This window comes from Dromiciops gliroides, chromosome 3 (genome assembly GCF_019393635.1).
Source record: "Dromiciops gliroides isolate mDroGli1 chromosome 3, mDroGli1.pri, whole genome shotgun sequence".
Lineage (NCBI taxonomy): Eukaryota > Metazoa > Chordata > Mammalia > Microbiotheria > Microbiotheriidae > Dromiciops > Dromiciops gliroides.
Window position 1 is genome coordinate 73,654,113 of NC_057863.1, and position 288,358 is coordinate 73,942,470.

At 38.5% G+C, this 288,358-nt stretch overlaps 1 protein-coding gene across 1 annotated transcript; it reads left to right on the forward strand.

The window, feature by feature from the left end:
• The first annotated feature begins 1,548 nt into the window (after window positions 1-1,548).
• On the forward strand, window positions 1,549-141,914 carry BARD1 (BRCA1 associated RING domain 1). Its single transcript, XM_043996068.1, has 11 exons — window positions 1,549-1,764; window positions 20,389-20,445; window positions 30,339-30,487; window positions 49,988-50,988; window positions 77,728-77,808; window positions 80,412-80,584; window positions 102,256-102,364; window positions 111,646-111,781; window positions 112,994-113,086; window positions 139,453-139,550; window positions 140,731-141,914. Exons 1-11 carry the CDS (start codon window positions 1,607-1,609, stop codon window positions 141,061-141,063), a joined length of 2,388 nt encoding a protein of 795 aa, XP_043852003.1. The 5' UTR covers window positions 1,549-1,606; the 3' UTR covers window positions 141,064-141,914.
• Window positions 141,915-288,358: the final 146,444 nt, after the last annotated feature.

The following is a 288,358-nucleotide window of genomic DNA, read 5'->3' on the forward strand; positions in this document are numbered from 1 at the left end:
TAAGTTTATTAAAAATCAAGGGGGGGGGGCAGCTAGGTGGCGCAGTGTATAGAGCACTGGCCCTGGAGTCAGGAGGACCTGAGTTCAAATCTATCTGGCCTCAGACACTTAACATGTACTAGCTGTGTGACCCTGGGCAAGTCATTTAACCCTCACTGCCCCCCCCCCCACCTCCCCTTTAAGGATTACACGTTTAATTAAGCTTATTTTAAAAAATTCCAGAACTGCACTAAGAGTTTTGGGACACCATCATATAACAAATCCATCACAAAATTTTAAGAATATGAAAGCTTATTAAAATTTAGAACTGCATGAAGACTTACAAATCCAGCCATAAAGTCTTTTTTGTTGTTGTTGTTGTTTTTGCAGGGCAATGAGGGTTAAGTGACTTGCCCAGGGTCACACAGCTAGTTAAGTGTCAAGTGTCTGAGGCTGGATTTGAACTCAGGTCCTCCTGAATCCAAGGCCAGTGCTTTATCCACTGCACCACCTAGCTGCCCAAGTCTTAAAGTTTATTAAAGCTTAATTAAAGATTGGTTACTTTAGTCAAGCTTACTAAAATTCAAACTTGTACTAAGAATTTTGGGCCATAAAGTTTTAAGTATATTAAAGCTTAATTAAAGATTACACACTTTAGTTAAGCATATTAAAATTTGGAACTGAACTAATTATTTTGGGACACCCTTGTATAACAAAACTCAGCAACAAAGTTTTAGGTGTATTGCAGCTTAAAGATGATACACTTTAGTTAAGCTTATTAAAATTTAGGACTGAACTGAGTTTTGGGACCCTCCTGTATAACAAAATTCGGTCACAAAGTTTTAATTACATTAAAGGTTAATTCAAGATTATATACTAAGCTAATTAAAATTAGGAACTGCACTAAGAGTTTTGGGACACACTTGTATAACAAATTCAGCCACCAAGTTTTAAGTGTATTAATGGTTAATTCAAGATAACATTTTTTTTTTTTTAGTGAGGCAATTGGGGTTAAGTAACTTGCCCAGGGTCACACAGCTAGTAAGTGTTAAGTGTCTGAGGCTGGATTTGAACTCAGGTACTCCTGACTCCAAGTCCAGTGCTCTATCCACTGCGCCATCTAGCTGCCCCTTCAAGATAACATTTTAATTAAGTTTATTAAAATTAGGAACGGCACAGAGACGTGTTGGGACACCTGTAGAAAACGAGATTCAGCCACAAAGTTTTCGACGTCTTCAATCTTAATTAAAGATGGTTCATGTTATTAGCATTTAGGGCTGGTTTAGGACTTTTGGGCGGTGGCCCAGAGTTTCTAGGTCTCATATACAACGCTGTGTAAGCGGCCCTGGGTCAATTTCAGGTTAACCACTAGGCGCGCGCGGGTACCCGGCGCAGGGATCCCCGGGGATAGGTACTGGGATCTGCAAGGATCGCGGGGGCGGGGTCGGCCTCAGCCCCCGGCCCGCCCTCCCTGGCCCCACCCCCGGCGGCTTTTCCCGCGCTCCGTGTCCCGCCACGCCCCCGCGCGCGCGCGCGCGGCTGCTAGCACTTGGCGGGATTCCGGGCGGGGCCCGGGAAGTTTGCAGCGGCCTGAGAAGTTTCCTTGGCCCGGCGCGGGGGCGCGGGGATGCAGCGCGAGCCGCCTCTGAGGGTCCGTTCCGGGAACCAGCCGTGGCCGGAGCCCGCTATGCAGCCAGCCGGAGGAGGGGGCAGCGGGGCCGGAGCGTGGGCCCACAGCCGCGCGGCGCTGGAGCAGCTGGAGACGCAGCTACGCTGCTCGCGCTGGTAACTAACGCCAGCCCCTTCCCTCTCCCCTTCCCCTGCCCGGCTCTGGGGCGGGGGGCCCTGAGCCCCTCCCCTGATTGACCCCCTCCCCCCGGGAGCAGAGCCGCCCGGACCTCGGCCCCGGCCAGCGCGCCCGCCGGGCCCCCTCTCCCCCGGGCCCCCTAAAGAAACTTGCACTGGGGACGGCTCGTTCAGGTCCTTCATTTACTGGCGGTGCCGGATCGCTTTTCCTTTGACCCGAAACCAGAATGCACGTGTACACGCGGCAGAGGCGGCCACTGCCTTTTGTACAGCCCCAGTGCCTTTAGTTGGCCGTCACGAATGAATGAAAAAGGAGCCGGCGGGGAGGGAGAAAGGCCTTGGCAAAGCTGGCGAAGAACGCGGGGGTCTCCCCCTCTGTGGGTGTGCAGCCATTGGATAGGCCAGGGGGCGGGGTTTAACCCCAGGGGTGGTGGTTGGGGAAGGAAGCCCCCAGTGTTTCTCTTCTGCTGATGTTTACTGGGGGCCTTGCGTTTGATTGGGAGTCATCCCTCCCTTGGGCTTGTTCCTAACCTTAGGGTCAGAGTAAATCAATCAACCAATCGTTTTAGGTTAGAATAAATGTAAAGCGAGTTTTTAAAGGATAACAATCAATATAATAATATAATATAATGATTCGATATAATATAACCAATATCAGTAATCAATATAATAATACGATAATTAGCAGCAAATCAATATAAAAATAGTAGCAGTAACCTTTTCTGTGCCTGTCTGTCTATTCATGGAGGTTTTGTGGTTGAATTTGTGCATCTTTTTTGGCCATTCAGATGGGGTTGAGGTCCGTGCTGTTTTTGTTTGCTTGGTATCTTATCGCTTGAACTATCTTTCTTTTGGGGCTTATGAATCTCTTTTGTTTCTCTTTAGCCCAAACTTATCCTTTCATTCTGACTGTTGTTTGGCCTTCATTCTTGAAGAGGACAGGTGATGTCATGACTTGCACTGAATTGGATTTAAGGGAGGGAGGGCTGTGCATAGTCCAACCTCACTCTCCAGAGCCATCTGGGTCCAGTGGCAAGATCGATGGATAGATAATGGGGATAGGGAGGGAGGTAGGGAGGTAGGGAGGTAGATAGATAGATAGATAGATAGATAGATAGATAGATAGATAGATAGATAGATAGATAGATAGATCCATCAGGACGACTGGATATAGCCCCGGATGTTTAAGGCAATTGAGGTTAAGTGACTTGCCCAGGTTCACACAGCTAGCAGGTGTCTGAGATGAGATTTGAACTTGGGTCCTTCTAATTTTTTTTTTTTTAGTGAGGCAATTGGGGTTAAGTGACTTGCCCAGGGTCACACAGCTTGTAAGTGTTAAGTGTCTGAGGTTGGACTTGAACTCAGGTTTTCCTGAATCCAGGGCGGGTGCTCTATCCACTGGGCCACCTGGGTCCTTCTAAACTTAAGAGTTAGTGCTCTAATCCACCTGGTCACTTAGCTGCCCCCATTCATCCTGCCTATGGAGAGCTGGAACATCTTATTTTTGTTTTGTGCCTGGACCATTGGTCAAGCACTATGATTGACTAGAGGACCCTTCTGTCTGGTTTTTCCTCCTATAGTTGCACAACTGAAAATAAATTATAAAGGAACAGCAAATAATTATATTTATTTGCTGTCCCATTATATTTTATTTTATGAAAATATAAATTTAATAATGAACAATAAATATAAAAATAATAATAAATATAATAATTAAATCTAATGTAGGTTGCTGTGTTTTTTATTCATGCATTTTGATTTTTTAGGTAAAAACTATTCAGCACAAAAAATTGTTGCACTGAAACAGAGAGGCTTTGTTTGTTTGTTTGAAATGAGGATGATTTCACTTGTTTTTTTTTTCCCCTTGGCAGGTTTAGTTAATGTTAGTTATGCTTAAATTTGCATGGAAAGATGAGGATTTTGACTCTGCCAACTGAGAATTGGAAACTAAAAACCTGACAGTATTAGATGCGGTGCTAATTGGAGAGAAAATAGTTATTTAGAACACAGACACACACTTGTCTCTCTTTTCTGTGTATGTTGGGGGTGGGGGGGAGAGCAGTTAAGTGTGTGTTTAATGGTAGTTTCACTTAAAATCCTGAAATTTCCTTTTAGCCTGTGTCATCCTTTGCCTATTACATCTTTTACTGGAATGTAGAAAGGAAAGGACTTTAAAAACTTTCTAGTGCCACTCCCTTATTTTATAAAATAAGAAGCTGAGGCCAAGAGGTGAAGACTTGCTTGCCAGAGGTCACACAGGTAGATAGTTATAGCTATATATGTATAGATTAGATAGATAGATATACAAATGTAGATATAGATATATACATATATATACAAATAGATATAGATATAGATACAGATATAGATAGACAAATTGAAAAATGATCAAGATAGAGCTACAACTTAGATAAATTGCTTAGTGTGTGTGCTAGGCACACGGTGTTAATATAAATTCAAGCAAGACATGAATGTGTGATGGAATATTACTGTTCTCTAAGAAATGAAGATGATGACCATAGAGATGAATAGAGATATTGACATAACCAAATGCAGTCAACAAACATTTATTAAGCACTTAAAGTGGAAAGGCACTGTGTGGTTCAGTAGATAGAGTGCCAGGCCTGAAATCAGGAAGACTCATCTTCCCGAGTTTAAATCTGGCCTCAGACACGTACTTGCTGTTGTTTTGGTGTCATAGGGGAAGGGAAGGTAGGTGCCTTTAAATAGCACCTACTATGTGCCAGGCATCATGCTTAAACCTTCATTTGATCCTCACAACAACCTTAAGAGATGGATGCAGTTATTATCCCCATCATGTAGGCTTGACACCTAGGGCTCTTGATTTCAGATCCATATCATGCTGCACCTGACAGAACTGAAGGCCTAAAGTAAAGCTAATTAGGTGAAAGGTGAAATCACCTAAAGTCCAGGAGAAGGACCCCCTCTCTCCCCTTGCCCATTTGAGATTCTGGAAATGAATATGCAACCCAAGCCCCGCCTGGAGAAAATGATTAAGTGGCAAAATGTTATCTCCACTGAAGCAGGAATCTGGAGGATATCTTGGAGATATGTAATTTATCTCTGTCGACCCTAAGCACTAATTTGGGAAAGGAGGGGGAAGATGACATGGATTTCGGGAATGGGTCCAAGCTAACTAGACAAGTATGAATATTCCCTAAAGTAGTAGATAGAAATTTCATTCGTTTATTAGACAAATAGATGAGGCAATGGGTAGCTTAGTGGGTGGAGTGCCTGCCCTTGGAGATCTGATACTTTCTGCCTGTCTGAGTGGCCCTGGGCAAATCGTGTACCCCCTCCGACTGGTCATCATAATAACTTCCACTGGCTGCCCAGCAGGGTTCTTGGGAAGCTCTGAGATGGTGTCTATAAAGTACTTTGTAAGCTAATTTAAAGTGTTATATAAATCTCATTTTTTATTATAATGTAAAACCAAATAGGTGTAGAGGAAACTGGAGGAGATTGGGGGAAAAAAGACACATTGTTATTTGGACTCTGATACTGCCTTGGACTAGCCACTTTCTTCTTCACTTTCCTCAAGTGCAGAAGGGGGTGGGAGTTGGCGGGGAGGGAGGGGGGTGGACCAGTTTAGTTTCTAAGGGTTTTTTCCTACTCTAAATCCTATGGTGTTGTTTTTTTTTTTGGTGAGGTAATTGGGGTTAAGTGACTTGCCCAGGGTCACACAGCTAGTAATTGTTAAGTGTCTGAGGTCGGATTTGAACTCAGGTCCTCCTGAATCCAGGGCCAGTGCTCTATCCACTGCGCCACCTAGCTGCCCCTATTCCTATGGTCTTCTAATTTTCATCTTTGATTCCATATTCATCCAGGAACCTCTTCTCGATTAAGTTTTCCAGGGGTATTAACATCAGGAATGAAAGGTTAGCCTTCAGTGAAGTCTTCCATGGGAAATAAGTATGTTTGCTATTTTGAATTGTATATTCTTGGAGTTTAGCTAACAGGAATCAGACTCCCAGGTCTTGAGTTACCCATGATGGAACAATGTGGTCAAACCCTTAAGCAGATTCAGTCCTTTGTCCCTTCTCTCCAAAAGACTTAATGAATGAGAAGGAAAAAAGGACAGAAAAAGATACCCCTCCAATTTCATCATCTCCTGATGGCCAACAGAAAGGAAAAGAGGAGGAGAAATAGGGAGCCCAGATAATTTGCAAACTAGTTAATAGATTTCTGGACCCTTCTAATCAACAAGAATTTACTTGGTACCCTCTGTATACAAGGCTTTGTGCTAGGGGAGGTACAAAGACAATTCCTTGGCTGTATATGCTTAAATTCTACTGGGGAAAAGAGACTCAGTTGGCTACAAAAAGATTATCTTAACAGAGATGTTTCTCTGCTTTGTGCACCTCTGCCTCATTTAAATTCACTTCACTAGAAAGTCAAGCTATCAGCCTTGTGATGTCACTAGTCCTCTTGTTAATATAGTAGGTAGGTGGCGCCTTGTGGATAGAGAGCCTCACCTGGAGTTAGGAAGATCAGAGTTCAAATTTGGCTTCAGGCACTTACAGTGTTGACCCTAGGCAAGTCACTGGACCTCTGTTTGCCTTACTTTCCTCATGTGTAAAAGGGAGCGAATAAGAACGCCTACTTCCTAGGGTTGTTGTGAGTATCAAATAATGATTTGAGGTAATAACAGTAAAGCACTTAACACAGTGACAGGCACATTGTAGGTGGTGTTGCTCAAATGAAGACCCAAATTCTCACTCCTTAAGCTGTTTATGTCTGGCTAATCTATAGTAACTTGGCAGAGATAATTGCTTTTGTTCTTTCTTGCCTTAAAAGCAAGCAAACCAAAACAAGCTAAAACTAATTAAAATGTAAAGAGGTGAAATAGTAATTCTTGAGTTTTAGTTCTCAACCTCTACTGGCATTCACTATGTGTTGGACTCTGCACATTTCAATTCCAAAAACATTTTCTGTGTATGGCGATTGCTTACAGGGGATACTGAGGGCAAAACAGAACAGCCCCTGACCTCAGGGATCTTGCATTCACCTAATCTTATTGAGCTCTTCACACGTATTGCTTCACTTAATCCTTACCAATTCCCTGTGAAATAAATATTGTATCACCATTTTATTGGATCTGTCCTGACACTGTGGCTCCCTGGGCTTAATAAGTGAAGGGTCCAGTTAAGAGTGGCATCCCTGGGACTCCCAGGTATTTGACTCATAGGCCAGTGTTCTGGCATGGGGGTGTTGTAATTAATTCCACGTGCGCCGATTTGTCTGTATGTGGCCTGCTTAAGGGGGCATAATGTGTGCTCAGCCGGGGAGGTAGACTGGATTCTATTGGAAATATTTTAGTCAACAGAAGAGTTTGTATTTTACCTTAAGGGCAAGAGGAAGCCCCTGTCATTCTGGCAGATGTGTAAAAGATAGATTGAAGGGGCGGAAGAGTATTGAGGCAGAAAAGTCATTTAGTTCTTGGGACAGTCTAGGCCAGAGATGATGAGAGCTTGGACTAGGTAGGGTGGATAGAGTGCCTTGCCTGAGTTCAGATCCAACCTCAGACTGCATGACCTTCAGCCAAGTCACCTAACTTCCATTTGCCTCTGTTTCTTTATCTGTCAAATGAGGATTAATAATAGTGTCTGCCTCACAGCTTTGTGGGGATCAAATGAGAAAATTTTTTCAAAGCACTTGGCATAATGCTTTGGGCAGAGAAGATACTATATAAACTCTAGCAATAATAATAATAATAATAATAATAATTTGTATTTTAGAACTAGGGATGGTGCTGTTATGAGAGGTAGAGTCAGTAATGCTTGACAGGACGTTGGATATGGGTAGGTGAAAGAAAGGAGTCAAGGATGACTTTAAGGATGGTGACTATAAGGATGGTAGTGTCTTTCACAGAAATAGGGGAAATTAATTAAGGAGTGGAGAGAATAAGCTCTGTAATAGACATGCTTAGTGTCCATTTAGTGACACATTTAGTGAGAATTGTCCAAGGAGAGAAACTAGAGCTGAGTATGTAGATCTAGAAGTCATCTTGATTGAAACCATGATAGGAGATGAGCTCATGAAGACAAATGACAAAGAATGAGAGTGACAGAAAATAAAATCCTATATATTCTGTTGCTTACAAGAAAAACACCTAAAAAGCAAAGATACACATAGCATAACAATTGGAAACAAAATTTACTGTGTCAGGTAAATCCCCCAAAATAAGAGTTGAAATATTGCTATCAGATAAAGCAAAAATAAAAATTCATAGCTCAAGAAGAAATAAATGAGGAAAGTATTGTATTCTGAAAGGAATTGTAGGCCACAAATCGATATCAATGTTAAACTAATGTTCTAAATGCCCTAGCATTTAAACTCACAAAGGAAAACTTAATTTAATTAGAATGACTTAGACAAAAATACAATAATAGCAGGAGACTTTAATGTCCCTCTCAGTTTTAGACACATCTAACAGGTAAACAAAAGGTAAAATATAAAATTCAACAGATTACTGGAAGAACTAGAGCTAAAAAAAACTTATGATACCTTCTAAATGGGATAGCTAAAGAATATACATATTTCCTGGTGTTATGTGGAACTGTTAGGAAAATTGACAATGTGTTATGGTGCAGATGTTACAAATAAGCCTGAAAAGACAGACTTAGTAATCACTTCATTATAGATCATAATGCTATAAAATTAGTAATTAGTTCAGGGAGATCATGGAGAGTTTAAAAAATAAAGATTATCACTAGTCTTCAACCCTCTTGAAATTTATATTTTTGAAATACTTTGTAACTTTTAAAATGTCCAAGTTTTTTTTTTTAAACCATCTCATTAACTTCCATCCTACTTTGGAGTTTGCCACTTGGAGATTACGTCATTGACTTTATCTGCACAAGTATGGTGATTACAAAGACCAGTATATCACTCATGTATAGCTCCTCCTTAACTAAGGGCAGCAATTGCAGCTAGCTTTACTGCTAGGGAGATGCAGCACGGTCTAATGGGTCGAGTGCTGTGCTTGGAGACAGCAATCCTGGAAATCCTGCCTCTGACCCTTAACGATACTAATAGTACACGTTCCTATAATATGATAAGATTGTTAGGCTCAAATGAAATAATGTATGTGAAGTACTTGGCTTGTCACCTGTTACTGTGATGGTGATGGTGGTAGTAGTGGTGGTATCTGTAAATATTAAATGCTTACTGTGCGCCAGGAATGGGTTGCTTAGTGGGATAGCCAGGCCTGCAGTAAGGAATCCCCAAGTTCAAATCTGGCCTCAGACATTAATTAGCTCTTTGACCTTGGGCAAGTCACTTAACCCTGTTTGCCTCCGTTTCTTCCTCTGTAAAATGGGCTGGAGAAGGAAATGACAGACCGCTCCAGTATCTTTGGCAAGAAAACCCCCAAAAAGGGATAACAAAGAGTTTGACATTTCTGAAAATTGGCAGGAAAAATGTGCCAGGTATTGTGCTAAGCACTGGGGATAAAAGTACAAATAAAAACAAAGATAATCCCTGCCTTCCAGGAGTTCACGATCTAATCAGGGAAGGTAGCACACAGAAAAAGATGTTGAAAAGGTGTGGGAAGGAAGGAAATACCTAGCTTAGGGACATGATGGAGAGTTCCAAAGACCAAAATAAAATCCCAAAGAAAAAGAATAAAAATCCAAAAGAAAAAAAAAACAAACCAAAGGCAGTGTAGTTGGTGGGAAATGGGGAGAAAACTCTGCTGAACCCCCTTTTTAAATAGAAGCCCTGGTTCTTTGCTGTCAGAGGGGAATGATGAGCTGTGAGTACCAGATGTGGTTGGCTGGCTGCAATACAGGACATCTTTTTTTTGACCTTTAATGCAACATAGGCTCCAAAGTGATGTTGACTAATCTACTAGGCCAGATGGCTAGTGATATGATCTATGTCCAGGCCTCCTCGGAAGTTCCAGAGCTGTTTCAAAAATGAGAAAAAGTGAAGTCAGTCCAGCTCTTCCTTTGAGAGGGGACAGACAACACATTAGTAAACATCGAAGAAAAAATAGTTTGTTCCCAAAGGAAGCAGGATTTGACAAGCAGCACGGCAGTGTATAATCCCAGGTTTCATGTAAATTCAGATTGTGACAGCTACTTAGTGAATTATAATAATTAGGTGTGTATTTGCATTTTTGATTGGCTTGAGGTGATTTGGAGAATTTTCCAGTGTTCTTTTGTTTGTCTTTAGAATAACAACATTGAAGACCAGTGTTCATTTTATAGCTTTAAGATGTCTGTTGAGGTGGCTTTTCTGAGTTTTTTGAGTTTTTCTTTTTGGCTTTCTGAGAGGGGTAGGATTCCAGGAGTCACTTTTGAACTTCCTTGGAGCAAGTATTGGGGCAGTGGAAAGACCCCTCAGTTTGGAGTCAGCAAGCATTTATTAAGTGCCTGCTGTATGCTGCCACTTTCCTAAGTGCTGAGAATACAAAAGTAGGTCAATGACACACTAAAGGATGAAAATAACTATGTAATCCTCAAAGGGAAGTCGCCTACACGTGGTTTCATCTCCTTGGTCCGCTTGGTCACGTGCTTGTGTGACCTTAAGTGTCACTTCTGGGCTGCTATTAACTCACCTGTGAAATGAAGGGATTAAACTGAATAGACTTTAACCTTTCCATCCTTAAATCTAGAATTCTCTGACACCTTCAAGAGCTTTTGAGATTCAGAACCTTTCACTTTGATGAAGGATTCTCAGACATGGTACTTGCTTAGTTTCCCTTACTGATGGGAGGATTACTAGAAAATAAATGATTGACAGCAGTTTTCCTTGCCTCTTGCACTTACGGTCATGTTTGTTGCTCTGCTTCATGTGGCTGAGATCATTGTAACTTTTAGATGGATTAGTAAGGTGTTAGCTATAATTCACCCAGGACCTGAGGTGGGGGTTCTTTCTCTTTTAATGCCTTTTCAACTTCAACCTGTGGGTATCTTCCCATTTCTTATTCTCTGGCCCTCTCTCTGAGATATTTGATAGAACTACTCCTGAGGTTGGCATCCTGAATAAATGAATGAATAAGTGAATGAAAAAGCATTTATTAATCATTGACTATGTGCTAAGCTGGATACACACTTCCTAACGTCCATGGGAGATAGCACAGTGTGGATGGAGTACCAGGCTTGAAGCCAGAAGACCTGAGTTCAAATCCATCCTCTGACACATAATGTCTGAATCACCCTGGGCAAGGCATTTTGAAACTTGCTGTTTTCTAAACAACTCCCTAAAATTATAAATTGCAGAGATGGTGCCAACCTACAGTGATTGATAGGGTTCCAGTGGAATCACAACTCCAGTCCCTTATCCCTATGTTCCTAGCACTTTGCTAAAGTGGGGGGTAGTTACAGAAGAAAAGACAATCTTTTTAATGGGGTTGGTTGGTTGTTGTCCATTTAATGGGGTAGACTACAGACACACAAAGGAGAAGGATGGCCTGGTCTAGAACTGGAGCTGAGGAGAAAGGAGTGTGGTAAAATATGAAAGTTTTTAACAGTCGGTTAGGATAACTGAAAGACGCCAGTTTTTCAAGGACCACCCTTTTGGGGAGGAGATGAACAGTCCGCCTGCTGTGCATGTCAGACTGCCTGCCGGGTTTTTGACTTCCGGGGTGGAGAGAACGTGAGTAGGCCTTTTTGCCTGCTTGGCGGGACTCCTGACGGCGCGGCACAGACGGTCTCTCTCCAAAGGTGTCCTTTTTCGGTTTGGTGAGTTTTTATAAGGAATATAGACTAAGCCTAGACTTAAGATGATTTGTATTGTATTTCTATTTTCCTATCCTTCTAATCAACATCACCTTGTGACTACTATACAATAAAGGCTCTATCTAGAAAACCAGAAGCTTCTTCCATTTACTAGTCTGGGAGATAAATTAGGGAAAAGTTAAGTAGGGGAGATTTATGATCTAATATCCAATTTTATTCTCACAGGAGGTTGGGAGGGTGGGAGAGGGAGGGAGGGGATCTTCACTTGGCTGTTGGGGAGTATCTAGAGAATAGCAAATGAAGTAGAGTAGGAATGATGATGACTGGATAAGAAATATTCTAGGAGTCCCATTGCCTGCTCTATCTCTTCTGCTCATTTAATGGAATACAAAAAAAAAAGCCTTGATCCACTTCACTTTAGGCTTTAAGAGGTCATCTAATCCAGTCACCAAATTGGAAACCAAAGTGACTTGCTTGCCGAACATAGGTAGTAAAAAATAAGCGGTCAGAATTCAAACCCGGTACTGACTAAAATGAAGAGGTTCAACCTCTGAGACCTTTAAGTTTCCTTCCAAATCTAAATTTGTGATCCTATCATTCTATGAGTCCGCGTCCAAAGCTCTTTCTTTTCACTGTATCACATTCAATGTAGCCGAATGTAGCTTGGTTCATGAATATAGAGTTGGGTATACTTAAAATGTTTTCCATTTAAAAATAAAATCCCTTGTATTCTCATACAGTGCAAAGCACACTTCTCTTCATAGAAGTGGTTGATAAATAATATTAGAATGAATTTTTAGGGCACTATGGAAAATTTCCCCCATGATGTTTTACCCTTCCCAGCTGCCAAAGTGATCTTTTCAGATCATGGTTACCCAAACTACTCAATAAACCCCAGTTGTTCCCTATCCCTCAAGGATCGGATATAAAATCTTTTGTTTGGCGGTCAAAATCCATCCTAACCTGCTCCCCCTCTCACTACCTTTCCAGTCTTCTTAAACCTTTCCCAACTCCCTCCTCTTCCCTTTCCCCTTCATATTCTGATCCAGTGACACTGGTCTCCTTGCTGGTCCTCAAACAAGACATTCATTCCACTGGCAAGATTCTCCTCCCTCTTCATCTCTGTCTACTCACGTCCCCAGCTTCCCTCAAGTTCCAGCTAAACTCTTACTTACAAGAATCCTTTTTCTTTTCCTCCTCATTCTAGTGTCTTTCCGCTGTCCATCAACAAGATGTTTATTAAACATTTGTGATGTGTCAGGCTCACACTAAGCCCCTCTGTTGATTATTTCCAATTTATCTTCTACATATCTTGTTGGTACCTGGTTGCTTAAAAGTTTATTTCCCCAGCAGAGTTTAAGCTCTGAGATCAGACATTGTCTTTTAGCTTTCTTTGACTCCCTAGTGCCTGGCACAGAGTAGGTGTTAATAAATGTTCTCCAACTGATTGACTGACTAAAGAAATCAGTTGCCACTCTATGGTAAATTCTAAAGGAGAGAACACATTTATTTGGTTACATTGGTATTTTTTAAAAAGGGGGATGATAATTCAGATTTATTTAAACCTTCAGATTTACAGTGCTATGCTCACACCCTGTGAGTTGGGTAGTTTGTCATCTCCATTTCACACATGAGGAATTTGATGCTAATAAGGAGGTTAAAAGGCTTGTCTATGATCACACAACTTGTGAAAGTCTGAGGAGCAGTGTGATCCCAGATCTCCCAAGTTCATTCAGTCATATGGCCAGCGTGACTCATCTGTGAGGAAGTGGGAACTTATTTTGATGTTGTAATGAAGTGGATGTAACTTGTATTTAATAGGTTGTCCAGGGGCCCACAACTATTATAAGTGGAGGATGTCGGGATTCAAATGTACCACACCCAAGACCAGCAGCTTCTCCAAATTGAGCTCCTTTTGTGATCCCTCCTTAACGAAAGCAACTGGATACAACTTTTCATTCCTTCACTCAAATGAGCATTTTTATTTAAAGTTTTCAGTTACAAATTCCATCCCTCCTTCCCTTCCTCTTCTTCCCCCTCCTGGAGGCGGTAAGCAATCCGATAGAGGTTATACCTGTGGACGCTGCTTTTTAAAAAATGAACATTTTATTGTCCTCACCAGTACCATACTCAGAAGGTGCATACAGTGGATAATCAAAAAGTATTTTGTGATGAAAGAAACCATGGAAATGTATTTAGTAAAAGTGCTTTAAGTGAGGAAGATTTTTATATATCTCGGTCTGTTTGGGAAGTCAGTCAGCCCTTACCCAAATGTCATCTGCTTTTAGAGGAAAATTCTCAAGACAAGATAACTAAACCCTTTCTGATTTCCTTGGGTCTGCTGCTTCAGTTTTGTATCTTTTAGGATGCTGTTTAACTTGTCACTAAAATGGATAGCCTTCTAAAATTACTTATTAATATGAACATTTAAAAAAAAATAAATTTTTGTTGACTTTTTTGAACATCACCAAAATTATCCCCAAGTATTCTTCTCTCTTCCCTTCCCCAGAGAGCTACTCCGAAAAACAAGTAATATTTTTTGTAAGTTAAAAAAAAGAAAAAAGCAGTACTGATTAATTTATTGCAAAAATCTGAAAATTTGTGCACTGTACCATACTTATAGATCTCTGATATCTGCAAAGGGATGGAATATCTTCTTGGATCTTTTCTTTGGAGTCATGCTTGTTCTTTGTAACATTTGTAACATTTACTTTTTGCTTTTTTTTAATGTCTGTTTTTCTTTTTACTTAAGTTGTTACAGCCCTTGTATATATTGCTTCTTGACTCTACTGGCTTCACTTATTTATCTCTTATTTATCAATTCATCATTTCTTAGAGTACAGTAATATTTCATTACATTTATGTGACTGCAATTTGTTTAGTTGTTCCCCAATCAATGGACATCCTTGTTTTCAATTCTTTGCTCTTATATTGTTGCTCTGTTTTGCTGTATTTAGGAGCTTTCTTATTTATGGATTCCTTGGGGTATAAGCCTGACTGTGGAATCTCAGGGTCAAAGGTCATGGACATTTAAGTCATTGTTTAACAATAAAAATAAAATGGGCATTCTTGACAGAATGCTTAGCTTTTGGGATAATTGATTCCGAAATACTTGTTCTTCCTCCTCACTAATCTCCCCCCATTTTTCGTTTTTTTTTTTTTTTGGTCAAGCATTTTTGGTTTTAATTAACTTTTGGGTATACTTCAGTATTAAATGAGCTTTTCTCCAGCTTTAAATGCCTCGAGACTCTTTGAAATGGGAGGCATTATGTAATCCTCTCTCTTAGATTAAATAGCATCTGATGTCTAATGGACAACTTTGCTTCCAGTTAAGGAGAGTTTTGCCTCCCCATAGAATTTTTCTTTCTTTTTTTTTCTCCTTTCTTTTCTGTGTGCAGAGTTTGCATATCATTAAGGCCTTCATTTCTTAAGCTTATTTTTGTCACTGGTTAGTTTTTCTAAGTCAAAGGATTATGACAACAGAGACCTTTTCTCATCAACTGCTTGTGATGTCATAGAATTATGACAGAGAAGGAGGGGGGATGGAAAATCTTTGAATTTTCAAGGAACCAAAATCCTGTTATGTAAATGTCCTTTGTTATCTAAAACCCAGCAGCATAAAAAGAAAGAAAGAAAGAAAGAAAAAAGGCCAGAAATAAAGGTCTAGGCTAGAAGTAGAAATCATAGCAGATTAGAAGTGACCTTAGAAATCATCTGGACTATATCGGATCATAATAATGTTCTCTACAGTTGGCCATTTCATTCATTAATAAGCATTTGTTGGCTCTCCACTATGGGCACAGAGCATTCTGGTGCTGAGGGGGATTGGGAGAATTATGAGGCATGACCTTGACCCTTCGGGAATTTATAGTCTGGTTGGGGAGATGGGTACAAAGCAGTATATGGAGGGTAGTACAAGTCAGTGCTTAGTTTCGACTTAGAGACCTCCTGCTAAATGATTTAGAGGGGCAAATGAGTGGTTTATGGGACTGGAACTAGATTTTTGAAGGCTAGGTGGGATTGAGGGAGATGGCATGGGTGTGCCATATATGGTTTTAAACTTGGAGAACCTGGATCCTGTCTCCTTCATCTTAGGAAGTCAATTAAACTGCCCCAGGCTTCAGGATTCTCATCTGTAAAAGGTGGGGTTCCTCGTGTATTAGATGGGACTTCTGATGTCCCTCCCAACTCTAGATTTGACTCTGTGAGCAAAGTGGGTGGAGGAGGAAGAAGAAAGGACATTTTAGGGTAGTGAAATCCTGGAATAGGGAATGGACATGATGCATTTGGGGGGGTAGTAGAGAGACTGGTATAACTTAGAATAGGTTTGTATTGAAAAGTTGTAAGAGATTATGTTGAATAGGGACTATGGGGGTGGGTTATAGAATCCCTGAAAGTCGGGTAAAGAGTTTGGATATTGTTACCCGTTACAGATACTTGGCACTGTATAAACAAGACATCCCCTTCCCTCAAGGAGTTTACTACTATGTTCTACAGGGGGTGTTATTGTTTGGTCATCTGACTCTTTGTGACCCTGTTTTTGGGGTTTTCTTGGCAAAGATACTGGAGTGGGTTCCCATTTCCTTCTCCAACTAATCTTACAGATGAGGAACTGAGACAGGCAGAGTTAAGTTACTTGCCCAGGGTAAGAGCCTGGACTGGATTTGAACTTACAATGATGAGATCTTCCCCATTCCAAGTCATGTGCTCTAGCCACTTTGCCACCACGGAATAGTGGGGGTCAGAGGTGGAAACTTGGTCTGGAGGATCAAGATCTGGCAACGGCAGAGGCCTGAGGATGACTGGGGAGATGAGAAGGGCTGGAATGGGAACATCCTGATCTGGTAATGTGAGGGAAAAATCCATCCTCTTCTCAATAATTCTCAGGAACTCAGCAGCGAGGTGACAAAGGCTCTTTATTTTCTTCTCATGAGAAGGAGGTACCCTAGTGTGCAGCTATTGGGTGCCCGGAAAGGGGGCTCGAAGGCCCTATTTTATACCCTAACGGGAATGGACCCTCCCCAGATTAAGGGAGCTAGGACACTAAAACAAATAGCTTTAATGCACTCCATTATATGTTAAGTGTGGGACTGTTAGGTGGCACAGTGGGCTTGGAATCAAGAAGATCCATCTTCCTGAGTTCAGATCTGCCTTCAGACACTTAATAGCTTCTGTGTGACCCTGGGCAAGTCATTTAACCTTATTTGCCTCACTTTCCTCATCTGTAAAATGAACTGGAGAAGGAAACAGCAAACCACTTTAGTATCTTTGCCAAGAAAATGCCAAAAGTGGTCATGAAAACCACTGTAAACGACTGACGTACGACAAAGCCTATTGATTTCCCGAAATAAAGGCTTGTCACCTATGTTTCAGCATCGTTAGCTTGGGAGAAAGAAGAAGGGCTTTACTTAGTCAGGACCACAAAGACATCTGACATATGTACCACTCATTTTTATCAAGTGAAATGTGATAGGAAAAAGTCAGGTATTGTGAGTTTTTAAAAAGTAATGGCTTGTATAATGTCAGTGAACACCCTTGAGAGCGAGAATGTGCTTGTATGCTCTGCTTTTTGTGCCGCTTCTGAAAAGCTCAATTTCACTTTAATGCTTTTAGCCACTAAAATGTGCATTGTGACACTTTTGATCTTTCAAGAGATGCGGAAATATTTTTATTGATGTGTGATGTGTATACACAGGGAATGGGATTTAATACTATAAATACTTAAAGGGGTCTAGGGATACTGCCTCAAATCAAGGTTATTAGAGCTTGGTGCTCACATAAATCCAGGCCTTTTCTGTTGTCCCCCCCCTCCCCTCCCCCTGTGGTATATGATAACTTTGTATTTGGTTGAATAGGGCAGTTTCTTTAATAGAATTATATGATGCATTTAGGTGTTTTAAAAAGCCTCACTCCTGGGTTTTAGAAAGACAGGCACACTAATGCATTGTTGGTGGAGCTGTGAATTTATTCCAGAAAAAATGGAATTATGCAAATAAAGTAGTTGAAATACTCATTCCCTTTGACCCAGATATTCTGCTCCTTCCCACATACCCCAAGGAGATTATTGACAAAATGAAAAGTTCCATATATATCAGAATATTTATGGTGGCACTTCTTGTGGTAATACAGAACTGGAGATAAAATAAATACCCATTGGGGCAGCTAGGTGGCACTGGCCCTGGATTCAGGAGGACCTGAGTTCAAATCTAGCCTCAGACACTTAACACTTAATAGCTGTGTGACCCTGGGCAAGTCACTTAACCCCCATTGCCCCGCAAAAAAAAAAATACCCATTGATTACAGAATGACTAAATAAATTATGGTGTATGAATATGTGATAGAATATTACTGTCAGAAGAAATGACGAATATGATGACTAGAGAAGAATAGAGGTATACAAAACTGATGTAATTAGTCAATAGGCATTTATTAAATACTTACTGTGTAGCAGGCACTGGGCTAAACACTGGGGATATAAATAGGAGGGGAAATAAAGACTTACCCTGCCCTCAAGGAGTTTACAATCTAATGAGGGAAGGCTGCACTTAGAAGAACTGAAAAAGGAGGGAGGGGCAGGAGGTACCCATCTCTGCTGTGGAGATGTGGCCTTGTGGAGATGACTCAGCATTGCATCTAGGAAAGGGATGAAGACATCTTTGGCCTGAAAATTGGAGGCTGTGAGAAGAACCAGCTAATCAGAAGGTGAGGCCACAAGGACTTGGAGTACTTCTAAAGTGAGAAGTAGCTCAGGGATGGAGTGAGCTTCAGGGGAGAAGAGGTTTCTGTGGCAGGGCAGAGAGGGTTGCAGTACAGCCTGGAGACATGTGAAATAAGCTGGGAAAGACAGTGTATACATATACTACCACAGTATAAGTGGAAAAAACAATCCACGTAAAGCAGTTGAAACCAGTTATGAATTTTATAAAGGCCAAGTTTGGTACCCCCTCCTCCCCCAAAGAAGAACTATGAGAAGAGCCCTTCCCCTCCTGTAGAAGTATAGGGTCACTGTTGTGATATATTTTTTAAAAATTGATTTTTCTTACTGAGTTTTTTCTATTCATCTTTTTTTTTTTTTTTTAGTGAGGCAGTTGGGGTTAAGTGACTTGCCCAGGGTCACACAGCTAGTAAGTGTTAAGTGTCTGAGGCCGGATTTGAACTCAGGTACTCCTGACTCCAGGGCCGGTGCTCTATCCACTGCGCCACCTAGCTGCCCCTTTTTTTTTTCTTTTAAAAAATGTTATAAGGGATGGCTCTTTGGGAGGGATTGGGAAAGCAATACAGGGTGATAGCTGTGCTACATAAGGACAGAATATTCCTTCCATGAACATCTGTCTGTCTTTCTGGGGCAGCTAGGTGGCACCATGGATAGAGTAGTAGTCCTGGAGTCAGGAAGACCTGAGTTTGGCCTTAGACAATAACTGTGTGACCCTGGGCAAGTCATTTAACCTGTTTGCCTCACAGTTTCCTCATCTGGAAAATGAGCTGGAGAAGGAAATGGAAAAACGTTCTAGTATTTTTTTTGTTTTTGTTTTGTGTTTTTTTTTTTTGGCCAGGTAATGAGGGTTAAGTGACTTGCCCAGGGACACACTGCTAGTAAGTGTCAAGTGTCTGAGGCCAGATTTGAACTCAGGTCCTCCTGAATCCAGGGCCTGTGCTTTATCCACTGGGCCACCTAACTGCCCCGCGTTCTAATATTTTTGCCAAGAAAAGGTCAAATGGGATCATAAAGAGTAGGAAAAAACTGAAAAAAAAGACTGAACAACAACAAAAACCACAGCTTGTGTATCTACCTACCTACCTACCTATGCATCACCCTCCTAATAGTATTTCTCAAACTTAATTTTGGTTACCTACCCCTCCCTTCCCATGTCTCCCATTGGCCAGTGTTAAAAACAAGCACCAGCAAATATCACCTCATCCTAGCCCACGATTGTTGAGAACACCAAATAATTCTGTTTCCTATGAGCATTAGCATATAAATAAGTAACTGGTGTCACATATAAACTATGGTTGTTGTCCTGTTTTTTCTAGCCCAGATTGTATTTCTGATGCATAACCTACCTATATTCTCTTCTGTAGAACATACACTCCTACCCTCTGCAGCCTCAGCCTTGTGACTTAAGGAATTCCAAGGGGTGGGAACAAGTCAGGACTGGAAGGAGCAGAATGGAAGGAAGGGTAGTGGGGTTTTTTGTTTTTGTTTTTGTTTTTAAGTGAGGCAATTGGAGTTAAGTGACTTGCCCAGGGTCACACAGCTAGTAAGTGTTAAGTGTCTGAATCCAGATTTGAACTCAGGTCCTCCTGACTCCAGGGCTGGTGCTCTATCCACTGCACCACCTAGCTGCCCCCAGGGTAGTTATTTTTAAAAGTTTGTGTCTTAATAAGTGAAGGACCTCTTGGAAGTAAGTTTGGTGGACTTGTAAACATAACACGCTGATCGTTTGTAACACTGAGTTACTGTGGAGAGGCGAGACTCAGTGTATGCATGTGTGATCTTACTTTGAGAATCTGTTTCAAAGAGTTACCTTGACAGTTCAAAGAACTAGCAGACAATAGGTTTTAAGTATTACTGTCAATTTATGGGTATCGTGTTTTCTTCTCTATCCTATCATTGTGTATATTTATGGAGAAATGGGCCAGTCTAGACTTTTACTTGGATAATAGGTTTTTACAATATAAATCAGATTTGCCACTGGAATCCTACAGACAGGTTTTAATCCAACCTTTCATCAGAGAGTAATAAGCTGTCACCTGAGCAGTATACCTCATTAATATCCTGTGTTTAAAAGCCAGGGAAATCTAGTCGGGAGGACTGGGCCTTCGTATTTATGCCTCAGGGATAAAAGTGATCTTCTTGCATCTGTCTGCTTATTGACATTGTTCTTTCTTCAAACAGTATCAATATCCTGAGGGAACCTGTGTGCTTAGGCGGATGTGAACATATCTTCTGCAGGTGAGTGACTAAGGCTTGAACCAAAAGAACTGTGTTAGAATTGAGTCTCACGGTTTTTGACTTTTTTTGTCAGCAAGGAACTGGGAACTGTTATAGCTTTTATTGCATATGGGGAGGGGGGAAGGAATACCTGTCTTTTATAGAATCTAAACAGTTATATTTTGATTTTTTTTGTTCTCTATAAATAGTTATTTTTACTGTGGATCTTAATGATGGATGTCTGTTTCTAGGGATTGCCAAATTTTATTGATACAGCTGTTAAGTCTGGCCAGAAAAATGGGACAGTTTTCAGTTCATCAAGTTCCTTGCTTTGTATTCAGGTCATTAGGTCTTTGCATTTCAGTTTATCTACCTGTTCGATTTAACAAACATATTCATGTGCATGGTACTCTGTTAGGTGTGGGTATGTAGAGATATAAATAGGACAAATTCTTTTTTTTTCTTTCTTTTTTTTTTAGTGAGGCAATTGGGGTTAAGTGACTTGCCCAAGGTCACACAGCTAGTAAGTGTTAAGTGTCTGAGTCCACATTTGAACTCAGGTACTCCTGACTCCAGGGCTGGTGCTCTATCCACTGTGCCACCTAGCTGCCCCAATAGGACAAATTCTTTCCCTCAAAAAGCTTATATTCTAATAGGGCAGGGGTTCTTGGGGGTGTACAGACTTTAAAAAAATATTTAATGACTATATTTCTTTTAAAAAATTTTTTCATTAAATATTTCCTAATTACATGTAAAAAGTTTTTAGACATTCATCTTTTAAAATTTTGAATTCCAAATTCTTTTCCTCCATGGCACACCCCGACCTATTGAGAAGATAAGCAATATGATGTTGATTACACATGTGATTTCTGCATTAGCCATGTTGCAAAAGAAAACACATGTGCACAAAATCCAAGAAAAATAAAATGACAAAAATATGCTTCAGTCTTCAGTCAGTCATCAGTTCTAACTGCAGATGGATAACATTTTTCATCATGGGTTCTTTGGAACTGTCTTAGATCATTGTCTTGATCAGAGTATCTAAGTCTTTCACAGTTTATCATTGTTATTGTGTACAATGTTTTCATGGTTCTGCTCACCTCACTCTGCATCACGTCATATAAGTTTTTTCACAGTTTTCTGAAATCATACCCTTCATCATTTCTTATAGCACAATAGTATTCCATCACAATTGTATACAAAAACTTGTTTAGCCATTCTCCAGTTGATGGGGCATCCCCTCAGTTTCCAATTCTTTGCCACCACAAAAAGAGCTGCTATAAATGTTTTTGTACAAATAGGTTCTTTCCTTTTTTCTTTTCTCCCTTTGGGATACAGAGCTAATAGTGGTGTTGCTTTGGGTCATAGGGCATGTACAGTTATATTGCTCTTTGGGCATAGTTCCAAATTGTTCTCCAGAATGGCTAGACCAGTTCACAACACCAACAGTGTCCCAATTTTTCTTCTATCATTTATCTTTTTTTTTATATATATGTCATGTTAGCCAATCTGATAGGTGTGAGGTGGTACCTCAGAGTTGTTTCAATTTGCATTTCTCTGATCAATAGTGATATAGAGCCTATTTTCCTGTGACTATTGATAGCTTTGATTTCTTCTTCTGAAAACTGCCTCTTCATTTGATAAGTCGATTTAAATAAAATTGGTTTTCTTTGTCATCCTTATCCTTATGTAGTCAGAAAAATTATCCTGAGAAGGCTTCACTAGACTACCAGAGGGGTCCATCTCTCTTTTTCTCTTTGTCTCTCTCTTTCTTTCATTAACTGCCCCTGAATGTTTTGGTTGGAAGAAATCTAGCGCTAGGGCACTTTAAGGCCTTCAAATTCCAGGATTTTAGGGGTGGCTTTGGGAGGCAGGTTGTTGGCCAGGGATAAGGGGAGGGGTGAAGGAGAAGACTCATGTCTAGGCTAGGATGATTTGAGCAGATTCCTGAGATTTGAGAGCTCAGTTCCAGGAGGCTCTATGTGTTTTAATCAGGAGTGTTTAGTGTGTGTGAAGGAAATTAAAGTCAGTCAGTAAACATTTATTGAGTGCCTACTTTGTGCCAGGCACTGTGCTAAATGAAATATAAAATAATGATATAAAGGAAAACTGCTTATGGGTGCTATTTATAGGGACTACACAAATGAGGCAAGGAAATAAAAACTGAAAACCAGGTTTGGCTGTGAAAAAGTAATGTGTAATAATTGATATGAATCATTTACCATTTATATCTAATTATCCCATGTGCAATGATAGTTATTCAAATGATTAAATTTTATTATTTGTTTGATATAGCTCTAAACTCCATTCATGGGAGTGGAAAGAGTACTTAGAGTAAGAATTGGGTTTAAATTGTGCCTCCCACAGTTCCTAGCTGAGTGACTTTGTGCAAGTCTTTTGTGTGACTTAATTTCCTCACCTGTAAAATGGGGTGATCATTCTTGTGCTATCTCACCAAATTGTGAGGAAGGGCTTGGAAACTTTGGATCACAATATAAATAGGAGTTATTGTTATAATAAAACAAAGAACTCTTCCCCCTCACCTGAAATATATTTTTATTCATGCAGCATATTGATCTTGCCCCTCCCTCTTCTGATGAGACACAATTCAATCACCACTTTGTATGTGAAACTTTTTCTTTTTCCCTGCTCCTTTACATCCCAACTGCTGGTTTATTTATTTGGTGTTTATTCTATTTGTACTTTCACATGGCTCGAGAGTAAAGATTCTCATTCATTGTGATTGGATTGCCAGGGCCTAGCATGGTGCTAGGTGCTTAATAAATAGTAGGTTCTTAATAAATGCTTGATGAATGAAAGCCTAGAAAAGTCCTGCTCATTTTAAAAATGGAAATAATATACAGTAACATAAATTAAAAATAAAATAAATTAAGAACAACAAAAGTTTGTTTGGCTCCAAAGAAGATATATGAGAAGGCACCTTCTCCATCCTTTGCAAAGGTGTGTGTAGGGGTGGATGAGAGGGAGGCTATAGATGTGGAACACTGTAGATAGTGTCAGATTTTTCACTCTTTTGATTTTACTGTTTTTTTTTCTTTTTTTCCTCTATTTATTAAGAAAATCTCAGGGAGAGAGAGATACAGAGAAAATTTGGGTGATGTAAAAACAAAAGATACAAAAATTTTATTTCAAGAAAAAAATAAAAAGAGGAAATAAGAATTCACTTGTATTGCAGAATTTATAAAGTAATTAATTATCAACATTGTGAAATAGGTTAAATGTCCTGTCCTGTTTAGAAGTTATAGGTATTGGAGCCAAGACCTCAGCCTGGCCAGATCTTCTGCCCCCTTCCCCCCCCCCCCCCCAGCCTCTTGGTCCTCTCCTTACTGTATTACAGAGTTCATTTGCATATTGCTTAATAAGGGTGAGCACAGGAACATACTGATGGTTCACTATAGCATCCGGCTCATTATCTTGTATGATATTGAGACTCAAGGCCACTGCTCACATTGTTTGCACATTTGGAATCTCTTCATCAGTTGAGGAGCATATATGCATTCTATTTTTTATAGATATTCCAAATATTATGTATTTGGAATCTTCTACATCTGGGTAGTGTACATTACATAGAAGTACCAAGCTTACAAAAGTACCTAGACTGCCTGATATGAATGACTCAGGGAACAGAGAAAATAGCCAATGATAATGGAAAAGAGAAAAGGTTTTTATGGGCAAATGCTATTGATCGAACAGCATGTTTTCTGAAGACTACCTTTGGCATTTCAAACTATATTGGAAGGCAAAATAGAGATGGTAGTAAATGTGACAGTGAACCATCTTGCTGCCAGGCCATCATTCTCTCTTTTTTTTTTTTTTAGTGAGTCAATTGGGGTTAAGTGACTTGCCCAGGGCCACACAGCTAGTAAGTGTTAAGTGTCTGAGGCTGGATTTGAACTCAGGTACTCCTGACTCCAGGGCCAGTGCTCTATCCATTGCGCCACCTAGCTGCCCCCAGGCCATCATTCTCAAGCATTTTCAGAGAACTCTCAGAGAACTCTTCTGAGCACTTTTACAATACTGTTGACACTGGCCTTTTGGGGGTAGTCTTGCCAAATTCCACCATTGCTAGTGCCAATTAATTCTGCATCCTTGGATCTGCACAGAATGAGGTTAGTTTGATCCTCCTTGTATGTTGCAAATGCTATATAGATTCTTGTAACAAGAGAGAGGAAAATCCCCTAGTAGAAGTCCCAGCTATTACATGCTTACCTCTGCAGGCTAAAGGTGTGGATAGATCATGATATTATTCCTGTCTGCCTTTCTGCTTCTCCCCCTAGCCTTGCCAGATAATAGCAAAACAATGGTATTGCTAGATAGTGGTGGTGGGTCTCATCCTAGGGAGACGATTAGTTTTCAGGGACCCCCCCCCATCTTTCTCCCTACCCCCCAGGTTACCTTTGATTCAATTTTTAGTTTAGATTAACATGTTAACTCAGAAAATGAAATATTATTGGATATTTTGTGGGCAAGTTGATTTAACGTGGAAACAGTATGTAAGATATTCAGCATCATTAAAGGTGCTGTTCTGTTCAGAACTTGTGCCTTAATTGTCTAGAATCCTGTTTGATTTGCACCATGTCAACATCTTTTTTTAAAAAATAGGGTTTTATTTGGATAGCCTGTATGGGGGATCCCTAACACCGGTGTCTTGGGCACCGGTCATTGGCAGTCAGGTGAAGCTTATAGACCCTTTCCCAGAATAATGTTTTTAAATGAATAAAATAAAAATAAAATGCATAGCATTACAGAAGAAACCAGTTGTATTGAAATATGGTTATTAACATGTTTTTTTAAAGTTCACAGACTCCAGGTTAAGAATGCCTTAGACATTTCCTTTTGTCCTTCTCTCTTCCTTCCCTGCCACCTCTTATTTAAAAAAAAAAAAAGATTAAAAAGGAGAGACCAAAAAAAAAATCAGTAAAATCAACCTAACCTATTAAAAAAAATAATAGGTACCAAACCCAGAGGGTACAAAAGACCCCCTCACACCTATGGACCCTCAAGTAGTACTTCTGTCTAATGATGGTGAAGACATTTTAGGCTTTGGAATCATTTCCCCAAAGTTCTCTTGCTTAACCTCTTGGAATGGCAAGGGTCACATATATTTCTTTCACAACCTTTAACACAACAGTGCCAGTGAGATAGAGACTATTTGCAAGCTGACCAGGAGGTGCTTTCTGTTAGTGATGTAAGAATAGTGGACTATGTTAAGACTGTTGTTGAAGAGGGAAAACATCCTTACCTGAGCAATGAATAATGTGTTTTCCTAGGGATTGGTGTGGGAGGATGGGAAGAGGCTCCTTCAGTTTTTGACTCAGTAATTAATTTTGCAGGAAGTCTGCCTTGTTATAAAGCCTTGGCAGGAAGTCATACCCCTGACGGTTCTTTACTTTTATAAGAAAGAGGCAGATGACCCAAAACCAAGGAAGGCAATTTCCAGGCCGGCTCCTTGGGTCAATATACATTCACCTCCCTGTCTCAAACAATCTGTGTCTACATTCACACTACAGTACAGTAACAGGTATACTGAGTGATAACCTAGAAATATTAACAGGTAATAAATGTTTGACTTAAGGTAATAAGTTGCTGTTGGCAAGTATTTATTGTGTGTTTATTAAGGGTTTACTATGTTGTACTAAAGTGCTGGGAAGCCAAAAAAACATGCCAAGAAAGGGTTCCTTTATTTTTTATAGTCCTTTTATTTTTTGATAAAGTTTTATTGCTATCTTCTGTTTCACATTGTCTGAATTCCTGTGTTCCTCTTCTACCTCTTCTCTCTCATCTCATAGAACAAAGAATTTTTTTAAAAAGAAAAAGAGGGAGAAAAAAAACCTTAGCAAAACCAATCAGTACATCAAAAAATCATCCAAAAATATATGCAGCGATTCCTCACCTATAGACTCCCTACCTCTGCAAAAGAGTGGGGGATGACGTCTTCTTGTATCTTCAGTCTTGGTCATTTTACAACATTTACTTTTGATGGTTTTGTGGTGGTGTGGCCCTTTCTGTTTACAGTGTTGTAGTTGTGTATATTGTTTCAGCATCAGCACATGTAACTCCTTTCAGGCTTCTCTTGTATTCATCATTTTTGTCATTTCCAACAGCACAGTAGGATTCTGTTAGACTCATGTATAACAATTTGTGTAGCTATTCCCCATAATAGATAGATACCTACTTTGCTATAGCTATTTTTGGTGTATAGGGGAGACTTTCTTTTTATCAGTGACTTACCTTGGGGAATAGGAGCGTTCATTTTGATGAGTGAGACAGCTTGTAAATAATTAGATGTAGATGTGGTTTAGAAAGGTTCGCACGATTTAAAAAAAAAATTTCTATTTAAATTATCTATCTAGAAAAACTGTCTAGAACAGTTATTACTTTAGAATTGGGGTAACCAGGGTTGTACTTTCAAACATCCACAGGGTTCAGATCCTCCTCTGGCACCTTCTATAGAACCTTGGGTAGTTGTTGTGGCTCCTGCAGTTTTCCATTGGCTTCATCAGTGACCTCATCTGTAGGATGAGGGGATCCAAATATATGGCTTCCGAAGCCCCTTTAGGTCAGAAATTGTGGTCCTATGATTCAGTAACAGCAAATATATCAAGAAGTGAAAAAAAAAGTCCTATCTGTGTGATAAACCTTTCTGGATTATAGATAAGGGGGTTGGGTAGACTATCTGATCTTGAGGTCTGCTCCTAATCTTAAATTCTAAGAGTTTGTTCTACTCCAGAGATACAGGTGCTGAGGGGTTTCATGGAATAAAATACCAGATAAGGAAAATAAATTTAAGAGTTGACATGTAGGGTCATTGGGAGTGGTGAAAGATTGAATGTTGTAAGACGAGGTATATGCTGCTCATAGTAATCCGCGTCAGGTTTGAAGATGGTTGTGCTTTTACAAACACTGCATTCCAAATACCTATTAGATCCAAAGGGATGACTCCCAGCTTGACATTTAAAGCCCTCTATAGCCTAGCTCCAGTCTACATACTTAGATTTATTACACATTACCTTCCTTCATGCACTCTAGTCTCTAGTAGACAGCCAAATCAGTCCACTTACTGTTCCCCAAACTCAGTGCTCCAATTTACTATCTTTGCCCTACTGTTTCAGCCCATCTTGGCTTAGCATCTCTGAAGATCTAAGGCTTGACTCTTGTGAGGACATCCCAACTCTTTTTAATTCCTCAAAGCCCTTTCAGCAATAAAAACAACAAGAAAATATGTTTTGTGAACCCCTGGGGTAATTTAATAAGAATAGTGTTACTACTTAAGTCTCCATTAAAGAATTTTTAGCATGGATCCCTCTGACCATTCTCGAACCAGTGATCACCACTGATCTATCCCTCCTCACCCTCCCCAGTTGCTGCTGTTCTTTTTCTCCTTTTTCAAATTACCCTGTATTTGCTTATCTGTCTATAGTGAGATGGATCCCTTCCAATGGAATGGAAGGACAGTTGTGTTTTGTCATTTTCCCCAGGGGCTGGTGCCATTTGTTGTCTCCTGTGAGTGCTTAGTAAATACTTGTTGAATTGAATTTCCAGAAGGTGGGTTAGCCTTTTTGTGAGCCATCCAGCCAAAGAGAACTTAACCTGTGTCAACACTAAATAACTCTCCCAATGTAGACTGAGAAAATGGCAGTCATAGGAGTTGGTGCAGCGGGAAAGACCCAAAGGTAGGTGATTCAAAATCTGCCCAAAACATTCAGACAAAACGGAAAACAAAGAAAACAAAGCTCTTTCCTAAGTCCCTTGAAACCACCTTTATGACAGCCATAAACTTTTCTTGTGACTGTGGCAAAATTGCCTGGCTGTCATTTGTCAGGGACTTGCCCATCTCTGCTTTCAATGCGTGTAACAGCTGTAGTTTTGTTCCAGAGGAAATATTGATTCAGCCTTGAATCCATTCTAGTAAACTTTAAATACACACAGGTGGCTTCGGAGTTACATCTTCATCACTGCCTCATTGAAGCTTGATTACTTTCATTTGTTTTGTACCCTGAGCCAAAGCTTAGCTCATGCCACTGCCTCCATGAAGCCTTCTCTGATATCCCTCCTTTCCTTCCTTAGTAGGTAATGACTTTCCCTCTTGACCCTCACATAGCATTTGGTTTTGTGGCTCTCCATTGTATTTCACCTGGATTTGTGTCTTATCCCTACAAGCTTTTTGAGAGTAGGGACTATTTTATTCATTGTATATATCCTGTATGCACCTCATTTTTTATATAGTCTTTCCCTTCCCCCTCCAAATTGTAAATTCCCAAGGGCAGATATTGTCTTTTGCTTCTTTGTATCCCCAGTTCTTAGCACAGTGAAGGGCAGTATGTTTATTGAGCGATTGTTTTTATTCTGCTCAGCTAGAAGTCATCAGATATAGCCTTAGAGTTATCCATTCTACCTCGAAGATGTGGCATCCCTGTGATCTGGAAAATCCATGTAAAATTTTTTGGCCCTCTCTTTGTCTTTTTTTTTTTTGGTTAGGCAATTGGGGTTAAGTGGCTTGCCCAGGGTCACACAGCTAGTAAGTGTCAAGTGTCTGAGGCCAGATTTGAACTCAGGTCCTCCTGAATCCAAGGCCTGTGCTGTATCCACTGCGCCACCTAGCTGCCCCTGGCCCTCTCCTTGTACCAGAGAAGTCGTCTGATTTTTCTTTTTCTTTTATGGGGTGTTAACAGTACCTTATTGTAAAATTTAGGTTAAGTATTTGGTAATAGGCTATATGTAAGTCATTGTTAAGTAAAAATGCCCTTTTTCGTGTCAACTTCTGGCCTTTGCATGTTGTCTTTGGCTTCCACAAAACTCCCCAAAAATTCCCATTTGATTTCTTAGATTTCCTGAGATTGGGAAAGGCACAATGTGGAAGAGCTAATTGTACTTCTGTATGTCCCTGAGACTCTCTTCAGAGTGTAGACATGGCAGTTGACAGGTTATTAGATTAGAATTTGTTGATGGTAAAGAGCTTTCTTTCTAAAAAGAGTTTTTGTCATTTCCCTCCTTAATCTTTGGTTACCTAGAATTACCCCCTGCACTATCCATGTGGGTTAAGTTTTAAGAATTAATTTATAATAGTTTTTTGGGGGTGGGGCAGTGAGGGTTAAGTGACTTCCCCAGGGTCACACAGCTAGTAAGTGTCAAGTGTCTGAGGTTGGATTTGAACTCAGGTCCTCCTGAATCCAGGGCCAGTGCTTTATCCATTGCACCGCCTAGCTGCCCCAATTTATAATATTTCTTAAGTAATTTCAATCAAAAAAGAAGTGAGGATTCTATCTACTTAAAAAACATAAGAGCAAATTAAACAAGATAAGTAATTGAAACAGCTTTGGGCTAAGGGTTTGAACTTTTTATTGACCCTCCTGTAATTAGGCAAAATCTAATGTAATTTGGGTGATGTAGTAGCCTGATAAGTCTTGAACTGTTTTTTTTTTAATCATTTTATTTTATTTTTCATTTCTTAAGTGTTTATTTTGTCTCCATTTAATTTCTCCCTCATTGAAGGGGTAAAAGAATAACAAGTCTTAAAACAAATATAACTTGACCTGGTTTAAAAAAATTTGCCAATTGACTTTTGTATTAAAGGATGGCGGGTTGAGGGGAGGGGGCGGGAATACATGAAGGATAGCTTCAGTTAAGTTGGAATCAAGCCTCATGCTTAGTTATTATGGGGAGAATGGGATGTGACCCATATTCCCAGTCCCACACTCTCATGCTTTGGCCCCACACTAAGCAGGGACCCCCTACTTTGAATTCCACTGTTCTGAATCATTGTGGGCAACTCTGGGGAGTTTTAAAACATTGTCAAAAAAAAAAAAAAGTCCCAGCAGCTAATAAGCCTCATTCATCTTCTCTTTTGGGCTTACAATGCTAGGCTAATTTCAAAATGGTTTTATTCTCTTAAGTACGTGCGTGGGCGACTACATCGGTTCAGAATGTCCAGTGTGTCACACACCTGCCTGGATACAGGATGTGAAGATAAACCGACAGTTAGACAGCATGATCCAGCTGTGCAGCAAACTTCGGAATCTGTTACACAACACCTCGGCTACAGGTGAGAAGGACCCCTTAGGGTCTCTTGGTAAAAATGGCCTGTTGTATCACCTGGAGGGTTTACACAAAGTCTTGTCTCCCTGTCTCCCCTCCTGCTACACCCTCCTCCCAGAAAAAGAAAAAAAACACCACACAAATCTGACTTAGAAATTGACTTCAAGACTTAAGAATTCTACACTGAAACATCATAAAACTCTAGGCTGGTGGTCATTAAAATGTACTTTTGAACCAGTTTGGACAAAAAAACAATCGACAGTATTCTAGATCCTTTGGCATGTTTTGAAGGAGAAGAAGAATCCAATTTCCATTGTTTTTTTCTTCCCAAATGAAATTGTGGTTGGCTGGCCCAGGTTAGATTCGGTTTGTTAAACCGAATGTGCACTTCACATGCTTTCTCCAGAGAACTAATTAGGGATGAAAAGAAGTTAAGGGGATTGGAATTTTCCCAGTAATAGAATTTTGGAATCCTTTTTTTTTTTTTTTATTGTCCAAAATGATATCCTTCCTTTCCTCGGTGGGGAGGGCTTCTTCTCAATTGACACCTGTCATGGTCACTGATGCAGCATGGGAAAGCTGTTCCAGGCTGCTGTTATCTTTCTATCTTAAATTCCTGAAGGGGTATTTTTGTTGGATGCAAAATAGGAGGTTTATTGGCCAAAAGAGCTTGGTACAATGGAAAATGGGGCGTCCTGGATCTTTCATGGACTAATTGTTGGCTTCAGTTTCATCACCAGTAAAATGAAAAAATCACAGCTCCCAAGCTAGAAGAGACCTTAGGAAAACATCTACTAAAGTGATCAGACCCAGCCTTACTTCTATATGTTCATGAGACTCTTGGGAGCTTAGATACTTCAAGCAACAGATTACTAGATTGTTTGATGGATGAGAAAACTCAGGCCCGTGGAACTTTAGTGAGGTAGTAAGTGACAGAGATAGAATTTGGAACCTTCCCACCCCCACCCCAGAATCCTCTGATTCCACCTTTTCCAATTCTCAGTTTGCTCATCTTTAAATTAGGGATAATGACATCCATGGTAACTTCCTCCCAAGGTCATTCCTTCCGCACAAATGAATAATGATTATTAAGTGCTTTGGAAGCTTTAAATGTCAACGATTGTTGACTTTGTTTGTATTTCAAGAACCTGTGGCTTCATCACCTTTACTAATGTAGATCAGAATTCTTCTAATACCTTATTTTTAGGAAACTGTCTTCAGTGTGTTGCTAGGGCTGAAAAACGTATCACTGGTGAGTAAGCCTGTGGTGATGATTTAACTCAATAAGGTTGGTTTTCTGACATGCACATAGTTTTTCCACTTAAAGGTTTATCAAGTTTGGATAGGACCTATCTGAATTTGTATTTCCCTTTCATAGTCTGGTTAGCTATATCATTGACTGGAAGGAGATTTCCTCTTTAGTCATGTAGCTAGCTAGCTACCTTTTTTTTTTTTTAAATTTTTTTTTTTTAAGTGAGTCAATTGGGGTTAAGTGACTTGCGCAGGGTCACACAGCTAATAAGTGTTAAGTGTTTGAGGCTGAGGCTGGATTTGAACTCAGGTACTCCTGACTCCAGGGCCAGTGCACTGCGCTACCTAGCTGCCCCGCTACCATTATTTTTAAAAGTTCTTATTGATGCCTTTTGTTTTACATTATCCCAACTTCCCCTATGTTCTTCTCTCCTCCCCATCCTAGAAAGCCATTCCATATAACAAAGAATATTTCATTATTTTTGTTTTGAAGTTAACACAAACCAAAAATATTGAACATTTTCATAAGATAAAACAATTATATATGAAACTACTAGTCTGTTACATATAGCTAGCTCTCTTTAAAAGAGTGTTTTTATTATAAAGGATGGCTCTCAAGGAGAACAAAGGGAGAGGATACTGGGGAAGACTATGGTGATGTAAAAAAAGCATCAATAAAAATTCATTTTTAAGAAGTTTATAAGTTCAAAATGTTACTTTTTAAAACTGCTTATCTGTTCATTCCTGCTCTTCATTTTATTTTTATTTTTTAATTAATTTTTCAATAAGTAAGTCTTTTCCTCCTGCTCAAAATGAGAAACAAAGGCTATATTACAAATGTGTATGGTCAGGCAAAACAAATGTCCACATTACCCAGGTCCTTTTTGTATACATACATTCAATTGAGTGTACACATACATATAGTACACAAATATAAATGTACACATAAATATATACATATATACAAATACACACACATACACACACATACACACACATAAGCAGAATCTATAAAGAGGAATCTAGAGTATGCCAAATGTACATAAAACATATTATGACATATCTACATGATTTTTTTTTGATGTATTGTTTTTCCTCTCTTTTAAATTGTTTTTAATCAAATTGTCTTTGTCAAACAGCTGTGAAAGACTTAGGCTATAAACACATATGCATATGTATTTCATAACGCAGCTAGCCAAGTCAGTGTAGATAGATAATGAATTGCTATCCCTAGTACTGGCCTCTGAACAGATCTGAAAATACTGAATGATTTTTGAAAACAAACTATCCTCTCAGTCTTAGGTAGGAAGTCTTAGTTCTGGGTGAAGAAGGCACACACAGCATGTGAAATACACTTACATGTATAAATCTTATTTTATTTCTATTTGTATATATACACACAGACATATGCACATGCATGTGTGCGAGTGCACACACGCACGCGCGCGCACACACACACACACACACACACACCCTCAATCTTTACTCCTGAATCCATCATATCTCTATCAGAAGATGAGTGCTATGTCTCATCATGAATCCTCTGGAATCATGGTTAGTCATTGTATTGATCAGAGATCCTATAAGTCTTTCAGAGTTCAACAATAAGACTATTTAAATTAAAAAAAAAAAACGAAGAAGAGAAAAACATTCAGCCAAAACAGTACATAAAAACATAACTCAAGACCCTGAATATATATGTGAATATTGTAACGATGAGATTTAAGTCTTTGTGTAATACATTTCTCTTTCTAGAATACAGAATTATGTTGTCTTCAAACAAACTCACGTTTCCCTGCCCTCTCGGGGATGCAGAGAGGCTGCAGGTAGAACAGTACATTGTGCTTTGGGACTATCCTCAAAGCTATGGTTTTGTGATGGAAAATGCTACCAAAGTCTAAGGTGATGCTGTTTTAAAATAAGAAGTAGGTTAATGGCATTCTAGACTTGGCTCTTCCTGTATTAGATAGGCTAATTTTCAGCCAGTGTCTTTATTTATCTGAGATTCAGGTGTCTGCAGGTGTAGCTTGAAATGCATTGGGGTGCACAATGTCTTACTGAGCCTGCTCACCCTATGAGTCCGTCAACGATGAAAGGAGGGGCCGGAGCTCATGGCCTCAGTCTGTGTATACCTTTACTAAAATCCTACTTGGGCATCTTAACCCGGGGTCCTTGGATAGATAGATGGTAGTGGAAGTCTATGAACTTATAAACCTTTATATTTCTTGCTTGTCCCAAATCATCTATATCATTGCAATACCCAGGCTCAGGATGCTTCCGGAGCCTCTTAGATTTGATGCAAAACATTGCTAGTGATATTTCTTGTTGGCAAGAGTGGTGTGTGACTGGTCATTCTGTCCCCATAGCTTACATTGATTAATGGCCCTATTGTAGGCTGAGTTTCTGGTCCTTTGCTTTATGGACTCGACAGTACTTTTTTTGTTGTTGTCTTTTGTTCTTGTTCTAGTCCTTCCTGTTTAACTGATTGCAGCACAACAAACTGTGTAGCATCTGTTAACTGACAAAAGTAATTGTCAGATCCAAGGTAAATTAAATGACCCTTAATGGCAGGATAGCCGTATCAGTCAGCAAGCTTTTGTGGGTACCCCCATTGTGAACAGCAGGGAAGGTTTCATACGGGGGGGGGGGTTCACCATATATGAAGAGGCGCCTGAGGAATTTTGCTTTTAAAACTTCAGAAAAGCAGATATTGATGGATCTCTGGTGGTGCCAGAGACCTTGTTGTGGGTGCCTTCTTCACTTAGTAGGGAGCCCTTTTATCTCAGATCGAGGGGATAGTTCATTTTCAAAAGTCAGTCAATATTTTCCTATTCTTTCAGATGACCAGTGTCAGAGTGTTAATCATTATCTTCACTGACTTGGTGAGATCCCTTAAGAAATGAATTCATGCTTCACTGTTTGGACACCTCCTAGAGTTGTTAGAACTGGATTTTTAAATTAAATTTTATGTATTTTTATTTAAGCAAAAGACTGCCTTCCTTTTCTCCCACCCAAATGAGAAAAATAAAAAAATGAAAACAAAGCCTGTATTGCAAATGTGTATAAAGTAAGACAAATTTCCACATTTGCTGTGTCCCCCCCAAAATGTGTGTATATGCTTATATATGTATATATACACATATAGTATTAGATATTATATGTAATAATGACAATTATTATATATACTAATGATATATGACTAACCATAAAAATATATTACATATTTAATGTATTTACTTTTAATTTAATATTACTTGTTAATATATATGTATATTTTACCACAATCTCATAGTGGGAATTAAATAAATGCTCATTTACTTAACTGTGGGTGCTTAACACACGCTTGCTGATTGTTTGGCTACCATCTTTAAGGTCTCTTCTGCTAACACATGCTACTACCCATCTTTTGACAGAGAGGTAGGTGATGAAGTCAAGTACAAATTGAGACACATGTGTATATGTATGTGTGTGTATAAATACACACCTCTACCACATATGCATATAATTATGAATAGGCGCACATATATATGTTTGCAAATACACACTTATACACATGTGCATATATGTACATACACATGCAAACACACACACTCTACTTCCAAATGTATTTGGTACCTGCAGAATGAATCCAAGGGAATGGTCAAACTTCTCCCACATTATCCCCACCTTAAAAAAACACACCAAAAAACCTGTATTTGACAATTTATCTTCTAAATGAACCTTATTACTTGCATTTACTATAAAATATATAATTACTGTAATTAAGGTGGGTAATTAGGAAGAACTTGTCAAATCATGGACATAGTATATGGCAGACTAGAGATAAAGGAGCCTGATTTATAGTAATGCTTTCCAGAATGAGCTTCTAAATACTCAAGCAGATTTTCCTCGGTTCAGTGTACTTTAAAGAGAAGAGATTGTCTGTCATAAATTTTCCTGACAGCCATTTATGGATAATTTTACCTTATTCTTTATAACATAAGCTGGTTTCTTCCACTAATGGCATTAAATTTAAAGGTTTTGTTGTTTTTTTTTTAAATAAAAAATGTTCACTTGCTCCCTCTCCTTATTTTAAAACAGACCTTGCAGGTGTTGGTCAGTTTCTTTTAAACACATGTTGATTTTAGGGGATAGTAAGAAAGATTAACTTTGATTACGCTTTCATGAGGTTGCAATTTTCCCCCCTTTTCCTCCATTTTCGAGTACGGGGAGAGGGGCCGGCCTTCCTTTAATGAATGGCATGATGTTTCATGTGTGTTGTGACATTTTTCCATAATAGCCGGAGATGAGTGTTTGAATAGTGGTGTGTGTGCGTGTGTGTGTTTTAATAGAGCTGAATATTTCTTAACTTAGAAAATAATCATTCTTCTGTGAAGCCGTTAATGTTGCGCAGATGGTAGCAAAGCGCTTCCCTTTGATTTTTAATAAGGGACTAGTTTGTCAAAGAGATTTCTCAACTTCTGTTGTGAAACCCATAATGGAGAGTAATTGCAAAGGCACACAATGTGCATCGTTATATCCCTTTGATGCAGATTAATGATAGCTAAGCCACATTTTCTAATTGCCTCTCTTTCTTTCTGGTTTGTTATTGCATTACGGGAAAAATTTGGAAAAGTAGCTCCCCAGCTAGATCTATATATCTCTGTCTCTCCGTATTTTATGATCTACCCTGAAATGAGTCGATGCAGGGAGGGCAGTTTTGGTTTTTTGCATCAGCATTAAGAAACTCAGTTTTGATTTTATGAAAGGGGAGAACACTTGTATGAGTGGAGACACATCTGATAAATTATCATATGCATGAATATATTACATTATTGCTTATAGACATTGATGCAGCTGTGAATTGTTTTGTTGGTGCACCAAAAGTTTTCGCTGTTTTCTGTCCAGTGGGTAGCTGACCTTTCTAGGCTTGCCAAGGTGTCCTCTCATTAGGTACCAAGCAAGATATGCACCGAGGGAGGTGGCATAGTGTGTGGGTCTGGGTCAGCTATCTCTTGGGTGCCCAGGAGTAGAGATTTAGGGCTGGCAGGGACCTTAGGGGTTTCTGTTCAGTCATTGATTTTACAAATGAGAAAATCAGTGAGGAAAAATGACTTCTTTGCCCAAGGGTTGTGGGAGAACTGGGATTTGAACTCAGGTCCTCTGACTGCCAATCTAGTGCCTTTCCAGTATCACTCTGCCCCCATGTAATATTACCTGATTAGTTGAATATGACTGTAGTCATAAAGTCAATCAGTGAACATTTATCAAGCACCTACTATGTGCCAGACACTGTTAAGTAAGCTCTGGAGATTTAAACTCTTACTGCTGTTCACTATTTTATTTAGGAACAATGGTCTGCTGAATGAATGGAGAGCACTTATTGTCCCTTGTGGGTTGATGCCCTTAGGAGCTTGTTTGTTGTTATTGGAAGGTCTGATTAAAGTGATTATGCACTTCTTGCTGGACTTTGGAGAAGTATGACATTGTCTATGCGCTCTGTGTGTGTGTGTGTGTGTGTGTGTGTGTGTGTGTGTGTATGTACAAATAACTTTTTCTATGCCTTTATTGTATTATAAATTTATACGTATATAACTTTATATATATATTATATTTATATATATTTATACGTATATAACTTTCTATACCTTTTGTGTATGTCTGTGTGTGTGTGTGTATATATATATATATATATATAAAACTATGTGTTTTGTGTATGTATTATATATAAAGTTTTTCTCTGCCTTTAGTGTATTATATATAATTATGCCTTTTGTGTATGGATATATATATATAGTATATTATATAAAACTTTCTATATCTTTTGTGTATGTATGTGTATATATAAAACCATAACTTTTTCTATACCTTTTGTGTATGTGTATATATACATATATATAACTTTTTCTATGCCTTTAGTGTATGTATTATATATACATAACTCTTTCTATACCTTTTGTGTACGTATATATACACATATATAAGTTTTTCTATGCCTTTTGTGTATGCGTATAGGTATACACACTTGTAACTTGCTCTGTGACTTTTGTACATATACATATATTTACACACATACACATATATGATTGCTAAGGGGTTAAATTAAATCCACATGATTCTAAATCTGGAGTCCCTTTCCCTTTAAAAAAAAGTCCTGGGAACATTCTGTGTTTTGACCTCTCTAGAATGAAGATTTTTATCGGAAGAGATTTCTTTTAAAGTCTCCTTATCACTGCTGAAAAGGCCTTGTTGAATCTAGACATAAAGCCTCTCTTTCTGTGATTCCCAATCCTCTCCACTCCAACCCCACCTTATACTTTTGATTTCAGGTTTTTCATCTTGATAACTTTATTTCTGGACCTTATGTTGTTTGTTATATGAGATGCCATGTGACATAGTGAGGAGGTGGGGGGGGTTGGCTTTGAAATCAATAATAAGTGTGGCAAAGAAGCCTATGACTCCCTTCTCAGAAGAATATGAAATAATACAAAGGGTTAAAAAGAAAACCAGTTATACTGAAATAGTTATCAGTAGATTAGTATCAATAGAAAAGCTTTTGGACCCTAAGTTAAGAACCCCAGATAATAGAAGTTGATATTTGAGTCGAGACTTGAAGGAAGTAAGGGATTTTATGAAAAAGACTTGGTTTCAAGTGTTGCCTTTGAGATGCTCAAGCTTCCTACCAAGTGAAGAAGGCACCCACAACAAGGTCTCTGGCACCACCAGGGATCCAGGGATTTACTTGGGTAAATCACTTATCCTCACCATGATTCAGGTAACTCCCTAAGACCATAAATTTGGGCGTTTTCTACATAGGGAGAGAATTTCCACACTGGCAGACCCTAATGCTAATGAAATCACCAATGACATGCTTGCATCAGCCTCTCCCTTCCCAAAATATGAACATAAATGGGAGAGAGATGGGGGGAGGGGGAAGATGGAGATTAAGGGAAGGTGGGGCAGAGAGAGAGAAGACTTGAATGTATGACTTCTTGGTAGAATCTTTTAATTTCTTTAAGACTTGGCTAAAAAACTGCCTTCCACATGATGCTCTTCCCAATCCCCCTAAGTCTTAGCACCCTCCCTCCCTAAAGTACTCTGTTTATATTTAAATATGCGCATGTTTCCTCCCCCCAAATGAATGTAAGCATCTTGGGAGCAAAGACTATTCAATGTTCATTTTTGAATCCTTAACACCTAGCACAATTTAGGTCCTTAATAAAATGCCATTAGATTTATAAATTCCTGAGTCCAAGGCCAGGCCCTACCCAATATGGCTGCTGCCTTTCATACAATAATATAGACTGCAGAAGTGAAATTGAAACACAAACAACTAGAAATTGAAGTGTGGTATGCATGTGGGGAAGGGAGATCATATATAGCCAGGGGTTTTATGACTCTTTTCTTTTTGGTGAGGCAATTGGGGTTAAGTGACTTGCCTATGGTCACACAGCTAGTAAGTGTTAAGTGTCTGAGGTCGGATTTGAACTCAGGTCCTCCTGAATCCAGGGCTGGTGCTTTATCCACTGTGCCACCTAGCTGCCCCTATGACTCATTTTAAGAAGACTTTTTTACCACAGTGATAAGAGGATTGTAAAAGAAGGCTCTTCTGATTAAACTGTCCACATGTATGGAGATTTTTATCATATATGTCATATTCATCACATATATAATTTACATAACACCATGTTTATTTTACAGAGATAGCATATTTGTTGTATATATAATTTACATCACATTTATTTTATGTACCACCTATATTTCATATATAACATTTTAACATATAGCACCTGTTATCAAATCTAAATATGGCCAGAGGCTCTGTTTCATTGGGAGCATTATTAGAAACAAGTTGTTGAGTTGCTTTTGATTGTGTCTGACTCTTCACGACCCCATTTGGGGTTTTCTTGGCAAAGATACTGGAGTCGTTTGCAGTTTCCTTCTTCAGCTTATTTTACAGATGAAAAAACTGGAGCAAAAAGAGTTGAGTGAACTTGCCCAGGGTCACCCAGCTAGTAAATGTCTGAGGCTCTATTTGAACTCGGGAAGAAGAGTCTTCCTGACTCCAACCTTGGTACTCTACTCACTGCACCACCTGGTTGTCTCTTAGAAACAAATACATTATGATATTAGGAAGAGAGCGGCAACCTAAGGCCTTGATATTTGCGTTTATCCAAGGACGGGTTGTTTATGGAAGCGTGGAGGACACCTTGGGTCTCGTCTCCTCTGCTGACTAGCTGAGTGACCTTGAGCAAATCACTTCATGTACTCAAGCTGCTGTCTGCTGCTCATCCATAAAACTGGGAGTATTGTTCTGGACTAGGGGCTGGGAAGCTTAAGACCTGCTTCCAAGGAAGGTTTCTACATTTTTAAATGAAATTTTATTGCATTTTAAAGTGTAGAACTCATCCTTAACTCCATGGCCCTAAAAATCAGACATCTGCTAGATTTGACCTTTCAGTTGTTTGCTGCCCCTTGTTCTAGATAATAGGATTGTAGAAATAAAGTAGATAGGACTTCAAAGGCCATATAACAGTTCATCCTCTTCAATTTTACATTGAGAGAACTTAGGCCCAGAGATGTTCACTAACACCGGGAGGACCAGAATTTAATGTCCTGAAGGACCAAGCAAACTTGGATCTGCTAACAAAGCCTGGCCCTTAATCTACTCCCCCAGAGTCCTACAGATTGCAGGCTCCAGAGATGGGATTGAACCCAGGTCTTTTTCTTTTTCTTTTTCTTTTTTTTCATTCTGTTGTACCACATGACCTGCTGAGTCCCCTTGGAGTTGTAAGGTTCTATGACATTGTTTCTGTGAACTGTCTAATCTTTCTAGCTCCCCTCCGTGTATTCTCCAGGCTAGAAAAACTGTCCTCCTGAGTGATTGCTCACACGTGACAGACGTTCCATCTTCGGTGTCTCTCCCCCATGCCTGGAATGCATGTGTTTCTTACCCTCTTTACTTATATGCCTGTTTCCTTCAAAGCTCTGCTTACATAAAGCTTTTCTCGGTTCCCCTACCTGCTAGTGCACTCTCTCCCTTAACCAACCTTGTATTTCTCTTTATTTTTGTATATACTCAGATCTGTAAACCTTGCCTCCCCGGATGGAATATAAGCTCCCTGAAGTCAGCGACTGTTTTTGTTGATGTTGTTTTTTGTATCCCCACATTTGCCACATAGTGCAAACTTAAATGCTTATTAATTGAGAATGATTATGGGTGTATTTTAGGGGGATTTTTGCTGGAGTGAAGAGTGGAGCATGATTTTCTTTTTTTTAGTATAGGCTCAGGGTCTTGAGTCCCAAAATAAACGAAAGTAGACTTAAAAAATGTTTGAGAGCAGCTAGGCGTCATGGTGGATAGGGCATCAAGCCTAGAGTCAAGAGGACCTGAGTGCAGATCTGGCTTCAGACACTTACTAGCTGTATGGCCCTGGGCAAGTCACTTCAGTCTGTTTGCCTCAGTTTCCTCATCTGTAAAATGAGCTGCAGAAGGAAATGGCAAACTACTACAGTGTCTTTACCAAGAAAATCCCAAATGGGGTCATGGAGACACAAATGAAACGAATGAACAACAATAAACAGTTTTTTAAAAATTGGACTCATGGTATTTGTACTAGGTTTCTTTAAGTGCCCAATGCTTGTTACTGTTAAGATTTTGATAAGCTTAAGGGAGTTTTATGAGTTAGAAAATTTTTTAGCTTGTTTGAAAAGCAGTGTGACTTCATGTAGAAAATGGATACTGTCACTGATCTTAGGGCAGAGATCAATTGTGGCTAGAAAGGTAGTGCAGTCAACATGACTGATCTGTTTTCATCTTGTAAACACGCTGTCCTTTAAAAAAAATAAGTAACTTTGATAAAAGTTCCCATCTGTAAAGTCAGACAGCTGCTATAGGTGAGCTTTCATAAAAGCCAAGTGAATGACTCGGATACATGAGAGGAGGGTCTGTGGTGTGTAAGAAAAAGAAATGGACTTAGCAGTAGGAAGACCTGACTCTGGGACCTTGGGACAAGTCATGAAACCTCTTTCAAGGTGTCCTAGGCCCCTCTAAGACTATTCAGATACAGAGAAGACATCAGCCTGCATTGGTGGAGGAAGTCACCTCCCCCAGAAATGGCAGACCACTCTTTGCCAACAGAACTCCAAATGGAGTCACAGAGAGTCGGGACCTGACTGAAAAATGACCAAACAAGTTGCTGTTTCTTTTTTCCCTTCTCGGTACGTAGACAGAAATATTTAAGTTGAAGACGTTTAGATTTCAACGAATCAAAGACTATTTTGACCAGTAGGAACTTCGTAGGCATTCCAGCTAAATTCTTCTCTGTGCCTTTTCTATTCCCATTTTATGTATGTGAGGAGATAAGGCCATGCTTTGTCTAAGGTCACAGCCGATAGCAGTGCCAGTGACACAGCCAGAGAAACAGCAGAGGTAAGTGTTTGAGCCCAGGACTCCTGGCACTCTGCCCACTCTTAATCCCATTATATTTGAGTTATCCTCAGGATCCAAAGAGAGAAGGCCATGCTCATGAGGGAGGAGCAATAGGGAAAACTGTCAAGGGATTGAAAAAATAATAGGAAGGGAAGAAGATTTTTCTGATGAAGGGAGACCCAAGCAAGGTTAAAAACTAGAGAAAGTAAAAAAAGACAGTGCAGCAAAAATTATCTACATTGCTGTTGTTGGTGAAAGCCAGTGTTTATAGATTAAGCATCTGTCTGCATAGGTCTTCCATGAAAAGCCTTCTAGATAGAAGATAGATTTATATAGATGTATATATCTATATAATATCTATGCATACATGCATACACACATGTGCCCACACATGGTGTGTACATGCAGGTACACACACGAACACAAATTTGCACACACGTGCATGCACATGTATATATGCACACATGTGTGTGCACATAAACACATAAAATTATACACGTGTATAAAATAGGATTTAGAGATAGAAGGGAAATTAGAGACAATTAGGCTAATCTCCCCATTTTTCCTATGAGGAAACTGAAGCCCAAAGAGAAGTAACTTATTCAGAACCACAGATAATAAATGGCAAAACCAAGATTCAAACTTGGGTCGTCTGAGTCAAAATCCAATGTTCCTTTCCTCATGCAGTCTCTTACAGTTTGCTGCTGCATCCATATTTCGATAGTTTGTCATCTTATTGAAATGCTTATTTTCTTCATTTATACAAGTCCTGACCTAACCATGCTTTCTCATCTGGGCCCATTCTTGTCCATGATCCTCTATGGAGAGATTTTGGGGATGACTATTCAATGTACTATAGGCCTTCCTTTGCATCTTTTTTTTGGGGGGAGGGGGCGAGGCAATTGGGGTTAAGTGACTTGCCCAGGGTCACATAGCTAGTAAGTGTTAAGTGTCTGAGGCCGAATTTGAACTGAGGTCCTCCTGAATCCAGGGTTGGTGCTCTATCCACTGTACCACCTAGCTGCCCCTCCTTTGCATCTTTTAATATTTCATGCATTCTGGTGTAGTACTCAGTCAGGCCATCTGTTATCTCTCATCCTTGCTATAGGACCAGTCCACCTCGATTCCTCCGTTAAAAATTTATCCCTTTCTATTAGAAATGCGTCTCTCCAGTCCATTATTTTAAACAGTGACATTCCTGGGAGAGTTAAACCTGAAGCCACCATATATAAGCATATGTATATGTGAGATAATTTGTAATATTCTTTTCTGTTGCAGTTAGCTAAAAGCTTAGCTACCATTTTTATAGTGCTTTAAGCACTTTTACATATAGTGCCCCCTTTTTTTTTTTTTTGACTGAGCAATGAGAGTTAAGTGACTTTCCCAGGGTCACACAACTAGTAAGTGTCAAGTGTCTGAGGTCAGATTTGAACTCAGGTCCTTCTGAATCCAAGGCTGGTTCTTTATCCACTGCGCCATCTAGCTGCCCCCTATATTGTCTTATATGATTGAACAACAAGCCTGTGAAATAGGTGCTGTTGTTACATTATTTTTACAGATGAAGAAACTGAGGCACAGAGAAGTTAATTGACTTGCCCGGGGTCCCATAGCTAATGAGAGTTTGAAGCAGGATTTAAACTCAAGTCTCCTTGACTATCTACTATCCGATTCAATAAAGCTTACTGCCTAATTGGTGGTGAGAGAGTTGGAAAGGGATCGATGATAGGATTGGGGAAGGAGTAATAAATACAAGTCTGGAAATATAGGTTTGGACAAGTTTGTGAAGGGTTTTAGAAGCTTAGCCAGAGGAGTTTATAATTTATCTTAGAGGCTAGAGTTTATTGATTGGAAAGTGATATGGTCAGATCTACGCTTAAGGAAAATCACTTTGGTGGCTGTATGGAGAATGGATTGGATTAGAGCAAGGCAGAGAGATCAGTCAGGAAGCCATCGAAAGGTTAGAAGAGTCTGAAGGTGAGAGGAGACGAGGGTCTGAACAAAGATGGTGCTTCTAGATGTAGCAAGATTTGACACCTGTAACTGGGCGGGTTGAGGGAGAGGAAGAAGTAGAGGCAGTGTCAAGATGGAAGAATATCAGTTCCTCAGGAGAAATAAGGGAAAGGTGGAAATGTAGAGGCTTTGAGGAGAAGAGAAGGAGCTCTGTTTTGGACATAGTGAGTTTGAAATGCCTATGGGATGTCTAATAGGTGATAGGAACTAAAGGCCTGGGGAGAGACTGGGTTGAATATATAGTTTTGAGGCATCTTAGTACATGATAATTAAACCCATAATAGCAGATGAGGTGACCAAGAAACACAGTACTGAGAGAAGAGACCCCCTGCGACCTTCACACACAGTTGTGTGTGTGTGTGTGTGTGTGTGATGAGATTGAGAATGAGCAAGTCAGACAGGTAGGAGGAGAACTAGGAGAAAGTGGAGAAGGTCGAGTGAGCAGGGTCAGGCACAGCAGAGAAGTCTAAGAAGATGAGGACTGGGAAAAAACACTTGCAATTAATATGCTATAGAGGTAACTTTGGAGAGGAGAGTTCACACTGAATGGAAGGTCTGGATCCAGATGATAAAGGGTTGAGGTATACATTGTAAAATATAAAAATTCTCATTATAAAGAATGAGTGAGATACCGTGAGGGCATGGTAAGGTGTAGTGAAGATCTTTTTTTTTTTTTTTTTAAAAGACCAGGGTAACTTGCACATGTCTGTTTCGAGGAAGTAGGGCAGGAGCCAGTAGAGAAGAGGGTAAAGATTCTGGGAAGAGTGGGAAGGTGATTGAGCTTATAGTCTACTGGGTGAAGATGGGAAGAGATGACCTTATGGAGACAGGTAGAGAGAGGTTGGTGTCGAGTAGTATAAGAGATTGGGGGAAAGGAGAGTGAGATGATGCCAAGGGGTTTTGAGATGATGAGAGGGAGCTCATGGCCTCAATTTTCTCATTAAAGTAGGAGACAAGGTTATTAACTGATTGAGAGGGTGGGCTGTGGGAGGCCTGAGGAAAAAAGAGAAGGTTTAGAATAGTTTCTAAGTGAGCAAGATAGACAATTACGAAGAAATAAAAGGGCTACCTTGCTGCAATGAGGATTCAATTGAAGTTGGACAACATGAATTGATAATCTATCTAGTCATCATGGTTGTGTGACTTCCTCTAGTTCTATTCAGTGAATCGACAGTCAATTTTTTTTTTTTTTTGCTGGGCAGTGAGGGTTAAGTGACTTGTCCAAGGTCACACGGCTAGTAAGTGTCAAGTGTCTGGGCTGGTGCTTTATCTACTGTGCCACCTAGTTAGTCAACATTTTTTAAATACCTACCATGTGCCAGGCATTGTGTTGAGCCCTGGGGATACAAAAGAAAGGTATAACCCCACTCCCCAAAACAACCCAACCAAAAAACCAACTTTGTCCTTTTGAGGTGTTCACATTCTGATTAAGCTGCTAAGTAGGTGGTGAATAAGAGTGGAAGAGGTAGTTGGTGGATGTGATCCAGAGCTGGGGTTTGACAGGAGATGGGGGGGGGCAGTAGGGCAAGGGAGGCAGGAGATTAGAGAGTTGATGACCATATAGAGTTCAACTTGTTAACTGTAGGGTGGAAATTGAAAAGGGAGGAAAGTGGAGTCAGGGAAGGATTATGTATTCTGAGAAAATATCAAGGCAGAGGAATTGAATGTTTCCATGAGGGTGGAAAATAAGTATAAGAGGAATGAGTCATAGGGACAACTGGAGGACGGGGAGGAGACTGACCAGATAGAGAGATATCAGAGTTTTTGATTAAGGAAGTGGGGGAACACTTGCGGGTAATGGTGAAATTCAGGGAACAGGGTTAGGAACGGCATTTAAGTGGGAAAGCATGGTGCCTATAATAGTTTTGTTTGCCTGGGCCTCGGTATATGTAGAGAAAATTGTATGAGCTCACATGCAGGGAAGGTAAACTAGCATCTCATTGTTGAGGACCTTGGATAAGTCCAAGGTCAGAGAAGGGAGCCTTTGAAGGATAACGAGTTGAGGGATGTCTTCCTCACTATATACTAGATTCAGCAAATCCTCTTGTTACTGGCCTTCGAGGTTCACTTTTGTTAAGCTAAATTTTTGCTAGGCTGTTATCAGTGGGAAAACTTTAATTTTCATTTGTCTTTCTTTTCTACAGTATAATATATAATAACATTTATAGGGCCCTTTGAGGTTTGCAAAGCACTATACATTTATTTCATTTGATCCTCATGACAACCCTAAGAGATAGATGGAATTATCTTGGTTTTACAGATGAGGAGTTTGAGACTTCCTCCGGATCACACAGGTAATAAGTGTCTGAGGCAGGATTTGAACTCACATTTCCCTGACTACAAATAGATATAGACGACTAGAGAAATAAACATGAGACAAATGTTTCTGTTTATATCATAAATACTTAATTTTTGGCTTATTGCATTTTAATATTTAAAGGAAGAAATGTGACCATTACAGAGGCAGGGTAGTGTAGTGCAGATAATCCTAGATAGGGTGTCAGAGGCCACCCGTTCAAATCCCAGCCCTGATACTTGCTACCTTGTGTAACCTTGGACAAATCAATTAACCACTCTGCTTCCATATCTGTGATCCTTTTCTTCTGTGAACTACTTGAAAACTTTTAGAAGTTATTCTGGCTTTAAACTAAGGTGAAATGAAAGCAGAAATATTAGCTGAAGCAGGGAAAAGAGAAACTGGTTAATTTTAGATTTTAGATTAGATTGGAGTTTCTAGCCTGCCAACCCAGATGCATTAATATTTTTTAAACAGGTAAAAAAAATGCCGTGAAGTACATTGTGTAAATATAAAATATCCAGAGGGAAATTAGAAATAACATCTCAGCTCCTAATTCCCTTGCCAGCATTTGAAAGGCAAGAACATATTGTAAAGAGGTTTCAATCCCAGAAAAGAATTAAATTAACTTTGTGTTATAGCTGAGGGAAGGGACCAAAGAGAAACTCAAGAATAAACACACTTGAGAATTTTACATTGAATAAGATGGAGTAAAGTTCCATCATCCACGTTTATTTTTCTCTACTCTCTAGAACTAGCAGGGACTAGATGGTAATTTTTTTTTTAACTTTGAAGTCTACTTGAGTGTGGTGGTATGAGAAATTTTTAATGTTCTTTTTATTATGTATACAAATGTTTTCAAAAAGCACCTCCTGAGGAGAAAAGGTTATAGAATTTTAGAGGTGGGAGAGCATTAGAAATCTTTTCCAACACCCTTGATTTTGATATGATGATGGTGGTGGTGGTGGTGGTGATAAAAGCTAATATTTATATAGTGCTTTAAGATTTGCAGAGTACTTTTATAAAGATGATCTCATTTTATCTTTACAACCCAACCCTGGGAATAAATACTATTTACATATATTGCATATTATGGTTATATAGATATTATTTAATATTAATGATATCAAATAATAAAATATATTAAATAATATGTTATATAGAATGACTGGGTCTAATTATTGATATAACATAATAAACACAATATATAATTCTATGAAATATAGAATTACTGTTATATATATATTAAGTACTATTATTATCCCTTCTTACAGATGAGAAAACTGAGGCAGGTAGTGACTTGTCAAGGGTCACACACTTAATGAGTATCAGAGGTTGGATTTGAACTCATATATTCATGACTCCAGATCCATTACTTTATCTGTTGTGCCACCTATACGGTCTCGTGCCTCTTAAATAACATGCTTAAAATAACACGGGTAGCAAACACATGCAGGATTTGTTTTGGTTTTTTTGTTTGTTTTTTTGCGGGGCAGTGAGGGTTAAATGCCTTGCCCAGGGTCACATAGCTAGTAAGTTTCGGGTGTCTCATGCTGGATTTGAACTCAGGTCCTCCCGAATCAAGGGCCAGTGCTTAATCTACTGTGCCACCTGGCTGCCCCCACACATGCAGGATCTGAACCCAGGTCCTCTAATTCCAAAGCCAATGTCTTTTCTTCTATACCACATAGGTAGTACTGTTTGTTAAAAAGTTAATTCAAAAATTTAACATGAGACGATCACCTCATCAGTAGAAGAATTACGGCAAAGGGGAAAGAGTCCTCTCGACTTCTGTTTCATTGGACCTGGCTTCAACTCCAACATCTCTGCTAGTCTGGGACCTGGCCTCCAAGATTCCATCCAGCTTTTGATCTCTGGTTCTATCCACAGACTGTTAGAGATGGAGGAAGGAACTTTGGACAGCTAGTCATCTCCATTTGGCATCAGAAGAGACTGATCAGCCCCAAGGAGAGAACTGATTTAATTGTAACAGGCCTTGGCAGAAAAATGATTTCTCCTTGTGGTTGATAATGATCTTTATACTGCTTTCTCTTCCCCCAGTTATTTTGCCTTTTCTTATGCTTTCCTTCTCAAATAACAACCTCTTCTCAATCTACCCTCTTTCCTTCATCCTAATGCCATCTCAGCAGGAACTTTGCCTGTGGTAGTGGGTTGAGTCAGATTCTTAAGGTTCCCCCCCCTAGTAATTTTCCATCCTTCCATGGTTTTTTTTTTCTTTTTCTTTTTCTTTTCTTCTTTTTTTTTTTTTCAGTCTCTGTGTGTTTTTGTTGGTTGTTTTTTAGAGAGGGCTTGAAGGGAGAGGCAAGGAAGATGATTTGCAAAATGTTTGGAAGGTGATGCTTGCCTTAAGAACTGTCTTTCCTTTCAAGTTTTAGGTTTGATGTCTAGTTTTTTTAGCTCAAGTGAAAAAGAACCCAGCAACCATTACAGCCCACTTGTTCACCTTTCTCTACATGGTTGGGGAGTAGCTGGGGGAGGCAGTCAGAGATGGGTGCAGGGTTAGTGAGAGACTGCTGAGTGAACTGAAGCTATGATTCACTTCTCTTCCTTAGCACTTCAGCTTAGGGCTGGTAACCAGTTGCCCCTTTAATTCATTTCTGGGTTTTTGGTTTTTTTTTTTCCCTGTCAAGATTATGTAATAACAGAAAGAAAACACTGTTGGCTGCAGTCACTATTTAGGTGAAAGTAAAACAGGGTGTAGAGGAAGAATTTTGTAGGTAAAATATCGGAAAAGAATAAATCTCCAAGTTAGTGTATTGAGAAGATTATGTGCTAGGGGAAAACTATATGCAAGGAAGTACTGATAATTAGGTTGAATTTGACCATGTGTTTATCTTCCTGAAGTGTTTCCATGAAAGTGATACAAATATTTCGCAATGTGGCTGCTCATTCTGACTACCCATTGTATTAATTTTAAATTTATGAGGGGAAGGAGGAAGGTTACCCATCAAAAAAGAAACATCTACCATCACCGATCCATTTATTACTTTTCCTCATTATAACTGCCACTAGTTTTGCTTGTTTCATCTGATTGGTAGTGTAAGTTGTGATTGTTACAGAATTTGGAATGTAGTAAACTCTTAATGTGTGTTTGCTGATTGATTCTCTCTGATGTTAAAGTCTTTGGTATGTATTAAATTGAATCTCACAGTAGACTGTTGGGGAGTTAGCTTACCTATTAAAAGAATGGCAAGGTAGGGGGCAGCGAGGTGGCACAGTTGATAAAGCACCGGCCCTGGATTCAGGAGGACCTGAGTTCAAATCCGGCCTCAAACACTTGACACTTAGTGGCTGCGTGACCCTGGGCAGGTCACTTAACCCTCATTGCCCTGGAAAAAAATAAATAAATAAAAGAATGGCAAGGTAGATGGATGGATGGATGGAGAAGCAAGTAGAACTATTTACTGGAGCCTTGTCCAATTGGCAAAACCAGGAATGTATGTCATCCATATGGTCTGCCCCTTGGAGCAGATTTTTTCCCCTTTATTTACAAATTTTCTTTTTCCTCTTCGTATCAGGTGTAGAAGAAAGTACACCTGGGACAAGAACCTCACCAGGTGAAGATGAAAACAAGAAATTCATAAAAATGTGGTTTAGCCCTCGTAGCAAGAAGGTCCGATATGTTCTAAATAAAACTTCAGTACAGACCCAGCCGCAGCCAGTTGAGAATGAGCAGGTTTATCAAGCTTTTGAATTTTGTTCCTCATCTCTTGAGAGAGACTCTCCGCAGAGGCCTAAAAAAATAGTCAGAAAACCCAGAAAAAAGCAGAAAAAGAGAAGTTTAGCTGAAATTAATCAAGAATGGAATTTGGAGGAGGAAAAGCAGAAAGAAGTCCTTGAATTTGATCAGACTGCCAGCGAGAAACTCAAAGAAAAGTCCGTCTCATTCTGTATCCAGCCCTCTGTCCTCGGGACCCCAGAACTAAATGGTGGTATAGATTTAGTAAGTTGTGCCTCTCTCACAGAGGCCAGTCCTTCTGAGAAGATGAGTGAGCTCTGCCCATCATTGCTCATGCAAGTAGATTCTAGAGAAGTTGATAGAGATAGTGAGATAGCATCATCTCATGTGGAATCTCTTGGTGAGGTCAGTTTTATATCAGAGGCATCCCTGCCATTGAATAATGGTGGGAAAAGTGAGAGGCAGCCCTCTGACTCCTTTGTGGTGCCTGTTTCCAAAAGACAAAGAAGAAGAAGCCAGCAGAGAGTCAGAAGAACATCTGTTGGTCAAGATAACCCCACAGAGTCATTACCCTCATCTGAAGAAAATGCCTCATCTCCCACATCCAGATGTATAGTTGATGACCCATCAGTAACAGCAAGGATTAGTGATGTATTAAATGACTCTATTAGCTTTTCCCCCTCAAAATCTTCTGGGACTCCATCATCATCCATAATGAATAGCCCTTGTCGACAGTGGGTGGTGTGTAGCCCTTCTGCTGTGAAGCTGTCTCCTACCAGCCCCATGACCATCAAGAGAAACCATAGAGGAGAGACCATGCTCCATATTGCTTCTATTAAGGTAAGCTCACTGTGATGCACATCAGTTTGGAATAAAAGTTAAAAGAAATAGTAATATGTTTGGACCATAAATAATATCTTAGCAATAATGGCGAATGAGGTGATTCTGAAGTGTCATGATTTCTTAGAAATTCAGTGGCAAAATTTATTGTGGCTTTTTCTCATATTCATATGGGAGCCCCCCATTTTATATATATATATATATATACACACACACACACACACACACACACACACACACTCACACATACACACATATGCATTATATAGCCGTCTATCTTTCTATCTAGCTATCTGTCTGTTTACACACAGGCATATAATTTTTGTTTTTTATACTGAACTGACTTGTATCTTTCCTCCTTTCCTTGAAACAAAGAAAAATATTTAAGTAAAACCAAGTGACACAGTGACCTTGTCTGACCAGGTATACTCCCTTCCAGATCTGTCTGTGGTCCTCCCACATCTTGGTTGAAAGGAGAGTGATGTGTTTTATTACCAGTTGATAGGAACTGATATGGTTCGTTACAGTTCATCAGAGTTCAACTGATCTTTTTTGGTGATCGTGCTGTTTATGGGATTATAGTTGTTGTGTATATGATTCTTTTTTTTTCTGCCTTCTTCCCTTGCTTGTCTGAATTCCATATACTCTTAGTTTTTGATACGCCGTAATATTCTACTATATTCATATACCACAGTTTGTTCTGCTTCAATTTTTTTTTTGTTCAGTTGGCACATTCCTATTTTATCTTTTTTTTTTTTTGCTACTAAGACTATTTTATTGAATATTGTGTTATGCCATATTGTGTTATATTACTGTTGTTTTCAGTTGTACCCATCTCTTCATGACCCCACTTGGGGTTTTCTTGACAAAGATACTGGAGTGGTTTGCCATTTCCTTCTCCGGCTCACTTTACAGAAGAGGAACTGAAGCAATCAGGGTTAAGTGACTTGCCCAGAGTCACACACCTGGCAAATGTCTGAGGCTGGATTTGAACTCAGAAAGATGAGTTTTCCTAACTTGAAGCCTGGCACTCTATCTACTGTGTTACCTAGCTGCCTTTTGTATTCTGTTATTTCACATCATATATTTTATTGTACTGTAATTATAGGAGTAGCTTACTGTTGTTTGTTCCTCAAAGAAGAACATGACATTGGGGAGGTGATATCTTGATTTGCAAGTGAATTGGATTTAAGTGAGGCAGGGTTGCACAGAGTCACCAGCCTCTCTCTCTCCTCCATGGTCATCTGACTCCAGTGGTAAGACATTGTCAAGGCAGCTGGAGATGGCCTCAGATGTAGTGAGAGACCTTGGCCTTTTTAAGCCAAGGTCTTTCCCAGGCCTCAGTTTTTCTGAAGCAATACCCACTCAGTGATTTAAGACTGTCAAAGAAATGGCCACCGAAGTAGCAGAAAGAAGCTTAAATGAAGTCTCACTAACCTTGCATCTTTTTTTAAGGTTGTTTATGGAGGTGAAGAGCAAAGCATTGGAAAATTTACTGGCGACTGGATCAGGGAGGAATCAAGAGTCTGTTTGTACAGATGTATAAACTCCCAGCATCCACAAGCATTTATTATGTGCTTATTCTGTGTCAGACACTCTGCTAAGCATTCAGGATGGAAAGGAAAAAAAGTTAAGAACCTGTCTCTGCCCTCAAGGACCTGATGTTCTAATGGGGAAGACAGCATCTATTGAAATCAATACATACATAATAAATAAAGGATAGATAGAAGGTAGCCTTGAAGCGGGGAGAGGGAGAAAGCCATTTGTGTCCATTGCGTTGCTGTGAAATTAGACTTCTGCAGATGCCACTTAGGGTCTTCTAGCCCCCACCGAATGTTCCTGGAGCATGCGCCGTAGGGGAGAGAAGATAGCAGCTGTGTTTTGTATGTCCTTTGTGAGGGGCTAGCTCAGAGGGAGCAGGAGCTATGCATGAAATTAGCCTGTCTTCAGTTTAAGCTCTTGCAATTCACATTAGTTTATCTGTCGAAAGATACTCGTGCTATCTTTTCATCTTCCTTTAAAATATATATTAATTACTATTACAGTGTAGTCCTTAATATGCTAGTATGTATTATTATAGTAATTTTCCTCTCAGAAGATTGATTTCACTAATGAAGCAAAGAGCATTGTTATTTAGTAATTAGTCATGGAAGGGATAACATCAGGCTGTCGTTAGATGATTTGAAAGTTCCATGGATGGGATTGCTTATTTTTTAAAAAAGATTGTCAACTGGAATTTTAAAAACTGTCCCGCTGGGTCTTTCAGTAGAGTGGCAGGTTTAGCATTTTCCACTGCAAAGTTAGTTTGCTTAAACATTAACTTAACTGATCTCGCTCCCTGAAGTTCTCTACTGAGAAATGGGAGAGAGACCTGGTAGGATTTGTTTTCACTTACAAATTGTTTGTCCTAGGTAGGGTAAAGCTAATTTGCATGAATACATACCCTCTCCCAAAAGGTTGATTTGCACTGTTCTTTGTTGAAAATGCTTCCTTGTTATTAAAGATTTACTATCACCTCCTGTCCCTGTATCCCCCGCCCCTCCATCTTTGGGGCTGCAAGGAAATTTTAAGCCCCTGGATCTGCTCTAAAGGTGGAATTGTTGGGGGGGTGAGGGGTGTGTGTGTGTGTGTGTGTGTGTGTGTGTGTGTGTGTGTATACTGTGTATGCACATGCACACATGTATGTGTGTTTGTACATTTTAACTGTATAAAAGAAACCTATAGATTATGGCACATATATGATTATCAACTTTAAAAACATGTGCAAAGGTTGCACAGAAGCCTCAGATGTCAGTAAGTCTAATGATCCGAAATGTAGTAAATGTGTTCATGAAAAGTTGAGTGGGTAGAATGTCTGTAAATCAAATTTTATTCTCACTGCAGTAGGGAACATTACTACTTAAAGTTAGAGGAACCCTGCAGTGAGTTTATTTCCCCAGAGAAATTTTGTCTATGTGAATAAGCATGCCTCTGATTTACATAATGATAATAGGTCCCATTCAGATCATGGTTTCCTTATAATTAATGGGTGAAGTAAGTTCTTGTTTGTACATCAGATTTGCTGCCCTTGAAGGACACAAGGCGATAGTTTTCCTAGCTGTCTAAAGAAGTAGCTGCCTACTTGGCAGGTAGCTGGATAGGGCACTGGCCCTGGAGTCAGGAGGACCCAAGTTCAAATTTGGCCTCAGACACTGAGGCCAAATGTGATCCTGGGCAAGTCACTTAACCTCGATTGCCTCCCAAAAAACCCAAACAAACAAAAGAAGAGAGAATCTATCTGTCTGTCTGTCTGTCTGTCTATCTATATGTCTATAGTCATAAAACAGTCACATTTTTGGACTTGAAAAGGACTGTGCAAATTATCTTGTCCAGTGCTATTATTTTGTACATGGATGAAAATGGGGCCCAGAAAAGATGAATGACTTATCTAACATCCCACATTTAGGGAAATGCTTGGGGCTGGAACTCAGGCCTCCTGAGCATTGGCTTATAGTTCTATGAAATTATATTAATCAACAAACCTTTCTTGGGCCAGACAGTGGGGACAGGAGATAGGGATTGGTTGGGTCTCTGCTTTCATTGATATGGAGACTTGAAGCAGGTAAGTAAACTCCCTAGCCCTCTGAGAAGTTCAGTGACCTTCTTAGTCAGCATGTTCCAGAGGTAGATTTGAACTCAGTTCTTCCTAGCTCCAAGGCCCCAACTATCTACTGTGACATGATGCCTGGTGGAGGATTCATCATGGCTTAAACATTTCTGGTGCATACTTGGTGAGAAGAAAGCTCAGGGTCACTATGGTGTTAGTGGCAAAAAACAAGTTTTAAAGCTATTAAGTTTAAACAATTTTAAAATCAAGACCATTTTTTAACATTTGGCTCGTTGGTTCTCATCTGTGACTTGTAAAGTCTGTCCAGGTAGTTTTAAGTAACAATTTACATCGTGCCCTGAAGTGTGTATTATAAGCGGTTCGATGCTTGAAAGCCTGTTATTATTTGAGCAATTTCCTTTTTCCTTTTCTTACTCATGGTGGACGGTTAATGTTTGCAGTTAAAAAAGTGGGATCCCTTAGAGTTTGCTCGATTTAAATCATTCTTCTTACTGCCCTGCATAGCAATTGTTTTAATGCACTACTGATCAGGGGCCTTGACACATGAACATCTCACTCCCAACAGGACTGTAGACTTTATGAATCCAGACAGTTAGTTGTGAAGTTGCTGCTGAGCTCGCTGCCACAGGGTAGCTTGGTGCTGCCTGAGATGGACATGCTTCCTGTATCACCTAGTGAAGCACTCTACCTAAACCTGAGGGGTTAGTAGATCCTGCCAGCCTGCTTCTGAACTGACCTGGAAATTCGACCAGCACACCTAGCCATCTAGGACCTCTCTGAACACTCAGCAGCCTGTGATTTCTTTTACTTGCCTCCCTAATGAAGTTAATTCTTAGTAATTATTGCCTGAACACCTGAATTTTTGGCACTGTTCCTTTTTGGAACATGGCCGACTGTGTGCAGAGCATGAAGTATAGTTGCAGCTGTTAACACGCTGATAATTAATACAGATTTTGCATGCAAAGGGCATCAGACGGTGGATAGTAAGATAGATTCTTCTACTTTGGCCTTTCATTTATTGCAAGCATTATGAAAATACAGCACAACCTAAATCAGCAATGAAGTTTTCTTTTTTTTTTTGTTGCTTTTTAAAATATTTATTAATTTTTTTTTTTGGTTGCATTTTAAGTTCCAAACTGTCTCCCTTCCTCCTAGAAAAGGCCATTTGACACAACTATGTGTAAATCTGTAGTATCTTTCATTAGCGTTGGATAAGATCTTCCTTCATAGGTCCTTTGTAGTTGATTTAAGTATTTAGAATATTTAGAATAGCTTGGTTGTTCACAATTATTCTTTGAATAATATTGCTGTTACTGTATACAACATTCTTTTGATTCTGCACATTTCACTCTTCATTATTTCATGCAAGTCTTTCCATGGTTTTCTAAAATCAACCAGCTAGTCTGTTGTTTCTTAGAACACTCTAGTATTCCATCAGTCATACCAAGCAAGGAAGCTTTCATGTTGGCTTAGTCACTTTAATTTAAAGCGAATATAATGGGGGCAGCTAGGTGGCGCAGTGGATAAAGCACCGGCCCTGGATTCAGGAGGACCTGAGTTCAAATATGACCTCAGAGACTTGACACTTACTAGCTGTGTGACCCTGGGCAAGTCACTTAATCCTCATTGCCCTGCAAAAAAACAAACAAAAAAACCCCAATCAAATCAAAAAACAAACAAAAACCTATATAATGAATACATACTCATTTGGATCTAGATAGTGGGGTGTGGATCTGTGAGAAATTTTTCTGAGGTCAAGACTCCATTAATTAGGTATTTCAATAATTTTTTAGCAGCTCACTATTTCCAGTTTATTTCCTTGTCTGACCTGGCATGTAAGGTATATGTTGTGATCAGAGATACATGTTAGGTAGATCTGGTGTTCAGAAATCTTCAGTGGCTCTCTGTGGTCCACTAAATAAAATTCAAATTCTGGCGTTTAAGGTTTTCCCATACCCTAGACTATTCAGGTCTATTCCATACACCTAGTCTATCTTAAGCTCAATTCGGGAAGGATTGATTAAATTAAGCACCTATTATGTATCATGTGTCTTTTTACCTTTCTGTCATTACTCATCTTCAGGTACTTCCTCCTAAGCCAAACTGCTATCCTTAAAACTTTGCTTATGCCTTTTCTACCTTCCTGCTTTCTCCATGCCTGAATTGCCTTCCTTCCATCTCTGGGTGTTGAAATTCTCTTTGTCTACTACCTAGCACAGTGCCTTGCCCATTTTTGTTAATTTGTCATTTTGTTTGTTTGTTTTTTTAGTGAGGCATTTGGGGTTAAGTGACTTGCCCAGGGTCACACAGCTAGTAAGTGTGTGTTAAGTGTCTGAGGCCAGATTTGAACTCAGGTCCTCCTGACTCCAGGGCTGGTGCTCTATCCACTGTGCCACCTAGCTGCCCCGGACATCATCAGGAAGGTGATATCTTGAGTTGAAAGTGAATTGGATTTAAGTGAAGGAGGTCTGTGCAAAGTCACCAATCTCACTTTCTCTTCTGGAGTCATCTGGGTCCAGTGGCAAGATATAGATCAGGATGACTGGAGATGGCTCTGCATGCAGTGGGAAGAGACCTTTTAAAGTTCTTTCCCAGTTCTTGTCTGAGACAAAGTCCATGCAGTGATTAAGGCTAGGTTAATTAAGGTTTCATAAGAAATGAGGCAGAGAATGGTGTCTTTTACCCAGTCAAAAACAACAACAAAACAAGCAAACAACTTGGAAGGGAAAGACCTTCTGGGTTTCTGACCCAAACAGAAACAAATACTATTTACATTCCCTCTGAGCCACCTCAGTTCAAACAATGACCAAGTGAGGCTTGGGACGTGTTGTTGGCCAGTTAGTGAGAGCCGGAGTGATTTGGGTTTAAGGCATAGTAGTCTGGTGGGTCTATTCGAATACCAACAGTTTTCCAATGCTGTATTTCAGAAAATCATAAATGAAATTTCATGGGACAAAAGAGTTAATTGTCATCTAGACTGATTAAAGGCTCCAGTGAGAGGAGACTCCTTGCCTCCCAAGCTAGCCCACTGCTCTTTGGTATAGCTCTGTTAGCAAAGTCCCTCTCTAAATCAGGTACAAATTTGCCTCTTTCCCTCTGCCATTCATTGCTTCTCTCTGCCCTGTGAGACCAAGAAAAGTAAGTTTAATCGGTCTTCCATCTGACAACCCTTCTTCAAATATTTAAAGTCAGTTCTCACATGAAGTCAACAAGCATTAGTTAATCACTTAGTTCAGGTTAACCACTGGGAACCCCCCCACCCCCAACTCCCTGCCAAAAAGCAAAAATAACCTTTTCTCTTAAGAAGTTCCTAATACAATGGAGGAGACAGCGACAAACTACTGTGTAAAAGCAAAATATATACAGGAAATAATGGAGATCATCTCAAAAGTCTTATCTGTTCTACTAAATCTTCCCCATTTTTTCCAGTGATTGTCATTCATGTTTCCTTCTAGAGTATAATAATAGTAACCAAGAGCTGACATTTATGTAGCCCTTGAAGATTTGCAAAATGCGTTGCATATATGATCTCATTTGATCCTCAAAACAACCCTGTGACGGTAGGTACTGTTTTGATGATCCCTTTTTTCAGATGAGGAAAATGAGGGCCAGAGAGGTTATAGAAATTGCGTAAGGTTACACAGTTAGTAAATCTCTACAGCAACATTTGAACTCAGGTGTTCCTGTTCTTTACAGATAGCCATCTGTCCCCTGGGCCATCTAGCTGACTTATCCCTGGATGCTATGGGCCTTTTTTTCTTAATTCTTTTTTTCAGTTTAGGAAAATCCATCTTTTCTCATACCCTTCTCACTGAAAAAGAAAGGAAAATATGCCTTTGTAACAAGTATGCATAGTCAAGGAAAACAAATTTCTGCCTTGTGCCTTCAAATTCAGTCTAAGATTATGTTAGCTTTCTTGGGTGCCATATTGTAGTGTGGGCTCATATTGAGTTCAGTCCATCAATCAGTAAACATTTATCAAGTACCTAGTATGTACCAGGCACTATGGATACAAAAAGGCAAAACAGAGTCTCTGCGCTCAAGGAACTTGTTCAGTCATTGCAGTCATATCCAAATCTTAGTGACCCCATTTGGGGTTTTCTTGGCAGATACTACAGTGATTTGCCATTTCCTTCTCCAGCTCATTTTACAGATGAGGAAACTGAGGCAAATAGGGTTAAGTGACTTGCCCGGGGTCACACAGCTAGTAAGTATCTGAGGCCAGATTTGAACTCAGGTAGATGAATCTTCCTGACTTTAGGCCTGGCAGTATATCCACTGTCAACCAGGTCTTTTTTTGAACTATTTTTTTTTTCACCTAGCCATGTTGTTCTTTTGTACTTAGGAAGTTTATTTATTTATTTTCTTAAGTTTCCTTTTTTTTTTTTTTTTTTTTGGCAGGGCAATGAGGGTTAAGTGACTTGCCCAGGGTAACCCAGCTAGTAAGTGTCAAGTGTTGGAGGCTAGATTTGAACTCAGGTCCTCCTGAATCCATGGGTAGTGTTTTATCCACTGTGCCACCTAGCTGACCCCGATTTTTTTTTTAAACTTAGTAGATGATTTTACATTAATCCTTCCTAAATTTCTTATTAATAGATACGGCTCAACATCCTAACCTATCAATATAGTTTAAAAATATGATCACCCTTCTTATCCAGAGTGTTAGCTCTCCCTCCCGAATTTGTGTCACCTGCAGTTTCGGTAAGAACACCATCAAGGTTTTTATCTAAAATGATCACTAGAAATTTTGGGTTTTGGTCACTAATGATTGATTACTTCCTGGGTCTTTGCCATTCAAGAAGTGCTATTTTTACCTAACTATACTAGCCCATATCTCTCCATATTTTCCTCAGGAGTAACATGAAAGAATTTGTCAGATGTTTTCCTGAAATCTAGGTAAATGTATAGTATTTCCATGATCCTACCAGTTTAGTAACTGTCAGGAAAGGAGCGAGATTGGTCTGGTATGATCTTTTGTTTGTTTTTTTTTCTTTTTTCTTTGCAAGGCAATCAGAGTTAACTGACTTGCCCAGGGTCACACAGCTAGTAAGTGTGACATGACTGAGGCTAAATTTGAACTCACGTTCTCCTGACTCCAGGGCTGGTGCTCCATCCACTACACCACCTAGCTGCCCCAGCATTACTGGTTCTTGGTGATCAGGACTTTTTAGATGTTTACTGATCTTTCCTTTAAATAGCATGTGTTTGAATTTTGCCAGGAATAGAAGGCCCCTCAAGAGTTTGCAGCCTTCTTTCCCTTCCTTTCTTTGTAAAAATTGGGACAATGTCCCCCTGCCTCTGATCCTGGGGTATGGATGTCTCCTGTCCCCTAAATATGCTTTACTTGAAACTCGGCTCAGCCATAGTTAAGAATGCAATTTAACTTCCTATACACTGTGTATGTTTGTCTTCTGTCTGGTCAAGTTATCACAGGTTAATATCATTGGTCCTCCTCCCCTTCCAGATCCCCCTTTCTTTTCTCTTCTCATTAGACACTCATTCCCTGGGGGCAGCTAGGTGGCTCAGTGTATAGAGCACAGGAGGACCTGAGTTCAAATTCAGCCTCAAACACTTAACACTTACTAGCTGTGTGACCCTGGGCAAGTCACTTAACCCCAATTGTCTCCCCCCCCCCAGAAAAAAAAAAAAAGAAACTCATTCCCTGGTCTCTGCTTTGTTTCCCACTATTAATGGCATAGAGCTGCTGATGGATCTTTACTTCTCTCATTTTGGGTGGAAGTAGATGTCTTCTTACATGAAGATCTTTGTTAACATGACTCTCCCAGAAAGAGAAGAAATCTCAAATGAACAAATTGGTGCATGAGGAAGGCCTCCGCCTGCTTCTTTTCCCTCTTCCAGTGGCACATTTAAGATTGCTTCATCCACATTCTGTCAGGTTGTCGGTTTAATAGAGTTTTGCCAAAATTATAATCACACATCTTAATTCTCTGGCATTTAATTATTTTTTTTAATAAAAAGTATTATTTTGATTAGTTGGCAGGTTCTAATACAGTACATTTAAGAAAAGCTAATTGACTTCTCCTGTAGTCTTTTAAACCACTAATTGGCAATATTATCAGACATTAATAGTAAATGTGTTATTTTTACAAATCATTTTGAATTGAACCATAGAGGCTTTTTTTCTTCTCCTGTTTGAATAGAAGTAATCCCAAGAAGACATTTGGGAAAGTTTGTTTGGCAGTTGATGAGTCTAGCACTGACTGTATTTGTGTGGGTTTTTAAAGAGAGAGAGAGAGAGAGAGAGAAGAGAAGAGAAGAGAAGAGAAGAGAAGAGAAGAGAAGAGAAGAGAAGAGAAGAGAAGAGAAGAGAAGAGAAGAGAAGAGAAGAGAAGAGAAGAGAAGAGAAGAGAGAAGATAGTTAAATATCTTTTGAGAAAAAAGACGCTTTTAATTTCTTACTCATCTTGAAGTTCCCCTTCAGGCCCTTTCCAGACTCAAAAATTGCCTGCGTGTTGGTCATAGCTGGTAGCATGTCTCCCCAAATGGAGTGGTAGTTTATACTTAGCCCCTTTATTCATAGGATCACACCTTTAGAGCTTGAAGAGACCTTAGAACTCACTGAGTCCAGCTTCCTCATTTTACAGTTGAGGAAACTGAACCACATAAAAGTTAAGCCACTTGCCTGGCATCACATAGCTGATGAGTGTCTGGGTTAGTATTTTAACTCAGGTCTGCTTGAATCTGCATCCAGCACTCTCTCCTCCTCTATGCCACTTAGTTCCTATAGTTGGATGTTGGTGATTTATTCACAGCCTGCCTACACTTGGCGACTGCTTGTGTTGCATCACAGATATTACATGGGCAGCCTTTCGGACTGATCATCTCAGAACAGATGTATTCAGGCATTATACTTGGATATGTGACATGACTTCGAATTAATGGAGCAGGAGTGTATTGTGCCACCCTATTCAAAGTACATAATTAACTGAAAAGGAAATGTTTGGAGATGTCCATCCTGCCCCCTCCCCCCCCCAATCCCCCAAAGGAAAAAAAAAAAGAAAAAGAAATGAAAACTCTTGTAACAAATAGGTACAGGGGAATTGACTTTTGATCCCAAGTTGTGTTCTTTGTTGAACTGGAGGTTATGTGTTGGACACTGGATAGTGACTGACATGAAATCTGGTGCATGAAGGCATAGGACCTTTTTGTTAGACCTGGAGTAAAGGGGGGAGGGCATAAAGCTACCCTTGCTGTCTTTTTCTTTCCCCTTGAGTAGGCAGCACCACATAGAGCTAGGGAAAAGTTTCCTGGAGGTGCCCAAACATTCTAGGTGTGTGTCCGTAGGAAATCCTACCCCCGTCATAGAAGAAAGGGTTGACATCTCCTCACACCATGGCATAATCCTGTTAATGGGGAGAATGACAGGTGCTTCTAATCTCTTACTGGCATCCTTTACTTTATTAAGCATGAACCTGTTCATTTTGAAATGTTGGTGTGCTTTGTTTTAGGGAAGGCAGTGAACACACTGCATCAATGAATAAGGAATTATTAAGTGCCTACTATTTGATAGGCATTGTGCTGGGCACTGGGATATATCAACACACAGCTAGCCTGTGTCTTCAGAGAAGTGTACATTCCATACCCAAAGATTTACTATTGAGCAGATGATGAAGGTAATTGTCTTAATAATTTTGAGGAGTCTTTTTAACTTGGGCATGTTGTAATTCTTTGTATTTCCATCCACTTGCTGAATGGAAGTGGGGGAAGCAAAGGACTTGAATCTTTAATTGTTTATATTCATAAACTCATTTTACAACTCCTTAATTCTTGAATAAATGAATTTCAACATAAAAAAATGAATTAAGACTGAATTATGGATGCCAGGGAGCTTTTGGGTCAGCAATGGGTTTAGGCTTCCATCTTTATATCTTGCCCTTTCATATATGGGAGTAGCTTCTTTGAATTTTCTTCTTCTGAGTTTGGAGCCCAAATGTTTGATCCCATAAATTTAAGTTTAGAGAAATAACATATTTAATCCATCTCTTCTCATAGTGTGGAATTGTGGGGGTAATTATTATGATGACCTTGAGGTCAAAAGGAGAATCAGTTATGATACAGGTTCACTTAGCACCTACCTCTCAGTTCCTGGAACATAATGGGAGTTTAGTAAATGCTTATGGATTTATTGATTGTTTAATAATAGGTACTCAAGATATATGCCAGTCTGATATGAGGCTTTTTTTACCATTGGAATATGAAGCCAGACTTTTACTCAGACTTTCTTTAGACCATCGCCTATCTTAAATTCTGTGGGAAGCCCATATAGTTAAGACTGTCAACTGATATGTCCTAAATCCCAAATGGATTCATAATATCTCCCTTTTTAAAAAAATTATGACTTAGAAAATTAATAGAATTCAACATTTACATACAAAAGAAGGCCTGAAAATGAGGATTGTATCCACTGTAAACAGCTTGTTCTTTTAAGTGTGCATTAAATATGACATAGCACTAATATTGTCTTGTTTAAACCTTCTTTGGTCACCTCTTTTTTTTTAATGTTTTCTTCATGTTTTCTACACACACACACACACACACACACACACACACACACACGGAGTTTCCCTTGTTAAAAAAAAAATAGTCAGGGGGCAGCTAGGTGGAGCAGTGGATAGAGCACTGGCCCTGGATTCAGGAGGACCTGAGTTCAAATCTGGCCTTGGACACTTGACACTTACTTGCTGTGTGACCATAGGCAAGTCATTGCCCTGCAAAAAAAAAAAAACAACAGTCAAGCAAAGCACATTTGTGGTGCAGTAGTTGTTGTCTGGAAATATATTTCCCTTTCTGTACCTTTACCAAGAGGGGAGTGACATACTTTGTCATCATGTTTTTGGAGTCCTGATTGGTCATTCCATTGCTCAGAGTTCTTATGTCTTTCCAGGTGGTTTTCCTTTCTAGTGTTGTGGTCATTATAGAAATGATTCTTCTGCTTCTGTTCACCTCACTCTACCTCAGTTCATACAAGTCTTCCTAGGTTCTTCTGATCCTTTCCCTTTCATTAATTCTTTTTTTGGGGGGTGGGATGGGGCAATGAGGGCTAAGTGACTTGCCCAGGGTCACACAGCTTGTCAGGTGTCTGAGCCCAGATTTGAACTCAGGTCCTCCTGAATCCAGGGCTGGTGCTGTATCCACCTAGCTGCCCCCCCTTTCATTAATTCTTACTGTGCAACCCTAATCCCATTACATTATCTGCCTGGCTACTTCCCCATTGATGGACACCCCCTTAATTTTCCAATTATTTGCTGGGCTTCTTCTTCCCAATGGACAGTGGGTTCAGTGGTTGGCCTGTGTTGGTTGGTTCATTTGATAGCCAGCTTGGGTGCTAAATCTTGTGTTTTCCTGACAAGGGATTCCCGCTTGAATGATCTGCAGGGTGGCGTTTACATTTTACTGAGAAATACAACACATTTGAAAATAAATAAATACAATGACATGGGTCAGGGGAGGCACAAGTAGATTGTGAGTCCTAAAAGCTTGAGACCCAGCATTCAGTTGAGTACAAGGAATGGACTTGAATCTCACTTCTATAATTCTTTCTGGAATTTCTAGAGAATACAAGGCTTTTTATGTATCTGTTATTTTTTGGAATAATTTACATTTTTTCCTCATTTGAATGATGATCTTTCTGTTACAGAAGTTCCAAATAACATTTTTCCCCCTGCATACACACACACACACACACACACACACACACACACACACACACACACGGAAATCTAAGATTGTTTAATTTCCAAATACTGCATTGCTCTAAAGATAAAAATTAAAAGGAATCCCCTTACCCCATGTTATCACCTCTGATCTTGACACATTTATTTTAGCTGCTGTCAAGTATTTTTCTTCCATCATAGGAAAATCCTTTTCATAGGGATTGTAGTCATTTAGGCATCACATTTTGAATGTCTGTATCATTTCTGAATTTGTGTTGTCTTAGTACCATCTTTAAGTGGCCCCCAAACTGTGAAAATCAAAATTGGGTGGAGGAAGTGAAAGGCTCTTGAATCTCACCTCTATTTTTTTCTGGAATTCCTTAGATAACATAGGGGGTTGGGGGGTGGGATGGGGAGGTAATCAGAATCCTGTTGTGGAAGGGCTCCCATTTTGGGGGTGGGGACTGCTTTTTTTCCACTCAAAAGTGTTTACAATAGGAATCACTGGTTATAGCTCTCATCTGGATGATAACTAAATACTATTGGATTCCCCCAGTTAGGTTTTAAACTTTTTTCTTTTTTCTTTTTTTGGGCTGTCTGATATTTTTTGTACTTTTATGATATAATTTTTTGTTGTTCTCAGGCACATGGTCATCCTCATATTTTAAAATCATTCATACTGTTCCATACTACTGGGCCAGGCAACTCTGTTCCCATTTTCTACTTGCATATCAACATGCCGATTCCTTTCGACTTTGTAGTCTGCAGCCCAGTGCTCCATTTATGAGATGGCTAATGGCACAGTGGACAGAGTGACATGGTGTCTGTCTGGACTAATTGGTCCCTAGTTTTATAAGGGAGTTTTAGTACTGATTCTGAATGAGATGCCAAGGTTTATCCAAGGAGCACCATGGATGTGTGTATGTATATGTGTATGTGTGTGTATATATATATATGTATATATATATATGTGTGTGTGCGTGTGTGTATATATATATATATATACACATACATACATACACACACATATACATACATATGTGTGTTGCAGTATAATAAGGTATAGTAAATGCTTGGATAAGTCCTAGCATCTGGTTTCTTTGGATAGAGACCAAACTTGTGGTTTCACTTGCATGGGGAACTCCTCCTGGATGACAAAACTCCCTCCACTTTTTTTTTTTTTCCTTTCCCAGTTACTAAATCTTAGATGCCTCTAGAGCACCAGGAGGTTAAGTGACTTACCCACAGTCACACAGCCAGTAAGGACAGGACTTAAAAGCCAGGTCTCCTTGGTTCTGAAGCCAGCTCTTTTATTCACTATCTATACCTGACTTATTAAGTTCTTTGCCCTGCCAAACTCCAAAGTGTGGCCAGAAACAATAATTAGGGTGTGTTTAATGAAATTAATAAAAAATATAGTTTGTTGTTTTTCAGTTGTGTCCAAATCTTTGTGACCCCATTTGGGGTTTTCTTGGCAAAGATACTGAAGTGGTTTTCTATTTCCTTCTCCAAAAAATACATTATAACACAGATAATGTTAATTTGTGGTTTTGTAAGTCAGTAAGCCACTGGGATTGTTTCTATTTGAGTTTGACACCACTGAGTTATACTGTGTGCTGGGGGTGGGCGGTGTCTGTCTTTTTCTCTTGTAGGAGCATGCATATACAAAGATACATATGTGATTACCAGTGTAGGAAAATTTTTATTATCTGTTAATGACATCAAGGCCCCCAAATGAGAGTTGTTCAGATTCTTTTAGGTCCTGAATCACTTGGAATTTTTAGAGCATCAAGCAGAACCATTCCATATCTTTTTTTTTTTTTTTTGGTGGTGCATTGAGGGTTAAGTGACTTGCCCAGGGTCACACAGCTAGTAAGTGTCAAGTGTCTGACGCTGGATTTGAACTCAGGTCATCCTGAATCTAGGGCCGGTGCTTTTCACTGTGCCACCTAGCTGCCCCCATGAACCATTCCTTATCTACAAAATACCTTGGTCATGTTTCATAAATTTTGGTTTCACATGGATTTGCCGATCTTTCCCTATTGTTAATTGAAATGTTTTGTTTTGTTTTGTTTTGTTTTTGCTTTTTTAGGCAAATGAGGTTGACTGAATTTTGTGTATCTTGTGATGTCTGACTTTGCTCTTTCAGAATAAACATTAGGTTAGATAGGGCTAATGAAGAATGGGCAATAATCCATGAACATATAGAATAGCCTAGTGACTTTTTTCAGAGGACTCATTTGTGAGCAGAATCTATCCCCTTGACAGTTTTGCAGAGTGGTTGAAGTGGTTCTATTCAGGAATTATTTGTGAAAATCTTCCCTAGTTGGGAACATTAAATCATGTGCCCTGGGTTCCAGCAGAGTAAGGACAAATTAGCTCCCATTAAGTCAGAACTTAATGGGGGATTTACAGGTGTTAATGTCCTTGAGATTCAGTTTGTTACACCGTGTGAGCCAGTACATGTTGGACGGAGAATGTTTTTCCTCATTTATTTGGCTTATCTTTTTCAATAGCTAGTATGAGATGTTAGGGGTTTTAGATTTGAAATCTGGTGAGGCTTGAGTTTGAATCCTGCCTCTGTCACTGTGTATAGGCCTCCAGAGCTGTGTGAAGATAAAGTAAGATAAGGGACTTCTTCAGAAGACTTGAACTCTACATTGTAGGTAGGTAGTAAATACTTTACTACTGTATCACCAGTGAAAGATCACTTCAGAACCATGGGCTTACCTAAGAATAGAAGAGCTGCTCTTTTTAGGAGATAATTGCTTAGCTTATCTTTGGAGTAGTAGAGTCATTCATTCATTCATTTAACCACCCTTCTCCACACTACTTCTTCCATTGAGTTGATCTGTGGTCCAGAGTGTCCTTCTGAGTATGCGATACTATTACAGAGGAGATTTCATGAGAAAGTTGATTGGTCATATCGCAATATGCAAGTGCTCTTCTCTTTAAAGAAAAGATTCATAATGTTAATTGGGCCTGGAATTCTATTCCAAGTTATCATCATTAAGGAGAACTTGGAGAGAATCATGGCCTGACATTCTGCTTGCAGAAATGATGTGGATAGTTTCCAACAAAACATTTCAACACAGATTAACATTTTAACACAGTAAACTAGATTAATAAACTACATTTATATAGCAAAGTACTTTCCAAATACTCTCTCTTGAGTTTTGCCACAGCCCTGTGAAGGGCGGATATTTATGACTATTAAGGAGGGGGGAATCAAGAACCCCAGTCATTTTGTGACATCTTGAAACACTTCCCCACCTCCTTAACCTGATAGTCTAAACAGCTGAAAGTCCTCAACCACTATTAAAGGAGAAATAAAATATAACAAACTCTGTAAGGATGTGGTAAGGTGAATGGGCTCCAATACTGTTTTAACAGCTATTTGTTTTTCTCAGATAAAAGACACCTGCAGTTCGTGCAAGTGGACTTCTTTAACAATTGTAAAAACTAATTGGTTACTTCCCTTTGTCTCCTGCCTTTGAACAAGGGATTTTTCTCATTTGATGACAAGCTTTGCCAGTTGTCTGGCACGCATCACCCCCAGAAACCACCTTTCCCTGTTTTCTCTTGGCTGAGTTCTCCTTTCTCTGCCCCTCCCTTTCCTGTGAAACCCTTTAATTTTTCTATCCTGATTTGTTGCAGAATACTACTGATTGTATCTGAATGGGCTAGAAAAATTATAAAAACCAAATCTGTACCTTAGGAAATTGAAGCTTTTATCAACAAGCAGTCTTCTTTAACATGCGAATAAGTTTCTTTGCTCCCAGTTTGGCTTCCTATATATGACCTACAGTCATCACACTTCTGCTCTTGGGTATGAGGTACCCAAGAGCTCCTGATTCCCCTCAGTCGAGGGAATTTTTTTTTTTTTTTTTTTTGCTGGGCAATGGGGGTTAAGTGACTTGCCCAGGGTCACACAGCTAGTCACCTAGCCGCCCCCCAGTCGAGGGAATTTGACAGTTATCATCCCTCTTTACAGACGAAGGAGCTGATGAGGCTTAGAGTTGTTCCCAACTCCAGGTCAAGAACTAGCACCAGTATGTGTTAGAGAAGTTGAGAAAAGTACCATTGTACAGTTGAAAGAATAGCAATCTCTTTGTATCCCTATTGCTTAGCTCAGTTCCTGGCACATAGTAGGTGCTTAATAAATGCTTATTGATTGACTGAAATAGTAGGTGCTTAGTCAATACTTACTGATCAATATGAGAAAGAATACTGTATGTACAATCACAGCACCTACGTACAAATCCTGGCTGTGCCATGGTGGACAGGTCACTCTTTAGGCATCAATTTTCTCATTTATAAAACAAGGTTAATGATCTTTAAGGCACCCTTCCTTCTTCTTCTTCTTCTTCTTTTTTTTTTTTTTGGCAGGGCAATGAGGGTTAAGTGACTTGTCCAGGGTCACACAGCTAGTTAAGTGTCAAGTGTCTGAGGCTGGATTTGAACTCAGGTCCTCCTGAATCCAAGGCCAGTGCTTTATCCACTGTACCATCTAGCTTCCCCAACCCTTCCTTCTAGATATAATCTTCTGACCTTCCATGGTAGTCCATTCCATTATGTAATAGCTCGTAATGTTAGGTTTTTCTTTACATCCAACTGAAACGTGGCTCTTTGAAACCGATATAGATTGAACCTACTCCTGCCCTCTGTTCTGTGGTGCTAAGCAGGACATGTGTAATCTTTTCTGTGTTGAATACTCGAAGACAGGTGTCATGTTCCTCCTGTATCTCCTTTTCTCCAGAATAAATAGTGCAGTCCCTGCTCCTTCAATAGATCGTCATCAAGGCCTTTCATTAATGCAATAGCTTTCAGGGTCAATATGGTTTCAGAGAACCCGCCTTCTTTAGAAATAAGTGGAATTTGTTGTTGGCAGTATTTTAAAAAAAATTAATATTTGATCAGAAAAGACCATTTCCAGGAGTTTTTGGAAGTTAAAAATGACACTGATGTTTAGCAAAGACGTATTTCAAATGTGGACAAAACAATTCCTTCGAAGAATTAAACTTAATGTTGAATTGGGGAGAGGGAAGAATAGCCTTTTCCTTTTTTCTGTGGTTTTTTTTTTTTAAACTTCCAAGATGGCTAGATATTGTTAAATCACTAAAATTTTCTTATAAGTGTAAGTGGTTTCTGATATGATTATTTTCAGCTGTGAAGAGCCTAAAATGTGTGTGTGTCTGTGTGTGTGCATGTACACTGAACCACAGTACTTATTACTCAGTAAATAGCCTGCCAATAAGGAAAGTAATTTCAAGAAATCAGAAGCAGGAAAAGTTAATTTATTTCCTAGAAACTTCACCAGCAGTTAGAGCTTACTCAGTTACTGTGACACCTTTTGTCATTATCATAATCTTATTTATGTCCCTGGCATTACATCTCCATAAGAGAGAAAAACTGGGAAACCGTTAAAGCGTAGGAAAGGAAAAAAAAGATTAAGTTTAATAAACGTGCAGTTTAATCTGATGTATATTTGGAAGAGCTGAAGGAGTAGAATGTTAGTAGGGGACATCTGTGATAATGTAAAAAGAAATCAAAGAAAATCACCAGCCAACTCTAAAATACCTTCAGGACATTTTGTCTGATCCAAATTGTAATTGTGATCCTATGTGACAAAAAAAACCAGACTCCTCTCTATTCCATTCCAGGTAGTAAGGAAGGTAACAGGTAAGGTTACACGGCTTTTTGAAATGTTGAGAAAATTTTTTTGTATAACAATGTGGAATTAGGACAGAGAATTCTTGTGAAAGTCTTAGGTGGATGGTGTGTTAACTTTACCTGGCTTTCCATTGAAGTAGACTGTGTGAGGATGTATATGCTTTCCTTTCTTTTGTTTTATATAAGATTGAGTGTGGAGCCTGACATCAGTTTGTGATAACCCCAACTTTGAAAGGTAGGATGAGATGGGAAGAGCCAGGAGTCAGTCAAGACCTAGGTTCAAATTCTGTCTCTGTTATTACTAGTTATGCAACCTTGGACAGGTCCAGTGGGTTGGATAAATCCATTTCCTTGCCTTCAGAATGGAGAGGAATATAATCATACTTCCTATCTCTTGAGGTTACGCTAAGGCACCATTTTCTAAAAGGGGCTACTTCATCATCCCTTATGTCTTGGGATGTGATGTTCCTTGAGTTTCTGTCTCCTATTATGGGAGGAAGGTCAGTTTACATCTGGAACGTAAATTGTCACTGATGGCAGCAGAAATAGAAATATGACATAACACAGTGAAAGTTGTTGCAAACTATTTCATGCTTTTCCAGACTGATTGAGATTCTTGGACATTTTTTTCCTTAGTAAATTGTGAGTGTTTCATGCCTCACCCTGGAAGCTTCAGAAGAGACCGTCTTACAATTTTTACAACCTTTTCTTTTAACAACTGAACAGCCCCATTCTTTTCCCTTTCTTTTGTCTCAGCAACTTTTTAGCTGCATCTGACTTCCTCTCTTTTTTCCTACTAATCTCTTTATGTAGAAATAAATGCAACATGATCTGAGGTGAGGAGGGCATGGGTAGAACAAGGGTAAATTTGACTCCTTTAAGAAAATTCTACACACACTCCCTGCTTCATCTTTATTTTCCCCATCTATAAAATGGGAATAACAATAGCACCTCCCTTACAGGGTTAGTGAAGATTAAGTGAGATAACATTGGTAAATTTGTAATTACAGTAATGTGAGGATTAAATGAGATGAAATTTTAAAGCATTTTGCAAACCTTAAAGCAGTACATACATATTTATTTATTTATTTGCTTATTTATTTACTTACTTATTTACTTATTTATTTATTGATTGATTGATTAATTACTCAACAAGGTGCCAATTGGCCTTACTTGCCTTTCCTTGTGTAGATTTATTTTGCCAATTCCCTTCTACTTGAATTCTTCCCTTTGTGTTCAGTTTTTTAAGTGGTGTTCTTATACATTTCTATACATCCCATCTCAGAGGTTGATATTGTTTGCTTGTCATGTCAACATCGTGTTTTCTTTCAGTATCATTGCTTTTTGCTTCTTTTCTTCCAGATTGTCCTTTACTTTTGTCTCTTTGCACTCCTAGCCAGTTATTCCTTTTTCTTTCTTTGATGAATCTTGCCACTGTGGATTAAAGTTTTTCTGTTCCGTGAATCATTTCTGCTGTACAGGCCATAAATTCTGTTTTCATAATTCTTATTTTTCTTTTAAACAATTAAAAAAAAAATCCTGCTGTGGTTCCATGTTCTTTTGGGAACCTACAGGGTTCTTTGCCTCATCAGATTTTCTTTTGTTTGTTTGATAATATTTATAGGTGTGTGGAATTGTTTAGTTGATCCAATAACATGCACAAACACATTTTTAAAAGTTTGCATTTATATAGTGCCTATTATGTGCCAGTCATTGTGCTAATAAGCACTTTACAATTATTATCTCATTTATCATCAAAACAATCCAGGGAAGTAGGTGCTTTTATTATCCCCATTTTATAGTTGAGGAAACTCAGGCAAACAGAGGTTAAGTGACTTGCCCAAGGTCACACAGCTAGGTAGTGTCTAGGGCTGGGTTTGAGCTCACATCTTCCAGAGTTCAGTTCTGGTGCTCCTTAATTGCCTATGTGGAGGCTATATTCCCTTCTGTTATTAATATCTTCCCTGCTCAGTGTTTTAAACTGAGTTTTCTTCCACTGGAGAGCTTTGATAATTTTATTTTTTTCCTCTTATATTCATCCATCGATTTCCTTTCCTGGGGAGTGGACCTCAAAGCCTCCCTCCTAAGCAAATCATGTTTCACAGGCTTCAGTCTCTGCCCCAAGTGACTTTTGAGGGCAGAATTGGCCTCGGCCGGGTGCTCGGCTCTTTCCTTAATTCTCTGGCTGAGCTCTGTTGCAACAGAGTGTTGTCCTGCTGCTATCCCAGCCAGGACCCATTCTGCCTTTTGGTTTTCTGTGGCAAGGGAAAGAAGGAGCAGAGGTGAGTTCTCTTGCAAGCTTGTGGGTGGAAATTAGCCTTGCCTGTTGTTAGTTCATTGGATTTTTACCTTGTTTGGGTTTGGGGGATCGTAGACTGTGGGAACACCTGAAATTGCTTTGTCTTTTTTTTGTAATTCGTACTTGGGAGAGGTTTGAGAGGGCTTGAGGATCAGAGAAAATGGCTACCTCCCCATCCCGTGACACATAGCCCAGCGATCCCATCCTTGGTCTCCATTTTTTAGTTTCAGTACTACGTCACTCCATTACTTACTAGATATTTTGAACTGGATGACCCATAATTGTCTTGCTGTATATTCAGAACAACTTATTATCGACACCCTCTCCTCAACTGACCCTTGTTCCAGACTTCCCTGTTTCTGTAAGGGCACCACCATTATTGTCCAGCTTCACAAGCTCAGCATTCCAAGTGTGGTTGATTCTCCCTCCACAACACGCCTGGAATCTTTGCCGTTCTCTTTACTTACATGGTACCTTAGGATAGTCCCTTAATACTTCTCATCATGACTATACCAGTAGCTTCCTGATTATCTTCCGTGCTGCACATCTCTCTCCTCCTAAATCTGTCCTTCACATAGCTGCCAAAGATGTTCCTGCAGACACATCTGACCATGTCACTTCTTTGCTCAGTTTCCAGTGGTTCTCTCTTACCTTAAGGATCAAATTTAGCATTTACTGCACTTTACCACCTGTCCAACTTACCTATAGGCTTATCATATGCACATTACTCTCCCTTTACTCAATATAGTTCATGCCAACTAACCTCCTTGCTACTCTGCCCCCCCTTCCATTTCCATGCTTTCATAATTGGCTCTACCTTGCCTGGATTACATCCCCTCCTTACCCCCCACTGCCTTAATAAATGTTTATTGATTTGGATCGTAAATGCCCTAGTTGTCTTCAAAACTCAGTTTAGATGCCACCTCCCACGGGAGGACTTTTCTGTTCTCCTAGCTTTTATTAGCCTTTTGGAGAGGGGCTGAGGCAGTCGGGGTTAAGTGACTTGCCCAGGGTCACACAGCTAGTAGGTATCAAGCATCAAAGGCTGAATTTGAACTCAGGCCCTCCTGACTCCAGGGTCAGGTCTCTGTCCACTGCGCCACTTAGCTGCCCCAATTTTATATAATTATATACTTATATTACTTACATGTTGTCTCCATGGATGGAGGACAGGATTTTTTGTTTTTATGTTTCCTCAGTGCCTGACATATAATAGTTGCTTAATAAATGCTTGTTGACAGAACAGCAGTTACAGAAAAGGAGCTGAAGGCAAAGCTCAATAAGATTTCTTCCTTTTAAATGCAACCTGTGGTTTTTGGAGCATCTTTCCTAATTTCCGATTTGAATTTCTAATGTTAGTTTTTGGAGCTGTCACTATCAACAGTGTCTGCTTCTTTTGCCTAATTTTTACTTTTATACACTTCTGAGAACCTTCGAGTGAGCATCCCTATCTGAGTCTCACTCCTTCATCCCAGTTGCCCATGCAAGGCTAAATCAGGTTTACTTGGATGACCAGTCATAAGAAAAGACTTAATTGCCCCTTCAGGGACTCCCTTCCTTCCCAACTCCTTCCTTCCCTCACCCCAAGCCCTGCTGTGGGAAAGGTACCTTTAATAGGGAAGGAAATTCTTTAGTAAGGACAGATCCTTTCCATCTCCAGTATGGAGCAAGAGGCTTAAGATGCACCTTCTGGCTAAGTTAGCATACTGATTAAGATTCATCAGTCACTCAAGAATGCCTATTATTCTTGATTTGTGGGCCGATGGAGAAGACTGGAGTCTGCTTTTAAAAGTGCAGGACAGCACTGGGTATTGGAGTAATACCTAAGTTAAGTGGTTAAGCTTATTTGAACAGGAAGGAGAAGCAAGGGATGCCAAGGTCAATCATACCAGACCTGACCATTTTTCCTAGGATTGATCCTGTTTATCTTTACCTGGATGGTTGCTAAGGTATTTTCTCTAACTGATCACCACAGTCTGTTATTGTGCTCTTCCCCCACCCTCCAAACAGTCTTGTACACTTGCTTTGTTCCCAAGGTATTTGTTAATCTGGGTATCACTGTATTCCTTTCTGGCATGTTGGCTGGCTGCCAAGCAACCAGCCATCCTTCTGTAGGGAGAGGTTAAGTTCTGACCTGCACATTCTTCGCTCCTCAGCAATACACTTAGGGAAAGGTTTGAATCCAATATAGGTACATGTGAAAATGCTAATTATTACGTAGCAGAAATCCTTATGGTATCTCATGTGTATGGTCGTTTATGATCATTTTAAAAGCTGGTTATGGAAGTAGGTGCCTATGAATTCTCTTTGCATTATAATGTATTCATAGTGAAAAGAACCCCCCCCCATATATCTTTCTTTCAGACCTTGCTTACTCTTTATATATATATATATATATATATATATACATACATATATATACATGTATATATATATTTATTTCAATTATCAAACATTTATTTTCTTCCCCTCCCCATTCCCCATGAGGCAGGGGGGAGGAGGGAGAAAAAAAACAATAAATAAAAAAACCTTGTTAACAAGTAATGCATATTCAGATGAAATGAATTTCCATATTGGCCACATCCAAAAATGTCTGTTTCATTTTGCATATTGTGACCATCGCCATGCCTTCTTATCCTTCCTTCTTGTACAATGGATGGGCAGGTAAGTTTACCAGGTATTGGATTTCTCCCTTTCCCTCTTTCTCCCTCTCTCTCCAGGGGAATAAACAAACAGAGGCTAAGGATGGGGAGGATCCAGACATCTGTTCCCCACACCAGTACTTTCCCTTGGTTCTCAGGAATATCAGCACTTCAGAGTGTTTACCTTTGAGGAGAATGTAGCAGCATATATCGATGCTTTGCTTCTTCCCAGTTGCAAAGTTTTATTCCTTCATTGTGACCATTTTCGCAGGAATTCTTAGGTTTTCTGTTTCAAAAAAATTCATTGACCTACTTCTTGGGCCTATGGAAAATATCCCTTCACTCATCTTCTGACTTTATATTCATGAATTTCCCACACTCTGTTTAGTCTGCTGGTTTTTATTTTGATGCTGTCCTGTTTTTACTGTGGAAGTCCCAGGATGAATGAAGACGCCTGCTCACTGAATTTCTGTCCTTGTATATCGACTTTGTCACATACCTTTTGTGTGTAATGAATTTAAGTGGCTAATTTAACATTTAGTCACTGATGCAATTAATTAGGTAGCTATATACATTTATTCTAAAGTACTAATTGACTTTAGGTAATATAAGCTGCTGAAATACCTTTTGAATCCTCAAGGTAGGATGAAACATTCAATATATTTTTTGATATTATGTTTTTTATTGTGTTGATAAAAAAGTATTGAAAGCTCAGTTGGTGTGTGGTATGGTATGTAAGATTGTTGACTTGAGAGTTGGAAGCTATCTTTGGGTAAGTATTTTCCCCCCACCATACTGAATTACCATTGCATATTTCTATTTTTGTCATCCTTCCTGGGGAACAAAATTTTCAGGGGACTTGGAAGAAATCTTTAATTTGTGGGGTTGGGATGAATGTCATTATTCACTGACCTGAAAGTATGCCTTGATAACATAAAAACAGAATGGATTCTACCAGTCTTTTGTTAAATGTTGTCTTCCCTTTTCTGCCTCATTTTAATTCTTTACCCCCAAATCAGGAGGTGAATTCTAATGCAGAGTAAAATATTGTCTTCTAGTAATTGCTTCTGTTAATAATATGTAAGACTAGGGAAAAAATTATCTAGGGAGAGACTATATCATGGTTTTCACAGAAACTCTGTTCCTCAGAGCCCAGTTAGAAGATAATGGGGTGGGGGGGCAGTTGTTTTGGTCTTAAGCTGGGGGGGGGGGGCGGAATTAAACGCTAATTCCCAAAGGGTATTTTGAATAGGTTTATACAGATTCCTATTTCCGACAGTTTCAACAAAGCAACTGCTCCAACCCAGAAAATACCTCCCAGCAAATAGAGAGAATAGAAATGAAATTAAAGGACAGGGATAGAGAGTCACTGCCTCTGAGATAAGGGGTGTTGGCAGTTTTTACTTGGGTTGTCACTGATTTAAGTAAAAGCCTTCTTGGCTTTTTGTTTCTGTTTTTGCAGTTCAGTTTTTTCTTTATAAAACATTTTTCATGTTTGTAATTTTTCCTCCCTTGGATGAATGAATTAATGAAAATTTATTAAGCACTTATGTGTCAAGGACTGTGCTAAACACTGGTGATAAAAACCTGAAAGAGCAAGACACACAGTCCCTGTTTTCAAGGAGCTCATACTATCATTGAGGGAGAAATCACATAAAAGAATGTTCCGCTGCAGGGCGGATAGAGGTCCAGAAGAAATCTGGGGAGAAGGTTTACAGATTCGAGACCCAGAGGTCTTTAGGTTATGTCATTAAATTGCTCTGTTGTGAGTCTCTTGGGCAGATAGTAAGTCCTGGTGGTCTTCCAGTAGAGTTGGTGAATCCCATCTCACCCAAACTGTGTGAACATCAAGCAACCTGGATGGATTTTGGGTGGCTCCCTGCCATGGAACAGGGCAAAAGAGGAAGAAAGAAAGGGGGGGAAGGTGCCTTCTTTGGTAGCAGGTTTTTCTAGCTACCAAGAGAGGGGAAATGAAATTATATGAATGACTTTTAAAAAAATAAACATTAAATCTTTGGCTTAGTATAAGGAGGACACCATTTTGCCAAGGACTGGTGGGATTCATTCTGTTTCTGTGTCATCAACAGGTAGCTTGAGGTTTGTGACTATTGTGGAGACAGTAGGACAGGTGCCGATCTCAGCTGAGAGGATGTGGGTTTGGATGGATACTGTGTGACTTTTCAGTAGATCACTTCTTTTTTCTGAGTCTCTGTTTCCTCAGTTAGAAAATTAGGGGGATGGAGGAGATGACCTCTGAGATCCCAGGCCCAGATCTGTGATCCCATGGTCTCCAAAATCTTGTGATGTTTTTTCATGTCCTTTCCAATGGGAAATCCTTTGATTTCCAACAAAAGAAACTTGTACCCTGCAGCTAAAGACAGTAAGGCTTGGTGTAGAGACGGTGTAGTATGGGAAATAGCTTGAGGACAGCATTTGAAGTTGGAAGATGCAGGTTTGGGTCCTGGTTTGGCTACTTTCTCTGGGTGACGGTGGGCAAGTTTTTGCCTCTGTAGAGTGGGGAGAGCAAAGTCCAGCGGGGTGGGCTAGAAAACCTTGATTGTCTTTTCCTGTTTGGAATCTGTGATCCTGTGCCTTCAGAATTTGGCTCTCAAACTAGTACAAACTCACTTTTAAGTAACAATCTTTGTTCCTTTCCCCAGAGTAGAACACATTTTAATTTCCCTTAAAATGATTGAATCACAAGACTGTGGCAAACAGAAGGGAGAAACTGGGGTAGCTTTAGCTTTTTATCTTTCTGAAAAGTAATAAGACATTTTCTTTCTGTTACCATCCTATTATAAATTCTGATGTTCATGGATTGCTTTTGTGTTTTTCCCCCCCTAGGGTGACATACCATCTGTTGAACACCTCCTCCAAAATGGAAGTGACCCAAATGTTAAAGACCATGCTGGATGGACTCCACTGGTATTTTTCAGCTCTCTTTGTTCTCGACTATCCCACTCTCCTCTGGGACATCCTTCTCTGCCTTTTTTTTTTTAATGAAATTATATTTTCATTAATCATAATAAATGGCTTCTGACCTGATCTTCGGTATGGTTGGGGTATTATCTAGAACCAGAGGTTCTTAACCTTGTGTCATGAACCCACTTGGTAGTCTGGTGAAGCCTATGGAACCTCTTCTCAGAATAATGTTTGTTGCCCACATTCATAATTAAAGAAAATGTGAAATTTTAGGTAGAAGTCAGTGAAAATAAAGCTTTCAGTTTTCTTTCTCATCCAGGTTTAAGGACTCATTTGAAATCTATTTATGGACCCCTTCCATGGACCCTCAATAGAGATTATGATTTTATCTTGAGAAATTTCCTAAGGGTTCAGAATTGTAGTTGTGCTTTTTTTGGTACTCCCATTTTTTTAATGGGTCACCCACGAGCCAGTGTAGGGCAGAACTAGTGGCAGCTGCTACTAAATTTAGGGAGGTCTCACCTTCCAAAGTCTTGTCCCATTAGAAGCTGATTTTTGCTGCTGGCTATGTCAAGAAGGGTAAAGAAATATGTTATGTTTATAAGTCCCATTGAGACACACCACATGCTATATATGGATAGAAGGGAAGAAACCTCATAGCCCTGCCTCCACATATATATATATATATATATATTTTTTTTTACACTTATTTAGAGCCAATTTTTTTTGGTGGAGATCTTTTTTTGGCTTTTGATACAGTGTGTGGCTAAAGATGTAATGTGAAGAATCCACAGGAAAGAACAATACAAGCTGCTTGCATTTGGAAACAAGTGCTAACTATCTGGGCTAATTGCATTAGGACAATAAACATGAGATATGACATGTGCAGCCACAGAAGATGTCAACAAATGAGAGCGATGCATTCATCCTGCAAACTAGAAATTCAGCACAGAAATCGGGAGTCTAATTAGGCCAGGTGCATACAGGCTTAAAGTGATATATAATGGTGTCCCTACTAGCCAAAATATCATGCCAAGAAGGTATTCATCCAGCTCTAAGTCATGGAGACAAGTTGTAGAGGCCTCTCTCGGACTAGCTAATATTTCCATGATTGGTTTAATTATGTTTTCATGATCTGGAAGGCACATAGTAGCAAAAAGCAGGGAGTATTCTAGAGAAACCTATCTTGTTGTATTGATTTGAGTTCCCCTCATTTGCCAGTAAAAAAAGCAGCTGTAATGTGACCTATTTTCTGAATCTGACACACTGAGATTCATCTTAATCATAAGAGCGAATTTGTTCAAATGTATTTATTAAAATGCAAAGTGATGGTGTGATCATGTAAAAAAAAATGGGGACAGCATTTGCTTGGAGTAATTCTTTTCTCTGGAGTCTCTATTGATATCTTCCATTCAGTTGCTAGTTGTGTTAATTTAGTCATTGTTGGGATCAGTTTGCTAATGATAGTGATTAAGTTGTAACCACTTGCTGTATTGGCTTGTGGTAAGACTGCTTTGTAGAGACCCTAGGTACTCATATTAGTAGATAGAAATTCTGGATATCTTACTCTTGAGAACTGTGTGATCAGTGGAGAGTCACAAACTTTACTGAAGATGATATTGTCCTATGCATTCAACTCATATGGGGGTCGCTTCAGCCAGTACAGAATTTCCATTTGAAAGGACCTCAGGAACCTTCTAATCAAAGACCTTTTAACCTCTTTGATATCACAGAGTACTTTAGTAGTTTGTTGACACCTGTTGCCTCAAAATTGGATTTTTTAAATAAATAAACTGCTTAGCATTAAAAAAGGAAACCAGTTTTATTGATATAATGATCTCTTTATGTGTATGTACATATATAAAAAATTATACATATATACACAGACATACATACACATATGTGTGTATATATATGCATATACACATACATACACACATATATTTTAAAGTTCATGGAACTCAGGTTAAGAACTTCTGATCTAGTCTCATCTGCATACTACTAATAATTCCTTCTATATCGTGGTCCAGCTTTTGCTAGAATATCCTTAGGGAACGAACTCGGTAACTTTTGGTTTTGTACCTCAAGCATCATGCCTGTATGTACTAGGTGCTTAATAACTGCTTATTGATTGATTGACATTTTAGTAGAGTCAGTTCTCTCAAGTTTCTTCAGGCTCTAAATCTGTGCTTTTATGATTAGCAGTATTTCATCCAAAATACACGTTCCCTATTTCTCCCATTAAGGACTTAGCACTCAGACTTCAAGTCGATAGTCTTTGCCTTTATAGCTGAATTGAGAGAGTGAATGAAAAAGCATTTATTAAGATTCCTGCTTACTAGGTACCAGCAATGTGTTCAGTGCGAAGTATAAAAATACAAAAATGAAAAAGATACTTCCTGCCCTCAGGGAACTTACATTTTAATAGGGGGAGACTACACATATGTGGGTGTACCAGTCAGGAGAAGGAGCATCTCTGTGGGAGTCAGTGATTACTTAAGTGATGCTTTGTTTGTTTTGTTTTTTTTTTTGCCAGATCATTAGGATTTTGTTTACTTATTCTTTGTCACGCTTCTCTGTCAATCCCTCCAATTTATATCAATTAGCACGAAGCCTGTAATCATGGACATCAGAAGGTTGTGGAGCTACTGTTACAGCACAAGGCTTTGGTAAACACCACTGGCTATCAGAATGACTCGCCACTCCACGACGCGGTCAGGAATGGGCACGTGAGCATCGCCAAGTTATTACTCTCTCATGGAGCCTCCCGCGATGCTGTGTAAGTGGGTTGGAAATGGCTTATTGTGTATTTCTATATTATCATTGCTTGGGAAGCAAAGACCTTAATATGTAGGTTGTTGTTGATTTTTATTTCATTTTTTATTCCCTAGCTCTTGTGTCTGTCTCCCAGAATTAAATGTGATTTTCATAATGGCTTAAAAGTCAGCATCCATGCCCTTTCCTTCTGTGGTTGTAAAATATGTGTGCATGGCAAGAGAAAGAAAGACAGAGACACAAGAGAAAGTGAGGGAGGGGGAGAGAGGGGAGAGAGCACTTTCTTTCAGTGCTGGAACAATTATCAAGCCAATTTTGAAAGCGTTGATTCTGCTGGCAGCATTTACAAAGCAGAAGTAGCCAGTTGTTTTCAAATATATGTAGAAATTTGAAATTGACTAATGCATTTATCTCCCATCTTGCATTTCTCCCTATGTCTACTTGACATAATGTGCTAGACTACACACAAGAACTCAAAGTTTGAGAAAGCTCTCTATGATTAACTTGCATCATAATGAAAGGTTTTGCATCTTTCAGATGAGGCTCATGGGTATCTTGTTTTGCAGCAAAGGGGCATTAGTGAATTTTGGAAATTGCCTTTTAAAATAGATGCCATGGAACACATCCCAAGTAAATGGCTCGTGTGTACTTTTTGTCTTAGTCTGTTGCCTCATCCTCTTAGGTATAAAGTTTAGTTTCAGTGTTGAATTAAATTGGAGTAAGCTGATATACCAGCTTCCCATTTAATCCCATTAAAGTTCTCCCAAAGGATGAGGATAATTCGGAAAGTTAAATATAAGAAAATATTCATATTCCTTCTAAGATACCTCCCAAGTGTGAGAATTAAAGATATTTAAAAAACAACAACATTCATTTGAGATGATCATGCACCTTGAAAAAGATAGAATCTAAAAATCCATGACTGAAAATATAATGAATCAGCAAGCATTTATTAAGTGCCTACTATGTTCTGGGCATTGTATCAGGGATACAGAAACAAAGAATAAAACAATCCTACTATAAGAATCTTAAACCAGCTACTTATAATTATCAGGCGTGAAAATGCTTCATTGTGGAAAACCTTGCAGCTTTTCTCGATTTCCTGCTACACTAATAGACTAATTAACTCTCTCCAGGTTTCAGTTTCTTCATTTGCAATATGACAGGTTTGAACTAGATGGCTTTTTAAGGTGCTTTCTAGTTATAAATCCATGATCTATGAATAGAGGAATTGCCACTTTTGAATCAGCACTTTAATATCTTGAAATGTAATGGGGCAGTCGACATAAATGATATTCTTTTGCATAACCAAATGTTTTTGTTGTCATTCACTTGTTTTAATCATGGATAACTCTTCCTGACCCTGTGTTGGGTTTTCTTGGCAAGATACTGGAATGGTTTGCCTCTTCTCCAGTTCATTTCCCCAGATGAAGAAACTGAGGCAAACAGGGTTAAGTGACTTGTCCAGGGTCACATTGCTAATAAGTGTCTGAGGCTGGATTTGAACTCAGAAAGGTGAGTCTTCCTGACTCCAGACCTGGCACTATCCACTGTGCCACCTAGCTACCTACAACCAAGTACATTTCTGTGCAGATTAAAGTCTGGGCTGAGTCGCTGATTAATGTGTGTCACAAACACTACCTACATGGGACAGCTAGGTGGCACAGTGGATAGAGCACCGGTCCTGGAGTCAGGAAGACCTGAGTTCAATCCAGCCTCAGACACTTAGCACTTACTAGCTGTGTGACCCTGGGCAAGTCACTTAACCCCAATTGCCTCACCAAAAAAAAAAAAAAGAAAAAGAAACACAAACTACCTACTTCTGTGAGAAAATAGTGGGATCTCAGAACCGTAGATACATTGAAACTCAGCCGTTGTTGCAAAAGCTATAGCGGTTTGTCATTTTTCTAAGTTATTCCTCGGCCCTCGCATGTACAGTAGTCTTTGGTACCAAGTGTCGAGTATTTTTTCACTACTGACTTCCAAAGAGAACTGCATGTAGCCTTGGAAAGCCAATATATCCATGGTCACTAGTAATCCTGAGTCACAACTCATCGTCACGCTGAAGATACTGGGCAGTATTTTGTCATTGCCTCGTGACAGCATGGCAACATTAATCAGCTGTTGATTGGCCTGAACTTGGCAGAATCTCTTTGCATTATAAAATTTCCAAGATCATCAAGCATTACTGAAATGTGATTTAAATGAGTAACAACTTGATGCTATTATTCTTAGTAAAGGAATTTTTTCTGCCTACCTCCTCACCATCTGTTGTAACATAGAACAGGCTCCTTGGGGCCTTTGTGACCCCAGGACAACTCACTTAACACCTCTCAGCCTCAGTTTCCTCATCTCTAAAATTGGGATAAGAGCACCCACCTCAGGATGATTATGAAGATCAAATGTGATGTCATAGATAAAACATCTTGCAACCCTCGAAAGAAGTATATAAGTGTTAACTGTTCTTAAATATGCAAATTAGTTCAGGTGTGTAGACATACTGATTATCAGGGCAGGAAATAAACCAGAGGGAAGAGAAAGTATGTGTTTAGTTGATCTTTGCAGTTGATGCACTGCCCCACTAAGAAGCAATAGGATTGGGGCACCTAGGTGGTAAAGTAGATAGAGTTAGGAGGGCCTGAGTTTAAATGTAGCCTCAGACACCAGCTAGCTGTGTGACCCTGGGCAAGTCACTTAACCCCAATTACCTCTTAAAAAAAAAAAAAGAAGTAGCTGCAGCAATTGGATAGTGGCCACCAGATAAAAGTTGTAATTCACCTTCCTCCCACGTCCTACATATATGTTGGAATAAAGCAACAAAAAGGGGCAGTAGATAGGATGCTAGCCCTAGAGTCAGGAGGACCTGAGTTCAAATTCATCTTCAGACACTGTTACCCTGAACCAGTGACCTCACCCTGTTTGCCTCAGTTTCCTCATTTCTGTGAAATGAACTGGAGAAGGAAGTGTCAAACCTTACTCTAGTATCTTTGCCAAGAAAACCCCTGAAATGGGGTCACGGAAAGTCGGACAGGACTGAAACGATTCAGCAACAAAGCAACAAAAGGGCAAAGGAGCAATCTCTAAGTAGGTGAAATTAGAGCGCAGTAAAGGAAGAGGATATTTGGAACTAGGAGAGCTACAAGGGAACTAAACAGGCTCATTTTATATGGAGGGGCTTTGTTTTGCTGCCCAGCAATCCTTTTATTCCTCCCTGTGCCATATTCCACGTTCTAGACTTCTTGCTCCCTAGCATCTCAAGGTAGACGTCTCCTCGGCCGAGACTGAAACCTTCTGACAAGAGCCTCCTGCATCTGCCTTCATCCTTACTTCAAAACTTTCGGGATGTCTTTACCTGTCCTCTCCTTCCTTCTTTCCTTCTGTCTCCCAGAGAATGATGTGGCTTCCTTTGTCGCCAAGGTGGTCCTCTTCATCTGTGCTGCCATGTTTTCTTTTCTGTCTCAGGATTTCTCTCTATTGATTGTTCATTCTCTGCCTCCTCCCCCTCCCTCTTCCCCTCTCTTTCTCCCTCTCCCCCTTTTCCTCTCCCTCCCCATTTTTGTTCTCTTACCTTTACTGAATTCTTTCTTTATAACCTGCTCGGGTCTCCCTTATTATCTATAGAAAAGGCTGCTGGGTTTGGAGTTGAGGCATCTGGGTTTGAACTCTGGCTGATTTTTATCTGCTAAAGTGAGAGTGTTTTACTGAATTAATTGACTAAAGTCCTTTCAACTCTTAAATTGATCTAATACCCCCCCCCCTTAAAAACAATAGCCCACAGTGCTTTCAAGGAGTGTTGCTCTTTCTTCCATTGCCAGACTATTAGAAAGATTGTTCTATGTTCACCACCTTCTTTGTAATTTCACTGCTCTGTGGCCTCTCGCCCCATCACTCCCTCCTCCCTAGTCTTCCTCTATCTTTTTGTAGTACTGCCCCACTTCCTCCAGACTGTTCTCTTCTTCCTGGGTTTCTTGGATACCATGTTATTCTAGTTTTTGTACTCTCCATCAGTCTTCTTTTTCCTTATACTTTTAGATGCGTATAGGTGGTACTGAATTCAAACTTTGCCTTAGCCACATACTAGATTCATGACCCTGGCTGAGTCACTTAGTCCTGTAAGATCTCAGTTTCCTCAACTGTAAATGGAAATCATAATAGAACCTTTTTCCTCATATTATTGTGAGGATCAAATGAAATAATCATATTAAAGCACTTAGCACAGCACATGTCACATAGCTGTATAAATGTTAGCTTCTATTTCTACTACTTCTTTTTTTCCTTCTCCTCCAATTAGTCACACCCCAACAAGTTGCCTATCGTTTCCATATCAGTCCCCAGTTCCAAGAACACTATTAGATTCATCAAAGATGCCCACGGTCATTCAAAAGAGATTGGCATAGCCCTCGGAGAGGGCAAAACAGAGCCTGAGAAAAATTGCCTGAGGTAGAGCTTATGTTTGAGTGGACAACTCACTGAATGGGTCTGTTGATGCATTTTTCTCAGGCAGACACTACAGATAGAAATTGAGCCTGGGCCCAGAATTGTATAAAGCATCTGGTAAATTTGACAGTGCTCTCAACAGCCCCAGTTGCTGACACACCAGGCCGTATTTTTAACATCCTTGTTCTCCCGAAGTTGCTGTGTAGATGTGAATCATGAAACACTGGTCTCAGAAGAATCAAAATTGTAGATCACCCTAAGGGCAATAGAAAGTTGTTTGGTGGGCATTGGTAGGCTCTGGGTTATGGCCAACAAAGTCTGGTGCTTGAGAAGCCCTATACAATTCATTTTTGAAGATGGATATGCCCAGAAAATGAGTAAGGACTAACCACTATACATGCTGACTGTTAGATTTTTATCCATCAAATACTACAAGTAGCAGAGGGAAGACTGGCACATGCAGGATTTTAGGAAACTCTTAGATAAAACAATGGTGTAAGATAATTAGGCATGGGTGAGATAATAATAACATGGGATAGTAATAACACCAATTTTACAAGTTTGTTTCATTACAAATGAGATAATATTTGTAAAGCATTTAGCACAGTACTTGCATGTAGTAGGTGCTATATAATACTCACTATTATTATCAGCAATTTTTGCAAAATCCCTTAATATTTCTAAACCTTGATTTTCTTTATCAGTGAAATGGAATAAATAAGTTAGTACAGGAGTCAAGCAACGTACATGAATGTACTTTGCATGGAATTTTTATGTTACGTAAGCATATTTTGGTTCCTATCTGATAAGTTTTCTGACACTTAGGTTTCTTTTTATTTCTCTCATTGTTTGCAGTGTGATCTTGGCCTTATTCATGAAAGTGAGCTAGGGTAGTATAAGATTAATTTCTACTTAGTGATTTCTTATCCTACTGTCCATAATTTGGATAGGGGTCTCTAATGAGGATGAACTTTTAAAAATATGACCCTCGAGGCAGCTAGGTGGCACAGTGGATAAAACACTGGCCCTGGATTCAGAAGGACCTGAGCTCAAATCCAGCCTCAAACACTTGACACTTACTAGCTGTGTGACCCTGGGCAAGTCACTTAACCCTCATTCTCCTCCCCCCCCCCCAAAAAAAAAGTATGACACTTTCCCCAACAATCTTATCATCTCTTAAAGAATACTAATTTTGCCCCTTTTGAGGGGTGGGGGCTTTAAAAGGTTGTTATTTCAACCTAAAATTGAAGGAAGACTCAATTTGGGAGAACATAGACTATTTTTACCACCCCCCCCCACCCCCCCCTGCCATATCTTTGGGAGAAAATGTTAGAAGAATTTAGACAATAGATTGAATTTAAGACCAATAGTTTTCTACAGTGCTTTTTTTAGTTCAGATTTACTATCTTCCCTATTCATTCAGCTAATATGTTGTATACAAATGACATATCATTTTACATAGGATAATTAGAGTTTTTAAATTATGAAAGAATAAGTGGGAGTCATATATTGGTAGCTGAGACCTGATTTTCTGACATCTCTTCCTCCATCTTATAAATGTCTGTATTGTTAACTGTTGAAAGCACGATACCTCCCCCAACTTTCTCCTTGCCTTCTTCAGTTAAAGAAAAAAAAAGCTCATCATGAGATTAAAGCTCTTATGTAAAACATTATGTGGGTTGGCTTTATGAATTATGCTGATTTGGAAATGCACAAGATTTAGCAGTTAGAATACTTTGCTACTCACTAAGTTTACTCTGACTAGGAAGGATATTGGACTATAAATGGAAAATATTATATGGACCAGTGGACCTATTAATTGTCCCTGTGGCCTAGTTAATTTTTTTTTTAAAGTTAATCTCCTGCACAGAGAAAATTTATGTTTTATGGTTGGATTTTTTTTTCTCTATCATGTATTTGTCCTCTTGAATTCCAGTGTCTTTCTTGGTTCACAGCAACCCGAGTGACTTGAGATCCGAGATCTCCGTATTTGCAATTTCACAGTGGTTCATAAACACGCTCCACTCAGATGGACTGCTCATGCAGCTTGCTATACACGATAAGCTCAGCCTTGGTACAAAACCGTCTCACTGCTTTTCCGTTAGGTACCTGGTGGCCTGCCGTCATCTCTGCGGCAGGTGCATGTTTAAATTTGATGATAACCTTCTCCTTCCCTCCCTGAGTAATACTCATTTAGTGAACAGTTGTGGGCAGGCACCTGCCGCTGTTCTTAGGAAAGAGAAAAGGTTATTCTGTATTCTGTACAGGGTGTTTCATTTAAAGTGAAATGTCAGTTTGTGGTGAGAAAATAAAGCTCAACGTTTTAAGATGTTCTGATGGAGACTGTCCAAACGGGGCCCCCGGGTACGTGTTGTCATTGGCTGTGTGAGTGTGGGCCGCAAAGCTGGCCTTTTGCCACCGTGTCCCAAGTAGAATCAAGTGTCTAACCAGCTTAGTGATGGCGGCCAGGGCATCAGTCAAGAGTTAGTCAACAAAAACGCTAACTTCATGGTTCTCCGTGAGCAAGAGTAGAGTGTGAATGGGGCTTTTCTTTTTTTTTTTTTTTTTTTGGCAGGGCAGTGAGGGTTAAGTGACTTGCCCAGGGTCACATAGCTATTGTCAAGTGTCTGAGACTGGGTTTGAACTCAAGTCCTCCTGAATCCAAGGCCAATGCTTTAGCCACTGAGCCACCTAGCTGCCCCTGAATAGGGCTTTTTTCAAAGGGTCATTCCAAGGAGACAGATTATTCAGGCCTAGTGGTTAGCACTGGACCAAGGGTCTGGAAGACTTGAGTTCAGATCTACTTTCAGACACTTACTAGCTGTGTGACCCTGAGTAAGTCACTTAACTGATGTCTGCCTCAGTTTCCCCTTTTGTAAAATGGGAATAATGGGAGCACCCACCTCCCAGTGTTGTTGTGAGGATCAAATGAGGCAATATTTTTGAAGTACTTAGCTCAATGTTTGCCACATATGGTTGCTTAATAAACCCCTCCTTTCCTTCCCTTCCTTCCTCCTTCCCTTCCTTCTTTCCTCCCTCCTTCATCTTGGCAGTCTGGTGAAGCCTATGGAGCCTTCTCAGAATAATATTATTATTATTATTATTATTTCTTTTCTTTTATATATTTTCAACATTTAAAAATATTTAAAATTTTGAGTTCCAAGTTCATTTTTAAAAAATTTTGAGTTTTAAAATGCCCTTTCCCTCCCTTCAACCCCTCCCCTACCCATTGAGAAGGCAAGCAATATGATATCAATTATACATGTGAACTCATGCAAAACATATTTCTATATTAGTCATGTTGCAAAAAAAAAAAAAGAAAAACAAAGTGAAGAAATTATACTTCATTTTGCACTTCATCTGTTCTCTCTCTAGCAGTGGATAGCATTTTTCATCATGAGTGCTTAGGAATTGTCTTGGATCATTGCCTTGATCAATGTGGCTATGTCTTTCACATGCAATCATTGTTAAGAATGTTTCTAAATTCAAGGGCAGCTAGGTGCCGCAGTACATAGAGCACTGGTTCTTCCTGGAGGATCTCAGTTAAAATTTAGTGTCAGCCACTTACTAGCTGTGTGACCCTGGGTAAGTCACTTAACTCCATTTACCTCCAAAAAACAAAGAATGTTTTTAAATGCATAAAATAGAATATGTAACATTACAAAGGAAACCAATTAAATCTATCCTTCCACATTGACCTTCCTCATCCCAATTTCAATATTATGTGGGTCAGCATAAGAAACTAAATGGGATTTGGGGGGGGGGGTGGAGTTGGGCTGAAGCTACAGATGACACATGAAGGCTGGGAGATGACATGCAAAAGGTTTAGAAACTCAGAAATTCGGGGTTGTTTTTAAAAAAGCATTCCAGGAGAGTCTGCCATCATATGAGAAAAGGCTAAGTCCTTATATGATTTCCTAAAGGAAAATGAAGTTGAAGGGTCTACCCCTACAGATTTTACTCAGATTTTCCAGATTGCAGGAGGCACCATGCTTCTAACCCCCATGATGTGGAAGGGATAAGTGGATAATGAAGTACAGTTACCTATATCTAGGTGGTGTGTGTGCATGTGTATGTCGATGTATAGACATACACGTTCATAGACCCCATGTTAAGAACTCCTGCCTTACTGGGTCTTGGAAAGGTGAGACCCAGAGACAGAAAGAATCCTGCTTTTTTTTTTTTTTTTTTAAGGCAATTGGGTTAAGTGACTTGCCCAGGGTCACACAGCTAGTTAAGTGTCAAATGTCTGAGGCTGGATTTTAACTCGGGTCCTTCTGAATCCAGGGCCGGTGCTTTATCTACTGCACCACCTAGCTGCCCCAAGAATCCTGCATTTGAAGCAGGGGCAGCACACCAATTACAGCCCCCCCCATGGTTGTCTCATCTTCCAGTCACCTGGGGCTGAGCCCCAAATGATTCATTTATTCCTGGCTTATCTCTCTTGTATAAACAAATTATTTCAGTTGCTAGTTCTTAAGGTTTTTCCTTGGTTCCTCATTTCGTTGTCAATAGAGTGGATAAACAAAACTTGGTACTTCCCTATCCCATGTTGCAAAGCATGCAAGTGGTTTGGAATGAAAAGCAGGTTTAAAAGATGCAGAGTTAATTACTTGACGATGGTATAACTCTGAAAGGACCCACGAGACGAAATCTTAAGATACAACTTTTTCTTTGTTAGAAGAAATGATTAAATCCCATACCATACATACCATGAAGCTTGGTCCCTTCTTTGATATAGTGAAATGTTCCACAAACAATAGCCTCTCGAGGTGTGAGACAATCACAGAGCTGACATAGAAACTACTGGGGAGCCTGGGAAGTTGTGGAAAATGAAGGTGTTTTTTAACAAAAAATACATTTTAGTGACTCTGATCTCATAGGTGTCTCTGCTCTCTCCAGTGAGGAAGCTTCCAATCCATGTATTCCTTTTTACCCTGTATAGTTCTTGTTCATATCCTTCTACAAATCCTCCATTTTAGCTTTATCCAGTGGGCTGCCTTTTTTTTTTTTTAAAGAACATTTTGTGAATATCTACTCTGTGTATCTTGAATATACCTATTTATTCTGGTTGATTTGCCCCATCTGAATGTAAGCTTCTCAGGGGCAGGGACCATTTGCTTTTTCATTTTATCCCCACCATTTAACAGTGTCTGGAACATGGTAAGTGCTTAAATACGTGTTTACTGATTTGAATGTTGTTTTTTTTTTTTTAAATATCAGTCTAGCACTTGGACTGTTTTATTCTGTTATTATGTACTCTTTTAAATCTATATTTTACTTAAATATAAAAAATTTTTTACAACAGTCATTTTTTAAACACATCCCCTGCCCCTAACTCTCTTTTCCAGCAAAGAAAAGATTGAGTAAAACCTGCCCAAATGTAGATTGTGTCTAACATGAGGCAGTGTTCAGTATATATGAGCGTGTCTCCACTGAGAGCGTTTCAGCACCAGTGTTCTGGAAATGAGATTGCTCACCACCGTTAGGTGTCACAGTGGATGTTTTGCTGACCCTGGGGTCTGGAAAAACCTGTGTTCACGCCCAACTCCAGAAATGCGGTAGCTGTGTGACCATGGGCAAGTCACTCAACCTCTACCTCAGTTTCCTCATCTGTATAATGGGGACAATATTAACACTTACTTCCCAGGGTTGTTGTAAGGATAAAATGAATATTTATTTAAGAAAAAAAAAATCGGGACAGCTAGGTGGCACAGTGGATAGAGCACCGGCCCTGGAGTCAGGAGTACCTGAGTTCAAATCTGGCCTCAGACACTTAACGCTTACTAGCTGTGTGACCTTAGGCAAGTCACTTGACCCCAATTGCCTCACTAAAAAAAAAAAAAAGAAAGAAAAAAAAACCACCACTCTGTAAACCATAAAGCACCATGTAAATGCTAGTTATTATGAAAAAAAAATCCTATCCCTTAGTATTTTAATTTAAACTATTGAGGTCTATATGCATATTATTCATTTTTTCTTCTGCTACTTCCTTACGTCCCTGAAGAATAATTGAAACTAGATCATTGAATTATCTGGCTTATTAACCTCTCCCATATTGTGAAATAGCCTTGATTCTTCCTTAAGATGTGAAATATATTGTCTATGGTGCCTGATAATTTCTGTCTTTACTTGCGTTTTTTCCTCTCCCCTCCATTTGGAGGGGTGGGGTGCTTTACCCTCCTGACTTAATTCTTTCTCTGCCATTGTTTTTTGCTGTAGGCAAATGGTAGAAGAGCTAAATTTGTTATCGTGTTATGTCTACATGAATACCTGAGTTTTGTCAGTGGGTAGGCAAGGGGGATTTTTTTTTTTCTCTCGGAAATGAGAATAATGTCATTGTTTTTAAAAACACACAGGAAGCATTTGCATATCTGTTGCCTAAAGGTAGTTACTAATATTTTAATTAATGTCTCATTTAAAAATTTAGAGCAAAGAATAGAGATAGCATTAACTTTTATAATTTAAATGTAAGAATTGGAGCATGTGCAATAGTCCTAGGTGTAATGCTGTCTTAGAAAAACAATGTGTAAACAAATGAAAGACCAAAGTAAAATACTAAAATACCAGATTTTTGTTAATAATAATGATAATGGGGGCAGCTAGGTGGCGCAGTGGATAGATAGAGCACCGGCCCTGGAGTCAGGAGGACCTGAGTTCAAATTCAGCCTCAGACACTTAACACTTACTAGCTGTGTGACCCTGGGCAAGTCACTTAACCCCAATTGCCTCACCAAAAAAAAAAAATAATGATGATGATGTTGGTGATAATGATAACAGTAGCAATAAGCCAGCATTTATCTAGCACTCTGTGCCAGGCACTGCACTTGCACTTCACAACTCTTATTTGATTCTCACAATAGTCCTGGGAGATTGATACTATTCTTATCCTTATTTGGCAGATGAGGAAACAGAGGCAAACAGAAGTTAAGTAGCTTGCCCAGGGTCACACAGCTAGTAAAGTATCTGAGACTGGATTTGAATTTGGGTCTTTCTGATTCCAAGCCTAGTGCTCTATCTATTGTACCAGCTAGCTCATACTGTGATGTAATTATTTCCTTAATATTCCCTTGTTGAACCAGGATTCTAGTAGTAATAGTCAACATTTACATAGTGCCTTAAAGTTTGCAAGGCATAGTATGGTTATTAGCACGTTTGAGCCTTACAACAAAATATTGTTGTTACTATTACCCTCACTTTTACAGATAAGGAAACTGTGACTCTGAGAGATTTTTGCCACTTTCCCAAGGTTACATGGCTAGTAAGTGCCTTAGGTAAGATGTGAACTCAGGTCTTCTTGACTCCCATTCTAGTGCTCTATCCATGTCCTTCTAGAAGACTTGACTGACTTGACAATATGGCAGAGGGCTCTGGGTTAGGTGAGCTTTTGCTACCCTTAGGATCTATAAAGGAAATTGTCTTTCTGATGAAAAACTTGGCTTCAGTGGAAAGTATCACTTGACTTGGTATGATCCACTTTTCTTCAAGATGTAATCGATTTCTTAGAATATTCTAACCACCACCACTTAGCCATTGAGCCTCAATGATTCTACTTTATCTACCTCTATTGTCTTCCTCATATCAACCTTGTTTGAATTTTTTTTTTTTTTTTGCAGTTCCCCCCATCCCCAGAGTCTTTCAACCTTACACAGTTTGGAAAGGAGCCTCTTCCACCCCTTAGTCTCTATCTGTAGGATATGATAATGCTGTGATTAAATCACCAAAGCAGAGTGCTGAGTCATTAAATTCTTCAACCCCTTCGGGGCACATATTTTCCAAGTAGAATTAGGTGAGAGACATGAAATAATGAAAAGTGAAATGAGCAGTACCAGGAGAATTTGTGCACAGTAACAGAAATATTCTCCTAAGAACAACATCCTGATGAGTATCATACTCAAATCAACTACAAAGGACCTATGAAGGAAGATGCTGTCCACCTCCAGAGAACGAACTAATAAAACAAAGTTTGTGTTGTATGGTTTATTTCACATGTGCATGTCTGCGTGTGTGTGGGCATATATATTTACATATGTGTGTGTGTGTATATATATATATATATATATATGTATATATATGCATACACGCACACACACATACACATATACGTTTGTGTTTAATTGTAGCCTTCTCTAAGGTGGGGTGGAAAGGGAGGGAGAAACAAAGCTCACAATAGAGAACAAAAGAAAACTTAGAAGGAAGCACAGAAAAGCAGGGTAATTTTGAAAGTATGTTGTATTTATTACAGTTTTTCAAAAAAGTAAACCATCTAAAATGGAAATTCACAGTTTTATAATGAATGTTCTCTTTATGTTGTGTGGTGTACATAGAAATGTTCTTTTTCGTTTTTGTCTTTCTGTATTTAAGTTGAATATGGAAAAAAAATTTTTTTTAAAGTATGAGGTAAGAAGGATGTAGGTAATCGGGATGATTTGGCTAATGATAATGTAGGCCTGACAACAAATAGTCGCTGAGAGGTTGGCAGCAATTTCTAACAGCCCTTTCTCTGTTCTCCTGCCCACCAAGTCTTTGACGATTCTCTGAATTAATTGTCAGCAAATCAATTATCCCTTATTTCAACTTAGACATGCAGGATTCCTGTGAATAAGTGAATGAATGGGAAAGCATTTATTAAGTACTTATGGTATTCAAAGTACTATGTTAAATATGGGGGATTTGAGTCATTCAGTAAATTTTTATTATAATTATAATATTATAATTATAATATGTACTAAGCATTGTGCCAAGAGATACAAATAAGAAGACAGTCCCTGCCCCCAACAAGCTTACAATCTAATAAGAGAAGACAGAACCCGCTGCTGAAAAGTAGGGGGAAGGAATGTGCCCAGCATGGGGACATAATGTTCTCTGGTGTGGAAACCAAGCAAAACTGATGATGGAAAATGGGGAGGTGCCCTCTGCAAAAGGAAGGTTTTCAGAGGAGTTTATTGCTTCACCCTTCAGTCAGAATGGAGAGACAGCTGAGAGAGTTGAGGAGGTGTTGAGGGTTTAAAAACTGAGTCATCTCCTTGGTGATGAGATTTCAGGGGATAGGCTTATCCTGGGAGAGGTGGGATGCTCTTTGGAATTAGCAGAGAAAAACAAAAACCAGACATGACCTTGAGCTTGCTAGGAATTCACATTCTAATGGAAAGAAGCTACAGATAAAGATTTTAGCTTCAGGGCCTGTGGAAAGTCCTAGGGATTCTTAGAGCCCAGCAACTGGGCAAAATGGTAATGCATTTTCTATAATATTATTTCCATCTATTAAGTCATTGCTTTTGAACCATTTGATGGTGACAAAGACTTTGGGCACTTCCAGACGACAAAAATCTTTTAAGGAAGATGGAGAAAACAAAAACAGTGGACACAAGCCATTATGGTAGAAACTAGAAGGCATGGAAACAAGAGAATAGATCTCTGCCAACATTTGTGTTCCATGATTTTCATCAGCAGTTACAGCGGAGTCACCCCCATTTGAACTCATCTCTGATACTTGTCTGTTGTTGTCTTTGTTTTCAAAGAGGACCAATGGCATACGCATCTGTTGGATTTAAGTGAGGCAGAGTTGCACATATTTGTCAGCGCCTCTCTGTCAGAGTCATTGAGGTCCAGTGACAGGACAAAAGTCAGGATGACTGGTGAGGACCCAGGATCCAGTGGCATTTTTGATGTCTGATCAAGCTCTGAGTGCTCCATAGCACCTGCTTCAAACCGCCGTCATAATCCTTGGAACAAATTGTTCTCATCCACCCATTCAGTTGGGGAAGTCTTTACATGCTTGAGGTAGATGTTCCCCATTATTCACCAATGGGTCCGAGGCCTGTCAGTTATGCTCAGCTTGGATTAGCCTATCTGCTAAGATGGTCTTTACCGGGGTATTGGCTGCTGTTTGTGCTACAGCTTTTTGGAGCCACAGGTGGGAACTGGGGGGCAGGTGGCCCCCGAAAGAAGATAGAAGAACATACCTCTTTCTCATACAACACATTCTAGTCTAAAGAAGATGACATTGAGGAAGTAGGACATCAGACCATGAAGAAATCCATGGGGGAAGTGACAGTTTGGTGATGATGACAGTAATGTTAAGAGATGAACCTTACAGCTAGTCTGACCTCTTCATTTTACAGATGGGTAACTGAGGCTCAAAGAGGTTGTGACTTATTCAAGATCACAGAGCCCTGTGTCTCACTGAGGCCAAGTTATGCTTCCCATCCAACGGATCCGGCCATTTCCATGAGCCGAATTGTGTGACCTCGCAAAGCCCAATCTTCTTATTTAATGATATACTTGATAAACCAGCAGTAACAATCAAGTGTGAATAAAGGCTTCTTTGAATAACAGGCAGTTTCCATGCACAATAAACAAAGTTGTATTTCATCATACATACAGATTGCTTAGCATCTTTCTGCTCTAAAAGCTTGACTGATGAGAGTTTCTGAAGAGGTAAGAACAATAACTCTTCAAGGGTTGGTTTTTTTTTTAATTGTTTTCATATGAGGATCCAACTTTTAACAAATAGAAGAAAAATGTATTTGATAATTTGTTTGAAGGCTCAGAGGAGGAAAAGCAGAGTACAGAAGAATGGGAGGATGAGCATAAGAGGTCTTGGGTTCGAATCTCTGCTCTGCCATTGATAGGCTGTGTGTCCTTGGGCACGATCACCAGTCTTCTTGGGCTTTCCGTTTCCTCCTCTGTAAAATGCTAGGCTTGTACTAGATGACCTCTAAGCTCCCTTCTGCCTTGAAGTTTGTGAAGCAAGCTTTTATTCTAGCTATGTTATTAATGCTCATTTGGGATGGCAGTGTGTCAGCAGTGGTTAAAGATGGGAAGGCAGAAATCGAAGAGGTGGCTTCGGGAAGCATTTTTATAAAAATATACCTAGCCATAACCATAAAGAAGGCAAGCCAGTTTTCTCCAGTAACTTAAGAGTAAAAATTTTAAATCCTGACAGACACTATTCTTTCTAACATGCCTTTTAAAATCTGAGTCATATGTAATCCAGGCAAAAATCTTTTGAATAGTCAGAGGATTTCTCTTTTAAAATGCATTAATAGATAGGAGATCTTCAGAACGCTCTAATGTAAAAGGCATTGCTGGATGTGAATCCTAAACAGTTTTATGTCTAAAGTCAGTATCTCAAAAAAAAAAATTCAGAAGATCTTGAGATTTGATCACCTGTACGACCTTGGGCATTCAATCACTGAAGCATTCTGGCCTTGATTTTTCTCATCTGTAAAATGAGTGGCCCCCAGATGATTTTTAGAACTCCTGCCTTATACCAAAGACTGTGCACCAAGCAGCTGCCCCTTCCTTAGATTCTGATTCCCACAGCCCCTGCTCAGACTCTTATGATAGCCCTAGCTGATCAGCTGGGCTCCAGTTACTGCCCACATCCATCAGTCTTATTCACAGTTTGAGTAATCCTGCTGAAAAAAACGACTACTTGTTTGTAGTATATCATCCCCCTACACACCAGCCCACAGTATTTAAACTGTTGCTTGGATTCCAGGCCATCTGCTCTGGCTATCTCAACAGCGTGATTTCTCATTACCAGCCTACACAGACCGACCCTGCTCACTAAGCTAATCCATTTGTTGTCCCCACAAAGCTTGTTATTTCTTCTTCAAGGTACATGCTAACCCCACAGCCTCAAATAACATCCCCTCTACCAAAATATACCTTTAAGTTCAGTGCTCACAGGTGGCCTTTGTGGCTTAGTGGACTGAATCCTAGGCCTGGCGTCTGGAAGACCTGAGTTCCAATCTAGCCTCAGATGCTTCCTGGCTTTGTGACCCTGGGCGAGTCACTTAACCTGTCTGCCTCAGTTTCTTCAACTGTAAAATGGGGATTCTGATAGCACTTGCCTTCCAAGGTTGTGGTGAGGATTGAATGAGATGATATTTGTTAAGGGCTAAGCCAGGGTCTGGTCACAGTTGGCATTTAATAAAGGTGTGGGAAGGGGTGAATGAAGAGCTCAAACAGTGCTGCTCAAGCCATCATTCTAGTAAGAGTGGGCAAAAGACACCGAGTATAACAAAATCTTTTTGCCTTCTAGGAGTCCTGCCCCCATAAGGAGGCAGTTTTGAAGGGCGAGTCAGCCAAAATTACCTGGATGGATGGAGGCTAAGGCACTGGCTTCCCACTCTCCTATCCAATGATGTCATTTACTAGGCGTGTGCGGTGACAATTCATTTTTGTTCACATCTGGCTTCTGTAGAGAAATATGTGTGGGAGTAGGAACAAAAGGATTTGTTTGAACTTACAGAAGGAAAAACAGATTGTGGAACTGATTCCTGGGAGGGTTTTGGAAGAGCAAGAATCAGATTATGTTTGGGAGTGAAAATTTGGGAGGTCTTAAGGAGAAGCTAAAGAGGGGAGGAGTCAAGCTGTAGGAAGATGTAGGAAGACCAGGGTTCAGATCCTTTGCACTTTTCCGTCCCAGCAAAAATACTGATTATCTGAACCCCTGGAATATTACTGAGGAGCCCGAAGGAGCAGAAATGCTGTAGATTGGCATTGGTAGATGTAATTTCCTGATCAGGACCACCTGGTCTGGACTGAGGGGGGGGGGGGAATCAATCAGAAAAAAAGTTGAACTAGTCACATGGCAGCAGTTTAAAATCACACATGTTCTAGATATATTCCTCAAATGTAAAAAATAGAACAAGAATCCATGAACTTTTTTTATGTTACTAATTATATTTCTTTGTTTTGTTTTTTTTAGTGAGGCAATTGGGATTAAGTGACTTGCCTAGAGTCACACAGCTAGTAAGTGTTAAGTGTCTGAGGCCGGATTTGAACTCAGGTACTCCTGACTCCAGGGCCGGTGCTCTATCCACTGCGCCATCTAGCTGCCCTACTAATTATATTTCAATACAGTTGGTTTCCTCTGTAATCCTCTGTATTCTATTTTATCTTATGCATTTAAAAATATTACTTTGAAAAGGGGTCCAAACAGCCAAAGGTGTTCCATGAACCAAGAAAGGTGAATAATACCTGTATTAAATATAGAGCTGGCCCCGGACATAGGCTCACTCGGGTTGAGGTCCCACCTCAGGCTACTGACACATAGTATTGGTGACTTATGACACATACCATCTATTTTATGACCATTAAGCAAAGATCAGTTAGCCTTGTTGCTGTCACCACTCAGAAATAGTGACTAGGTCTCTTAGAGGAAAGTGCCTGTGGTGTAGAAGTTGCTGTTCTCACCAGTAGTCTCCTTCACTGTTGAATTCACTGGGCTAAACTGTAATATATAAGCATATGTATACACAAGGCATGGTGCTAGACACTGAATGTGGAAAAGCTTGCTTTCACCATCAGGTTGGAGTTGTTCTCATTGCCTTCTTGGTTTTAACCTTTCCCTTACTTTCATATTAAATTTGACTTTGGCTCTGATGAGTCCATGATCTAACTACTGAAGCAACTCCCACTCTGGTAACTGGTTACTTTTGTGTCTCTTAAAACATGACCTTGGGGCAGCTAGATGGCGCAGTGGATAAGGCACCGGCCCTGGATTCAGGAGTACCTGAGTTCAAATCCGGCCTCCGACACTTCACACTTACTAGCTGTGTGACCCTGGGCAAGTCACTTAACCCCAACTGCCTCATCAAAAACAAACAAAAAAAACAAAACAAAAAAAACCCATGACTTTGAGGAAGGTGTCCAGGACGTCTGCTGAGCCCTCTCTGGAGGATTTATCAGAGAACATGGCTGAGAAATGACCAGAGTCAGATGAGATCCCATGTTCTTTGAAGTTAGAACATTTCCTGACGTAACCAATAATGCGATATAATAAAGGACGTTTTTCTTCCTCTGGTTAAATTGAATTGAAGGACATTTTTTTGGTAGCGTCTTGATTTAAAGATGCTTCTCCTTAGTCGCCAAATTCCTTTCTTGATTGTGCATAACAAAGTAGGAGCCTGTGACAGTGTTTAATAGGTTAGCTCTCCCATGGTGCCAGCCTGAGGTTTGACCAACTATCTTTTAATATGAAGCATTTGTAATATGCCATCACCCTATTCATTAGTATTAGAGGAGAGCCGAGTCAGCAGTCTAGTGAATTGAATCTGGATGGCCAACAGTCATGTGGAATCCAAGAGAAAAGATCCATGAGCCTAGAGGCCACGTGAAGTTGGCCTGCTAAGGACACTAAATAGAGGTTGGAGGCCTACCCTTCATCTTATCCTCAGTTTCTTCAAAGCTAAATACGTCCTGAGTTGGGGCTATTTTTGATGCATGGACTGGCTTAGCCAATGATGGGAATTCAAGTGATGTTTTGAGTCCTTGGTGTAATTCTCTGAATGTCGTCCTGTTACCCTTTATGCAGCGGTACAGAGTCTTATTTCCTATTTTATTTCTTTGAGGAGCACTGTCTCTGGAATGAGAACTCTCATGCTCTGATATTGAAGCTCCTGGATCTCAGCTTTTTCATCTGTAAAATGGTGGTGGAAGTTGGTCTAAATAGTCTCTACAAGCTAGGTTTGTACAGTGAATTTCTGGTGATGTGGCAATTAAACAAAGGTGCTTTGTTGTTCACTTTATAGCTTTCTTTAGTTTGAAACTTCTAAGAATGATGATTTATGGGGGCAGCTAGGTGGCGCAGTGGATAGAGCACCGGCCCTGGAGTCAGGAGGACCTGAGTTCAAATCCGGCCTCAGACACTTGACACTTTCTAGCTGTGTGACCTGGGCAAGTCACTTAACCCCAATTGCCTCACTTAAAAAAAAAAAAAAGAATGATTATTTATCCTTGATGTCAGGTTTCCATTTTCTGATGTGTATGCACGGAGATGTTGAGAAGGAAGGAGCGAGTGGGATGTAGGTTGGGGAAGAACTGGGTATGGGGAAAAGGAGTGACTGGCATCTAGCTTTTAGGAAGAAGAAAGACATCTCATTTAGTTACTTACAGAGCAAATTAGATTTGCTCCAGTTAGACATTTTAATATCATAGATAAATGCAGAGATATTATCGTTGCATGACCTCAAAGATTCATTCTGAGCTTATCAATATTACTTGTGGCGAGCTTGGGCTTTATCAGTGTTTCAGTCTGTTATGTATGTGTATAAATATGTATATATTGCGCACACGTAAAATCCATCTCAAGTATGGCTTATATGCTAGAGTGACTGGAACTTGGCACATCTATGTTGTTTAGTCGTTCCCTACTCTTCATGACCCTGTTTAGGGTTTTCTTGGTAAAGATACTGGAGTACTTTGCCATTTCCTTCTCCAGCTCGTTTTCCAGATGAGTAAACTGAGTCAAACAGGATTAAGTGACTTGCTCAGGGTCACACAGCTAGTAAGTGTCTGAAGCCAGATTTGAGCTGAGGTGTTCCTGATTTCAGGCCTGGTGCTCCATCTACTGTGCCACCTAGCTGCCCCCTTCACATCTGTAGGGGTGTCCCAAAAGCCTTAGTGCAGTTTAAATAAGCTTTAAATAGTATAAGTTAATAAAATAGTTTTTAGGGGCAGCTAGGTGGCGCAGTGGATAGAGCACCGGCCCTGCAGCTTTGTGACCCTGGGCAAGTCACTTAACCCCAATTGCCTCATCCCCCCCCCCAAAAAAAAATAGTTTTTAATAAGCTTAAAACTTCACTAAGAATTTGAAGACACCCTATAAGATGTGAAGAGTTCCAGTCACTTTAGTTTGCTAGTTGTATTTAAATGAAGATAAATTTTGTATGTGTATATGAATATACATATGTATATATTTATATATATCATAGCTGCATTTAAGAGACTATTGAGGGGGCAGCTAGGTGGCGCAGTGGATAAAGCACTGGCCCTGGATTCAGGAGTTCCTGAGTTCAAATCCGGCCTCAGACACTTGACACTTACTAGCTGTGTGACCTTGGGCAAGTCACTTAACCCCCACTGCCCCGCAAAAAACAAAAACAAAAACAAAAGAGACTATTGATACAATTTCAGCTCAAAATTAAAGTTTATTAAAGCATCAATCAGATTAAAATGGCACTAAGAGTTGAACTGCATTAAGTATTAAAGCTTTAAAAAGTCTAAAGTGGAACTAAAATTTTTGGGACACTGTGTCTAAATTGCTTAAAAGAAGGGTAGTGGGCTTTGTGGCTTATTGGGACAAGACAAGCTGCATGAATGTCAGTATGCTCATCATACACAGTACTCAGTCTCCTAGCTCTCGGCCTTTGCCCTGGCTGTCTCCCATACCTGGTAGCTGCCCTCCACCTTCAGAATTTCTGGCCTCCTTCAAGATTCAGCTCAAAACCCACCTTCTGCAGGAAGCTTTTCCTTATTTCATTTTCCTCTGAGGTGACCTTCTGTCTACTCTGCATGCATCATGGAGATACTTATTTACATGTTAGATCCCTCCCTTAGAATGTAAGATTTTTGAGAATAGCTCTGGTTTGGCCCCTCTTTGTATTCATATCAGCACATAGACGGAGGAAGTGTTTAATAAACGATTGTTGAGTGATTCTGAGCTTCCCTTCACGCATCTCAGAAAGGAAACCCAGTTGGCCTAGGGTAATCTCTAAGGTTCTTTCCAGCTGTAAAGTCCTGTGACTCTCAGAATTTAATTTATGTAATTAAAGGTATGGTTCATATCCATCTCTGACCCACACCTGCTCTTTTGTTCACTGCAGTGAAGATCCCTGATTATAATGGACTTATAAATAGTTAATTCATTAAATAGTTGATTTAAGTTAAACTAATCAATTTAATAAATTAGTTAAATTAATTTAAGAAGTAGCCCAGTCACTGTTTTATTTGGATATTTTTATGTAATGTAGAAGAAATTATGCATCTGATAAATCTAAATCCCTGGCTTATGAATTTATCTCATTTGTATATTTGTTTGAATAGAACCTGTCATACAGGTTGTGGTTTCTATCTGCAATTAAAACTTTCTCCCCTTGCACAACACCCCCATAATTATGATTAATGATTACCAAGCCGTATTTTTTTTTTTCGTGGCTGAAAAATACAGATTTGTAAAAAAGAGATTCACGTGCAAGCAAAACAGTACGTTGAGCGGGGAACGCAGTCTTTTGATTTGGCTTACTGCTGAAATTTCACTGTCAAATATGGCAGCTTGTGGTGCTGGATCCATCTGCTTTGTGTGAAATTCTGACTTGTGTATTTTAGTTAAAACTGCACATTAGTAAGGAGATTGAAAACACGACTCTACTAAATGCACCCATTTCGTTAAGAACCAAGTCACATATTTTATTTACTTAAACCCATCTGTGCTTATTTTCCCAGAAACATATTTGGTCTCCGGCCTGTGGATTATGCTGAAACTGAAGCTATGAGATCCGTATTGTCGCTGCCTGAGGAGAATAAAATACCCGAAACTAGCCATTGCTCAGGAGTAAGTATGGATTTAATTTCTTTAAAATGTGTACCAGTGTTTGGGTGAATACTGTTAAGGGCTATTAAGGGGATCCCCTGAACTTGTCTCTTTGAGTTGCCATATTTTGCAGCAACACTGAACCCAGAGCATGCAGGAGGCCTTGAATGTGTTAAGAACAAAGCTCCCCTTGAGCTGACAGTTTGTGCACCCCAAGCTGGAGTGTTCTTGGGAGGCAAGCTGGGGTTCTTTGCAGATAAAGGGACCCTCCTATCTTCATAGTCTAGCAGTTCCCAAGGGAAAAGGAGGTTTTGCCATTACTTTGCTCCATCCTCCCTGTGGGCTTGTCCTTTTTTCCACCTTTGCTGCACCATTCCCCTTCCCATGTTATGCCTCTCCCTGATATTTCCTCCTCCCTCTGTCATGCTACTATAAAGATACAAACTTCCACATGCCATGTTCATTTCTTTTGTAATAAACCTGGTTTTCACATGGCTCTCATGAAGTTATGTTTGCCTTTTGATGTTACTAAGGTCACAGGGTGCCATGGTGGGCTTATTAGTGACCCCACTCCCAACTCACAGTTAAACAACAAAAGAATATTTTTACATGCATAGAACAACACAGAAGAGGATTCTATATGAAATTGAATCTGTTTCATGCCACCTTTTAAAAGCACAAAATAAGTTCTATGCATTACTTTCAAAATTATCCTGCTTGTCTGTGCCTCCTGTTGCATTTTATTCTCTTTTGTGCATTTAAAAAAATGTTTCATAGAAGTTAGGTGGGTCAGTGGATAGAGCGCTGGGCCTGGAGTCAGGAGGACCTGAATTCAAATCCAGCCTCAGATACTTATTAGCTGGGTGATACTGGACAAATCACTTAACCCTGATTGTCTCCAAAAATAAAAAGGGGGAAAAAAAGTTTTAATGGCCTTTTTAAAAAAAAATCACAATTGTTAAATGTCCCAATCTCCTGTTGGTCCCCTCCCCCCATTAAAAACTGAAAGAAAAGGGGGAGGGGGGGGGGTCTTACAGTCTCTTGTAAATAGAATTGAAAAGCAATAAAAATTTAATTGAACAAAAAAACAAATAAGCACAACTAGTCAATATGAATCCAAAGAGTGCTCATGTCCAAAAATTGAAAATATATGTGCTCATCACCTCTCTGTCACAGAGTGATGAAGGGGATGTCAGCATGCAACATGCTCTATCATTGGTCATTGCATTAAAGAGAATTCTTAAGTCTTTTGAAGTTGCTTTTCTTTACAGTTTTTCTTTCTATAAACTGTTCTCTTAGTTCTTTTCACTTACTTTGCATCAGTTCCTAATAATCCAGAATTCTTTAAATCACCTCTTCAGTTATTTCTTATGGGACAGTAATAATCTATGATATCCACATAGCATAGTTTGCTCAGCCATTCCCTCAGTTGTCTAAGAGGTATATAAGGCAACCCATTAGATTCTAGTTCTTGGCTTCCTCCCTCCCTCCATTTTAACCTCCCTTTTAGAGTTGGGAAGCTTGTTTTTGCTTGTAAATCTTCCCTTTCTGGTATAATAAGAATAACAACAATAATTTAATTATAATAATATAGTAGTAATAATAATAGTTAGCATTTATATAGGATTTTAAGTTTACAAAGCACTTTATGTAAATATCTTTATCCTCACAGCAGCCCGGGGGGGGGGGTGTATTATTACTCCCATTTTACAAATGGGGAAAATGAGGCAGACCAGTTAAGTTACTTGTCCAGGGTCACACAGCCAAGACTCCTTCCCTCCCATCACACCTTTTTTCTCTTTTACATTTCAATGTACTTCTATAACAAATTAATAATTCGTGTATGCGTGTATGTATTCAATTCTGCTTTGTCCATTTCAGATAAGGGAGGTTCATCTGATGTTTCCTGCATTTCTTTAAATACTCTAATTCTGAGAAATAGCAAATTTCACCCCCTGCTTCATCTTTCTACCCTTTTTCTTCTCTTAAAATTCTCAGGAGAAAACTAATCTATCCCCCCAAAAACCTCTTTTCTTTATTTAACTCCCTCAGAACACTTTAAAGATGTCAGTGTCCTAAAGGGGTTTATTGTTTATTCCCCTGCTATTAGAATGTTAGCACTACATCATCATATAATTCCTTCCAAATGTTCAAATAAATTTCTTTCTGGGTTTTTCTGAATTTGCAATTCAGAATTCCTAATCAACTTTTTTTTTTTTTCATAAGAAATGCTTAAAAGTTCTTGATTCCATTCAAGATTCATTTTCCCTCTCTAGGATTATACTTAGCTTTGCAAGGCAAATTATTTTTGGCTGAAAGCTTCTATAACTTTTGCTCTGGGGTATTGTATTTCAAGATATCCTCTCAGCTTCTGTAGAAAGTGCTTATGTTTTGTGTGATCTTATTCTCCTGTGGTACTTGAACAGCTTAGACATTTGGATTTTGGCTATTATATTGCTGGGACTTTTACTTTTGCAGGTTCTTTTCAGGAGATGATTGGTAGATTCTTTCTGTCTTTAATTTGCCTTCTGATTCTAACAGATAGGTGCAGTCTTTATTATTTTCTTAAATATTGTGCCTAGGACTATAGCAATATTATTTACTAATATAATATAGGCATATTATATACTAATATGATATTATTAATACTAAGATAATATATTATGACTAGGTACAATTTATACCAAGAATGCAGGGCTGGTTCAATATTAGGGAAACTAATCATAATTGAATATATTAGTAAGAAAAACAAGAAAAATCATATAATTATATAGATACCTTAAAAAAGCTTTTGACAAAATACAACACTCATTCCTATTTTTAAAAAACACTAGAAAGCATAGGAATAAATGATACTTTTCTTAAAATGATATTTTAGGAATTGATATATAAGGTATTGTCTTATCTAAAACTAAGACCAAGCATCATCTTAGATGGGAGAAACTAGAACCCTCCCCAGTAAGATCAGAGGTGAAGTAAGGACATCCGTTATCATTACCACTATTCATTATTATACTAGAAATGCTAGCTATAGCAATGAGATAAGAAAAATAAATTAGAGGAATAAAAATAGGCAATAATGGAAACAAAACTCACTTTTTTTAGATGATACAATGGTATACTTAGAGAATCCTAGAGAATCAATTAAAAAAACTAATTGAAATAATTAACATTTTAGCAAAGTTGCAGAACATAAAATAAACCCACACAAATAATGAGCATTTCTATATATTACCAACAAAACCCAGCTGGAAGAGATAAAAAGATAAATTCCATTTAAAATTACTACAGGCAGCATGTAAAATATTTGGGAGTTTACCTGCCAAGACATGCTCAGGAACTTTAACACAATTACAAAACACTTTTCATAGAAATAAAGACAGATATAAATATTTAAAGAAATATTAATTGCTCGTGGGTACACTGAGCCAATATAATAGAAATGACAATACTTCCTAAGATAATTTAGTTATTCAGTACCATACCAATCAGACTACTAAAAAATGATTTTATACAGCTAGGAAAAATAACATCAAGATTCATCTGAAAGAACAAAGTGTCAAGAATATCAAGGGAATCAATGAAACAAAAAGTGAAGGAAGGCAGCCAAGCAGTACCAGATTTCAGACTACTAGTAATCATTAAAATAATCTAGTACTGGATTAAAAAAAATATATAAAAGTAAATGACCATAATAATCTGGTGTTTGATAAATCCAAAAATCCAAGCTCTGTGAGCAAGAACTCACTATTTGACAAAAAGCAGTCTGGCAGAAACTACAAATAGACAAACATTTCATACTACATACCAACATAAGGTCAAAGTGGGTATATGATTTAGACATAAATGTTGATATCATAAGCAAATTAGGGAAAATGAAGAATTTATGACCAAACAAGAGATAGAGAGGATCACAAGAAGTTAAATGGATAATTTTGATTTGCATGAAATAAAAAAAGGTTTTGCACAAACAAAACCAATGCAGCTAAAATTAGAAGGAAGGAAATTGAGGAAAAAATATTTTTATAGCAAATTTCTCTGATAAAGGATTCATTTCTCACATCATTAAGGAACTGAGCCAAACATAAAAAAATAGAGCCATTCCTCAATTTTTAAATGGTCAAAGGATATGGACAAATGGTTTTCAGAAGAGGAAATAAAAACTATTTGTAGTCACATGAAAAATGCTCTAAATTTGTATTTGAGAATTGCAAATTAAAACAATTCTGGGGTACCATCTCACACTCATCAGATTGGCTAACATGACAGAAAAGGAAAGTGACAAATACTGAAGGAGATATGGAAAAATTGGGACACTGATGGACTGGTCCAAACGTTCTGGAGAACAATTTGTAACTATCCCCCCAAAAGAAATATATTGCTCAGACTTTTTTCCCTTCTTTTATATCATGGTGTTTGGGGACTCTAATAATTTTTTTTTTTCTTTTAGTGAGGCACTTGGGGTTAAGTGACTTGCCCAGGGTCACACAGTTCTTAGTGTTAAGTGTCTTTGAACTCAGGTCCTCCTGAATCCAGGGCCGGTGGTCTATCCACTGCACCACCTAACTGTCCTGACTCTAATAACTTTTACACTATTTCTCCTTGTTTTGTTTTCTAAGTCAGTTTTCTAAATCAGATAGCTCTTTTCCTTCAATTTTAACATCTGTTCTAGTTTTTAAGAAATCTGTTTCTTTGGGAAGTTTACCCACTTTATTTTCTAAGCCAGTCTCCTTCCTAGTCTTTCCTCCAGAGCTTCTCTCTCAAGCCAGAGTTTGTCCCATCCCATTATAATGATTTGTGGAATGAAAGAATTGCTCCAAATTGTTCTGAAGTAAAAGCCTTTATGGTGATACTTTTAACTCCTCTTGACACATGCTTAATTGTGAATCAAATTATACAATAATGATATTAAGCACTTGTAAGATACATAGAACCATCTTTGGCTCTAAATATTGACTGCCTGGAATTGCCATTTACCATTCTCCCACTTAGGAAACATTTGAGAAAGGAATATAGACTGAGTCTATTTTATTACCTCGAAAGTGTATTTTCTTTTAATTTAGCTGTGCCAGGCCTTATGTCATCATTTTGAAGCATGGTAGTGTGGTAACTCCATCTATTCCTCATTTCTAAGCCAAAGTGGACTGTTAGTCATTCCTTGACCTTGATCTTTTGATTGTTCCTGCCATTTTGGATAGCAGTTTGGATAGGGGCCCCAAAAGTTACTGAACTGTCCACCTTTGAGTTAGAAATATCAGTCCTATACCTGTAACAATTTCGGGGGTTTTTTAGAGAGAGAAAAGGACCTGTATGTGCAAAAAATATTTATACTAACTTTTTATAGTAACAAAAAGTGGGAAACTAAGGCACTTGTTCATCAGTTCAGGAAATGGTTGAATAAAAATATGATATAAAACCATGGTGTATATAGTATGTATATATGAGACATATAGAATACAGTCTTGCTGTAAGAAATAGCGAAGAGTATAATTTCAGAGAATCCTGGGAAGATATATAAACTGATGTACCTTGAAGTGAACAGAATCATGAGAGCAAATCATAAAATAACAATAACAACATAATATTTCCCACCTCTGTGCTTTCCCTTGGGTTTTTCTCCATGCCTAGAATGCCTTCCTTTCCCTTCTTTATCCTTTAGAATCTTTTTTTCTTCCTTTAGACCTCTGGTCAAGTCATCTGTGACCAAATGAGATAATGTATGTAAAGTATCCTGAAAACCTTTCACCACTATTAAATCATAACCACCTACTATTATTTTTTTTCCATAAAAGTATTTTATTATTTTCCAGTTACATGTAGAGATAGATTTCAATATTTGTTTTTATAAGATTTCTAACTTCAAATTTTTCTCCCTCCCTCCCCAAGAGAGCAAATAATCTGATATAGGTTATAGATGTACAATCACATTAAACATATTTCTTCATTAGTCATGTTGTGAAAGAAGAATCAGTAAAAAAGGAAAAACAACAAAAAAGTATGGTTCAGTCTGCATCTAGATTCCAGAGTTCTTTTTTTTCTGGATTTGGAGAGCATTTTCCATCATGGGTCCTTTGGATGTATCTTGGACTATTTTATTGCTGAGAAGAATCAAGTATCTCACAGTTGATCAACACATAATGTTGTTGATAGTGTGTACAATGTTTTCCTGGTTCTGTTCATCTCACTCAGCATCAGTTCATGTACACCTACTATTATTTTTATTATTGTTGCTACAGAATTGGTTACCATTTATGCCACTGGTATTATATTTATTCTATTTTCTTTAACTTTGCCTCTTAATAAGGAGCTCATGCTTCCTTATCCTGTCAAAAACCTTTTTTTTTAAACTTTTTACTTGGCAAATTGTAACATAATTTGCATTTAATGTAATGTAATTTGAGTGTATTCTGATTTTTTTTTTAATAAATGAATTTTATCTTTATTTTTAAAAAATGTCAGGTGCTTATTCTTATTCTGTTTTAATGTAATCTCCTTGAGAGTAGGGACTACCTTTTGCCTCTTTTTATATACCCAGGGCATAGCAGAGTACCTAGCACATAGATGGTGGTTAATAAATGTTTTTTCATTCATTGATTATTTAGGTTGCACTATGATTGCAGATTTGTTTCAGTACAGATGTTCACTTTCATCCTTTCTTTAATGGGGTATGTGGCTTTGAGAGCCCTTTGCTTGATATTCCTCTATAGCCTCTATATATTGTGAAAAGTTTTTGTCTGCTTCTGTTAGTGTCAATTTCTGTTATTTTTTAAAACTCAAATTAAATAACCACAATAAGAGAAATAAAGGAAGAGGTTTCTGGAACTTTTATTGGTTGACCCAATTTAACAGTTTCCTGGGGTTGAGAGAAATGGTAGTGTAGGCTATATTTAGGTATCTCTTCAATATTGCATTTCATACAGTGAACTAATTTAGATAAAATTAGTTATATAAATTGGGGAAGCATCTTTTCCCATTTAGGACTATTCTTGGCAGAAATATTTATTTTATAAAACTGACAAGGATGGATGTTAAACCCCCGTCTTTTAAAATGATTGTCATTATCATCAGAAGTTTTATTATCCTTCCTCAGAGGGTGTATTAACATGTGTCAGGTGCCGTAGGGTTTGCTGAATTTAGGTTAGATACGATCCCACAAGCGTGCAATCCAGTGAAGTAGAAAAGATATCTAAATGCAGATATGATTGAGTATGAGTATACAGAGATGATATTAAGAAGCATTATAATACCTCTGCTGTGAGACCTTTGCAGGGAAGCCTTAGCCATCCAGCACCTTTGATGTATCCGTCATTTTAGTTAGCTGGGTTTTCTAGGTTATGTCCGAGGGCTAAGCAATGGAATGTTTTTAATTACAGCTTTTTTTGTTGGGTCCCTCTACTCTGTACTGTACACCTCTCTGTCTTCTTACCGTGTCAAACCTGTGAGCTGTAGGGCCAGAAGAGTTCATTCATAATTGTTCAGTGAACATGAGTGATCATTCCTACTGCCTGGAAAAGTAGCATGCTGTAATGAGCTGGCCGTGAAACCAGGGAGACCCAAGTTCAAGGTTTGCTTCTCATACGCTGGTTTTGTGACTCCAGGTAGCTCTTGGAGACTGGAACTTTTCGAGAAAGGGGGCTAATCTATTGGTCAGCAAAGTTTTTTCAGGTGCTATCCTTACCCCTGTGCCTATTCCAGAATAACTACTACTGCTGTGGCTGTGGCTGTAGCTATGGCTACTAGTACTAGTAGAACTACTACTACTACAACAGCTATTACTACTACTACTGCTGCTGCTGTTGCTGCTACTGCTATTACTACTACTGCTGCTGCTGTTGCTGCTACTGCTATTACTACTACTGCTGCTGCTGTTGCTGCTACTGCTATTACTACTACTGCTGCTGCTGCTGCTGCTACTGCTATTACTACTACTGCTGCTGCTGCTGCTGCTGTTGCTCCTCCTAATACTACTAAGTATATGCCAGTTATCTTTAAACCATGCTATCTGTTCTCCAGTTATCATCCTCATCTCCCTATGAGTGGAATCTCAGGCCCTTACCCTGCATCCTCTTGGATCCAATGGATGAGCTTTTATCTTATCTTACCCAGGACCCAGTTTTCCATGCCACCTTCTGGGCATCTTCTCCCCATCCTCTCTCACCTGACCCTTTCCATCACTCATCCCCAATTAAAACGTAAGCTCCTTGAGGGGAAGAATTATCATGCTTGTTTGTTTTAGTATCCCTAGGGCAAAGCTTCTTAAACTATGGGTCATGACTCCATATGGGGCCCTTAATTGAAAGGGGGTCTCAAAATTTGTTAACAGTAAAAGGTTATTATGTTTACCTATTTTATATACCTCTATAGCCAGGGTCACATAAAGATTTCTTGGGCAAAATGGGGTCACGAGTGGAAAAAGTTTAAGAAGCCTTGCCCTAGGGGTTAACACAATGCTTAGCATATGGGAATCATTTAATAAATGTGTTTTCATTCATTCATCTTCATAGTATTACCTCCTTTATACTGTGAGGTAATTGAGGATTAGAAACTAAACATTAGATAATTGAGCATCTTACCCAAAGATGTACATATGTTGGTACATAGCAAATCTGGGTCTCCAATTCCCAGATCCTGTATTCTTTGCATTAAAATTCTTAAAACTTCTCACCAATGCTCCTTTATCTTGGCTCAGTGGTACATAATAGGCAGTTAAATGCTTGTTCTCTTTCCTTCCCTTCTTCCCAGTAGACCATCCCATTTTATAGTGTTAGGTATAATCTTTGAGTCTTTGGTACCTATTTCTGGGTGCTCAGAGGCCACTGCTTCTCCACCAAAGGAGTTTGGAGCCATTGTGGGATTTTGGGTAGCCCTGGGTGGCTAAAGTTTTACTGTACAGACATAAGAGTGGATTCAATATCTTTGGATTGAATGATATGGTTGATGAGTCAGTGAATTCATTTTTTTTCAAGGTAGGATTACCAGAGAGGGTTGACAAGTCCTTAAAAAAACACAAGGAACTCAATTCAGTACAGAGAAAGCAAGATGCTCCAAGGGCCACAGAGCAATGTCAAGTAGAGGTATAGACCAAAAAAACAAAAACAAAACCACTGATCTAAAATGAATTTGAATAGTGAGATTTCTGGATTATGGGTAGAACTATAATGAGAGTTAGTTTGGATGGGTAAGTTAAAGTAGATTTAAATTGTGAAAGCGAAAGCTTCATGTCAAAAGGAATTAATTTCTGACTTCTCTTTTACCATTAAATCATGCTGTTTCTTAACATTTATTCTGTTTTCCCTTCCTAGCGTATGAATACTAACCAGAGAAGAGATGACCTTCTTGTACTATTAAGCAGTGGCCTCACCTCAGATCAGCAACAGTTACTAAGTGAGCTTGCAAAAGTACTTAAGGCTAAAAAGTGTACTGAGTTTAACAGCACAGGTAAGTATTTTTCTTAAGTTGGAAAGACTCTTTGTACTTGAGAATTACTGTGAGTTTGTGCCATTGAAATGAGAAAATGTATTTTGGATCTTAAATAAATCTAAATAGTCTTTCCTCATTTTTATTTTTAATCTTTATTTGTTGTTAGTCATTTTTCAGTTGTGTCTGACTCTTCTTGACCCCATTTGGGGCTTTCTTGGCAAAGATACTGGAGTGGTTTGCCATTTCCTTCTCCAGCTCATTTTACAGATAAGGAAACTGAGGCAAACAGGGTTAGGTGACTTGCCCAGGATCACAATGCTAGTATGTGTCTGAGTGTGGATTCGATCTCAGGAAGCAGCATCTTCCTGACTCTAAGCCTAGTGCTCTATCCACTGTAGTGCAACCTAGCTACCTTTGGTCTATGATTTAATTGCTCCGAAGATGTCCTGCTCTGGAAAATCCACACTCGTGTAGAGCAGCAGCTGTTTTGTAACCTTGGTAGTCTTCATATGTTAGTCACCCAACCAGTGTGTGGGAGAAAAGATGAACACCAGCTCTTTCTGACTCTGGCTTGATTTCTTGCCCCTATGCCAGATTTTCCTCAAACTGATGAAAGACTGCTACTTGTGGTAGAATTCAAAGCTTCATGGCTTTGTGTGATTATATTTAACTTGAAGAAAAATAGATTTGCTGTTGATAAAGTGATATAATTTTGTGTAATTGATATGAGTGTTTTGTTCCAAACTTAATATATGATGAACGTTAGGAACTGACTGTGTAGATACTCCCCTTACCAAGGCAGATCAACAACTTATTTGCAAATCATAATCTTAGAAAGTTTCTGGATGCATGAAGAAATCAAATGGCTTGTCTAGGGAATCACAGGGCTTAGAATACATCAGAGGGAGGATTTGAACCCAGGCCTTCTTGATTCTTGAGACTGGCCTATATATTATGCCATACTGCCCTCTCTTCACAGTGCACTAACATTTATCATTTTAAAGAGAGGAAAGGAAAAGAATCTAGACTCAGGTGATATTGACATGTCTCATGAGTACAAAAAAGAAATAAACTCCCTTATGCTTAAAAGTTTAAAATGTTGGTTTTGGTGCATGGCCAAGTACAGCTTTATAGAATGTGGAATGAGAGGGGATAATGAGCTTACTTCTTCCTAAGTAGTTTATTTTGGATTGTATTTATTTTTCTCATCCTGTTTCTTTTCTATCCTAGTCACTCACATCATTGTTCCTGGTGATACAGTCCAAAGAACCATGAAATGTATTCTTGGTATCATCAGTGGATGCTGGATTCTAAAATTTGATTGTAAGTATTGGCTTTGGTGGCATTACATACTGAACTGTAGTCTACTTGTATCTCATTTTCCACAGCATACAGTTTTGGAGGAAGTCGGTTGGTTTTTCTTACTCAAAAGTCATTACGTAGAGTGACTTCTCATAAATATCTAAAATGCCATTTTCTTTTTAGGCAAAAGGAGATATATTTTATAATGCCAGCCCAGGCATCACTTTGTTCTTTGAAGTTCTCTTCCACTGTCTCTGCTGTTCATTTTGGCAGCTTGTATGTGCTGTTCCTTACACTTTGTTACTTCTCCTGTCTCCATACCTTTGACCTGGCTGTTCTACCTGCCTGGAATTCTCTCCTACATTGCCTCCACTGCCTTTCTTCTTTCAAGACTTAGCTCAAGGGGGCAGCTAGGTGGCGCAGTAGATAATGCACTGGCCCTAGATTCAGGAGGATCGGAGTTCAAACCCAACCTCAAACACTTGACACTTACTAGCTGTGTGACCCTGGGCAAGTCACTTAACCCCCATTACCCTGCGGGGGGGGGGGGAGAGGGAAAGACTTAGCTCAAACACCATCTTCTGCAGAAGTGCATTCGTCTTGGAAGATACCTTCTACCTCCTCTGTGTACTTCACCCTGTTGGCCTCAGTTTCCTCTTCTGTAAAATGAGATGGAGAAGGAAATGGGAAACCATTCTAGTGTCTTTGCCAAGAAAACCCCAAATGGGATCACAAGAGTCAGATGTGACTGAAAAATGACAGAACAACCAATAGACCCCCACCCCTGCCATGAAGAAGAGTATTTAGACTTGTTTTTGTGATGGCTGCTTCATTAGATTGTCAGTTCTTCGAGGGCAAGGTACCTATTTTTGCCTTTCTTTGTGCTCTCCAGAGCCTAGCATAATGTCTGTCACATCCGAGCACTCGGTAAATGCTTACTGGCTGATTGATTAATTGGATTAATTTCAAATAAAGTAGGGAAGCTAGTGGTTTAATACTGGGACTCCACAACTAAGCACTTGGATAAAAGACTGACCTTTTATCCAAAAGATCTTAAAAAAAAAAAAAGATTTATCCAAATGATCCAATCAAGTAGTTGGGTTTTTTTGTTTTGTTTATTTTGTTTTTTGTTTTTTGGTGAGGCATTTGGGGTTAAGTGACTTGCCCAGGGTCACACAACTAGTAAGTGTCAAGTGTCTGAGGCTGATGGGGACAGTTGGTATATGTAAGAGGCAGGATTTGAACTCAGTTTCAGACCAAGTTTTTCTGACTCTTAGGCCTGCTTCTATCTGTTATATAATGCTACTTTAGCATCATAAAACGTAAAATATATTTTAAAGATAGCCAATGATCTCTTTTTCCTAATCTGTCAGTGAAATAACAACAAGAAGTACATTTATATAGCACCTACTCTATGCCAGGCATTGTGCTAATTAAATGCTATGCAAGTGTCTCATTTTTTCTTCACAACAACTCTGGTGGTAGGGGGGGTTAGGTGGTGGTGTTACCCTATTTTACAGATGAGGAGACTGAGGCAAACAGGTCAAGTCACTTGCCCAAGGTTTCACGGCTAATAAAAATGTCTGAATCCAGTTTTGAACTCGGGTCTTCCTGGCTCCAGCCTCGGCACTCTGTACCCTGTGGCTTCTCCTCATTGCCTCAGTGAGGCGGTGAAATGGAAAAGATCTATTATGTTCTTGATGGAGTGCTGAATCAGGAGATTTGAGTTCATATCCCTGCTATGCCACTTGCTTCTTGCATAAGTTTGGACAAATCTCTTCCTTTATTCTGGGCCCCAATCACTTAATAAGTGTCCTAGGCATTGTACTAAACACAAGGTATTTAAAAAAAAAAAAGCAAACAGCCCCTGCCCTCAGAGAGCCTCAGGGAGGACCTATTAAGGTAGCATTTGAGCTGAGATTTGAAGGAAGGCAGGTATTACATGACGAAGAGGTGAAGAGGGAAGAGCACCTTCTATCCTGATTTTAAAGATGGGAGAAAAGAGGTTAAATGACTTCCTTTTGGTCATACAGCTAATAAGTGTCTGAGGCAGGATTTGAACTCAGAACTTCTGACTCTATGTCTAGCACCCCATCTTTATTGTCACTTAGCTGCCTTGGTGTTTGCAATACCAAGTGTTGGGTGGCGGGGAGGATGATGGTGTCCTTGATAATAGGGAAGTTCAGAAGAGAGGTAGGTTTTGGGGGAAAGATAGTGAGGGGATTGTCATCAACTCAACAACAGTGTCAATACTGATTTTATTATGGTTCCAGCAATCAAAAATTGGGGCAAGGTTGGGGTGGAGGAACCAGAGACCACATTCACAGGTGGCTTGGAAGTATGGCTGCTTAGATATCCTGGACCCCATGAAGCTGATAATCAGTCAGTTTTGTGAACATGCAATTCTCTTCTCAACAGCATGGCGGTCCTTCTGACCCAAACTATTGGGGAAGCAAAAGTGCTGGTGAAATAGGACTTGAAGTGACTTGGATGGGACATAGGTCTTTTATTCCAAACGTGGACTTAAAGAGAACCTTAGGTTTTATTGGTAAAAAACACATCCTTTCAAGGGATACCCTGTCAATGGGTTAGGATTACCAGAAATGGACTATTCTCTCTCTCTTTTGTTTTTTCCCCCAAAAGTTTCATGGTAAAATGGATTTTTTCCCCATGATCTCAGTTAAATAGACCTTCATTATATTTTTAACTTTCAGTTTTATTTGACTTGTTAGTGAGATACTTATTTGTACACATACTCAACTGTTGATGTTGCATATACTTTTTAAATGCAACTACTCGTCTTTCCTATTGGGAGACTTTAGTAATAACTCATGGGGCCTGATGCAACTAAGTGGCTATAATTAACAACACCGCTCCATCTGTTCCCACCAGTCCCTGTTATTAGTCTTCTTCAGAGTCATTACAAGTTAAGGATTGTTATAACAAATAATTGGACTCATGCTGGTGGAACATTTGTCTTAGAAAAGAGTTTTACCATGTCTTTTCACTCCCTTCTCTCGTTTGCATACTATCATATATTTACAGACTGAAGTCCATTTGGCCTTGATGGGAAAAAAAAAATTATCATTTGAAAATCATACATGGATTACTGGGCTTTATCTACAACTATACCAGAAACTTTTCAAGCTCAGAAATTCTCTATTCCAGCCTGTTCCTGACTCATGAATCCCTTCCAATTTCTCTGATCAGTAGTCAGCCTGGTTCACCTTGACTAAGGCTCTGTAGGTGCAAGGAATTACTACCTCCTGAGGCACTTTATTATGTTTTTTAAATAGCAATAATTATTGCAAAGATTTTCCTTCTGTTACTCTGAATCTGTTCCCAACTGGGTCAAAGCTGAACAAAGCATTTTTCTCTTCTTCGTGACAGTCTTTAAAATATTTAAAGAGAGCTGTGATATCTCTCTGTCTCCTCACACTCCAGTCTCCTTTTCTTTAAGTTGGACATCTGTGGAATTTGGTTGACTATGAGCTGACCTTGCCTGATCCCTGAACTACAAATTGCCTGAGGGTGATTAAAAAAAAAAAAAGGCACCAGATGTTATAACCTCCCTACCCTTTTCTATGGTCTTTCAGTTGCTGTGCAAGACAACTTATGTAGAGGCTGCACTTCCCTTGAGACTCCCTCCCCGTAGAAATGTATTGGGGCAGCTAGGTGGCGCAGTGGATGAGGCACTGGCCCTGGATTCAGGAGGACCTGAGTTCAAATCCAGCCTCAGACAACCTGACACTTACTTAGCTGTGTGACCCTGGGCAAGTCACTTAACCCCAATTGCCACACACACACACACACACACACACACACACACACACACACACACACACACGATATGTGTTTAACCCTGCCTTCTGCTCCTCTTAGCTTATAGTTCTTTGTTGCTGTACAGTGCCCAAAATTGCAATTCCCTTGGTTTGTTGGGTTGGTAGTCTTCTTTATTTCAGATTGACACGTCCTAGTGTTCGACATCATTCTAGCTACCCTTTTGGACATGTTCCTGTTTGTCTGTTCTTTGTAAAAGAAGCTTCCGAGAATGAAACATGGTATTCCAGATACGGGACAGTGACCTCCCTTGTTTTGGACACTACACTTATGTTACTGCAACCTAATTTGGCATTAGCTTTTTTGATCACCATCACATTAGCGGTGATAAGCTAATAGAGTCTATTAATAATCATATTAATAATCTCCTCTTCAGAGGATACCAAGAATGACCAGGTAGGTAGGAAAGGAATCATGAGAGAAGTATCATAAATCAATAAGCATACAGTCTGTTAAAATCCTAATATCCTATTCTTATGATCTATCATCCAACCTTGTCTCAGTGGTCCTTTATTTGTAGCATTTGGATTTTTTGAACCCAAATTTGGTTATTAGGTAAGAGAAATGCAAATTTAACCAACTCTCTATGGTTATATTTATACCTGGAATAAATATAATAAAAAATGGAAATAAGTGAATGTTAAAGAGAGTACTAAAAAATAGACTGTGGGTAGAGTCACGACTTGGTTCAACAGATCTAGAAAAATAGTTTGGAATTACTAGAAAAAAGTGACTAAACTCTTTGATCATACTATTCTTATATCCCAAGGAAGTCAGTGGTCTCATATATGCCAAGATCTTCATAGGAATACTTTTTGGGGTGACAAAGGAGACCAAGTGGTTGCTCACTGATTGGGAAATGGTTAAATAAATAATAAATAATGGAATATCATTACTCTTGAAAAAAACTCGTGCCTGGAATTCACACAAATTGGGGAGCTATGGTGAAAAGTTAACTGATACAGAGCGAAATACATAGGACCAGGAAAACATTATGCCCCCACATTGTCAACTAAAAGAGCAATAATGTGTGATTATAAGTTTCATTCCTAGAGAAGAGATGAGGAACTGCATCTCCGATTAGGAAGCCAGGTAGAAGGTGATGAAAGTCTTAACTTCCAATGAGTGTAATGTGAGTGGAGGTTATTGTAGAACTAGAATTGATAAGACTTGGCAGCTGATTAGGTAGGGGGAGTATGTGAGTGAAGATTCAAGGCTGACTTCTAGATTGTGAACCTCAGTGATGACAGTCCCAGCGGAAATAAGAAAGTTAAAGGGATAGGGTTATGAATAACAATTATGAGTTCAGCTTTATCTATATTGAGTTTAATGCCTCTGGAACATCCCAGGGAGATGTCTAAGAAGCAATATAGGGTCAATAGAATTCCAAAGAAAGATATAGGCTGGTTTTATAGATTTGGGAGTTGTCTGCCTGGACATGATAGCTGATTGCATGGTACCTGAAGAAACCAAACAGAGCATAGATTGAGAAGAAAGGGGAGCTCAGGACAGCCCTATGGGTTAGATCGCTATTTTCAGGATGATGCAGGGATAATGTTTCTTCAGAGGAGACCAAGAATGACCAGGTAGGAAGAGAATCATGAGAGAAGTTTCATAAAAACTCAGTGGGTCAAGTATCTAGAACAGAGATGGCATGCATGCCTGCTGCAGTCAAGTTCTGGAACCAGATAAAAATATTTATCAAAATAAATAAAAATAAAATAGAACATAGAAGATGTTAGTGTTTGGTTTTCTAAGTTTAGCAGCTCTCGGGATTTCTTATGTTCAATTTATTGGCCCCAATTTCTATTTGAAATTGATATCACTGGTCTAGGAGGAGAAGGTGGTCAGCAGTCTCAAAGGCTCAAAAGAGAAATCAAAAAGGATGAGGACTGAGAAGAGACCATTGGATTTAGCAATAGATATATCTCTGGTGACCTCAGAGGCAACAGTTTTGATAGAGATAGAGAGAAATGGAAGCAACATCTACCCATGCATACTGGGCTAGTTTTTATTGAAAATAAAACCATATTTGAGGCTTAATTGGGCCAGGGTACTAAGGCCCAACCTTTTCAGAGTTTCCTGGATGATTCAGGGCAAAAAGGCAGCACACAAAAGAATGCTTCTCTGACTTTCAGCCTACTTTTTGACCTGAGTGCCACCATGGAAAATATCAAGGCAACAGAGCTGCTCCCAAGTGCGTCGATGTTGTAACCTTGCTGAATATTCTTTCCATACTAGTATTATTCATCTTTTTGTTAACTGTTAGATTATCTCTGAGTGTGTCATTTTGTGCTGAAGCTGAACCACTGGACTAGTGTGAGGCCAACTTGTTCCAGTATAAGAGAGGAACCAAATTACAAGTGAATAGGAGGTGAGAAAGTGAAATCAACCACTGTGGATAGTTCTTCCTTTTTTAAAAAAAAAAAATTATCTTTTTTTTTTTTATTCTGAATTCAACCAGCACTAAAAAAGAACATTTTCATATATGAGGTAGAACAGAAAAAGGGAATTATGTGTGAATTTGTGAGACTCTATTGAATACAGCTTTCTTTAAAGGGAGAAAAAGTGTGTGTGTGTGTGTGTGCGCGCGCACACACGTGCATGTATACACACACATATGTAATGATAAATTAAACATGCTACTTGTAAAGTTATACTATTTGTGTTTCCTTCCATCCTTCCAGATAGCTCTTTCTAAGAATTTGACTTTGAAAGGGAAGAAAAATAGCTTGAAGGCATAAGATCAAGTTAGTCTTTTTATAAAGATGGAGACATCTGATCATGTTACTATTAGCCAGGTGATAAGGAAGTGGATGAGAAATTTTAGGTAGGTAAACAGTGGTTAAAGGGACAAGATCCTAGAGGAGATGGGGAGGGGTTGGAATGAAGGGTGAAAGGGAAGGGGTTCTCATTGGCAAGGCGAAGGAGCCATCTCAACCTGGAGATGAACAAACTAGGAAAGAATACAGATTTGGGAATAACACAGTGATTTGATGTGTGGAATTTGGGAGAAGAGCTAATAAGGGAGGGCTTTAATTTTTTTCAATCCTCTGAAGAAAGGGGTGCTTTGCAGCTTGAGGGGATAGGAAAAAGTTTGAAACAGATGCTTTTGGCAGTAAAATAGTCATACAAGGAAGAATAGACAGACTGATGTGCGGTAATGAAGACTAAGTTGAGATGAGTCAACATAAATTTGTAGTGAACCCTATCAGCACAGTTTTATTTATCATGAGCAAGAGAAATTCAAGGTTAGGGGATACTGGGACTGTCCTTGACTTAAGGTCAAGATTTTGAAGGGAAAGCCGGGAAGGGTAGAGAGGTCATAGATTGCATTGATGATAGAAAATAGATTTAGGAGGTGATACAGTACCAGGAGAATTGTAACTGGTAATGACTGCTAGAAAAACATAGCTATTAGATTTGAATATGTCCCTTACATCATACATAGTCTGTTCTCAAAGGCTTGCCAGTGGAGCTAGCCTACTAAATGGGGAAGTGTTGGCCTAGTGATAGATGGGTTTTGTGTCTGTTGGCTGAGTACTAGCCTAGCCTAATTAAGAGAAGCACATTATCACTTAAATTTTATAACCATGGAACTTTGAACGCCATACTTGAAGTGTCATACAGTCTTTTTGGTGGAAGGAGTACCCACACTGACGAAACCACAGAGCCTTGTACTTTTATTGTCTCCCTTTTTATCTCATTAGGTTTGGCCCATCATGCCAACCTATTGAGATCTTGGGTCCTAATTTAGTTATTTATCATGTTATCTTGGTGTAGCAGCATATTATGGTGGAAAGAACCCCAACTTTGGAGTCAGAATCCTGGCTCTTCGACTTCACTACCTATGCGGTGCTCTGAAATTAATCTCTCTTGACCTCAGTTCCCCATCTGGAACTGGGAGCTTAGACTAGATAACTTCAAAGTTTCCTTCTGTAGCTTTAAATGTTCAGATTCTATGATCCAGTGATCCCACCCTTCCCCACTTTATAATATTCAACCACTTGATGAACAGTCATTGAATGGAGCCAAGCTGGAGACAAAATCCTCCCTCCTTTGAGGTTGACATTGGACCATTAATTGGTTCATTACCCTCTTTGGACGCAGTTATATAATCTGTTCCAATTTTGCCACACTGTGCCCTAACCAGGTCCTCCATTTGCCTATTCTATGTCCACAAGCATCTCAAAAGAGACTTGGTCAGCGATTTTGCTGAAATCCAGGTAACTTAGATTTGTAGCATTTCCCTGATCTCTGTTGACTTAGTCCAGTAACTGTCAAAAAGGGATTAAGGAAAGGAACAGATTTTAGTAATAAGGTTTCATAAATATTGAACCCAAGAAATGTGAAATGTTAATAAAGATTTTTACCCCTTAACTTCAATTCTAGTTCTTATGAGAATGTTCTGCTTAGGTTCTTTAATGAATCACAGGATACATGGAAAATGCACTTCTATCAGATATGCTATTTTCAAAAGAACTTTAAAAGTTTTGCTACTTTTAGCAGCCTCGTGTCACTTTTTATGGAATCACTGGAGTAGTCAAACTGACTTATTAGTGTGGTATTTTATTACAGTCTGAGCCTCCCAGCAGTGTATGTGGCTCTCTAATGATGTCAATACTTCTTTTGGGATAAAAGATGCTATCTCTTGGCCTAGTTAATATCACGAAATATTTAAATGAGTTCAAAGAGAAGTATGTTTAGAACAATCCATTTAAATAGTTATTGATGTTTATAAAAGGAAGCAAAGAAAAATATCCCCCTTCCCAACTTTATTTCCATTTTTCATAGTTTCTTTGTTTTCTCAGTGTAAGACAGAAGTCTTATGAATTTGTGATTGTGAATTCAGTTTATCTAAAAGCACATTGTTATAATAAGGAGAAATAAGGTGGGTCAAGGCCTTCAAAATTAATTGCAAAGATTTATGACTTATTAAAAATAGGTCTTGTGTCTGGGGAAAAAAATCTAATACAGTAGTATTAGGGAGCCCCTAAGTTGGCTTAGAGAGGGATTTCTTGAATAGGCCCCCTTCAGTGGGACTAAATGGATTCTAAGAAAGTTCATATATTGAAAATTCCTTGGAGTTAACATTATTTTTGTTTACTCTTTAAATAAGAGATTTTCTTTGGAACCAAGTAAAACTTCCAGTGATGTCGTTTTGTTTGAAAACATTTGGTCTCAGATTATTGACTTGAAAATTAATTCAACCCCTATTTGGTGTCTGTAGAAAATTTCCAAGAATTGACATAGGTATTATTTTTGTTTACTTTTAAACAACACCAAGTAAAGACTCCTTTGGAACCAAATAAAACTTCCAGAGATGTTTTATTTTAAAATATTTGGCCTTAATTTATTGACTTAAAGATTGTTTCAACCTCTATTTGATGTCCTTAGAATACTGTCCTAGTAGGTTAAGGTGACAGTTTATTAGACACTAGATTCTTAAATCTAATTCCTAAATGCTGAACATTTTATTCAAGTGATCCTTTTTTGTTAAGGTAATAACAAACATTTATTAAGCCCCTGTTGTATGCAAGCAGTCCCCTAAGGAGGTTGTGTCTTTCTGGGAATGGACCAAAAAGAACCCCAACCTTCACCTATACATGTACCTAAATAAGCAAATCAACAGTTAGGGATGATTCACGACTTCTCTTTTTTATCTGTTCAGTAGTCGTGATTTGTTTTTTAATCATGTTGTTTACCAAAACAAGATCAGTCATTTCTGTTTATATCAAATAGCTAGTTGGCTCAGTGTGGATAGAGCATCGGCCTTGGGAGTTGGGAAGACCTAGATTCAAATCCTTTCTTAGTTTTTGTGTGACGTTGGACAGGTTGCTTCACCTGTCAGACTCTACTTTCTCATCTCTGTATGAAAATAATAACACCTTCCTTACTGGTGGTTGTGAGGATCTAATGAGACAAAGTGCTTTGCATACCTTGAAGTGCTGCACTCTATCAGTATTGTTATTTAAAAACATACCACTGTAGTGGCAGCCATCCCATTTCATCATCATTAGTCTACAGAGGAAGAGAGATGAGTTAGGATAATTCTCCTCTTGACAGTCACCTCCAAACATCGGTGTGCCAGAGCTCACATTTATGATAGAGAACTCTAGAGATTTCAGCCTTGAATTTGAGCAACTAATAGTCTATCTATGGGATTGACTTTGAATTAATTCAATTCCTTTTGGTCTATAATTCCCACAAAAAGAGGAGCTTACAGATACTATGTAGGATCACAGGCTAGAATTAACCTCAAAAAGATTATCTTTCTTATTCTCCTGTATTATGACAGGACTACATTTATAACATCCCATATAGATGCAAATCTGTCATTGATAAAATGATTCTAGTATTATTAACCCATTTCTCTATTACAAATTCTTGTGCCTTCCTGTAACTCTAGAGGCACCATGGCAAACAAAATGAAGGGCGTTGTTGGAGTCCCAACAAGACTCAAGATCAAAAACCATCTCTGACATTTAACTGTTCATGTCATTGTGGGCAAATCTCTTAGCTTGCCTGAACCTCAGTTTCCTTACTTGTAAAATAGGGATAATCATGCCTCCCTCACAGAACTTTTGAGAGGCTCACGTTTTGAGATACTGTATGTAAATGACTTTGCAAATTTTAAGGTATTACATAAAGGTTGTTTACTATTATCTGATCCCTTTTTTCCTTCTCTTTATATCTAATCCAATTCTACTTTTCCTCATTGGAACCAGAGAACTCATGGGCACCATTTTTTTTTATTAGATTGTTGCATCATAGGTTTAGAGCTAGAAGGGATGTCAGAGACCATCTCATCCAACACTCATTTTCTGAAGCTCGGGGAGGTTAGATAAACTAATAAGAAGTTGAGATGAAATTAGACTAAAGCGTTTTCACATTGGATTCAGATACAACATAAATCTGTTACTCTCTTTTTGTAAAGAATGTAAATTTACATAGAATAGAACAAGAATGAGTATATTTTAGCTGTTTATATGGATGAGGAAGAAGCACATTACCTACTCTACACACCACCTCCAATCCAAGTTAACAAGTTTGTACCTTCCCTCCAATGTTTTATTCTTAAATTGGAATCTGAGAATGCCATGACATTTTTAAAAGAGCACAATTCTAATTTTAACCAGATTTTTCTAGGCTGTCTGAAAAGACGAAAACAAAAGTCATTCCCTGAATCATAGTGTGACTATAACTAGGATAACTAGGCAGCCTTAGGTTTTCAAAGACCACCTTGCAAATCAGAATAGATTACAATTGGATCATAAGATCATATAGATAATACAGAGCTGGAAGGGGCTTGAGAGCTCATCTGCACCAATCCCCTCATTTTATCAATGAGGCAACTGAAAATGAGTTTACACACACACACACACACACACACACCCCTAAAACACACTCCAGATACTGTATGGTATAGTGGATAAGGGGTTAGCTTTAAAGTACAGAAGACCTGAGCCTCTGAAATATCCAGAGTATGATCCTTGGGATCTATGGCTACTCAAAACCTTTCAGTACATCCAAGCAACATTCAGAGATTATACATTGCAGAAAAGGAGGAGTAATAGTCTGGACAAAAATCTACAAATATTTTATAAATGTTATACAATAATCAAATAATATAATAGTATTTCAATATGCAAATAATACATATTCATCTGGACCTGAGATTTTATTGATATAGAGAGCTCATGGTTTTTAAATCACCTGTGCTCGCAGTTTACATATTTTATTTTCGTGGAGCAATGAGGGTTAAGTGACTTGCCCAAGGTCACACAGCTAGTGTCAAGTGTCTGAGGCCAGATTTGAACTCAGGTCCTCCTGAATCCAGGGCCAGTGCTTTATCCACTGCGCCACCTAGCTGCCCCTAGTTCACATATTTTAGAGGGCTCTAGTCTCCAAAGTTGAGGGCAGGGACCTGATCCCAAAGGATATATGATTAACCAATCATAGAGTGAGAAGACAGGGTACTCCCTCTGTAAGGTGTATGCAATTTATAGTCTCAAAGAGTTGACTTGAGGTTTAAAAGAGATTGAGTTAGGTTGCTTTGTCAGGATCACCCAGCTAGTAGGTGCCAGAAGTGGGATTTGAACCCAGAGAGCCCTAACGGCATACACTTTGCCAAGCTCTCTTAAAGCTCATTGATAAATAAGCCAAATCTCATTGTGAAAAATAATTGTTAAATTAAAAATTTGTGAAATTCTGCTGAACACAACTTTATTAATAGAAGATGGTTGCGTCTATGTGAGGGAGATGAAGAAAAGCCTAAACTTGGGTTGTTAGTAGTCAATAAATTCATGCTGTTATCTTGTTATTCAAAATGGTAATTGTATAAAACTTTTTTGCCTAAATGAGGGCCATTGGTACTTGAAATTACAGTTTGTATTTCATCAGTATTGTGCACCTGATCTTCCATACCAGTGAGACTGGCCAAACGCATTTTCATACAGTAATGACCCTAATTAAGGCAGTGGCTATTAGCTCCTAAAATAGAAGGCTAAATAGAATTGAAGTCCTTTTACTTTTCCTTGATTTCATACATGAATCGGTGTTTAATCTTAAGTGAATGCATGCACCTATTTCTTAAAGGCATTCCTTCAATATAGTCTCTTCTGTACATTAATAAGGAGTAAATTTATTGAGATTTTGAATCTGATTAATATTAATAAGTTGTATTTAGCTGGACTTTATAATTAATAATGTTTGTGATGAAATTCGGCAGCTTGCTTCATAGTAGAATTCAGTTTGCTCATCAATATGCATTAAGCTGAAATATATTAAATGTATTCTATTGTGTAAGGAAAGAGGTTTTCAATATACATAGATTAGTAATTAGAATTTTGGCTTAAAAAGTAAAGGAAGAGTACATGAACATTAAATGGGGTTTACATGCAGTCATAAAACCTAATGGCCTATGACAATATTATTTTAATCATTTTCTGTGGTCTGTAAAGCCTAGATACAAGTAAAGATATCATGGATGGACCATTAGCTTTGATTTTATATTTTCAGTCATTATTTTGATTTTCATTTACTCTCAACTATGGAATTTTGTGACACTTGACTGATTTCTTTACCCTTTCACTGCCTCCCCCCATTTGTTTAAAATTGTAAAATTGTCACATTTATGTGAGTGGCTAGTTTTTCACCATCCCTGCATTTCTTTGCATGCTTTTTTTCTTTTTTAAAACCGAGTGACATCATCATAAAGCTCCTGGCTGCAGAAGGAAATGTAATTTGATTATGGCAAAATCTGGTGTTTCCTTGTGTCAGGGACCATTGTTCATTTTGGAGGAGATTGGACCAGTAGTGGAAAATACATAATACTATATTATATACTTAAATTCTTTTGGCTTCCACTATAGAAATGCCTACAAGCATTCCAAACATGGTTTGATTAGGAAATTGAGTTTTAGAGGAGAACGATATGCATTTCAGATGTTCTTTTCTTCTAATTCTGCCCCCAGCTTTTATGATTTGAAACTGCTACCATTTCATTACTGCGGCTTTTCAGATAACCAGCACAGCCTTGTGATAGATAATTTTGGAGTATTTTTAAAGAATTCGGATCTATCTGCAACTCTTACATTTGGCAAAATAGATATTTTGTGTTCTTCCAATTTTTCAGTTTAGAAGTTAACTATAAAATTTTTATTTGGGGGCCAAGAGCAAAGATTTCACCCTATACCCTTCATGTAGTATATTGTATATTTCTACATACTGTAGAATTCCATGAATTTTTTTTCTTCCTGCCATAAGCTCTTCTTACTTGGAGAGTTCTTAACCATACAAGAAGTAGAAACAATAATAAAGGGTAAAATAGGTATATTTTGATTATATGAAACATATTTTGAGATACTGTAAGATTTTTGATTTATTAAATTGTAAACAACACTAATTATCAGTGTAACTTGGATAAGAAGGAAAGCAGTTGATTAAGGGAAAACTTTTGTATCAAATATATGATAAAGACATTCTATCCAGGTTTTTCTAAGGAACTATCACAGATCTGTGAGATCAAGAATCATTCCCCATTGGATAATCGGCTAAAGGATTTCTACCAGCAGTTCTCAAAGAAGACTTACAAAGTATAAATATGAACATTTCCCTAAATAATTATCATAAGAGAAATTTTAATTCAAAACAACCCTGAGTTTTCAAAACCTTTTACCCAGGAAATTGGTAAGATAACAAAATATAAGTATATACAGTGGTGGAAATGTTGAAAGATAAGTACACTAATACATTGTGGAATTATGAGTTGGTTAAGCCATTGTTCAAAGCAATTTGGAATTATGGTAAGAAAATGCCTAGAATATCATATATTTTGACCCAGAAATCTCCCTTAGCATGTACTTGTAGGAGATCAAAGATATAAAGTTTATTCTCATATTCACCAAAATGTTCATAAAAACATCATAGCAAAATATGGAAACAAAATTCAATACTCATCAAGTGGCAAAAGACTAAACAAATGGTGATACATGAATGTTACCAAGTATTACTGTGCTGTAGGAAATGAATACAAAGAATTTAGAGGGGCATGGAAAGACTCAAATGTGATAAGAAAAATAGTCTGCACAATGACTACAATGTAAATAAAAAGAGCAAAAACTCGCAGAGCTGAACACTGTAATTAGAATGACCATGCTTATCTTCCCCACTGCCCAACCCCCCCACTCCCCCCCACCCACACAAAAAAAAGAGTGATGAGAAAATGTACATCCATCCCTCCTCCATTGGACACATGGGAGAATGTTATTACATTATCTCCATTTCATAGACCAGAAAACTAAAATCCAAAGAGAAATTACTTTGCCCAAGTTGTACAGTTATTAAGTGGCAGCGGATGGGTCTCAGGACTCCCACCTTGTGTCTTTCCCCCACTATTTATTCCCTCCCCCTTTCTTAAGCAATTACCTTTCCAAATGGTAAAAAGCTTCTGTTTAAAAAGAAAAAAATTACTCTAGTCCTTGCATCCATCCACAAGCTACATTAGATTAGTATGCAAAGACAACTGTCATCACTGATGTGGGTAGAGATGAATTAATGACTTTGAATTAAGCAGTGTTTGGGGAATTGTATGGCTTACCTAAAAAGTGTTGTGATCAAGGGAAAGGGAAGCCTAACATGAAAGAGGGTAGACATGATCAAGAATACATCTGGGCTAAAAGACACTCTTAGTTTTAATAGGGTAGGTAGGTCATCTCTGTTTTTCTGAAAAATGACAGCTTCTGTCAGCATCTTAACATTTAATGGGAAATTTAAAAAGTAAATAGGCTAAAATAAAAAATGCATTTTTAGAAAGATACTGACCCACTTGAAAATGTGCATTTGGCAAATTCCAAAGCTTTTTGTTCCTCTCTGAGCAGTGGGGCTTGTTCCTGTAAAACCTTCTCTTATTTAGAGAGTATTGACCAATGATGCCCTGTAATTTGCAGAGGCAATTACAGGGTATGCCATTGTGTTTTGTGCTGCTTTGGCAAAAAGGGTCAAGTCTGTCCACTGAGTGAATGAGTTTAGCAAGAGATGAAGGTATACTTTTGTTTCGCTGAAATATATGTTTGGGCGAGGAAGTAATATTTCAGCAATATAAATAAATAAACCAAAAACATTTATCTCAGCTACTGGGAATTTAAAAAAAGAAGAAGAAGAAACAGGCAAGCTTTCATTTTATTTTATGTTTGAGGTAAATATAGAAAAATTAAGTAGAAAAGCTACACTTGAAAGAGAACTTTAATGATGTGTATGTGTGTGAAAATCCTGACAAGACTGTATTCACAGAGAAAATGTTAAATAGTGCCTTGTTTATGTTCTGTTTTTTCTTTTGAATGATAAAACCATTTTTGTAATGATATGAAAATGAGAATCTAGAAAGCTTTTGGGTTGAATTTTTTAAAAAATTATCTCCTATTTCAAAATCTGGAAAAGAGGGTTAATTCCAGTTGGGAGAACATAATCTTTCTGAGGATTATGTTATCCTAAAGTTTGGATGTGGTATGTTTCAGAGAAGCACCTTTTTTAATCCAGTTACAGAATGTTCCCAAAAAACATGTCAGAAGTCTTCCATCTGTCAGGAAATTGAATGTTTTGACCTCCCAGTAAATTTAGAAAGTCGGGTTTTTTCCCCATTGAATTTATTAAAATGTCTCTCTCCCCAAATAGTTCCTTTTACTAGTGACTAGATTGTGGTCTCCTTGAGTACAAGGGGCTGCCTTTTGTCTTTTTTCGTACCCCTACAACTCAGCATTGGCCTTGTCCCATTGTAGATGCTTAACATTGTAGGTGCTTAACAGTATTTGTCACTTGATTGAATGGGCAAAATCAGTAAGTAATCTGAATTAAATGATGTGTTACCATGTGTGCATACTTTTGAAGTAAATTTTGGTTTCTTTCTCATCTTAGAATATTGACTAACCAACTTAAGCCAAAAGATAATATAATCTTCCCATTCCACCCCCTCACCTTGGTTTCTAAGATTATTCTAAAATCTTCTAAAAAAGACTTTATTTTTTTCCTTTTTCTTTCAGTTCATTCTATGATTAACATTTTTTTTCTTTCTTGGTAAATCTGTTTTGTCAAAGAAAATTGATATAAGTAGGTGTTTTAAGTTTGGAACAATAGACCTTTTCTACAATTTTTTTAAGAGAAGGAAATCATTAATACTGCTAGGGTTTCTCATATGGTATTTTGAAATTTAGTAAAAATTTTTATTTTATTATTTTGTGAGTGATCTGGAATTTTGTTTTTAGAATTACTTGTTTCACCTAAAAATATTATTTTTCCCCTCAATGTGTCTGTGTGTGTGTTTTGTTTTTAAGGTCTTTTTCTATCCATGTATTGTATTAGGAAGAGCAGTGAATATGGAGCCAGTGGACTTGGGTTCAAATTCTAGCCCTGCCCCTTTCTACCTGTGTGACCTTGATTGAACAAGTTCATTTCATTTCTAGGCTTCAGTTTCCTTCGTAAGACAGGAGTTTGGGCCTTGAGGACTTTTACAGTCTCTTCCCATTCTTATAGTATGAGCCTATTCTTCTATATGATTTTATCAGTGCAGGATCCAGTAGCTCTTTTTTTTTTTTTTAATTGAGCTATAGTGAACCTAAAAGAAGAGTCAGTAAGTCAACTTACCAAAGTCGACTCAAACAGCTGCTTCATTCTGTGAAACCAGAAATCCCTTGTTATAAGAAGAAAGAAAAAGAATGCTCTGAGTTAAAGAGTATCCCCCACTGAGGAGATCAATATTCCTTAGTTTCCTACTCAACTTAGGAGTACCTAGCACCTTTCCCCAAGGTGGGGAATATCCATTCTCTTGACACCTTTTGTTTATTACAGGAAAATAATGTGCAGGTGTTGAAATTTTCTATGACATCTCTGTTGGATTCCTAATTTGGCAGAACCAAGTAAAAGCCCACTTGAGGAAGCTTTAAACTTTCTGAAAAGTTCACATAATGTTCCCTAGCATCCAAAATGAAAAAGCAGTGAGTCGTCTTGTATTCCCGAGGGTCATCCCCTGGTAAAAGGGAGTGCTGCTGTTCTCAATCATTTGGGGCAGGATAGGAATGTCTAAAGATGAATAAGACTGTAATTAGTTTGTTCTTTCCTACTTCTTTCCATTCTCTTCATCCATAGTTGGAAAATACAGACAAATAAATGATGTGTTTTTCAATTTCTGCTCCCTAAATTATCTGGCATTTCCGTTCCCTTCGTTTGGGAGTTGTGGTAATTATTATCATTTTAATTTATGGGAAATTATAGGAAATTTTGTCTTTAGAAATCTGGTACGTCCATGACCCAAATCGGGTTAAGAACTCCTGATTTAAATTGTAATAATTAAATGTTTATGTCTGTTTGCTGCCTGTGGATACAACATAGAGAAGGACCAAACTCAACAATTATAAAATTACAGTACTAAGGTGGTATTCTCCTCTAATGGAAATTGGCTTGAAGAAAGGATTTCCTCCAAGAGGACTTAAAAAATATATAAATAGGGGGCAGCTAGGTGGCGCAGTGGATACAGCACCGGCCCTGGATTCAGGAAGACCTGAGTTCAAATCCAGCCTCAGGCACTTGACACTTACTAGCTGTGTGACCCTGGTCAAGTCACTTAACCCTCATTGCCCTGCCCCCCAAATTTTATATATATAAATAGAAAAGGTGTATATTCTGACCAGTCTTAATTGACAATGTTTTTGATTTAGTAGACATCCCCTATTGGCAGTCAGTTTTGCAATTTAAAATGTCTACACACAGAAAATTGACTTCCTGGAAAAAGACATGTTCCATAGTAACTCTTAATTGCTCCATTATCACATTAGTGTATAAATATCAGGAATGTAGTCACCTTTGTCATCCAAAACCCAAATGATCGCCTTCTTATACTTTTTCTTGTTACTGTTTCTTTCTTTTTGTTTTTTTTTTTTTGGTTGGGCAGTGAGGGTTAAGTGACTTGCCCAAGGTCACACAGCTAGTAAGTGTCAGGTGTCTGAGACCGGATTTGAACTCAGGTCCTCCTGACTCCAGAGCAGGTGCTCTATCCACTGTGCCACTTAGCTGCCCGCACCTTCATATACTTTTACTAATACTAAAGGATGTCAACTTAGTTGGCAATTTTTAGAATACATAAGGAAGTTCCATCTGGACTTTTTTCTAGCTATATTGGTCCCAGACGGCTGACTCAAACTGATTTTTATCTGAAACAATAATTGTTTACTTTTATTTTTAAAAATGTTAGTGGAGTTTATTGACACTTGGTGGGTTTTGTATGCCACAATAATTTCCCGATAAACTCTTGCCTGTCCCCCACAGAAGCCTCCCTTATTTTATTTGTTTTGTTTTGTTTTTTTTTTTTAGTGAGGCAATGGGGGTTAAGTGACTTGCCCAGGGTCACACAGCTAGTAAGTGTTAAGTGTCTGAGGCCAGATTTGATCTCAGGTACTCCTGACTCCAGGGCCGGTGCTCTATCCACTGCGCCATCTAGCTGCCCCGCCTCCCTTATTTTAAAGAAAAAGTTGGTCAAAACCAACTTGGTGGTGTCCATCTGACAGCTTATACAACACTTTATATCACCTTTCTCCCAGGAGGAGAGAAGTGGGTCAACCTGCCATCTGGAACCAAGATTGATCAATGTATTAACTTCAATTTTCATTTCTTTTACTGATAGTTTCCTTTATATCATTTCATTATTATTTTCCTGGCTCTGCTATCTACTATATATTTCACATCAGTTCATACCAGTCTTCCCATGTTTTCCTGAATACATTGTATTTGTTGTTTGTTATGGCAAGATAATCCATTAAGCATGTGTCACAATTTGTAAAGCCATTTCCCCATTGATAGGTGTATACTTTTCCCCCTCAATTTTTTCCTTTTACAAAAAAGTGTTGCTATCAGTATTCTGATGTTTGTTTTGTTATATAAATAGCCACTTTCTGTCATTGACTTCCTTGAACCTTCCATATAGTAACTTTAATTTCCACATTATTTTCTAGAATGGTTAGACCACTTCACAGCTCCATCAACTTAGCATTCTTGTGTTTACCTTATCATAATCCCAGTGCCATCAGTTTGTTTCATTGGTATGAGATAATTCATCATTGTTTTCATGTATTATCTTACGTATTTATCTTATTATTAGTGATTTAGAGCATTTAATCTAAGTATGGTTGTAGATTGTATTTCTCGAAAACTTCAGATTCTTTGAACCCCTTTCTAATGAAAAGTGGTTCTTAGTCATATTGGGTGTTTATTTTCTGTATTTCTCAGATTTAAAGCTTTAATTAGAGATGTTTAATGCCAAGAATAGAGGAAGCCTTTTCTGCTTTTTTCTCTCCTGACCCCCAAATAAAATTCTTATCTTCATTTTGCATATATTTATTTATATAAATGTTGTCCCCCCCCAATAGAATGAAAGTTCTTTGAGGGTAGGAATTGTTTCATATTTGTCTGTTTTTCCAGTGTTTGGCACATAATAAGTCCCTTGATACATTTGTGATGATTGATCTTTTGATTCAGACCTGGAAATCTTACATGATAGAGTGTTCTGTGCCTATCAGGACAGTCCTTAATTTGATTTCTGCCCATTTTTTGTTTTTTTGGGGTGAGGCAATTGGGGTTCCGTGACTTGCACAGCATCACACAGCTAGTAAGTGTCAAGTGTCTGAGTTCAGATTTGAACTCAGGTCCTCCTGACTCCAGGGCCAGTGCTTTATCCACTGCGCCACCTAGCTGCTCCCTGCCCATTCATTTTTGAGGCAGCTCCTAATCCTACTCTCAGAACTATTGGGTTGCTTAAGGAAATCCCCATGTGACTTGTGTATATTTATATGGAGATATGGGGGGTATTTATATAGAGATAGATATGTATTGTGACATACACATATATGCATATATACATGCATGTGTATGTATATGCATATGTATATACTTATACATATACAAATATAATTTTCTGTTATTCCTAACTCAACAAACACAAGCAAATGTGGACATTTGCATATACAGAAAAGAGGATTTTATTGGAAACTATTGATCTCCATTATGTACAGCTGTTTCTTTAAGTATATGCCAAATTCAGCACATTAGTCCAAAGCTGTCTCATTTGAACTGTTTATCTTTGAACCTGCTTCTGCTTTTTCCTGTTCATTTTAAAAATGTTTTATTGATCCTCTTTTTTTATCAGTATCTCTATCCCTTAGCTTCCCTGTTTCCCCCATTTTCCTCTCCCTAAATATATAAAAAAAAGTCTAGCCTGTCAAATCCACCTCCAAATGTGTAAGTCACTATCTGCTGGTCCATTGCCTAAGTCAAGTGGTGGGAAACTTGCTTCTTTAACAGTCCCTTAGAAGCACGGTTGCTCTTTATGTTGATCAACATTCTTAAGTATTTCAGAGTTTCTATTTACAGTCTTACAGTCGCCATGTTCTCCTGATTCTGCTTGCTTCACTTGCATTACTTCATCCAAGTCTTCCCAGGTTTCTCCGACTCCATTTCTTTTGTTAATATTCCATTATGTTTACATACAATGGAATGGCATCTCTTTAGTTTCTAGTTCTTTGATATAGCAGCAACAACAAAATGTTGATATTTTTGTGTATATGGGTCATTTTCCTTTTTCCTGTGATCTTTATGTGCCCAGTTTAATGACTTTTTGGATATAGTTCCAAAATCCTTTCAAGAATGCTTAGACTGATTCCTAGCTCCACCAAAATTGCATTACCATATCTGTCCTCCGAATTCCCCTTCAACAATGATCATTTTCATTTTCTTGTCATCTTTGCCAGTCCTATGGTCATGCATTGGAACCTTGGAGTTGTTTGAATTTGCATTTCTGTTGTTATTAGTGACTTGGAGCATTGTTTTGATTTTTCCCCCACATAATCATAGTTTGCTTCCCTTTGAAGAGTGGCTAGTTCTCCGTTTCTTTTGACCATAGCTCCTAGAGCCTTGAAAATTGGGACATCTCAAGGGAATACAGATGGCCAGAATGTGGAATCCCAGGAATCTGCCCAGAAGTATAAAAACAGAATGGGAATCCTCTAGTGCCAATCCCTCCATTCTTTCCTAATGGTGCTGAAGACATGAGAAATCAGCAACCCTATTATAATTGGGAAGTTGGAGCATCGGGAGTTCTTATATTTCTTTCTTTGGTTTCCCAGAGAAATAGCTCTAGTGGTAATTAAGAGCATTTTGATCATTGGTTTTTGTTTGTTTGTTTTGTTTTTTTTTTATTTTTTTTAGTGAGGCAATTGGGGTTAAGTGACTTGCCCAGGGTTACACAGCTAGTAAGTGTTAAGTGTCTGAGGCCGGATTTGAACTCAGGTACTCCTGACTCCAGGGCCGGTGCTCTATCCACTGCGCCAGCTAGCTGCCCTGATCATTGTTTTTTTATCCTTATCGTTAGTCCTCTGATTGAGTCATTCACCATCTCTAGGCCTCAGTCTTCTCATCTGTACACTGAGAGTAAACTAGAGCCATGGTGTCTTAGCATTTTGGAGCCCAGAGATATCACAGATCATCTTTATAGGTGTGGATGATGATCATGGGGAAATAAGGACTAGAGCAGTACCACATTCAGGATCTTGAAGAATCTGGCTCAGTTTTTCCTTCAAGACACTTTATGCAAATTGACGAAACTTCTCTTTTCTTGTCCTGGCTTTGTGATACCAGATCCGAAAACCTGCCGTTTTTTTTCTTTGCAGTGAACTGTCTGTGGCCTGTACTCAACCAACAATAGTTTGAATCCTGGTTGTGAGATGCATTTGATTCTAAAAGCACTTTGGGGGTTGGGGGGGGGTGGGTAATCATTCTGTTTCTTTACCAATGGAGCTTCCTTCTCCTGATGGGTCAGGAACCCTGTGAACCACCATCTGGACGGTCCCTGTTCCCTAGTGAGCAGCTCGGTGATGGCTGCAGTGCCTTAGTCTAATAATTTTTCCACAGCTGGTTCACAAGGCAGAGCCTTGCCAGATTTCCAGAGGACCGTCTCATTTGCCAGCATAGATGACAAAGACTTAAATGATTTCTTAGAATTTGCTTTATCTTTGTTGAGGTATTTCGGAGGTAACAGGTATTGCTCCATCTTCCTGGATGGTTCTTCATGCTCTGAGTCTTGCTGAAGGGTTTGAGTGTGGACAGATAGATGCTAAATTAGGATTCAGTTGCATAGACCTTTTCATCATTGGCATTTTTCACTGCAGGTCATTTTCAGTCAAATAAACACAGGGCCAGTACATAATTCCAGTTCTATAGCAAAAAAAAAAAAGAGTTTGTATCTGCAGCCATGACTTTCTTTCTGATTAAATTTGATGTCACTGTAAGTCAGATGTGAATTATGTAGCTGTTAGATTCATAATTTATGTTTTGATTTCCAAAAATATATTAAAATAAAAAAGTCCATCACAAGCATCTATATAATTATTTGATCAGATTTTATGTAAATCTAAATACTTAAAGCAAATATTTAAATCTAAACATTAAAGCAAGTATTGAAATTAAATTAGTGTTTTAAAAAGCAAATAAATGCCGTGTTCTGTTTTCTTGCTTTCTTTAAATCAGTCAGTGAGCATTTAAGTACTTAATATGTATCAGACACTGAGCTAATTATGACTACAGCCTGAGTTCAAGTCCTGTTTTACCATTATCAGTGGGAAGTTGACCAAGTCATAATTTCTTGAAGCCTCAGTTTCTTCATATATAAAATTGAGAGCTTTAGACAATTGATTTTGGGTGGTTTCCAATTCCAGTGGTCTTACAATGTCATAAGTTGCAATCCTTTAGAAACATGCTCTAAACTTGTTTCTTATCTGATGTTAAAGATGGTAGTAGGTGATATAGTCAATCTCCTATGTTTAGCCTTTCCCCCTCACCACCCCTCCCCTGCCCCCGCTCCCGCCCCAGTACTGGTTATTGATCATAAGCTATTCAGTTTGGCCCCTCAGTATACCTCCAGAACTAGCGATGAGTGCTGGCATGTGCATACCCACAACTCCTCCCGGTGGGTTGTGGCAAGCAGCTGCATTTGAAATCTGGCACCACTTGGTCTAAACCTTAGTGTCACATTTCAGCCACAGAATTCTGCCAGACCTGGGTTGGTGCTAGCTGCCAACAGATAGCATTCAAGCAGGGAAAACCCCTGCCCTCTGCCAGATCTTGGAGTATTGCTAATAATGGCTAAGCTGGGGTTCATCTTCTACTACTTAGCTGGTAAATAGGAGTCCACATCCAAGCCAGTAGGAAAACATGATTAGCTTGGGAGAGGCGGGACGTTAGGTTTTTTTTTAACCTACCCAGCTTTTGAGAGGGGATTTCTTTTTGTTTGGCAAATTAGAGTTCACATTTCACAATCATAGAGTTTTGGAGTGAGAAGGGACATCTGTGACTATCGAGTGCAACCTGTACATTAAAACAAACAAATAATCAACTTCATTAGAATGGATGCTTCTCCAGGGCAGGAGGTGCTTTTTGACCTACTTTCTCCCCAATGCTTAGAGCAAGTGTTGAGCACACAAGTAAACAATAAATAAAGAATTGTTGACTGATTAACTGACTGACATACCCAGCAAGTGGTGATTCAACACCATTTTGAAGCCCCCCCCCCCCCTCCAAGGCAGGCTAGTCCCCTTTTGAATAGTTCCTATCCTTAGTTCCATTCATTGGTCCTAATTTTGTGTCCCCACTCTACCCCCCCCAAACAATGTAACTGTATTATTTCTGCTTCTCTCCCTTTAGCTATCTCTTCTCTGTGCTAAATTAATAATAGCTCACATCTACTGAGAGCTTGACAGTTTGCAAAGCACTTTCCTCTGATAGCCAAAGGGCATTGCAAGCCATATTATTCCATATTTAGATTAAAAAAAAACAATGAAAGATTCCATTCTGCCCCTCAAGTAGCTTTCTACTTTTCATCAGAGAGATAAGACAACACTGGTTTGTAGTAGGCAACATTAAGAGAGTATATAATTTACCGCCACAATGAATATTATTGTCTCTTAAGAGTTCAGGATATTCAGGGAAGGGAAGAATAATAATGTTAACCAAAGTAGTTTGAGGAATATTTCATGGTTCATGTGGGATTTTTCCTACTCTCTCTAAAATTGGTTCTATTCAATTCAAATATGAAATGCCTACTGTGTACAACACATAGTGAGACACTGTGATGTAGTGCATGGAGGACCAGCTTCAGAGCCAAAAGACCTGGGTTCATGTCCAGTCTTTAATACATGCTGGCTGTTTACCCTGGGGCAAGTCACCTAACTTCTCATTGATCTAGGCAGTTCTCTAAGATTGTAAGTTGGTGCCAACTTCCTTTGGTAGAGAGGTTGTTTCTTATATTAATGAAAAATAACAGGTCCATTTCCTATTCTTCTTAGGTGTGAAACTGCCTAGGCACTGTTGTGGGCACAAAGTCAATCACTGTGGGTAGAAAACGACTCAGGCAAGACCTGGTAAGGAACCCAGGCATCCTGTGAGGTAGCAGTGAGAGAATGAATTCCAGACAAGGAAAACTTACTTTACCAGAGCTTCAAAGGGCAGGAGATGAAATATATACAGAAAAGAGTTGGTTATCTGGCCTTTTGACTGAAACCAACCAAGAAGTATTCATTCATTCATTTATATTTATTTAATTTTAAATGCCTACTATCTGCCAGGACCTAGGCTAGGCACTGGGGTTACAAATGGAATTAGTGGTGCAATCTCTCTCTCTCTCTCTCTCTCTCTCTCTCTCTCTCTCTCTCTCTCTCTCTCTCTCTATCTCTCTCTCTCTCTCTCTCTCTCAAGGAACTTAGGTTCTTGTGGGAGGGAAGACAAGAGAAAGGTAATTACAGAAATACATGGATAGGCAGTGGATTATTGTGTGTGAGGAACAAAGAAAGGGCCAATTTATATCAGACCTTGGAGATTCCCCGTAGTTAGGGGCTATGAACTAAGGAGAAACAGTCAGACAAGTAGGCAGAAAATCAAGAAGGTATTTTCACAAAACCCAGGAGGAGAGGGCTTGTCAACAGTGTCTAATGGAGCAGGATGAAAATGGAGAAAAGACCATCAAAGTTGTTTTCATATTGTCTCTCCCATTAGACTGTAAACTCCTTGAGAGTGGGCACTGCCTTTCCTCTTATCCTAAGGAATTCAGCACAATGCCTTGAATTAATAATAAATGCTTGTTGATTTGATTTGATTTGTGTTTTGTTTTTTTTTTTAGTGAGGCAATTGGGGTTAAGTGACTTGCCCAGGGTCACACAGCTAGTAAGTGTTAAGTGTCTGAGGCCGGATTTTAACTCAGGTACTCCTGACTCCAGGGCCCATGCTCTATCCACTGCGCCATCTAGCTGCCCCCGATTTGATTTGATTTGATTATCAGATTTATCAACTAAGAGATCAGTGGTAACTTTGGAGGGAGCAGTTTCAGTTGTAGGATGAAGTTGAAAGCCAGATTACAAATGGTTGAGATGTAATTGAGAGGAAAAAAGGAAACAACAGTGAGTATAAATTTCGTTTTCTTTCCCCTAGGAGTTTGAGAAAGGACTGGGAAGATATAGGACATTATCTCGAGGGGATGGTAGGGTCTAGTGAAGGTTTTTTAAGTATGAGGAGTCTTTGGCATGTTTGAAGGCATCAGTGAAGGTGTGTGAAACGGGGTTCTTAAGGGGGAAGAAAAAAAGACCGGAAAGCTAGGTTGATTACTCTAACATTACCACTTTTTATGTGTATCTCTCTGTGTATGTGTGCGTGTGTTCCACTTAAAAGAATATTGTGGTTTAATTACTTCAGAAAAGAGACCCAATTTCAGTGTTTGTTTTACTGCTCTTGAGAGGAGATTCCAAGCCAAGAAAATTGCTTCTCTCTCTGATCTGCTTTGTTAAATACATGAGATTTCCGTTTCCAGTGTGGCACCAAACTAATAATATTGCTATAAAGAAAAAAATATATTAACTCCTCCAAACAGTTATGTGATTTCTGTTAAACATCTGTGGTAAAGGCATTGCTGCTCAGCCGATGGGCTTGTGATTTTTTTCTTAATCTTTCTCCTCTCTTTCCAGGGGTAAAAGCCTGTCTAGAAAACAGAATGTGTGAACCAGAGGAAAAGTACGAAATGCCCGGTGGTCCACAGAGAAGCAGGCTCAACAGAGAACAGCTGGTATTTTCCTTCTCATAGGTTTCATCATTGTTTTTGTTCTGATGATGGTGTATATCATCATCATCACTTAATATTACCGTCACTGCTGTCATGAAAAATGGTCCTTGCCCTTTCCTCAAGTAGAGTCGACTGATTAAAATTTTAATTGTGCTTATTTCAAGCACTTGATTCTGAAAGATGGTCACGATGTGCAGTAAAATCCAAAAAGGTAATAATTTCATACCGTTAATGGATTTCTGGCATCTCGGATATTCCCATAAACCTTTCAGAATCTGAGGTAAGTCTCAAATACAGGAAATAGCTCAGAAGAAGACTTACAGCTGCTGCTTGGATTTCATCGCCGTATGTCTTCTTTGCCATGTGTCCCCATTTAATAGGCAATCTGAAGTTCCATTGTCCATTTGGGTTTTTATGTGTTGGAAAATTACAAGGGACCAACTACTAAAAACTTCTTTAATGAGGGAAGGTGTCATAAGAGGGAAACATGAGGGGGCTTTTTTATGAGCAAGTAACATTTGACAGTCAACTGAATTCCAAGAATTCTCAGAGTCCTCCCCCCACCAGCCTTGATTCCAATAACCTAGAAGTCCTGCTTCCTTCAGCTCCCCATTAAGAGCGACTCTGCATCCCTAGAGACCCCTACTTGACTCTATAGCCCTGGAAAATGTGGCGTTATGGATATTCAGATTTGATCATGTTGGGGGAGGGCTACCTACTAGCTTCTGTCCTGGTCATTTCTAGTATAACCAAAGGTTTGCAATCGATATTTCTCAATCCAAAGGACTTGGATTAGTGTTCTGAAACTCCAAATTCCATCAGACAGGCCCAGTCCATACAGACAGACATATATAATGAAGAGAGAGGAGGCATTTTTCTACATGTGCAAAAAGGATAAGAAACTATAGATGAGATCCAAAAAAATTTGAATTGGGGTTAGTAAATTAGGTAATTTACTAAAATATTGGAGGTAAAATTTACAAATGAGGATTGCTTGTCTATACTTGCATTTTTCCTCAACCAAAAATTCATGGGTGATTTGAGGTATCATTTGATCAATTGTCTCATTAATTGATTTCTTAGCTGACACTAATTTTTCTTTTATTCCCCTTGTTCGCCTAAAGCCCATAACTCTTTGTGTGTTAGTTTCCCATTAACAGATTTTCCCTTCGTTTTCTTTCAGCTGCCAAAGTTATTTGATGGCTGCTACTTCTATTTTGAGGGAACTTTCAAGCATCATTCCAAGGATGAGCTTATCAAGCTAGCCAGAGCATCTGGAGGGCACATCCTCAATAGAAAGCCAAAACCAGACAGTGATGTGACTCAGACGATCAATACGGTGTCGTACCATGCCAGACCTGACTCCGATCAGCGGTTCTGCACACAGTATATCATCTATGATGCTTTCTCTAATTATCACCCAGAGAGGGTCCGTCAGGGCAAAGTCTGGATGGCTCCTTCCAACTGGTTTATAGACTGCTTGATGTCATTTCAGGTGCTTCCTGTTACCAAGTGAAAGCCACATCCTCCCCCAACAGGGTTGGGGCAGATACATGGCATCCGTACCTAACAACTGTTGACCACTCACTTTCTTACAAAGAAGTTGGCACCGTACAAGGTTTTTCTGAGTCAAATTTTAAAAATCTTATTTTGTTATTGCTTATGGATGAACATTAGAATTCAGTCCCTGTTTCCCATTTAGATACTGTGAATGCTTTGAAAAGGTGTTTCTTCAAGAGACCTTTGGTTTGGTATTCATTATGGCATTCTACTAAAATCATCAGCTTTCTGTGATCAATGAGAATATATCAGAACCATTGGTGAGATATATGCAAGTTGTATCATTACTGTCAAGCCACTTAATGGGCTTTGATGAAAAACCCACACCTGCCATAATGAGTAGTTAAGTGTCATGCAGGAGGCAGGGAATTTTGTGAAAAGAATGATTCTGGAAATGCTCGAGTGAAAATGCAGAGAAAGTACATATTTGATCCAGCTAATCACAGATTTTAAATGCTTGACTATCTCTTCTTGTGTCTGTGTCGACCTTCCACGTGTTCATGCATTTGGTCTTATTATTATTTACTTGGTTGTCTGTCAGTATTTTACTATTGGCGGGGGGAGGGGGAATCAAGATCCTAAAACAGTTATTTGTGTGCTTGTGTATGTTGAGAAAATCAACAGTGAGCCAGTGCCCTTTTATGTAATGATTTGTTATTAATTGACTTATATTATGAAGTTATTCTGTATATCTGAAAAATGTTTCTATAGCACTTGGTGAATCTCATTTCAATCTCAGTTTTAATTTCTTGTCAGGTCATAAACAGTGGTCATAACATTTAGAGATGATTTTATATAATAAATAGAATTGGAACTCAAATCTTTTCCTATTTGGCTTCATGAATTACTCTACATTTTTTTCTTTTAAACTTGGGATATACTTAGAGTCTGTATACACTATTTAATTCAAAAGCTCATATAGGGTTTAGAGTCTGAATCTGAGAGGGGCTTTAGTGTAAGGATTCTTAATCATCTTCTGTTGGGGATCCACCCCTTGGGCAGTTTGGTGAAGTTTGTGGACCCCTCAGAATAATGCATAAAATCAACAGATTACATTGAAATACAGTTCTCACAATATTAGAAGAAAGAAGCAGATTTGAGGACCCCAGATTAAGAATCTTCTCAGCGTCACCTAGCCCAACCCTCTCCTTTATAGATGAGCAAACCAGGGCTCAGAGAAAAATGAACTGAGTTCCCCAAGATCACACAGATACTAAGTAGCAGAGCCAAGATTCAAACTCAGATCCTTGGACTCATTTGCTGGCGAGGAGCATTATCCTCATTTGCAAAATGAGGGGTTTCCAAGGTCCCTCCTGACCTTAAACTTAGCCGATGACTAGCCATCCTTGATATTTCTATAATACCTTATAATCTGTCCTTTTTTGATCCATTTCAACAACTTGTGTGGTAGATAGTGATCTTTTAAAAGTGAAAGTTTTAAGTGAGTTGTCCAAGGTCTTGCAGTGACAATTCACACATGGGGCTTTGGACTCTTTGAATAGTGTTCTATCAACTGTGTTGCTTAAGATGGATCTGTTTCTGCATTAATCAAAGCAGGAATTATATATAAAGTCAGTGTTTTCTTATTTATAAATATTATGTTAGCAGCCTTCTTTCCCAAGCACACCAGCTATAGAGACCTAATATATGCCCTTTCAATACAACCTGTCTTGAATCTTGGGTAATGAATCCATTCAGTTTTACCTCTTCACTGTCAGTGGCATGTTAGATGCTAAAAAAAAATTCATTCTCATGGAGAATAATGAACACTACTGTGCTGGGTCAAGAGTAAGAGATGAGATCATATTTAGATTAAATAATTGAAGACTCTGAGGGATCTTTGATGTCACTTCTGATTTAGAACTAGCTTTCTATCTTTTCCATAACCTGTTAAGCTATATTTGAGACAAATTGCATCTCTTCTCCCCCTCTCTCCCCCTCCCCATTGAGCATGGTACAATGGAAAAAGTAGTGACTCTTGAAGTTGGAGGACCTGAGTTCAAATCTTACTTCTGATATTTGCTTATGTGACCCTGAGTTCCTTGCCTAGAAAAGGAAAGTGGCCTCTGAGGCTACTTTCAGATCTACATGTATGCTCTTACTAAGATTCATTATTTGCTTTTTGAAGTCCTTTATTCCAATCCATTAATTCATGGATTCTGGCTTTTCTCTTTGTGTCTTCTCTGTTCATTAATAATTAGCTTCATTTTCTAGTTCCTGTGATTTTTGTTTCACTGATACATGGTTTCTGTCAGCCTTTGAAAGCTCCTGTTGTACTGCCTGTATCAGTAATTTTATAATTTAGATGCATGCTTGAGCATGCCACCAGGACCAGACTGAGAGTCAGAAGACCCAGCTTTGTTGGTAACTGGCCCTGTGTTTTGGGCGTATCACTTTAAGCTCTCTGGGCCTCTTAGTCAGATAATGTTCCCTAAGGTCCCATCTGCCTCTAAAATAATATGACTATAAACCAGATGAAGGCAATGATTATGCCTTACTCTTTTTATCATAGCCCCTAACACAAAGCCTGCCCTTTTTGTAGTTTTTCTGAATAATGTTAGCTCTCTGGTTTATCACTATGACAGTACTAAAATGCATCTCAGATTTAGCCTTTCTTTTTAAGAATCAAGCTCCCTTCCAGGTGGAGGTGGTACCAAGGACAGCTACAAGATACTAGACTCACACAAGAGGGATACACAGACTCACTACTCTGTTACTGGTTAGGGTACTGGGGAAGAGACAGTGCTCATGTCATGGAATGGGAAATTGTGGTTGTATCCTCATATCCTAGAGCCTTACCTGGAAAAAATCCAAACTAATGAAAGTTACAAAAGGTAGCTAGCTGGCATTTGTATCAGCCTTTTCCTTAAATATCCTACTCTATGCTTCCAGTTACTCATATGGGCACTTGGCCACTAGGTACTGTAGTAGGTGGAGAACCAGTCCTAGAGCCAGGAAATTTAGGCGCTGGCTCTGATAATTGTTAACTGTGTGAATCTGGGCTCATCACTGCCCAGCGTCTCTTAACTTTTGGGCCTCAATTTCCTCCTTTGTCAAATGGATATAATGATAGCACTTAACCTCTCAGGGCTGTTGTGAGGATCAGGTGAGACATTTGTCAAGTGCTTTATAAATTGTGAGGTATTGGGTGGTTCAGTGGATAGAGTACTGGAGTCAGGAGGACTTGAGTTCAAATTTCACCTTAGACACTAGCTGTGTGACCCTGGGTAAATCACTTAATCCCAATTGTCTTAAACATCCAGAGTCATCTCAAGTCATCCTGATCTCTATCTTGCTACTGGACCCAGATGGCTCCAGAGGAGAAAATGAGGTTGGTAAACTTTCACAGGCCTCCTTCACTTAAAACCAATTCAGTACAAGTCATGACATCATCTCGATGTCATGCTCTTCTTCAAGAACAAAGGAAAAAACCAGCAACAACAACAAGGATAGAGTACCAGACCTGGAAGTGGGGAAAATTCATCTTTCTGAGTTCAAACCTGGCCTCAGACGCTCACTGGCTGGGTGACCCTGGGCAATGTTGGTGGCAGTTAGCTCATCTGCAAAATGAGCTGGAGAAGGAAATGGCAAACCACTCCAGTATCTTTACCAAGGAAATCCCAAATGGATTCATGGAGTCGGACACGACTGAAATGACTGAACAACAGGTAGGCAAGCGGTCCAAGTTTTATGTCCACTTAATAAATAGGGAAATGGAAGCTTAGAGAACTTGTGCCTCTGTGCGCTTAGTCATCATACAGAATGCCGCAGAATTGGGCTTTAGAATTGCAGGTCCTTAGCACTGGCGTCAGGAGTACCAGAGAAGAGGTCAAGTGACTTACCTGCAGTCACAGAACTAGAAAATCACATAACTGGGACTCCCAGTACAAGTGTTTTTCCTCCCGGCCAGTCAATGCTCTTCATCACATCGAGTCTTGCAAACTCCTATTCAGTCCCTCTTGACATCTTTGCAATCCAGCTGTTATACTGTGTTCTAGGTGCTATGCTGAGGGCTGGACATAAACAAAAGTGAGACCCAGTCCCTTTTCAACGACCTTCTGTTTTAATGTGGGAGAGGTACTTATACGCAAACAGACATTGCACAAAGAAGACACCAGGTAACCTTGGCTGGGAAGGGAATTAAGAGGGGAAACGAGAAAGGTCTTGCAAAAAGTGATGTTTGAATGAAGTCTTCAAAAACAAAACAGTTTCCAAGAGATGGAGGTGAGGAGGCAGATCATTCTGGAGGAAGGCACAAAAGATAGGGGATGCAGAACAGCAAGTAGACCTGTAGGGGCTTACTGTAAGGTGCATGGAGGAGAGTGATGTCTAAGAAGGCCAGAGGGGTAACTAGAAATCATGGATAAAAATTACAGTTTTAAATAAGAAATTAAAGACCTTAGAACAAAGATTCTTAACCCTTTTTGCATCATGGATCCCTTTGGCAGTCTGGAGCCTAAGGTCCCCTTTTCAGAATAATGTTTTTAAATGAATGAAAATGTTAGCATTACAAAGGAAAGCAATCCTATTGAAATAAAGATGTTATTTTTTCTTATCCAAGTTCATGGACCCCACCTGAAATCTTTCCCATCAATCCCAGGTTCAGAAACCCAACTGAAGAACAGCTAACCTTTCTCACCTGGCTGCAGTATTCTGGACCTCCCCATCACACCTCTCCCCTTTTCCCTTACTTCTATGTGTTGTCTTCTCCCATTAGATTGTAAGCTCCTTGGGGGCAGAGACTTTTTTCGTAAGTATATTCCAATACTTCGCACAGTATTCATTTATTGACCCAAGTTATGTCAGCTAAAAACCATCAAGAGCTTGAGCTAGCAGTATTTCAGACAAGTTAAAAATAAGGGGCTAAAAAAAGATTAAGGCTAAATTCCCTATATATTCACACCTAGGACCAGGATCAGCTGGTAAGCCTTCTAAGAATGGGTAAACTTTCCTTTGTTGTTTTAATGTTCTCTGTCTCCTTGTAGTCTTTAGTAATAAAACTTCTAAAAGGAATTTGAAAACAAAAGGTTGTGCTCTTTTCTTCAAGGATCAAGACTAAGGATAACAGAATTAGTATTACCTCTTTAGAGCTCAAAGGGCCTTAGGTCATGAAGCTGTACCCCCTAATTTCTACATATGAGAAAACTGAGGGTAGAGGCTAAATGTCTTGCTTGGGGTTACACAGCTAGTAAATTTTTGAGGTGGGCTTTGAAGGGAGGTCTTCCAGACTCCCATCCCAATATGCTAAGTCAGTAAGCATTTATTAAGTGCCTACTATGTGCTATGGATACAAAGAAAGGGGGAAAAATAATCCCTGCTTTCTAGGAGCTGACATTTTAATGGCAAGACAACCTGCAAACAACTAAGTACAGATATCCACAAAGTAAATTGGAAATAATCTCAGGGAAAGCACTAAGATTGACGACTGGGAAAGGCTTCTTATAGAAAGTTTCTTGTAGAAAGGCTTCTTATAGAGACTTTAGCTGAGAATTCAAGGAGGCCAGGAGACAGGGATGAAGAGGGAGAGAATTCCAGATGCAGGAGAGAGTAAATGTGTTTGGAGTTTGGAGATCGAGTATAGTGTCAAAAGGTGCGGAGAGGTCAAGAAGGATGAGGATTGATAAGAGGACATTAGTTTTAGCAATTAAGAAATTGACAGTAACTTTGGAGAGAGCAGATCAGAAGCCAGACTAAAGAGGTAAGAGATTGAGAGGAAAGAAAATGAAAACACCAATTGTAGATGGTCTTCTCTTATGCATTGCACCACCTAGCTGTCTCTTAAGCTTATATTACTTCCGGGGGCAGCTAGATGGTGCAGTGGATAAAGCACCGGTCCTGGATTCAGGAGGACTTGAGTTCAAATCTGGCCTCAGACACTTGACACTTACTAGCTGTGTGACCCTGGGCAAGTCACTTAACCCTCATTGCCCGCAAAAAAAAAAGAAAAAAGCTTATATCACTTCCCAAAAGCAAAGCTAGATGGTAAGAATGCTGCAGAAGAGAGTGTCCTCTGGTAATGATGAAAATTGAGTAATCAGTGAGCCATGTTCAGGGGCATGGTAGTGAAAGAGAAGAGAGAATAGTGAGTTTGTGGCGATGTATAATTATGCTTCTAACCTCTTTTTTTTAATAGTCATATCTTTAACTTTTCTTCATTACCCAAATTTCAATTCCATTCTAAGATTACAAAGGTGCAAATTATCAGGTGCCATTTTATTTTATTTATTTATTTTTTTTGTGTGTGAGGCAGTTGGGGTTAAGTGACTTGCCCAGGGTCACACAGCTAGTAAGTGTCAAGTGTCTGAGACCGGATTTGAACTCAGGTACTCCTGACTCCAGGGCCAGTGCTCTATCCACTGCGCCATCTAGCTGCCCCTGCCATTTTATTTTAAGATGGGGGACTGAACCATCTGTTGACCTGTTGGTGTGGGTCTTTTCTATCTCACCAAGGCCAGAAGTGCAATCCCACTGCTAATCAGCATGGAATCTTTGACATGCTCCATTTCTGACTCATCCCTACTTTCCATGATTTTCCTGAAGCAGCCTATTGGCCCCTGGATCTTGAGGGCTCACTTTATTGGTGCACGACATAGTGAGGATAGCCAATTGGCTTTAGTCTTCCTGCAGCTTGGAACTCTAAAGCTTAGCAATCCATGAGCCTCAAGCTTTCTTCCATAGCAAGATGGCAGGTGTGTGCCTGCAAGCCCTGACCTGTTGGTATATCTTGATAGTATCATGATCCAAAGAATCTCTCAATGAATAAAATCTAATAAGATGAAATGTAGGTAAATGGGCAGTCCTACATTTGGGCTCCCAAAATCAACTTCACAAGTATAAAGTGGAACTTCAAGTATAGGTAGATTTATGTGAAAAAATCTGGGAGTTTTGCTTGATATGTATTCCTATAACATTATCTAGGAGCCACAAAAGCCAATGTGATTATTTTAGGCTTAGGAACTAGGATTTGAGTGATCATAGTTTCATGGATCTCACCAGGAGTACTGTGCTCCATTCTAGGTACCATATTTTGAAGAAAAAAATCCACAAGCTAGATCTCGTCCAGAAGAAAGAGACGAGGATGAGGAGGTAATGAGAGACCATGCCTTAAGAGAACTGGTTCAAGGAAATAGGACTGTTTAACCAAGAGAAGAGAATGCTTATTGGGCCCATGATAAGCATTAGCTTTGTTCTGTTTAGCCCCACAGAAAAACCAAGAATAATGGCGGAAAGGGTGGGAGGTTGGAAAGCAGCAGATTTAGCCTTTAAATAAGCAAACAAAACTTCCTAATCATAGCAACTTTCTGAAAGTGGATAGGACTGTTTCAGGAGGTAATGGGTTCTGCCTCCCTAGAGATTCTCAAGCAAAGACTGGATGTCAACTTTTCAGGGCTACTTTACATAGGATTCCAGTTCAGATGTGGGTTAAACCAGAACATTGGATTGAATCTAATATGAAATTAAGTAGCAATAAATTTCATACATTTGGGCACAAAGAAATTCTACCTTCCAACTACAAGATAAGAGCATAGGCTATAAGCTCAGTATGGGTCAGTGTGTGGTGTGGCAATCAAAAATGAGTATAATTTTGGACAGTTAAGCTTTAAATCCTTCAAAGAGAGATGGAGACACATGAACCAAGGTTGAGTGAAGAGAATGAGGAAAGCAATATTTCTCATGACTTATAACAATGTCAATGGAAAGAACACATCCACCAACAATAACAAAACAACTCTGAAACTGAATGCCATGTAATTATAATGATCAAGCTTATCTCTGAAGAAGAAATAAAAACACAACCTTGATGGAGAGGTAGGAAAAAAAAACCAAAAGAATCTTAAAATCCAAGGAGGTGATAAATCCCACTGTACTCTCCCCTCTTCGGTCATCATCTGGAATTCACTCACTCCTCTGGAATGTATTCAGCTATGGGCATCATGGTTTAAGAAAAACACAGATAAACTTTATGAAGGAGATGAATAGTCTTGAATTTATGTCATATGGGCATGGGTTGAAAGAACTGGGCACATCTAGACTGCAGAAGAAAAGACTTGGTGGGGACATGAGAGCTATCTTAAAATATTTGAAGGGCTTGGATTACACTCGTTCTGTTAGGTTCCAGAGGGTAGAACAAGGCAGAACATGAGTCCAATCGAGGTTTGATGTCAGGGGAAAGCATTCTGATGAAATCATGGATGATCTAGTGATTAGAGTGGTTCAGAAGTAGATTGGGTTGCCTCAAGAAGTGGTGGTGTTGGGGGCAGCTAGGTGGCGCAGTGGATAAAGCACTGACCCTGGATTCAGGAGGACCCGAGTTCAAATCCAGACTCAGACACTTGACACTAGCTGTGTGACCCTGGTCAAGTCACTTAACCCTCATTGCCCAGCAAAAAAAAAAAAAAAAAAGCAGCGGCGTCCTCCTCCTTTGCGTGCTTCAGTCAGAGGCTGGATGACCATTTGGCAGACATAGTATGGATTCCTCTTGTGCCTGGAATGTAGTAGATGGCTACTGAGGTGTCTTCCAAGCATCAGATTCTGTGATTCTGTGCCCTTGCTGACCTCTGAAATCTCTTGTAGTTCTATACTTGTTTAATTCAGTGAAGAAGCAGTATGGTACAGTGGGCAGGTTGCAACCTCTCTGGGCCTCAGTTTCTTCATCTGTAAAGCCAAGCTTTCCTGCTCTATTTTTATTGACTAAACAGGATTTTTAAGGTCCCTTCTTGCTCTGTGATGCATAACGGTGAACCGAGTGGTAGTGTTGTGATGAATATTTTACTATTAATATCCCTCCCTGCTTGCCTGCTGGCTCAAATGAAGTTAGCTGCATATTCTATGCTGCCAAGATCAAGATGTAGGTCTTTTCCCTGTTTTTATACCTTGACTAGCTTTTGATCTTAACCTTTGGAGACAAAGGGTTTTCTGCTTTAGAATCCCCTGTTGTATTCGGAGTATTTTCTACAGAACTTCAAAGCACTTCCCAAGCCAGCAGCTGTCATGCCACTTCTCTACAGAATGATGGGCTGTGTACACCATTTAGAACAGTGAGATCTGTAGCTTCGAGTAGGCTTAAATATTTAAAATATGCAAATTAGAAAATGAGCCTTAATTGATTGTTCTGATTTGCATATGAGCTGATGACAGACTTCAAATGTAAGTTCTAAAATCCCCTGGCTTTTAGGGGCCAGATATTAAAAATAGAACACGAGAGCTGGAAGGGACCTTTATCAATCATTTAGTTCAGTCCCCCAGTTGGCAGACTGCTGAGACCCAGAGAAATTAGATCACTTGCCCAAGATCACACAGCTAGTTGGTGGCAGGGCAGGGAGTAGAAATCAGGTCTTCCAATTCCCAGCCTAGCATATTTCCCACCACCATGCTGTTTCCCATCAGGGAAACTCTACCCATTAGTTACACGAAAAGTATATACAGTATAAAGTATAGCCCTAGCTTTGGAGTTGTGGCATTGGCTACTGCTGCAGGTGGTTTGGAAGCCATGGGAGAGTTTTAGCAGAATGACTTGAAAAGGCCAGACTGGATTAGTTATTCAGAGATGCAGAAAGAGAACTGTTAGCCCTTGAGTGGAAAAACTTCCAAGAGCAAATATGCTTGGAAATTCTCACGGTCCTCAAGGGATCCTCCATCTTAGTGCTTTTGACAATTGAAATTTTCTCCGCCGAAGGGGTACAAGCACCCCTCTTTCTGTCATATGAACCTAAAAGATATTTAACGGGAGATAAATGAGTTAGGGTTAGAACTCATCATGGCAAACACCCACCTGCATAAGAGACTCATGCTACCTTTAAGACTTGAATGAGGGGGGCAGCTAGGTGGAGCAGTGGATAAAGCGCCAGCCCTGGATTCAGGAGCACCTGAATTCAAATCCAGCCTCAGACACTTGACACTTACTAGCTGTGTGACCCTGGGCAAGTCACTTAACCTTCATTGTCCTGCCCCCCCCCAAAAAAAAAATTGATCAAGAGTCTGCTTTAAAATATAAGTATGTGTGAATGTGTTCATTGTGTCATCTACCTTCTTCAAATGGCATTTCTGGTTGTTTTTTCTTCCCCTGTCAGTTGTAGTGATAATGATTAATAATGAAATAAAAAAACAGGTTTACTGTTTTCTTAAGTTACAAAAGAATTAAAATGTGCTTTAGAACCTTTTTGAAAATATCTAACTATATATATATGTGTGTGTATATATATATATCTGTATCCATCCATCCATCCATCCATCTATCTATCTATTGCCTTTAAAAAAGAGCAGTGATATTTCTGATAGGGCTACAGACTGGACCTGTGACTCAATTTCAGAAACTACCAAGTAAGAAAATTCCCTCTACTAAGGGCAGAAAAATCATACAAAGTTGCCTAGAGCACTGAAAGTTTAAGTGCCTTGCCCTGAGTCACAGAGCTAGTGCTAGTGAGCACCTGAGGTCAGATTTGAGCTCAGTAAGAGGAGTCTTCCTGACTTCAGACCCTGCACTCTGCGTACTGTCACACCAGCTAGATGCTCTCTTGGCACACAGTAGGCACTAAATGAATGTTCGTTGATTGGAAGGTAGGATCTGCCAGAGCTCATACTCTACCAGCATAGCCTGCAAAAACTTTAGAATCATCTTGATAGGATAAATGTAGAAATAAATACCTTGTAAGGAAGGGGCAGCTAGGTGTCACAGTGGATTAAGCACCGGCCTTGGATTCAGGAGGACCTGAGTTCAAATCCAGCCTCAGATACTTGACACTTACTAGCTGTATGACTTTGGGCAAATCACTTACCCCTTAATGCTGCCAAAAACAAAAACAAACAAACAAAAAAATCTTGTAATATGTAAAGCTTTTCCTAGCTAAGTCACCTAGCCAAACCTGTTTGACTCAATTCCTCATCTGTAAAATGAGCCAAGAAAACCCCAAATAGGATTATGGAGAGTCAGGCAGGAGTGGGGGGGAGGGGGGGAACCTGAACAATAACAATTATGCCAGGAACTGGGTAAGCACTGGGAATATAAAGACAAACTTGGTCCCTGCTCTTTGGGGAGCTTCTATTATAATGGGGGATATAACATCTACCTATATGGGTAAAAATAAAACACAAAACAGACACACTAATCCTGGGAAGAAGACTCTAGGAGGATCAGGAAAAACCCCTTGGAGAAGGTGTCATCGAACTTAATCCCGAAGGAAACCAGGGATTTCCTGAAGTGGAGATGACAAAGGACCTGAGGGACAGCCCATATAAAGGCTCATAGAGAGCTGATGGAATACTGTATACAATGAACAGCAGGATGTCCACTTTAACTAGACCCTAGGATTTGTGGGGGAGAGTAATGTGTAATCAGGTTAGAAAGTAAGATAGAGTCGGACTGTGAAAAGCTTTATAAGCCAAATAATATAGAGCGTAACACATTGTAGGCACTTAACAAATGCTTGTTGATTGAATGAAGACCAAGCCAACAAATGGACAATAAGCTGAGATATAGTGTGTCTTTCCCTAATGTTGCTAGAAAATTAGGGCTGGGCTTTCTTTGTTTTGTTTTGTTTTGTTTTGCAGGGCAATGGGGGTTAAGTGACTTGCCCAGGGTCACACAGCCAGTAAGTGTCAAGTGTCTGAGGCCAGATTTGAACTCAGGAACTCCTGAATCCAGGGCCGGTGGTTTATCCACTGCACCACCTAGCCGCCCCACACTGGGCTTTCTTATTGAGGACAAACTCTCAGATAAAGACTCTGGAAGTACCGGGGAATTCTCTTGGGAAGGAATCTATGTTGTTACATGTTGTGAGTTCCTAGTTATTATTTTCACAAGGATATCACACTTTCCATCTAATTCAGGAAAACCTATAAGACACTGCATGGCCCTTCCTATGATGAAACAGCTGGATAGTATAGAGTGCTGGGCATGGAAACAGGAAGGCCTGAATTCAAATCTGGCCTGGGACACTAGCTGTATGACCCTGGGCAAGTCACTTAGCCGTTGTTTTCCTTAATCTGCTGGAGAATGAAGTAGCAAACCACCCCAATATCTTTGCCAAGAAAACCCCATACTGAGTCACAAAGAGTCAAATATGGCTGAAGAACATGTCTTATAACACACTGGGACAGGAAGAGGAGTTGCCATGCTCCTTGCTCCCTTTTGCTAACATCAGACCCTCTGTCTGCCACCATCACTCAGAAACCCTTCCTTCTTTTATGGTTCACTCCATAAATCGCCTGGTACAGAGTCTTATTACTGTTATATACTGTCTTCTAGGTCACTTCCCTTTTCTCAAAGAATTCAGTACCTGGTTCAATCATTTCCTCCACCCTTGCCCTCATACTTACAGATTTCAACATACCCATTAATATCTCAAACACCATGACCTTCCATTTCCTCCACCTGAATCCCTATCTCTTGCCCCAACCTCCTTCAGAGATGATCATATCATTACTTATAATCAGGGCATATACATGATTTTGAACTCTGAAATTTCTCTGTGATCACTCCCTGTTCTCCCATGTCTTCTGCCTCATTTCTCTTTTTTTTTTCTTTTTTTGTTTGTTTTGTGGGGCAATGAGGATTAAGTGACTTGCCTAGGGTCACACAGCTAATAAGTGTCAAGTGTCTGAGGCTGGATTTGAACTTAGGTCCTCCTGAATCCAGGGCCTGTGCTTTATCCACTGTACCACCTAGCTGCCCTGTGCCACCTAGCTGCCCTCCTGCCTCACTTCTAAACCTGTTATTTATTGTTACTATGTCTTGTGTCTTGATTCTTCCTTGCTTCTGGCTACCACCCCCTCATCAAACCTCACTTTTCTTCACCTCTCTTCCAAACTTGGCCTTAGTTGTCCATTTCAATGATATACTGCTGTCCACCCTTGATTCCCTTGCCCTCTTGTCCTACCATCATTCAAGTCTTCCAAGTACTCAACCTTGGATCACCACCATCTTTCTTCCCTGCTTGTTCTCCTGAAGTACAAGCAGCGCCACAAGAAGCAATAATTTCATGGCAGCTGGAGCCTCCACAAGTTGGTGTCATCTAATGTCAACTGAATTCTTACTACTGCACAGCAAAACTTTTCCATTTTGATTGACTTCCTTTTTCCACCCAGTCCCCACTTTCCCAAGTTCCCTCTCAGATGGCCTTAGTTTGATATTATTTTAATTTAACCCCCATAATTTAATTTAAACCCCATAGTTTAACCCCCTCATAATTTAAACCCCATTAATTTAAACCTCAAAACTATTATAGATTTTCATCCATCCTTTCCTTTAATCTTATTTCTAAGGTAGAAATGGCTTTTTTCCTTGCCAAGGTCAACCCTGCTTTATGTGACCTCAGCCTCATCTTCTCCCTCTCTCATATGCTCTAGGAACTTCCTCATCAATCATTCTCTCCTCTCTCTCTCGCTCTCTCTCTCGCTCTCGCTCTCTCTCTCGCTCTCTCTCTCTCTCTCTCTCTCTCTCTCTCTCTCTCTCTCTCTCTCTCTCGCGCTCTCTCTCTCTCTCTCTCGCGCTCTCTCTCTCTCCTCACACACACACACACACACACACACACACACACACAGAGCACAAAAATAGTAGGTATGAGATATGGAACCTCTGAATTATGAATTTCTCTAATTTTTAGTGACTTGGAACATTTTTTTACATGGTTGTTGATAGCCTTGATTTTTTTTCCCCCCAAAACTGTCTGTTCATATCCTTTAACCATTTATCAATTAAGGAATCATCCTTTATTTCTATTCTTACATCATCAACTATCTGCAGTACATCTACACTTGGATTTTTTACAGGCATCCCATGGCAATCTGAAGTTATCATATCTAAGACAATTCATTGTCTTTCCCCCTGAACCTAGATGGATTATCCCCCTGCCACCTTGTATTCAACATGTTCAAAATGCAACATGTCATATTATTCCCTCGTCTAACCCACCCTCACATCTTATCCTTTCTTTTGGACTTCCTGTGTCAATGGTATCCATCAGTCAGTCAACAACCATCAACTCAGTACTATATGTCAGGAGCCATACTATACTAATCACTGGTAACATGAAGAAAGACAAAAAACAGTTCATGTCCTCATGGAGTACAACACTTCTTGCCGGCCAGGCCCTAAAGCTCACAGTCATTTCTGACTTTCCTTTTTCTTTCACATCCCAAATGCAATTATTTTCTAAGTCCAGTGTTCCTACCATCACAATATGATCTCACCCTTCCCTTCTTTCCCACTCCTACTACTACCACCCTAGTTAATGCCCTCATTACCTCTTACTTAGAATCTTTTAATCACCTGTTACCTTGTGTCTCTGCCTCCAGTCTCCTTTCTCCAACCCATTCTTCATAACATTTTAAAGAAAAATCTTCTCAGTGTACAGATCTGATCTCATCCCTCTCTTGTTTAAAATCTGTAATTCTCTGTTTCTGCAAGATAAAATAAGCTATAATTCGAGATCATCCAGAATCTGACCTTAATTTCCCTTTCTGGGCCAGTTTCATATTCCTATCCTTTAATTAACTTTGTTCTAACCAAACTGGATTGCCAGCTATTGTCCAGGAATGCTCTGTTCTCTTCTCACCTCCGCATATTTTTACCCAGTTCCCCATTCCTAAAATGGGCTTCCTTTACATTTCTACCTGTTGGAATCCTTTTTATTTAGGCTCAGAGCAAGTGTTGTCTCCTCTACAAAGCCACACTTTCATTCCTGTTCTTTCATATTATACTTAACATCATAGTTATTTGTGTATATGTCTTATCTCCTACTAGGTTTTCATGTACTTCAAGGGCTGGAATGTGTCGTTTTCATCTTTGTATATCCTTAATATAAGCTTAATTAACATTTATTGAATTGATCGCATCCTAGTCTGCTCTGGACTGGATTCAAGACCAGTTATGAACTACAATTGATTTCTGTAGGTAAGAAGAATGTGAAAATGTAGATGCTTGTTTTCTTCAGAAATAAAATCATTTCTTTTTTGTATGCATGCCTATTGTAGTAAAATTATTGGAGGCAACCTGATGGTAGTCGATAGAGTGTTGGTAGTCAAGAAGACCTCAGTACAAATATTACCTTACTTATTAGCTATGGAACCCTGAACAAGTTACTTAAAATTTTTAGCCTTAGTTTCACCAATCTTATAATTTCTTTTAAGGACTCTAATCTGCTTATTTCAGAATTTGTATGATATCAAACAATTGAGACCCCCTTTATTACTATCACTGATAAAGACATGTAAGGGAATTAGAGTCCTTGATCTGCAGTCTTTATACTTGAATAAAATGGATAGGCTTTGGGAAATACCCAGGATTGATCCATCAGTACCAAATGAACACCAGTCTTGATAAGATAAATCTAAAGCTATTTTTTTTTTAAAAAAAGCACTTGAGATATCTGAATTCCTCTTCAGTAGCAACCCTGGTTCTTGGCAGGAGGGAATGACATTTTGCTAATGTTTCATCACACTGGATTTTCTGTTGGGAAGTATATTCAGAAACAGGAAATGCGCCTTACTGTTGGCATGAATGGGAAATGAGATTTTCCCATCAGTGTTTAATTTGCTAAGTTAGCAATTCAGGCTCCATATAATTTAAACAGTAGTTAAGTCTCTTTAGATTCATTTAATCTCCTGGTGAATTGCATCTCCTGCCTATTTAAAAAATGCATTTTGCCCTTTTTAATATTTATGGTAGTTTTCCATGCATTCAGATATAATTAGAAGGGAGACTTTCTCTCAATGGTGGCAGAAAAAGCATCTAAAAATAAAATTCTGATCTTTTCTTTTGCAATTATAGTCCAATAATATTGGTATGCCTCTCCTTCCCCCTTTGGAAATGATTGATTATCCATCTAAATAATGCTTTTAAATGGTGTGAGTCTGACCTAAACAGAAATAGGTCTCACTTTCATTGATCTCACTGGCCAGTTATTCAATGAGAGTCTTGTTGAAAGCAAACAGAAGCCAGATTAGTTCTATTTGCATTTTCCCAACCGAAAAGTGGACATTCTGTAAACAGGAGCTGAGCTGAATTGATTTGGAATTTCCAGTGATGGTTAAAGGTGACTGAATCCATCCTTGCCCTGGAAAAGCTCCTTAATCTATTGTCTGTATTCAGTGCCCGAGACATTCAGGAAGCTCCTGGTTAAATATTTTAATAGCCAGCCTTTCTGTCTTATCTTTCCTGGAAAAGCTCTCTTCTTTAGAGGTTTATAAATCTTGCTCCAATAACCCCTAGAAGAAGGTATCAGTGACAGGAGGTTAACTAAAATGCAGATTGAGGGCAAGCAGTCATTTTGACTCAGGTGAGATATGAGGACCCTGGAATTGTCAAAATGAGCAAGATTTTTTCAGAAGAAATAGGTAAGGTCACCCCATCGAATATGACCTAAAAGATGTGTAAGAAGGATATAAAAGAAAAGGTGCCATCTTCAGCCAATCAAGGCAGAATCTATTAACTTCCCAGCAACTGAAGGATGGAGTTAGAATAAAACAATCAGAGTTATTGGAGAAGAGGCGATCACAAGGTAATTGCTGAAGACATGATAGAGAGTTTTTGTAATTGCTTTACATTTCTTTATTCTTGGATCTTATACGAGAAAACTACAAGGTACAGGAGAAAGCAGACTGAATTTGGAATCAGGACCTAGATTCAAATTCTACCTCTGCCTTTGATTCTCCATGTCACCTTGGAGTGAATTGCTTAACTTCTATCAACATTCATTTCCCCATCTGTAAAAGGACGTTGGACTAGATGAAGGCTAAGATGCCTTCCAGCTCTAAATATGTGATCCCAAGAATTGGCAGATGGCCTACAAATAACCAATTTGAGTCACTTAATCCACTAAACTATTTTTTTTTGTGGGGCAGTGAGGGTTAAGTGACTTGCCCAGGGTCACACAGCTAGTAAGAGTCAAGTGTCTGAGGCTGGATTTGAACTCAGGTCCTCCTGAATCCAGGGCTGGTGCTTTATCCACTGTACCACCTAGCTGCCCCCACTGAACTCTTTTTAAAAATTATTCTTTTGCTTTATAAAATGTATAGTCACATTATTTTGGTTATCTCTGTACATCATAGAAGTCTGGCCAAACACCTTCTGTTAGTTTTTGGCAGAGAGGTAATCCCTTACAGAACAAATAGGAAATTTCAGGTCACCAAACATAACCCTTGGCAGGTTACCCTCTTAAAATCTTTAGGCTGTAGTGTTGCTTAAGTAGGCCTGGATTAAAGTATTGGCCCCAAGCCACTTCCTTCTCTCATTTTGGTCCCATTCCAAAAATTGTGTCTTTTAATAAATCTTTTTTCAGTTGTAATTTACTGAAGGAAGGAAGGAAAGAGAAAGAAAGAAGGAAAGAAAGGGAAGGAAGGAAGAAAAAGAAACAAAGAAAAAAGAAAGAAAGTAGTAATTTCCACTTACTATGTGTGACCTTGGGCAAGTGACTTACCTCCCTGGGCCTCAGTTTTATCATCTGTAAAGGAAGATTGGACTAGATGACTTCTTAGGTCTCTTCGAGCTTGAAATCTATGATCTGTAACGATTGGAATAACGCCACCTGCTGGATACTTACTGTAGAGGAGTTCTGCCCATGAAGGGAAGGTCTTTGAGGGCAAGACCAGGAGTCAGGAAGTGACGCGGGCTAGTGGGAGGAGGAAGGAAGAGACTGGCGCTCAGTCTTGCGCTCTCTTTCCTCTGGACTCTGGTGGAGAGCGGAGCTAGAAATGTGCTCTCCCTTTAATAGATAGGAATATAGGCCTTTCTCTCTCTCTTTACCAAATTCTTATTCTCCTTAATAAATGCTTAAAAGTCTAACTCTTGCTAAAGCTTATAATTTATTGGCGACCACTCATTAGATATTTTAGACAGTTTAGCTAGAATTTTAACCCTTAACAGATGGCGACCACGAAGAGGAAAGCTGAACCTCACTTCTGATCTTCCGGTTGGGTAAGAAATTTTCCCTACCCTAACCCTTTAAATCTTAAGTACTGCTGAATTGCCTGGTGTTTTCCCTTTAAATTTTTCAAATGGACCTTTCAAACTCCCTAATTACCCTATTTTTGAGTTTAGTCTGTTTAACCAGACAAATGGGAGATAAGATCATGTTAATGCTTTGTTTTTGTGGATTTTCTATTTTTCTTTTTATTTTTGTTAAAAGAGCCAGCAACTTACTCACACAAGGAAATATCTCTCCCTCTCCCAACCATGCTTTTTCAGAGAAACCTGAAGAGATTCCTGCAGCTTTTCCCAGTTCTAACACTAATTGTTGCTCTAATTTTGCATGCCTGGAGGCAATGACCCACCCTCTAGAAGCTTTTAATCCCCTAGCACCTGGAGGCAAAGTGGGGGAAGAGGAATCCAGGCCTGAGTTCAAAATCAAGTCTGATTCAAATTGCTCTGGTCCCTCCCCTCCTCTCCAGACCCCACCCTCTACTCCTCACATGGCCAAGCCCATTGCTTCCCCTGCCTGGGAAGTCCAGAGATCTGATGCGCATGCGCAACTTTTTCTACCTGCATTTGCAGCTTCAGGCTCAGCCCTTCCCCATCCTGGCTGTGCTTTTGAGACAATCTTAGAAAACTCTTTAAATTCCAGATATGCTCGTTTTGTTCATAATTTTGCTAACCTGCTTTTGTCTTTAATTAGTAATCTTATAAAGCATTTGTATGGTGAAAAGCCCGACAGACAATATAGAGGGGTTAAAGAAGAAAAACTTAAGCTGAATAAGAATGACAATCAACATAGTTCAAGACTCTGCTTCTTTTGCCATGGAAGGGTATATATTTTACAGAAATGTAGAAGTAAGCAGCAAGGTATTGATATGAGTATTGGGGATTTTAGATACCGGAATCAAAAGTGTTCTGAATTCACTCAGATTATTAATGTCAGTTCAGAGGTTACATAGGATTTCTATGCTATTACATATACATTTTGGAATTAATGGTATAGGTTTATTTTCATAGAGATTTTAATGCTTTTGAGATTGTGTCTTATACTTAGTTTCTAAAACAAGGAGAATATTTGTAAAAGCTTTTTATAGTCATGTGATCAAGTTTATATTTTGTAATACTCATTAATATTAAGTTCATGCTCATTTAGATTTCCTTAGTTTGAATTTCACTGTCTTTTATTGTTCCATGTGTATTTTCTTCTATACATTTATCTAATTTAAAAAAAATTGCAAGATGGTTTTGATTTCATAATACAATGTTAATTCTAGGAGTATTGTGCTCCCATGTTCTGAGTTGTTTGTTTTTGTTATTTTTTCTCAACTGATTATTTGATCAAACTCTTCAAAGCATTTCCCTGGCAAATTGGTTGCCATGGCAAGTGTAAATTGATTCTAGAAGTATTATTTTTGATAAGCATATTCAAAAAAAAAAAAGAGGGGAACATTTGTAAAAGTTTTCTTTTTTCAAAAAAAAAGTTCCTTGAGATTCTGTTGTGCTTTAACTTGTATTTAAGTATGTTCTGATTTTTCACAAAAGTAATTGTATACTAAGTAAAAAAAAGGGTATTATTTGAAATTGTTGCATAATTATATATTATATTTTGAGTCAAGATGTATTCACATTTTTTGCAATCATTTATTATCCTCAATTTTAAATCCATATGAGACTTGGATTATGGGAACTTATCATTTAAGACATTAATTGCCTTTATTCTGAGTTATCAGATGCCAGTTGGCCAAGATGCCATCCAATCACAAGAGGAATACATGCAAGAGCAGACACTGAACTGTCACATGAGGGGAGACATGCATGAAGTCAAGGTATGGCCGAGGGAACGGCTTTTGACAAATGTTGAGGTTGGATTCTCTTGGTTTAATATTTTATTCTCTTTTTCCCCACAATATTGTACAGATGGCTGGAAGTATTCATCCCACCCATCTCACTTCTACACCTGGCTTCTATGCTCCCTCCTATATGCCTGATGCCATGGACATCTCAATCCCATGCATCTGATTAAGTCTGACTCAGTTTCTTCCAATATGTTCGGTGGCATGGACATATATTCCATCCACCTATTTTAAGCCTGGCATACTGTATGGGCAGTACATATTGCTCAAGTGTGGGAATGCTCATATCCCATCATTTCTCTGTTCTTTTATGGTAACCCCCATAATTATCTCAGGTGTCATGATAAATACAGTGTTGAATTTGGCCTTGACACCTGTTACCAATTATATTAGATTTTTTAATTTCTCATAATGGCATGAGGATAATTAGGCAGATGATGCAAAAAGTGATGAAACAAAGATAAAAAATTATTTTTAATAATTAATATCGCAGCAATTGTCTTCTCAATTACCCTCCATAAGGGGGGGACTATAGTAATATTATAATTTTAAAGAATGGTTCAATTTTTGTTTTATTATATGTTTCATGTGTAACAACTAAGATTCTGAATTCCCTTAGACATGTTTTTGAGAACTTTCATTGTTTGATTTGATTATTGACAAAGCTATTTTAAAGTTGTGTTAAGCTCAATTTTGTAGGAAATTTTCCTGGCTGATTACCAGCATCCACACATCAACCCCTGAAAAGACTTCCATTCCACGACTACACCTAGAGGACATCTGAGAAAAGACTTTCAGAGACTTTAAATGAACAGTTTTGATTTGTTCTTTTTGTTGGTTTTTTTCTCTTTCTGTTATAATATACACCATCTGTAACATGTATTCTCTGCAGAGGCCCTCCCTTTGCAAGACTAATGTCAAAGCGTCGGTTCATGAGGACAAAAAAAATCGCCCCTCTGGACAAAACTTTCCTCTCTTCCTTTTCTATATTGTTGTTCACATATTATTAGTTAGCAATAGTTATCATATTGTTTTTACTGTTCCATCAAGGAAACATTTTGTTTCTTGAGGAACAACAGGGGGGACTGTAACGATTGGAATAACGCCACCTGCTGGATACTTACTGTAGAGGAGTTCTGCCCATGAAGGGAAGGTCTTTGAGGGCAAGACCAGGAGTCAGGAAGTGACGCGGGCTAGTGGGAGGAGGAAGGAAGAGACTGGCGCTCAGTCTTGCGCTCTCTTTCCTCTGGACTCTGGTGGAGAGCGGAGCTAGAAATGTGCTCTCCCTTTAATAGATAGGAATATAGGCCTTTCTCTCTCTCTTTACCAAATTCTTATTCTCCTTAATAAATGCTTAAAAGTCTAACTCTTGCTAAAGCTTATAATTTATTGGCGACCACTCATTGGCTATTTTAGACAGACTAGCTAGAATTTTAGCCCTTAACAGATCCTATGATAAAAAGGCTGTCCCGGAAAGGCTATACCATCTCTGCTGAAAAGCTGCAGACTTGGAACCCCAAGCTTCTCTCACTGACTCATGAGATTGCTTTTTACCTTGTAATATCTTACACTTGGGATTCTCTATCTTACTGGTTCTATAACAAAATGTTTTCTCTGCTGCTTCTCTCTGCAGGAAGGGTAGATGACCTCATTCACATCCTTCAGCTGGAGAAGAAGATAGCAACATTTTCCTCTTACTTATAATGTCCAGAATCTCCCCTCATGCTGATTCTGCTGCTGCAATTTTCTTGTTAGAATCTCTATTTCCCCTCCCATTTGATATCTCTTTTACCATCACTGTCCTCTATAAACTCTGAACTTGAATCACAGAAGGCAGACAGCTGGACCAGATGATCTCAAGTGGCACTTTCCAGATCTATTATTCTGGGATTTTTATGAGGGGAACATGTTAGACTAGATTCTTAACATTGCCTGCTGCACAAAGCAGACTGGTCTGGTCAGACTCACGAATTTGGAAGCTGCCTTTGACATAGGACGTTGCGGTTTATTGCTAGTTTTCCAGGAGGTCGATTGTTCCCTTCTTTGTTCCTTTTACAGGCTTGCCCATGTTGCTATCAATACTAGGCACTATAACATGTTTTTTTAGAGAACCTTTGGTTTTCTGTAATAACAGTCATAGGAATATAGATTTATAACTGGAAGAGACCTTAGAATTTGAGTACAATTACATTATTTTAAAAATAAAATTGAAACCAAGAGATGAATCGTCATCACCACCACCATTATCACCATCCTCTTCAATAGCTAGCATTAATTAGCATTCTAAAAAACTACCATTGTGTTATAGTTATAATTAATAATTAGCACCATCATTATAATAACTATTGTGTTATCATTGAAATAATTAATAATAACCGGCATAACTACCATTGTCTTATCATTATTATAATCAATAACAATAACTACCATTGTCATTATAACCAGCGTTTGTTGTCATTATTATAATGAATAATAATAGCTAGCAGTTTTATAGCTCAGTTACACAAAACACTTTACATATATTCTCATTTGATTTGATCCTCACAACAACCCCAATATTTCCCCCATTTTACAGATAAGGAAATTGAGAGGCTTAAATGACTTTCCCAGAGTCACATGGGTAGGGAGTGACTGAGGCAGGATTTAAACTGAGATCTTCCGGACTCCCAGTTCAGCGCTCTTTGCACTGTGCCACTGAGCTGCTCCCAGCAGTGAGTAGCACAACTGAGATTTGAACTCAAGTTCTCTGACTTTGAATGTAGAGTTATTTCAACTGTAGCATGCTGCCTCTAAAATATAAATTCTTTTTCTCTTTCTCTTTCTTTTTTTGGGGGGTTGGTGGTGGAGGGGGAAGGTTCCTTCCCCTTGCACCTTCAACAACTAATATTTGCATAATGCTTTGAGGTAAAGGCACTTAATAGGCTTTTTCTCATTCAATTGTAACAACACCCTTGTAAAATAAGTAATGATAATAGCTAACATTTCCATGATACTTTAAGGATTTCAAAGCATTTCACAAATTTTATCTTGTTTTATCCTCACAACTACCCTTGGAGGTAGGTACAGTCACTGTCTTCATTTTGCAGATGAAGAAACTGAGAGGTTAAGAAAGTTGCTCAGGAGGGGCAGCTGGATGGTGCAGTGGATAGAGCACTGGCCCTGGAGTCAGGAGGACCTGAGTTCAAATCCGGCCTCAGACACTTAACACTTAATGGCTGTGTGACCCTGGGCAAGTCACTTAACTCCAATTGCCTCACCAAAAAAAAAAAAAAAAAAGAAAGAAAGTTGCTCAGGGTCCTACAGCTAGTAAATGTCTGAAGCTGGATTTGAACTCAGGTCTTTCTAAGACCTTGAGGCAGCTAGGTGGCATAGTGAGTGGTGTTCCAGGTCTGGAGTCAAGAAGACTCATGTTCCTGAATTCAAATTTGGTCTGCTAGCTGTGTGACCCTGAGCAAGTCAGTTAACCTTGTTTTCCTCAGTTTCTTCATCTGTAAAATGAACTGAAGAAAAAAATGGCCAACCCCTCCAGTATCTTTACCAAGAAAACCCTAAGGAGGTCATGAAGAGTAGGACACGACTAAAACGACTGACAACAACTTCCTAAGTCTAGGTCCAGTACTATATCCAGTATACTACAGTACTGTACACCAATACTGCCGGTGTAATCTCCATTTTAGAGATGAGGGAACAGACTCAGAGGGACATGACTGGCTGATGGTTGTACAACTAGTAAGTGCCAGAGACAGAATTTGAACGCAGAGCTCTTCAGACACCAAGTCTGACACTCCTAGAATTACACCAAATTGTTAAAAAAAGCAAATTCTACTGCAAATCTAGAAGCAAACAAAAGCCCTTAATTCATCTATTTTTTTCTTTTTCTTTTCTTTTTTTTTTTTTTTTTTGCGGGGTGATGAGGGTCAAGTGACTTGCCCAGGGTCACACAAGTAGTAAGTGTCAAGTGTCTGAGGCTGGATTTGAACTCAGGTCCTCCTGAATCCAGGGCCAGTGCTTTATCCACTGTACCACCTAGCTGCCCCACGTCTATTTTTTTTTTTAATTAAGTAATGACCTCCTGACTTTGTCTTCATTTGATACAGGAGGTTGGCCTGTTAAATTTATATCTCAAATTTGAATTTTATTCAAGATCTTTTCCTGAAATTGCCCATTAGGTGAAATGTGTAAGTGACCCCAAGACTGACCAAAGAGGCAAAATTTCCTTGTATTTTGTGAATCAGTCAAATCCAAGGGTTCTGAGTAACCTTTAAATGTAGCTTATTTCACTCATGGGATGTGTTTTTACTCCACCCCAAATCTGGCACAATATCTTTTTTTTTTTTTTGAAGTCTCCATTGTCCTTGAAGGCAGAAGGAGCACATTTGTACCCTGTACCCCTAGTTTATAGCAAAGCAAATGTCACCACGGCATTGATGGAGTTGGCTGACTTCAAGTGCTGGGCTTCTGCTATTTTAGAGGTTTGAGCTGATGCAATCTCAGGGGCCCCTGATATTTATATTGATGCGCTAACTATGATTTGGAAAATTCCTCTGCTGCTTCAGATCTGAAATTGCTGCTAGGGATGATTGGACCAGAGCAGCATTACTCAATTTCCTGTTGCTTCGCCCCGTATTTCTGCCACTCCATGAAAGTGAAGGATTTATTGAATATCTTACCTCCGGTTGATGTAATTTGTGACTGCTGTTGATATTCTGGGGATCTCTCCTAGACCCACAATTTGTCCTGTTTGGGATTTCTGCTGCTATCGGAATAAGTTCAAGTATTTCAGAGCCCTGCTTCAGTCAAATATAACACAAATGCTAAGTGGGGGCGTTTATTGTGTCTATTGAGTACTCTGCTACCTTTTCAAAAATCAAGAAGCATTCACTCTACCTTGTACATGATTGCCAACAATAGGGATTCTGAAATCAGAACGCAGTAGGCAGTATTTTTGATTCATGAGGCAGAATGGAGTAGAGGTTGCTCTTCTGCTGGAATATTGGTTCTGCAGGGGTGGCCGTGGTAAAAATTTATTCTTCAGAGTAAACTAAGCAGACGTGAATCAAAAGACACAGGGGAGAGAGATATATGTTCTTGAGAGGGGCTGTTTTTACGAAGTCACTTTTTGAAATAATAACCACACTTTATAGCTCTGTCTTTTACAATATTCTATAATTTTGGATATGGCAGAATATAAATTTACATTTTTTTTCCTAGTGTGTGAGCAGTTCTTGGTTCTGCCATCAATCCTTAAAGTTAGTGTATGCTTTTTGGGCCCGTGTAACTTCATACGGGTGGGGATTTTGACATAGGGATTATCACACGTCCAACTCTGAGAGAAATAAACATGCCTTACGAGATTTTTCTTATTTCTCCCACTTGTTAATGTTTTCTTTCTCTTGAAATTGCTTGGCATTTTTTAGTCTATACTTTGTATTTACTTGTGTTTTCCCACTTGAATGTAAGCTCCCTGAAGACAGACTACTTTATTTCTGTTTTTGTATGTTCAGTACATAGAACAGAGCCTGGTACCCAGTAGGCATTTAATAGCTATTTGTTGGGAGCAGCTAGGTGGCACCATGAATAAAGCACCGGCCCTGGATTCAGGAGGACCAGAGTTCAAATTGCCCCTACAAAAAAGAAGAAAACAAAACAAAAACTATTTGTTGAATGGACTGTGTGACTTTTACAAATTTTTTTTAAAAAGTCATTTGTTCAATATGATTGACAATAAACCTGGAAGAATTCTCATACTTTTTTTTTTTTTCAGTGGGGCAATGAGGGTTAAGTGACTTGCCCAGGGTCACACAGCTAGTAAGTATCAAGTGTCTGAGGCCAGATTTCAACTCAGGTCCTCCTGAATCCAGGGCTGGTGCTTTATCTACTGTGCCACCTAGCTGCCCCCAGAATTCTCATACTCTTGACAGAGCTGGTGCCCATCACAATATGGCAGATGGGTAACTACAAACCAAAGAGGTCTTCATTAAATACATCCAATTCCCAGTAAAATGTTGGGATTCTTTTGCTATTTACTAATAGTCTTCTAAGTCCAAGGACAAATATTAAGAAGGCTTCCTAATAGCTTAAGCCCTTACATATTTCATTTCTTTTTGTTTAAGGAAGCATGTTTTTCTTGGGGGGAAAAAGTTTATTAAAAACATCAATTCATCCTGACAGAGAGAAGAGGGACTTAGGGTTGAGAGTGAGACATATATTTTTGAACATGACCAATACAAAAATTATTTGTATTTGCTTGACTGTGCATTTGTTACATGATTTTTCTTTTTCTTTCCCCACTGGGGAGGTGAGGTGGAGAGAAACTTAGATATTTATAAATTGAAAAAAAATTACAAATTACAAATTGAAAAAAAATTACAAGAATATGACCAGTTAGTAACAATTCACTCCCTAAAGCTGAGTTCGAATTCTCCCCCAGACATATACTAACAGGTTTTTACAGTTAAAGATCTAAGCTAGAAGCGGTTAAATGACTTGCCCAGAGTCACTTAACCTCTTCTAGCTTAGTTTTTTAATCTGTAAATTGGAGGCAAAAAGGGCTCTTTGAGCCCTTACCTCACAGAGTTGTGGTAAGGAGCAAGTGAGATAATATTTCTAAAGAGTTTTGAAAACCTTAAAATGCTATACAAATGATAGCTATCATTATAGTTAGTATTGTTAACATAATTTTTAGTCATTCCCTGTAACTCCCTCTCAGATTTCTGTGTCCCTTCCCATTGAATTTTTTTTTTTAAGTGAGGCAATTGGGGTTAAGTGACTTGCCCAAGGTCACACAGCTATTAAGTGTTAAGTGTCTGAGGCTGGATTTGAACTCAGGTACTCCTGACTCCAGGGCCAGTGCTCTATCCACTGCGCCACCTAGCTGCCCATTCCCATTGACTTTTACTCTTGTTTATAATACCAAATTTCTTTTTAAAAATACATTTGTGTAAAAAAGAGATAGTTTTATTTGAAAATTATTTTCATTCTTAAACACAAACCTTTTTTACCCTCCCACTAAACTGTTTTTGATTTTGTTTGGCCAAGGTATACTTTATAATTATATGTTCTTGGTGGTTTAGAAGACTCATACATTGCAACCAAGATTAATCTTTGCATTAGATTTTTCTTCCATGTACTAATCCAGTGTCACTGCAAGGAAAAGCAGTAGAAAACTTTAAATGGCTTAGATATGTTCTATAGGCCAATGTTATTCAACAATGTTCAGACTGTCCATATGGGTCCAACAACACTTCCAAGTACAGCCTAAGCAAGAATAAAATGAGACTGGGAAATATTTAACAAAATAAATAAAATTACAACATGGCATTTAAAAAAAAAAAACTCCTTTTATTTATTTATTTTTTTTTAATTTTTTGGCAGAGTAATGAGGGTTAAGTGACTTGCCCAGGGTCACACAGCTAGTAAGTGTCAAGTGTCTGAGGCCAGATTTGAACACAGGTTCTTCTGAATCCAGGGGCGGTGCTTTATCTACTTTACCACCTAGCTGCCCCCACAACATTTCATTTTAAAACTAAATCTATATGTATCCTGCAGGGATCCCTGTGTACAAATTAGTGGCCCCAATTTCTATTTTAGATTGATACAAGTGTTAAAGATGAGTTTTCAGAAGTGAAAACATATGGCGATCATTTAGTAAATAAGTAAGACTTAGAGAAAGCAGCCACTTTTTGGTATTCTGTATCTTTTTTTTCAAGTTAACATTTTTTTCCTTGCATATGAATCTTATATATCTCTGCATTTGTGAAATTATAATAGACCCTCCCCTTTTCTCCTTACTACCATTTCTAAAGGTACTATAAGATTAGTCTAAGATCCAAAATGAGAATAAATGTTTTTTTAATTTGAAGGAAGGTGTTCAATCTACAAATAGCCTTCATTATAATATTGAAAATAATTTGAAAATAGAACAATGATCTTTTCAGATATTTATGGCATTTCTCAAAAAAAAAAAAAGATACCTTTCAAGATGGTGGAGGAAAGGCAGTGACTTGCTTGAGCTCTCCCCAAGACCCCTCCAAATACCTTCAAATAATGCTATAAGAAATTCCTGGAGTAGCAAAACCCACAAAAAGACAGGTTGAAATCATTTCCCAGCCAAAGATAACTTAGAAGGTCAGCAGGAAAGGTCTGTGGTACCGGGGGTTGGGGATTGGGGGTGGGGGAGAGTGGAGAATGGAACACAGCCCAGTGCAGGCTGACCAGCTCAGACCCAACTCCAGCACAACCCCAGCCCCAGCCCCAGCAAACCAGAAGCAGGCCTTGGGAGCCTCTGAATCAGCAGTGGCAGCAACTGCTTCTGGAACTCAGCCCACAGACCATAACAATTGGCCAGAAGGAGATTACAGGGATCTCTTTGCTAGCACTGAGGCAGGACTCTGCTATTTTGACCATACTAGGATCCAAGTCACAGTCTTGGGTGGTGGTTCCAGGTAGGGGAGAAGCACAAACACCCAAGAGCTTGTAGCCACTGTGGAGCAGGACTCTATTCATAGTTCCAAGGCAGAAAAACAGGCCTGTGTTTGCTTGCAAACCAGAGTACAGGACAGAAGAGTAGTAAACATACCTCTGTCCCTAAATCACACCAACTTGGAAGAACTAAAAACTTACAAATTCTTAAAAGTATGAAAACAGCTGCACAAAATCCCTGAAGTTTGGGACAGTGTGCCCTCCACCCTGGAAGCAGTTCTCCACTTTAACAAAGAGTTGAAAGTCAAGAAATAGGCAGGGAAAATGAGCAAATAGAAAATTTGCTGAGCATGGAAAGTTTCTATGGTAAGGAAAATCAAAATACACCCTCAGAAGAAGATTACAAAGTTAAAGCTCCCACATCCAAAATTTCCAAGAAAAATGTGAATTGGTCTTAGGCCATAAGAGGTCTCAAAATGGACTTTGAAAAAAAGTAAGAGAGATAAAGGAAAAAATGGAAAGAAAAATGAGAGTGATGCAAGAAAATCATGAAAAAAACATCAATAGCTTGGTAAAGGCGACACACACACACACAAAAATACTGAAGAAAATAACACCTTAAAAAACAGACTAGGCCAAATGGCAAACAAGGTTAAAAAAAGCCAATGAGGAAAAGAATACCTTGAATTGCTGAATTGGCCAAATGGAAAAGGAGGTAAAAAAGCTCTCTGGAAAAAAAAAGAACTCCTTAAAAATGAAGATTGAGCAAAAGGAAGCTAATGACTTCATGAGAAATCAAGAAACAATAAAGCAAAACCAAAAGAATGAAAAAAAAAAAGAAGGCAATGTGAAATATCTCATTGGAAAAATAACTGACTTGGAAAATAGATCCAGGAGAAATAATTTGAAAAGTATTGGACTACCTAAAAGCCATAATCAAAAAAAGAGGTAGATATCATCTTCCAAGAAATTGTCAGGAAAAATTGCCTTGATATTCTAGAAGCAGAAGGTAAAATAGAAATTAAAGAATCCACCAATCACCTCCTGAAAAAGATACTAAAATGAAAACCCCCAGGAATATCATAGCTAAATTCCAGAGCTCCCAGGTCAAGGAGAAAATACTGCAAATAGCTAGAAAGACACAATTTAAGTATTGTGGAGCCACAGTCAGGATAAAACAAGATTTAGCAGCTTCTACTTTTAAGGATAAGGAAGCTTGGAATATGATATTCCAGAGGGCAAAGGTACTTGGATTACAACCAAGAATCACCTACCCAGCAAAACTGTGTATGATCCTTTAGGGGAAAAATGGGAATTCAATGAAAGAGAGGACTTTCAGGCATTCTTGATGGAAAGACCTGCACTGAATAGAAAATTTGACTTTCAAATACAAGACTCTAGCAAAGCATAACAAAGGTAAACAGGAAAAAGAAATAATATGGGCTATTAAAGGGTTAAACTGTTTACATTCCTACATGGGAAGATGATAGTTATAACTCATAAGAACTTTCTCAGTATTAAGGCAGCTGGATGTAGTATATTTAAACAGAGGCCACAGGTGTGAATTGAATATGAAGGTATGATGACTTTAAAAAAATAAAAGAAAGGGGTGAGAGAGGAATTTATTGAGAGAAAGGGAAAGGGAGAGGTGGAATGGGGTAAAGTATCACATAAAAGAAGCAAGAAAAAGCTTATACAGTGGAAGGGAAGATGGAGGAGGTATGGGGGAGTAAGTGAACTTTACTCTGATCAAAATTAGCTCAAAGAGGGAAGAACACACTCAGTTGGGTGTAGTAATCTATCTTACCCTGCAGGAAAGTAGGAGGGGGAGGGATAAGGGGGAGGTGATAGAAAGGAGGGCATATTGGGGAAGGAGGTGATCAGAAGCAAAACACCTTTGAGGAGGGAAAGGGTGAAAGGAGATAAAGAATAGAGAAAATGACATGGAGAGGGAGTAGAATGGAGGGAAATTCAGTTAGCAATAGTAACTGTGAAGACAAACTTTGAAGCAAGTTTGTCTGATAAAAAGCCTTATTTCTCAAACACAAAAAGAACCGAGTCAATGTTGTCCAAATAAGAGCCATTCCACAATTGATAAATGATCAAAAGACATGAAAATTTCCTCTGAATTAGCCCTCATTGAGAGGAGACAATTACCCATTTCCTCATAATCCCTCCTCTTTCTTTATTTTCACTTATTGGGCTCTTCTCATTCCATTTATTGAGTACATCCTCTGCCACTATTTCCCAAATTTGCCTCCATTTCCCAAACCAAGATTTCATCCTTCCCACCCAGGTAGTATGAACCCCTGAGTTTTCTGCTAACATCTTATCAAGGGCCATCCTGTTTCCCCAAACCATTTTACTAGTTAAGCCAGTTGTTCAGAAATACCCCGTACAGCTTCCCTTCAAGACTGGTTTTGTTCCTTGGAAAATTCTATCCTCATTGTATTTTTGGTAACAGCCCCCAGGTATAATGCAAGGAATAAATCTCAATGACTACCAAGACTACAACATCAAGTATGGTTAACAGCATTGGCTAATATCAAGTCTCTTTGTAATTTCAGTAACACACTCCCAGTATCCATTCAGTTAGCAGTTTCATCTTGGATTTCAGATGTCCCATATAACTGTCTAGTCTCTGGAACTACTTTTCTTGGGTCAGTCTGGAAGATGTCTTGTCTCCAGGGCACCGCTTCAGTAGATTTACTTCTCAGGTTTCAAATTGTGTGTAGAGACTCCTCAGATGTCTCTATTAAAATCTCAATACAAATTGGTACAGTCTCTCAAATTCTACTCCCCAAATAACTATTCCATTCGGAAAAAGCTACCTCAAATCTTATGGTTCTGATCTTACTAACAATAAGAGGAATATAAAAATCAAGGTCTCATAGTTTACCTGAACCTTAAAGAATTTATAACGAGTTAACAAACATTATTAACAACAGGCCAAAGGGTTACCACTACTTTGATACCTACAGGCTATAACTTAAATGTTTCAAAATACCACAGAAAGCAGAACTCTTAAATCTTTCCAAATTACATATATATCAATTTTACCTTATTTCCTCAAAAATTCTTACTCAATTATTTAAGATCTAATCCTCACATAAAACTTAGATTACAGAATACCTTTATAAGAAGATTACCACAAATGAATTTACATAAAGGTTACCAAGTTAACTTCAATTGTAGTAAAAGACTTAGCAATTAATTTCAAAACAGTACATATCAAATAAGTTGTCCATAATAAACCATGTGTGTATTACAGAACATACTCTACAGACAGATGTTATTTCCATATTATATAATAAACTTAAATAAAACTGACTTTCCATCACGTGCAACAAAACATTCTGTAAGTTACCCTCTTCTAAGAAAACTGGTTGCATTAAAATTGTTTTCTTCAAAACAAACAAACAAAAAAATGAAGAGTTTTCAGATGAAATAATCAAAACTATCTATAGGTATATGAAAAAAATACTCTAACTCACTATTGATTAGAAAGATGCAAGTCAAAATAATTCTGGGGTACTTCCTCATACCTATTGGATTCAGCAGAGGGAAATGACAAATGTTGTTGGGGATATGGGGAAAATGAGACATTAATGCACTGTTGGTGGAGTTGTAAACTGATTCAAGCATTCTTAGAGCAATTTGGAATATTGCCAAAGGGTTATAAAACCATTCATACTCTTTGAGCTAGTAATACTACTACTAGGTCAGTATCCAAAAAAAGATTTAAAAAAAAAGTTAAAGGACATATATGTATAAAAACATTTATGGCAGCCCTTTTCTGGTGCAGATGCCCATCAATTGGGGAATGGCTGAACAAATTGTGGGATGAGATAATGATGGGACAATATTGTGCTATAAGAAATGGTGAGCAGGATGCTCTCAGAAAAACCTGGAAAGAGTTACATGAGTTGATGCAAAGTATAAAAAGTAACAGCAATATTGTAAGATGATCAGCTGTGAATGACTTGGCTATTCTCAGCAATGCAATGATCTAAGACAACTCTGAAGGACTTATGAAAAATGTGATCCATCAACAGAGAAAGAACTGATGGTGTCTGAATACAGATTGAAGCATATTTTTTTAGTTTCTTTTTCTTAAGTTTTTTTGTCTGCTTTCTTTCACAGTCTGACTAATGTGGAACTGTTTTGCATGACTACACATGTATAACTTACATTGAATTGTTTGCGTTCTTAGGGGGAGGGGGAGGAAAGGAGGAAGAGAATTTGGAACACAAAGTTTTAAAAATAGATGTTAAAATTGTTTTTACATGTAATTGGGGGGGAATAAAATCCTAAAAAAAAAAAAAAAAGAAAAGAAAGAAAAGATGCCCTTCTATATGTTCCATATACTTTCAGCCTTTTAAAGGTAAATTTTTGTCTCTTTTTTATTTTAAGGAAGAGATAATCATTAAATTCATTGCTGTCTGATAATAATACTTGTTAAACATTTGTTTTGGGAAGACCAACTGCCCTATAAGTTATTGGTGAGATTCCTGTGGCAAGGGGAGTTAATGAGAAGATGACTTTCATCTACCTGGCTTGATTTTGCCTGTTCGAGTTGAAGTCCCAATGCATATTGGGTGTGCTGACCACTTTCCATTGATAGAGGAAATAACTGGAGCCATGAATTATCTCGAAGTATTGGTGTATCTAGTTGACTTCACTGTCATTGAGAAAGACCATGAGGAGAAATTGATGAAGGAGTTCAATTGGCTAAAAGAAAATTTTCAACTCTAAAGCTTTCAGTGAACAAGTGCCAGTGTGATATGGCCTCTGTTAAGTATGTGTGTTAAGCAGTATATCAAGGTGGGGGAACACTGACCCACAGAAGAAAGAAGTCTTCCTGTCTTGACTGTTCAATGAACCTGTGGAGGTCTTCTAGGATTTGGCAAATATTGTGGCAAATTTGTTAAGAATGTTGCTTCTATTGCTAACTGATTGACCTTGTTCAAGCTCATATGACTGAAGAGAACCAGGAGAAGAGTAAGAGAGATTGATTTCTCATAAAACTCCAAAAGTCTTTTGGAGACTGAAGGACAGATAAATGTGAACAAACTTTCAAAGACTTGGTCAGCTGCCTCACATATGCACTAGTATTGACCTATGGAGAACCAAACAAGCCTTTTGTCCTGCATACAGATGTCAGACTGGAAGTCTTGGGAGCAGTACTGCAAGAGAGGCATGCTTCAGAAACCACTTGCATTCAAGAAAGGAGAACTGATTGATAGTGAGATTCTATATCCCATTTACAAAGTAGAATCCTTGCCTTTGAAATGGAATGTCATTTAGAAATTCAAAGATTATGTGAGTGGAACAATGTTGCAAGAGTGAACTGACATTAATCCACTGGCCACTGACAAGTTAGATATTTCATGCCAGTGATCTGTGGTAGCACTAGCTAACTATAAATTTAGCATTCACTATTGGCCATGGTTGCTAAGTGACACAGTAGATATATCCCTGGAATCTGGATTCAGGAAAACCTGAGTTCAAATGTGACCTCAAAAGCTTACAAGCTGTGTGATCCTGTGCAAGTCACCTAGGCTCTATCTGCCTTAGTTTCCTCAACTATGAACTGTGGATAATAACAGCACCTACCTCTGATGGTTGTTGATTATAATGAGATGATATATGCAAAGTGGTTTTTTAACATAGAGTCTGGCACATAATAGGTACTATATAAATGCTTATTCCCTTTGTTGTGCCTTAATATAGAGACAGGGGCGCTGTCCAAATAACCAGCTATGGTGAAATCTCAGGAAAGAGTTAAGGCTATCTGTAACACCCAGAGAACTGGACTATGATAAAATAGCTGTACAGCTGAGAGTTTGGGATTTCCACCAGACAGCACACCAGCAACATTTATGAACCTTGTTTCATTGAGCCAACCTTTTCTACCTCATTTGAGTGACTGGCAATAAAAGCAAATGGTTGATGTGGGACTGAGAGAAGTATTACAAGGCAAGAGGTGAATCAGTGATGCTAAAGGACTCAAATCCTGGTCCTTTGAAGGCACTCAACTATTGAGACAATTTGAGAAGTTGGAATTGTGCAGTGGAATATTGTACTATGTTGTTGCTGGACCTACACATGGTACTAAGAAGCAGGTGGTGTACTATCCAGTGCATATTGCTCCATGGGTATGAAGGCTTTCCTTAATGTCTGTTGTTAAGGGCTAAAATTCTAGCTAGTCTGTCTAAAATATCTAATGAGTGGTCGCCAATAAATTATAAGCTTTAGCAAGAGTTAGATTTTTAAGCATTTATTAAGGAGAATAAGAATTTGGTAAAGAGAGAGAAAAAGGCCTAGATTCCTATCTATTAAAGGGAGAGCACATTTCTAGCTCCCTTCTCCGCCAGAGTCCAGAGGAAAGAGCGCGAGACCGAGCGCCAGTCTCTTCCTTCCTCCTCCCACTAGTCCGCGTCACTTCCTGAAGCCTGGTCTTGCCCTCAAAGACCTTCGCTTCATGGGCAGAACTCCTCTACAGCAAGTCTCCAGCAGGTGGCGTCATTCCAATCGTTACAGTCCCCCCTGTTGTTCCTCAAGAAACAAAATGTTTCCTTGACGGAACAGTAAAAACAATATAATAACTATTGCTAACTAATAATATGTGAACAACAATATAGAAAAGGAAGAGAGGAAAGTTTTGTCCAGAGGGGTGATTTTTTTTTTTGTCCTCATGAACCGACGCTTTGACATTAGTCTTGCAAAGGGAGGGCCTCTGCAGAGAGTACATGTTACAGATGGTGTATATTATAACAGAAAGAGAAAAAAACAACAAAAACAACAAATCAAAACTGTTCATTTAAAGTCTCTGAAAGTCTTTTCTCAGATGTCCTCTAGGTGTAGTCGTGGAATGGAAGTCTTTTCAGGGGTTGAGGTATGGATGCTGGTAATCAGCCAGGAAAATTTCCTACAAAATTGAGCTTAACACAACTTTAAAATAGCTTTGTCAATAATCAAATCAAACAATGAAAGTTCTCAAAAACATGTCTAAGGGAATTCAGAATCTTAGTTGTTACACATGAAACATATAATAAAACAAAAATTGAACCATTCTTTAAAATTATAATATTACTATAGTCCCCCCCTTATGGAGGGTAATTGAGAAGACAATTGCTGCGATATTAATTATTAAAAATAATTTTTTATCTTTGTTTCATCACTTTTTGCATCATCTGCCTAATTATCCTCATGCCATTATGAGAAATTTAAAAAATCTAATATAATTGGTAACAGGTGTCAAGGCCAAATTCAACACTGTATTTATCATGACACCTGAGATAATTATGGGGGTTACCATAAAAGAACAGAGAAATGATGGGATATGAGCATTCCCACACTTGAGCAGTATGTACTGCCCATGCAGTATGCCAGGTCTAAAATAGGTGGATGGAATATATGTCCATGCCACCGAACATATTGGAGGAAACTGAGTCAGACTTAATCAGATGCATGGGATTGAGATGTCCATGGCATCAGGCATATAGGAGGGAGCATAGAAGCCAGGTGTAGGAGTGAGATGGGTGGGATGAATACTTCCAGCCATCTGTACAATATTGTGGGGAAAAATAAAATAAAATATTAAACCAAGAGAATCCAACCTCAACATTAGTCAAAAGCCGTTCCCTCGGCCATACCTTGACTTCATGCATGTCTCCCCTCATGTGACAGTTCAGTGTCTGCTCTTGCATGTATTCCTCTTGTGATTGGATGGCATCTTGGCCAACTGGCATCTGATAACTCAGAATAAAGGCAATTAATGTCTTAAATGATAAGTTCCCATAATCCAAGTCTCATATGGATTTAAAATTGAGGATAATAAATGATTGCAAAAAATGTGAATACATCTTGACTCAGAACACAATATATAATTATGCAACAATTTCAAATAATACCCCTTTTTTAACTTAGTATACAATTACTTTTTTGAAAAATCTGAACATATTTAAATACAAGTTAAAGCACAACACAATCTCAAAGACAACTTTTACAAATGTTCCTCTCTTTTTTTTTTTTGGAATATGCTTATCAAAAATAATACTTCTAGAATCAATTTACACTTGCCATGGCAAACAATTTGCCAGGGAAATGCTTTAAAGAGTTTGATCAAATAATCAGTTGAGAAAAAATAGCAAAAACAAATAACTCAGAATATGGGAGCACAATACTCCTAGAATTAACATTGTATTATGAAATCAAAACCATGTTTCAAAATTAGATAGATGAATGAATAGAAGAAAATACACGTGGAATAATAAAAGACAATGAAATTCAAACTAGGGAAATCTAAATGAATATGAATTTAATATTAATAAGAGTACTATAAAATATAAACTTGATCACATGACTATAAAAAGCTTTTACAAATATTCTCCTTGTTTTAAAAACTAAGTATAAGACACAATCTCAAAAGCATGAAAATCTCTATGAAAATAAACCCATACCATTAATTTCAAAATGTATATATAATAGCATAGAAATCCTATGTAACCTCTGAACTGACATTAATACTCTGAGTGAATTCAGAACACTTTTGATTCCGGTATCTAAAATCCCCAACACTCATATCAATACCTTGCTGCTTACTTCTACATTTCTCTAAAATATATACCCTTCCATGGCAAAAGAAGCAGAGTCTTGAACTATGTTGATGATTGTCATTCTTATTCAGCTTAAGTTTTTCTTCTTTAACCCCTCTACATTGTCTGTCGGGCTTTTCACCATACAAATGCTTTATAAGATTACTAATTAAAGACAAAAGCAGGTTAGCAAAATTATGAACAAAACGAGCATATCTGGAATTTAAAGAGTTTTCTAAGATTGTCTCAAAAGCACAGCCAGGCCAGGGAAGGGCTGAGCCTGAAGCTGCAAATGCAGGTAGAAAAAGTTGAACATGCGCATCAGATCTCTGGACTTCCCAGGCAGGGGAAGCTATGGGCTTGGCCATAGGAGGAGTAGAGGGTGGGGTCTGGAGAGGAGGGGAGGGACCAGAGCAATTTGAATCAGACTTGATTTTGAACTCAGGCCTGGATTCCTCTTCCCCCACTTTGCCTCCAGGTGCTAGGGGATTAAAAGCTTCTAGAGGGTGGGTCATTGCCTCCAGGCATGCAAAATTAAAGCAACAATTAGTGTTAGAACTGGGAAAAGCTGCGGGAATCTCTTCAGGTTTCTCTGAAAAAGCATGGTTGGGAGAGGGAGAGATATTTCCTTGTGTGAGTAAGTTGCTGGCTCTTTTAACAAAAATAAAAAGAAAAATAGAAAATCCACAAAAACAAAGCATTAACATGATCTTATCTCCCATTTGTCTGGTTAAACAGACTAAAATCAAAAATAGGGTAATTAGGGAGTTTAAAAGGTCCATTCGAAAAAATTCAAAGGAAAAACACAGCCAGTATGCCAGTACTTAGCAGTTAAAGGGAGAGGGAGGGGAAATTTCTTACCCAACCAGAAGATCAGAAGACTGAGGGTTAGCTTTCCTCTTCGTGGTCAGCCATCTGTTAAGGGCTAAAATTCTAGCTAGTCTGTCTAAAATATCTAATGAGTGGTCGCCAATAAATTATAAGCTTTAGCAAGAGTTAGATTTTTAAGCATTTATTAAGGAGAATAAGAATTTGGTAAAGAGAGAGAAAAAGGCCTAGATTCCTATCTATTAAAGGGAGAGCACATTTCTAGCTCCCTTCTCCGCCAGAGTCCAGAGGAAAGAGCGCGAGACCGAGCGCCAGTCTCTTCCTTCCTCCTCCCACTAGTCCGCGTCACTTCCTGAAGCCTGGTCTTGCCCTCAAAGACCTTCGCTTCATGGGCAGAACTCCTCTACAGCAAGTCTCCAGCAGGTGGCGTCATTCCAATCGTTACACTGTGGACATGAGTCAAGAGAGGAACTCAGAGCTAGTAAGAAAGAGATTTTGTTAATCCCAAATGGCCATTAATATGAGTAAAAAGTGTGAAATTTGTGTTTGTTGTATGTGAAGAAGTGCTAACAACTTGTCCTGCATATTTGGAGACTATAAGTACTTGTTACCCTTTAGAACATGTCTGCCTTGACTTTAGAAAGAAGCAGTAGTAACAAATTACATTTTGATGGCAAATGATAATATTGCAAGTTCAGTTCAGACATATCCAACAAGAATCAAAAAGCTTCTACAGTTGCTTAAGTGTTGAGGGAAAAGTATGCTCCATGTATAGATTTCTTGCTAGGATCCATTCTGACCAAGGCTGGAATTTCAAAAGCATACCCCTCAAGGGAATGTTAGCTTTGGCCAGCATCAACAAATCTAGAATTACACCATTTTCCCACATGTCATTTGATTAACATCTACTTAAAACTCCAGAGTACAAATATTAACCACTGCTCCTTTCTACAAAACCAACAGACTCACAAAACAGAAAACCGTATTCTATTCTGCAAAATGAATAAGAAATGCTTCCCATTATATTTTGATTTCAAAATCACAATCTTGCCAATTATGTATATTGTAAAATGAATACTTCTGTCCCCCAGGAGACCTGCAGCCTGAGTATTTCAACTGTACACTGATGAAAATGTTAGGGAAACTGAGACTAGAGAAAACATCTCAGTGGGGTTGACATGGGAGCATTTCTAATACATTTCTAATAATTTCTAATACAGATGTGGGTGAGAGTTGCCTTACATCTTTTCTCATGCTTTGCAGTCTATGAAGATCAAAACACTGCAGACATTGTTACAACTTCAGCTCAGAAGAGTTCTGTCAGAAACAAATAACGGTATAATGGTTGAGTTAATTATTAATACCTTCAAGAAAGAGAAAGAATTTTGCTGATGACTCTTGGAGTTCATGGGACAAACTAGTCAGCAGATAGAAAGCTACTCCATACCCAGTTGTGGACAGAATGGGCAATTGACATGTTCACAGAAGGGTTCTAGAGATTGACTGGATGAAATAAAGACTATTTACTACAACCACCAATAGGACAGTTAGTGAGACTCCTTAATGAGCAGGAAAAGACCGATGGATACTGACACCAATGGACACTAAGCAAAAGACACTGTCTAGTAAGTGACTATTTGTGAAGCCATTGCTGGTTGTCCTTAGTTTTGTCCTACCAGTGGACTTCAATGACTCAGAGAGAGTAAGGCTGATGACTTTGCACAACTCTACTTCATTTAAATCAATCACCCAATGATGTCGTTGATCCTTCTTTGAAAATGAAGTACAAAAAATTTGGAACTAAAAATTCTATGAAAACAAATGTTGAAAACAATCCTTATATGTAACTGGAAAATAATTTTAAAAAAAAAGAAAATGAAGGACAATTTGTGGAGCTGTGAAGTGGTCCAGTCATTCTGGAAAATGATTTGGAACTATGCTCCCAAAGACACCAAACTGCATACCCTCCAACCCAGCAATACCACTACTAGCCATATTCCCAAAGAGATCAAATAAAGAAGGACCCATACATACAAAATATTTGTAGCAACTCTTTTTGTAGTAGCAAAAAAAAAATCCCTGTTAATAAAGAAGGGTGCACATCTATTGGGGTATATGAATGTAATGGAATATTATTTCATCATAAGATGTGACAAAAGGGAGTTTCAGGAAAAACAAAACAGGAGAGACTTTATGAACAAGTACAGGGTGAAGTGAGTAAAACCAGGAGAACAATTCATATAGTAATTACAAACATTATAATGAAAAACAGCTTTGGGAGACTTTGGAACTTTGATCAATGCACTGACGGCAGGATTCTAGATGAGTGAAGATCAAAAATGCTCCCCACCTCATGAGAGAGACGTAAGGGTCTCAGGGTGTAGAATGCAAGTTACACACGCACATGCAAATAAGTGTGTATATACACATATATATGTTTATTTACATAAATACATTTATGTGTATGTATACATGTGTGTGTACACACTGTAACGATTGGAATAACGCCACCTGCTGGATACTTACTGTAGAAGAGTTCTGCCCATGAAGCGAAGGTCTTTGAGGGCAAGACCAGGAGTCTTTTCTTTGGCGGGAGGAAATGACGCGGACTAGTGGGAGGAGGAAGGAAGAGACTGGCGCTGACTCTGGGGCTCTTTCCTGAGGACGCTGGCGGAGAAGGGAGCTAGAAATGTGCTCTCCCTTTAATAGATAGGAATCTAGGCCTTTCTCTCTCTCTTTACCAAATTCTTATTCTCCTTAATAAATATTTAAAAACCTAACTCTTGCTAAAGCTTATAATTTATTGGCGACCACTCATTAGATATTTTAGACAGACTAGCTAGAATTTTAGCCCTTAACAGATGGCTGACCACAAAGAGGAAAGCTGAACCTCACTTCTGATCTTCCAGTTGGGTAAGAAATTTCTCCTACCCTTTAAACTGCTAAGTACTGGCGCACTGACTGTGTTTTCCCTTTAAATTTTTTCGAATGGACCTTTTAAACTCCCTAATTACCCTATTTTTGATTTTAGTCTGTTTAACCAGACAAATGGGAGATAAGATCATGTTAATGCTTTGTTTTTGTGGATTTTCTATTTTTCTTTTTATTTTTGTTAAAAGAGCCAGCAACTTACTCACACAAGGAAATATCTCTCCCTCTCCCAAGCATGCTTTTTCAGAAAAACCTGAAGAGATTCCCACAGCTTTTCCCAGTTCTAACAGTAATTGTTGCTTTAATTTTGCATGCCTGGAGGCAATGACCCACCCTCTAGAAGCTTTTAATCCCCTAGCACCTGGAGGCAAAGTGGGGGAAGAGGAATACAGGCCTGAGTTCAAAATCAAGTCTGATTCAAATTGCTCTGGTCCCTCCCCTCCTCTCCAGACCCCACCCTCTACTCCTATGGCCAAGCCCATAGCTTCCCCTGCCTGGGAAGTCCAGAGATCTGATGCACATGCTCAACTTTCTCTAACTACATTTGCAGCTTCAGGCTCAGCCCTTTCCCAGCCTGGCTGTGCTTTTGAGACAATCTTAGAAAACTCTTTAAATTCCAGATATGCTCGTTTTGTTCATAATTTTGCTAACCTGCTTTTGTCTTTAATTAGTAATCTTATAAAGCATTTGTATGGTGAAAAGCCCGACAGACAATATAGAGGGGTTAAAGAAGAAAAACTTAAGCTGAATAAGAATGACAATCAACATAGTCCAAGACTCTGCTTCTTTTGCCATGGAAGGGTATATATTTTACAGAAATGTAGAAGTAAGCAGCAAGGTATTGATATGAGTATTGGGGATTTTAGATACCGGAATCAAAAGTGTTCTGAATTCACTCAGAGTAATAGTATCAGTTCAGAGGTTACATAGGATTTCTATGCTATTATATATACATTTTGAAATTAATGGTATGGGTTTATTTTCATAGAGATTTTCATGCTTTTGAGATTGTGTCTTATACTTAGTTTTTAAAACAAGGAGAATATTTGTAAAAGTTTTTTATAGTCATGTGATCAAGTTTATATTTTATAATACTCTTATTAAGTTCATATTCATTTATATTTCCTTAGTTTGAATTTCATTGTCTTTTATTGTTCCATGTGTATTTTCTTCTATTCATTTATCTATCTAATTTTGAAACATTGCAAGATGGTTTTGTTTTTATTATACAATGTTAATTCTAGGAGTATTGTGCTCCCATATTCTGAGTTGTTTGTTTTTGTTATTTTTTCTCAACTGATTATTTGATCAAACTCTTTGAAGCATTTCCCTGGCAAATTGGTTGCCATGGCAAGTGTAAAGAAGTATTATTTTTGATAAGCATATTCAAAAAAAAAAAAAGAGGGGAACATTTGTAAAAGTTTTCTTTTTTCAAAAAAAAAAGTTTTCTTTGAGATTCTGTTGTGCTTTAACTTGTATTTAAATATGTTCAGATTTTTCACAAAAGTAATTGTATACTAAGTAAAAAAAATGGGTATTATTTGAAATTGTTGCGTAATTATATATTGTGTTCTGAGTCAAGATGTATTCACATTTTTTGCAATCATTTATTATCCTCAATTTTAAATCCATATGAGACTTGGATTATGGGAACTTATCATTTAAGACATTAATTGCCTTTATTCTGAGTTATCAGATGCCAGTTGGCCAAGATGCCATCCAATCACAAGAGGAATACATGCAAGAGCAGACACTGAACTGTCACATGAGGGGAGACATGCATGAAGTCAAGGTATGGCCGAGGGAACGGCTTTTGACTAATGTTGAGGTTGGATTCTCTTGGTTTAATATTTTATTTTATTTTTCCCCACAATATTGTACAGATGGCTGGAAGTATTCATCCCACCCATCTCACTTCTACACCTGGCTTCTATGCTCCCTCCTATATGCCTGATGCCATGGATATCTCAATCCCATGCATCTGATTAAGTCTGACTCAGTTTCTTCCAATATGTTCGGTGGCATGGACATATATTCCATCCACCTATTTTAAGCCTGGCATACTGCATGGGCAGTATATATTGCTCAAGTGTGGGAATGCTCATATCCCATCATTTCTCTGTTCTTTTATGGTAACCCCCATAATTATCTCAGGTGTCATGATAAATACAGTGTTGAATTTGGCCTTGACACCTGTTACCAATTATATTAGATTTTTTAATTTCTCATAATGGCATGAGGATAATTAGGCAGATGATGCAAAAAGTGATGAAACAAAGATAAAAATTATTTTTAATAATTAATATCGCAGCAATTGTCTTCTCAATTACCCTCCATAAGGGGGGGACTATAGTAATATTATAATTTTAAAGAATGGTTCAATTTTTGTTTTATTATATGTTTCATGTGTAACAACTAAGATTCTGAATTCCCTTAGACATGTTTTTGAAAACTTTCATTGTTTGATTTGATTATTGACAAAGCTATTTTAAAGTTGTGTTAAGCTCAATTTTGTAGGAAATTTTCCTGGCTGATTACCAGCATCCACACATCAACCCCTGAAAAGACTTCCATTCCACGACTACACCTAGAGGACATCTGAGAAAAGACTTTCAGAGACTTTAAATGAACAGTTTTGATTTGTTGTTTTTGTTGTTTTTTTTCTCTTTCTGTTATAATATACACCATCTGTTACATGTATTCTCTGCAGAGGCCCTCCCTTTGCAAGACTAATGTCAAAGCGTCGGTTCATGAGGACAAAAAAAAAAATCGCCCCTCTGGACAAAACTTTCCTCTCTTCCTTTTCTATATTGTTGTTCACATATTATTAGTTAGCAATAGTTATTATATTGTTTTTACTGTTCCGTCAAGGAAACATTTTGTTTCTTGAGGAACAACAGGGGGGACTGTAACGATTGGAATAACGCCACCTGCTGGATACTTACTGTAGAAGAGTTCTGCCCATGAAGCGAAGGTCTTTGAGGGCAAGACCAGGAGTCTTTTCTTTGGCGGGAGGAAATGACGCGGACTAGTGGGAGGAGGAAGGAAGAGACTGGCGCTGACTCTGGGGCTCTTTCCTGAGGACGCTGGCGGAGAAGGGAGCTAGAAATGTGCTCTCCCTTTAATAGATAGGAATCTAGGCCTTTCTCTCTCTCTTTACCAAATTCTTATTCTCCTTAATAAATACTTAAAAACCTAACTCTTGCTAAAGCTTATAATTTATTGGCGACCACTCATTAGATATTTTAGACAGACTAGCTAGAATTTTAGCCCTTAACAACACACACATATATGCCAGTGCAAGAATTTGCTTTACTTGATTCTGCATATTCGTTATGAGGTTTTTGTTGTTGTTTTTGCTGTTCAATGGTGGTGGTGATGGGGAGACAAAGTAAGAAGGAATAAAAACAATTGCTTGTTAATTGAAAAGAAAAAGTGCCTACTAATTGTGCAAAAACTGCGCCACAGAACTAGACAGTGGTACAGAAACAGATATTTTCAGTGAAGAAGAATGTAGGTATTATAACATGATGTCCAGTTCAGATATGGAGAAGGGATTTGACACAGAGACATCTTTCTTGCCTAGAACTTCATCCAGAGGGTCTCTACTAACCAGCTTTGCCCCTATAAAAATTTGCATTTAGTTATGCAGGACTATGGTTCTAAAGAGATCTATAATTCACCTATACTTTCAACCAGCTCAGGTATAGGTACAGACAGGTCAGCAGGTCACAAGACAGTTAGGTACATTCAATTTGTGACTGGATTAATTGATGTGATAAAAGAAAAATTAGAGAAGAGATTATACATGTAGTCAGATGGGAATACTATTTACCCATGCAATGTGGGACTTGCATGTAATTGTGTGAATTCGTTCATTTGTATATCAATTACTACATATTCAGACATGCTAATTTTATTATTTCACGCTTATCTGCTTCTGTGCTAAGATCACCCATATACTACAGATAGAATTTTTAGCTATGTGTATGCTTCCTTCATGTATATTTGTACATATATTGCTTTTTATAAATGCTGTGTAATTTTGTAAACCTACTAGTGTTGCTATTGCTTTGCTTTATTTTATTGTTATACATACTTGCTTGTTTTCTATGAATTTGCATGCAGGTTTGAGATATGACCATATAATATGCTTTGTGTGTAATTCAGGTGTGTAGTCACTGAAGCAACCTTTCAAGAAATACTTTACATTATTATGACCTATCTTTCATGTATTGCTGATGTATATTTGCTGTGAACAATACCCTGAGATGTTTATGTGGGATTCTGAGTTAATCATCCTTGTTCTATTAAGGTGCTGATGTTTATTGTGATGCTTATGATGTATATTTCCAGGTGTCCAGTAGACTGGCTGATTTTGTAAGGGATAGCAAATTTTTCTTCCCCTTGGGAAGAAAATAATCTTGTCTTAGAGTAGTATATATATTGAGTTGTCTCAGCAGTGTCCTTCTCAAGCTCTGGAGAGTTTTGCCCTGACTCAGGGACTATCAGAGTCTTAATTTGACTGACAAGTTAGAGGCTACCATGCTTAAGGAATGTGGGAAGAAGAGATGTGGATTGTTGTATGGTGAACAGAGAGTACATGAAAATCAAAGAGAAGCCCAATGGAGCTGGATAAAATAGTATATGAGAACTGGAAATAATTCAAGAACAATCATAATGAGAACAGGCTTCAGGAACGTAGGACCTAGAAAATGTGTTCAAATTATGCATGAGGCATGTGGGGACAGATGCTGTGTCTAGAAAGCCCCTCTGGGGTCTTCCAGCATATATGACTGCTTGAACAGAGGCAGACTGTCCACTCACATATATCTATACCAGAAAAAACCCTGAAATTTTCACCAGCCTAAATAATGATTAAAAACCCAAAACACTAATAAGAAGTCACTATAAGTGACTTCTACTCTTCAGCTCCACAAAAGGTTAGCCAGATGGCAACAAACAACAAACAGAAAAGGAATCCATTGTCAAAGCCAGGGCCAACTCAGGTAAACAAGCTTAAGCTCCTATCAAGACCAGAAATATGTATAGCCTTCAAGATACTGTGTAGGGAGGCACCAAAAATGTAATCACCACCCTCACCCCCCAGCAAAGCTCTATGGAAATTTAAAAGTTAAGTATGAATAAGGAGCTAGTTCTATTTTGAATTAATGCTTAGTGAGCAGAAAGGGGGAATGACTTAGAAAAGAATAACATTTTTAAAAATATAACTTTAGAGGCAGCAAGGTGGCACAGTGTATAAAGCACTGGCCCTGGATTCAGGAGGACCTGAATTCAAATGTGACTTCAGACACTTGACAGTACCTGTGTGAGCCTGGGTAAGTCACTTAACGCTCATTGCCCCACAAAAACAAAAACAAAAACCTCCAAAATTAACAAACAAAAAAACCCACAAACAAAAAAAATATATATGTAACTTTGAAAGACTAGAGAACTCTGATAAATGCAACCACGCATGGCTCCAAAGGGCCTTTGATGAAGTTTGCCACTTTCCTTCTGACAAAGAGGGGATAGACTTACAAAATAGAAAGACTCATTAATTTTTAGACATGGTTACTGTGTGGATTCATTTTACTTGACTATGCTTATTTGTTATGAGGTGGGTTTTTTCCCCCCTCCTTTCAATTTTTCAACTGGGGAGGGTTGTTGGTAGAGGGGGAAGGATCGGTAATGATGAGGCTTAAAAAAGAGGACCATATGGGGGCAGCTAGTTGGCTCAGTGGATAAAGCACCGGCCCTGGATTCAGGAGGACCTGAGTTCAAATCTGACATCAGACACTTGACACTAGCTGTGTGACCCTGAGCAAGTCACTTAACCCTCATTGCCCTTCAAAAAAACCAAAAACAAACAAACAAACAAAAAAGAGGAGAATTGAAACATTTGTAGAAATTTGCAGAAGAGAACAGGGGGAAGTTCAGAAGGAAGAACAGATATAGTGTGAATTTTTGAAGGTAATAAATGGAATTTTATATATATATATTAAAAGGGCAAGTACTATGAAGTAGAAATTCATCATTTCTTAAACAATACTAGTTTTGTGTTCTGCTGTGTGTATGGAAATATTCTTTTTTGATATTTAAATTCCAAGTAAAAGACATTTTAATTAATAACAACAGCAAGAACCTCTTGACTACATACACATATACAGAGTACAGTGAATTCTCATTTCCCCCCTCCTTTTAGGTTCCTTCTATAGCCTTTCCCTCTCCTTTCTCTGATGCCTTTCTTGGGGTGGGGGTGGGGGGGTCTGTGTCTTAAAAGCATGGTTGACTTTCTTTGTTTAGATGTTTATTTCATCTCTTAAGGCATCAAACTAGATAAATGCTGTTAACCACTTTCATTGCTAAGCTAAGTGCCATTGTTCAAATCCAGCAGAGAAAAGGTAATTAGAATAGAGTGTCCAACAGCCAAGAGAGATGAATTGAGAACTAGTATTTTGCTACAGCGCAACCTCTGTCTGGGAATTCAGAACTATATAGAGTTGAGATTCATTTTTACAACCTCCCAAGATAGAGACAATACTTATAGTAGGATCTCTTTCTAAGTAGAGATTCAACAGTGGGTTGTGACTGGCTGGACTGTTACTGAGATGGGGTTTTCTGCCATCTTCCTGAGCTTTGTTTGAGAGAAAAGTCACTCTCAGAGGGAAAGGACCAGTGGAATGGCTCAGAATATCTTATCAATCATCACTGTTAGTCATGTGAATTTTTAATCTATCTCTGAGTTTGTGAAATTGTAGGATCCCTGTCCATCTCCCTCTATTCCTAGAGTGAATCAATTAAGAAAACTGGTTCAAAATCGTTTGTCAATCCAAAATGAGAAATAAATGAGAATCTATTAAAGGACTTTTTATTAAATTGAAGAAAAATTATTCTGCCTGTAAATGACATTCTGATTATAATATTCAGAATCACTGACAATAGAATAATGACCATTAGATTTTAAAATAGGGAGAAAAAAGATGTCCTTTATATTCCATTCATTTTCAGTCTTGTATTTATATTTTTGTTCTCTTTTTTATTCTAAGGAAATTATAGTCCTTAAACCTATCTGTTTTTGATTTGACATTTTTTAGGTATTAATTTTGGAAAAACCAACTTTCTATCAGATGTCAGTGAGCACAAAATTTGCACTTTGTCACAAAAAACCCATTGTACTGGTCTGGTGAGTAAATAACTAAATTACCACCACAGCTTTTTTTTTTTTTTTTTGAGACTAGGTCTCCCTATCTCACCCAGATTAGAAGCCATTCACAGACTGATCTCACTAGGGATAGGTGCAGGAACTATGACTTGCTCCATTTCTGACCTGGGCTAATTCATTCTTCCTTAGGTAATCTATCCCCTGTCCCCTCCTCTTGTCCCTCATCCCTACCCTTCTTCCCCACCCTAGCTCCTAGGGGCTCACCATATTGGTGCCAGATATAATATGGATGCCTGATTAGCATTAACTCACTGCATCTGGGTAGCATGCTAGGCCTGGTGTCAGGAAAACCTGAATTCAAATATGTATGACCTGGGGCAGCTAGGTGGTGCAATGGATAAGGCACCAGTCCTGGATTCAGGAGGACCCGAGTTCAAATCCAGCCTCAGACACTTGACACTTACTAGCTGTGTGACCCTTGGCAAGTCACTTAACCCTCATTACCCCACAAAAAAAAAAAATATGTATGACCTTAGACAGTTACTAGCTCTGTGACCCTGGGCAAGTCACTGAACCTCTCTTTGCCTCAGTTTCCTTAACTGTAAAATTGGATAGTCAGAGCACCTACCTCACTGGGTTGATGTAAGGATCAAATGACATAGTATTTGTAAAATTCTTAGCATAGTGGCTGGCACATAGGAGGTGCTATATAAATAAAGGTATTATTATTATATGACATATACAAATAAATGTTTATTCCTTGGGGGGTTGCCCTGCAAAAAACAAACAAATAAATAAATGTTTATTCCCCTAAACTCAAGTGTTCTACCAGCTTCAGACTTTGTAGTAAAAGAAATCACAGAGGTGAGCCACCATGACTAGCCACAATATTTTATCTGGATTTGTAGTAGAGCAGAAAGCATGTTAAGCATCAGTCAGACTTAGGTTAAAAACCTCCCTGTAACACTTCGTGCTGCTGTGTGATCACAAATAAGTGACTTAACCTTTCTGAGCCTCAGTATCCTCATCTGTTAAAGGGGATAATAATAACTGTAACACCTACTTCACAGAATTGTTGTAGGGCTTACATGTAATTAAAGCATATGGAACGTTGGGTATTCCTTAAGGTGCAATATAAATGTCATATTTTGTTATGTTTAGACTCAGATATCCTTCTTGGCATCCTGCAAATGTTATTATTGCTCATTACAATCTGTTCTTACCAGCATGTGTACCTGTTGTTAATTCATTTATCCTGTCTAATTCTTCTTGGTTGGAATACTAGTTTAAAATCCCTAGCATATGCAGAACGTACAAAATACTGGCCCCTTTGTCTAGCTCATTGCTTGAGTGAATAACCGTGTCTGCCATGCCTATGGTTGAAAAGTTATTGTCTTTGCATAAAGTCAAGGCAGGACGTCCCTTTCTTTTTGTTAACTTTATAATGGAAAGGTGAAGGGAAATGATACAGTCTTAAAAATATGCATTTATTAAGTTCCTACTGTGTGCTAGGATAGAAAGATGAAAATTCCATGTTCTCTGCCCTCAAGGTGGGTTTCCACTTCCCTACCCTTAGAATACAATGAATGGATATGTCAGAATCAGATATATTAGGAGAAAGGTCTGCCCAGCATCTCTAGGGTGGGGAAAGATACAGAGTAAGGAACAGTAGACCTGGGGTTTGAATCAATGTCCTGTAACGATTGGAGTGATGCCACCTGCTGGAGAGTTACTGTAGGAAAGCTCCGCCATGAGGAGAAGGTGTTTGAGGGCAAGCCATTCGACTTTTCCTTGGTGTCAGGAAGTGATATTTGCTCGTGGGTACTGTTTATCAAAGCTACCAGCCAATTAGCTTGGAGCTGTGTGTGTGTGTAGACAGGATGTTCCCAGTTTCACAGGAGGCTTCTGGGAGGAAGAAGGAAACGTTAGGTCATTTTTGTTCCTGACCTTGCCATGGCAGGTCAGAGGATGGGGTCTCTTAGAAATAGTTAGATTTTTACCTTTCTCTCTGATGATTAGATCCTAATGCTCTTTAATAAATACTTAAATACTCTTGCTAAAGCTTCTAATTTATTGGTGACCACTCATTAGATATTTTTAGACAGTATAGCTAGAATTTTAGCCCTTTACAGTCCCCTGACTCAAAATCTATTGCTCTGTTAGTTAGGCCTAATATGGTGGTAAGGAGAATTGTGGTTATTTTCCCATATCCTTTTGTTTCAGGCAAAAACCTTATCTTGATCTCAAACCTAATATTGATGAACTATCTTTCTCATGGACCATATGTCAAGAATGGGTGAGGAGGCAACAATAAAAATAAATACATAAATGGAATCACATATTTTCTTTTGCCTGTATTCTCCTGGGTATTACAATACTACAACTGCCTCAAGAAGGAAATAATTGTATAGGGTAGACCACAAGTCACGAAGGAGTTTCAATATTCAATAACTCCTTTATTTTTTGTTTTTAATTTACAATACCATAGCATCATATGCAGTATATATAGGAAATGAATTTACATTGTGTATGAAAAATCAAATCTCCTAAATGGTGAAAAATAAAGAAAACATAATATTCAAAAAGTTACTAAAACATCATGACTTTCTGTCCCATCCTGTATCTTGTGAAAATCCAGGAGAATGTTCAATCTTTTGGTTTTCACAAGGCTAGCATACACTCATGGACTATTACAGAAAAGCATGAAGTCTACATTTTATAGATGGATTCAAATGAAGCTGTGAAAATTGCTTTTCTTTATTAGAATTTTGCATATTTCCATCACTTTGGGAGCATGTTATTGATGCCAAATGTTGCATTCTCTTCATTTAAAAGAGGAAGAAAGGATATTAAACAGTCACAGTGGAGCCCCACTTGAAATTTGGCCCCACTCCACAAAAAAAAAAGCATGTAGCTGCTGTCTGTTGCAACATGACTCATTCTCATCTCACCAGTGGCCCTCAGAACTACAAATTGTGAGGCCAATGGAATGCCCCAATTGACATATCTCTGAGTAGGAAATCTAGTTTGGTTGCATGCTTTCATTTACTTAACGTGATTTAAACCAAGGCTTCTTAAACTGTCTTTTAGCAAGAGTATTTAAGTATTTATTAAAGAGCATTAGGATCTAATGATCAGAGAGAAAGGTAAAAAAATCTAACTATTTCTAAGAGACCCAATTATCTGACCTGCCATGGTGAGTCTTAAGACTTAAACTGTGGGTTGCAACGCCTTATGGGCTCACATAACTGAATATGGGGGCTGCAAAAATTTGGAAGTAAATGTTTGATTTGTATACCTATTTATATACCCAAGGTCATGTAAACATTTCTTGGGTGAAAAGGGGTCACGAGTGGAAAAAGTTTGAGAAGCCCCAATTTAAACAAGTCTTATAGTAATAATCTTGTCAGAAAAAAAAAAAATCTTCCTTAAACTTGGTCATGGGGATAAAGATTTCTTTCTTTTCCTTCCAAATTCAAATATGAAGAACACGTTTATATTCAAGAAGCATTTAGGAATTAATTGGAGTTGTTAGGCAAAATTTTCTACTTTGATGCTTGCATCTCCTCATTCAAAATCCAATTTATTTAGCTTAGTTGAAAGGCAGGATCAATCAATGAGTATTTATGAAGGAAGGAAGGCACCTACCATGTGCTTTACAAATATCTCATCTGATACTCACAACAACCCTGAGAGGTAGATGGTATTTTTATTTTACACTTGAGGAAAGTGAATCAGGCAAAGGCTAAATGACTTGCCCAGGGTCACACAGGTAGGTGGTGTCAGAGGTTGGATTTGAACGAAGTCTTCCTAACTCTAGCCCCACCACTCTACCCCCTATACCACTTTGGCTGCTTTAACCATAGTTATCTCCCTAACTGGGCACTGGGAACAAAAGTTCAAATAATAAAATGATATCTACTTTTATATTCCGTTGGGGAAGACAAGTACATTTATGGATGCATATATGTATAGGTAGCATAATATAGAGTGAATAAATATAAATAAAGAGATTAATTGTTAAATTAAAAAGTAGTTTGGGAGGGAAGACAAAGAAGAGGCTGGGTTGTGTGTGAAGAACAGAAAGGACAATTTGGCTATACCTCAAAGTGAGGAAAGGGGAAAGTAATAATGCCTGATGAAATTGTCGCTTGAGCTTCTGTAGGATATTAAAAGCTAAATAGAGAAGTTTCTATTAGTTCTTAGTGGCAATAGGAGGCCACCAGAAGTGTTTGAGCTGGAGAGTCAGATGGTTAGATCTGTGCATAAGGAAAATTAATTTGGCAACTCCTGGTAGGATGGTTTGGAGAAGGAAGAGATTCGAGACAAGGTGATCCTTCGTAGTTGTTGAATTGCATTGGTGGAAGGAGTTCCCACACTGGGAGTTCCCTACAGAGATTAAAATTGAAGGTCCGGGCAACCCTGAGGTCTACTCCTACCTGCCCCCCTCTGCTGCCTTCTGACAAACCAAGTCAAATAACACTAACCTATTACCTTTTTTTTTTTTTTTGTGGGGCAATGGGGGTTAAGTGACTTGCCCAGGGTCACACAGCTGGTAAGTGTCAAGTGTCTGAGGCCGGATTTGAACTCAGGTACTCCTGAATCCAGGGCCAGTGTTTTATCTACTGCACCACCTAGCCGCCCCCAAGCTTTTGCCTTGGTCCAAAAGTATTTCTTTCAGTGCAAATGTGCCAGCAACTTAGCATCCACAAATTATTTGACCCACTGGCCTTTGCGATCCTCCATGCTGTTCCATGTGAAGGAATCAATACTGCCCTGATCCTACCCATGCCCTGGACAAGTCTTGAATGGAAACTTCACTTTATTTCACGTCAGAACAACTTTTAAGAAAGCTTTTCTTTGTCATTGTCTAGAGGAAGTTGGCAATTGGTATCTTAGCATGGTTTCTACTTGACTCTGTTTTGTTGCTGGTGTTCATGTTATTGTCTGGCCTGTGGTTCTGCACGGTGTGATGGCTAAGCTCGTTTGTGTGCTGCAGTGAATGCCTGCCCTGTGGAGCAGCGTCCTGGCCTGGATGGAGAGCATTCTGTATGGGAGGGATCATCTCAGACTTTGAAGTGAATGGGATTTAGCATGCCCTTTCACTAACTGCTTTAGAGACCGCCGCACTGTTTGACATGCCTTTCTTCAGCCATGAATATAGCAGTGCCCTCGGATAGTAGGGCAGAAGAGGAGAGTGTCTCACATCCATCCTTCTGAAATCATTGCCATTACTGTCATTCCATATGAATCTCCTCCAGGAAATGTTACCGTATTATCGTATTACCCCAGAGAACTTTATATCTTCCTTATAAGGGCAGCTAGGTGGCACAGTGAATTAGAACACCTGGCCTGGAGTCATAAAGATCTGAATTCAAATCCAGCCTCAGACAATTACTAGATGTAGGAACCTGGGCAAGTCACTTTATCCTGTTTGCCTCAGTTTCCTCATCTGTAAAATGAGCTGGAGAAGGAAATGGCAAAGCTACTCCAGTATCTTTGCCAAGAAGACCCCAAATGGGGGGTCACGAAGAGTCGGACACAACTGTATAACAACATCAACAACAACAAATCTCCCTGATAGAACTAATCAGATACTGACGTGTATATATTTCTTATTTCCCCTATAAAGAGTTTTGGAATTGAGAAAGAGGGGTTCTCTGAAAGAGATCGAAAGCAGAAATTATGCCATATTCATCTTTTATCTCCCTTAGTGGGAGAGAACTCACGTTTTGTCACACTAACCCTTATATAGCAGCTAGTGCAGATACTATATATATATATATTTTCAGAGCACTGAGGGTTAAGTGACTTGGCTAGGGTCACACAGCTAGTAAGTGTCGAGTGTCTGAGGTCGGATTTGAACTCAGATCCTCCTGAATCCAGGGCTGGTGCTTTATCCACTGTGCCTCCTAGCTGCCCTCCAATGCAGATACTATTAGCCCCATTTTATAGATGAGGAAACAGCCTCTGAGAGGACAAGGAACTTGTGTATAATCATTTAGCTAATAAGTGTTTGATGCAGGATTTGAAGCCAGTTCTGAAAATTTCATATTAAGAACTCTATATGCCATATTATATTGCCTTGTTGTTGTTTCTCCCTGAGATCTGGGTGATATCATGACTTGCAGTGAATTGCATTTAAGTGAGGGAGGGCTGTGCAAGGTCACCAACCTCACTCTCTCCTCCAGGGCCATCTGGGTCCTGTAGCAAAACATAGATGAGGACAACTGGAGACAGCCCCATATAAGGCAATTGTGGTCAAGTGACTTCCTCAGGGTCACACAACTAGGAAGTGTCAAGTGTCTAAGGTGAAATTTGAACTCAGGTTCTCCCAAATTAAGAGCCACTGTGCTATCCACTGCACCACCTAGCTGTCCCTGTTATACTGCCCACATATTTAGTAAAGGAAGGACAGGTAACTGGAGTATAGCAGGTGAGTATAGCTGGATTAGAAGTGTTCCAAGTGGGTAGGAAGAAATTGATTCTTGGAAAAAGGCAACTTAAATTTCTTGAACCTAACTGTAATCAGTAACTTGTATCAGAAAAGATTCTTGAACCCATTATTGGGACCAGCTCACTAGCCAATAAACCTTACTTCTTCTTAAATTTGAGACATACTTAAAAGCTAAAGGGAGTTGAGATTCACAATTGCATAGACGGTATTCTCTTTCTCTTCCTTATATGGGAAAATGTTCAAGTCTGTTTTCGTTTGTAAAGTTCATAATAATAAAAAGGGGAAAAAATGAAACCCTTGATGGAATGTCTCTCTTCCCATCATAGCCTTCCACTAGCTAACATGGATTACTGAGTACTAAAAAGAGAGTATTCTAGGACTTGGTCCAAGATCCTTCTTCCCTTTAGAAATTATAGGGGTCCTGAACAATAGAAGCTATTCTTTCTTCTCCCTGACACACACGAATAAGGTTATACCTGTTTAAATAGACAATGTAATGTTTCCCTCAGCCTAACATATTCATTAGAGTGCAGACAAATTCTCCAGGGAAGGTTACAAATCTGTATGCTGTCCCCGAGGGCCTGAGCTGTTCACATTAACTGGATCGGATGCCAGACAGCTGCAATGGCTCCATAGGCACTGAAAATAGGGGGCACATGTTTATCCAAGATGACATCAGTGTTCTATTATGGAAGGGGTGGCAGAACAACAAATGGGAGGGGACTGGATAAAGGTGGGAAGAAGGGATGGCTGAAGAGCTGAGAGGAAGAGGAGGGACTGGGGACATTCAGAAGTCTTGGGAGAGGGACAGATGTCTTAACTTTCATCAGGGTTGCCTTCTGATAAACAGCATGTGACATCTTTTATGACTATATTAACATTTCTACTTCAACAAAAGGATAATGGCATTTGAAGGCAGAGTTTTAAAATAGCAAATCTCCTTATTACCATTCTTTTGTGTTGACCAAAAACTATAATCAATCAATCAATCAATCTATGTGGATTAAGCGCTTATAATATACCAGGCACTGTGCTAAACTAAGGCTACAAAGACAAAAATAAAATAGTTCTTGCTCTCCAGGATTTTCTAACAGGAAGACGAAGTGAAAATATAGAGGTCTGTACAAATACATGCAAGGTGACCTAGTGGGAAGGGGAAGGGGAAGGGGAAAAGACCAGCAGAAGGTAGTCTCTAAGATCAAGGAACTTAAATGTTTTCTGTGTGTGAGCATGCCGGAAAATGTGTGTGTGTGTAAAGTCACAATATTCACAGAGAAGTAAATCAAGATATATGTAGTATTGTTGTTTTTGTTTGTCCTTCATTCTTGAAGAGGACCATGGCTAATATCACGACTTAGAGTGAATTGGATTTAAGTGAGGGAGGGCTGTGCAATCACCAGCCTCACTCTCTCTTCCAGAGCCATCTGGGTCTAGTGGCAAGATACACATCAAAATGACTGGAGATGTCTCCAGATGTTTGAGGCAATCAGGGTCAAGTGACTTGTCCAGGGTCACACAGCTAGTAAGTGTCAAGTGTCTGAAGTGAGATTTGAACTCAGGTCTTGACTCCAGGGCCACTGCTCTATCTACTGCACCACCTATCTGCTCCTATATGTAATACAAATAGAGTGAATGGTGGAGGAAACAACTGAGGGGGATCAATGAGAAAAAGCTTCTTGAAGGAGATGGCACCAGAGCTGAGTCTTGATGAGACACAGAGGTTCTAGGAGATGGAGGTGAGGATGTAGTATGTTCTAGGGATGGAGGAAAGCCCATGCAAAGGCAAAAGGCTGGAAAATGGAATGTTTTCTACAAAAAACAACCAGTAGTCCACTTTGGCTGGAAGGTAGACCATGTTTTAGGCAGCTGTGTGTAACCATCCTGAAAAGATAAGTTGAATTCCAGAAAGGGAAGAGTTTTAGATAGCAAACAAGAGTATGCATTTTAGTCAAGGTAATGGGGAGTCATCGAAACTTCTTGAACATACTCAGAACAACATTTTAGGGATGTCACTTTGGTACCTGTGTGGAGGTAGACTGGCAAAGGGCATGGTTGTATATGCAACGAATGGAAGGATTTTTTTGGCAATAGTCTAGGTGAAAATGATTAGAGTAAGGTGGTTGTAGTGGAAATAGATAGACTCGGAGATGTTGAAGAGGTAGATGATTTGACAGTTGATCACAAATGGTCGGTTATTCTTTGTTCTCTTTTAAATTGTTGTTGCTTTTAGCTTTTATACCACTGACATTTCTCCTTAAAAGCTGTGCCCTCCAAAGACCTTCCATGTTGTCCTTATACCAAATGTACTCAAGCAAAGCCAACAGGGCCACCATGTCTGGCAGCAAATAGCAGGAGGGAGCTATGTTTCATGATCAGTTATCTATAATTTCCTTAGTTTTTCCCCCCTACCTTAACCAAAAAGAATCTGGCTGATCCTCGTGTACTATTTGAGAGAACAGATGCAAACAGAGTACATTCTTTGTTTAAGGTCACTAAGTAAATTTTTTCCTCCAGGGAGTCAACTTTACCTGGGCAACAGCTCTCTACAACTATCCCTTTTTCTGTTGCCACCGTCCTAGTACAGGTGTTCAGACTGGTGTTTTCTCAGATGCTAAATCTTTTGGTCTTTCTTAGTTCTCATCCTTATGCATTCTCTGAAGCTTTTGACATCATTGGTCAAGCCCTCCTTCTTCATACTCTTTCTTTCTTGGCTTCTGTGACACTGTTCTTCCTTTCTCCAGTATCCCTTTCTCCTCCCTGGTTGCTGGTTCACCATCTTTCCTATACTCCAGTTGTGAGTATCCCCCAAAGAAAGAAAGAAACATTTATTAAGAGCCTACTATGTGCCAGTCACTGTGCTAAGCAGTTTTACAAATCTTATCTCATTTTATCCTCACAACCCTGGGAGGGAGATGCTGTTATTATCCTCATTTTACTGTTGAGGAAACCAAGATGTACAGAGTTTATATGACTTTCCCAGGGTCACCTTGCTACTTAATTATCTAAAGGCAGATTTGAACTCAGAGCTGACTCTTAAGTCTAGAACTCTATTTACTGTGCCACCCAATTACCTTTATAAAGCTATGTGCTGGACTCTTTATAGTCTCTCCTCTGTGATTTCATTAGTTCTTTGCATTCAAGTATTATCTCCAAGCAAATAATTCACAAATCTTTATATCCAATTCCAAATGTTCTTCTTAGTTATCTTCTCGCATCACTAACCGCTCTTCACCTAGGGCAGTTGGAATTTCAAACTCAATATGTTCAAAGTGGAAGCCATTATCTTTCTGTCTAAATCTACCTCTTTTCCAAATTTTCTCTCTTCCTTATTTCTATTGAGGGCATGACTGTCTTACTGGTCACCCTGATTCATATTCTTAGAAGCATGCTTCCCCACAAATCCAGCTCTGAATCCAATCATTTGCCATCAGATTGTGTTGATACTCTATCCACAACATCCTGTTCACCCAACTTTCTCTCACTCTCATGCCTGAGATGAACTTTTTGTGGCTCTCAGAATCCTCATCATCCTTCAAAATTCAGCTCAAATTCCCACTTTTCTCCTAACCCCCGATCCAAATCTCATCATCCCCTTCCCTCAAAACATCTCTCATACGTCCCTCTCTAAATAAGATAAGAAGCCAGTGGAAGAATCTCAACTGTCCAACTGTCCCTTACTCCTTGGCAACATGTACATCTACCCCCTCACTTGACCTATCTGTAAATCCTATAAACTTGACTTAGTTTACCTGTAAAGTCTGTTTAGTTAGGTTTGCTTAGATATGAGATTATGGCTCTCTTTAACTAAATTTGGCTAATTGTTGTGACATTGAAGAAATAATGGAATTATGGATGTGTCTTTTCTTTTACTTTTCTGGCCAAAGAGGCAAATATGGCCTACCAAGTATGATAGGTAAAATTATTTCTCTTTCACTATGGGATAATTTTGTCTATAAGAGGCCTTGTTAGAATCCTAATAATTGTCTGAGATATGAACCTATGCTTAAAGCATAAGAATAAAACATAGGTTTTGCTTACCTCTATAATTTCTGTGTTATGGTAAATCATTCTCCGCAGCAGTTACCTACTACACAAACTCAGAAAGGAGTCATTTCTTCCATAACAAAGGCAGCCTTATTGAGCTTATTCAGTAGGTAATTAATGCTTGTTGAATTCAAGTGAATTGAATTACCATGTGCCAGAGCTATCTCAATAGCCTCCTAACAAGTCTTCCTATATGTACTCTGGCATTAAATTGGCAAGAGCTCTCAGGATTCAGAGTTCCTGACGTCTCAATCTCTATACTCTTTTGTTCTCTCATGCAAATAGGTTGGGGAAGAAGAAGGCACAAGGAAAAAAACTAAATTCACAAGACAAGGTCATTGTTTTCCTTCTGCCTTTCTAAATTCCTAGTCTTTCTTGTATGTATGTATGTATGTATGTATGTATGTATGTATGTATGTATGGATGGATGGATGGATGGAGGGAGGGAGGGAAGAAGGGATGAATGGATGGAGGAAGAGCAGGAGGGATGGATGGTTGGATAGATGGATGAGGGAGGGAGGGAAGGAGGGGGGATGGATGGGTACATGCATGTATATATTATGTATTATGTATCATGTATAATGTGTGTTTTTGTACATGCAAATACACACCTATATATACACACACATATTGGTATCTATCAAACTTTTCTGCTTTTGAGAGGCCCTAGGGGGTCAGTCTGTGATTGGATTAAATGAAATCTAAATTGCCAATAGAAAAATAAGGAGAAAAAAGTAGTAGAAAGAACACTCCCCTGCTCAGTAATCACCAGTAGCTCCCTATTGCCTCTAGGATGAAAATAGTTTGGCTTTTGACACCCTTCCCAACTTAGCCTCAACCTATTTACATTATTTTCCTTGCCCAGGCTCTATGGTCCACACAACCTGGCACTCTCTACAGAGAGCATCTTCTGACTTCATGTCTTTGCACTGACCATCCCCCTTACCTGGAATGCACTACTCACTCACCTCTCCCTCCAAGAATTCTTCACTTCCTTCAAGCATCATCTTCCTGAAGCCTTTCCTGATCCTCCAACTGCTAGTGCCCTCCTTCCCTAACCACCTAGTATTTATTAATGTTTATTATCTTTAAAATATGTTTAGTCCATAGATACATATATATATATATATATATATATATATATATATATGTTTGTCTTTGTTGTCTCCTCCATAGAATATCACCTTCTTAAGAACATGCATGTTCTTGTTTTTGTAGCATAGTGTCTACATAGTGGGTGCTTAATAAATCCTTAATCAAAAAATTGTTTTACTGAGTTAGAAAAATAATAATGAAGTTCATTTGGAAGAATGAAAGGTCAGGCACTTAAAAAAAATCAGGAAAAACGGTATAAAGGAAGTAGTTTCAGCAGTATCAGACCTTAAACTATATTATAAGGTAAGACCATTGTTGAAATGTAAAATGGATAATTTCAATTATTTTAAAATAAAATTTTCTTGTGTAAATAAAACCTATGTAGCCACGAATAGAAGGAATGCAGACAATTGGAAAAAAACCTTTCATGTACAATCTCTCAGATAGGATATGATTGGGTTGGAATATTGCTGTGGTATAGGAGATAATGAACTGGTTGACTTGGAAAGGCATGGAAAGACCTGGACTTGTGAAAGAAAATGCTATTTACCTTCAGAGAAATGGATGCTAAGTAGAAATAGGCATAGTACAGTCTTACATAAGTGTGTATGAGTGTATAAGTGTATCTATGTGTATGTGTATAGATATCTATGTATATATTATATATATCTATGTATATGTGTGTGTATATATATATTCATGCTTAATTGCAGCCTTCTCTAGGATGGGAGAAAGGGGCGGAATAATAAATTTAAAAGTACACAGCAGAGAACAAGAACAACAAAAACCCAACAAAGAAGCAAAGAAAAGCTGGGCAGATTTAAAACAATGTGTAGTATTTATTATATAGGTTTTCTTGAAATGGAAATTTATTGTCTTATATCAAATCCTCTCCTATGTTCTGCTGTGAATGTGGCAACTTTTTTTTTTCTTTTCTCATTTTCTCTTTAAGTCTAAAATAAATAAATAGATAAATAAATAAATAAAAGAAATCCTTAACATTGTGATAAGCTGATTGGCTTTTGACTCTGAAGTCTTAGGTTAGAATCTTGGTTTGACCACTTATTAGTTGTGTGATCTTTATTAAGTATCCCAACATCTTTCAGTCTTAGGATCTTCATCCATAAAATGGGACTAATACTATTTCTTCACAGTGTTGTAAAAAATAGAGAGAGAGCTTTGTAGAACTTAAAGCAACATATAAATGTGAGCTATTAGTATATCAAAATAATATTAAAATTGTATCTCCCATATGTTATAATCTCCCCTTCCAGATTTCACACAGAAACATGAAATAATCATAATGTTCACATAATAGTATATCTTTCTAAAGCATTTATGATGTATTGGGTTTTGTTATTGCTGTTTATATTTTTCTTATTCTTAACCTAGATTGTAAGTTTCATGAAGGCAAATATCTCAGGCAGGATTTGAACTCAAGTAAAACTGAGATAAAATATATCTACAGTATATCCCTTCTTGAAGAAAAAAAATTAATTCTGAATTGTGTCTTAGGAATAAATATGCCAGAAACAACTATTTAATTTAACATTTATCTAATGTCACTATCCATTTCTCTAGCTGAGAGAGACAGAGACAAAGATAGAGATGAGAGAGAGAAACAAGGGAAGGAGGGAGAGAAAGATACAGAGAAATACAGTAAAAGATACAGAGAAAGATATAGAAACAAAGAGAGACACACAGAGACAGAGAGAGACAGAGAGACAGAGAGAGACAGAGACAGAGACAGAGAGAGAGGGAGATCCAACTTGGCCTAGTTCCCCCATGCCCTATCAATCAACATCTCAGTCCTTACTAAATGTAAAAGGGTGGATCATATAGTTTCAGGTGATAGGCAAGTCAAGGATCTTAACTCATCTGGAAGTTATTGTTGTTAAATTCTGGTTTCCAAGCTTAATCAATTTTCCTATTTCCCACATTTCTAAGGCTTGGTTAAGTCTTTAAAAGGGCTTTTAGAACAGAACAATGGCATTTCCTAATATTTTCAGTTGAACTAAAAAAAGTTTTTAATATGATTTTATACCCCAATCTACTAGTCTATTACCATCGTCAAAAAAGGAAATGAAGAACCTACGCAACCTGTTATTGACAAAGCCATATTAGTTCTTTGTGATCACAGCTTCCTTTGCTAGATATTCATTAATGATCCTTTTAATGACACATTCTAGAATTTTGCCAGGAATTGAAGTCATACTCACTGGCCTATAATTTTCAAGCTGCAAATTATCTTTTCCCTTTTTGGAAAATCAGGAAATTACCATTCTACATTCCTGCTGGCAGTCCTTACAGGGTTATGTAAATAGTAGGTAATTAATAAATGTTTGTTGACCTCAATTGTAAGACTTTTTTTTTAGCTCTAATAGGCTGTGCATTGGGGGTGGGTGTGTCTAGATTATTCCTTGGTTTAATTTGTATGAAGTTAGAGTTCCCCTTAAAGAGGAAATTGTATTTGACCATAGTTACCTGAAAAAGGCAGCCTGCTTTGGTTTAGGAAATCCCAAAAGGGCCAGACTTTGCCCCCTCATTGGGAACAAATACTCTTTCTTTCAGGCACTGGACTTTAATGAATTCAACTGCTTTCTTCTTTCCATGGAATGTAGTAAGCAATTCACAAAATTACATCTTCTAAAGACATTGATGGGACAAGTCTTCTAAAGAACTCTGAAATTTTTGTTACTATGCTACTCTTTAGTTTGACAATGTGGTCTAGTGGAAAGAATTTCAGTCCTGGTATCAGGAGAGATTGGGTTCCTATCCCGCTTCCGACACTTACTGGCTATGTGACTATCGGTAAACACTTAAATCATTCAGTTTCTCAATTTGCAAAAATGAGGATAATGTAACCTGCAGTGCCCAATTCACTGGTACAGTGAGACTCTGGACTCATTCTAAACTCTATATATCCTAGTAGGTTGGTCTTTAGTATATGTCAAGTCACATTTCTCCCTTGGGCTTTTAGGGGTGACCCTGAAGGGTAGTGGAGTTCCTCCAATGCTATTGGTCTGAGTCTCTATGTAGTGTGCCCTCATATCAGTCACTTGGTGCCAGTTAACATCTCCTCATTATCATCAATACCAGTGATTTATTTCCCACTATCAATTTAACCAGTTAATTTCTGCTCAGTTATTAAACAGTTAATATCAATTAGCTTTTACAAAGGAATATTTTACTGGAAGGATATAGCAAGAACTAAAGCACAAAAAGTTTCCCAGAAACAGGGTATCCTCTTCCCACTACATCTCAGTCCCTGGGGGAAATGGGTTCAACTTTAAAGTTAGCCATAATTCTTCCAACCACTGAGTTGACTTATCCAATGGGATAAAGCTACTCTTTTGCTTCCCAGGATTTCAGAAGCTAGACTGATCCATTGTTCAGCTGGGCTAAGCAGGTTGTTCCTCAGGGCTGACTCTTCACTGAACTGAGCTGCTAGTGAACTTCTGGCTCTTCCAACCTTTCAAAGATCACAAGATTGTTCCATCTTCAATTCTCTTTTACCTAAGATTGTGAAATAATAAATGCAACAAGAAAGAAACAACAGCAGAGCTAAGGGCTCATGGGTGGCCAGGTTGTGAAGATAAAGTCCAAAGCCACTCTCCCCTATCTTACAGCATATCTTCCCTTAATCACCACAATGAAAAAGCAATCTGGCCTGTTCATAACTTTCTGAGGGCTCAGAAACCATTTAAAACGTTTTCCTTCACTATTCCTCAGACGATTAGCGACCAGTAAAAGAATATTTACACATTCTCTTAATTGGGAGTGAGGCCCCTCCATTACTCATCATTTTCCACTTCCAAAAGCAAGCTTACCAAGCCTCCCATGGGCAGACTCCTGTGCATGTTCTGAGGACTGAAACCCGCATTGGCCAGTCCATCTGTTACACAGGCGTATTAGAAGCTTCAAATGAGGCAATGTACATAAAGCACTATTTAAAAATGTCAACTCTTAGTTATGTCATGCATTTGGTAGTTTGGGAGCATCATTTGTATTGAAATTATTTTTAAAAATCTGATTTCATTTCCAGCTATACAGAAAAAGGTGTGACTGTTCCAATCCCTGGTGATGAATAAAAAGACATCTCTTTGATTCTAGACTCTTTGGCTGACATCTAGTTGTCCTTGGGGTATTTATTTTCTTGTGTCCCTGCTCAGAGGAGCATAGAGCCCGGGTAAAGGTTTTTCTGGTTGTCCATCAGCACATCCAAATGAAGGGAGATGGTGTATAGAGTGAGATCAATTCTGGGCAAAATCTCTTTATAGGCACTCTCTTTTTCCCCCCATTCTTATCCATATACTCTTCCAATCAACCTCTAAGGCCCAGAACTAAGAAGGAAGCAGACAAGAAGTGTGATAGCAGATAGAATAGGAGATTTGGGTCCCCATCCCTGCTCAACTACTTAATACCCATGATATGATGGAGGATTCTCAGGCAAACTCCGTCCATGCATAGTAAACTAGCTCTTTTTCTAAAAGGTAAGAAAGCTATGTTTAAGACTGGATTGGCCAATGGGGCTAAGGCTCAGGCATCTTCCTGATTCCTCAGTGACTTTTTAGTCATCTAAGCATATAAAAGGAGTAGAGCTGGAGAAACATAAGACTTCGTAAACACCCCAAAGAATCACACCTTGCTCTGATGACCAGGACAATATAAAGGTTTACTATAGAGACAAGAAGAAATGTCTGAGTTAAGGGCAGCAACCTTGATGAATATCCTTTTTATGTTATAACTAAGTAGACCTCCTTTTGTCAACTATGGAATGACCTATGAGTACCTGTCAGTCCTAGCCCGTAGTATGAGTCCATTACTCATTTATATTATCTAATCTTAACTGGACCCTTGTTTTTTCAAGGTTTTCCTTTTGTTCTTCACTAATCATAACTCTTTATCTCATAAAATTGCCAAGAGTGGTTTCCTTCTCCCTTTCTCTCAACTTCTTAGTTTCCAAGACCCCGTTTTGGGTGGGAAAAGCAACATGGCTGCTCACACTGGTTGGAGGAACAGGGAATCATAAACTATAATCCTTCTAATAAGATAAAGGACCACCAGATCTTATCATCTGCCGTGCTACCATATCCTCAGGACTCCCAGGCACTGCGCTGCCAACTGACCTGCCAATATACTCTAATGACCCCTACAGCTAAATTTTCTTAGATGTGCTTTATTCTCCAGAGTATGATCTCCTTAAGAACAGAGCTCTCTCTCCCTCTCCCCCTCCCCCTCCCTCTCCCTCTCCCTCTCCCTCTCCCTCTCCCTCTCCCTCTCCCTCTCCCTCTCCCTCTCCCTCTCCCTCTCCCTCTCCCTCTCCCTCTCCCTCTCCCTCTCCCTCTCCCTCTCCCTCTCCCTCTCCCTCTCCCTCTCCCTCTCCCTCTCCCTCTCCCTCTCCCTCATTCTCTCCCTCATTCTCTCTCTCTCTCTGTATCTCTCTCTCTCTCTCTCTCTCTCTCTCTCTCTCTCTCTCTCTCTCTCCCTCTCTCCCTCTCTCCTCTCTCCTTCCCTCCCCTCACTCTTATACTCTTATTTTTATCCTTTTCACTTATCACAGGATAGGAGATATGTTTTCCCCATGCCTGGAATGTACTCACTCTTTACATATGCTTCTTAGAAGTTCTATGTTCAGTTAAAGCTTAACTCAATTGCAGCTACCATGCAATTAGATAGGGTGCTGGGCCTGCAGTCAGGTAGAACTGAGTTTTCAAGTCTGGCCTCAGACACTTTCAAACTGTATGATTCTGGGGGAGTCACTTAACTTCTCAATGCCCCAGGCAGCTCACTGACTATAAGTTGTAGAGCAGGTACCACTCTTCCTTAGTTAGAGTTTCCTCAGGCAAATTCCTTTTTATCATCAAAGTCACAAAGCCATCCCTTTCCCGGTAACCCCCACCACCTGTTATTTACCCTATTTGAATGTAAGATCCCTGAGGGTGGAAACTTCATTTTTTTCTTCATATTATCAGCACCTAGCTGAGTACCTGGCACACAGTAGGCATTAAATAAATATTTATTTGGAAATTTATTTGGAAATAATTATAGTAACAATTATTTAGGGCTTGAAGATTGGTAAAACACTTTATATGTGTTATCTTGTTTGTTCCTCATAGCAAGCCTAATTTTTAGAATGAGAGGGTTGGACTCAGTGGCCTCTGGGATTCCTTCTAGGTCTAAACCTATCTTCCTGTAATCCTATGAGTAGTTTTTAATCCTATACTTGTAACGGGGCTCTGTTCCTATGCAAGAGGCAGGGGAAATGCACTTCATCCCCAGAACACTTCTTTTAAGGGTGTGGGACAGCTCTCATTGGGATTGGCATTGGTGATGTTGACAAAAATGAGAAATCTGCTAAATGGCCAATAAGCTAAAATGCTCATTTTACCAAGGCTTCTCTCTAAAGCAATCAGAGAATTATGCTGACTCTATTCCAACTTCTGATTAAAAACCAACCATACTTGAACAGTTTTCTTTTGTTTTTCTTACAGCCACAGGCAGAAGATTCTATGGCCAAGCTGTCATTAATACAAATGTTAATTTAACTTAATCACAGAAAATGTGTGTTTGGGTTCTCTCTTTTGGTTTTAGGAGCTGTTCTGTGGGGATCCACAGGCTGCTTTTAATGGAAGCTGCAAAAACATGTAAGGGTGAAATCCCTCCAAGTCTATGGACTCTGCCTTCACCCACCATTTGGAGATGTTGGCATTTGCCAATATAATATAAATAATAATATTAAACACATGGTGTTTGGTGTCTACTGTTGTTTATTGATTCAGTCATGTCCAACTCTTCATGACCCCATGGACCATGGCAAACCAGGCCCTTCAATTCTCCACTGCCTCTTGAAGTTTGTCCAAGGTAAGGTTTGTTTTCATGATACTATCTATCCATTTCATCCTCTGCCATACCCTTTTACTTTTTCCTTCAAACTTTCCCGACATCAGGGTCTTTTCTTTTTTCTTTTTTTTAAAGATTTATTCTTTTTTTTTTTTTTTGTGAGGCAGTTGTGGTTAAGTGACTTGCCCAGGGTCACACAGCTAATAAATGTCAAGCATCTGAGGCCAGATTTGAACTCAGGTCCTTCTGAATTCAGGGCTGGTGCTCTATCCACTGCACCACCTAGCTGCCCCCATCAGGGTCTTTTCTAATGAGTCCCATCTTCTCATTATTTGACCTTCCAGTGAATAGCCTATGTTAATTTCTTTAAATATTGACTGATTTGACCTCCTTGCTATTCAAGGGACTCTCAGAAATCTTCTCCAGCAACCCAATTGGAAAGCATTGATTCTGAGGTGTTCAGCTTTCCTTATGGTCCAGCTCTCACAGCCATCCATTGCTACTGAGAAAAAGTCAAGTTGCTTAGTATTCCTCAAATGTGAGAGAGCCCAGGGGAAGGCCTTCAGGGCACTGGGTGTATCTTCTATAAAAGATTTGTATGAGGGCATGTTTTAGAATCACATAACATGAACAGGCATACCATGGGGAAGGGAGGAGGAGGCTCTAACTGGTAGAAGGAGCATATATCTATCTGTATCTGTATCTGTATCTGTATCTGTATCTGTATCTGTATCTGTATCTGTATCTGTATCTGTATCTGTATCTGTATCTATATCTTTCTCTCCCATAGGAACTTAGACTTGGCCCCTGGCACCCAAAGTTCTGTTAGAAGAGATGTTTGCCTTATGTTGCTAGCAACTAGTATATCACAGAACTTTCCAACCATTTCTCAACTATGCCATTGTGTGGGTAACCATTTCTCCTCCACTCCAGTTCTTTCCCTTTATGTGTTGTCTTCCTCTGTTAGAAAGTAAGCTTCACAAGGGCAAGGACTATTTCCCTTGCTTTTATTTTTATCCCTATTGCTTGGAACATGATAAGAACTTTGTAAATGCATTTTATCCATGTGTCCGTCCATCCATCCATCCATCCATCCACCCATCCATCCATCCATCCATCTATCCATCCATATGTCCATCCATCCATCCATCCATCCATCCATCCATCCATCCATCCATCCATCCATCCATCCATCCATCCGTCCGTCCGTCCGTCCGTCCGTCCGTCCGTCTGTCCGTTCGTCCGTCCATCCATCCATCAATCTATCCATCCATCCGTCCATCCGTCCATCTCTGTATATTGATGTTCTTAAATGAGGAGCTGGACTCGATATTGTTGTCATCTTGTTTCTTGAGCTTTTTTGTCCTCACAATTCGAAAGTCTGAGGAAAAATCTTGCTTGAGCAGTGTGTTTCCCATTATCAGATCAATTTATGGATCACTAGGATGGCACTGGGGAATATCCTACGCCACACATCTCACTCATTCCTTCCCACTGAACCTCTGCCCTATCCATCTTAACCTTCCATCACCATCACATCAATTAGTAGCAATCTCCCTTTTTCTTTCTCTCCTGCATTCTAACTTTCCTTGTCAAAATTTAGCAAAAAGGACTGAGGAGATCAAGGATTTGGAAGACACCAATGCTCTTTTGGGACAGTCTTGATATTTTGGGAAACCAAATGCCAGACTCTCAAAGAATTAAGAATTTGGCTCCAAATAGGGATGAAATGACTTTTTGGACTAAACACCAAGCCCATAATTCAGAGACCTATCTATCCCTACAGTTCTATTGATTTCTTATATAGCAGGAGCAGCTAGGTGGCACGGTGGATAGAGCACTGGCCCTGGATTCAGGAGGACCTGAGTTCAAATCTGGCCTCAGACACTTATTAGCTGTGTGACTCTGGGCAAGTCACTCAACCCTAATTGCCTCACCAAAACCAAAACAAAACAAAAAAACCCCCCAAAACCCCAAACCAAAAAAGCCCCTAGGATTTGTTATATATCTATACCCTGTAAAGAGTGAAACAGAAACATAGAGAATATAGATATAGGATGAAGCAAATGATGGAGACCTAGAGATAGAGAGAAGATGAAACCTAGGGGGATTAGTGAGTATGAGGATCAATAAAGTCAGAGCTAGAATGGTAGTAGAGTTCTAGGCATTTAGGCAGGGGATAGGGGAATGGGAGTTAGAGTAGCATAAGCTTTCTTAGACATAGGGGAAGAGAGGGAGTGGGTCTCAACCAAAGTGGAACAGGGATTCTAGTCTGGTCCTTGACAATTGGACCAAGTATAATACTAGGTTTTAGCAATATGATGATGGGATAAGGGCATCATCACAACTTTATGTATGGTGTTTCCATGTAACTTTTGGCATGTCATTCCTTTTTTTAAAAAATCAGTTTGTAGGGGCAGCTAGGTGGCACAGTGGATAGAGCACTGGCCTTGGATTCAGGAGGACCTGAGTTCAAACCTGGCCTCAGACACTTAACACTTACTAGCTGTGTGACCCTGGGCAAGTCACTTAACCCCAATTACCTCACCACAAAAAAAATTTTTTTTAAAAATCAGTTTGTAGGGGGCAGCTAGATGGCACAGTGGATAGAGCACTGGCCCTGGAGTCAGGAGTACCTGAGTTCAAATCTGGCCTCAGACACTTAACACTTACTAGCTGTGTGACCCTAGGCAAGTCACTTAACCCCAATTGCCTCACTAAAAAAAAAAAAAATCAGTTTGTAGATCTCTTTTGGGATTTTTTAAAGCATTGTTTTTTCTGAGTATTGTTCCCTCACCTGAACTGAACCCTTTCTTATAATAAAGGAAATGTGTTAAGCAAAACTGAACAAAAAACCTCACCATATTTGACAGAATATACATTCTAAATTTTTTTTTATTTTTGGGGGGTAAGGAGCAATGAGGTTTAAGTGATTTGCCCAGGGTCACACAGCTATTAAGTTTCAAGTTTCTGAAGTCAGATTTGAACTCAGGTCATCCTGAATCCAGGTCCAGTGCTTTATCCACTGTGCCACCTAGCTACCCTGAATGTACATTCTATATCTGTATTATACCACTTTTGGACTGAGAGGAGTGAAATAAGTTTCATCATCTATTCTGCAGGACCAAGCTTGATCATGGTGATTTTTCTGAGTTTGACTGACTCTTAAAATTGTTCCAATTTACATTATTATAATCATATTTATCATTCTACTGATTTTGCCTAGAGGCAATGCAACATGGTGGATATGGTGGGTAACTTGGAGTCAGGAAGGCCTGGTCTCCTGAGTCCTACCTCCTACACTTTTTTAAACTGTGTGACCTTGGACAAATCACTTACCCTCTCTGAAACTCAGTTTCTTCATCTATAGAATTGGTGTAATAATAGCATTTGTCTTTCAGGGTTGTTTTGAAAATCAAATCATAAAATTTCTTTAAAGTATTTTTAAAACAAACATTATGTACATATTAACTATTATATAAGACTACCTCCTCCCATATGAATGAAATAATTCATTTGATATTCCCACGTTTCTCTAAATTCCTCATTTTGACAATTTGTTACAATATAATAGTAATTCACTACATTCATGCACCCAAATTTGTTCAGCCATTCCTCAACTAATTGGAGCTTACTTTATTTCTAGTTTTTAGCTATCAAAAAGTGTTAGTATGAGTGTATATCTATGCATTTATTTGTATTCATCTATAATATATCCTCATATGTGCACGTATGCATGTATACAAATATTGAGATATTGATTGATAGGAGGGAACCTTTGCAATCTTTGAGTAGAATAGTCAAGAGAAGAATGAAGTAGTGGTTATTGTTCTGGATTATTAACCTCAAACTGTATTTTAGCATATTATGATCTTTTCTTTGTTTAAGATTCCTATAGATGTTACCTTAAATCATCTTGGGGTAGAAGGACAAGTTTGAGGGCAGGAGGGACAACTGTGTCAGCTTGTATCTCTCTTTCTAAGCTAGAAAAATATCTTGGAAACTAGATTAGTGTGAAATTTAATAAAATTGCTTCTGGCAAACATGTGCCTAAAACAGAGTACAACATTAATATTTTTTTTCAACAATTCCAAATTGCTGTCAGAATGGTTAGATCAATTAACAGCTCTCCCAACAGTGCATTAATGTTCCTGTTTTCCCATTACCCCCTCCAAAATTGACTATTTCCATCTGTTACCATCTTTGACAATTTGCTAAGTGTGAAGTGAAACCTCAGAGTTATTGTAATTTTATGTCTGTAATTATTAATGATTTAGAACGTATTTTCACGTGGTTGCTGATAGTTTGCGCTTCTTCTGAAAACAATTCATATTCTTTAATCATTTATCTACCACCGAATAGCTCTTGGCCTTATACATTTACTGCAAGTCTTTCTGTGTCTTGATTAGCAGACTTTTAGAAAAGATATTTGATACAAAGATTTATTTTTCCATTAGTTTGTCTTCTTATTTTAGTTACATTGAGTTTTGTTTGTGCTAAAGCTTTTACATTCTGTCTTCATATTCTATTTTATCTTTTGTGATCATTGTTTGTTCAGTTAAGATATCCGAGGCAGAATTGTAAAAGATAACTCCAGTCTCCTATAATTTTTTATGACATGATTTTTTTAATATTTAGATTATGTATCTATTTTAGATTTATTTTGGCATATTATATATGATGCTAGTCTAAGACTAGTCTATTTTCCAGTTTTTCTAGTAATTCCTATCAAATACAGAGTCCTTTCCCCAATAGTTTGTGTTCTTGGGATTATTGAACATTGGGCTTCTGTGGTCTATTACTTTTGGGTCTTCTTATCTACTCTATGGATCTAGGTAAAAAAAAAAAGTTTTACATTTTTAAACATAATAAAACTTTATTTAAAAATGTGAAAAAACAACCCATTCTTAGGTTGGTCATACAAAAACAGGCTGTGTGCCAGACATAGTTTGTTGACTCCTAATCTAGTTTATTCCATGACAAGTCACTTTCCCCATTGCACAGATAATGTAGGAGATGTTGAGGCTTTTATCCATTTCTGCTCATCTCATGAAAATTATTGTGAATATGAATTGGGTGACATCATCAGATAATAATATCATATTCAGCAAAAAAAATTTTTTCTATTCTGGTGTCATGACCTTGACCTTATTTGTTAGGGGAGATGTCTATTATTAATTATTGTATGACAAGGTATTGCTTTTTTTATGTGCCGTGAAACTGAATCCTGGGACAGGACTTGAGAGTTGAGTTTATATCCTAAGAACTCAGAGATATGGATTGAAAAGATAGTTGAGTCAGAGAGAAGCACAAAATGCACATGGGTCCCAGTGCATGTATGTATCTATATGTATATATGTGTATACATGTTATTCAGGTTCAGGTCTAGCACAATCACATTTAGGCTTGGGGTTTGAATGTAATGAAATTCTCGTGGACAATGAAATGAAATGAAAATGACTTCACTATTAAGAAAAATTTTTTTTAAAAATATATAATTCCTAAGGTTAGATTCAAATAGAACACCCTCTGCCTTCACATTTACTACAGCAATTAGTATCACTCAAAATTTGATAAAACCTTCAGCACCATATCCACATAGGCTGGAGGCAAGAAAGTTAAATGGTATCCCTAATCTTCTTAAAAGACCACCATACCGGGGCAGCTAGGCGGTACAGTGGATAGAGCACCGACCCTGGAGTCAGGAGGACCTGAGTTCAAATCCGGCCTCAGACACTTAACACTTATTAGCTGTGTGACCCTGGGCATGTCACTTAACCCAAATTGCCTCACCAAAAAAAAAAAAATGGAAAAAAGACCACCATACCCTCGTGATGATTAAAAATTTGAGACATAGTTTCTGGGTAATTTAATCATTTTATTAATAAGGCAACAGGTTATTAGTAAAAGAATGGTCACTGGCCACCTCTCTCAAACCAAAGACCCCTAATGGTAGTCGGGTCTCAGTTCATCTACCCTTCCAACTGTAGGAGGTCCATCACATAGCAATAAAAACTAATTGGTTGACATGATTTAGGGGTGTGTTATATTAAAATGAAATCTGGGTGAAGTCTACATGACTTATATCACTCAAGTCTTGGTAAGAATGACATCAGAGAAAGAATTTAAACCTTCACCCAAGCTGATCAGAGCACAATAGTTTCCACCTATCTGTGATTGTGCAGGCTAGATCTCATTGGTAAAGTCCTTCAGCTATCTAGAAAAATGTATCTGGCTCAACCCAAGACTCCTTTAACCCAGATGAATCTTACTTTCATGGAGAACTTAGACCTTGAAGTGAGGGGGAGAGAAAGGACTAAGAAAGAAGGGGAGATCACTGGGTCCCTCAGGATATTAATCATTAATAATTATTTCTCATACTCTATATATTAAGATATATATAAATATATATGTGTGTGTTTTGACATTGGACACCAAAATAACCAATCAAACCTGTTTATTAACTATTTGAATTTAAATTAATTTGAACATATAAAATACAATTTTTCAGTTATTCCTAACGAAAAAGTCAGTATTCTTTGCACATTTATTGTCATCATAGTGTATTAATCATCTCAGTTCTGTCAATTAGCTGGTCACCAATTATGTGTCAGGCACTGTGCTAAGCACCAGGGATACAAAAAGAGGTAAAAGACAGTCCCTACCCTTAAGGAGCTCACAATCTGATGGGAAAATGTAGGGGGAGAATCAAGAATTTGGTGGGTATTTCAGCAGGTATGAAAGTTTTGAAATATTAAGAGGACTACAGTAACCTGGTAGGACTACAAAAACTCACACTTATACTGGTGAGTTCCTGAACTGAAGACCTTACTGATTATAATCATGCATCTTTAACTTCTACCTGACAAAATCAAAATCTCTTAAAAATTTAGCCATTTCCACAAGGAAGAAAATTAAGTGCTTATGAATAAAATTCTCTCATTTTCTCTGTCTGTCTCTGTCTTTGTCTGTTTGCCTGTCTCTCTCTGTTGCCCAAGCTGGAAATTACAAGGGCCACATACAGTCCTTATCCCATTCTGATTCCATATGTTGCCCAGGCTGGAAGTATTATGGTCACTCAGAGTCTTAATTCTATAATCAGCATGGAAGTTTTGACTTACATTGTTTTAACTTGGAATGGTTTGCCTGCCTTCCTTAGACCACCCAGTGGGTCTCCCCCTTCCCTTGTTCCCAGGGGCTCACCATATTAATACAAAACAGTGTGGATACCTGATTGATTTTGCCCAGAGCAGCTCAGAATCTCTGAGCTCAAGAGATCTACCAGTCCTAGCCAACTTGGTAGTAATAGGGATGACAAAGATGCATCACCATGCCTGGTTTGCTCTCACTTTTAAAGTAATCTTGCTGAATAAAATCCCTTATTTCACCTCTGGATCTATGTTGTTTGAAAGCAAAATGACCACTAATGTATTTCCATTTGTGCCCTTCCCCAAACAGTTCTAACAAGAGTGGACATTTCTATAGCATGTTAAAGTTTGCAAAGCACTTTACATGCATCATCTCATTTGACCCTTATAATAGTTCTTCAGTCTTTCTTCAGTTCTGTCCAACTTTTGGTTACCCCATTTGAGGCTTTCCTGGCAAAGATAAACATTTCCTTCTCCATCTCATTTTACAGATGAGGAATTGAAGCAAACAGGGTCAGATGATTTGCCTAGGGCCACACAGCTAGTAAGTGTCTGAAGCCACACAAGCCTAGCTCTATCCACTACACCACCTAGCTGCCCTCTATGTTAACCCTATATCATTGCAATAACACTAGGACTAATATGTTAAAGTTTAAAACTGCACTAAGACTTTTGGGACACTGTATTTTGATTCCTGAAATTTGATTTTTGGCTCACTCTCATAGGCATAGCTCATTCCTCTGCTAAAGTTACTTCAGAATAAGGAAGAAAGTGGAAAAGAGGAAGCCCTGAGTCTCATCACACATGTAGTGAAGTCAAAATAGCGCTTAGCCTAAACAATGAGCCAGAAACACGTTTGCCTTTTCCTTATTTTATCTACTGAAGTTTGTAATTCAGTAAATTAGCCATTTGCAAGGACTAGAGAGTTACATTTTTCTTGCTTTTATTTTCTCATTAGGTTGTTTTGGGATGCCACCTCTGACAGTGAAGCCTTGTTAGAGATTCTAAATTCGAAAATGTCTGGACGGCCCCTTGCTGACAGTTTATGGCTACAGTGAGTATCTTCGTGAGAAGACAGGACCCAAATGCTCTTTCATCGCCTGCACCACCCCCAAACACACCCCCAAGAAAAAAAAAGAAATAAAACAACTGTAGGTCATACAGTCCTTTGGATGCTGTCTTAGTCAATTAACATCTTGGCATATTAAGGAAATTCCCAATTGGAGCAGAGAGGCATTATTAAAACAAAACATAAGCTGCGCTCCTGCATGTAAAAATTCAAGATTTACACCAGAGAGGCTAGATGTGAACAGGATCTTAACTATTGGAAACTGAAGGTTGTTTGGTATGTCACTAGAAAAGGCAATTTCTCCTAAGGTGATGGATCTTAATTTTGTCTTTGTATCAGCACCCAGAGGTTTCCGAGAGGAGAGGAGAGGAGAGGAGAGGAGAGGAGAGGAGAGGAGAGGAGAGGAGAGGAGAGGAGAGGAGAGGAGAGGAGAGGAGAGGAGAGGAGAGGAGAGGAGAGGAGAGGAAAAGAAAAGACCAGAACATTTGATCTCAGTTGAGATCTGGAATGGTTTTGAAAAAGAAAAAAAAAATTGGTATGGGGAAGGGGAAAGGCTCAAGGGAATCATGGACTACTCTAGAGTGAGGGTTAGTACCAGAAGTTGAAGAATGACCTGGTTCAATAAGGGTCTAGAAAGAAAGGTAGATCTAAGGTCAGAGGGATGCAGAGAATTGATGCAACAGTGTTATGCAAGCAGGAATATTGGTGCAGCCTGGATTTCTGCTGGAAGAATAAGAAGGCTGCCTCGCTTTTAGCCAGCTTCCAGGAGGAGCTGTCCACTGACCCTATGTCACCTCATTTTGAGCACTCCTGTGTTTTACACTAAACTCTGGTTTGACCAATAACCTTGATGTCCAAATAATCTGACCACACTGAACAAGTCTGTCTCCTCCACCCACCAGCTCCTCTAGTAGTGACAGCTATAAAGAAACAACTGACAGTAAACTGTTGTTATCATTTAACATTTATCGAATGTCGACAGCTTGCTGGGATCTGTAGGAAACAAGAAATCAAAGAGATGGGACTTGGCAAGTTTACAACCTCAGTGGGACAGAAGAGTCTTTACAATAAGCCAGGAGGAGAGGCAGGGCAAAAACAATGCAAAAAAATTGTCTTTGTTGACCTTTCCCTGAAACAGGCTCCCCCATGGCTGAGACCTGTCCCCTCTGGAAGCCTAGACTAGATAGCAGCATGGCCCCATTCTCTCCTTTTATCACCACACTCCTCCCAGCCTCACCTTAAAGGCTGATTCCCACAATGACACATTGAACAAGTGACCAGGGCATATTCATTATGGTTGACACAATGCCGCCAATTTATTGGGCAGCTAGGAAAGGAAAAGCAAAGAACAATTCTTTAAGTACCATGACCAGCTAAGAAACATACCTTAGTGGCAATAGAGATTGGTGTCATTTTCATTGTTCAGTTGTTTCAGTTGTGTCCAACTCTTTGTGACCCCATTTGGGGTTTTCTTGGTAGAGACACTGGAGTCGTTTGCCATTCCTTCCTCCAGCTCATTTGACAGATGAGAAAACTCAGGCAAACAGAATTAAGTGACTTGCCCAGGGTCACATAGCTAGTAAGTGTCTGAGATCAAATTTGAACTCAGGTAGAAGAGATTTTTCCCTATGTGGATTTCTAGGCCAGTAACCTTTGCCCCAATCCTATACCTTCCTGCTTCAACAAATTCAATTCAATTCAGTAAGCATTTATTTGGAACTAATTCTCTTCAAGGCACTGGGGGATATAAAGGCAAAAATCAATTAATCCCTCCCCTAAAGGAGGTTACATTCTATGGAAGAATAAAAAAGTCCCAGGTTAAGTCACTTTTCACACTGTTCTATCTCTCCTCTACCTCGGAATGACTTTTGCCTTGAGACCTGATCACTGGCTGGTGGGTCTTTGCTTAAGATTGCTATTTCTTGAGGATCTCCGTTCATGCTGCTCACTTCATGCCCAGTTTAGTGTTTTGTTTTGTTTTGTTTTTTGTTTGTTCTTTGTGGAGCAATGAGGGTTAAGTGACTTGCCCAGGGTCACACAACTAGTAAGTGTCAAGTGTCTGAGGCCAGATTTGAACTCAAGTCCTCCTGAATCCAGGGCCGTCATGCCCAGTTTAACTCAATTCACTCTGGACTGTTCCACCTCCCCACCACTTCTTGTCTCTCTCCTTGATTCTTGACTTCTGAGTTCTGTCTGGACAGGTTGACTTTGAGATGCTAATGACACCATTATAGGAGAAATATCTCTTTGAGTTCATGTGGTAGGTTACTGCTATTGAATAAATCTACCACAATGCAGAAATTATAGAGGTAAAAACTTAGATTTTATTCTGTTTAAACACAGGTTCAATACACAGAGACCTAACCCTGAACCAATATTAGAATTCTTTTTTAAAAAAAATTATTTATTTATTTATTTATTTATTTTTCTATTACATGTAAAGATAGTTCTCAACTTTTGTTTATACAAGCTTTCCAATTTCAGATTTTTCTCCCTCCCCTAGACAGCAGGCAATCTGATATAGGTTATATATATATATGTGTGTGTGTGTGTGTGTGTGTGTGTGTGTATGTATATATGTATATATATATATATACATAATAAAATTAATCCTATTTCTGCATTAGTCATGTTATAAGAGAAAAATCAGAGCAATGATGAAAAACCTCAAAATAGAAAAAACAACAGCACCAAAAACAAAAGAAATAGTATGGTTCATTCAGCATCTATACTCCACAGTTCTTTTTTTTTTTTCTTGGATTTGGAGATAACTTCTCCTCTAAGAACTTGGATGCTATACCACTTGGCGAATACATATTTAATATTGATATTACTTATCTATAGTACCTTTTAGCAAGATGTAATTTCCTTCCTTATCTCTTTTAATGAGATCTATTTTTGCCTGCGCTTTGTCTGAGATAAGGATTGCTACCCCTGCTTTTTTCACTTTAGCTGAAGCATAATATATTCTGCTCCAGCCTTTTACCTTTACTCTGTGTGTATCTCTCTGCTTCAAATGTGTTTCTTGTAAACAGCATATTGTAGGATTCTGGTTTTTAATCCACTCTGCAATTCGCTTCCGTTTTATAGCAGAGTTCATCCCATTCACAGTTATTATTACTGTCTATTCCCCTCCATTTTATTTACCCCCTTTGTACTTCCCCCCCTTCTTTCACCCTATTCCTCCTCACCGACGTTTTACTTCTTACCCCTGCCTTCCCCAATCTGCCCTCCCTTTTTATCACCCCCCTCTCTTTTCTTTACCCTTTTCTCCATTGCTTTTGTCCTCCCTTCTATCAGTCCCCCCCTTTCCCTTCCCCTTTTGCTTCCCTAAAGAATGCGCTAAGTTTCTTTATCCCAATGAACGTATATGTTATTCCCTCTTTGAATCAAATCTAATGAGATTAGGGTTGAAACAATGTTCACCCCTCCTTTCTTTCCCTCTATTGTAATAGGTTTTTTTTCACCTCTTCATATGATATAATTCATCCCATTCCACCTCCCCTTTCCTCCCCTTAGACTCCCTTTTTAACCCCTTAATTTTTTTTTTGTATCATCACATCAAAGACAATTTATATTTATACCCTCTGTGTAAACTCCTTCTCTCTGCCCAAATACATTTACAGTTCTTAAGAGTTATGAGTATTATCTTCCCGTGTAGGGATATAAGCAGTTTAACCTAATTGAGTAACCCTTTTTTTTCCCCTCTGTTTACCTTTTTAAACTTCTCTTGAGTCTTGTATGTTAAGATCGAATTTTCTATTCAGTTCTGGTCTTTTCGTCAGGAAAGATTGAAAGTCTCCAATGTCATTAAATGACATTTTGATTCTGCTTGATTGATTCCTGGTGTCTCATGGATTCCTTATCTTCCAACTGACCAATTTTAATTTTTAAGGCATTGTTTTTTCCATTTGGCCAAGTGAATTTTCAAGACATTGTTTTCTTCAATGAGATTATGCACCTTTTTTTCCATTTGGCCAAATGAATTTTTTACGGCATTGTTTTCTTCAGTGAAATTATGCTCTTTTTTTTCCATTTGGCCAGTCAATTTTTGTGCTTCCTTTTCCAAGCTGCTGATTCTTTTTTCATAGTTTTCTTGTTTTGCTTTCATTTCTCTCCCCATTTTTTCTTCTACCTCTCTCAATTGATTTTTAAAATCCTTTTTGAGCTCTTCCAGGAAGGCTTTTTGTTCTTGAGACCAATTCACCTTCCCTCATGAGGCTTCACATATAGGCAATTTGAGGGTATTGTCCTCATCTGAGTTTGCGTTGGCCTCTTCCCTATTGATACAGAAGCTCTCAATGGAGAGGGCTCTTTTTTGCTTCTTACTCATTATTTATTTTTTAAGTTGAGGTCTGCTCTGGGGGCACCAGGGTCCCTGTTTTGGGCTTCTTGTGCAGGGGTATAGGTGCTGTGTGACCGGCTTTTTACTCTGAGGCCTTAAAAGTGTGTGCAGTTCACCCCCCTGCACTTCCTGTCTGAGCGCTCGGCCAGGCACCTGATCCCAGCGCCTGATCCTGCCTGACCCGTTCATGGCCCTCCCGGCTGGTGCAGGTAGGTTTTTCCACTGTCCTTCTTGGCCACCAGATTTTTGAGCCAGGTTCCAGGGGCTTCAGTTGTTCGGCTGTGGCCCGCAGCTCCTGCTGACTTGCCCCAACCCCCTTGGCACTGGGCTGCTGCCCTGAGCTGGGTCTCCCTTTTTCCTGAGTCAGACCGACCTTTTCCTGAAGTCTTCTAAATTATCTCTGGTTGGAAGACTGTGTCTCTCTGTCTCTTTGCAGGTTCTGTAGTTCCAGAATCCGTCCAGAGGCTTGATTTAATGTTCTTTTTGAGGGAACAGGAGAGCTCAGGCAGCTTGCTGCCATGTTGGCTCCGCCCCCCCAATATTAGAATTCCAACAGGGTTTTTATAGACACAATAGAGGGACAGGGAAAAAATTTTTGACATATGGTACATGCACTTAGGTCAAAAAAGTTGAACAAATTTAGTTAAATAATCATAATCTCATACATCCCCTAAGGAAATAGACCTAGTTAAAGACTCAATAGGTAAACTAAGTCAGGTTACAGACTAAGATACAATTATAAAATTCACAAGGGTGATTTACATGCCTCAAGGATAAAGAGTCCTTCCACCAGTATAACAAATTTTTTCCAGAAGCATGGGCTCTCTTTTGGGCTTCTTATCTAAGAAATGCTATCCTATAGGACAGGTTTCAGGTAGCTCAATAACCTCCAAACTAGGAGATAGCCCTGACACACACACCCTTTAAATAATAAAAAATAATAAGGAAATAAAAAATAAAACATTCTCATAACAGTACATTCAAGTGTGATGTAGGACAAACAATAGGCAATCTGTGATTGGAGTTCAGGAGAGAATTTAGGGCTAGATATCTGCTTTAAACTCAACTTGTCCAAAATGGAAATGATCTTCTTCCTTCCTTAAAATTCCCCCTCCTCCACAAAGTTTTATTTCCCTTAAGAAAACTACTCTCTTCCCAGTCATTCATATTTATAAAAGCAGAGCCATTCCTTATTCTTCTTCATCTCCCCGCTCTTAGCAATCCAATCAGTCACCAAATCCTGTCCTTTATGCCTTTACACCACCTTCGTATTTATTGCCTTCTTTCCATTTATCTAACCACAACCCTATTGGTTGGACTATTGCAATATCCTCCTAAGATTTCTAGTCTCTTTCCATTCCAATCAATCCCCTACAGAACTGCCAAAATAATCTTTCTCAGTCACAGTTCTGACAATGCCACTCTCTTGATCAAAAGCCATTCCCTAACTTGGAGTTCCATCTCTTGCCTCCAAGTCTAAAGTAACCATCCTCCTAATTTTCATCTCACAGCATCCTTGTCTTCTTTTGAAGACAAGTTCAGGTGATACTTGCTTCCCACATATGCCCAGTTATCAATGTTCTCTCTCTCTTTTCAAAATATTTTTGTATTTACTTTTCTATGCACATAGAATTCTAGAATCAAGGGCTGAAAGGGACTTTAGAGATTGGCTAGGTTGTGATGATAGAATGTCAGGACAGGAATTGTTTTGTTTTTCTCTTTGCATCCTGGGCACAATGCTTCACACCTGGTAGTTGCTTAACAAAGGTTTGTCCAATTAAATTATCATACTTTCCCAGATAATATAATTATTTGTATTTTTATTTTTTCCCTTCCCCCACTTAGCAATAAACTTCTTAAGGTCAATTCTGTATTGTCTTTCTCTTTGTGTCATCTAGTATTTAATAGTTTTTTGGTGAGGCAATTGGGGTTAAGTGACTTGCCCAGGGTCACATTTAATAATTCTTTACTCAATTGGGTTGGATGTTAACAGTGGAAGAAAGGTCATCTCAGGTAGAAGATACAAAAGCAAAAACAAAGAAGGTAAAGCAAGGGACATGTTTGGAAATGAGTAGCCCCATTTAGCTAGAACATAGGCTAAAAAATGGGAGTAGTGAGATAAAGGTCATTATCGATGTCAATGTGGCCAGAATTTTAGTAGGAAGTATTACTTTTCTGGGTGGTAACATTCAGAGGAGGGGAAGGCAATTGAGGAGTAGGGATCCACAGATGCTAGAGTCAAGGGAGTAGGCAAGCAGAAAAACCATGACACTAGCCAGTATAATGGGTTAATAAAAGTAGCAAAAAAAAAAAAAAAAGGGCAATGTGAGAAATCAGAACTCTGAAAGCCAGAAAAACAGGCTCCATGACACTCATTTCTTTTTAAGACAAACCATCTAATAGAAAGGGGACCCTGTCCATGGTTTCCTTTTGAAGGAGAATCAAGGGATTTCAGCTGCATCTAACTTTGCTTCTGGTCACATCAGACAGATGGGAAAGGTAGATTGAGGTCAAATCATGGAAGTAGAGGAATTTGGCCTTGATCTGATTGGTCACATTACACACACACACACACACACCCCTGCATATTTTAATCATAAAAGTATTTTATTATTTTCCAGTTACACATAAAAATAGTTTTCAACATTTGTTTTCATAAGATTTTTAGATTCAAATTTTTCTCCCACCTTCCATTCCCTCTCCCCTCCCCAAGACATAAAGGAAAATGATATAGGCCATATGTGTACAATCACATTAACCATATTTCTGCATTTAGTCATGCTGCGAAAGAAGAATCAGAATAAAAGGGAAAAAATCTTCAAAAAGAAAGAAAAAAACCAAAAAGTAGATCAATCTGCATTCAGAATCCAGCTCTTTTTTCTAGCTGTGGAGAATATTTTCCATCATGAGTTCTTTGAAATTGTCTTAGTTCATTGCATTGCTGAGAAGAGCTAAGTATATCACAGTTTATCATCACACAATGTTGCTGTTACTATGTACAATGTTCTCTTGGTTCTGCTCACTTCATTCAGCATCAGTACACTTAAGTCTCTCCAGGTTTTTCTGAAATCTGTCTGTTCATCATTTCTTATAGCCCAGTTGATGGGCGTTCCTTTGATTTCCAATTCTTTGCCACCACAAAGAGAGCTGCTATAAATATTTTTGTACATGTGGGTCCTTTTCCCTTTTCTATGATCTCTTTGGGATATAGCCTAGTAGTGGTATTACTGGGTTAAAGGGTATGCACAATCCCATAGCCCTTTGGGCATAGTTCCAAATTGCACTCCAGAATGCTTGGATCCACAACTGTATTTTAGAAGGTTAGGTTAACCCACACTATTAATTTACCAAGAAATTTTAAATTTTGCACTGTAAAACATAAACTCCACTCCTATTTTCTCAGATGAATCCTTTTAGCTTTTATTTCATCAATATTTTATTTTCCAATTTTTATAAATTGGAACTAATTGAATTAATATTTAATTAAATAATAATTGAATTAATTTTATAAATTGGTACTAATTGAACAGTCCAGTATTTTTTTAATGAGTGAAAAGGACCAGGAATTTTTTCTGTTTACTACAAGGCACAAAATTGCTTTTTATTCATTCATTCATTCATTCATTTTTTCACTTAATGGTATTTTTTTCTAATTACAAATAAAGATAGTTTTTGGCATTTGTTTTTGTAGGATTTTGAGTTCCAAAGTTTTCTCCCTCCCTCACTTCTCTTCCCCCCCTAAATCTAGAAAGCAATCTGATATAGATTATACATTACAATCATGTTAAACATGTTCCACATTAGTCATGTTGTGAAAGAAGATTCATAACAAAAGGAAAAAAAACACAAGAAAGAAAAAAAACAACAAAAAAGTGAAAATAGTATGTCTCAATCTTCATTCAGACTCCATAGTTCTTTCTCTGGATGTGGATAGCATTTTCCATCATGAGTCCTTTGAAATTGTCTTGGATCATTGTATTGCTGAGAAGACCTAAGTCTATCATAGTTGTTCATCACACAATGTTGCTGTTACTGTGTACAATGTTCTGGTTCTGCTCCCTTCACTCAGCATCAGTTCATGTGAATCTTTCCAGGTTTTTTCTGACATCTGTCAGCTCATCATTTCTAACAGCACAATAGTATTCCATTACACTCATATACCACAACTTGTTAGCCATTCCCCAATTGATGGGCATCCCCTAGATTTCCAAAAATTGATCTTTAAAAAGAAAAATAACTCCTTGGTGCAGATTTCAAGAGAAAAAGTCAAAGAAATTTCCAGATAGTTTTATGAAATGGTATTTCAGGTATGATAATTTTTAACTTTTTACTTTTAATTTTCAAATTTCTATAATAAGTTAAATAATTGATAAAGTTGCTGTGGTGAAGGAGCAAACAAAAGAGTCAGCAAATATGAATGGATTAAGTACTAAGAATATCCATCACATTGTGGGATGAAGGTCTTAAGGTATATGGTTCTGGGAAAGATACTTTCCTCTGGAAACTGTCTTCTGGGAAGGAGTATAAGGTGAAAACAATGACTAAAATAAATTCCTGAGCATTTCTGCCTTCAAAAATAAAAGCATGAGAAAATTGAAATTGTGTGAGAGTCCTTGTTGGTTTATACTGTAGGTATCTGTAATGGTTGCTGTGACTGAATTACAGTTGAATTGGCTAGCTACATTTTTCCCCTGGGGACCTTGTGCCTGCAATTCACAAAACTGCCACCAGATGGTAGTGGCACCATATTTAGTTATGTATACAGTTACCAAGGCTGCAGTACCTTTCAGCATTGATTACTGTAAAATATGATAAGCAAGGAATTAACCAGTTGGTTTGTCTTTTTTTTTTTTGCCACTGTCAAAAGAGGTATTTCTTTCTACTTCTATTAATAGAAACTAATTCTATTGATGGAAGAAAGGACAGAGAAAGGAAGGGAGAGGGAGGAGAGAGAGGAGGGAGGAAGGAGAGGGAAAGAGAGAGAGAGAGAGAGAGAGAGGGAGAGAGAGAAAGAGAGAGAGAGAGAGAGAGAGAGAGAGAGAGAGAGAGAGAGAGAGAGAGAGAGAGAGAGAGAGAGAGAGAGAGAGAGAGAGAGAGAGAGAGAGAGAGAGAGAGAGAGAGAGATGAGGCAGCTAGGTGGTGCAGAGGATAGAGCTCCAGGCCTGGAGTCAGGAACACCTGAGTTCAAATCCTGTCTCAGACACTTACTTACTAGCTGTGTAATCCTGGACAAAGTTACTTAACCCTATTTGCCTCAGTTTCTTCATCTGGAGAAGGAAATGGCAAACCAACTCTGGTACCTTTGCCAAGAAAATTCCAAGTCATGAAGAGTCTAACCTGATTGAAATGACTGAACAAATAAAAGGGTTAGACCATATCTATGATTAATGTGTTTTGGCTTACTACATTTTTTTTTTTTGGTGAGGCAATCAGGGTCAAGTGACTTGTCCAGGGTCACACAGCTAGTAAGTGTTAAGTATCTGAGGCCGGATTTGAACTCAGGTCCTCCTGACTCCAGGGCTGGTGCTCTATCCACTGTGCCACCTAGCTGCCCCCTTACTACATTTTTAAAGGGACACCACTGACAGACAGAATTCTTTCTATGGAAAGTCAATTAAAATGCAGAAAGATCAAAGTTCTAAGGAACTAAGTCCTCAAAGAGGGCATCTCTTATTTTAATTAAAATGACATATTTTGATTGTAACAAAACAGGGGAAAAATTTAAACATATGTATATACCATTTATTTTCATGAGTCCATATTGTCAGAATGATACCCAGAAGAATCCATTGGAACTCTGGAAAACTCAGGAATGTTTAGGATTATAAGTAATTGCACTGGTATTCTAATATCACGAGAGACATTTAGCAGGGGTATTTAAGAAGAAGGAAGGGTAGTTATTATTCTAGTGGACGTTAGACTGGAAGCAACTTTATTATTTTGGGAGAACTGGTTTAGTAGTAGAGAGGAAATGACCAAAATATGAAACTTCTGGTCTCAGGCAAGGCCACAGCTGGAATGTGGAAGATTGAAGTTTTCCTTTTTATAGGAGATAGAATGATAAATGTATAGCTAGAGGGAACATTGGAGCAGTTTGGTTTCTCTGCTGTTAAGGCCAATGAACTTAACTACACATACCTCACTGCCCACTAAGGAATCTAGTGTTATGTACAGACTTGGTTGCTACTGGAGAGGAGGGGGTCCATTGATGATAATGTGGCAATTAAGATATCTGACACTCTGTCCTTTCCCCCAATGATTGCTTTTGGGAGCCACAGATGTTACCTTTATGGGAACTTGCCCATGTGTAAATGTGATGATTTATCTATGACTGATAGAAAGGGTCTATTTAACTATAGGTTAAAAAAAAACCAAACCAAAACAACCCAACTTATCTTAAGATAAACAATAAAGTATATTTTCTTTTTAAAAATCATGGAATACTTTTTTTTAACTTCAAAATGATAAGAGTAAATTTTGGAAACTCATTAAATTAATAGGCATGGGATCTAAAAATAAAATTAATTTTAAAAATCATTGAGTCAAAATAGCTTCTATTATTATCTTAATTGTCTTTAAACTCACCGAGGATTTGTTTCTAATTAACTTATCTGTTTTTTAATCTCCCTTAAGATCCCCCTCCCAAGCAGTTCCAGCTAAAAATAGAATAGCGGGCCTTAATATGAATAAAAAGTAAAAAGAGTATTGGACTAGAATGAGAAGATATAGGTTCAAGTCCTAGCTCTGGCATTAACTTGATGTGTGACCTTGGGAAGTCACTTTACCTCATTAGGTCTAAATGTCCTTATTTGTAAAATAAGGGGGTTTATAAAGATGATATCTATGTTCCCCCTCCAAAATCTTATAGTATCTGATTCAATTAACTAGATTTTGGTGCTTGGGCAAAAGTTACAGAATTTCAAGTTCTGGATCATAATTCTAGGCTGTTAAAACACCAGGTTGAGCAGCTAGGTGGCACAGTGGATAAAGCACCGGCTCTGGATTCAGGAGTACCTGAGTTCAAATCCGGTCTCAGACACTTGACACTTACTAGCTGTGTGACCCTGGGCAAGTCACTTAACCCTCATTGCCCCACCAAAAAAAAAAAAAAAAGAAAGAAAGAAAGAAAGAGAAAGACAGCAGGTGACCTAAAACTCATTTTTAACTGTTCAATACTTCCAGGACCACATTTGAGTACTAAGGTTAAAAGTACCACTTTGCTTCCTGGAGCTTGGGAAATAGCCTATACATTACAGGGGGGTTGCTAATTAAAATATGAACAATGGGGGAGGAAGAAGGGATGACTAAACAGAATGAAGCTTAATGTCAATTTTTTTTTTTGGTTGGGTAATGAGGGTTAAGTGACTTGCCCAAAAGTCACACAGCTAGTAAGTGTCAAATGTCTGAGGCCGAATTTGAACTCAGGTCCTCCTGACTCCAGGGCCCGTGCTCTATCCACTGCACCACCTAGCTGCCCCTCCTTAATGTCAATTCTAACATTGGAGGATTAAGAGAGACAAGGGAGAGCTGATCAGCTTTTTCTGGCCATTTTAAAATTATCTTCCCTGCCATCTGAGAGATAACATTTCCATATTGAAAGATGTGCTTGAAGATTCCCCTTTCTCACCTGTCAGAAGACTGACATTATCCATGTACTGCCAGTTCCAAATACATCTCTACAAGTGAAAGTTGTCCTTCACCCAAGACTCACTTGTCTTCTGGGGAACCATTGTTTCATCTACTCTGAAAGGGAAACATTTGTTATTAAATGGCATTGTCATCCTGAAATAGTGAAATGTCTCCCATTGGGACACAAAGTGTTCCCTGAATAACCAGTACACAGAGATCTATAACTTTAGGAGATAAGTCTTTGCCTAAGGCTCAGAAAGTTTATGGGTCTTGCCCTTATCATAGTCACATATCTAGTAAGTGTTAGTGGTAGGATTTTAACCTACAGGTAACTTCCTGCAGCATCCTCCCTGATTTTTGTTGTTGTTGTTATTATTTGTTTGTTTGTTTTTTTAAAATCAGTACATTATTTCTTCAGGGTAAGGAATATCTGGTGTGGAGATTCCTTCCACTGAAGTGAATTGAGGACTTTTTGGTAACTTAGAGTTTTAGAGAGTTGCTTAGGACACTGAAAAGTTGAGTGACTTGTTCATGATCGTTTAGCCAGTATGAATGTGAGGTAAGACTTGGTCCCAAGTTTTCCTAAAACCAAATCCAATTATCTACTATCTTTTTGTTGTTGTTGTTGTTGTTCAGTTGTTTCAGTCATGTCTGACTCTTCATGACCCCATTTGGGGTTTTTTGGGGGGGGGCAAAGATACTGGAGTGGTTTGCCATTTCCTTCTCCAGCTCATTTTATAGATGAGGAAACTGAGGCAAACAGGGTTAAGTGACCTGCCCAGAGTCACACAGCAAGATTTGAACTCAGGTCTTCCTGACTCCAGGCCTAGTTCTCTATCCACTGCACCATCCTAGCTTCACCTTCACCATCTTCTATCAATACTTAGTAGATCTCCTTGCCTTGTCTTTCCCCTTTCAACCCATCCCCACATTGTTACCAAATTGATACTACTAAAATGTGGGTGTGAATATTTCACCCCTCTATTCAAAAAGTTCCAGTGCCTCCTCTGTCTCTAGAATAAATACAAATCCTGTGACATCAAAAGCCCTTCACATTTGGGCTCTGGCCAACCTTTCCACACTTATTACACACCCTATGTTCCATTCAAATTGGGCTACTTACTATTCCTTGTACATGGCATTCTGAGTAGTATATGCATGTCTTTGCACCAGTTGTCTTCATGCTTCGGATGTGCTCTCTCCTTACTTCTTAGAATCTTTAGTTTCCTTAAAAACTCAGTCCAAATGCTTCTTCCTACATTAGACCTCCCCTTCTTTCAGAATTATTTTGTGTTTACTTCTTACAAATTTTTAGTTTACTTATCCATACATGTTTCCCCTGGTAGGATAGAAACTCTTTGAGGATGGAAGTTGTTTGATTTTTATCTTTGAACCCCCAGTACCTGGTATACAGTAGGTTCTTAATAAATGTTTGTTGATCAATTGACTGCTAATGCCCCATTACTTCTTGATTCCCCAAAGATCCTTCAATATGGTTAAGCCATCTAACATTTACATATTCTAAATTATGAAAACTGAGTCCTTTCCCTTTGGCATATTCATGGAATGCTCCCATTCCCATTATCTCTCACTCTTGTTTCTACCAATACACAATTCCCAGAATATTTTAGCATGTCAAATAATGAAGAATAATATAGTAAAAGAAAGATTGAATAAATAAGAATAAAAATAATTCCAAGAGGCAGGAAAATCTAAAGGATAGGTAGGGAAGGAAAGATATGGAATTTTAGTTTCTTATTATTGCCTTAATAACATCATTTTACAACTGAACATTCTTAATTATGACCCATGGAGGGTGAGCTGTGGTAGTTGCCATCCCTCCAAAATTCCCTGTCTATTTCTAATGGTTATTAGATAATTTTTTAGAAATCCTAGGAGTCTAGAATTCTTTTGAAAGATGCTCTAGAAGGGTATTTTTAAAGTTAGTTTTAATTATTTAACATAAAAAAATATCTCTAAGAGGAAAAAATTGAGGGAAAATGGTAAATCTATTCGTGACTTTCTCTAAATTTGAGATTTTAAAAAAGGTGAAAATACAGAAATAGTTCTGGGCCAGATCCCACCAGGACACCTAGACAATGATTGCCCATTGGATTTGGGAAGAAAATTAGGTCTCTTAGGTCATAAAGGCTGTGCTCACAGCACAAAGTGCCACAGGGCATGAAATACTGTCCTAGTGACCTCAGTGACTGTAAATCCCAAAGTGCCTTACCAATAAGAATCTTGGTTGCCTGAACCAGTATTTAATACTTGAATATACTTCCACCCAAGTAATTTTCTAGTTTTATCACCTTAATCTATATAGATAGAGATTCCCTCCTGGATGCCTTTGCCCAACTTGTACTGTACTGGGAGGTTAGCTTCCATGGAAGGAGTTGGCTATATCTAGGGATAACTGTGTTCTAGGGTGCTAGGGGAAACTCTGAAGGAATGGACTCTCTAGAACCATCATAAGCATCCAGCTGATATGTTCCACATCAGTAATATCAAACTCAAATTGATGCAGGTCGCCTGTTGACTTAGGAAACCAAAAATTGACATTATCTACATTTTATTAGTATTTGTTTATACACACACACACACACACACACACACACATATATTTAGTGAGGCAATTGGGGTTAAGTGACTTGCCCAGGGTCACACAGCTAGTAAGTGTTAAGTGTCTGAGGCCGGATTTGAACTCAGGTACTCCTGACTTCAGGGCCAGTGCTTTATCCACTGCGCCACCTAGCTGCCCCTTACCAGTTATATTTAACACTGATTGGGAGCACTGGTGAGTGTTAGAGGTCAAGGCTGTGCTTCATGATCTGCTCTACATTATTAATTAACCAGTTGACATCAATTAGTTTTTCAAAAAAATAATAAACATTTTTATTTATAGTTCTGAGTTCCACATTTTATCCTTCCTTCTCTCCCTCCCCTCCTTCCTCCCTGAGGTGACAAGCAATCAGATATGGGTTATACATATGCAATTATGTAAAACATTACAGTATTAGTCATTTTGTACAAGAAAACTTGAATAAAAGAAAAAAATGAAAGAGTGAAAAAAATAGTATGCTTCAATCTGTGTTCAGCCACTTTGGAGGTGGATAGTATGCTTTATCATTAGTCCTTTGGGATTAACTTGGATCATTGTATTGCTAAGAATAGTTAAATCATTCACAGTTCTTCATCAAACAATATTGCTGTCTCTGTGCACATTTTCTTGGTTCTGCTCACTTCACTATGCATCAGTTCATACAAGTCTTTCCAGACCTTTCTGAAATCATCCTGCTTGTCATTTCTTATAGCACAAAAATATTCCATCATCATCATGTACCACAGCTTGTTTAGTTGTTCCCCAATTGAGGGGCATTCCTTTGATTTCCAATTCATAGCCAATAAATATTTTTGTACAGATAGGTTTTTTTCCCCTCTTTTTGGAGATGTCTTTGGGATATAAGCCTAGCAGTGGTATTGTTGGATCAAAGGGTATGTACAGTTCTATAGCCCTTTGGGCACAGTTCCAAATTGCTCTCCAGAATGGTTGGATCTTTTCACAACTCCATCAACAGTGGATTAGTGTCCCAGCTTTCCCACATCCCATCCAACATCCAATATTTTCCTTTTTGACATCAATTAGCCTTTTGTTTTGTTTTGCTTTGCTTTTGGGGAGGGGCAATGAGGGTTAAGTGACTTTCCCAAGGTCACACAGCTAGTAAGTGTCAAGTGTCTGGGGTCGGATTTGAACTCAGGTCCTCTTGAATCCAGGGCCAGAGTTTTATGCACTGTGTTACCTAGCTGCCCCCCATCAATTAGCTTTTACAAAAGAAACTTTACTGAGAAGGTATAGTAAGAAGTGTAGCTACAAGACAATTCCCCTAAACTACAACCAGGAAAGGGATTCACTCTCCTCTTGCATACTCACTAGGACCCTAAAATGGGCTCACACTTAGAGTGCAAAGAGTTAGGCATGTGTATAGTTTACACACCAGGTTGAGAGAGACCCCTAAGCCCCTATCCCAGGGAGTCTTTTTCTCCCTTTTGTGGAGACCTTAATGAATTCACCTTAGATGTATCTTTCTACTGGGCTTCAAGGATTGGCGCCTTTTGTTAGAATCCATCGCCAGCCCCTCTCTTTGTCAGATCCTTACATGCTCCCATATCTGCAGATGATGCTTTCTATCTCTGTCTGCAGGCACTTCCTCAGAAGATAGCCACTGTTATTGCCTCCAGTGGATTCTGCAGCAAACTCCAGTTGCCCATTGCCTCTGATGACTCTTCAGTCATTTCAAAATTCACAAGGTTGTAGCCTGGTCAATTCCATCTTCACATACTCATTTACCTAAATTCAGGAAAGATCAAACATGAAGGAATCAAAGGACACATGACAGTTCTGAGATGGCAGTTAGAAAAGCTGATGCCCCTCTTCTCCCACCTGGAACCTCATGACTATTCTTGCATTGCTCAGGACTAGAAGGGAAAAAAAAAAGAACACCAAAAGGACCAAGGGAGGGGCATTTCACTTTGTTGACCAACCAGAAGACATTTCAGTCACCATGTAGGAACAGCACCCCAGGTATTCATAACTAGAAGGGGGCTCACTAAGTTTACACGTGATGGATTGAAACCAATCAAGGACTATTACATATGTTCTGCATAACCTGCTAGGAATGGCAAATCTGGGCATACTTTAAGGACTGAACCCCATCTCCCACATAATATACCCTAATTATGTAGATGTTCCCAAAATCAATGAATGGTTCCTATGTGTGTATACATATCTATATCTATACTTGTAGCTACATATGCATATATGTATATGTATATCTATCTATCTAGATCTGTGACTTCATTATTCACAAGCATTTAGAAACTCCCCCCATTGGTATAATTTATAATCTTAGAGAGATAGGACCTGAAAGAGGAGGTAATTTGCTTGTGGTTACACAGCTAGTATGTGTCAGAGGTAGGTCTCTTTGACTCCAAAACTAATCTTGATTCACTGTGTCACACTGCCTATCTAGCTAATAGTTTAATGTGTCATTTATATTCTCATTTTAATTTGCAGGTAAGGGGATAATTTTTTAATAACAAGTCATAATCTAGACATTGGGACAGCTAGGTGGCACGGTGGAGAGAGCATTGGGCTTGGAATCAGACTCATCCTTATGAGTTCAAATCCAGCTGTGTGACCCTGGGCAAGTCACTTAACCCTGTTTGCCTCAGTTCCTCATCTGTAAAATGAGCTGGAGAAGGAAATGGCGAAACACTCCAGCATCTTTGCCAAGAAAATCCCAAATGGGGTCATGAAGAGTCAGACACAACAGAAAAACAATTTAGCAACAAGAACATAATCCAGACACTATGTCCTTTCCGCCTACTTATTGCATTCATCCTGCTAGGATTGTCCCTAGTCTAATTTCTACAGATATTCATCTGTGATAGTTTATGACTTTTTTTTTTGCGGGGGGGGGGGGGCAATGAGGGTTAAGTGACTTGCCCAGGGTCACACAGCTAGTAAGTGTCAGGTGTCCTAGGCTGGATTTGAACTCAGGTCCTTCTGAATCCAGAGCCAGTGCTTTATCCTCTGTGCCACCTAGCTGCCCCCGATAGTTTATGACTTTTAATAATAGAGAGGATACATGAGCACATAGACATTAGTGAGTATGTATGGGTGGGGTGGTGGAGGAAGGATCATGGTAGAGGTCTTTGAACCCTTGGTCTGTTTAAAAACAAAATTCATTGATGTTGTTTTTTCTAAAACCTCAACTTCCCCGTGGTTTGAAAACCCAAACTCCAATAGACCCCTTGTTCATTAAATTGTGTCCATACCTGCTGAACTATGTCTCATTCCACAACTCCAGTAGGCCATCTCTTCTGAGGGGAGGGAGGCTTTCTTCTCTATCAGTCCTCTGATGACGCCATTGGTGACTTCATTTATCAGATGGGGACAGCATGGTCTATTGGAAAGCATCCTGGATTTGGAGTCTGAGCTTCACATTCTGACTCAATATCTTACTCCCTATGTGATAAACAAGTTATTTAACTGCTGGATTTCAGTTTCCTCAGCTGTAAAATGAAGGGGTTGGACAAAATGACCTCAGAAATCCTTTCCAATTCTCAATCTATGATCCGAATGTTTCCCTTTGTGTTAGTGTTCTCCTAACTTTTCTCTGTGCCAGTTCTTAACATGTCTTCCCAAGTTTCTCTGAATCATTCATATTCATCATTTCTTACAGCACAATAGTATTCTATGACATTCTTGTACCCCCATTTGTTCGGGCATTCCCCAATCGATGGGTACACGCTTTGCTCCCAGGCCTTGGCTACCCTTTTCGTATTTTTGATGTGTTTTTCAGTGACAGATCATTTTATAGTGTCACAACTTTATATATTGAAGTTAGGTTTCATAGAAGAGTAGAGTGGGAAGGATTCATAGAAGTCCTTCACTTCTTGGAATCCCTAACGCAGCTCAAGGCTCAGCTCGAATATAACCTCCTACTTTTCCTCATTCTCTAACTTCTATTACCAACTTACTTTATATTATTTACTTGGCATATTTTTCATTTGCTTTTTCTGTGCCCTTCCCCCCCCCCCACCTCCCATGGACAAAAACCATCTTTCTGTGGTCTTTGTAGAGGCAGTTAGGTGATGCAGTGGATAGAATTCTGGGATTGGAGTCAGGAAACTCTGAGTTCAAATCCGTCCTCAAGTTTTCACTGTGTGATTGTAGGCAAGTCACTTAACCACTGTCTGCCTCTAGTTTGACAACTATATAATAGCACTTACCTTCCATGGTTGTTGTAAAGTGCTTAGCACAGTGCTAGACAAATAGTTGGTACTTAGTAAAAGCTCCTTTCCCCTTCCTCCACTTTTGTACCCCCAGTGCCTAACTGATGACCTTGCATGGAAAGAGAGGAGTTTTGCCTATGATTTCATTAGTATAGCAAACTAGGAAACTCTCTCTACCAAGACAGGTCAGAAGACTGGCACCATATCTGAATCTTAGGGTATTAGAAACTAGCCTTGGAGCACTGACATAGGGTAAGTGACATAGACAGGGTCACACAGTCAGTGTGTTTCAGAGGACTTGAATCCAGGCCTTTTGTTTTTGAGCCTAGCTTTTTACCCACCAAGCCGATATGTTTGTTGAATTAAGTTGAAATAATCTACTCTGACTCCTCCCTTGATTATACAGATGAGGGAAATGAAGTCCAGATTTACTAAGTCGATCCATTTACTAGGTAAAGGCTACAGGGCTGGTTAGTAATGAAGCTAGACCTGAAACCTGGGTATCGTGATGTCTCTATCTGTTGCTCTTTTCAATAAAATAGGCTGCCACCATCTTTTTGTTGTTGTTCAGTTGTTTCAATTGTGTCTGACTGTGAGTCCATTTGGGGTTCTCTTGGCAGAGATATTGGAGTGGTTTGCCATTTCCTTCTCCAGCTCATTTTACAGATGAGGAAATGGAGGCAAACAGGGTTAAGTGACTTACCCAGGGTCACACAGCTAGTAAGTGTGTGAGGCTGGATTTGGACTCAGAAAGATTAGTCTTCCTGACTCTAGGCACTCTATCTCCAGCACCACCTAGCTGTCTGTGCCAAAATATTACAATAAATAATTAGGAGCTCCTCCCCACCCTTCCTATAGGAAAGAGATCATCTTCTCTATATAACAAAAACAAGCAATATTTTCAGAAGTCTCTATTTAAGCAAATGCTAAATGAATATTACTCCTCATCTCTTTATAACCATGAGGAACTTGGGACTTTTCAATTTTCTTTTTAGTTAAAAACTTTGGTAAGATTCCTAAGAGATTCTTATAGGATGATGAAGCCAGAAAGACAATTGACAATGTGTCATCAAAGACTTCTAACAGGAAGGATCAATAATGAATGAGTAAAAGGCATTTATTAAGCATTTAGCCCTAAGTGCTAAGTACTGGATAATACAATTAGAAAGAAGACAGTCTGTCCTCAGGTATCTTACATTCTAATAGCAGAAGATAACACATATAGCGACATTCAGCTGCAAGAGAAAACATACATATAGAACTGATCATAAAATAAAGGGTGGAGTCATAAACACCTCTAGGCTTGAGAGGCAGTCCCCCCCCCCTCCTGCCCCAAAGTAGTTTTCTTCTATTTGACTGGTTTTATTTGTAATCATCTGGAAGAGATATTTAGTTGCATAATACTGAGTTTATGTTTAACATGATGTCCACATAAAAACAAAGAAATAACTCCCTTCCTTTTCATCTTTTTAAGCTGATATAGCTTTTTTTCTAGACAACTAAAGGGGCAGATTTGATTGGTTTGCCCAAATTTCTCTGGGAACCTGATGTAAAGATAGTAAACCAACACAAAAACTCTGGATCCAGGAACTGGTCTTTGATTCTTTTTTTTTTTTTTTTGTGAGGCAATTGGGGTTAAGTGACTTGCCCAGGGTCACACAGCTAGTAAGTGTTAAGTGTCTGAGGCCAGATTTGAACTCAGGCACTCCTGAATCCAGGGCCGATGCTTTATCCACTGTGCCACCTAGCTGCCCCTGGTCTTTGATTCTTAAGGGAAGAAATCCAAGCTTTCTATAGCCATATGAAACAATGCTCCCAAATCATTAATAATTAGAGAAATGCAAATTATAGTAACCAAGAAGTCCTACTCGAATCCATCATATTGGCAAGGTTGTCATAAGAGAAATATGAGGAATGTTGGAGGGACTGCAGGAAAACAAATATCTTGATGTACTGTTGGTAGAACTCTGAATTGGTTCAGCCATTCTAGAAAGCAATTTGGAATTATGTTCCAAGAATTACTAAACTGTGTATGTCCTTTGACCCAGCAATACCTCTATTGGGCCTATACCTCAAAAAGAGCAAAGAAAGAGGAAAAGGTCCTATACATGCAAAATATTTAGAGCAGCCCATTATTATATTTTGGTGCTAATAATGTGCCCATTAATTGAGGAATGATTAAACATTGTGGTTTATTAATAAAATAGTCTTACTGTGCCTTAAAAATGATAGAAGAGATAGTTTCAGAGAAAACAGTGAAGACTTATGTGAACTAATACAGGAGGAAGTGAGAAGAACCAGGAGAACAATTTAGAATACAACAGCAACTGTAAAAAAGGAAAAATTTTTCAAAGGCTTAAGAACTCTGATCAGTAGAATGATCAACCCTGATTCCAGAGGGCCAATGATGAAGAATGCCACACACCTCCTGGCAGAGAAGGGAATGATGAATATGTTGAATGAGACACATGGTCAATATGGAAATTTGTTTTCTTGACTATCATATTTTTCAACAACAGTTTTGTTTTTCTTTTTTATTTCCCCCAGTGGTGGTGGGGGTAGGTGGGAAAGAGGAAAAGAAATGTGTGATAATTTAAAATAAAATAAAATGTAAATCTAAAATAATATGAAATTTAATACTAAATGATATTATGTAAATTATTTAATCATTAATATTAATAAAATTAAGGACAGCTAGGTGGTGCAGTAGAAAATGCCAGGCCTGGAGTCAGGAAGACCCCAGTTCAAATCTGGACTCTGATACTTACTACCTTGGGTATCTCTTGGCAAGTCACTTAACTCTGTTTGCCTCAGTTTCCTCATCTGTAAAATGAGATGGAGAAGGAAATAGTTAACCATCAGTATCTTTGCCAAGAAAACCCCAAATGGGGTCACAGAAGAGTGAGACACAACTGAGAAATGACTGAACAACAACATTAATAAAATTAATACTTAATTTAAATTTAATTAATAATTTAAATTTAAATTTAAAAACTTAAATTTTAAAAACAAATTTTAAATATCAAAAAGCTTAACTGTTCTTTGTGGGATCATAGGATTTAGAGGTAGAATAGGGAATGATATTGTCTGGGGTCTTAGTGTCCCCTTTCTGTTTTTCTACCAGCAAAATTCTAAGAATGATTCCTGGATTTAGAGTCAGAGAACCTGAATTTCCTTTCTGCCACTCCCTATGGATGTGACCTTGGATAAGTCTCTTGGTTTTTCACCTGTTCAATACAACAGGGATTCTCCTAGGTGACCTCTAAATCTGTGTTCCTGTGTGATCCTATAAGAAGTTTGTGAATATTTTTAGAATTAAGAACTTCAAGAAAATTCTCCTGTGACTGATTCGGGGCTATTTTAAAGTTAGGCTAAAGCTGACAAGAGAAATGCAATTAAGGTGCTGATAGATAATGTTTTTTTTGGTAAAGGATGAGAGGACTTTGCATGAGGCGGTGTGGCCAAGGGGGTAGTGGGCCAATCTTGGAGCCAGCAGGGCTTCTAATGCGAGCTAGCTATGTGATTGAGGGCAGATCACCTACCTTAGGTAACTCCCTGAGACTATAAATCACAAATGTGTTTCTGCTTTGTGTTGCTATAAGGAGTTCCCACACCAGGAATTCTTTACAACGATGTAATCATAGGATCCTCTAGAGGATCCTCCCCTTCTTCCATTTTATTAGAGATGAAAATGGAGGCTCAGAGAGGTTAAAACTAAATGCCAAATGCCCAAGGTCACACACAGAGTAGACAAACAGGAGAGCGAAGATGTAAACTTAGGTGCTCAGGCTGCTAATCCAATTCTATTTTTTTTTTCCTTTCAAAGATCCAGGCCAAAAGAAAAAAAAAGTACGTACAGGGAAGAGAAAGGGGCTTTATAATTGTGGACTCTGAGCACTTTCCAAGCAGCTCCTATTCCTAGTTGCCTCTCGTTCACTGAAGAAGTAATTGACAGAGAGATTAAATGCCATGCCCTTCACCACTCACCAGATATAAGACCCTGGGTGTTTGATGCTTTGTTCCATATCCCTATTACTAGTCACCACCATCTCCTGAGATCTCAGAAGCACCTGGTGATCACCAAGATATTTTCATTATTCCATGAATTAGGCTTCCTTCCCAGCTGCTTTTTATTGATGGAATGTTTTGTCAGCTTTATATAAGCTTCCTGCTCCTTGGACAGGGACTGGGTTTTCCGGTTTGCCCTGTATAGTGCCTAGTCCTAACAAATGCTATGATGCAATCCTTAAATAATGGATTATCTGTTCATGAAGACATAGACAATGCAACACAATAAGCATTTATTAAGTGCCTACTATGTGCTAGGCACTGTGCTAAGTTCTAGGGATACAATTAATAAAAAGATAGCACCTACCCTCAAGGAGCTTACAATCGAACAGAGGGAGATAACATGCAAAAGGAGGCAAGAAAGAGAGGTGGGGAGAAGGAACAAGGTACCTAGTGTGGGGTCAGGCTTGTTCCCTGGAATTAAAACCAGGCAGAGCAGTGGATAGAAAGTGGAATGAGCAGCAGGTGTTTTCAATCTGCTCTCAAACCTTGAAAAAGAGAAACTTCTTTCCCTGACACTGTAGGTCAAAAGATTCACGACTTAATGGAGAATGGCATATACCAAGGCTTTTAGGATCATAGAAATAAGACTGGAAAGGCCCTAAAGGAACAGCTAATGAAACTCCCTTATTTTACAGATGAGGAAACAAGCCCAGAGAGGTTGTGACCCACCTGAGGCTCTGTAGGTAGTTGGTGGGAGAGCCATAATTGGAATCTAGGTCCTCAGTCTCTGAATTCAATATTCTTTGAAAATTTTTTAAAAATTAAATATATATATATATATATATATATATATATAACTTCCGAGCATCTACATGCTACTGAAACAAAGATGGCTGCACTGGCTCGGTCATGTGCACAGCATGCAAGACTGGCACATTCCTAAGACCTAGTCTATGGCGAGTTAGCCTCAGGCCAAAGACCTGCTGGACACCTCCAGCATCGCTACAGAGATGTATGCAAGTGAGACTTGAGGGCTCTGGGAATAGACACTGGCAGCTGGGAGGAGATGGCCAAGGACCGCACCCGATGAAGTTCAGTACTCAGGAGCAGCTTGCGAGCAGCTGAGATGGGCCTTCAAGCTTGTGAGGAAGAAAAACGAATGAGACGTAGGAACCGATGGGCAACAGAGAGCACAGTTTTCTGATGTCCTCATTGCAGCAGAAACTGAGGCTCCTATATCGGACTGCACAGCCACACTGTGGCCTGTGGCTCTTCAAGGTGCTGATCCTTGGTCATCCTTGACTGGTGGAAGCCTACTAATTTCCTAGGGTTATTGTGAGGATAAAATGAGGTAATATTTGTAATGTATTTCACAAACCCTAAAATGTTATAGTGCTATATAAATGCTAGTGATTATTGTTGTTTGTGTATTTATGTGTATATGTCATATGTGTGTGTATATATTATATACACACACATATATAATATGTGTGTGTATATATTATATATATATATACACACACACACACACACATACACACACATATTATATATTTCTCTCTGTCTTTCTTTCTCTCCCTTCCTCCCTGGCTATCTAATTATCTACCCTCACTCTCCCAACTTCATTATAGTCATAGTTAATGTTATTGCTTGTTGAAAGTCTAGTAATTATACTCTCCATTCAGGATCCCAGTTATCATTCATCTATCTGCATAATGGCCCTTAAGAGCTAATGACTCATTTCTGGGCCCCTGGAGTCCCTTGTTGGGCTTGCAATCTCTATCTCTATTGATCTCTTTATATCTCTTTATATTGATCTATATATACACACATATATTATTGTTGTCCAATTGTTTTTCAGTTGTGTCTGATTCTTCATGACCCCATTTAGGGTTTTCTTGGCAAAGATACTGGAGGGATTGGCCATATCCTTTTCCAGCTTATTTTACAAATGAAGAAACTGAGGCAAACAGGGTTAACTGACTTGCCCGGGGTCACACAACTAGTAAGTATCTGAGGCCAGATTTGAACTCAGGAAAACTGACCCAACGCCCAGAATTCAGCCCCCTAGCTCCCTTACATATACATACACGTATCTGAATATGTATATAGATATAGTAAGAGTGAGCTTTTCATTAAGTGAAAAAACAACCACCACCAGTAACTAAAGTGAAATCATCTCAATCGTTCATTTAAAGGAACTTATTCCATCACAAGGTGCTAATATAACTTCCTTTGCAGACCTAGTTGCGTGACTAACTACTTATATGCATGAATATCTGTAGCTAAGGGGCCATATGACCTATCTCCTTTCATGGGCAGAAAACATTTGGTTGAAAGACATAGTTTAAAAAATTGTTTGATAAAATGAAGATACATCAAACACCCAAAAGCCAATTTCTTGGCTGAATTCAAAAGCTCAGTATGTATGTATGTGTGTAAGTGTGTGCATTTGTGCACATATGTGTGTTTCAGAATTTTTCCAAGGTCCAAATGTTTTAGGTGTTATGAAAAGCAGTTTGAAATAACCACAACCAGGACCACAACAGGGGCAGCTAGGTGGTATAGTGGATATAGCATTTTATCTGGCATCTGGACCACCTGAGTTCAGATTTTGTCTTAGGAACTGACTAGCTCTGTGACCTTGGACAAGTCATTTAACCCCATTTGCCTCAGTTTCATCATCTGTAAAATGAGCTGGAGAAGGAAATGGCAAACTCCTCCAGGATCTTTGCCAAGAAACCCCCAAATGGGGTCATAAAGAGTTTGGCACAACTGAAAAACAACTGAACTGAAACATTTCTCTTCATGGTAAGATTTGCAGTGCATTTTATATGTGTTAATTAATTTGATCCTCATAATGACCCTGTGAGATAGGTGCTGTTATTATCATCATTTTCAAGATGAGGAAACTGAAGCCCAGAGAGTTTAGGTGACTTGCCCAGGATCACACGGCTAATAAATGTTTGAGGCAGGATTCAAACTCAGATCTTCCAGGCTTCCAGTCTATCTGCTTGGACATAGCTGCCACTAAACTCTAGCCTCTGCTCTCTGTGAGCTCACAATCTACATTCCCTTCAGGCAGACTGGTTTGTGGGTATGGTTATCACCCAATGCATGTCAAGAAATACATCAATACCCATGTCTGTGTTGTAAACATCAGGGTTAGACTTTGAAAAATACTCTATGGGCAAGCTTGCAATTAAGAGCTCATTTCAGTGTCATTTGGGTTAATTAATGTCCCCAATGATTAACCTTTCTGGAGTGGGGGGAAGAACAAGTGTCTACTATGTGCCAAGCACTGTGCTAAGCACTTTACAGATATTATCTTATTTAAGGAACATCCAACTAAGGTAACAAGACATGGTTTTTGAGCATAGGACCCTGAGGTCTTTATAGTGGAAAGAACACTAACTCTGGAGTGAAGATATTTGGGTTCTAATGCTACTTGTGTGACTTTGGGCAAGTCACTAACAAGTCCAGGCCTTAATTTCTTCATTTATAAAATTCAGGAGTGGGAGCAGAGAAATTTTTGTTTGTTAGTCTTGTTTTGTGGGGCAAGGAGGGTTAAGTGACTTGCCCAGGGTCACACAGCTAGTAACTGTCAAGTGTCTGAGGCCAGATTTGAACTCAGGTCTTCCTGAATCCAAGGCCAGTGCTTTATCCACTGCGCCACCTTGCTGGCCGTAGAGAACTTTTATGAGTCTACAATTCAGACTTTTTCATGAGTACAAGAAAAATTCCCCATCACTGAAACACTGTGCTGCCTCATAACTAATTATGCCTGATATTATTCTTCTGGCTTAGAATGATAAATCAATAGCAGGAACCGAGTGGGAGGATAGAGACTGGAAGTCCAGATTTCAGAGGACCAAATTGAATTCAAGAGTTGGTAGGCAGGTGAGGTAGGAAATCCATCCCTCATAGACAGCTGCTCTTGAAATGAAAACTGATATCAGCTGGAGGTACCTTGAGATCCTCCCAAAGCCTTGGGACAATTACCTGGGCCTCTTTGTTTCAGGTCTTCCTAGTTTGATGTCAAGAGCCTGAACAAAGAGAAGGGATATCATGGATTCATGGAAGCGTTAGGCCTAGAACTCCAGACTCCTAATTTTCTCTCCTGATCATTACATTCCCATAACTCTGCTTTTGACTGCATTTATTGGTGTCATAAAACATACATAAGCTTTATGTGCCATAAATATTCTTCAAATATTAGCATACTGCCTAACTAATGATACTGAGTTTAAAAATTTAAAAACAAGCAATCAAGAGAAACAAGGAAGTTGACATTATTACTTTATAATGAGCATTTGAAACTAGTAATTTAATCGTTAACTGGTTCATGATTGTAAAGCAATTGGAAATACCAAATTCTGTGTAAAAGCTTAATAAGACTAATGGAATGAGATTTGCCAGTGTCTTTCTAAGTATATAGTGGAGAAACATCAATTTGGGGGTTTTCTTCTAATGATATCTAAGGATCAGGAAGAGGATTTGCCCCCTATCTCCTGCCCCCCTAGATCAGAACTGCCCATTTTTAGAATGATTTTCACACAACGTCTTCCCATCAAAAAGCAGTTCCTAGGGGCAGCTAGGTGGTGCAGTGGATAAAGCACTGGCCATAGATTCAAGAGGACCTGAGTTCAAATCTAGCCTTAGACACTTAACACTTACTAGCTGTGTGACCCTGGGCAAGTCACTTAACCCCAATTGCCTCACTAAAAACAAACAAACAAACAAAAAAGAAGCAGTCTACAGGTTTCCTGACCATTTGCCATAATAAAATAAAGATTATTTTGGGGATTTCACAGACAAAAAAGAAAATTAAAAATCCTTCTGGCCTCTTGGTGAGGTAGAACTATGATTGAGTTTGGAGTCTGAGGACTTGTGTCCAAATTCAATTCTGCCAGTTATGTGACTTTGGGTAAGTCCCTTCCCTGCTCTGGGTCTCAATTTTCTTACCTATGAAAAGAGAGGGTTGGGTTAATCTGTAAATCTCCTTCTAGCTCTAAACCCTATGATCTTAATAATTGCTGATAATTCTATTGTTACGTTTTTATTCATTACAAAAGTTAGAGCTTGAAGGTGGTTCAGCATGGTTCCTAGAATCCAAATCTCTTAGCTCCCCATTGACTGTTCTTTCTCCTATACTTTGCAGATTCAAGGTTACTTCAACTTAGTTCCACTTCATTTGCCCCTGAAAGGAATAATAGAGTCATTATCACTCAAGGTACTTCTACGGTGAGTGAGTTTCAGATCTATTTCTGAGAATGAATGAGTGAATGAAAAAGCACTAAGTGCCAGAATCGTGTTGGAAATTGGACATATAAATACTATAGTGAGCTGAATTCTGCCCTCAGGAAGCTTACCTTCTATTAGGGGAATATAATACATATAGAATAGAGGTGGCCAGAGGGAGAAGTTTTGGACTAAGTAGTCATAGGTATTGTGAGTATAGATAAAGGGCACTAGACCATGCAGAGCTCAATATATTTAATAAATGCTGATTGGTTGATTATCATGCTCTTTCCAGGAGTAATGGGAGGGTTGATTTGATTATTGCACCCAAGAGTAACGGGGAGAGAACAAAGGGCTTATATGGATATATAACTTTGGGGAGCAGAGGACAAAATGACTTCATAGGTTCTGTTCTTCTGATGAATGGTTGGATGGGATGTAAAACATGGTCTATCACATAGATATGGTAGGTTGAGGAAGGGCAGAGAATAAGTATTTATTAAGTACTTTTTATGCACCTGGCTCTGAGCTAAGTGCTTTACAAATATATTCTCATTTGATCCTCATAGCTAAGCTGAGAAGTAAGTGCTATTATGAATTCCATTTTACTATTGAGGAAACTGAGATAAACTAAGGTTAAATGACTTGGCAAGAGTCATGTAGCCAGTAAATTGCTGAGGCTGGATTTGAACTCAGGTCTTCCCGACTCTAAGCATAGTGCTCTATACACTGTAACACCTAACAGTAAATACATTAGGCAATTTTTCCCTCACCCACCAATCAGGACAGTTTAGCCCCAGGACTAAGCCCCAAATCTGAAGAGACAAACAAACCAGAGTGAATATCATGGTCTCTAGAAGTCCAGTCCAGAAGATAGTTTTTACAAGGTGGGGAGAAGGGAGGCACAGATTTTTATGAGAGGAAGTTTTGATGGAGAAAGGAAAGAGGGCGCCTATTTCCCAAGGAAGGCGGGGATGGCATATAGGCAAGAGCAGAAAGCACAGATATAGGAGACTAGAAAACAGAAGACAAACGTTGCCTATTTCCTAATTTTGCTGAAGACTGAATCTCCTTTACATGAAGTAAGCTGAACAGCTATGGCTCTAGTCCTTTGGGAATTTACAATCTAAAATGGATATGCATTTTCATTTGGGGGCTATAAGATGCTCCAGGTTATTGTATCAACATTGTCAGGTGCTTAAATTAAAATGAAGTGTTTCACATCTGAGTTTCATTATAGCATGACTTAATTTTTACACGTTTTGGATATAATGGATCAACTTCTGTCCCTTGACATGTAACATGGTGCACTTAGCAAGAATTTTAGCTAATCACCTAAAATGTTGGTGTTAGTTTTCAATCTCTTTTCCCTTTTTTGGTTTTGCTTGCCACAGTATCTCTTTCTTTATAAAATTTTATTTTAATATCTCTTTTTTATATCACATTCATGTCCAAATGTACTGTTCCCCTCATTTTTTATAACAGACTAAAAAAAAAGATATAAAAGCAGTTGAACAAAACCAGTCACCGCATCTGTCAATCATCATGTCTGACAGTATGTGCAATATTCCACATAATCACTATTCCATAATCTTCCCACCTCTGCTAAGAGGGAAGGGAGGTACATATTCCCATTTTTTCCTCTTGAGTTGAGTTTGGTTATAACTCACAGGGTTCAGTTTCTTTTTTGTTCCTTCTGTCTACCTTCTTATAATCATCAAAGTATTGTTTTCCTGGTTCTGCTTATATCTCTGAATCAGTTTATATATGTCTTTCTATTCTTCTCTGTATTCTCTATATTCATTATTTTTTGTAACACAATAATACTGTAGCAAGTCAACATAGAATTCAGTTCAAATTCTACCTGATACTTATTAACTATGTGACCCGCCTTTGTCTCCTTATCTGAAAAATAGGCATAATAATAGTACCTCCCCAACAGGGTTGTTGTGGGGTATCAAATGAGATAATATATGAAGATTACTTTGCAAACTTTAAAGTGATTTTAAAAAGCTCCTTATATGTGAGCTACTATTTTCATTCCATTGCATCTGTCTACCATGATTTGTTTAGCCATTTCCCTTATTAATGGACATTGATTTTATTTCCAGTTCTTTGTTACCACAAAAAGTGATGCTATGACTATTTTGATGTATATGGGACCTTCTTCTGTGTTCTTAACCTTTTGAGTATATAGGAACAATGAGATCTCAGTGGGTCAAAATGGTGGATGTTTGAGTTCGAACCCCCCACCTTTAAAAATTAGCCTGATTCTTGTCTCAAAGGCATTTCACTATGTGCACTGAGGTCTACTCCAATGCAAGCAGTTCTAATTAAGTGAAATGTGAGCCTGTCATTTCACACACAGAGCAAGTCTGGGGCTGCATTAATAGACCAATCTCCCTAATTATTACAACAATACAATAGGTGTAATCCTCTTAGAGGGAAGTTGGAACTCTCTTTGAAGTTAAATTCCACCTACTGCAAGAAGCCTTTTCCAATCCCCCTTAATGTTCTTTCCCCCATTAGGCTGTGAGCTTCTTGAGGAAAGTGACTGTTTTTGTCTTTCTTTGTTTGCCCAGCACTAGCACATAGTAGGCACTTAATAAATACCTGTTGATTTGACTTGAAGCCAAGGGAGAGAACTGAACTGAAAACTGGTCTTCATAGACCAATAAGTTATTATTTCTTCATCTCAGAAAATATTAAGACAGTAGACTATCAAGAAAAGGGATGACTAGAGTATATAAGATACTTCTAGTTAAGTGACCCTGGTCAAGTCACTTAACCTCACTTTCATCATGGGTAAAATAAGCATAATAATATAACCTACCTGGCATGGTTGTTGTGAGGGTCAAATAAAATATCATATATAAAGTATTTAATAAACTTTACATACCATATAAGTGCAAACTGTTTCTTAGTAGTAGTAGTAGTATTTCTGGTTTTGTTGTTATTGTTATTACTTCAACTTGAGGACTTGAAATTTCATCTTCTTGGAAAGTCCTTCCCCTTGAAGCTGTCTCCAAGTTTTCTAGACCCTAAATAGACAAGTGTGTGTGACTGGATAAGGCTAAAAATATTCACGATCTGGTGATAAGCTTGTTCAAATCTAGCCAAGTTCGTCATTTGATCATAGATAGGCCTAGAAGTGACCTTAGAGGTCGTCTAGTCCAGTTGTCTAATTAATCAATCAATTGGTCAATTAACATTTATTGAGGATCTACTATTCTCCATGTACCTTGCTCAGCACTCATTTTGCAGATGAGGAAACAAAGACCCAGAGAGATAATAAGTGGCAAAGCTAGGGAGTTTGAGCCCAGGTCATTGGATTATTGAACCATAATGTTAAGACAAGAAGAGCCTTTTGTTGTCATCTAGGTCAAACCCTTCGTTTTATCAATGAGGAAACTGAGGATTGGAGGGGGTCAGTAACTTGTTCAAGGTCACACAGGTAAGTGGCAAAGCCAGAATTTGAACCCAGGTCCTCTGACCCCAGATGCAGTACTTTTCCTATTGTACCTTGGTGTCCTGGGAAGGCAGACAAGCAACCCGATATTCTCCCTGCATGTGAACCTTTTCCAGCTTGGTAGAATCAGCCTTTGAGAATCCAAAGTCACATCCATCTAAGTAGGACTTTACCACTGTATCTTATCTGCTCTCATCTTTCTTCTTCCTGATGATCCATTGCCTTGATATTCTCTGAGATAAAGAAATAGTAACTTAACGGTGTAAAAATGGCCAGATTTCAGCTCTGTTCTCTCCCTTCCCTTCAAGTCAAATCAACATTTATTAAGCACCTACTATGTGTTAGGCACTGTGCTAAGTGTTGGGCATACAAAGGACCTCAACAAGTTTTACAAGTGTATCTTTAGTCAGAACCAAGCACCCTTGCATATTTCGGAGTGCTGGCCTTGGAATAAATAAGGTTTGAGTTCTGTTGCTTCCATTTACCACTAGCAGGGTGACCCTGGGAAATTCACTTAATCTCTGAGCTCAAGCCCATGTTCTACAAGAAGCCCTTCCTGATCCCCTCTCAATGCTAGTATTTCTCCTCTGAGAGTACTTCCAATCCACCCTGTATCTAGTTTGCTTTACATAGCTACATAGTTACTTTCATATTGTCTCTGCCATTAGACTGTGAGCTCCTTGAGGGCAGGTACTGTCTTTGACCTTTTTTTTGGTGTCTCCATCAGTTATTTCAGCTCCAGGAAACATGGTAGATGTTTAATAAATGTTTATTGACTGCCTCCAAGATGGGCATAGTAATATTTTTCCTCCCTCTCAGGATTTTGGGGAGAACACATTGTAAATGGTAAAGTACTAAAAATTATAAACTATTCTCATTACTTTTTTACCAAATCTGTATGAGGAATAATTTGACAAGCATACCCCAGAAAGCCAATTAAAGTGTGTTTTGCTTTTTTGTTGCCAATATACTGTCTGCATATGCTATCTTACCTTAGGAGAATAAATCATAGTTTCCATTTTGCATGGGAAGACATCTTTTACATTTTTAATATTCTCCCTCCTACAAAATACTCCTTAGTGCAGTAGGGGAAAAAAAAAGTTGACGATAATTAGCTCCTAGGATTTGATAAACATATTCACACAATTAAACTCAGTGATCAACACCCAGACACACATATTTATTAGCTGATACCTAAAGTATATTATGGAGAAGTGAGGGAATTATAACTGGAGATGGAAATGATGGAAAGAATTAATGAAAGACAGAGCAAACCGTCTGACGAATAATTTACTGCTGTTTTTTTAAGGGGAGGTGTTGATTGTGTGTGTGTGTGTGTGTGTGTGTGTGTGTGTGTAGAGCATGAAAAATTTAACCCCTGAAATATTTGTTCCTGCTATGGGAATGATAATAGTGCAAACCATTAATGCCAAGACATTATATACAAAATAAAACCATATACTAGGCTTCAGTTGGAAAAGTATGTCTCACTCAAACATGAACATGTAATTAATAGCAATATTTGTGATCTCTCACTTGGATTTGGACTGACTCAACAAGAATGTTTCTGGGTTAATTAGAAAATAAAAAACAGGAAAGCAATGTTCCATGATGATAAAATAAAATGCGCCTACATTTTCCCAGGAAGGTAGATCATCTCCAGTTGACTATTTCTATTTTCAAATGTAGCACAACCAGAAAAAAAAGCTATAAGTAGAGAAGATTAAAAGAAGGGGAAAATGATTTTATTTCTCTTCATGCAAAGATGAAAAGTACAGCAACTACTATTCAAGCTCAAGAACTCATCTTCTAAATAGGAGTTTGGGATCCTAAGTATCAAAGAACCTCTTTGATTGAATAAATATTTTAGCTGCAGCCAGGGTTGAGCACTTGAGAGACTTGATTTATTTGTCCCCTACTCTAGGACCTTCTTGACAGTCCATTAAAGATGTCATTGATCGTTCTCTTCATCTTTTGGGAAAGAAAATGCTTAGAGAAATACCTTTTTCCCCTGTTCATTTCTTTGTTACCTCTTGACCAAATATGGTTGAGTATTATAATGGCTGCCACATATTCTGAATTGCTATCAGGAAGCAGATTTTGACTGTCAGCTTGCCACTGTGCTAGCCAATTTCTGTGAGAAATCTTTTGTTGAATTTATTTGTTAATATAAAAATGTTTTAGAGGCAGCTAGATAGATGGTATAGTGAACAGAGCTCTGGAAATGAAGTGAGGAAGACCTAGCTGTATGACCCTGGGCAAGCTACTTTGTTTGCCTCGATTTCTTTATCTGTAAAATGAGGTTTATAATAGCACCTGCTTGTCTGGGTTGTTGTGAGGACTATATGAGATAATAATTACAGAGTGCTTAGCACAGTGCCTGCCACATAATAGGCACTATAAAAATGTAGTAGTTGTAGCAGCAGCAGCAGCAGTAATAGTTGTAGTAGTTATTGTTGTAGTTGTAGATGTAGATGCAGTAGATGCGGTAGATACAGCAGCAGCAGCAGTAGTAGTAGGAGTAGTAGTAGTAGTAGTAGTAGTTGTAGTTGTTGTTGTTGTTGTTGTTATTCCCTTGAAGGAGGGTGGGAGAAAATTGGAGAGAGGAATACTAAATCCTTCAGACAACTAAGCCACTTTATCATACTAAATTCTAACCTATATCACTACATGTGTTTCAAGTCAAAATGCCTCAGGTCATTTGACTCCCAAATCTTATAATAGAATTTTTAAAGCACTTAAATTCCCCAGAACATCCTCAATTGAATGGAAATAACCAAAGGGGGAAAGTCAGATGTGGACCACATCTAGAGTTCCAGGTACCGTCTTTTAGAGAGGATGTTGGCCAACCAAAGGGAACCTAGAGGAGAGTAACTGGTGACTGTAAGTGACTGGGGCTCATTCCATGTGATAATCAGTTGAATGAACTGGGTATGTTTTGCTTAGGGAAGAGAAGATTCAGGGTGGGGGAAACAAGGGAAATGCCTCAAGTGTTTGAACAGATGTCTGGGGAAGGGAAATTAGAATCATTCTTGGGGGTTCCAGAGGAAGAAACACTAGGAACACCATGTGGAAGAGGCATTCAGAGGATGTAATTTTAATATATAAAAATGAGAGCTGTCCTAAAACTAACTGGGCTGCTTCAGACCGTGGTGAATTTTTTTCTCACTGGAAATCTTCAAGGAGGAGCTTGTCTGATCACTTATCTTGGATACTCTGGAGAGGATTCTTGCTCAGAGACAGGTTGGACTAGATGAGCTCTGAGGTCCCTTCCAATTATAATGTTTTTGATAAAGCTTCTGCATATCCCTGCATATCCTTCCCTGGTCTACCCTAGAAGATTAGAGCATAACCTTGGGAATGTTCATATTGTAAAGGAGGCATTGAGCAAAATTGAAATTTTATATTGATACATGTTTTCCACAACAGGTCTTCAAATGACTTTATGACTATTCATTGGGGATGCTTTAGCTATGGTTTCTGTTCTATTAAGAATTGGAAGAGATGGCCTCTGAGGTCCATTCTGGTTCTGAGATTCTGTGCTTTAGTGATTGCATTTTTGTTCTATCTATAATGAATAAGCTCCTTTCCCTAGCAAAGTAATTGAGGGGTTAGGCGGAATGTAGATATTTTAAAGCAAATAAATGCAAATTGTTATTTTTGTTACCCATGGTAACTTTGCTCTCACTCCTTGGCTGAGAAGTTCAGGTCATGGGGAAGGGGACTTTTAAAAAATGGATAGAGGGCAGCCAGGTGATGTGGTTGATATAGCACTGGCCCTGGATTCAGGAGGACCCAAGTTCAAATCCGGCCTCAGACACTTGTCACTTACTAGCTGTGTGACCCTGGACAAGTCACAACCCTCGTTGTCCCGCAAAATAAACAAACGAATGAATGGATAAATAAAAAACAAGCAAACAAATAAATAAATGAACAAGCAAATAAATAAATAAATGGATGGACAGATGATTGGATAGATAAATAAATAGCTAGAAAGATAGATAGCTAAATGAACGAATGAGCGAATGAACAAATGAATGAATGAATGAATGAATAAATAAATAAATGGATGAATGAATAAAAATGACTCTCCATTCACACCTCAACTAACAGAGGTCTCAGTGCAGTTTTAGTAGCCTAAAACTACACTAAGACTTTTAGGACATCCATAATGTTCCAAAATTCTTGAAAATCATTCTCTAGATAAGGTTAAATTTGCATCTTGTTTTCTTTAAAAAAAAATGTACATACATTTGTTTTCAGTACCATTAATCTTTTGCTACTTGTTTTAAACATTATGGACAATAATCTAAAAGTCAACAAATATAAAAATTCAAGAAAAAAGGAACATCATCTATCCCCCCAGTTAACTGGTCATGAATCCAATTTTTCAGGGTCTTAATTGATGACATTGCCTTATTTGCAATCTGCTAACAAAAGGGTTAGTCGGATTCAACCATAGTTTTATCATAACAAATCGGAATTAGATTTAATTTAACCTAGAACATATGATGAGAGGTCAGATTTTCTTCATTTTAAAGACTCCATTGCACATAGGATGAAGAACTGTCATGTCTTAATGGTTTTATTCTAGACATTTCTTATAGAATTTGCTCTTTTCAGTGGGCAACCAACTACGTGCACTTATTTCAGGGATTCTAGGATGACCCTAGATATAAATGAATGAATGAATGAATGAATGAATGAATGAATGAACCAACTGATCCTCTTCTACCTAAAATATACTATTAGAACTTTATTCACTAACAAAGCTTAAGGTTTTGGTTCTTTTAAAGCTACCTAAAACTCCAGGAAGGGCAATAATTGAAGGTACTATTGGCTACTAATACTCTCAATATGACTGGATAATCTGAAATAAAGTTTTAGTAGGGTGAATGAGGAGATGGAGCCTGTGGTTTCTGGTTTCTTGGGAATAAGAAAGAAGAAAATAACAGGGAAGGGAGAAAGGGGTAAAGAATGTAGAGCTTAATCATCTTTAGAACCAAGAGAACATTGCATACAATTATAGCAACATTATTTTTGCTTTTTGTGTGTGTGTGTGTGTGTGTGGGCAATGAGGGTTAAATGACTTGCCCAGGGTCACACAGCTAGTAAGTGTCAAGTCTCTGAGACTGGATTTGAACTCAGGTCCTCCTGAATATAGGGCTGGTGCTTTATCCACTGTGCCACCTAGCTGCCCCCAGCAATATTGTTTTAAGAACAACTTTGAGCGACTAAGTAATCTTGATTATTATAAATACCCCCAACTAACTACAAAGGATATTTGAAAAAAGACTCTATCTGCATCTAGAAAAAGAACTGATAAATAGAATTGTGATGTTTAAAATCTTATGTGGGTCCTAATTTGCCCCCTCCCCAGTTTTTGGGGGGGAACTGGCTAAGATTTACTGATAAATTCAGCAAGTGTTTAGGCTTTTAAGGATTAATTAAAGTATATTAGAGGTTAGTGAAGAGAGAGAAGTTGAGAAAGCCACCTTTATTTAGCTATCCAAGCTTCTATAGAGAACATGTGGAGTAGATCTTTATACTCTGTTCTGCCCCCTTCTGCCACCATACCAAAATCCTGGACAAAAAAGAGAGAGATCCAGTGAGCCAGCCTCAACTTCCTACTTCCTGTCTCCCTCACCAAAAAGAGAGGTCCTTCAAGCTGATTGGTTGAGAGTGGTCTCCTATTGATGGCCTCTGAGAACAACACCCTACTCAGGGTCAGCCAGGTGTGGTCTTGATTTAATCATTCTTAAGTAGGTTCTCAGTCAGTTTCTCAGTCTCACCCAATTCAATCAATTCTAAATCAATCTTCAGGTGGGGCCCCTGGGTGGCTGCCAAATCCCATTATTTTATCATAGAAGTTATATATAGAATGATTTTACACACACGCACGCGCACACACACACACACACACACACATATTTGTGTCTAGTGGTAGCCATCTCTATGGCAGGGACAGGGAAGGAAGAAAAAAAGAGGGGTAAATTTACATAATAACTTCATTGTAGATTTAAAAGGAATAGCCAGTTGTAAATAACAGATTTAGCGTTTCATGTGCAATCATCCTTTTAAAATCATACTATGTTATGGAAATGCCTGTTTTATTCCATACATGAAAAATTAAACAAGTAAACAAACAAACAAAAGAAGAATGAAGAGCCCAGGGCCACCATAGCTACACTTATCCTATTTCACAATTTTGTTTATGGCTGGTCCTAACTGATGTGGTTGTATATTAACTCCAATTTGATAATAATTGCTGTCTCTGTTATTAAATTGTTTTGATTATATGGTAAAAGTACTAGAGTCAGAGGCTCTCCTTGGAATCTTTGCTCCGACAAAGTATATGGGTGGTCTTGAGCAAATTACTTAAATTCTGCAAATTCTGCTTTCTTAGGAGTAAAAAGGGGATGATAAAAGTTGCCCTGGCTACCTCCTAGGGTAGTCATGAGGATCAAATGAGAAAATGTATATAATGTCTTTTATAATGATAAAGTGCTAGGTTAATGCCAATGCACTCATAATAGCGGGCATTCAATATGGAAATGTTTTACATGATTGCACATGTATAAACTATATCAGATTGCTTACTGTCTCAGGGAAGGGGGAGGGGAGGGAGGGAGAGATAGAATTTGGAAAGATTTTTTAATGTTAAAAATTGTTTTAACATGAAATTGGGGAAAAATACATATATTTTTAAAAATAGCATTTATAGGGCATTTCAAGTTGGCAAAGTGCTTTACAAATATTATCCCATTTGATCCTCATAGCAACCCTGGGAGACAGGTGCCATGATAACCCCCATTTTACAGATGTGGACATTGAGGATGATAGAGGTTAAATGAACTGCCCAGGGTCACATACAGCTTTTAAATGTCTGAGGCTGGATTTAAACCCAGATCTTCTGGACTCCAGGGCTAACTCTCTGCCTACTGCATCACTTATTCCATGATTTAGTTGGTGAATTAACAAGAATGAATTCCCCATTTCCTAGATACTAATAGTTGGGACAAATCACAATCCCTACCTTCAAGGAGATCTCCTTTTTTTTTTTTTTTGTGAGGCAATTGGGGTTAAGTGACTTGCCTAGGGTCACACAGCTAGTAAGTTTCAAGCGTTTGAGGCCGGATTTGAACTCAGGTACTCTTGATTCCAGGGTTGGTGCTCTATCCACTGCGCCACCTAGCTGCCCCAAGATCTCCATTTCTAATGGAGGAGACAACAGTGAAAATAATTAAGTACACAGAGAATGTAATCAGAGTAGCCAATGATAAACCAAAGGGGAAGTCATAGTTCTAGGTGAAACTATTAAGTTGAGAGAGAAGAGAAGTATGTTTCCCCCTCTGTTCTCTTGGACCAAAATGGACAACCTTATTTTCCAAACCAAGAAGTGTTATGTGAAGAACACTAAACTTGAGACCTAGGTTTGAGGCCCAGTTTTACCATTGGCCAATTGGGTAATCTTTGGTAAATTACTTCTTTGGGATTCAGTTTCTTGATATCTGTGAAACTAGGGGTTGGGTTAGATGCTCCATGAATTCTAATTATATCTGTGACATCTTGTGATTTATGTCTGACAAGGGACACTCTTTTTACAAAGCCTCATCAAAATCATACTCTTTTGAACCCCCTGAAAATGTGGGGTGTCCAGTTGATGTACCTAGAAATAACACTGTATGTGACCTCTCATCATATGTAGAAAAGCCTTTAATCTAATGATCATATTCATATTTTCTGATTATGTTATAATGGGATTATCCCTCCAGTGTCTCAGTCCAGAAGTTTTCTAATATTCCTGTCAAAGTAGCTAAAGCTTGGTTTGCCAATATTGAGATTTACTCATTTTAAGTACTTACTATGAGAAGCTATTTTTCAGAAAAAGAAATATGCAACACTGTTATCAAATCAGATAACCTATGTAAAGTGCATTTGCAAACTATTATATAAATGTGAATTATCATTTTAATTATTGAAAAGTGTTATCATGGAGTCACACACAGTAAACAATGTGTAAATGAGGGTTGCTTTTTGCTTTTGTGCAAACCAAGCCTACAGTTACTTTTGCACAGATCAGTTAAGTCATTGGGGATTGAAACTGAATTAGCAAATTGCTGCCTAAAAAGCATAAAAACTCTGTAAAGGACTTCAAGATTCTAGTGGCATTTCTGACATATTTGTTCTTGATTTTCTTTTCTTTCTATTTTTGGTCAGGATTTCATTAGTCTAGGAAACTTCTGGTGAAGGAAAAAAAACCTATCTACTAAGGCAGATATGCAGCTGCTCTATAACTGATCATTTTAGAATGTTTGGGGCCAGGAGGAGCTCCTCAGAGAGTAAGTGCCTCGTCCAGGGTCACGCAGCCCATATGTGTCTGAAATAGGAATTGAATCAAGGTCTTCCTGAATCGAGACTGGTTCTCTATCCATTTCGTTCAGGCCTCCTTTTTATTATTATAGAATTATTCAATTAACAGATATTATATACTTACTATGCTCTAGACACTGTGTAGAGAAACCCAGTGGTGGCAGCCTAGTTGCCTTGGCTAGCAGACACCTAGGAGAGGAAGAAGTCATTGCCTAATATTTATTCCCGAGGCAAGGGTATTTTCACCCTCTGATAATTATCATTCTGACTTGATACCTCTCCATTCATTATCTCTCATTTTCATTTTCTCTACTGGTCGCTCCCTCATTCACCACCTATCATGATCAGATCTATTCTATTCTTAAAACAATCTCTTTGTCCTTGTCATCCCCTTTCCCCCCTTTCCCTCTTCCCCTTTTCAACCAAACTGCTAGACCAGGAGTTCTCAACATTGTGTGTGTGTGTGTGTGTGTGTGTGTGTGTGTGTGTGTGTGTGTGTGTGTGTGTGATAGACCTCTTTGACAATCTGGTGAAACCTATGGACCACTTATCAGAATAATATTTTTAAATGTATAGAATTATAAAGGAAACCAATTATATTTAAATAGTTACCAAAATACATTTTTATAAAAAGTTCTCAGACTCCAGGCTACAACCCCTTGTCCTAGACAGAATCTCATGGCTACCTCTATTTCATCATCACACAATCACTTCTTAACGTCTTGTAATCTGGCTCCTGACCTCACCGTTCAATTGAAACTGTTCTCTCAGAGGTGACCAGCCAATTATTCCATAACTGATAAATGTAACTTTTTTTTTCTCAACCACATACTCCATAATCCATCTCATTTTTTTTCCGTGATTGATTGAAGTTTCCTCTCAGATACTCTCTCCTCCTTCAGTGTCTTTGACATTGTTCTCTCCTACCTTTGCTTCTATCTGTCTGAGGTAGCATTTGCTACCTGTCTTCTCAGTCTCTGTTGCTGGACCATCATCCAGTTTCTTTTTCCTAAACTATGGGTGTTCACAAAGGCTCTCTCCTGAGTCATCTCTTTTCTCTTTATACATTCTCTTGGTGATCTCACCAGGTCCTATGTGTTCACTTATCATCTCTATGCAGATGCCTTCCACATCCAGCTTTGGTCTCTCTCCTGGGCAACAGTGTTGCATTGTCAATTGTCTGCGAGAGACATCTCTACCTAAATGTCCTATCAGCAGCTGAAATTTAATGTGTCCAAATTAGAACTCATTTCCCCCTCCCCCCTCCCCGAACCCATCTCTCTTTCAAATTTCCTTATTTTTCTTGAGTGACATTATCTTCCTTGTCACCAAGAGTGATAACCTCAGAGTCCTTTTTTTCCTTTTTTAAAAAATTCTGAATTTAACAAACAACAAATAAAATGAACATTTCTATATGAAATGGAAAGGAAAGAGAGGCTTGCATGTTAACCTGAATCTTTACTTGCCCTTTAAAAACAATTAAAGGCATACGGTCAATTCAATATGTAACTTTCAAAGCTATATTCATTGTCTATGACTCCTTTCCTACCTTCTGCTCTCTTCTCATTTTTTGGAAGGGGTAGAGAGAAATTCTGTCTTTAACCCATTTCTCTCCCACTCTCCCATCCCCTATTGAGAAAAAAAATCCCTTGTATGCATTCAAACAGATTCCCACATGATTACCTTGGAGTTTTCTTTGACTCTTTCATTTCCTTTGCTTCAGCCCCACTGACCAATTGTCAAGTTTTGTTAATTTTACCTCCATAATATCTCCCCTCCACTCATATAGCTATTATTCTAGCCTAGTTTTTCATCATCTTTTACCTGAAATATTATATCTAACAGACTATACATTATATACAATATTCTCCTGCTTCTAGATTCTCCCCTTACGACTACCAAAATTAACTGAGACATAGATCACATCTTTTTAATCCCCTAGTTTAAAACAAAACAAAAAAACAAAAACAATAAACCAAACAAAGAGATTCCATTAGCTCCCTATTGTCTCTGTGACAAATTATAAACCCCTTGGTCTGGTTTTTAAGGTCCTCCATAATCTGATTCTAATGGAGCTCTTTACATTTATTTCATAGTACTTCCCTTCATGCTCACACCTTTACAACCAAACTGGCTTACCAGCTGCTCCTCCAACTTGACATTCCATTTGCTGCTTTGGTGTATTCCAAGAAGAACTCTCCTCCCACCTCCAAAACTCTCTCTTCTTTTCCCTATCTCTCAAATTCCCTTATCTTCCTCAATTCAAATGCCACCTTCTTTGTGAAAACTTTCCTGACCCTAATTGCTGTTTCTTGCTAGTGATCCTCCATCCTTTGTACTGGTCAACCCTTTTGCCTGCTATGAATTTCCTTTGGCTAGCTTCCTTTAAGGGTCAGCTCAAATCCTATCTTTTGTAGAGGGCTTTCCTATTCCCCCCACACTCCACCTTTGAGTTCACCTTCCAACTTCTCTGCATATATCTTGCAGATGCAATTATTTAAATGTTTTCTCTCCCATTAGGATGTGATCTCCATGAGGGGAAGGGCCACATTTTTGTCTTTCTTTGTTTTCCCAGCAATAAATAACAAATGGACTTATTGAATGACTGCCTCCCCTACCCCCCAGCTGCCAGTTATTAGTAGCTCTCCTTGTCCAAATTATCTCATAGCTTATTTATCTTTGAACATGTTCTCTCACCCAGTAGAATGCAATCCCATCTAAGAAGCATTTTTAAACACCTAGTATGTGCAAAGCACTGTCCTAGAGACAAAAAAGACAAAAAACCCCAAACCCAAAACCCAAAAAACAAACCACCACCTGTTCTTTCCCTCACGGGTCATAAATTCAATCATAATACTGTACAGAAACCTCTCAGTAGGCAGGGTCTAGCCTGTCTTTGTCTTCTTATTCCAGCATCTAGGGCTGTATTTTACCTGTATAGGTATTAAATAAATATTTGTTGGATTTGAAAAGACATAAATAATATGAATACATGGCAAAAAACATTAAAAAAAACTCCTACCTAACATTACCCATGCTCTTTGATGCTTTCAAATATATTTACAGAATTTATTTACAGAAACTCTCCATTTCCTCCCACAGGTATTTTGTCCCTAAAAAAGATGGGAGAATAACTCTACATGAATGTTGTTTTTAATAATAATAATAATAATAATGTTTCAACAGTGTTTTGTGTTGGAAAATTGTTTTTCACACATATTATTTCATTTGATCTTCACATCAGTACCGTGAGGTCCAGTGTTATTACCTGCATTTTATGAAGATGAAACAGCCTGAGAGAGGTAAAGTGCTTTGCCCAGGGTTATAGAGTTAGTAAGTAACTCGGGCTGGGGGGTAGAGTGGGTGGATTAAAACCCAGTTCTTGCTTTGGTCTGGCCCTGTGATTTCATTGGTATGTGATGATGACAATGGTGACAATGATGATAGTGATGGTGGTGGTGGTGGTGATAATATGTAGCATATGTATATATGTGTATACACATAGAATCCCCTATATTCATATACACATAGAATCCCCTACATTCATATACACATATACATTTAGATGTATTTGTGTGCATATATGTATATGCATGTGTATAGGTATAAGCATATATGTGTATATGTGTTGACATGTGTGTATATGAATATATTGCATGTATGTGTATGAGTACATATATATGCATACACACATATATATGTATAGCCTATGTGCTGGGCACTGTGCCATTAGTGCTTTAAAAATATTTTATTTGGGGGGGCAACTAGGTGGCTCAGTAGATAGAGCACTGGCCCTGGAGTCAGGAGGACCTGAGTTCAAATCTGACCTCAGACACTTGACACTTCCTAGCTGTGTGACCTTGGGCAAGTCACTTAACCTTTGTTGCCCCCCACAAAAAAAATTATTTGGGGGCAGCTAGGTGGCCCAGTGGATAGAGCACTGGCCCTGGATTCAGGAGGACCTGAGTTCAAATCCAACCTCAAACACTTAACACTTACTAGCTGTGTGACTCTGGCCAAGTCACTTAACCCCAATTGCCTCACACACACACAAAAATAAATAAATAATAAAAAATAAATTTATTTGATTCTTGGCAACAACCTTGGGAGGTCAGCACTTTTATGATTTCCATTTTATAGCTGAGCAAACTTAGACAAACAGAGGTTAAGTGACTTGTCCAGGGTCCACAATTAGGAAGTGCCTTAGGCTAGATTTGAACTCACTTGAGCTAGATTTGATTCTAGGTTCAGTGCTGTACTCATTGAGCTACCTAGATGCCTCAAGAAACTCCTTCCATTGGTGCTGGGTGGCAACTTATTAGTATTAAATAGTTGTCTGGAGACACTGAGAGGTTAATTTCCCCAGGTCACAGTCAGTATGTGTCAGAGGTGGGATTTGAACCCAGGTATTCCTGACTCTGAAGTCATCTTTTTCTCTATTATGCTCCACTCCTTTTCCAAAGTCACTTTGAATCCTGGTACGTCCTTGCTATGGCAACAGCTCTTAATTCCCTTCCAGGCCATTTAGTCACTAAGCATTTAATGAAAGCCTACAATGTTCAAGGCCAAATGCTAGGGCTATACAAAAGGTAAAAGTATAGTCCCTGTCTCTAAGGAGCTCACCTTCTAAGGAGAGAGACCACCTGCAAATAAGAATGTACATACTACATAAATAAATATGTATGTTGTGTAAAGAGAGAAGATGCCAGCAGCAAGGGAGAATTGTGGGGAGTCTAAAAGGGCCTCTTGAAGAAAGTAGGCTTTGAACTGAGTCTTGAAGAAGGCTGGAGAAGCCAACAAGTGGAAAGAAAAAACATTTTAGGCATTGATTCTAGGTGCTGGGGACAGCCAGTGTACAACACAGATTTGGGAGGGGTGTGTGTGTGTGTGTGTGTGTGTGTGTGTGTGTGTGTGTGTGTGTGTGTGTGTGTGAGAGAGAGAGAGAGAGAGAAAGAGACAGAGACAGAGACAGAGAGACAGAGACAGAGAGAGACAGAGAAAACAGGAGACAGAGAGACAGAAAGAGATGGGAGAGACAGAGACAGAAACAGACAAAGAGAGACAGAGAGACAGAGAGACAGAGAGACAGAGAGAAGACAGGAGACAGAGAGACAGACAGAGACAGAGAGACAGAGACAGAAACAGACAAAGAGAGACAGAGAGACAGAGAGAAGACAGGAGACAGAGAGACAGAAAGAGATGGGAGAGGGAGACAGAGACAGAGACAGAGAGACAGACAGAGAGACAGAGAGAGACAGAGACAGAGAAACAAAGAGAGACAGAGAGAAGACAGGAGACAGAGACAGAAAGAGATGGGAGACAGAGACAGAGACAGAGAGCCAGGGAGAGAGAGAGAGAGGTGGAGGAAGCATATATTAAATGCTTACTATGTGCCAGGCACTGTGTTAAGTATTAGGGATGCAAAAATAAGACTGCCCCTGCCCCCATGGAGCTCAGATGAGGGGAGGGACTCACCTATTAGCAAGTGGAGCTCAAAATAGTTATGACAGCTGATGTGGAGATTGCTGGAGAGTAAGCCCAAAGTAGTGTTTTGTGCCAATAGGACAAGGAGGTCTTAACTTTGTGTGTATGTCATGGACCCCTTCTCAAAATGATATTTTAAATGAATAAAATAAAATACATAGAATTACAAAGGAAGCCAACTGGGTTGAAATACAATTACCTAAACTTTTATTTTTTTAATTCACAGAACCCAGGTTAAGAACTTCTACTCATTCACAGCCTAGCAGTAATAATAGTCATTTTCAGAGCTTCCAAAATGTTGATATGAGCGGGTTGAAGAAATGTGAAGAGTGGCTATCAAAAAGGATTTAATTAAATATAATTTATACCTCTTTGGTGGCATTTACCAAGACTTCAGAGGCTCAGGATTACCACAATACGTGGAATTATGTAGATGGTGGGATTTAATTTTCCTAAGAAGTAGGGTGAGAGGGGGAAGAACACATAAATAACCATGGTATCTCTTGTGAATAAAAGAAAAACAACAAAAAACCCAGGGTGTTTTAAAGGTGAGTCTGAGCTCTGTCTGACCTGAGAAGGAAGAATGAAAGACACCTTCTGTGTGGAGCTGTTCATATCCCAATCCTTCCAAGTAAGGAAACAAAGACAGGGAACTAGGGAAACTTCAGTGCTATAGGGATATTCTGGGGAGAGGAGTCACTTGCTAATTCTGCAGAGCTTACTCCCCATTTCAATATTAAGAGGCATTACACAGAAAATACCCAACCTTTCTCTACCTTAGATTCTCCTTTGGGATACATATTATCTTAGCCTCTCTTCTTATATACCCTGTCTAATACCTAATGCCCTTTCATATCAATTTAATATGTAAAAGGCAGTGGTACTGACAACTCAGAACCTTTAACAAGGGGGAGCAGAACAAGAAGGTCGTGCATTTTCCATCAGGAGTATGAGGATCTTAAGGAAGCAATGTTTGTTCTTTATTTCTTCTCTTTGATATCACACACCAAGAATTCGAATACTGAAAAGGTCAAAGGGGAAGCAAACACCCATACATAATTTACTGACTGTACAGGAACTGTGTGGGAAGTACACATTTTGACATACCACTCTTGCGACAAAAATTGCAAATGAGAACGGAAGAATGGAAAAACATGAATCCAATCTCCATGACAAATTCTGCTGTGAGAGCAGAGAAATGAAACTGAACTCCCCCACTACTGTCACCATTCTGAGACTGTTTCCTTGGGTTTCCCTCACATGCTACTGTAATACAGTCTGGCACCGTATGATCTCTGCCATGTATTATTCTCTGTGAGAAGCAAAGCCCCTCTGCTATTTGTTTTGAAGGAGGGCTGGGGGCTAGTAACTATGGAAAACTCCCTTTCCCCCTCAGAGCTTATAAATGGAAACTTTGAATTCAGCATTGTTCCCTTTTCAAATTCTAGTTGGAAACGTTCATTTATTATCGTATTTTACTGTAGTTATGGTGACAAAAGAGGAAGCACTACCTTTGAGGTCTGAGGACCTAGGTTCAGATATTCCTTTAGGATACAGGACTCCAATAGGTGGGTCTCTAGGCCTTATCTGCCTCCAGTCCAGGCCACAGACCATTTGCAAACAAAACCTTCTTAATTATGCCTCCTGCCTCTCTTATTAAACTCTTTGGGATGTCTTCTGCTATAAGATTTTAAGCTGCCTGAGAGCAGGAACTGTCCTGTTCTTTTTGTATCACTAGCTTATAATACAGTATCCAGCCTTATTTATAAGGTTAAGTACATCATAAATGCTTTTCCATTCATGCATTTGTTCACTTGATTAATTTACTCCTCTGTCATTTATTACCTATTATGGCCTTGGGAAAGTTAGTTAACCTCTTTAGGACTCAGTTTGCTTACCTATAAAATGAAAGGTTGGATTAGATCAGGGATTCTTATTATGGGGTCTGTGAATGTTCTTTCTTTCTTCCTTTCTTTCTTCCTCCCTTCCTTTCTTTCTTTTTCTTTCTTTCTTTCTTTTCTGCAGGGCAATGAGGGTTAAGTGACTTGCCCAGGGTCACACAGCTAGTGTCAAGTGTCTGAGGCCGGATTTGAACTCAGATCCTCTTGAATCCAGGGCCAGTGCTCTATCCACTGCACCACCTAGCTGCCTTGTGAATGTACTTTAAAAAAAATTGTATTCCACATCATCATTAGTTTCCTTTGTTATCCTATGCATTTAACTTTATGCATCTGAAAACATGAATCTGAGGAGTCCATAGACTTTACCAGGCTCCCAAATGGGTTTAAGACAACAAAAATGTTTCAAGAACCCACAGATTAAATGACTTGTAAGATCCAAAATCTAGGATCTCAACATCCTATGACCACAAGATTCTTTGATCCTGGCCTTGTGGCTGTAGAAAGGATAGAGGACTGGTCATCTTTGAGGTCCAGAAAACCTAGACTCATGGCCCTGCCTCTGATGCTAACTGTGTGATGTTGGACAAGTCACCTATCACCCAATTACCCTACAAAGCACACAATTACCCTACAAAGTTCTCAGATTATGCTCACTACATAATTGCTTAGTTTTAAAATATAATAATATCTGCTTTATATTGTATTTATATGTATTTTATTAAATATTTCCCAATCACATTTAATCTGGTTCACAGCATTTGTGAGTATTGAGGGCTGTATGTGAAAAACCTCATGTTTGACATCTCTGGTCTAGTTAATCAAGAAAACAGTAAATCAAGCCCTGATTTGTCAGGTTTTCTGATTTCTGAGGTGTAAATACTGTTACAATCAGATCTGGTGAGCTGGTAAGAGCTGGCTCCAGTACACCATTGGTTAAATTGGATTTACTAGTGAATGTTGATTGCTAATAAAGGACTAGCAGAGAACTTTCTTAATACCCAGAGAACAGTTGCAATTTTGCCTACAATGGCATAGTCTAAAGACCAAATAAAATTTGAAGGGAATATTTGTAGTCAGAATCATAGGATCTATTACTTACTGCTTGTATGACTTTGTGCAATTCACCTCTCCTCCCTGACCCTCAATATTTTCATCTATAAAACGAAAGAAACAGACTATGCAATCTCTAATGTCCTTCCTAGCTCTGATATTGTTTTATGTGCATTTAGGCGTTTTGTTTGTTTATTCTTTAAGCTATAAGCACAGCAAAGCACCTGTGTACCCCATTCCAACCTTGCATGCAGTATGTTTAGTAGATAGAGAACTGGATTTGGCATCAGGAAGACCTGGGTTCAAATCCTCTCTTGGAGACTTACCGGCCTTGTGACATTGAGCGGCTCACTTAACTTCTCTAAGTCTCAGTGTTTTTATCTGTAAAATGTCAAGAGTAATTACAAATATTTCAGAGGATTGTTGTGGTGGACCCAATGTGATAATGCTCAAAGTGTTTTGCAAACCTTATATTTATATAAATGAGAACTGTTATTGTTACTTTCTCTCATTGTCATCTAATAGTCAATGAATTTCAGGTAGAAATTGTCCTGGTATAAATCTCTATTCAACAATTGTTCTTTTATGTTTTAATGTTGGTCAGATTATTGTTATGGTGGATAAAATAATTGTTGTTTATAATTTTAAAAAAGTATTAGGATAAAAGATCATATTCTGTTGGAACATAACTCCAGGGACTGACAGAACTCATTATTATTATTTTTATTCATATCATCCTCCATATCTTTTTGATGGAGTTTAGATAGAAACTTTCCAGTAACAAATCATTATCCTGCTATTAATATTTCATGTTTAATGTTCTACAGACTATTGCATAGGTGAATAATATAATTGCTTTCTGTAATTGAATAAAAGAACTAGGATCTAATTTCATCTTTGGTAGGTTCACTGAAATCATCTTTGGGACAACCCCATAGTGTACAGGACAAAAGGGGTCATATGTACCTTTTCCTGTTCCCACATAGTTTTGAGTTCTTCCACTAGGAGTCTGTATTTTGAAAGCTTTTCATTTCACCTAGCTTGGAGATGATGAATATCTGGTATGGTTATATCTATTAAAAACTCTTCTGAAATTTTAATGGATCAATGTTTTATTTGGGAGATTGTTGACAATGGTTCTATGTGGGATAATGCTCTGATTCCAGTGCGATTTGCAGTGGGGGTTGGGGGGGAGGTCAAATTTCTAAGAATATTTTGAGGCTTGTAATTGTTTGTAGTACAGGGAGTTGTCATTTGTTAGTTTGTGAAAGATAATAACTTCTGATCTATGATTCTAGCCACCAGGTCATTTTTTGTTAGGTATTCAGCTGGTTCCAAATTTTTGCAGCCTAAAGTGATGTGCCATATACCCTCTTTCATGTCCTTGTATAATCTACATGGAGCAAGCTGTCTGGTCTTCTTAAGGATAACACATATGTAATTTCCATCATAATTCCCACAATATCTTAAAACAAATCCATAGGATTGAGCCATTTTGGGGAGGGGGGGAATGATTCTTTGTTGGCATATTGTTGATTGAGTTCATGCAGATATCAACCATAGAGGATCTTTGGATTCCACTGCTGAATCTCAGCCATTTAAAAGAATCTATTTGGAGATGTTGTATTTGAAAAAATGATCTTTTTTGTGTGTGTGTGAGGCAATTGAGGTTAAGTGACTTGCCCAGGGCTACACAGCTAGTAAGTGTCAAGGGTCTGAGGCCAGATTTGAACTCAGGTCCTCCTGAATCTAGGGCCTGTGCTCTATCCACTGCTCTACCTAGCTGCCCCCCAAATGATATCTTGGTATCATTAGAGAGAGATTACATGAAATAGAGGAGCCATTTAATGTGATATCTGTATATAAAATGTGTTTAATAAGATGTTTTGATACAACTGCCCTTTAACTTGAAGCCACACTTGGTTCTATTTAGGAGAAATAATAATGTGGTTAAGGCTAGCTTAGGTAGAACAAAACGGAAACTTTGCCCATCCTGAAAGACAACACATTTTCTTTTTTTTTTCTTAATTTATGGAATAAAACAAGCATTTCCATAAAATAGTATAATAAAAATGATGATTACACATGAAACTGCAAATCTATTATGTACAACTTGTTATTCTTTTTAAATATATAATAAAGTTATCATGTAAATTTTTCTATTTCTCTTCTACTCTCCCTGTACTCTAGAGATGGCTGCCATTAGACACAACTATGTGTATATGTATGTGTATGTATGTGTATATACATATATATACATATTTAAAATCATTCTATATATATTTCTATTTATCAGTACTTTCTTTTTTTATATCAGTACTTTTTCTGGATGCAGATAGAATCTTCCTTCAAATGTCCTTTGTAGTTAATTTGGGTATTTATTTTAGTTATTACTTATTTGCTCAAAGTTGTTCTTAAAACAATATCACTATTAATGCATACAGTGTTCTCTTGGATCTCCTCATTTCCTTCATTGTTTTGTACAAGTTTAAGCATGTGTTTTTAAATTATGGAACTATTCATTTCTTATAGCACAGTAGTATTCCATCACAGTCATATACATGTTCAGCCATTCCCCAATTGATGGGCATCCCCATAATTTCCAGTTTTTGACACTACAAAGGGAGCTGCTATAGTTTAGAACATATAGCCTAATTTTCTTTTTCTCTAATAATCTTTAGAAATAGTACTAGTAGTGGTATTTCTGGGTGAAAGGGTATAGGTGGTTTAATAACTCTTTGGGCATAATTCCAGATTGCTCTCCAAAATGGTTGGATTAGATCACAATTCCACCAACAATCAGTACCTCAAATTTTCCATATCTTTCCCCTTCAATTATTTAGCTAATCTGATAGGTATAAAATGATATCTCAAGGTCATTTAAATGTGCAATTCTCTAATTAATAATGTTCAGATTTAGAACATTTTATATGACTATAAATTGTTTTCATTTTCTTTAAATTAAAAACTGCCAGTTCATATCCTTTGACCATTTATCAATTGGGGAATGACTTGCACTCTTATAGATTTTACAGAATTCTTTACATATTTTAGATAATGAGATCTTTAGCTGAGAAACTGTCTATAAATTTTTTTCCCAAATTTTCTGCTTTTCTTTTGATCTTGGCTACATTTGTTTTATTTGTACAAAGCCTTTTTAAATTTAATGTAATTGAAATTATACATCTTACTCCTCATTCTGCTCTCTATCCTTGTTCATTCATAAATTGTTCATCTATTCAGAAGTGTGATAAGTAATATGTTCCACATTCTTCCATTTTTCTTATGATATCTTTTCTTATACCTAGGTCCTGTATTTATTTTGACTTTATCTTAATAAATGGTATAAGATATTTGTCCATGCCAAATTTCTGTCATACAGCTTTCCAGTTTTCCCAATAATTTTTTACCAAATAATTAACTCTTATTCCCAAATCATGTGTTCACACTTGTCAAATACAGAATTACTATATTTATTTGCTGCTGTAAATTGTATATCTACTCTGCTTCATTAATTCACCTTTCTACTTATTAGCCAGTTCCAGATAGTCTTGATAATTACTGACTTATAATATAGTTTAAGATTTGGTACTGCTAAACTTTCCTTTACATTTCTTCATTAGTTCCTTATATATATATATATATATATATATATTTTTAGTGAGGCAATTTTTTTTTTAGTGAGTGAAGTGACTTACCCAGGGTCACATAGCTAGTAAGTGTTAAGTGTCTGAGGCCGGATTTGAACTCGGGTACTCCTGACTCCAGGGCTGGTGCTCTATCCACTGTGCCACGTAGCTGCCCCCCGCCCTAGATATTCTTGACTTTTTGTTCTTCCAAATTAATTTTGTTATTATTTTTTCTAATTTAGCAAAAACATTTTTTGGTAATTTAATTGGGATGTAATTGAATATATAAATTAATTTAGGTAAAATTGACATTTTTTATTATATTGGCCTTGCCTATTCATGAACAATTAATATTTCTCCAATAATTTAAAATGGATATTATTTGCATTAAAAGCTTTTTAAAAAATATATATCATTTTGTTTATATAATTACTGGGCTTGTTTTAGCAGATTTACTCTGAGGTATTTTATTTTACATGGGGTATCTCTTTCTATCTCTTCTTGTAGGATTTTGTTTATAATATATAGGAATGCTGACAATTTATGGGGATTTTACTTTATATCTTCCTACTTTGCTAGAATTATTAATTGTTTTAACTAACATTTTATTTGAGTCTTTGGGATTTTCCAAGTATATCATCATATTGTCTGCAAAAAGAGATAGTTTTATTACCTCATTCACTATTCTAATTCCTTCTATTTCTTTTTCTTCTCATTGCTATTGCTAGGAATTCCAACATAATATTAAATAATATTGTGACAGTGGGGATTCCCTTTTTACATCTGATATTACTGGGAAGACTTCTAGCTCATCCCCATTACAAATAATGCTTGCTGATGGTTTTAGAAAAATCCTTTTTATTGATTTAAGGAAAAATCCATTTATACCTATACTTTTTAGTGGTTATTTTTAAATAGAAATGAATTGTATTTTATCAAAACCTTTTTCTGCATCTATTAATATAATCATATGATTTATTTTTATTATTGATATAACCAATTATGTTCATAATTTTCCTTATGTTAAATCATCCCTACATTCCTGGTATATAATCCACTTGGTCATAATGCATAATCTTTGTAATATATTATTGTAATCTTTGGCTAGTGTTTTAGTTAGGATTTTTGCATATATATTTATTAATGAAATTGGTCAGTTTTCTTTCTCTGTTTTACTTTTCCTGGTTTAGATATTAGCATCATACTTGTTTCACAAAAGGAGCTTGGTATGATTCCTTCTTTGCCTATCATTCTAAACAACTTATTTAATATTTGAATTAGTTGATCTTTAGATATTTGATAGAATTCACTTGTAAATCTGTCTGGTCCTGGTGCTTTTTTCTTTGGAAATTCATTTATAGCTTGTTCAATTTCTTTTTTTCTAAAATAGGTCTATTTAGATATTCTATTTTTTTCCTTCTGTTAATCTAGGCAATCTATGTTTTTAAAATATTATTTTATTTCACTTATTGTTAAATTTATTGGCATATAAATTGGGCAAAATAACTTCTTTTAATTGCTTTAATTGTATCTTCATTAGTGGTATATTTACCCTTTTCATTTTTAATACTAGCAATTTGGTTTTCTCTTTTTAAATCAAATAAACCAATGGTTTATCTATTTTGTTTTTTTCATAAAACCAACTTCTAGTTTCATTTATTAATTCAATGTTTTTGCACTCAATTAAATTAATCTTGCCTTTAATTTTTAGTATTTATAATTTAGTGTTTAATTGGGAATTTTTAGTTTTTCTTTTTCTAGTTTTTAAAAAATTTCATATCCAATTCATTGATTTGCTCTTTCTCTATTTTATTGCTGTAAGCATTTAGAGATATACATTTTCCTCTGATCACTGCTTTTGTCATATCCCATAGGTTTTGAAATGTCTCTTTATTGTCATTCTCTTTAATGAAATTATTGATTGTTTCTATGATTCATTCTTTAACCCACTCATTCTTTAAGATTACATTGTTTAATCTCCAGTTAGTTTTTAATCTGTTTCCATGGTCCCTTATTAAATTATAATTTTTATTTAATTATGATCTGAAAAAATACTTTTAATTTTTCTGCTTTTAACTATAACACTTTCATGTCCTAATATAGTCAATCCTTGTAAAGGTATCATGAACTGCTGAGAAAAAGGTGTATTTCTTTCTATTTCCATTCAGTTCTTTCCAGATAACTAATATATCTAGCTTATCTAAAATTCTATTAACTTCCTTGACTTCTTTCTTATTTGTTTTTTGGTTAGATTTATATAATTCTGTGAAGGGAAGATTGAAGTCCCCCCAACTATTACAATTCTATGATATATATCCACCTGTAATTAATTTAAATTTTCTTTTAAAAATTTAGCTTCTATAGGATGTGGTGCTTTTAGGTTAGTGCTGATATTGCTTCATTGCTTGTGGTATCTTTTATCAAAATGTATTTAGCTCTTTCAAATAAATCTATTTTAGCCATAACTTTGTGTGAGATCATGATTTCTACTCCTGTCTTTTTTGCATAAGCTGGAACATAATAAATTTTATTCCAACCCTCCATTTTAACTCTATGTTTATCTCACATTCTTAAATGTGTTTCTCGCAAACAACATTTTGTTGGATTCTGATTTTTAATCCATTCTGCTTTCACTGCTTCTTTTTTTTTTATGGGTTACAACAAACATTTATTTTATTTTTTCCAATTACATGTAAGGGTAGTTTTCAACATTCATTTTCATAAGATTTAGAGTTGCACATTTTTCTCCCTCCCTCCCTTTTCTCCCCCTCCACAAAACATCAACCAATCTGATATAGGTTACATATGTACAATCCACAAGTGCTCTTTTTATCAGTTCTTTCTATGGCAGTGGATAGTATGCTTCATCATTAGTCCTTTGGGATTTTTTTGGATCATTGTACTGCTGAGAGTAGTTAAGTCATTCACAATTGCTCATCAAATAATACTGATGTCACTATGCACAATGTCCTCCCAGTTCTGCTCACTTCACTATACATCAATTCATATGAGTCCACTGCTTCTGTTTTATGGATGAATTCATCTTTCACATTCAAAGTTATAATTACTATTTGTGAATTTCCCTTCATCTTATTTTTATTAGCCTTCTCAGCCTCTCTTTTTACCCTATCAGGTTACTCATTTTCTCCCCTTACCCTCCTTTTCCTAATTCCACCTACCTCTCTTAGAGTTCCTCCCTTATCTTCTTCCCCCACCCTCCTAAATCGTTTTCTATACTCCCTTCTAAAAGTCCCTCCCCCACCATGTTGCCCAGTCATCTCACTTCTCTACACATTCCGAAGATTTCTGTACTCCTTCAGATGTATAGATTGTTTCCTCTTTAATCCAGACCAAATGAGAGTAAGGTTCCAACAGTATTAGTCCACTACCCCGACCTGCTTCCTCTGTATCAATTCTTTATTTTGTGCCACATTTTTATTAGATAATTGCTCTTTTTGCCTTTTCCTACCCAATTTTATTTTTTAGAATTACCCTATCATACACAAATCAGCCCTAACATTTTTTTCAAATTATCTTGGTAATGATGAAAGTTTTAAGAATATTTGTAACATTTTCATATATAAGAAGTAAACAGTTTAACCTTAAGGAGTCTCATAATTAATCTTTAATGTTTTCCTTATATGTCTTCTGAATCTTTGATATCAATTTTCCCATTGATTTCTGGTCTTTTTGTCACAAATACTTGAAAGTCTTTCAGTTTATCAAATGTCCTTTATTTTTTTTTTCATTCAGGATTATACTCAACTTTTCCAGGTAAGCCATTCTTGGTAACAATGCCAGTTCTTTTGCTCTGTGAAAAATAATTTTCCTAGACTTATGTTCTTTTAGTACAGAAGCTCTAGGTCTTGTGAAATCCTAATTGTATCTCATCAGTATTTAAATTGTTTTTTCTTGTTTTCAATATTTTCTCCTTAATTTGGGAGTTTCGAAACTTGGCTGTGATATTCCTATAAGTTTTCTTCCTGGGATCTCTTTTAGGTGGTGAACAGTAGATATTTTTTTCCTATTTCTACTTTATCTTTTTGTCCTAGAACTTAAGATTGATTTTCCTTAATAATTTCTTGTAATATTGTATCACGATTCATTTTTTGATCATAATTTTCAGGGAGTCCAGCAATTCTTATATTGTCTCTCCTTGATCTGTTCCCCAGAGATGACATGTTTTATAATAATAATTCTTCAAATAATTTTTTTTGTAGCAGGTTTTAATAGAGAAAAATTTTCTCTGTAGACATCAAATACTCCAGTATTCTCACAATAGTGAGTATATTTGCATGCATGTAATACATGAACAAAACATGAGTGAAACTTTTTTTTCAGGGCAATGGGGGTTAAGTGACTTGTCCAGGGTCACACAGCTAGGAAGTGTCAAGTGTCTGAGGCTGAATTTGAACTCAGGTACTCCTGAATCCAGGGCTGGTGCTTTATCTACTGTGCCACCTAGCTGCCCCCGAAACTTTTTGATAATCAATAGAGACAGGAGAAATATTACATTGCTATTATATGACTTTTTCAATAATTACTGAATAAGATTGTTTATTATTGTTGTTATTGTCATCACAATTATTATTTTTATTAGTATTATCCCGGATATATTTGTATACCTATTTTCAGGACAGTATTTGGGTCAAATCTACTTCATCCTCTTCAGATATATCTTCTAGATATATACAGAGGTATCCTGGACTTTCAAAAGGACTAGCCGGTTCTAACTGTGCTCCCAATAAGTACAAAGAATTGTTTATAAAGAAAGTTATCACCACCTATAAATACTGTTTAAACAAAGAAAGGCAAGTAGACTTTCCCCCCAGCCACTTAGACTTACCCACAGGGTAAGGCTTCAGGCTTCCAGGAAAGGGTCCAAAATGAGAAAGACACACAATTATATTTTGTAGTCTTAGGGAAAGGGTGTAGGGCAATTGGTTTAGAAACAGAGGATTGATCCTGCTAGTCCTTTTGTCTGATTGGCCCACCTTACTTTGCTCCCAGAAGTCTTCCTGATCATTGTAGGGGCTACCATTGTCCTGGATTCATTCTCCCATCTCCATGTACCTTCTTGTAGCCTTCTCTTTTTCAGCCCCATTTAAGTCTTCTTTCTGTCTTCAAGGACTGGCTTCTTTGAGGTTGAGGTCTTCCTGAACTCACATAACTGACTTTTGAAGATCATCTGGAGCATGGCCAAACATTGTTTATCCTATAATTGTCTGTTCCTCCTAAAAAGACATTACCTGAGGGGGGCAGCTAGGTGGTGCAGTGGATAAAGTACCGGTCCTGGATTCAGGAGGACCTGAGTTCAAATCTGACCTCAGACACTTGACATTTACTAGCTGTGTGACTTTGGGCAAGTCACTTAACCCTCATTGCCCTGCAAAAAAAAAACAAAACCAAAACCAAAACCAAAAAGACATTACCTGGCATAGCAGTGGGTTGTTTCATTTTGTTTTTGGTTTTTGTAACACCTCTCTATAGGTCTCATTTTCTCTGAATTATTATAGGTCCTTGGCTTTCAAAGATCAACTCCCTTACACTGGTGAGTAAAAATAAATGGCCAAACAAAACAAAGTTTGGCTCCCCCAAAGCAGTATTATTTGGAAACTTTCTCCATGCAAATATGTTTGTATAGCTATTTTCAGCACAGTATTTGGGTCAAATCTGCTTCATCATCCTCAGATATATCTTCTAGATATATAGAGAGGTATATCTCTATCCCTATTGTTCTATCTCTATCTGCCTCTATCTATCTATCTATCTATCTATCTATCTATCTATCTATCTATCTATCTATCTATCTATCTATCCATCCATCCATCCATCCATCCATCCATCCATCCATCCATCCATCCATCCATCCATCCATCCATCCATCCATCCATCTATCTATCTATCTATCTATCTATCTATCTATCTATCTATCTATCTATCTATCTATTTATCTATCATCTATCTATTCTCTGTCTCTGTCTCTCTCAGTAAATGCAAAGGTTTTGAAGGTTAATGACAGCCGAAAGTTTTATCTGTAGGTTGAATGATTATTTTAGTTTCTTTGGTGATTAAACCCATTTCTTGTTCTCTTGCTTGTGTTCTGCTGAGTATGATAAAATGTAAAATCTGTTAATAAAAAATCCTTATAATACACAACAATTCTATGTACCATCTATGAATTTATAGGTTTTATTTTGTCTCCTCCAACTGGGAATTTAAAATGAGACTCAGTAGTTTAATGTAACTTAAATGGGGCCATGTTTTGATTTGATTTATTTTGGCAATCAAGGATTTTCATCTGGAGGCTAGTTATTTTTGTCATGATGCAATTGATCAACCTAATTCCATCCTACAGAAACTCATCAAATTTGCAATCTTTACCTCAGACTAGAAGTTGAAGTTTATAGACTATAGATTTGTGTGAATAATTGCAGCCATCATTTACTGAGCTCTGGAAATCAGAAGTAAGCTTAGAGTTTTGTAATGGCTTTCTCTTTGAGTTTTAATTTTAGTTTCTTAATTAATTTCATGTCATTTCCCTATTTGATCTGGCTTAGTAGCTGTAAGAAACTGTATCATAATACCTTCTTTTGCTCAATTTATTTTGTCTCTCCCAAACTCAAATCTCCTATGCTGGTTTCTCTATAATAAAGCTGTTAGTTTCATTCACTAACAGCCAAAGGATTGTGGCAGCTCCAGATTTCCCTTCAGCCAGACCCTAAAATTACTGACCATTGATCCCATAGTGTGCAGTGGCTTGAGAATGAAAGTAATTTCCTCCTTTGGATGTATCAGTACCTTGTGGAGATGGGCAGTCTGTAACTATGTATTACATTTCTCGACTTATTATCATTCCATTTGGAAAAACATGTCACATGAGGCCAAAGAGATCCAGTTATGCAATGAATTCTGCTTAAATGAATACCTGATGAAGTGATAAACCTGTTATAAAATGAATTTGCTGCTCTCACCAATTCATTGAGACCCAGTTGCAGGCCTAAAAAATATATCAAATAATGAAATGTGATAATCTCACCCTGCTAAAGGGCGGCTAAGCTTCAAGTGATGTCTCAGGCTGCATATGGAGAGGCTCTTATTCATTTAATTCCTGATAGAAAAAAAAAAAGAATTTGCTTCACAGAGGACTCTTTTTGCCACATCCCAAGTAATGTGTTTGTGGTTTTTTTCTCCATGTGAGAAGATTTAGACAAATCATATTTAGTTATTTGGGCAAACATGGAATCAATCTACATTAAATATTAAATATAGCACAACCAAGGCTGTAGGGGCAGTGAAGCGTGGGCTCCCAGCGTGAGCAGAGAGCTCCTGGCTTTTGGTGGCTTTGCCAATGTTTGGCCCTGATACTGAGAGCAATCAGGCATCAAACTAGGGAATTCTCTGGCCTGATTCATTGTCCTTGAGGCACTGAAGGTAGAGAGGTAGAGCAGGTAGAATGATTCAGTGCCCCTTAGACACTTACCAACTGTGTAATGCTACTGACCTTTAGCTTCAGCCTAGTTTTTCATCTATGAAATGGGGATTTTGTAAAGAGTTTTTGTGAAGATCACATGGGTTAACACACATGGGTTAACATATGTAAAGTATTTTTCATACTTTGAAGTACAATCTAGGATTATAGATTTAGAACTGGAAGGGACTTTAGAGTTCATCTAACCCAAGCCCCTCATGTTGAAGAAACTGAGGCCTAGAGAGGTTTTGTGCTTGTCCAAGGTGACACGGGTTAGAGGAGGCAGAGACTGGCTTTGGACTCAGAACTATCATAGCTGAACATTTTAACCCCTTCTATCAACTTCAGGGACCAACATTGTTATTGTTGTTTGTCCTTCATTCCTGAAGAGGACCGTGACTTCATGTGATGTCATGACTTGCAGTGAATTGGATTTAAGTGAGGAAAGGCTGTGAAAGGTCACCAACTTCAATCTCTCCTCCAGAGCCATCTGGGTCCAGTGGCAAGGTACATATCAGGGCCACTGGAGATGGCCCTGGATGTTTGAGGCTATTGGGATTAAGTGACCTGCCCCATGTCACACTGTCATAAGTGAGATTTGAACTCAGGTCTTCTTGACTCCAGGGCCAATGCTCTAGGGACAAATAGATAAGGGGAGGTAAAGCTGTGGTGTTTAGAAATACGTACCTCACAAAGATGCCACCTTTGTCTGTAAGTGCCTCCTTGTGCTCTGATGAGGGGATTGCATGTCTCACAGGAGCCATGTAGGGAATTGTTTAATTAATGAATTAATGAATATTATGGAACCTGCTATTCCCTTGAATATAGAGGACCACGAACAAGATAATATACAACATTGCTCTAAGAAATTTGTTATGATAAGATAATTAGTTGGCTCCTAAACTCTAGGTCTTAATGAGATGATTAGTTAGCATTCAAGCTCTCGACCTTTGGAGAGAAATAAACAATCTCCTTCTTGGGACAGTGTAGGTATGTTTGGAATGGACTGGATGACTGGCCAACCATCCTGGCAGCCTTGGGACTCTCTCATCCTTTCACCACAAATCCCCTCAATTCCGTGATGTCAGTGGTGAGTGCAATCATTTTATTTCACAGACGGTGATTTGAAACAACAAGAATCTAAGGGACTCTGGCAGGGTTGTAATCATATGACTGTCTATATGAAAACGTAATATTGATCCAACAACAGGAGGGGATAGTCTTTGAGCCCTTCTTTCAGTGATGATGATCCATCTGCCCGTTCATGACCAATGGCATACATTTGTGAGATTGGGTAGGTCAAGGTCACTCAGGCCTGTGTATTTATTATGGATCTGAGGTTATACATACACACACATATGTATGCTGTCATGTAAATATATGTTTGTAATTTAGATATACATATATGCATGTAAATATGTGTGTATATACATATGTATATATATATATACACACATATAAAAATAAGTGAAAAACTTTTAAGTGCTTACTATGAGCCAGTTGTTGTTCAGTCATTTTAGTCATGTCCAAATCTCTGGGACCCCATTTGGGCTTTTCTTGGCAAAGATATTAGAGTGGCTTGCCCATTCCTTCTCTAGCTCATTTTACAGATGAGGAAACTGAGGCAAACAGGGTTAAGTGACTTGCCCACCGTCACATAGCTACTAAGTGTCTGAGACTAGATATGAACTAGTTTCTTCCTGATTCCAGTCCTGGTGCTCTATCCACTGCACCACCTAGGTGCCCCACTATGTGCTAAGCAATATGCTATGCTCTGAGAATGCAAAAAAAAAAAAAAAAAACCAAAAGAAGAATAGCCCCTCCTCTCAAGGAGCTTACATTTTTTTTCTTTCTTTCTTTTTTTTTTTTTTTTTGGTAAGGCAATTGGGGTTAAGTGACTTGCCCAGGGTCACACAGTTAGTAAGTGTTAAGTGTCTGAGGCCAGATTTGAACTTAGGCACTCCTGAATCCAGGGCCAGTGCTTTATCCACTGCGCCACCTAGCTGCCCCAGGAGCTTACATTTTAATAGGGTGAGACAATATAAGTAGAAGAATGGTGACTAGGGAAGGGGATCTTGATCTTGAGGCTCACAGGGATGGGGTCCACAGTTCAGATCCACACCCTTTCCAGAAACAATGATATTGTTGATTTGATTTCCTGTACCCAGAACATGAGTTGGAAGGGGTTTAGTTTAGTTTACTCTTGGGGTTTGGGCACTTGGCAAGATGGTCTCAGTTCAACAACCAAATGAGATGTGTAGCATGGTCTGGTCTGGAACTGGCTAAATATATGGCATTAAATATGAAATAAACAGAATACATGATTAAAATTCCATCAAATTCAATGTTATGTTAAAAATGTTCACAGATTACACTGTACAAATAACTCACTGTACAATTTCAATAAATTCTAAAACAGCTCAGAGAGACTGGAATTGGAGAACTCTGATTTAGAGAAGGAAGCTTAACTTTATGAGACTTCAGAGTTGATACTCTAGTACTCTCTACTCTGTATCTAAGTAGGAAAGAAAATCTTTCCCTCCACTAGGTCAAGAGACAGAGGAAAAATGAGGGGCACAATAAAGGTTCTGTTGTCTTTAAAACTATTACTTCTTCTGCTGTCTTTAAAAATATCATTCCTTTTCACAAGTATCAAAAGTTGCTTTGTGCCATGTAATTTTCCATCTCTCTCAGTCTCCCTGTCTCTGTGTCTCTGTTTCTCTCTCAGGGGGATGTTAATCAGTCAATCAGCAAACATTAATTAAGTAAAAGACTGGTTACCCAGTTAGGCTGTTAGTTTTGTCAAAAAAAAAACCTTTTTAAAAACACAAACAAATAAAGTTGTTTTCATGTGAATGAACATCTTATTGAGAGTAAAAAGAAGCTCTGCTCTAGGAAAGATGTGATGCTAACTATGAGTTTGGATCTTTGAGACATCTGAGGTGAGAGGCTGGTTACCTCATGCTGTTTTTGTCTTATAGGTAGGTCAATTATTTTGTTAAGGTAAGACTCTTTATACAATCACATGGTTGGCCACACTTGGGAGAATATGCAGGTGGCTGTATGAGCTGGGAGACATGCTGTTTCCTGCTGCCCCTTGACTGATTTTTGCTTATAGATTCTGAATCTCATAATGAGAAGCTTGACCCTCTCCAACTGAGGTCCTGTCTTCTTTAGGTCTAGAAAGCTGTGGGTCATCAGGTGGCAGCCAGGGGTTGGCTATGCCAGGGTGAGAGGGAAACTAATTAGCTCTTATGGGATCAAGTTTACAAATCCTGGGCTCATTAGCTCTAGATTCTAACCAAGTGAACTATCTGGTCTTATAGTTAATCAGAGGTAGAAGTGGGGTGATTCAGAACTTGCCATCCTCAGCCTTTGTTTCATTCCACAGTCCCACAAAGATAGACAGCTTGCCATATTGCATTAGAGACAGAGGGAACAGAGTTCAATAACTGCACATAATCACTACTGTGATATTGCCCCTGAACCTTAATTTCTACTGAGTGAGACTCTAGCTCCAAGGCTCATGTGTAAGGATGTAATAACAACAAGGAACTAATGTAATTTTTTTTTCTAGGAGAGAAAAATATCTGACAAATAAAAAAACAAACTTCTGATATTGGCATTCAAGGCCTTTCTCAAAGCAAAGACAAACTTCAACTTCTTCACAATGTTGCCTGTTAGTAGAGAAAAAAGACCTTTCTTCCATGATGGTAGATTTCACTCGATTCAATTCAATAAACATTTAATAAGTGACTAGTATGTGCTAGGTACCATGTTAAGTGCTAGGGATAGAAATGGAAAAAGATAATTCTTGCCCTCAAGAAACTTACAGTCTATTAAGGAGGCTGCAGGGAGAAGGTAAGGGGAGAGGCCACGAGGTGGGGGGGGAGGGGTTACCTGGGGAAGGGGATTCTTCAGACCGGGCAGAGCTGTGGCTGGAAAGTGGAGGGAGCCATAAATTCCAGGCTCTGCCCTCTTAAAAGGAAAGCTTTGGGTAGAGATCAGTGCTTCACCCTCCAGCCCTCCAATCAGAGGAGAGAGGAGGATGAGGGAGGTGGGAAGGCTTTGAGTATATCGATAACTGAGTTAAGCAGAAGCATGAGGAGATTTCTGATGACTAGATTTTTCTGGGAGGGGCATCTTGTTCAATGGAGTTTGGACCAAGCAGAAATGCAGATCAAAAGACAAAGCCGTGAACTAAAAATAAATCAGGGAACCTCTCAGCCTCAGTTTCTCCATCTATAAAATGGGAATGGGGTGAGACTAGACTTATAATTTCATCAGTGTAGAGAACTCTTGTTCTACCAACCTGACCTAGTAATTATTCTGCAAGCTAAAGACTTAGAGAGATACTTGGGGCCCTAAGAAGTTAAATGGATTACCTTTAGTCACATTTGGTGGAGGTCAGATTTAAACCCAGGTTGGCCTGACTTTGAGACTGCCTCTCTGCAGACTGCAAAATAGAGACTTGTAGGATTGTTATAAAGATCATAGGATTTGGGGATGGAAGAGACTCTCCCTTCCATCCCTAAATCCTTTGACTTTATAACTTTAGAAGGCATCTATCTTACAGCTGCAGGAAACTGAGGCCCAGAGATGGGAAATGACATTGAATTTTATATAGCAAATGACAAAGATGGGATTTGATTCAACTCAATAAACCCTTGTTAAAGTTATACTTTGTAAAATTCTTTGTTATATGGGATGGGTCTCTGTGAATGACTAAGGGGAGGAATACAGGGAAACAAATTCAAGTGATATAAAAATAAAAGTTATCAATAAAATATTTTTTTCAGTTTTATCTTGTGTTCAGTAGTATTCTTGTTATGGGGAACACAATGAAAAATACTTTCTAACCTTTAGGGAACAATATTCTACTGAAAAGGATACCAGGATGAATGAATGAAAAAAAAATATTAAGCATCTGCTATGGGCAGCTAGGTAGCACAGTGGAGAGAGCATCAGCTCTGGGGTTAGGAGGACCTGTGTTCAAATCTGACCCCAGACACTTAGTAGCTATGTGACTGTGGACAAGTAACTTAACCCTGCTTGCCTTAGTTTTCTCCTCTGTAAAGTGAGCCGGAGAAGGAAATGGCAAACCTCTCCATTATCTTTGCCAAGAAAGCCCTACATGGGATCATAGAGAGCTGTATATGACTGAAATGGCTGAACATAATTATGTTACCAGAGACTGCACTTGCTGCTGGAAATGAAAATACAGAAATTTGACTTGTCTGTGTCTGATGATAGCTTACATTCTAAATAGGGAAAGACAACAAAGGAGGGAGGGTTGGCAAGACAAGGACATTTGGGCTTGAGGAGTTACAGGGATCCTGAGTAGAGTTCTAGGAAAACCTATTGCTATGTCTTTCTAATATCCATTTATCCATTTATTTTTCAGTAAAATGTAGAAGAGGTGAGATGTCCATGCAGTATCGAGTAAACTGCAGAAAACAGACATGGATTTACTGTAGGATGGCTGGATGGGATGGAAAGCATGCACTTGGGCTGAGTATACAGACATGTATGCACAGAATTAAACACAGTGTAAACAAAATCACACTGAAGTGATTTCAAGGGCTAGAGAGTACCAACATTTGGGTGGATCAGTATGCCTGGCAAGCTGTCTTACAAATGTATGTCACTGGTCACAAGAGGGCCCAGACCAAACAGTGTAGATGGTTCCATTCAAATCCATCGTCACCACTGTAGAAACAACTCAGATGCATACTGAGGATGCAGTGGTGTCATTTTGCATGTTGAGAGCAGCAGTTTTCCTAGGAAAGAAACAGGGACTGACTTCCTTCTTTGGGAAATACTTGCCATTTCAGCACATAACTGGAATCCACTCTCAAGAGCACTCAGTGTTTCTTTGGATTATTCCTATATTTTTGGTTCATCCTACAAAATCACCTAAAGTCTAATAAGCCAAGGAAGTAACCTTGAATCTTGTGAAAGTTAGGGAAAATTTAAAGTCAGGACTTACACATCTGCAATTGAAATTGGTCTCAGGGCACCCTCTTACACTCAGATACAGCATGTGCCAATAAAATACCAGAAGTCGCGAGATACTATGGGAAATGGGTTCTCTGGGTATTGTTGCATCTTGACTTAGAAGAGCTTTAACCTTGGCCTCATGCTTCCTGTGGGGCCTGTTGTCTTAGCTGCCTAAGTGCTGCAACTATCAGGCAAGCACATAGAATTTTTCATCTGAGTAAAATTAAAAATGAAACCTTCAAAGTCTTATTGATTCTGGACATGTTCTATATGCATTAAATTGAACTTAATGGACTGAGAAATGAGCAATTCAGCACATATAGGTAAGAATTATTTGTATGAGAACAAATCATACACATTATCCTTTTCCCAGCAATGTATGTATTTATCTACATGGATGAGCAAGACCATGGAAGTCTGATGAATTTCTCTGAGCTCCTGGACACCCAATTTCTTTCAAGTCATTTTAGCTTTCTCCACAAAGTCATTGTCATTTGACATGCCTCCTTTAGGTAACAAAGCTATTCCATGGTAGAATACAAGCTCTTTGAGGACAAGAATGTTTTCCTTCCTTCCTTCCTTCCTTCCTTCCTTCCTTCCTTCCTTCCTTCCTTCCTTCCTTCCTTCCTTCCTTCCTTCCTTCCTTCCTTCCTTCCTTCCTTCCTTCCCTGGGAAGAAAGATCCAATGAGAGCATACATGCATACTTGTGTGTATTAGGGAATTAATGGGATTGGGGAGAGAGTAGGGAAGGTGGTAGATTAAAGCTCTGAGTATGTAATTTTACATGAACTCTCCCATCCACCACAAACATACTCAGATCTCACTGAAAGTTTTTTTTTCTTGATCCTCTACCCCACCCACTTACTATCCCATCCCAATTCCCCCTCTTCATGTTAACTTTTTTTTTAAAAAAATTAAATTTTGTTGATACATTTTGTTTTTTTACATCATAACAATTTCTGCATATACCCCATACCCACCTCTCTTGTTCCTCTTCCAATCTGGAATTGAAGTTTCTTTTTAATAAAGATAGAGTTAAACCAAAAACCTTTAATATAGAGACCATCTCTGATAATTTTGTAATTTTCTGATGAAATAGTCCCCTGCCTTTTTGCTAAGAGGCAAGAATTATAATTCATTATCTATTCTGTGGGACCATGATTGGCACTCATAAACTTCTTTGAAAAGTCTACATTTAATGTCTTTGTTTTGTTTTAACCATCCACTTTCTCCTCAATTCTTTGCAATAAGACTTCTACAGCCAACCACAATAGTGAAATTATTCTCTCTTAGCTCACCAATGACCCCCTTATTACTAAATCCAAGGTACCCTTTCCATTTTTCATCCTTCTTTAATTCTCAGTAGTATTTGCCTCTGTTGACTGGTCCCTCTTACTCAGTGTGTGCTGGTAAATGTGTGGGCTCTCCAGGGGAAAAATGTATTCACACTTTTAAGTTTAATCTGCATTACTAATATGTTTTAAAGCCAATAATTCAACAAAACAACCAATCAAGCCTTGAATTGTAATGATTTTGAGGCATAAGTTCAATTCAATACACGTTTTTTTTTTTTTTTGCAGGGCAATGAGGGTTAAGTGTCTTGCCCACCGTCACACAGCTAGTAAGTGTCAAGTGTCTGAGGCCAGATTTGAACTCAGGTCCTCCTGAATCCAGGGCTGGTGCTTTATCCACTGTGCCAACTAGCTGCCCCCTCAATACACATTTATTAAGTGCCTACTACGTGCCAGAGGCTGTGTTAAATACTTGGGATACAAAAAAGAAAAGAAAGCTCCCTGGCCATCAAGGACTTTACACTCTAGGGGAGATAACACAGAAAAATAAAATGAACTATGGAAGGGGGATAAACACTGAGGGCTACCCAAGATGAAGGTGTCTTGTTCCATGGAGTTGAAACCAGGCAGAGCTGTGGCTGAATAATGGACTCTAAGTCCAATCTCTGCCCTTTGTTGTTGTTCTTGTTTGTTTGTTTGTTTGTTTTTGTGCAGGGCAATGAGTCTTAAATGACTTGTCCAGGGTCACACAGCTAGTAAGTGTTAAGTGTCTGAGGTCGGATTTGAACTCAGGTCCTCCTGACTCCAGGGCCGGTGCTTTATCCACTGTGCCACCTAGCTGCCTCTAATTTCTGCCCTTTTTAAAGGAAAGCTCTGGCGGGAGTTTAGTCCTCTACCCTGCAGCCCTCCAATTATAGGGGAGAGGAGGCCAAAGGAAATGCAATCCAAAATTTCAGTTAGCAGCATGTTGATGAGATTAGAAATAATCAGTTTATCATAACCCTTAAATGTTTACACTGAAAGTTTTACAATGGGCTCTCCAGGTTTAGAGCTAGCTTGAGCATACCCTTGCTCCCACTGGCCATGTGTTTCTTTCTGGTTTCAGTAATATAATATTCTACTTTTTCTTCTGTCTCTTCAGTTGCTCCTTGTATGTCTCCTGAAGTGGCTTCTCATCTATTTCCTAAACCTTAATATGAGTGTTCTCTCAGGGTCCATTCTTGAGCTTCTTTGCTTCTATCTACTTTCTCATTACTGGTAATTAGCTTCCATGGCTTCTGCATTTCCTTGGTTTTAAGGATCCATTCTATGCAGACTTCCAGTTGGTTGCTAACATCTTTCTGAGTTCCAGATCCATATCTCCAATGGGCACATCAAATTCAATATGTTAAACCTCAGCTAATTATCTTTACTCCAATATGGTACCTCCTCTTGGCTTCACTTTCTCTCTGGCACCTTCCATGCTCTCAGTATGTTAGTTGTTTTTTGTTTTGTTTTGTTTTTGCAGGGCAAGGGGATTAAGTGACTTGCCAGGGTCACACAGCTAGTAAGTGTCAAGTGTCTGAGGCCAGATTTGAACTCAGGTCCTCCTGAATCCAGGGCTGGTGCTTTATCCACTGCACCACCTAGCTGTACTTGGGGTGGAGGCAACAAGGAAACTGTAAGGTTGTTCATTTTTGTATTGTATTCTTAAGCTGCCCACAGCTGAGTTGCATTTCTATACATATAAGAGTGGTATATGGAGAAGATTTAGGGAGGGGAAGGGGAGTTTCCCCACTAGTCACTCATAGCTGATCATGATTATGGAGTGCTATTGGTTTTTTGCTTCTCTTGGAAAGGTGGCTTTCTGTAGAGTTTTCCTAGACACATCTTTCACAGTAATGCAATTTCTCACCTCCAGGTCTTTGCTCCAACTATTCTTTCCTCTTGCTTAATTCCTAACCTCCTTAAAATGCAACTGAAAGGATACATATTACATAAGGTCTTTCCTTTTACCTTCTATCAGTAACAATTCTCTAATGGATAAATGATGTTGTAAGCTATAGTTATCTGTATTTGTATCTTATTACTCCTATTCTGTAGCCTTTTAATTAATAAGCTCCATGAAGGTAAGTACCAGGTATTATTTTAACTCTCTGTCTCAACCAGTGCCTCACTTGGTGTCTTACATAGAATAGTTGCTTTAAAAATATTTGTTAAATATTATCAAATGGGGGGGGGCAGCTAGGTGGTGCAGTGGATAAAGCACTGGCCCTGGATTCAGGAGGACCTGAGTTCAAATCCGGCCTCAGACACTTGACACTTACTAGCTGTGTGACCCTGGGCAAGTCATTTAACCCTCATTGCCTTGCAAAAACAAATGAATGAATAAATGAATAAATAAATAAATATTATCAAATGATGTTTTCTTCTGAGCCTGAAACAGTCAATGAGTGATTGACCTACTTGCTTTTATTCACATAGGACATTTGAATTCTTGTCTCTATGCCTTTGTGCTGGTTAACCCCCTTGCCTGGAATGCTTTCCTTCCTAATTTCTGCCTCTTAGAATCCCTGGTTTTGGTCAAGATTGAGTTCCAATGCAACATGATAAAGGAAGCTTTTGCTGGTTCTTTGAACTGATAGTGTCTTCACTTCTAAGGTTATTTTCCACCCAATCTGAAGGTATTTTGTATATCCCTATTTATATATGCTTTGTCTCTCCCATTAGAATGTAAGCCTTGAGGGCAGGGACTATTTTATGGTTTCTTGTTTAGCACAATTCCTGGAATGTGGCAAGTGCTTAATAAATGTTTGTCAATTGATTGATTGTTTGATGGAAATCATAGGAGGAAAAAAACCCTCAGATAATGTCAGAATCTCAAAGTGAGCAAAAAAAACCTAATTGAAGTTCAGAAGGAAACAAGTTCAATGGGAAAGAAGACAAAGGTTTAACTACTGAAAACGTCATTTATAAATAGCAAATAAACCTAAAAGAAAAACATAAAAAACCTTAGCTACCTCTTTTATCTGCCAAATGTCTCAGCCTTAAGTGGATCCTCTTAATGCAGTGATGCATTTGTAGTTGCAATCCTTTTTAAAAATGTCCTTGGATTCCCTAACTCAAACCAATTGCCTGAGGAGGGGTAATGCATGTCTTTCCGGTCACATCGTTGTGCTCTGTTGCCTTTCTATTCCCTGAGTGGATTGGCACCAACATTGTGATCGTGCTACACTTTCTCTAAGAAGGGTCATATGATGTTAACTTCAAAGCTGACAAAATTTAAGTGTGAATGCTCTTGGAAAAGATGAAGAAGGACAGATTTTGTCTCTTTGGAGAAAGCACTCAAAAGAGCCTCAAAGTATATATTCTGAAATTCTGTTCATTTCTTTAATTTTTTTTATTATTCTCAACTTGAAAAACAACAACAAACAGAAAGAGTGGAGTGTTATGACACCACAAATCTCTGTTACATACAACTTGTCATTTAAAAAAAACACATGAGAGGGGCAGCTAGGTGGCACAGTGGATAAAGCGCCAGCCCTGGATTCAGGAGGACCTGAGTTCAAATCTGGCCTCAGACACTTGACACTTACTAGCTGTGTGACCTTGGACAAGTTACTTAACCCTCCTTGCCCTAAAAATCCCAAAACAAACAAGCAAAAAAAAAAAAAACCAAAACACCACATGAGCAAGATGTGGTATATGATTGTGATGCAATATTATTGTAATATAAGAAATGAAGGGCTTGATGTTCTTAAAAAAAAACATGAATAGACTTTCATGAAATAAAGAAGAGCAAAATGAGCAGAACCAAGAGAACATTGTGTGCAATAACAGCAATATTGTTTTAAGAACAACTTTGAGTGATTAAGTCGTTTTGACTATTATAAATATCCAAATTAATTACAAAGGAGATATGAAGGAAGATGCTATCTGCATCCAGAGGAAGAAATGATTCAAAGAAGTAGGTATAAAACGATCATACATGCATACATACATGCACACACATGTGTATATGTACCTATACAGATTTACATGTGCATATAAATACCCACACACGTGTATATATACACATGCACATACACATCTACACACGTAGATGTGTATATATAAATATGCATATATACATATATATGTCTAATGATAGCCATCTCTAGGTTGGGGGGAGGGAAAAAGGCAAAAAATTAATTTGCAAGATAATTTTATATATTTAAAAGGAATTGCAAGTTGTACACAATAGATTTGCAGTTCCATGTGGGATCATTTTATTATACTATATTATGGAAATGCTTTTTTAATCCATAAATTAAAAATAAAAATAAACCAAAAAAAATTAAAGCACATGATAAATACAACATATCTTTTTAAAGCTGTCTTGCTTATCTGACTTCCTCTGAACTTCCTTTTGGTCTCCTCTGTATATGTTTTAAAAATACTTCAATAACCTTCTCTTCCCCTCTCCTGCCTTGTTTTTGACATCACTATTACTAGCCCTTAGTCATGCCAAATATTCCCCCACCAAATAAAAAAGTAACCTTCCTTAAATCAAATAAGCACAGTAAAACAAAAGAAAACCATGCATTTGAACATATTAAAAAATGTTTGTCTTTGTCTCATTCTTTGGCTCTTTCATCATCTCTCTGTCAACAAGTAAGCGGCATGCTTCATCACTGATCCTTTTGAATCATCATTGGTCAAAGCACTGATAATTGTTCTTAAGTCTTTCAAACTAGTTTTTCTTTATAGACTTGTAGGAATTATATAGATGGTTCTCCTGATCCTGCTTTATGTCATTCTACATGAGTCCAAACAAATCTTTCCGTTTCTTTGAATCCATCCCTTTGATAATTCAGTGAAATAATATTCCATTGCATCCATATACTACAGTTTCTTTAGCCTTTCCTCGGTTGATGAGTACTCCCTTAGCTTCTCCTTTTTTTTTTTTTTGTTATAATGGATGTGTGGCTATGAATATTTTTGTACAGGTAACTCTTTCCTTGATCTCTCTGTGTGTATATACTTAAGTAGTGTTATCACTGAGTCAAAGAGTAGACACAATTTAGTGTCAAACTATTACCATTTTGACCACCTGTTTCCATCAGACCCTAATGGAGAGAGCCCAATAATCTGAACTCAAGAACCTTGGAAATGACCACTTCCCCAAACCCCCAGACCTCTTTTTAACATCAGGCCCCCAGAACTATCATCAAGGGGAGATATCATTGTAGAGAAGGGGCCCACCTTTTTCACCACTTCCAGTAACAAATGCTACCCAAGTATTATCAAAAAGCAGATAAACACAAAAGCCCTGTGACTGACAGAATCCTGGCTATACCCTGGTCCTGTTTCCAGACCAACCCTTATAGAGATATTTTGGGGAAGCAACTCCTATGGAGAAGGGGCCAGTCATCCCCACCAATTGCCAACAAAATGTCATCCACAGGGCAGGGAAACCAGCCTAGCTGAAACAACCTGGTACTCCATAGGAGAAATGGGACTCAGCATGTAGCAAGTAAGTCATAAACAAACCCCACACCCTCACTTTGATAGCTATATTTCCTCAGATGCCAATGAAAATATCCCAGGACCCAAGGATTTTAGAAATAGCCATGCTTCTAACCCAGTGACCACAGTATCATCTTAGGACCCCTCTGGAGTCTCCTGTGGCAACTATTCTTGAAGGTGCTACAACTATAGCTACTGAATACCCAGTAAAAGAAAGGTTCTTGCCACCAAAGTCCTTGGCACGTTCAAATGATTCAGTATCAGAAACTGATAGGATTTTTATCAGTGGAAATGACCATAGGGGGTGTGATGTGTGGTGTGTTATTTTGCCCATGTAGGTTATGCATGGGGTCTGTCTAGATGTGGTTCACAGGAAGGCAAGAATAGTTATCTCTAGAGTCTTCCTCTCCCACTCTTCTCCAAGGACTGATTCCTTCTGGAAGAGACTGGCCACTCTGCTCTCCTCATAGAGAGGGGGCACCAGGATAGAATTATATTTATTGGCTCCCTACACATTTTTAGTATAAGTGAAACAATTTTTAATTTCAAGCTATACTTTATTTATTTATTTACTTATTTATTTTAGGTGAGGCAATTGGGGTTAAGTGATTTGCCCAGGGTCACACAGCTAGTAAGTATTAAGTGTCTGAGGCCGGATTTGAACTCAGGTACTCCTGACCCCAGGGCTGGTGCTTTATCCACTGTGCC

Bases quoted from the DNA above. Each gene is read 5' to 3' on its own strand.
- BARD1 (XM_043996068.1), top strand. From the start codon at position 1,607: ATGCAGCGCGAGCCGCCTCTGAGGGTCCGTTCCGGGAACCAGCCGTGG. The intron at 20,446-30,338 runs GTGAGTGACTAA...TATTCTCTTAAG, and splicing joins TGTGAACATATCTTCTGCAG to TACGTGCGTGGGCGACTACA. The intron at 111,782-112,993 runs GTAAGTATTTTT...TTTCTATCCTAG, and splicing joins TACTGAGTTTAACAGCACAG to TCACTCACATCATTGTTCCT.